This window comes from Oncorhynchus mykiss, chromosome 3 (assembly GCF_013265735.2).
Source record: "Oncorhynchus mykiss isolate Arlee chromosome 3, USDA_OmykA_1.1, whole genome shotgun sequence".
NCBI classification, from domain to species: domain Eukaryota; kingdom Metazoa; phylum Chordata; class Actinopteri; order Salmoniformes; family Salmonidae; genus Oncorhynchus; species Oncorhynchus mykiss.
In genome coordinates this window covers 51,885,673-52,174,030 of record NC_048567.1, presented here as the reverse complement: position 1 = coordinate 52,174,030, position 288,358 = coordinate 51,885,673, and the positions used below count along the sequence as shown (strand labels likewise).

At 40.9% G+C, this 288,358-nt stretch overlaps 1 protein-coding gene across 2 annotated transcripts; it reads left to right on the top strand.

The window, feature by feature from the left end:
* Positions 1–98,354: 98,354 nt before the first annotated feature.
* Positions 98,355–217,697, top strand: LOC110520175 (contactin-associated protein-like 5). Of its 2 annotated transcripts, none has more exons than XM_021597306.2 (24): positions 98,355–98,642; positions 124,558–124,668; positions 128,094–128,287; positions 135,138–135,285; positions 140,960–141,163; positions 167,182–167,366; positions 167,600–167,743; positions 168,807–169,074; positions 179,453–179,596; positions 190,132–190,285; positions 192,820–192,926; positions 195,886–196,005; positions 196,592–196,792; positions 201,439–201,595; positions 201,837–201,964; positions 202,171–202,341; positions 203,081–203,299; positions 204,234–204,473; positions 207,983–208,207; positions 211,666–211,799; positions 212,006–212,093; positions 214,925–215,128; positions 215,521–215,595; positions 215,770–217,697. In XM_021597306.2, exons 1-24 carry the CDS (start codon positions 98,570–98,572, stop codon positions 216,021–216,023), a joined length of 3,948 nt encoding a protein of 1,315 aa, XP_021452981.1. In that variant the 5' UTR covers positions 98,355–98,569; the 3' UTR covers positions 216,024–217,697. The 2 variants fall into 2 exon arrangements, with proteins under 2 accessions (XP_021452981.1, XP_021452980.1); XM_021597305.2 differs by having other exon boundaries at positions 190,111–190,285.
* The last annotated feature ends 70,661 nt before the right edge of the window (positions 217,698–288,358 follow it).

Below are 288,358 nucleotides of genomic sequence, written 5' to 3'. Positions count from 1 at the left end.
TCCTATGACCTAGGAAAGTGAAATATTCCTTAATATTAAAATAGACACGAGGAACTGATAATAATGTTAACACAGCTGCAGCACGAGTGGAAGTAGGGAGAAGCACATTTTATATTTGGGAAAATGCTGAATAAAAACTTAAACATGAACTCACTCGTAAAAACGGTAGCTCCTTGCTGAATTATTTGACAGTCTCTCTCTGGTCATGGTCTTAAAAGTTATGAAATCTCATGTAGGCTAGTATCAAACTTCGCTGTGGGGTTGTGGAAGCTGATTTGAGCTCTCTGATTGGCAAGCGCATGTGGCACATTTGATTTAGCCAGATCTTCCTGGTCCGCCGGGTAGGTGGAGTTTGTCCCTTCAGACAAATTAACTGGTTTAAAATGGGAACACTTATCCTACCCGGTGTGCAGGGCTTCTGAATCATGTAAACCTATCACCAACAGCGCAAGGCAAAAACATAACAAAAATAGAAGAGCAAGCCTTTATTGTTGGCTTTTCTATAGACATTTTTGGTGATGGACTAGGTATGACTTGAAGATCGACCAGCCGATCGCAATCAACCGTTTGGTTATCACTGTATTAGATAGATAGCTCTCTATCCATGATATGGCAGATGATGTGAAGCCACAACACATACATTCTTTCCAGGGCTGCACTGAAATTTTACAACACAGCTTCCACAATCTTCTTATTACAATTTTCTTTCAGCCAACCAACAGTCATTTCTGCAATAAATGTTGAGTGTCCGCCCCTATAAAAGTGCGTTGTTAATAGAGATAGCATTGTATCTGGTCAAACAATCTTTTTCAATCAGTTTGCTGAAAACTGGCAGCAAGCTGATTGATCAGCTGCTAGAGCCAGCAAAGGGAGATTTACAATTTTTGGGAGGCAGAATAACTTTAGCTTCCCTCCAGGTCTATGGACAAACATTTTTCTACATGATCAGAGGAGTGGCCTGCTCCCATCCTCAGTAGCTTTCCATCTAGGTTGTCAATACCAGGTGGTTTCTAATTATTGATGGACTACAATACTTTTCCCACTTCTCCCACACTTAACTTAACTAAAAGTTACAATGATTTTCTGTCATTATTAAGTATTTTATGCATTAATATGATGGCTCGCATTTCCTGCCTAAGTTGGCCCACTTTGCCAATAAAATAATTGGCAATGTAAACAGGTTTTGTGATAAATAATCCATCTGATTCAATGAAAGATGGAGTTAAATTAGTCCTTCTGCCCTTAACTTCATTTAAAGTACCCCCCCAAAAAATTCCCTCATACTTTATATAATTTATCTTAGTTTCATATTACAATTTCTTCTTCTTTTTGTTCACTTTAGTCATATAATTTATCAATTTACAATATGTCTGCCAATCAGACGTGCAGATAGACTTAATTGTCACTCCTTTTGATTAATTTCTCTCTACTATACAGTTTTTGAATTCCTCATCAGTCCAGGGAGCCTATTCAGTACTTTTTAATGTAAAAAAAAAATCACTTTATCTAATAAATCACTGTGTGTGTTTATTGTTTTCATATACTGCAAAAATAAAAAATATATATAATTTATTTCCCTGAGCCTCTTTGTTTTTCATTGTTGAAAGTACATAAAGAAAGCAGACTGCAATGAAAGCTTGTTGCCATTCTTCATAAATGGTTAGTTATCTACATAACATATAAACAGAACGTAAACAAGGTCATAATGAAAGTCCAAATCATGGCATGGAAGGATATTTTCAAGTTGTTGTTTTACAGCTCAAGATATGAGAGGTACAACTCAGTAAAGGGTATTTCTATACGGATCCTTACAAAATAAGGAACAGGCAACTCCGCGATGCTGGCTATCTAGGCAGAGTTGCAAAAAAAAGCCATATCTCAGACTGGCCAATAAAAGGAAAAGATTAAGATGGACAAAATAATACAAACACTAGACAGAGGAACTAGAAGGCCAGCGTCCCGGAGTCGCCTCTTTACTGTTGATGTTGGGACTGGTGTTTTGCGGGTACTATTTAATGAAGCTACCGTTTGAGGACTTGAGAGGCTTCTGTTTCTCAAACTAGACACGCTGATGTATTTGTCCTCATGCTCAGTTGTGCACCGGGGCCTCCCACTCCTCTTTCTATTCTGGTTAGTTCTGGTTAGTTAGACAGTTTCCTCTGTTAGACAGTTTCCTCTGTTCTGTGAAGGGAGCAGTACATAGCTTTGTACGAGATCTTCAGTTTCTTGGCAATTTCTCACATGGAATAGCCTTCAATTAATTTTTTGTTTCTGGCCTTTTTGAGCCTTTGATCGAACCCACAAATGCCAAAATACAGTCCTCCTGTCCCCTCAGTCTTAGCTAGCTAAAGTTTTACTGAATCTAAAGTCAATCTGGCGACGTCATAATGATGACAAAAGGCTTTCCTACTAATGACTTGCCTCCTTTAGAAATGTAATTGTGTTACATAATGTACTTTTATTTCGTCCCTCAATGAGCCATTGTTTACAGACAGGTGTGGACGAAGCAAAATGCACTTTAGACGAAATCGTTGCATTGTCCTAGAATGTTAATTCGGACATCGGTCCTCAAGAGAACGTTCAAAACAATATTGTGCGAAGTGTGAAATCTAGCATGTCCTTTACTTTTGATAATAGAAAAAGGGCTATCTAGAAACTTACTTCATGAATGGTTTCTGCTGCTGCCGGTTTCAAGATCCACGAGACACAACCTTGATGGAGCTGCTGTGAAATCCATGTGTGAACCTAGCCTGATTTGCAATGCAGTCCGATGCGAAGTGTGCTGTGTATGCAAATGTTCTATGGTACTGGATTATTACAAATAAATGGAATCCAAATCCAACAAAATTATTGATCGCTACTGCACAGTTTCTCTTGCTTTTGCTCTTTGCTTTAAAGTAGAAAGTAGGCCAAACTTCAGAAATATTACTTTGCAAGCTATTACCTAAAAGCACGCTGCTATCAATGAGCAATGGAATGTCAATATGACTTGGCAGGGCCAGCAGCAGTGTAGCAGGATATGTACAAATCAAGGGTGAACTATCATTGGTCTATTACAATCAGACCACTGGGTGATGTTATGCGGCGGGCCAAAACACCAACACACTTGAACAGGCTGAAATTCCAGGTGTTTTTTTAAACAAAAAGAGTTATCATAATTTTCACAATTTCAGAGTGTTATTTCGACCTCATAGTGTGGAAATACATATATTTTTAAAACAGGAAATCACGTTTTTTGGCTGGACTGGACCTTTAACAGTTTTCATAGTCTTTGGTTTACAAAACATAGGCAACCCAGTTTGAAAAAGACAATGATCTCTGATCATTGGCTGATTACTCCCAACCCATAGGAATCCTCACCCAGTTGACTACTTTAAAATGGTAGAAGCCCTCAATGGCAATGTCTATACTAAAATGAGTTATATGCATCGAGAGTCCTACATTTATCTATTTGATTGACACTTAACACTGAAACGCCTGTAGGTAAAGTGATGATTTAAACATCTTACAATGTAATTAATTAGATGTATAAGTCATTTAATCAATCAACAGGTTTCAGATTCATCCAATCAACATTCAATATTTTACAGAGAACAATAGAGATATTTCTCTAAATTGAATTGAAAGGTTTTGAAAATCATGTTTTTAATATTTTGTTAATTTGGTATGCAAATACTGATATTACTGATATTACTCTTTAACAGAAAGTGAATCAAAATGATCACTACTGTGCATGGTTCTCCCTTTACTGCAACTTTTTCACTATATTTTTCGATAGTGACAGATTTTGTGGGGTGGTAAATAATTCTAACTATTTCAAATATGCAATGCAAACAAAGTGTGTCAGTAGTATATACTGTATATCTATTACCTGACATATGGAAGACGTGTGTTGAAAGTTGGGGGACATTAGGATACAAATGTGTATTTATTTTCGAAACCGAATTTGACCCACTTCTGTGGAATGACCCATATATATGGATGATGGGGGATGGAGCATGGGGGATTGTAAATATATAAAAACATCATAAACAATCTTTCACCTAGCCCCTCTGGTAATCATGTTCTTTGTGCTGTTGCCGTGGGAGTGGCCCAATTGATGGTCAGATGTTATTGTTCACATTCATCACGTCCTGCCAACCTGGGTACAGAGGCAAGCTGGGCTGGAGGATCCCTTTGCCTGACAACTGGGGAGAATAAAGCAGCACAGCAAGTTAATAAATCCTCCTGGAGTTGATTGATCCACCGGTGTGTCAATCTAAGTAACATCATTAAAAAAATCCCCATCAAAATGCGTCAGTTTAAGCTAGAGATACAGTATCTGGGTCTCCATCCACCGCATCCGCCGATGTCGCACTTCTGCATCTGCGGTGAAAGGTGGCAAAGCTAGAGTGGTATTTGTCAGAGCATGACACATTACAAAAATCGGTCTTCTCAAGAAAACGTCTGTAGTGTCGATAAGGTTTGACCTACAAAACTTATGAGACTCTCACGAACACGATGGTCGTCACGGGACTAAAATAATGAATGGAAGTATGAAGGTAGGCTTAGACTTTTAAGGCTTAGACTTTTAAGAATTTTAACAGCACAGTGATTGAACTTCAAGGGAAGCACATGTCAAATTAGTTGGTGTGGGTGTGGAAGTAAAAAAGTAACCATTCACTTTTCTCTTTTATCAATTTAACCTGATATGTGACCTTCAAATAAACGACCAGGAGATGCCCGCGATAGAGGCCCTTCTTTAAAACATTTTTTTTTTCTTATCAGCTGGAGACCAACAATGGCAACCCTTATTCCCAAAAGGAAGAAGAAGGAAAAGACGGTTATATAGTAATCTGAACAAATTTCCAAAGGATTGTCCCTGTGTCATTTGTAAGCTATAACCCATTATAAAACATGGCCTCAGGGACTGAAAGGTTGGAGCCTTGGATTGTTATTCATGCATCCATCTTCTAGATGTTGATGTTAAATTCTGCTGCTTGGTGGTTCATTGGGGGACATGCCGTGCATATCCATGCAGAGACAAATTCCAATTACGTCCAATCATGTTTTGCAAATCATTTATCAGAATAATGGTAGGGCCATAATCGTGATATGGCTCCAACCTCATTCCAGTAAGTTATTCTACCGTCACCTTACAATTTGAAAGGGGTTGATGCTTTGTTTACTTGGAAAGCCACTCTTGTCACAGCCTGTCTCTCACCCTGCAACACCTCCCAGTAAAGCCATAACCAATGCTCAATCACACCTCTGCCTGTCCTGAGGCAACATCTGGCATTCAAGGACCAGGGAGATGGATGCCGCTTGCAGGCCTCTCTGAATACATTCCCTGGCTCTATCCCTTGCTGTGTGGTGAAGGTTATGGATTTGCATCGAAACACCGGGGTTAGTCGCAGACAGAATGCTACTCTAGAACTGTTAAGAGCTCTATCTACTTAATCTGTGTGGGATTCTTGGAACCTAACAACCATGACACAAAAAAAATTGAGGCACATTCAATTGAATCTAGGGCTTGGAAAAATAATGTTATGTAATACTTTTTTCTTAAAGGACACAGTATGTAATTGAACTGTTGATAGTATGTGATAGAGCTATTTATATATTCATCCATATGGGAGGCCTGGGTTTCGTGATGTCTCGATGCAAGGCCAGACAAATGAACAGTGACAGTCGGAAGGAAATGACCTTGCCCTTCCATTTTGTAAGACAATTGTGTGGATGCACTGTCCAGCAACTCCCAATCATGCTGCCTCGTCAATGTCATATTGATATACTCACGGAATAATGACTGGCATAGTTGATCGGAATGGAAATAGTCTGACTCGGCGGACAAGCAATGCATAGTATACTAATGAGATCTTCTCATTAGCAAGACAGATTTACATAGGTTTAGCTACATAGATTATAATAGAGCTCTCCTTACTAATTTATACATTAGGGCCGTTCTCATAGAATACCTGAAAGCAAAACACCAATAGACATATTCAATGTTGTTTATGAGTGTTGAAAAGCCTACAATTCACCCTCCTTTATCCCTTGTGGAGTCCTCGCAGATTCTGATTTTAAAAAGAATGACCTGAATTTGTGGGCGAAAATGAATGCTGGAGGTGTACACTGACTCTACTAAAGAGGATATTAAAGGCACATGTATTTGAAGTGGCATCTTTGACATTGTTCAGAGGACCAGGTGCTAGCATTATTCATGTACATCTGTCATTATCCCACCCAAGGTCCCTGCACCACACTCTCCCGACAAGCTAACTACAGATCCAGGTCATAAAAACAGACTCACATTGCCTCATGTTTTAACTACAGTGTGAGACATTGTACAGTATAACACTGCGAATTGAAACTTAGAACTGAAAAGGTTGAGAAGTGCGATTAGCTGCAAACTCCAAATGAATAGTGACATCAATGCAGATTCGTTCAGTTTTATTTTTACTTTCCCTTGATCTATTAAATTAAATTATGCACAAAAGCCTCATGAAAACATTTGTTTACATTGCCTTTCTGTCTGTTTTAGAGGCTGACAAAGATATTGAGAGTTGGAATTCGGAAGTTTAATAATTAATTAACCTGCAATCATGCTTTCAGATACACAAAATGAGAATGCAAGAATGAGGCCCAGTCAGGTAATTTTTTGGGTTGGACCAAAAAGTTGAATTATATGGAAGCCCTGAAGCACAAGGCAAAAAATATTTATAATTTATAATAATCTAATTTAAACGACTTGGTATCTCGTTTGAACAACTTTTAAAATATATATATATCTTCAAGTCATTCAAACAAGATACTAAGTCATTAGTCATAAGTCAAAAGTCATGCTTCTACACCTGCATTGCTTGCTGTTTGGGGTTTTAGGCTGGGTTTCTGTACAGCACTTTGTGACATCAGCTGATGTAAGAAGGGCTTTATAAATACATTTGATTGATTGATTGATTGATTGATTCAAACAAGATACTAAGTCGTTTTAATGACATCTCATTTGAATAACTTAATTGTTATTTTGTCTAATTAGGCCTAATTTGTTATGCAATTTGAAAGACAGTATAATGGTTGCTGAAGCCATTCTTTCAATGATTCCATCCATTGATGTGATTTTTAATTGCGAGTTCTTTGATAGCAATAAGCAGGGCTGCTTTGAATGTACGAGCATTTCATTCAACATTTAATTCTAGCTCACAATCAAGGACAGCTGTGTATTCCCTCCAGCAGTGTGAAGTGTAGGCCTATGACTATATAGCCTTGTGACACTGTCCTACTGGACTCTGTACCAGTCCCTGTTTAATTTAAATAGAATACTATGGTATGATGGACTCTCATTATCTTCCTGATGGCAGTGTTGAGTCATGACCTGAGGGTCTACTTATTTTCTTTCTCCAATCAAATCTAAAATATATTGTATTCTCCCAACTCTTGTTTATAAAGACGGCTATATTCCCACTAATATTAATTTATGCAAATGTATGCTTTTACATGTGTATATATCAGTCGTTAAAGTAATAATAATATTTCATTGGTAGAGTACATTTCCCACGCTCAATACACATGTGAAGCTTGTTGGTGCTTGCTTCTTCGAGCAGAAACATTTGACTGATGCTCTTTGAGATGATTAATTCCCTTTAATTCAGGAAAAGAAGCTAACACTGGTCTTTATTATTTACAATTTATTTCAGATATTTTAACTCAATTAGATTGATTTATATTATGATGTTTCTATTCCATGGAAAAATGTAAATACATTTGACAGTAGCCTATGTATTGCCAACCTAAAACATTTGAAGTTCTTCAAAATATAAACTACATATCCTAATATTATATATAGTATAATATAAACTAGACATAGGCTACTGTGGGTGGGGTATGCTAAATAATTACAACCGCCTAATTAAAATAATAGTAGGAAACAAACAATGCTAGGCAGAGCATGCCCAGAGCCTGTGGTTGAGCAGTACCAGAGTGAAATTGGAGCGGGAGAGAAGGCCAACATTTGTTTAAACCTGCTCGAATAACACTCTGCACCCCGCTCCACACTTGCCCAATTACGTGCTCTAGCATTCAAAAGCAGCCCTGCTTTAGGCTATCAAAGAACTGTCAATGAGTAATCATATCAATGTACAGTGAATATAGAAAGTATTCAGATCCATTGACTTTCTTCCACATTTTGTTACATTACAGCCGTATTCTAAATTGGTTTAAATTGTTAGTTTTTTCCCTCATCAGTCAACACACAATACCCCATGATGACAAAGCAAAAATGTTTGCAAATGTATAAAAAAAAATAAAAAAACGTAAATATCACATAAGTATTCAGACCCTTTAATCAGTACTTTCTTGAAGCATATTTGGCAGCGATTATAGCCTCGAGTCTTCTTGGGTAAGATGCTACAAGATTGGCACACCTGTATTTGGGGAGTTTATCCCATTCTTCTCTGCAAATCCTCTCAATCTCTGTCAGGTTGGATGGGGAGCGTCGCTGTACAACTATCTTCAGGTCTTTCCAGAGATGTTCGATCGGGTTCAAGTCTGGGCTCAGGCTGGGCTACTCAAGGACATTCAGAGACTTGTCCCGAAACTACTCCTTCGTTGTTTTGGCTGTGTGCTTAGGGTCGTTGTCCAGTTGGAAGGTGAACCTTCGCCCCTGTCTGAGGTCCTAAGCGCTCTAGAGTAAGTTTTCACAAAGGATCTATCTGTACATTGCTCCGTTCATATTTTCCTCAATCCTGACTCGTCTCTCAGTCACTGCCGCTGAAAAACATCCCCACAGCAGGATGTTGACACCACCGTGCTTCACCGTAGGGATGGTGCCAGTTTATAATTTGGTCTTGGTAGTTCCAAACATCTTCCATTTAAGAATGATGAAGGACAATGTGTTCTTGGGGACCTTCAATGTTAAAGACATTTTTTGGGACACTTCCCATCTGTGCCTCGACACAATCATGTCTCAGAGCTCAACAGGCAATTTTTGCTCTTACATGTATTGTCAACTGTGGGATCTTATATAGACCGATGTGTGCCTTTCCAAATCATGTCCAATCAATTGAATTTACCACAGGTGGACTCCAATCAAGTTGTAGAAACATCTCAAGGATGATCAATGGAAACAGGATGCACCTGAGCTCAATTTCGAATCTCATAGTAAAGGGTCTGAAAACTTATGTAAATAAGGTATTTCTGTTTTTTTATTTGTAATACATTTGCAAAAGAAAAAAAAATACAACTGTTTTCGATTCGGCATTATGGACATGTAGATTGATGATAAAACATTTTTAAATACATTTTAGAAGAAAGCTGTAATGTAACAAAATGTGGAAAAAGTCAAGAGGACTGAACATTTTCAGAATGCCCTGTATAGTTAATAAATTGCTAAATCTACCATTACACAGTCTGACAAGTTGCATTACAAATTAGGCTTAATTACATAAAAGAACAATTAAGTAATTCAAACCATATAAGTTGTTCAAATGACTTAGTATCTTGTTTGAATGATTGAGATACTAAGTTATTTTAACAAGATACTAAATTGTTTAAATGAGATCCTAAGTTGTTCAAATTAGATAATTCCTACTTTTTTTTGCCTTGGTCTTTTTTTTGCCTTGTTTTTATGGAATAGCATCGTTCAAACACTGCATTTGTTGTTTTGTTTATTGGTGTTCAGAATATCAGTACATCTTACATCAACAGATGCATGAGATACTCTCAATGCAGAATTACACCTATAACTAGAAAGTGATGAAGGTAGTCATGCAGGCATAATTCAGACAGCATATAATAGAAGCACCTAAAGTATCCGGGCCCTGGTTTCTACTAAAAACCAGAGCAGAATCCCTGACATGAAAGTGGCTCGGCAAAATGACATCAACGCCTCGGCACATAGCTAGCTCTACTCCAATGTCAATTTTTCAGCTGTGTCCATTGGCTTACAGGTTAGCCTAGAGACATTCAATAGCCTGAGTTGTTGTTTATCTGTCCTGTCCATAGGCTGTCCATAGAATTACATTATAATATCTCTATGGTCCTGTCCATATTTACCCTGTTTCACCAGGCGGTGAAATTTTCAGGTATGAAATATACCATCTGTATAGACACAGGATTCATCAGCCATACTATCTAATTACAGCAACAATGATATCAGATCTGTTTGACTGAACAAGGTTGAACTAGAAAATAAAATATTTCTCACTTTCATATTTTAGCCTTGGTGTGATACATGGGATATATGACCTGAGCTAAAGAAAATAAAATCCATATTTTTTAGAAGACACAACGATAGCAGTGATTAAGTCATATTTTTACTCATGTGTTTTTATATATCTTGACAATTAAAGGATAAAACATTGCCATTTTAAGAGCAGGCCAACCATTCCATCTAGATAATTGTGTTTCCAGATAATGTAAGTCAGATGGACAGGCACATTACTCTTTTAGAGGTAGTCTGACTTTACCAGATCCTAGATTAGGTACACTGAGGTATACCATCTTAAAGTTTCAAGTTATTGCCTGCTTGTACCGTCAGGTTGTCCTGTCAATTGTGAACTGATATTATTTGTCATGCCCTTGTTGCTGAGCTTCTCTGTTTCAGTCAGATAATGATGATGTATGGGCGTTTTCTCTCCTGGTTCCCCAGAGTTACCTAGATCTGTGCAGCTCAATCTAAGTCCGTCTTGCTGTTCTGTTCTGTTTATTTAATCGAACTTCTGACTCATTCATTAACACGGAAACTATTAGAGAACATGCTCACATTCTTTGGAGAGAACGACCACTTGAATAGCATTTTTAGGTTAGTCAATGTAGCTACTGTAACTTAAGTGATGAATCACATTTATTTCGAAACCTCCAGGGGACCATGACTCAACGTCTCAAGAATGTTCAGGGGACCTTCAGGGGACCATGACACAATGTCCCAAGAATATCCTAAAAACGTCCTCTGGGACTTCCCCGGGACCAACCGGGAACTAGACAAAACCTCCAGTGGACCATGACACAACATCCTGACGACTTTAAGCGACCATTTCGTGACATCCAGATGACGTCCTAATGACTCATTGTTTGCAGGGTAGAACGGTTTTGGGGCCCATATAGAACCCTTTCCACAGAGGGTTCTACATGAAACCCAAAATGGTTCTACCTGGAACTAAATAGGGTTTTACCTGGAACCAAAAGGGTTCTCATATGTGAACAGTCTGTCTTTTAGGGCTAGTGGCAGAAATTGACTGCAGAGGAGAGATACGTCAAAGGGCTCACAGCAGAAGTTCTCAGAGTGAAAAAAAAGTAATGATCCCTGGTTCAGCAGAAGCACTGCAATGAGCAGACGCCCTGCACAATCTACTCTACAATTCTGCCTCTGCCCCCGTGACCCTACAACCGAAAACATTACTTCACAGACATGTCGATGCGACTTCTGATGTGTTGCCTCCTTCTTTGATCATTGTGCCTTTCCAACAGGGCCTTAAGGATAGAGCCTATGGTCTAATTGGTTTTCCTCCCAGCCTCCCCAGATAGGGTCTCAGTGGAAAAACACTGCCTCTTCTCTTTAATGCGGTGTAGCAGGTTCAAGGGTGTGGGGTTTCCACGTCACCAAGTTCAATAACCAAACACGCACAAGGAGCACAACTAGAATGCAAATGGGGAATTTATTAGGGAGTATTGCACACTGGTGAAAGGGGTGAATTCACCAACCATTTCACAGTCCACAATCCGTTCTCGTTGTCCGCTTCATTTTCAAGGGGTAATCCTAAAACTCGGGTCCTCAGCCAATCCGGTTCGGTACACAGTGGGGGTAGTCAGACAGTCTCACCTCGTTGTGACAGTAAGTACATATAAGGCTCGGGGATGGAGCCAGCAGGCTGCAAGATATCTCCCTTCAATAACCACTCCCCTCACCGCTCCCGGCCATCTGCTACAGCGGACATCAATGACAGACTGATTATGGTCTATAGACCATAGGAATCCCCTTACTTGGTTAATGTTCCAACATCGAGTTCCAAGGCTTGATCCCTTCTTTTTATATATACCACTTATGGGATTTATTGAATTTTGTCTTTGTTTTTTTTCTTATTTTTACACAGGTTTTTTATTTAGCCTTAACCAAGTAATGGTCTGATGAATTGAACACTGTAAGGTTAGGCTCAAGGCTTTGACTCATAATGTAGAAATTGTTCATACCAGCCTCAATCCATTCACATGGCAGGTTAAGTAAATCTTGTACTAAATGTCAGTATTTCTTACTAAACGGCCTGCCAGTTTGTGACTGGTGGAATCATTATTGATGATGCCCCTAGCGCATGTGACCCTCTGAGACCATGGATTTCATTAGTAGCTAGCATAGTCCACTCAAAGGTCAAGTCTGTATGCTGTTTCATTCATCAACAGTAACTAGTCAAGGCAGATGATGTATCTGTCAAACCCAAATGAGGACATCAAAACACTGATATGTAATGGTAGACTGTTAGACTGATATCATTCAAGAACACTAACATTATAGATGTTTGTGTGATTGAATTCACAGTAATGCGTTATTGATCTCCATTCCTCATACTCCGTGATTGAATCATGATGTACCATGGAAGGGTTAAGATATCTTTATGACTGTAATTCAATTATAGGCAGTCTCCATGACGACACCATCATTTCACACATGAAAGAGATTGTGGAGGCATAGATGGTTTCTATGATTGTGTTAATGCCATTTGTATTTCCCATGCGCCATCATGCTCACTCTCTCTCTCTCCTTCTCTCCCTAATTAGCGATATGAAAAAGGCTTCGTACTGTAACCCATATTATCTGACCATAAGCATTTCAGCATGAACATGGATGGAAGTTATTGTTATTTTTGTTTTGTTTTTTTGGTACAGTTTCACCTGTGATTGATTTAGAATATGTGAAGAATCATAAATGATTAGTCACATTTACACGTAGGAATGTACAACTAAATGTTTTGCAGGTAAGCTCATCTCATTGGATCCACATTATGTTACTATGTGTAATGGTACGGTATATATTTTTCCATTATGCAAATCCTCTGGTGTATTCAGATGTAACAGTTTTCCTTCCGTCCCTCTCCTCACGCCTATCTGGGCTCGAACCAGGGACCTTCTGCACAAATCAACAACTGACACCCTCGAAGCACTATTACCTATCGCTCCACAGAAGCTGGGGCCCTTGCAGAGCAAGGGAAACAACTGCTTCAAGGTCTCAGAGCGAGTGACGTCACCGATTTAAAACACTATTAGCGCGCACCCCGCTAACTAGCTAGCCATTTCACCCCGGATACACTCTTGGTGCTGTGACCCAGATCAGTGGTTGCTGCGGAAAAGGAGGTCAAAAGAGGGATGAGTGTAACCGGTGTGAAATTGCTAGCTAGTTAGTGGGGTGCGCGCTAATAGCGCTTCAATCGGTGACATCACTTGCTCTGAGACCTTGAAGCAGTTGTTTCCCTTGCTCTGCAAGGTCTGTGGCTTTTGTGGTGCGATGTGTAACGATACTTTGTGGGAGGCAGTTGTTGATGTGTGCTGAGGGTCCCTGATTGGAGCCCAGGTAGCAGCGAGGAGAGGGACGGAAGCTATACTGTTTAATTGATGCTGTTAACCCAGATCACCGGTTGCTGCGGAAAAGGAGGATATCAAAAGGAGGATATAAGCGGTGTGAAATGGCTAGCTAGTTAGCAGGGTGCACGCTAATAGCCTTTCAATTGGTGACGTCACTTGCTCTGAGACCTTGAAGTAGTTGTTTCCCTTGCTCTGCAAGGGCTGCGGCTTTTGTGGAGTGATAGGTAACAGTGCTTCGGGGGTGTCAGTTGTTGGTGTGTGCAGAGGGTCCCTGGTTCGAGCCCAGGTAGGGGCGAGGAGAGGTACAGAAGGAAAACTGTTACATATGGATCTGAATACACCAGAGGATTTGCATAATGGAAAAATATATACCGTAAAGCACAGACCTTGATAGGGAACCTGCTGCCAATGACTGGAACAAACTGCAGAAAAGAGTCTCACTAAAGCTGGAGACTCTTACCTCCCTCACTAGCTTTAAGCACCAGCTGTCAGAGCAGCTCACAGATCAATGCACCTGTACCTAGCTCATCTTTAAATAGCCCATCCAATCTACCTCATCCCCATACTGTATTTATTTATGTATTTATTTATCTTGCTCCTTTGCACCCCAGTATCTCTACTTGCACAATCATCTTCTGTACATTCTACCGTTCCCGTGTTTAATTGCTATTATTGTAACTACTTCGCCACCATGGCCTATTTATTGCCTTACCTCTCTTATCCTACCTCATTTGAACTCGCTGTATATAGATTTTTCTTCTGTATTATTGTCTGTATGTTTGTTTATTCCATGTGTAACTGTGTTGTTGTATGTGTCGAACTGCTTTGCTTTATCTTAGCCAGGTCGCAGTTGCAAATGAGAACTTGTTCTCAACTAGCCTACCTGGTTAAATAAAGGTGAAATAAAAATAAATAAAAACCACAATAGTGGTATGATATCTTTTTTGGGTTAACATAGAATTACCCCTGCTGCAGTAGAAAGTTGTCAGGTAATAATGGTTCCATAATATATGGTAGAATTCCTCTTGCATCAGGTCTCCCAAAATATACCGAGCCCATGGAAACCACGTCATTCTAATATGCCACAAATAAATGTCCTCAACAATTCATCTGAAACGATTCTCCTGCCTCTTCTATACACAAATGATTGAGTGTAGTGCTCATGTTAAGCACTCCAAATAATGTCCCAGATATACGTAGTGTGTTTGGAATTGTGTGTGTGTGTGTCGCACAGCTGAACTAAACCTGTGACCAGCCTATTATTGCAATATCTGATCATTAATAAATCACTGTCAAAATACAGTTTATCTACAACCATTTATAATGTCTTAGTAGTTAACACATTACATTACACATTTTTCACCAGATGATAAAATAATGTATTTACACCAGCTACAACAACAGCTGTTCTGAGCTCCAGCAGTGTTTGCCTACAGGGGTAAATGGATAAGGTTGACTCCAGGGTCAGAAGCTCCTCCTGGGCAGGAGACAGCTGCGGCAGCTCCCTCAGCTGTGGTCCACAACTCAGCCATATCAGCACAATACCACAACTACAGTGTGAGGTCATTCCTCTAAGCTATATCAGCTAGCAGAGTGCCCCCAGTATATGTCTGTGTTTTGTCAAAAGTGTTTAATTCATTATTTAATGTCACAGACAGGGGCTAAAGGCTACAGGCCTGGTAACAGACCATGGTCACAGATGGGCAGCTGAGGTGAAGGTTCCAATCACACTGAAAATGACCACAGATAGCGAATTCCAATCCCTGACCAGCTGCTCTGTCAAATATAAGAGGGAGAAAGGTCAGGTCAGATTGAACAATGCACAACCGTACAGTAACACAACCAAAAATGCCCAGGGGTTATATTAGGTTTATTCAAGAAATAGGTGTAATGTGCTGATACCATCATCGGTGCAACAAACTGATACCATCATCGGTGCAACAAACTGATACCATCATTGAAAGTCAAACTTAAATAATGTCCAATACAGCAATGCCACAAGTCTTGCTGTACAACTGCAAAACATTATTTGAGAAGATTTATCCCAATAAGTAAAATATATCCATGGTAGAATAATACAACAGGGCACACTTCAAACAGACCATTCTCCGGACAAATTATAAAACATACTGTAAAAACATACTAACATACTTTACAGAATGTCAAGGTCCAACATTTATCTAAGCTTAGTTATTGTCCAAGTTCCCAAAAAGAAAAAAAAATGCAAAAACCAATTACATAGTATCCTAGTCATTTATTTTCTCTTGCTGATGTGATTTTCAAAGCAAGGTCACCATTTAAATGACTCAATAATTTTGCTGTGAGAATATTTTATGATCTAAGGCCACATGGATTCCTAGGAGGCATTTTCATTCATATTCATATGGTAGTTATAGGGATTCAATCTATTTTCTCTCATCTCCAGAGCTCCAAGCAATTCCAAACGCAAGCTAAGTAGGACTAAATATTTAAGAGGTAGGTACATTTCCCCATAAATGTACATGGATATCTAGAGTACTCCCATAGTACAATGAGAACCCATATTGAAGTGTGTCCATTTTCATTCCAAAGGAGCAAAAATAAGTATGGTTTTGGTCCTCTTATCCCACCAAACTTCTTGGACCATTCAATAATGAAAAATACTGATGGTGATGTTGATATTTCAGACAACTTTCAGATGAGAATACAGATGTCCTATACCCCACTCTTTAGACAGAGCTAGGAATCGTCTGATTGACAGGTTCTGCCATTACAACGCATTGCATAATTTCAGACAGTCCACCCATCTATTTGAGTGCACAGCTGACATTTCAGACCCGACAGTAATTGAGGATTTTATGTCTAAGCTAAAGACTGGAGTGTTATTTCAGCAACTTCATCAAGTTTTCCATTCAGGGGATTAGATTGTAATAAAACATGCTATTAGACACTAATCTAATACATAGGCCTGCAGTCAGTACTCTTTTGTCGTTCACTCTTACTGCATCTGAGATAGGCCAGTCGATTTAATGGTAATGACTTAATGAAAATTGACATTCTAATGCCTTTCAAATTTGCATCTGTCATTGATGGTATGGTATGAGGTTGCCACCCTCTTATTATCTCACAGCTAGAAATGACTGAATGTCTTTTCACACCCCTTCATAACTTCAGTGTATCCTCTGTAAGTAGACAAGCACAGGGTTTGAAATCAAAGTGAAATCTACAAAAGAGTGCTGGTTCCTAGGGGCCTTTATCTATTTGCACTACAAGGAAGAACATTGTTGTTTTAGAGCAAGAGCAAGCCCTAGCAGGTAGCTAATCTCAGACATTTCAGAAACACTGAGAAATCGAGTTGAAACACATTTTATTGCACACGGAAACAGCTCAGTCCGGGTGCATTAGTGTCTTTGTGTATTTCTTCATAATGAGTGTTGTTGTTTGAGGAGGATAGGAAAAAGCATGTTCAGTATTGTTAGGCATAACACATCATGTCAACCTTCATGTTTGTTGTCTTCTGCAGCTGTGTTTACCAGCCATTATAGCATGTTGTACGTTATATGATTTATGCATGTAGCATTATCCTTTAATATGATCATATGCAAAAGGAGAGCCTGTTTTGGATATTATTGTTATACAATATACAATATACAATATTTGTATAATTTAGCTTTATATTAGCTCAATCTTCAGACTGCTTGGTAACTAGGGCTGTGTATACACAGGCAGCCCTATTCTGATATATTTTTGTTCACTAATTGGACGTTAGACCAATCACATCAGATCTTTTCACATCAGATCTTTTTCAGAGCTGATCTGATTGGTCAAAGACCAATTAGTGAAAAAATATCAGAACTTGTCTGTCTGTCTGAATGCAGCTATAGTCTAGCATAAAGTGACTCATCAGAGTCCATGAAGAGAGAAAACCCATTCCACAGCTTCCCCTGCTTCGTCCCCTGCTTGACCTGTGATGCCCTGAGTGACACGGTGTCCCCCAGAAAGTGTCGGCTTTAGAATTCACACCAATGGTGTCATGTCTGCACCCTGACACGTAGGCGACCTCTCTATCCCTTGGCCTCTGTTTCATAGAGTGGTAGAGGAGGCAGGAGTAGGCAACTGGAATCACAGGCTTATTGTTTTGGAATATCCACAGAATTATTTCAATGTGTAAAACCAGACAATTTCCATAATGTCTTTTCAATTTACATGTTGATTATCTTTTGACTGTGATGGGATTGTTTACGTCTCCAACAATACAATGTAACAGATTTGAGAAAAGCTTGAGGGCACACTAACAATATTCCTAATGTTTCATCAAAATATACAAACATATGTAAACTTGTAGTTTGCTTTCTGACTCCTAAACCAGAGCACTGTGTTGATCTACAGTGCTTTCCTACTCGCCTCATGTCAAATGTTGCAGTAGTATCAGACTTGAAACAGAAATTGATTTAAGCAATTTCATAATTACCTGAATCTCCAACCCTGCAGAAGGGGGATAATTGATGATTCATAATTTTTAGGCCCTTCAAGTCAGTATCTACTACTACAGTCCATAGGGTCAGGGTGCCATTTTCAATGGGGAATTGAAGAATATCATGTGTTTACAATATCTCTTTATGTTGTGCCCATGAGGTAAAACAAAGAGCCCTCTGCCACGTCTCTGTCCTTACCAGAATCACATGATGGAACCTCTTGATCTGCTTGATCCTGTCACTATCCCCAGATGGTTACCGACCATTTTGAATCTCACCATACCTTCTCTGCTATGCAATCTGGTTTCAGAGCTGGTCATGGGTGCACCTCAGCCACGCTCAAGGTCCTAAACGATATCTTAACCGCCATCGATAAGAAACATTACTGTGCAGCCGTATTCATTGATCTGGCCAAGGCTTTCGACTCTGTCAATCACCACATCCTCATCGGCAGACTCAACAGCCTTGGTTTCTCAAATGATTGCCTCGCCTGGTTCACCAACTACTTCTCTGATAGAGTTCAGTGTGTCAAATCTGAGGGTCTGTTGTCCGGACCTCTGGCAGTCTCTATGGGGGTGCCACAGGGTTCAATTCTTGGACCGACTCTCTTCTCTGTATACATCAATGAGGTCGCTCTTGCTGCTGGTGAGTCTCTGATCCACCTCTACGCAGACGACACCATTCTGTATACTTCCGGCCCTTCTTTGGACACTGTGTTAACAACCCTCCAGGCAAGCTTCAATGCCATACAACTCTCCTTCCGTGGCCTCCAACTGCTCTTAAATACAAGTAAAACTAAATGCATGCTCTTCAACCGATCACTACCTGCACCTACCCGCCTGTCCAACATCACTACTCTGGACGGCTCTGACTTAGAATACGTGGACAACTACAAATACTTAGGTGTCTGGTTAGACTGTAAACTCTCCTTCCAGACCCATATCAAACATCTCCAATCCAAAGTTAAATCTAGAATTGGCTTCCTATTTCGCAACAAAGCATCCTTCACTCATGCTGCCAAACATACCCTTGTAAAACTGACCATCCTACCAATCCTCGACTTTGGCGATGTAATTTACAAAATAGCCTCCAATACCCTACTCAACAAACTGGATGCAGTCTATCACAGTGCAATCCGTTTTGTCACCAAAGCCCCATACACTACCCACCATTGCGACCTGTACGCTCTCGTTGGCTGGCCCTCGCTTCATACTCGTCGCCAAACCCACTGGCTCCATGTCATCTACAAGACCCTGCTAGGTAAAGTCCCCCCTTATCTCAGCTCGCTGGTCACCATAGCATCTCCCACCTGTAGCACACGCTCCAGCAGGTATATCTCTCTAGTCACCCCCAAAACCAATTCTTTCTTTGGCCGCCTCTCTTTCCAGTTCTCTGCTGCCAATGACTGGAACGAACTACAAAAATCTCTGAAACTGGAAACACTTATCTCCCTCACTAGCTTTAAGCACCAACTGTCAGAGCAGCTCACAGATTACTGCACCTGTACATAGCCCACATATAATTTAGCCCTATCAACTACCTCTTTCCCAACTGTATTTAATTTATTTATTTATTTTGCTCCTTTGCACCCCATTATTTTTATTTCTACTTTGCACATTCTTCCATTGCAAAACTACCATTCCAATGTTTTACTTGCTATATTGTATTTACCTTGCCACCAAGGCCTTTTTTTGCCTTTACCTCCCTTCTCACCTCATTTGCTCACATTGTATATAGACTTGTTTATACTTTATTATTGACTGTATGTTTGTTTTACTCCATGTGTAACTCTGTGTTGTTGTATCTGTCGAACTGCTTTGCTTTATCTTGGCCAGGTCGCAATTGTAAATGAGAACTTGTTCTCAACTTGCCTACCTGGTTAAATAAAGGTAAAATAAATAAATAAATAAATAAAAAATGGTGGTGGAACACACTGGCAACTCAAGAGGCATTCATGCACATCAATATTACATGCATGGAAATTATAGATTTAATGTGATTTCATATGTTTACATTTTATCCTCAAGGGTATTTTTATGTACAGTATGTAGCTGTCTTCCGAGGAATCCATGCTATGCTTTGCTAAAATTAAATGACAAACCTATATACAATTTACTGTGTTTATGCTGGCTTTGCTTCATCTACACCATGACCTAACATTGAAGTTGAAACACCTCAGTGTGCATCATAAAATGGCAAAATTATTTAAGAAAATAGTATTCATAAATCAACATAGATCCTCGAAATGGCTTCCGTTTATGACTTGGCCTGCCCGGCTGCCTTGGCAAGGGTTGCCTAGCTAAGTATTGTTGTCATGGCGCCAGGCAACGCAGGCCTTTGCATCAAAGTGGGAGTGAGTGAGATAAATGATTCATGAACAGCTGCCATTGTTTTCACTCCATTGTATGGGTCAAGCAGTGTCCTGTGTGCATCAACAATTATCGTCCCCCCTTTTCTTGACCCTGAATTAGAGGGGGTTCACTCTGATTGAACCCTCATAACAGATTGGCACCATATTGTGGAAAGGTCTGTTCATCGGTGTAGTTCGTCATTACTGTGACATGTCAAGGTGTACTCTACCATCATTGTTTCTATACCTGGGAGCGAAAATTCAGCAGATTTGTTGAATTGTGTGTAGTGGCATGTGTTGGATTGATGCTATGTTGTTGTGGATGGTATAGAAAGGAAACTATGATTATGTTAACACACAAGTATAAAATGTTTGGAGATCATCTCAGCTGTTTGACGTGTGTGAGAGGTATATTGAGAGGTTTTAATGTTTGATTTAGATTAGGATCGAAACAGGAATGTAGTCAAGGGTCCTTTATGTGTGCATGATCAAGTATCACTTCCTCTTAACTCTGTCCTCTGGGTCACCCTGTGAATGTCACTAATGTGAAAACAAAGTTTACGCTTGTGTGATAAACAGAAACGGAGGTGCCAGGGATGTGAAGCACATTAAAGGAGACGTTTTAGTTGCCATCACATCTACACACCAGGGCTTATCAATAGTGACTGCTATCCACGGGCCTGAATACATTACTATACAGCAGTGTTGCTGTCCATGGTCCTAAATAGGTTACAACACAGCGGTGTCGCTGTCCATGTTCCTGAATAGGGATTGCGCTACAGTGTCGCTGTCCAAGGTGATGAATCATAAGTTAAGGTTCTATAGTGCTGCACACTGTAGAGCTGGGAGGGGAGGTTTGCACTGGCACTGCAGTTTGATGTGCTGAATAAGTATGTTTTAGGGACCAGGGTGCTGAATCTCTCAAAATTGATGGAGTAGAGATGGTTGTCCACATCCCTGAATCAGCATTCTATGTTTTAGCCAAGGGCCACACACCATAGAGTAAACCTTCCCGTCATTGGTTTGTTTAGATTATTACCTGAGCATAATATGAGTATAGCTCAGGCATTACACCATGAGTTAATGTAATACTAATCAACACATTCCTGGAATGAATATGTTGTTGTTGCTGTTTCCTTCCATCTAGGCTCTATGACATTTCTCTTCCAGGAGGATGACATTCTTCTGTGTGTATTTAAATACATTTGGAGGTGAAAGCAGCATGTGGGGAGAACATGTTGGTTCACTGTGCAGCTCTGTAACCTTTATTTTCAATGTATTTCTATTTCAGGGTGTCGGTTGGGGAGGAGAGTCCGAGCCTTGCCAGGAAGTGCAGGGTGCCAGGCTGCCAGCTAGCTCGTCTTGCCATTAGCAACACTCCCTCTAACCCCATGTCTGAGGCACACAAGGTATTTAATCAAACTCCAGATGCAGTATAGCTGCTTCAATTCTATTCACACAAAGCCTAATGCATTAGCTTGTATCTGTTTAGTCATGCACTGTTATGCATTTGGATTACATAATGTGAGTCAAATGTATTCACTGCACTTTCCACTTAAATGAAGTGCAAACAGTAGCAACATCAGGTTCTTTTTTGCTTTCTCAAATAAGGAAATAAGACAAGAGATGCTGTAAGTAGGCTTAGCACTATTTTACCTGTTCATCCTTGTAAAAACATAAATAGTTTTGTTTCAGATTCCTTCAAAATGTGACAGTATGAAAGATCATAGTTCATCATATTCCATTTTGCCAGACAGCTTCTAAAGTCTCCAAATGATGGTTCAGGCAAAGCCATTAGTATTGCATGGGGAGAGATGGATGTGGCAGGATGACAAATCTGTGACTTGCTTTTAGTGGAACAGTGGGATGTTGCATTCGATGTGTTTATTCTGAATCTTTGAGAGGGATTTCACACTGAGAACTGAAGCCCTTGCCTGGAATGTGAATAACAGGAAAGCATGGCCCAGAAAAATGGAGGCAATGAACAAGGGCTGTTGGGGGTCTCTGTTCCATGGGAATGGGTTGCATTAAGGACGTCTTGGTTGAATAGAGAGGAAATAAGTTTCAGCCTCCCTGTGTTTTCCTCTCTTTCTGTAATGCTCCAGAAACCACTGGCTGTTATTTCATAATTTCCTTTAAACGAGCTGTTATTTGACACATGGATTGATTCACATGCATCATGCTTGGTTTTGTTTATGGACTGTAATCAACCAATAGTCCAATATGATACCACAATCGTTATGTGAAATCAGAGAGTATTAATTCCTTTCCTGTGTTATCCTGTGTTATCTTCAGATTAGATAAACTATGAATTGGAGGATCAAGTTCATGTGATCTTCTCTATTGAATAATTCCCATTTGGGAATAACTGTGGCATTTTGCTGTTCTGAAAATAATTCCATCTCAGGGAGAGTTGATTGCATTTAGGACAGAGTTTTCCCCGATTTTGAGCCCAGAATAGAAAATTGTGTCCCAAGCAGCCTTGCATTTTCTCCTAGGTATTGCTCAACTACAGTATGTCTGCTTCATGATTTATTCCCTTGAAGCCTATAGCTCCTCAGGGGAGTGATGTAAATAACTAAAATCTCTCTTGATTTCTGTTGCATTTAATTACACCAGAGTTGTTATTTACTGTTTGAAAAGCACATTAATTAAAATAGCCAGGAGGGCTCAGGAAATGTATTTGAGATAACCTAGCTCTGTTCAGAACTCAGCTGTAATCTGTTCCCCTAAGGGGCGCTCAGTGGGATTGGGGATTCATGTGTTGGACGTTGTGTGTATCTGTGGGAAGATTAAACGTATACATTCTCAGAGCAAGATAGAGAAACTAAATATGCTTATTAGATGGGAAGAGTAGTATAGTCTCTGTAGAGACAACATGAACAACAGACTCTTTTCAGAAAAGCACACATGATTACAGCCTTATGGGTTCAAATGAAGAATAAAAATAAAACTGGACAATTTGTTAAAGTTCAGAACTAATTTATCCAAGGTATAATTATTTACAAAATCTGAAAGTCTGCATCTGACATTGAATAGAGGTACAGCAAGTACAGTACGTGGTTTTATTTATCTGGGTCCAGAGCTCATTGGCTTGTCACATTAACATCTCTCTATTGCCCCTTATGCCGAAAAGGCCATTCGTTCTTAAGGAAAAAGTTTCCTCTGCAGTGAAACTCAGGTATGAAGGCTTTCCAGTTAACTTCTCAGCATCCATTCATCTACAGTAACACAGTAATGCTCACCAAAATAAATAAATAATACAAGTTGAATATGCAAAAATAGAAGTGGAATATGAGTATGGGCTTGCGACAAAGCTACAAGTACAAGCCTGAAGCAAAGCCTTAGAGGAAACAGGAAGCAGCTAGTAGGATTGATGTCTATTTTCTTTTCAAGCATTGCCTTTCTTTCCCTCCCAGTGGAGTAAGACGCTTTCCCACTTGTCCCTAGAAGATGTCTCACTTTTCTGAGAGGAAACCACAGTGACAAAAAATAGATTTGTAGGCTACTAGGACACATTGGAATGGAGCAATTATGATCAATAACTGAAAGGACCAAATAGTTCAGAGAAATCAGTGGAGATATTTTCCCCATTTCAAATGAATGAAGGATGAGTTTTAGATTTGCAAATTGGGAAGCAATTAGAATAGATTTCTGAGCATTACTTTAAATCCTTATGATTGCTTTGTGTGAAATAATTGTCATGCTTTTGTGTGGTAAATGTTTGTAGAGTAGAGATGAGAAAGGCTTTACATCTAGTCTTTATAGAGATGACAAAGTCAGCTGAAAGAGCTTGCGTTCTAACCAAGCTGTTACCTCAGAATTAAGATTTCATCTGTGTTGTGAGAATTAGAGAGAGGGTTCAATCTAGTTTATCTAACAAAACCACATGCAACTGTCCCAGACTGCAGCCCTGAGTCCATTTATAGTTTTACTCAACCATCTGCGTCTTTAGACAGAGCAGGGAATACTCTTCTGAATATGTTATTATGTCTTTATGACCTCTGTTAGATATTTCCAATTGTGACTTCTCAGAATCCTTCTACAGCAGGAGTGTCAAACTCATTACATGGGGAGCCCAGTGTCTGCAGATGTTTTTTCCTTTCAATTAAGCCCTAGACAACCAAGTGTGGGAAGTTCCTTACAAATTAGTGACCTTAATTAATCAATCAAGTACAAGGGAGGAGCTAAAACCCGCAGACACGGTCCTTTGTGGAATGAGTTTGATGCCTGTGTTCTACAGCTAAACTGTATTCATGTGGATGTCTGAATCAGCTTGGTCTTGCTCTTCATACAGTATAACTACATAATTCTGTATTACCATCACTCAGGCAAAAGCATAATATAGACCAAAGAAAATGGTAAAGATTACTGACATCTGAATAGAACACAGCTGCTTTGTTCATTGAAAGATGTTTCAACCTGCGGATCTCTCCATTGTGGAATTGTGTCTCTCTTCTTTCTTGTACCACAACCCCCATTTGCATGTCTGTAGGACTGCATGAAAGCCTGTCCCCTATAACCTTGTGCCGGGGTCATTCAGAAGTACACCATAAAACAATGTTCCTCAGTTTCCCTTCTTCAGTGTTCAGTTCTGTATTGCAGGTTACAGAGGTTTTGTTTTCTCTTCAAACTGTTGTTTTCTTCCAAACGAACCACTTCGTCTCCAGCTGTTAAATTGAAGAGGGTCGCTGAAATCCAGATGTTCTGAACACTGAAATATAGGAAAAGGTAAAAACATTTTCCCGTATTCCAGGTCAAGACACCCGGGGGACTTTTATTTGTTAGGTAGAAGGAGAAACCAAGGAATGTTGATGATTGTTACAGGGATATATTGTACTATAGGAAATTAATAAAGTCCTCAAAATTAGGTAAAACGCAAATACATTTAACAGCAAATGACATTTTTAAAACAATTTTTATTCTTGATTATGGTAACTGCATTAGCACTTTTTCTTAATCTTTGCATAATGATGTTAACCCTCATACTACCAACATATTTTTAGATACATGAATTAACTGCTGGTGTTCTTTTGACCCCAAGAAGAAATTTACAGCAACAATCAAAGCAAAATATCAACTAATTTCAACTTCTTATCAAAACATCATAAGACATGAAAATGATGTTATAAAAACATTTTTTTTGCCAAATTACAGTTAATTTGCATATTCTATTCTAAACTAAAATATACACGTGTCCCTTAAAAAGCTGATTTATTTGTATTTTTGGAGTAAATACTAATTTGGTCATATTTATGAAGTGGTGGTACTTTACATAAACATTTAAAAATATACCCAAATACTATAAGTTGCACGTATAGAATATTGAAGGATATTATAGGAATTATGGTAGTTATACAACATTTCCCGCATAATAACTATTTTTCAAAGAATACACACCAATACAGCACTTGGGTACATTTAGAGAGTAGCTAGTTTATTTTATTACAGTTCTACCAAGTATTCATACCACTGACATGCTTTTATGCGCTGTTTTGACTGCAACTAAGGTCATTTGGATTTGGATTAGAGTAACTACTTGTTCAGATTTTCCCCAGGTTAACTACTTTTTGGAGAATACACACCAATACAGCTCTCTGTGTAGATTCAGAGTGTATCTGAGTTCTGTATTTCAGTTCTATCAAGTATTGTACAAAGGCACACAATGCATGGCATAGAAAAGTACAATCTTAGGCGATTACATGGGGAGCTATATCTCTGGCAGATGATCTATCTATCTGGTCAAAATCACTATTTCAGGTCCCCCTCCACACTCTGGTGGTATGGATAACGTGTAATTATGTTTCCAGAGAAACCTACACTTAGAAAAAAATATGCTATCTTTCCCCATAGGAGAAGCCTTTGAACCCCCCTTTTGGTTCCAGGTAGAACATTGAACCCAAAAGAGTTCTGGTGGAACCGAAAATAGTTTTTCGAAGGGTTTTCCTATGGGGACAGCTGAAAAACTATTTTGGAACCCTTTTTTCTAAAAGTGCAGATTCAAATAAAGGTCCTATCTATAAATCGTTTTTTTTATGTTTTATTGTCACATACACCGGATAGGTGCTGTGAATTATGTTGTTTTACAGGGTCAGCCATAGTTGAATGGGGCCCCTGGAGCAAATTAGGGTTAACGTTTCAATTACTGGCCCAATGCTCTAACTGCTGAATTGGGTGTTTTGACCCCAAATGACTTACATTTTGTATAAGTTTATAGTGATACAGAAACACCAAGCAATGATTTAGATTTATTAAGAACAAGTTGATTGACAAAGGTATGAAAATGTTGAAGAATATTCTTTGGGCTGTGATCAAAAAGATGTCCCTGGAGTCAAAATGACCCCAGTCGGTAGTATGAGGGTTCCATGGCTGTCCCTCACTATACTGCAATTGGATTAAACAAATGTAATATTTTAAGAACTGCCAATTATTCTCCAATTATAAGTACATAAATATTTCATATACGTACATAACTTATCATCATGTTTTCTTGTGCTGTGCATGACCTTGTCTAGACAGGTCCTACTGTAGTCATTTGTGTTAGGGATTGACTTAACTAGATCAAAGCCTTAGCAAAGTCACAAACAAAATGTCATAGCTTATTATAGGCATGCTGTGTCACTACTAGTGACCCTAAAATCAACTATCAGCAAATGACCATTTCAATAGTGACATTGATGCCGTGTATACAGTATGTTGCTAATTAGCGAGCAGGGACTGTAGCATCAAAGAGGTGAGAGAAGTGAAATAAGTACTTGATCTGTGTTACTTTTCAGTTAATCAGAAAGCTAAACAAATAACTCAGTGTTTTCTTTTTATTTAAAATAACATTTTTGCTCTGTTTAGTATCAATGGCCTTGAACTTGAAAGGGCGTAAAACATCAGTTTCTCTAAAGTCACTTCCTCACATGTTTTGAAAGATCTTAGCTGAACTTGATGTAACGTAACTTCATGATTCCACTCCATTTACTTGTTTTCAGTTTCCTCCACGTTTCCGTTTGGCTGTGCCTGGATGAGAAATGTGACTCTTCAGATGCCATCAAATGAGTATGTCAGAGAGGTCCTCGCTACAAATATAAATATATATCATGCATATCGCGATCCTGCAGAACTATTGCATTATTTACTATCATAGCAGCTGCAATCTGACTTATGGAAGGGGCCATATGGAACTCAACTCTGAATGTGACGAACACTGCCTATGACAAACTATACGATACTTTTGGGCATAACTTTCTCTCTTTATTACACATGTTCACCTCTTTGGCATTAGGTCCCTTATAGAGCCCCACAGTGGAGTTGTGATAATACCCATACAACCTAGCAGTCAATCAGGGAAATGGTTCCAATCGTTTTTCCACCATTTATTTTTCCCATAGGGGATTTTAGAAACACTTAAAATAAGGTCTGTGTTTCGTGTCGGCGTGACTTTTATCAATATACAGTTAAAGTCGGAAGTTGACATACACCTAAGCCAAATACATTTAAACTCTGTATTTCACAATAATGCTGACATTTAATCCTAGTAAAAATTCCCTGTCTTAGGTCAGTTAGGATCACCATTTTATTTTAAGAATGTGAAATGTCAGAATAATAGTAGAGAGAATAATTAATTTCAGCTTTTATTTATTTCATCACATTCCCAGTGGGTCAGAAGTTTACATACACTCAATTAGTATTTGGTAGCATTGCCTTTAAATGGTTTCACATGGGTCAAACGTTTCGGGTAGCCTTCCACAAGCATCCCACAATAGGTTGGGTAAATGTTGGCCCATTCCTACAGACAGAGCTGGTGTAACTGAGTCAGGTTTGTAGGCCTCCTTGCTCGCACATGCTTTTTCTGTTCTGCCCACAAATTTTCTATGGGATTGACAGCCACTCCAATACCTTGACTTTGTTGTCCTTAAGCCATTTTGCAGCAACTTTGTTGCTTCAATATATCCACTTAATTTCCCTTCCATGTGATGCCATCTATTTTGTGAAGTGCACTAGTCCCTGCTGCAGCAAAGCACCACCACAACATGATGCTGCCACCCCCGTGCTTCATCGTTGGGATGGTGTTCTTCGGCTTGCAAGCATCCCCCTTCTTCCTCCAAACATGATGATGGTCATTATGGCCAAACAGTTCTATTTTTGCTTCATCAAACCAGAGGATATTTCTCCAAAATGTATGATCTTTGTCCCCATGTGCAGTTGCAAACCATAATCTGTTTTTTTATGGCGGTTTGGAGAAGTGGCTTCTTCCTTGTTGAGCGGCCTTTCAGGTTATGTCGATATAGGACTCAATTTACTGTGGATATAGATACTTTTGTTCCTGTTTCCTCCAGCATCTTCACAAGGTCCTTTGCTGTTGTTCTGGGATTGATTTGCACGTTTTGCACCAAAGTACGTTCATCTCTAGGAGACAGAAAATGTCTCCTTCCTGAGCAGTATGACGGCAGGTCTACAATTTTTTTATGAGGTCTTGGCTGATTTATTTTGATTTTCCCATGATGTCAAGCAAAGAGCCAATGAGTTTGAAGGTAGACCTTTAAATACATCCACAGGTGCACCTCCAATTGACTCAAATTATGTCAATTAGCCTATCAGAAGCCTCTAAAGCTATGACATCATTCTGGAATTTCCCAAGCTGTTTAAAGTCACAGTCAACTTAATGTATGTAAACTTCGGACCCACTGGAATACACTTGTGATACAGTGAATTATGAGTGAAATAATCTGTTTGTAAACAATTGTTGAAAGAATTACTTGTGTCATGCACAAAGTAGATGTCCTAACCGACTTGCCAAAACTATAGTTTGTTAACAAGAAATGTGTGGAGTGGTTGAAAAATGAGTTTTAATGACTCCAACCTAAGTGTATGTAAACTTCCGACTTCAACATCATTTCAACTTCAACTTTATTTACTCTCACATTAATAATGATAATTAGCATAAAAGTAGACATCAGGCAAATCGACAAATCCTTGCAAGCTCCTGCACGCCATCTCTGGCTGACACCTTTGCTAACAGGTATTGTGTCAATTTAAACTTGCAGAAGACACTTCACAGAATTGTCCATTTAAAGAAACAGCCAATTTATGTATTACTACATTTAGCTATCATTAGATAGTAAATCCAGAGATTCTTACCTTTCGTCAGTCTCGTCCAGATCATCGTGGCATTTGTAGTGCTTTATGATAGCCACATTAGCAGCTAATTAGCATTTTTTGTGGGTTTTTTTTGGGGGGGGGGGGGGGGGGGTAAATACAGGCAAATATATTGATAAAAGTCACCTTGACGTATAGAAATGTTGTTATCAAAATGTCACGCAAGTATCAGCCTACACGAAACACAGTCCTTATTTTATGTGTTTCTAAAATGCCTTATGCGAAAATAGTGGAAAAACTATTGGAATCAGAAGCAATACAAAAATACCTTAGTAGCTTTTGTGGGTATCTTTGCCCTTGCCGAAGGCAGGTGTTGTTACAGTTTATTCAAGCTATGAAGAGAAGCAATAAGAAAGGACTTAAATGTGCGGCATCTAACTCTAACATTGCAAAAATGCTCTGTCAGAAGAAAAGAGTCTCTTTATAGACTCAGTTTTCCAATGCATTGCCTACAGTTATTTATTACAGGGACAAATCTGTTTTATCAGAAATACCTTCCTTTTGTTTGAAACATCAAAGAAAGTGGAACACATCTACTCACCATGTAGAACTTTTTTCCACATCTGGAGAGAAAATAACAGATGTTGCTGAATCGCTACATGCCAAGAAAAACTCTTTGGGAGTTCTGTGAGGGATGCCATCCTTGAAGCCAAGTTTATTCAAGAGTCCTCCTTTACCTTGTGCGGCACATCCAGGGGTAGACGACGTTGAGTCTAAAGAACACTTCCGATAAAGAGACCAAAGAAAAGGTTTTCTTTTTCCTGGTGTCAGATATCAAAACCTTTTACTGCAATGGGCTAAATCAGGGTCACATAGAGTGATTATTGGTAGTATTAAACAAATCTATTTTGAAACACAATTATACACCTCACACGCATGGTTATGGGCTTAAAAGAAAGATGCCTGTACCATGTCAGATATAGAGTTGAATTTGTATTCCAATATTACACTTTATATACATCACTGAAGACTGAAATATAACAAAATAATTGTATCATTAAAATATTAATTAAAATCATTAAATCATAAAAATACATGAAACATTCCACCCATAGGCCAAATAGGGCACTTTTTGTCATTGACTGAAGGATAGGGCTACGATGTTGTTTTAAATATGTATTTGACTAATAAACAGCTAATTAAAAAATGAACGACAATGACCTTAATCCATATCGTTCCCGCTTGTCCGGTCTGTGCGGATCAGACACAGAGACTGAGAGAAGAGAGAATGTGCAATTAAGAGGGATAGAAAGCAGTTGCTTCGGGAGCCTGAAAATACATTATCTAAGTCACGTGTCAAAATCCTTCCATGGAGGGCCGAGTGTCTGCGGATTTTCACTCATACCTTGTACTTGATTGAAGAATTCAGGTCACTAATTAGTAAGGAACTCCCCTCACTTGGTTGTCTAGGTCTTAATTGAAAGGAAAAACATAATGCCAGCAGCCACTATGCCCTCCATGGAATGAGTTTGACATCCCTGAACTAAGTGATTGATAGTTGGCTTTTTTTTAAAGAACTACTAAAATAGTGAGTTTGTCAGACAGCATAGCATGTCAGACAGCTCTATAGAAATGATATGATGACTTGGAATTAAATAATAAAGTCATCAAATAAAACAAATATTTTATTAAAGTAATGTGAATAAATTATAGTTAATAAGTGATATGCAGTAATGGGAAGTCACTACCATTATGGGACTTTTATTAATTGTTTTATTTTGTGTTACATCTATCAATCTACAAACATTGCAAAACCAAAATCAAAAACCATGATAATGTTTTTCATAATCAAACCGAAACTGAACCGACCTCAAAAAGCACTAAATGCTCAGCACTGTCAAGAACGCCACATTCTTTGACAAACGGTCAATTATTCATTACTGATAATAAAGATACACACTTTGGCACGCACCACAGTGGTAGCCACCCAAACTGGCCTTTCAAAAAATGCTTTGATTATTTGTTAGAGCTGTATGGATTTCTTAAATTGACTTAGTGCTCCCCTGAAGGTAATGAGGGTGTCCTGATGCTTTAAAGGTACATTCAGTCAGAGATCAGATACATTAGGTTTTAATGTGACCATTATACACTGGTTGTATAATGACCACAAAAAGACAGAGAGCAGGCTTGTTAGCTAAATGAGCCCTCTCTCTCTGGGTTGGATTGTTGCTGGTTCCACAGCCTTGGGGTGACATTAGTGGAAATGCTTCATTTACTGTGATAATGGGCCCATCTATGTCGTGACATCTTCAGTCTACAGATCAGGGCTTGTTTTGTTAAGGGTTCTATTTAAAGATGTGTGGGGTAGGTTGGACATGAATTCAGCTCTCAGGTAATCGGGAAAAAAGTAATGTTAAACGATCAGATTGGTTGATATTGAATGGATGGACAACCAGATTTTTTTAACTCGAAAATACTAATATAAAAACATATTATTAGCTTATTCCGATTACACTAAACAGTGCTCTGCTATTCTTTCTGTTAACTGGAGGCTTCACTGAACCAGTTTCCATCATATAATTTCTCATAAATAGTTGTTTTTTTATCTTTTCAGAGCTCTCTAGTGCCTAAGATGTCTGCCTGTGTCTTTTTAGTCTTTTATCTACCTTGTAATTTTCTGTTCTCACTCCTATAAGGGAAAATAATTACAGGAGTCCCTTTCTTTTGAAATAATGTTTACTCAGACAATTTTTACTTGATGGCCACTTTTTAAAGTGATTTAAGGAAACAGTACAATCCAAGGCCTCAGATCAGCTTGGCAAATGGCTGACGATGACAAGACCCAGACTCCTCTCACCCACAGAAGAAGGGTGGTTTGGGGGGGGGGGGGCTGGGCTGGTTTTATGACACCTCATGCCAATCGTAAATGTTATGTAGCAAAGACTTTTGCCGGCCAAAAACTCTAATGTCCAAAAGTAAACACTGGGATAATATTTCTAAATATCCAGATGTGGGGAATGATGAGAGATGGTCTATGGAACATGAACGTATATTTTGTGATGTCGTTACAATTTTTATAATGAAAATATTGTAACTTGAAGATCTTTTACACTGTGTATGTCAGGTTTACATCCTTTACATTGTGTAGGAAATATCAAGGATGAAGACAATTTTTTTGTTAAGAAAGGAATGAGATTTTAGTTTTCTAACAAGATTATAGTTTTGAAGATACTTTGCCCATTATGTAGCCACACCCTGAATGAGGTCAGAGAGCTTGTCAGCGTGATTGACCCAACCTTTTCAACCAGAGTGCTTAAAAGGACTGGCTAAGATTTTACATACCAGACCAAAAGATGTGAGACCGTGGTCCACACATTGAAATGGTTGGGAACTTTGAAACTCTCAACCTGAAACATGAGGTGAAGAAGATAACCTCACCTACCAGACCAGAAAACGTATAGCTGTGGCTACATGGCTGAAAATGGTTTGAACTTTGAATCTCCACACAAGGTGAAGAAGATAAAGACCAGACCTTAGTATTGCCAATCTGTAGCTGCGCGTGTAAAGTGAGTTTGGAACTTTGACTCTATACCCAAGGAAAAGAGGAAAAGTTCACCTCAGACAATCACTGGTGAATCAATGAACCCACAGACAACTAAGAAAAAGGACATTGTGACCTCTGGGGAACAATCATAGACTTACACCCACGAGATAGCCCACCGGAACAACCTTCTGAGAGGGCTTGGTTCTGACCGAGATAGACGACGAACGAAGGCATTCACCATGTAAATACATTCATTATTTTCTTACCCAAATGGGCGGTGGTTCATGTACTAAAGGTACATATATGAGTAATGTGAGAATAGTTGCAAAATGTATCCAAGATAAATGTCCCTTTCTCTATCGCTTTTTCCCCCACCCCTCTCCATATGTGTAACAAGCCGTCATATTTTGTCAGCCCACTAGGGACTTCTGTCTCATGTAAGTGTGTATGTGTATTCTGTGTTATTATTTAGTTAGTTAGTAAATAAATAATGACATCAATTCGTGTAATACTGAATAATCAGCAAAGGCTCGGGTTCTTGTGCATCCAAGAAGGTCACGACTGTTCAGAATGAGAACTGATATGAGGTAATGACTAATAAGTAACTTTTATCGATATATAACTTATTGAGTTTAATTCGGGGATGGTAACTCATTAAATAACTTCTTCCATGGTGCCCCAAATTCCTAATGTGTTAATTGTTACATGATTCATTTAATGGAGTAACAATTAAACATAGTTTGTTAATTTGATACATAACAGTCATCTCAAGTAACTTTGGTGAGTCTTTTAAAGTCAGGAACAAACTGTGTTACCTTCCTTTGACAAACCATATTGCAAATCTATTTCCCTATGGCAGCTGCCGCGTTCACTTGTGGTTTGCATTAGAGCAAAGGAACCAAGCGTTTAGCTGTCTCTTGGGTTTGACCAAATCCCATTCCCTATCACAGATGTGCCAAAGAGTTGGATTTAGCAGCTGTGGGAGGAACCATGGGGACATTCCCATATTCATCTCTTCCCGAGGATATCCATGGCCACAGATGTTTCCCAGCCAGGGATATTCCATCTCAGTGGCTCAGAGTAAACAACAGCAGTGGTGCTCTACTGTGTTCTAATAGGTACCTGAGGATGGACCTGCAAGCAGGCAAAATCCTGCAGATCCAATCTCAAAAACCACAACAGACCCGGTTCCTACCTGTTTTGCAGGCTAGCTAGACCCTACTATAATGTTCTCCCTTTTTTTATTGAAACTGATGATAAAGACATATCTTTCACATTGTGCACATTCTGTCTTGGAACTTGACTTCTTAATGGATTCTTGTGCTAGGGGAAATGTCATAATTATTACACAATTCACTAGCATGGCTATTTGCTTGTTTTGGTTCTGTTTGCTTGCCGGCGTTGGTTTTAGACTCAAAGTGGATGTCCTCAGACTAACACATTTCTGTTCAAGGATTGCCAAATAGATGTGCTCTGATTAAAAATAACTATTCACACTGTACTAGAAATAGATGGATTTTTTTCTATAATTAAGTATTGATGAAACACATTATAAAAGCAATAAAAGCAACGTCTGACCTGTTAGAAGTCGTTTGCGTACCTTTTCATGAAGTTACGGTGAAAAGGATGCAGGTCCACATAACTGAATTATTGCTACGATATTCCAAATTCAAACCTAGTTGTATTCTCAATAATAATATCAAATAATCACGAGTACACTTTCTGTATGATTATGATTTCATACAGAGAAGGTATTTTAGGGACACGGAAAGTTGCAAAAAATATTACATGGACATTCTGCCAGGGCAACAGCACGCATGCAAAAGAATAAAAGACACCCAAAGCAAAAAACAGCCCATTTGACCAAACTCATAATATTGTGCATCAAGTTGTGACATAAAGGCTTCACTTCTGGGTGACCTCCACAACCTTTTGCTTGAGCGACCATGAAATATTGGCTTTGACATCCAGGGGCCATCTTATGTCTGTACTGCTATTCACACCAACCACCTCCTCTAATTGCATGGAACGCGGGGTGAATTCCTCACACCACAAGAGAGGAAAAACAGACCTGTCTCTATACCATTTAATGACCCCTTGTGTTAAGGATTTACATGAGGCTAATTTAGCCCTTGCTTGATACAAAACACTGTCATGCAATCTTTTAGTAAATATATCCTCCAGGCTATTTTCATGCATATGTTAGGCTACTCACATATACATGTTAAACATGGTGTTCATTGTGTTAGAATAGAGTTCCCCACTTAATTATTAGGGAGGAAACACACATTGTGAGGATTGAACTAAAACTTACTAAGATATTCTGATCATTATGAACGTAATGTACTGTAATGTGACGTGAATTGGTGTACCAATTAGCAGAAATTCATCCATGACTGATCCTGTTTATTAGTATGTGAAATTGATGTGCTTCACTTCCAATTAGTCAGAATGTAATCAATACTGTTTATTGTCAAATAATAATGAGATATTCTTCATACATGAACTGTGGTGTGTTGTAGATGTTTTATCCTCCAGGTGATTGATTACATGATTACAAAGTATGGGTAGCAAACATTGTATTCATTTACTTGTATTCATCCATGACAGAGAGACACATGACTAACAATTGAAAACAAATGTAAGTGTAATTTGTATTCTGATCATTTTGAGCATTGAACCATTACCTCCTATGGACTCAAGCTCTTAATTCATACACGTCAAACATTTTGATTAATAAATAAAATCAAATTAAAAAAATATATAAAAAATATTGTCACATACACATGGTTAGCAGATGTTAATGCGAGTGTAGCGAAATGCTTGTGCTTCTAGTTCCGACAATGCAGTAATAACCAACGAGTAATCTAACTAACAATTCCACAACTACTACCTTATACACACAAGTGTAAAGGGATAAAGAATATGTACATAAAGATATATGAATGAGTGATGGTACAGAGCGGCATAGGCAAGATGCAGTAGATGGTATCGGGTACAGTATATACATATGAGATGAGTATGTAAACAAAGTGGCATAGTTTAAAGTGGCTAGTGACACATGTATTACATAAAGATGCAGTAGATGATATAGAGTACAGTATATACGTATACATATGAGATAAATAATGTAGGGTATGTAAACATTATATTAAGTAGCATTGTTTAAAGTGGCTAGTGATATATTTTACATCAATACCCATCAATTCACATTATTAAAGTGGCTCGAGTTGAGTCAGTGTGTTGGCAGCAGCCACTCAATGTTAGTGGTGGCTGTTTAACAGTCTGATGGCCTTGAGATAGAAGCTGATTTCCAGTCTCTCGGTCCCAGCTTTGATTCACCTGTACTGACCTCGCCTTCTGGATGATAGCGGGGTGAACAGGCAGTGGCTCGGGTGGTTGTTGTCCTTGATGATCTTTTTGGCCTTCCTGTGACATCGGGTGGTGTAGGTGTCCTGGAGGGCAGGTAGTTTGCCCCCGGTGATGCGTTGTGCAGACCTCACTACCCTCTGGAGAGCCTTACGGTTGTGGGCGGAGCAGTTGCTGTACCAGGCGGTGATACAGTCCGACAGGATGATCTCGATTGTGCATCTGTAGAAGTTTGTGAGTGCTTTTGGTGACAAGCCAAATTTCTTCAGCCTCCTGAGGTTGAAGAGGCGCTGCTGCGCCTTCTTCACGATGCTGTCTGTGTGGGTGGACCAATTCAGTTTGTCTGTGATGTGTACGCCGAGGAACTTAAAACTTACTACCCTCTCCACTACTGTTCCATCGATGTGGATAGGGGGGTGTTCCCTCTGCTGTTTCCTGAAGTCCACAATCATCTCCTTAATAGTAGTGGTTGAGACTATTTCTTCTAATTAAGCCTAATTTACACCTTCCATTTCCACACCGTCTGCTAGGTCTTCTCGAATGAAAAAATGCTATATCGAATCTCTTTTCAAGAGAGGGGCGTCGATTTCGGACATGGAAACCTGTGCAGACGGAAAATGTTCGATTGAAGTGGAAGGTGTACATTAGGCTTAATGATTGCAGGTTCCATTTAACACATTGCTTTAACCATACAGTAACATCAGCGTTTGGAGTGAGGCAATGAGGCCATACATAAAATGGCCACATATGTCATGTACGCAATACCATATTAGCTTGTATCCCCTGTCTTACTCAGAGGCCTTTGGGCATTCCTCGGGGCATATCCTGCCTCGGGTGACAATGGGATTCATATTTAATGCATGGCAACAGGGTTGTGTAAATGTTTGCGGCCCATACGCTAGGGACAGCGCTCGTATGAGACCTTGGACTCCCTTGTAGATTTTTTCAGGGGGGGAAAGTTTGCTCAAGATTGTATGCACTGGTTACTTTAGGATTACTTTGCTATCCACATACAGTGAAGGTAGTACACACTAACATTTATTCAAGGAAACTTTTTGGTTTGTATGTAACACATGGAACTGCATATGGAATTTGTAGGCAAAGACATTTTCTTGGGATTTCCACTGAGAGGAATGTACATGGTCTATTTTCCCCTGTGCTTTTAGCAGGGTTAAGAGACAACCTCTCTCTGTGGAGAGAATGTAACTCTGTTTTTCATACTGTTGCATTGTTGTCATAATGGGAGAGGACATGTTTGTTGACACTATGCTATTGGATGGACGGTGCACTGTCCGATATTTATTGGCAGCATCCACAGTCTCAGCACTTCCAGTGATGACAGATATGCCATGTGGCACGCAATCCTCTGGGTGCAGAGTTTTCTGCTGCTCCATCATATCATACCACCTTACCTGGTTAATGCCGCTACAAGTCTTCATATTCCAAGTTCAGCCTATTTTTCCTGTTATTGTATTTGACACTTAAAGAGAGTTATTCTCTTCTATCATACATTTAATGAAGATGTTATATAACGTGAGCTTTTACACTCAGAGAAAAGATAGACAGATCCAGACACCTGATGGTGTTTTCCCCGCTCTGCGTGAGGTTGACAGCCTGTCCATAAGATCTCAGCATTTTGGCGTACTACAGAGAGGAGGCGGCACATCAGTTTGATCACATTAAAGATATAAACCACTCAGTCAGTCACTCAACACAATGAGAATCTGTGTTGTGACTCGCCAGTGCTAATTGCAGTGCTAATTGCACTCAGTGGCCAGTTTATTAGGTACAACATCTAGTAAGTGCCTCCAGAACAGCCTGAATTCTTCTGGGGGAATGGAAACATTGCTCAATTGGTATCAAGGGACATAACGTGGGCCAAGAAAACATTCCCCACACCATTACACCATCATCACCAGCCTGTACTGTTGACACCAGGCAGGATGAGGCCATAGATTCATGCTGCTTACGTCAAATCCAGAGTCTACCATCAGCATGACTCAACAGGAACCGGGATTCATCAGGTCAGGCAATGTTTTCCCACCCCTGAATTGTCCAGTGTTGGTGATTGTGTGCCCACTGGAGCCTCTTCTTCTTGTTTTTAGCTGATAAGGTGGAACCCGGTGTGGTCGTCTACTGCAATAGCCCATCTGTGACAAGGACCGACAAGTTTTGCATTCCGAGATGCCGTTCTGTAGATCACTGTTGTACTGCACTGTTATTTGCCTGTTTGTGGCCCGCTTGTTAGCTTGCACAGTTGTTGCCATTCCCCTTTGACCTCTCATCAACAAGCTGTTTTTGTCCACAGGACTGCCACCGACTGTATGTTTTTTGTTTGTTGCACCATTCTCGGTAAACCCTAGACTCTGTCGTGTAGGAAAATCCCAGGAGACAGGCCATTTATGAGATACTGGAACAGGCACGCCTGGCACCGAAGATCATACCTCGCTCAAAGTCACTTAGGTCACTCGTTTTGCCCTTTCCAATGTTCAATCTAACAGCAATTGAATGCCTCAATGCCTCATCTGCCTGTCTTAGATAGCAAACCACAATCAAGTGACTCACTGTCCGTAGGAACAAACCATTTTTGTGAACGGGGCCGCTGAGCGTCTCTCACACATACAAAAACATACACTTACTAAACTAAACATACACTTAAAAAACTGGCCACTGAGCATCTATCACACATACAAAAACATACACTTACTACTGCTTTGTTGTCTTCCCATTTTTACATTAGAGCTCACTGAAAGAAGAACAAAGCGTGGTTATTTGAGATCTAATGTCACAAGGTCACCATCAATTATTTGTGTTGCTGCAAATCCTGTCAGTAAGTATAAGTCCTACTGTGCTCAGGGGGGAAAAATATAATTCACATCATTCCATTTGATAAAAGGTCCATATCATACCAGGTTCATCATAACTTGAGAGGTTTTCCTGTAATATGTCAGACACTTTTAAATAGACCTACAATACAGGATATACATAATGGGAGAGTGGAGAGAGTGGAAGAAAAAGTACGGTTCTGTGCTGATCCCTACAGTTCTATAGCGGCTGTGACAGATGATTCTAAGGCTGAGTGTATGAGATGTGTCAGCCCTAGCTCATGTGGAGCTGCTCACAGGGTGCCCTGTGTTGTCCTGGTGGAGCTGCTCAAAGAGTGCCCTGTGTTGTCTTGGTGGAACTGTGGAGAGAGGAATGGACAAGCCGGCTGACTGGGGGATTTTTGGAGGTGTCCAATGACTTATTGATTACATTCTGTGCTTTTCAAAGTCGTTAAAAGTCACTCCTCTCCATGTCTGACGAGGCCAGTGAGTAATTGTGAAAAAGACTCAGCCTCTGGTAATTGAACTTCTGTGGTTGGCAACAGATGGCTGTAGACAGACAGGAGAGGGGAGGGATCATTTAAGGATGATAAGATGAGGAAGATTGCTCTCGTAGAGGGAGGACAGAAACGCCTTAACAGCTTTATAGTTTAATAATGGATTCAAATCAAATTATATTTTTCACATGCGCTGAATACAACAGGTGTAGACAGGTGTAGACATACAGAGATATGCTTACTTACAAACTATTTTCCAACAATGCAGAGTTAAAAACACATGAGAATTAAAACACACAGGAATGAAGCTGCAGTATATAGAAGGAGTACCATACCAATATCAATATGTGGTAATTGAGGTAGATACTGTGGAGGGGGGGGGGGGGGGGGGGGGTAGATTGTGTGTGTGGATAGAGACCTGTGTGTGTGCATATAGCCAGTGAAGGTAGAGTCACTGCAGATAGTCCAGACAGTCCAGCCTACAGTGGGGTGTTAAATAAATTGCAGAATTTCTGTAATTTGCCTTTCTATGTCAAAAGAAACCTCATGAGGTAATAAAAACCACAGTACAAAACACAAGTCACAGTAACAGCTAACTGATAAGTAAAATAAATAACAGCATGTACTTACAGTGGTATTTCCAATAGGGTAATAACAATTAAGTGACCTGAGGAACTGCTGTGATTTCTGAGCGTAGCCAATTAACTGTCCTGTTTGTTCTTTTGTTCTTTTGTTTTTTTACTGCTTAAGATATTTTTAAATCTATCCAGGCTTTTTAATTATTTTAGATTTTTTTATTCCCAGTCATTAAGTACAGCTTTATTGGACAATACCTCAACAAAAGCAAAGGGGTCTGTATCTGAAATGAACATGAATCATTCTATTCACAACAGATACAGTTATTGAAGTGGAGCCGTTCAAATTATCTGAATAACCCGGAACATTGAACATTGTGTAATTAAATGAACCACTGAACCGCTCAGTAAGAGAATTGTAGTCTTCACTTCCTGTGTGTTTTTTTTTTGTTAAACAAAGTCTACCCTTATAACTAGGTAAACTATTTCCATAAGAGGTACTTTGTACAGAATCCACATGAAACTCCACATGAAACTGCGCTTTTAAAGCTCTTCTGCTTTCACTAGTCTTTCTCTAATCAGCCTGATATGTTATGATCAGATCATATCATGTTAATAAGGGTCCATCATGGATAGCCATAGTGAAGCAGATGTGTATTAGCAACTGAAGGGCTTATACCCTAGCCTGGCTGACGAGACCCACGTAACTCACAGCACAGGGAGAGCTGTGACCACACTGGTCTGGAAAGGAGTTCATTTGTTAATGCAATTTTTGCTCAGAAATTGTGCAAGGATTTTGATTGGTTCTTTCAAATGTATATTTTTTCTCGGAGGTTGAGAGCTCTCGTTGTTTAGATTTAAAAATGCAGACGTTGTAAATGGAAAGGGGCAGCACTCGGGTAAGACACAGAGGAGCGCTAACCACTAAAAGCACAGCCCTCTTCATTATCGATGCATTTTGCAGACAACATCAAAGATCCATTCCAGATTATGAAGTCAGGAGGACTTTGAGAGTTAGGTGTTAGCCAGACTATGTATACCCCCCATATGCATCAATTATCCCTATGACCCCAGGACAATTAAGAGTGACCTCTGTGTGGATGGGCCTGTCCTACAGAATAGACTTTAATCCATGGTCCTAGCTCTCTTTGGTCATTAAAAGTCCCATGGCATTCATTGAGTAACGATGTGCCAAAACTCAGAATCAAGTCACCTTATCACCCTAAGCATGTAATCGGTTATACAAACTCTATTAGTCCTCCCATTCCCTTGAATGCATTTTAACTAGAAAAACAACATATTACTGGAATACATTGAGACAAACTGTATAAATAAATGTATTAATAAGTGAATGGTTCCTGCCTGCCCAGACATATTGGAATCTTTTTCTTATTCAAATACCTCAGGCTTATTCTGGCATTTTCGCCAAAGTCTGGCCTCTGATGGCATTGCAAACTTTATGTCCTCTCCAAACTTTGTCCTCCAAAGATTTTTTTTGGTCTGCTGTTTGACCTGATTTAACTTTGCTCTAAGACTGGCTTTAGACGCTTGAAACATAGACTCCTCTGTACACTCCCAGGGACCTTTCATTTCCCTTATATTAACCTGCTCCGGTTTCACACCACCAACCACAGGGACCTGAAAACCTTTTTATTCTCGGCTATATTTTTGATCCACAGAGCTGTCATTGCACTGTCAAAGTTATGGCTCTACATCCTGGCTCTTTCATGTATACATATTCATACAATGGTGAATATAAAATTGGGATATACTGTTTTCTTTGATACATTTAGGGTACAATGTTGCTATGTGATTTTTCCATCAGTGGCTCTTTGGCTGCTACGCAATTACCATTTTCCAATCTAATCAAATGTTATTTGTCACATGCTTTGTAAACAACAGGTGTAAACTAACACTGAAATGCTTAACATACTGTCTGTAAAATGTATATAGGTTCAGAACTTTTGTGAAATAGAACAGTTGAAAATCTATGGCAAATAGAAATCAAACTGGATTGACATCAGAAATAGATGGGAGAGGTGGAGATTAGAGGAAGGCCAGGACTAAAAACAAACAAAATATAACTATTGTAAAATAGATTGTGTCCGTAAAATGTATATAGTAGGTATAAGCTGGAAGTAAAAGCCTAAGTGTTGTTGTTTATTGGTTTACTCCAAATTAGGGGAGGGGTGGTAGAGTTTGCAGGGAATAATAAAGGAATATACAGTATATACTAAAAAGATATGTATACAAGTTTTAGAATTTACTCATTCAAGGGTTTTTCTTCTTTTTACTATTTTCTACATTGAAGAATAATAGTGAAGACATCAAACTATGAAATAACACATATGGAGTCATGTAGTAACCAACAAAAGTGTCAAAGTATCAAAATACATTTTATATTTGAGATTCTTCAAATAGCCTCCCTTTGCCTTGAGGGCAGCTTTGCACAGTAGCCTCTTAACTGTTGACGTTAAGTCTGGTGTTTTGCAGATACTATTTAATGAAGCTGCCAGTTGAGGACTTGTGAGGAGTCAGTTTCTCAAACTAGACACTCTAATGTACTTGTCCTCTTGCTCAGTTGTGCACCGGGGGTCTCCCACTCCTCTCTCTATTCTGGTTAGAGACAGTTTGCACTGTTCTGTGAAGGGAGTAGTACACAGCGTTGTACGAGATCTTCAGTTTCTTGGCAATTTCTCACATAGAATAGCCTTCATTACTCAGAACCAGAATAGACTGACGAGTTTCAGAAGAAAGTTATTTGTTTCTGGCCTTTTTGAGCCTGTAATCGAACCCCCAAATGCTGACGCTCCAGATACTCAACTAGTGTAAAGAAGGCCAGTGTGTCACGTTCGTCGTACGGAGGAGACCAAAGCGCAGCGTGATTAGAATACATACTTTTTAATGAAGACGAAGAACACTTAACAAACTATACAAAACAACAATCTGAACAGACAGTTAAGAACAAATTCTTATTTTCAATGACGGCCTAGGAACAGTGGGTTAACTGCCTATTCAGGGGCAGAACTACAGATTTGTACCTTGTCAGCTCGGGAATTTGAACTTGCAACCTTCTGGTTACTAGTCCAACGCCCTAACCACTAGGCAACCCTGCCGCCCGCTACCCTTCCGCCCTGTGATCAAAAAACAACATTTCCGGATGGATTTTCCTCGGGTTTTGCCATATCAGTTCTGTTATACTCACAGACATTATTTTAACAGTTTTAGAAACTTCAGAGGGTTTTGCAACCAATGCTACCATTATATGCATATCCTAGCTTCTGGGCCTGAGTAACAGGCAGTTGACTTTGGGCACGTCATTCATCCAAACTTCCGAACACTCCCCCCGAGCCTTAAGAGGTTTTAATCATTTAGTGGTCTTGCGGCTTGGGATTAGAATCTGTTTAGGTTTTGTTGGTTCAAGAATTTTACTATGCAGTATCTTAGTAAATTCCATGTATACCTCACATATGAGTGTGGTATAAAACTATACGTAATGATTCACTGAGGCAACTTAAAATAACCTAATCAATCAGGTTGTCTAAACTTCTTGACGTCTAGATTGATATTTACCGACAGGCCTAGTAGATGTTGCTTCCCAAAAAAGGTCTTAGTCGTGACAGAATTTCATCTACATTCAGAAAACATTAGCTTCAATAAGCAAGTAAATAGACAATCTTCAATAAGCAATCACACTTTGAGTCTGGCGTACATGAAGGGCACCATCATTGATGAGTGTACATGGTCATATTTTTACTGCAATTAATACTATCTGGCAGTGGAAGCTGAAACTCATTTAGGCCTAATAGCCTTAGAAAATTTTGTTATTTTACCAGAACTTGGATACTGTACGCAAGTGGTTCCTAACCTAGTGGTACAACCCCCATAGGGGGAAGATAAGGTTTCCTGGGGGATCGTGGGGCCTGACTTGATTTCTGGGGTAAAAATAATACAAATAATAATAATAATAATTTGACATTAATTTAATCGATATAATGATGAACAACTCTGCAATTAATACCTACATGGTGGTTGTTCATCGTACAATACAGTAAGAAATAAGAGTGGAAGCTAGATACAGAATCAGTGCCAGTACCAGATTTACAATGTGCAGGGATACTGAAATATTTGAGGAAGATATGTACATGTAGGCAGGGATTAGGAGAAAGTAACTGGTAGCAGGTTAAATAATAACAATAGTTAACATGGGCAGCAGCATAGGTGGTGTGTGTGTGTGTGTGTGTGTGTGTGTGTGTGTGTGTGTGTGTGTGTGTGTGTGTGTGTGTGTGTGTGTGTGTGTGTGTGTGTGTGTGTGTGTGTGTGTGTGTGTGTGTGTGTGTGTGTGTGTGTGTGTGCGTGTGTTTCATCAGTCCTTTAGGTGCCTTTTGGCAAACTCCAAGCGGGCTGTCATGGCCTTTTTCTGAGGAGTGACTTCCGTCTGGCTACTCTACCATAAAGCCCTGATTGGTCTACTGCTGCAGAGATAGTTGTTGTTCTGAAAGCTTCTCCCATCTCCACAGAGGAACTCTGGAGCTTTGTCTGACCATCGCGTTCTTGGTCACCTCCCTGACTAAGGGCCTCTCCCCCAATTGGCCAGGCAGCCAGGTCAAGGAAGAGTTTTGGGGGTTCCAAACTTTTTCCATTTAAGAATGATGGAGGCCACTGTTCTTGGTAACCTTCAATGCTGCAGACATTTTTTGGTACTCTTCAGATTTGTGCCTCAACACAATCCTTTCTTGGAGCTCTTCCTTCGACTTCGTTGGTTTTTGCTCTTACATGCACTGTCAACTGTGGGACCTGATATAGACAGGTGTGTGCCTTTCCAAATCATGTCCAATCAATTGAATGTACCACAGGTGGACTCCAATCAGGTTGTCTAAACATCTGAAGGATGATCAATGGAAACAGGATGCACCTAAGCACAATTTCGAGTCTCAAAGGAAAGGGTCTGAATACTTATGTAAATAAGGTATTTCTGTTTTTATTTTTAATAGATTTGCAAAGGTTTCAAAAAACAGTTTTCACTTCATTGTGGGGTATTGTGTGTAGATTGATGTGGGGGAAAAATGATGTAATACAATTTAGAATAAGGCTGTAATGTAAAAAAATGTTTGGAAAAAGGGGAGGAATATCTTCTGAATGTACTGTACATCTAAAAAGTGACTGGTAGCAGGAATATATAAATACGTATGGTAATATACTAATAGTAATATAAACATGTAAACAGGATAGTGAACAGTAGTAGGATAAATATATGGATACTAATGGTAATGGAAAATCAATAATCAACTAACAGCAGCGTAGTGGTAGTAATAAATATAATCAATAATAATTTTAGCAGCCGCGTAGGTGAGAGGGGGAGCAGTAGTTGTCAGCCATTTAAAAGTCATATGACCATGGGATAGAAGCTGTTTAGGAGTCTGTTTGTCTGCCTTGATTCACTGGCACCGTCTGCCGGACAGGGGCATGGAGAACAGTCTCGGGTCTCGGGTGGCTGGAGTCTTTAGGAATTTTTCGGGAATTTCTCAGACTCCACCTGGCATGTACGTCCTTGATGGCTGGGAGCTCACCCACAGTGATGCGCATGGCCATCTGCACCAACCTTCCGGTCGAGGGCGGTGCAGTTGCAGTTGCCATATCAGACATATCTAGAAGTTCCTAAGGATCTGAGAGCCCATGCCAAATCATTTCATTCTCCTAAATTAGAAGAGGCACTGCTATGCCTTCTTCAAGACTGTGCTGTTGTGAGAGGTCCATATTAAGACCTCAGTGATGTGGACACAGAGGAACTTGAAGCTTGTCAAAGATTCTAGTCTCCCAAGTCAAAGACGGTTCTCTCTGCTACTGCACTGCAAGCTATACTGATATACCAAGTCTGAAACTAACAGGACCCTGAATAGCTTCTACACCAAGCCATAAGACTGCTAAATAGTTAGTTAAATGGCGACCCAGATTATCTGCATTGACCCATTTTGCACTTACTCTCTATCACTTTAATTTCCTCAATTCCTCGTACCGCTGCACATTGACTCGGTACTTGTACCGCTGGAATATAGCTGGTGGCCACACCAGATACTGACTGCTACTCATTGTGTATCTAAACTCAGCAAAAAAAGAAACGTCCTTTTTTCAGGACCCTGTCTTTCAAAGGTAATTTGTAAAAACGTCACCGATCTTCATTGTAAAGGGTTTTAACACTGTTTCCCATGCTTGTTCAATGAACCTTAAACAATTAATGAACATGCACCTGTGAAACGGTAGTTAAGACACTAACAGCTTACAGATGGTAGGCAATTAAAGTCACAGTTATGAAAACTTAAAACACTGAAGAGGCCTTTCTACTGACTCTGAAAAACATCAAAAGAAAGATGCCCAGGGTCCCTGCTTATTATCGTGCCTTAGGCATGCTACAAGGGGGCATGAGGATGCAGATGTGGCCTGCGGGATGGGTACAAGATGGCAACAATAACTGTCCGAGTTACACCAGGAATGCACTCTCTCTCCATCAGCACTCAGACTGTCCGCAATATACCGAGAGAGAATGGACTGAGGGCTTGTAGGCCTGTTGTAAGGCAGGTCTTCACCAGACATCACTGGCAACAACGTCAACTATGGGCACAAATCCACCGTCGCTGGACCAGACAGGACTGGCAAAAAGTGCTCTTCACTGACGAGTCGCGGTTTTGTCTCACCAGGGGTGATGGTTGGATTTGTGTATATCGTCGAAGGAATGAGCGTTACACCGAGGCCTGTACTCTGGAAGGGGATTGATTTGGAGGTGGAGGGTCCGTCATGGTCTGGGGCGGTGTGTCACAGCATCATTGGACTGAGCTTGTTGTCATTGCAGGCAATCTCAATGATGTGCGTTACATTGAAGACATCCTCCTCCCTCATGTGGTACCCTTCCTGCAGGCTCATCCTGACATGACCCTCCAGCATGACAATGTCACCAGCCATACTGCTCGTTCTGTGCGTAATTTCCTGCAAGTCAGAAATGTCAGTGTTCTGCCATGGCCATTGAAGAGCCGGGATCTCAATCCCATTGAGTATGTCTGGGACCTGTTGAATTGGAGAGTGAGGGCTAGGGCCATTCCTCCCAGAAATCTCCGGGAACTTGCAGGTGCCTTGGTGGAAGAGTGGGGTAATATCTCACAGCAAGAACTGGCAAATCTGGTGCATTCCATAAGGAGGAGATGCACGGCAGTACTTAACCTCTTGCGCTGAGCCATGCCGGATCCGGTAGCGTAATGATAGCCTCAAGCTCAATACCATAACGCAACGTTAACTATTCATGAAAATCGCAAATGAAATGAAATTAATATACTAACTCTCAAGCTTAGCCTTTTGTTAACAACACTGTCATCTCAGATTTTCAAAAATATGCTTCTCAAGCATAGCAAACTAGCATTTGTGTAACAGTACTGATAACTAGCGTAGCATTTAGCATTAGCATCAGCAGGAAACATTTTCACAAAAAACAGCAAAAACATTCAAATAAATATTTTACCTTTGAAGAACTTCGGATGTTTTCAATGAGGAGACTCTCAGTTAGATAGCAATGTTCAGTTTCTCCTGAAAGATTTTTTGTGCAGGAGAAATCGGTCCGTTTGGGGCGTCACGTTTGGCTACCAAAAAAAAAAACGAAAATTCAGTTATCCAAACGCCGAACTTTTTTCCAAATTAACTCCATAATATTGACTGAAACATGGCAAACGTTGTTTAGAACCAATCCTCAAGGTGTTTTTCACACATATCTCTTCAATGATGCACACTTCCAGGAACGATACTTCGCTGTCTGTATCGCATGGTAAAATTTTTGCCGCTGAGAGTTACGCACCAACGTAGACAAAGGACACCGGACAGGCCCCTGGCAAATGTAGTCTCTTATGGCCAATCTTCCAATGATATGCCTACAAATACATCACAATGCTGCAGACATCTTGGAGGAACGGCAGAGCGCATAAGCTCGTTCACAGCATATTCACAGCCAAAAAAAAAAAAATCCTGCTCATTTCCTGGTTGAAGTTGCATCTTGGTTTTGCCTGTAAGATCAGTTCTGGGGCACTCAAAGATAATATCTTTGCAGCTTTGAAAACGTCAGAGTGTTTTCTTTCCAAAGCTGGCAATTCCATGCATAGTCCATGTATTTCCCATGGTGCTGGACCTACCCTGGATGACTTGTCATGACCCCACTATTTCGTGGCAACAGAGGGCTCTCACAGGGTGGTCACGAAAGTGCTCGGGGAGGTGTTTAGGGGTTTCTGTTGGGGGTGCTACGGTGGAAAGTCCAGACCAGGTCTCCACCATGCGCATCCCCTCTGAATATGCAAATTTGGCTCTCACCTTCTATAAAAAGAAGGCAACCCAATTACCACCCCATCGACGGGGGGATTGTGCGATACATCTCCGGGTAGACGCAGCACTTCCCAATAGTCACTTGTATCCCCTGTCGCAAGAGGAGACGGCGGCTATGAAAATATATGTCTCCGAATCTCTGGGACAGAGGTACATTCGGCCCTCCACTTCACCTACCTCCTCAAGTTTATTTTTTGTGAAGAAGAAGGATGAAGGTCTGCGCCCGTGTATTCACTATCGAGGCATCAACCAAATCACTGTGAGGTACAGTTACCCGCTACCTCTCATCACCAGTGTGATCGAATCAATGCGTGGGGCGCGCTTCTTCACAAAATTGGATCTCAGGAGCGCTTACAACCTGGTGCGTATCCGGGAGGGGGACGAGTGGAAGACGGCATTTAGTACCACCTTAGGGCACTATGAGTACCTCGTCATGCTGTACGGGTTGATGAATGCTCCATCAGTCTTCTAGGCATTTGGAGACAAGATTTTCCGGGACCTGCACGGGCAGGGTGTAGTGGTGTATATCGCCGACATTCTGATAAACTCTGCTACACGTGCCGAGCATGTGTCCCTGGTGCGCAGGGTGCTTGGTCGACTGTTGGAGCATGACCTGAACATCAAGGCTGAGAAATGCCTGTTCTTTCAACAGTCTGTCTCCTTCCTAGGGTACCGAATTTCCACTCCAGGGGTGGAGATGGAGAGTGACAGCATTTCAGCCGTGCGTAATTGGTCCGACTCCCACCACGGTAAAGGAAGTGCAGAGGTTTTTAGGGTTTGCCAACTACTACCGGAGGTTTATCCGGGGTTATGGTCAGGTAGTGGCTCCCATTACCTTACTGCTGAAGGGGGGACCGGTGTGTTTGCAGTGGTCGGCTGAGGCGGACAGGGCTTTTGGTCAGCTGAGGGCTGTGTTTACCTCGGCTCCGGTGCTGGCTCATCCGGATCCCTCTTTGGGGTTCACAGTGGAGGTGGACGCGTCCGAGGCTGGGATAGGAGCCATGCTCTCTCAGCGATCGGGGACACCGCCAAAGCTCCGCCCCTGTGCCTCCTTTTCGAAGAGGTTCAGCCCAGCGGAGCGAAACTATGATGCGGGAGACCGGGAACTGTTGGCTATCGTCAAGGCCTTGAAGGCGTGGAACTGTTGGATTGAGGGGGCTAAACATCCTTTTCTCATCTGGACTGACTACTGCAATCTGGAGTCCATCCTGGCGGCGAGGAGACTGAACCCTCGCGAGTCAAGGTGGGCCATGTTCTTTACCCGTTTTGTCTTCACCCTGTCCTACAGACCACATTCCCAGAACGCTAACTACGGGGTGCCTGAGGACAAAGTATCTGATCGAGGTCCCCAGTTCACGTCAAGAGTCTGGAGGGCATTCATGGAACGTCTGGGGGTCTCGGTCAGCCTTACCTTGGGTTTTCACCCCGAGAGTAACGGGCAGGTGGAGAGAGTGAACCAGGGTAGGTTCTGCGGTCCTATTGCAAGGACCAGCCGAGGGAGTGGGCGACGTTCGTGCCCTGGGCAGAGATGGCCCAGAACTAACTCCGCCACTCCTCCACTAACCTCTCCCCCTCCAGTGCGTACTGGGGTACCAGCCGGTCCTGGCGCCTTGGCATCAGAGCCAGATTGAGGCTCCTGCGGTGGATGACTGGTTTAGGTGCGCTGAGGAGACCTGGGACGTCGCTCATGTGCACCTTCAGCGGGCCGCGAGGCGCCAGAAAACCTGCGCAGATCGCCAACGCAGTGAGGCACCGGTCTGGCTCTCGACCCGAAACCTGCCCCTCCGTCTGCCCTGCCGGAAGCTGGGCCCGCTGTTTGTGGGGCCATTCAAAGTCCCGAGGAGACTGAACGAGGTACAGTGCCTTGCGAAATTATTCGGCCCCCTTGGATACCCCAAGTGACTTACAGCTATATTCGCAGCAAAAGGTGGCGCTACAAAGTATTAACTTAAGGGGGCTGAATAATTTTGCACGCCCAATTTTTCAGTTTTTGATTTGTTAAAAAAGTTTGAAATATCCAATAAATGTCATTCCACTTCATGATTGTGTCCCACTTGTTGTTGATTCTTCACAAAAAAATACAGTTTTATATCTTTATGTTTGAAGCCTGAAATGTGGCAAAAGGTCGCAAAGTTCAAGGGGGCCGAATACTTTCGCAAGGCACTGTATGTTACAGGTTAAAGCTTCCCCCCGATTATCAAATTAACCCCTCGTTCCATGTGTCTCTCCTCAGGCCGGTGGTGGCTGGTCCACTCCATGAGACATTTTTATCATTGCAGATGCTCTTATCCAGGTTGATTTACAGTTAGTGCTTTCATCTTAAGATAGCTAGGTGAGACAACCGCATCCTGTACCACAGACAAATATACAGGATACAAACATTCCATTCCAACTAAACATTAGATGTATTTTATAGGCACATACACAAAGCAGACACTATTTGTACACAATCTTGAGTGATAATTTGGCAGCAGGTAGCCTAGCGGATAGAGAGTTGGGCTAGTAACCAAAAGGTTGCTAATATGAATCCCTTAGGCAACTAGCTAAACAATACAAAAAACACATTTCAATTTCACACCACACACTTGTACGTGTGTTAAACAGGAAAAATATAAGCTCCCCCTATTTGACATTTTGGTGTCAGATCATTTCTCACACTATGGGGACATTTGGGATTTCACAAAATTTCCACAGATGCAAACAAACATAAGAATGTGGTTGTTAATAATTGGTTACTACTTCCAGCATCCACAGGTACGGTACATTTCAGGTATGCTTGAAACTGATTTACCACCTCGGGCAATGCAGCAGTTGGAGTATTCTCTGATCCAGCTGTTGCTGTGAGGCAGCCAGATGCTGACCCCGCCCTCTCCATTCACGAGTTTCACGATGGATTTGTATGTCAGATTGGGTTATTCTGTAACAACATTTTTCCCATAGGGATCCAGTAAATAGATTGTGATTATGTTAACTACAACCAAGTTGTTTAATTGAAAGACAAACAACTTTAAGTTTCTTAATTACAATCTATTAGTCTTCCTTTCTATTTTCCTCTCACTTTAACTCACTCTCTTTGCATCTCTCCCTCCCTCCCTCCATCTCTCTCTCCTTCTCTCTCTCCCATTCTCTCTGGTGTACTGTAGGCTTCATTATTTCATATCGAGTCACGCTCACCTCAGCACTCATCAGGAACAAATGGAACATTAAGCTAATGGAAGCAAGCAGACAAAGCACATGCTCAGCTCCCTACCTCCCAACAACACACAGGGAGCCAATTACTGAAGAACACCCCCCTCTGCCAGACATGCACATTCTATGCTACAGGCCTACTCTCAGTCTTTGGGAGTTGGCCACTGATAAAGTGTAAACAGCATTTATAGAGTAGGGGTTTTGATTTTTCATATTTAACCCTTGTGTGCAGTTCGGGTCTGTGGGACCCATTTTCAATGCTTACTAAAATAAAAATTATACCACAAATAGTTTTTTCAACCTGAGACTCATTGTCCTTGGCTCATTTTCTGTGAAGAACCTGAAACACTGTGCACCCCCTGCACACTGTGCACCCCCTGCACATTTATATTACACATTTGGTGTTCAGGTTTTACATTCGACTGATGTAAAAATGGCCTTATAAATACATTTAAATAATTGACATTACAATACATTATCTCGATACATTGTACAAAATGTAGTATTTTCCCACACTCTACCACAGTCAGGTGAAAATTGGGGGAGGGAAAGAACATATCAAATCAAATACAATCAAATGTATTTATATAGCCCTTCGTACATCAGCTGATATCTCAAAGTGCTGTACAGAAACCCAGCCTAAAACCCCAAACAGCAAGCAATGCAGGTGTAGAAGCACGGTGGCTAGGAAAAACTACCTAGAAAGGCCAAAACCTAGGAGGAAACCTAGAGAGGAACCAGGCTATGAGGGGTGGCCAGTCCTCTTCTGGCTGTGCCGGGTGGAGATTATAACAGAACATGGCCAAGATGTTCAAATGTTCATAAATGACCAGCATGGTCAAATAACAATAATCACAGTATTTGTCGAGGGTGCAGCAAGTCAGCACTTCAGAAGTAAATGTCAGTTGGCTTTTCATAGCCGATCATTAAGACTATCTCTACCACTCCTGCTGTCTCTAGAGAGTTGAAAACAGCATGTCTGGGACAGGTAGCACGTCCGGTGAACAGGTCAGAATTCCATAGCCGCAGGCAGAACAGTTGAAACTGGAGCAGCAGCAAGGCCAGGTGGACTGGGGACAGCAAGGAGTCCTCATGCCACGTAGTCCTGAGGCATGGTCCTAGGGCTCAGGTCCTCCGAGAGAGAGAAATAAAGAGAGAAAGAGAGAATTAGAGAGAGCATACTTAAATTCACACAGGACACCGGATAAGACAGGAGAAGTACTCCAGATATAACAAACTGACCCTAGCCCCCCGACACAAACTACTGCAGCATAAATACTGGAGGCTGAGACAGGAGGGGTCAGGAGACACTGTGGCCCCATCCGATGATACCCCCGGACAGGGCCAAACAGGAAGGATATAACCCCATCCACTTTGCCAAAGCACAGCCCCCACACCACTAGAGAGATATCTTCAACCACCAACTTACCATCCAGAGACAAGGCCGAGTATAGCCCACAAAGATCTCCGCCACGGCACAACCCAAGGGGGGTCGCCAACCCAGACAGGAAGATCACATCAGTGACTCAACCCACTCAAGTGACACACCCCTCCTAGGGAAGGCATGAAAGAGCACCAGTAAGCCAGTGACTCAGCCCCTGTAATATGGTTAGAGGCAGAGAATCCCACTGGAAAGAGGGGCACCGGCTAGGCAGAGACAGCAAGGGCGGTTCGTTGCTCCATAGCCTTTCCGTTCACCTTCACACTCCTGGGCCAGACTACACAAATAAATATCTTTGCATGTGTGGCTCCTTAAAACAATCAATCATTATGGCAAAAATAATCTCTCCTCACATTAAATCAAATCAAGTTGTATTTGTCACGTGAAATGCTTACTTTACAGTTTTAAGAAAACATGTTTTTAATTAAAGAGCAGCAGTAAAATGACAATAGCCAGGCTATATGCAGGTGGTACCGGTACAGAGTCAACGTGAGGGGGCACCAGTTAGTCGAGGTAAATGAGGTAATCCAGTTGAAGTTGGAAGTTTATATAGACTTAGGTTGGAGTCATTAACACTAGTTTTTCAACCACTCCACAAATTTCTTGTTAACAACCTATAGTTTTGGCAAGTCTGTTAGGACATCTACTTTGTGCATGACACAAGTCATTTTTCCAACAATTGTTTACAGACAGATTATTTCACTTATAATTCAGTGTATCACAATTCAAGTGGGTCAGACGTGTACACACACTAAGTTGACTATGCCTTCAAACAGCTTGGAAAATTCCAGAAAATGATGTCATGGCATTAGAAGCTTCTGATAGGATAATGGACATCATTTGAGTCAAATGGAGGTAAACCTGTGTATGTAGTTTAAGGCCTACCTTCAAACTCAGTGCCTCATTGCTTGACATCATGGGAAAATCAAAAGAAATCAACCAAGACCTCAGAAAAAAGTTGTAGACCCTCACAGGTCTGGTTCATCATTAGGAGCAAGTTCCAAATGCCTGAATGTACCACGTTCATCTGTACAAACAATAGTACGCAAGTATAAACATCATGGGACCACACAGCCATCATACCGCTCAGGAAGGAGACGAGTTCTGTCTAGTAGAGATGAATGTACTTTGGTGCAAAAAGTACAAATCAATCCCAGAACAACAGCAAAGGACCTTGTGAAGATTCTGGAGGAAACAAGTACAAAAGTATCTATATCCACAGTAAAATGAGTCCAATATCAACATAAACTGAAAGGCAGCTCAGCAAGGAAGAAGCCACTGCTCCAAAACCACCTTAAAAAAAGACAGACTATGTTTCGCAACTGCACATGGGGACAAAGATCGTACTTTTTGAAGAAATGTCCTTTGGTCTGATGAAATAAAAATATAATTATTTGGCCATAATGACCATCGTTTTGATTGGAGGAAAAAGGGGGAGGCTTGCAAGCAGAAGAACACCATCCCAACCGTGAAGCACGGAGGTGGCACCATCATGTTGTGGGGGTGCTTTGCTGCAGGAGGGACTGGTGCACTTCACAAAATAGATGGCATCATGAGGAAGAACAATTATGTGGATATATTGTAGCAACATCTAAAGACATCAGTCAGGAGGTTTAAGCTTGGTCGCAAATGGGTCTTCCAAATGGACATTGACCCCAAGCATACTTCCAAAGTTGTGGCAAAATGGCTTAAGGACAACAAAGTCAAGGTATTGGAGTGGCCATCACAAAGGCCTGACCTCAATCCCATAGAACATTTGTGGGCAGAACTGAAAAAGCATGTGCGAGCAAGGAGGCCTACAAACCTGATTTTGTTATACCAGCTCTGTCAGGAGGAATGGGCCAAAATTCACCCAACCTATTGGGGGCAGATTGTGGATGGCTACCTGAAACGTTAAGTTATAAACAATTTAAAGGCAATGCTACCAAATACTAATTGAGTGTATGTAAACTTCTGACCCACTGGGAATGTGATGAAAGTAATAAAAACTGAAATAAATCATTCTCTCTACTATTATTCTGACTTTTCACATTCTTAAAATGAAATTGTGATCCTAACTGACCTAAGACAGGGACTTTTTACTAGGATTAATGTCAGGAATTGTGAAAAACTGAGTTTAAATGTATTTGGCTAAGGTGTACATAAGCTTCCAACCTTAACTGTATATACATGTGTGTAGCGTTATTAAAGTGACTTAAGCATAAGATAATAACAGAGAGTAGCAGCAGCGTGAAAGGGGAGGGGGGGGGGGGCAATGCAAGTAGTCTGGGTAGCCATTTGATTAAATATTCAGAAGTCTTATGGCTTGGAGGTAGAAGCTGTTTTAGAAGCCTCTTGGACCTAGACTTGGCACTCTGGTACCGCTTGCTGTGCAGTAGCAGAGATAACAGTCTATGACTAGGGTGGCTGGAGTCTTGCCAATTTTTAGGGCCTTCCTCTGACTGATGTGACCGATGTGGTGTACTCCTCAATGCCATCGGAAGAATCCTAGAACATATTCCAGTCTGTGCTAGCAAAACAGTCCGTAGCTTAGCATCTGCTTCATCTGACCACTTTTTTTTATTGACGGAGTCACTGGTGCTTCCTGCTTTAGTTTTTGCTTGTAAGCAGGAATCAGGAGGATGGAATTATAAATAATTTGCAGAGAGAGAAGCTAGTGTGGAAAGAGCGTCTTCCACTTTGGAAGATGAAGTATTTTCCCGAATGTGAGTATAATGTTTCAGTCATTTCTTAGTCTTACAGTAAGTTGGAAGAAGAGGATGAGTAGGACCCTCAGCCAGCCCCAAGACCAGCCCATCAGCAGCTAGCCCCAGGGCCAGCCCATCAGCAACCAGCTCATCAGCAGCTTGCAGGAGGAGAAATATCAACGACAACAGAAAATGATTGCCCATGGAATGAGCCTCCCCACATGGCTGCCAATGTTTTACAACACTGGGCCCAACAATACAGTTGATGAGCAGCTTATGCCATTTTAGGAGCCGCTGCCATTTTAGGAGCCGCTGTCCCTTCAGGCAGTACATACCGTCTAAACCCACAAAATATAGAATCAAGATCTGGGCTGCTTGTGAAGCTGCTTCATCACATGCGTGGAACTTGCAAGTGTATACGGGGAAGCCAGATGGAGCCCCTGAGAAGAACCAAGAGATGTGGGTTGTCCTGGACGTGACATAGGGACTCCGTGGCACAAAATCACATACAATACATTTTTTACTTCGCACAAGATGGGACAAAAGCTCCTCAAGAGGAAGCTTACGATGGTAGGAACAGTACAATAAAACAAGCCAGAGCTCCCACCTCAGCTGTTGAATACACTGAACAGGCCTATCAATTCCTCTAAGTTTGTGTTTATGACCCTGGTGTTCTACGTGCCAAAGCAAGCCAAAAATGTGCTATTCATGAGTACGCTGCAAAGGGATGGAAGAAAATGTGGCCAGGAACAAACACAACACAGAAAACATAATGGATTACAGTGTCACAAAAGGAGTGGTGGACAATTTACACAAGCTGGTGAATGGCTACAACTGCAAAAAAAAAAAAAGAACTCTACTCTGGCCACTTGTGATTTTCTTCAACATCTTGGACATCTCGACATACAAAACATTTGTCATCTGGATGGTTTGATTTGATCAAATTGATTTGATCAGATTTGATCTGAGGGAAGCTCCAGAGGAGACAGCTCTTTCTCTAGACCTCAAATCCAGAGGAGACAACATATCCCAAGGACCCTAGCTTCTGCAGCCATCTTGAAGAAGTTTCGGGAAGAGGATGGTGATGCCCCATCCGCCCGACCCACAGAACCAATAACTACAATACCGGAAGTAAGTATGAGTTATGTTGTTGCATAGGTGTGTGTCTGATTCTCCTACCTTGACCTGCTGTAAATATATATGTGAGTGAGTGAGACGTTAGTAAAATTCCTGAACTAAGTGTTTATCATTCGAGATTTCTGTAGCAACAACAAGAAGCACTACGATGTCTGTGGACCCAAGAAGGACAGGAAGACACAGTACACATGCATCGAGTGCAAGAAATACATATGCAACATACACATAGTAAAACTCTGTCCCTCATGCGGTGTGTAGACCGGTGTCACGATAAGAAGCGGACCAAAATGCAGCGTGGTATGTGTTCATGATGATATTTTAATTAAAGAAAGCATTGAACACTGAATACAAAACAATAAATGAATAACGACCGTGAAGCTATAAGAACTGTACTGACACAAACACTACACATAGACAATCACCCACAACCCACAATGACAAAACAGGCTACCTAAATATGGTTCCCAATCAGAGACAACGACTAACACCTGCCTCTGATTGAGAACCATATCAGGCCAAACACAGAAACAGACAAACTAGACATAGAATGCCCACTCAGATCACACCCTGACCAAACAAAACATACAAAGCAAACTATGGTCAGGGCGTGACAACCGGACTTAATTTGTATTTAAAGGGGCGCATTTATCATTTCCATAAAATACTGTATGTAAAATTTGTCCTTGCAATTTATTCAGTTCAAAGCAATGAACATCAATAGTGATGAAAACCTTGTTTCATTTATATTTGTTCAAGATTATCATGATGTTGTCATGACTTCCACCGAAGGTGGCTCCTCTTCCTGTTCGGGTGGCGCTCGGAGGTCATCGTAACAGGTCTACTAGCTGCCACTGATTCCCTTTTCCTTTTCCTGCGTCTGTATTGGTTTCACTTGTTTCTCTTTTGGGGTTTGGTTTAGGGCTATTTAAGCCTTTTATGCCCGCCTGCTTTTGTGCGGGCTTGTTCTCTGTTCTGTTTGTGGATGGTTGTGTTTGGTTTATTTTGGACTGTTTGGTATTCTGTCTGTCATTATTTTCGTCTGTTGTTGTTGGCGTGACCTTACCGGAATAAATACGTTTTTCCCTAAACCTCTGCTCTCTGCGCCTGACTCCCCACCCACCACTCCTAGCTACGTGACAGATGTATTCCACCCATGACATGATTTTTTTAAATAAAAAAATGAATAACGCCTTTATTGAATATTGGGATCTATCAGAGTTAAATGGCAAATATTAACCATGTATGCTGTGTATTTTGCTTGTAACTGATGTCAGTCAACATTTAAGTATTAAGTATTTTTACGTAAATTGTTATGACTGGATAATGCTGTGGATCCATCGGACCCGCAAACATTGGGTGAATAACAAAAACAAACACCACACAAGGGTTAAGATTCATTCACAGATAAAACTTTGACTGTTCTGTTATGACTGCTCTTTTAATGTTTGTGTTCAATCGGTCCTATCTGCATCACAATAAAACAAAATAGGCCTATTTCTCTTTTTTGGTTTGACCATTAAAGAAGAATAGCTGGTACAGAGAATATTCAGGGCCTCAACTGAACTTCAGTATATGCCCTTTGGAATAAGCTGTTCCAAGAAATACATAACGGTCAATCCGAGTTATAAGAGTGGAACAGTGGCAACATTTACATGTTCAATAAAGCTGATATCATCCTTATTAGCCCCAATGAAGTGCTGCTGTAGGCATGGATGGGCAATTCCTTAATGGACTATAGAAAGACTAGATTAGCTCATTGACTGCCAGTATTGGATCTCCTGAGTGAAATTAGCCAGCCTGCCTGTCTGGATAAGAGTGAGGGAATGCTTAGGAGAGGAGAAAGAGATCTCTCACTGGCTGTTGGTCAGACTGCGGTCAGCTCTCTTGGGGACTCTGATGATAGAAGTTTACCTTGCTACCTTTTATGTGGCCCTGTAAAATCAATTGGGCTACAATCACAAAATCCAGACATTTGAATATACACTACTGTTCAAAAGTTTGGGGTCACTTAGAAATGTATTTTTTTTTGTCCATTAAAATAACATCAAACTGATCAGAAATACACTGTAGACATAGTTAATGTTGTAAATGACTATTGTAGCTGGAAACGGCAGATTTTTTTAGATTGAATATTTACATAGGCATACAGAGAGAGGCCCATTATCAGCAACCATCCCCCCCCCCCCCCCCCCCCCCCCCGGTTTCCAATGGCACGTTGTGTTGGCTAATCAAAGTTCATCATTTTAAAAGGCAAATTGATCATAAGAAAACCTTTTTGCAATTATGTTAGCACAGCTGAAAACTGTTGTTCTGATTAAAGAAGCAATAAACCTGGCCTTCATTAGACTAGTTGAGTATCTGGCACATCAATATTTGTGGGTTCGAGTACAGGCTCAAAACGGCCAGAAACAAAGCACTTTCTTCTGAAACTCGTCAGTCTATTCTTGTTCTGAGAAATTAAGTCTATTCCATGCGACAAATTGCCAAGAAACTGAAGATCTCGTACAACGCTGTGTACTACTCCCTTCACATAACAGAGCAAACTGGCTACTCAACTGGCAGCTTCATTAAATAGTACACGCAAAACACCCGTCTCAACATCAAGAGTGAAGTGACGACTCCGGGATCCTGGCCTTCTAGGCAGAGTTCCTCTGTCCAGTGTCTGTGTTCTTTTGCCCATCTTAATCTTTTCTTTTTATTGGCCAGTCTGATATATGTCATTTTCTTTGCAACTCTGCACCAGGTCGGGGTTTTTTAGTCTCCAAATATCCCCTATTTCTAATGTGTCCAAAATATTTGTGATTTCCTTAGGGGCACGTTGATGATAGTTTGTAGAGTGATTTCCTTTGCGGTCCATTGAGGAACTTAACACTGTGTTATAGTCTCCTACCATAATGATTTGATCATTTGTTGCCTGTAAGTTCAATAAATTGGTAAAGTTGTTTTCGAAGAAGAATGGATCATCCTGATTTGGACAATATACAGGTGAAGTTGGAAGTTTACATACACTTTAGCCAAATACATTTAAATTCAGTTTTTCACAATTCCTGACATTTAATCCTAGTAAAAAGTCCCTGGTTTAGGTCAGTTAGGATCACAACTTTATTTTAAGAATGTGAAATGTCAGAATAATAGTAGAGAGAATGATTTATTTCAGCTTTTATTTCTTTCATCACATTCAAAGTGGGTCAGAAGTTTACATACAGTCAATTAGTATTCGGTAGCATTTCCTTTCAATTGTTTAACTTGGGTCAAACGTTTCAGGTAGCCTTCCACAAGCTTCCCACAATAAGTTGGGTGAATTTTGGCCCATTCCTCCTGACAGAGCTGGTGTAACTGAGTCAGATTTGTAGGCTTCCTTGCTCGCACACGCTTTTTCAGTTCTGCCCACAAATGTTCTAGATTATTGAGGTCAGGGCTTTGTGATGTCCACTCCAATACCTTGACTTTGTTATCCAGTTCTCTGCTGCCAATGACTGGAACGAACTACAAAAATCTCTGAAACTGGAAACACTTATCTCCCTCACTAGCTTTAAGCACCAACTGTCAGAGCAGCTCACAGATTACTGCACCTGTACATAGTCCACCTATAATTTAGCCCAAACAACTATCTCTTTCCCTACTGTATTTCATTTATTTATTTATTTTGCTCCTTTGCACCCCATTATTTTTATTTCTACTTTGCACATTCTCCCATTGCAAATCTACCTTTCCAGTGTTTTACTTGCTATATTGTATTTACTTTGCCACCATGGCCTTTTTGCCTTTACCTCCCTTATCTCACCTCATTTGCTCACATCGTATATAGACTTGTTTATACTGTATTATTGACTGTATGTTTGTTTTACTCCATGTGTAACTCTGTGTCGTTGTATGTGTCGAACTGCTTTGCTTTATCTTGGCCAGGTCGCAATTGTAAATGAGAACTTGTTCTCAACTTGCCTACCTGGTTAAATAAAGGTGAAATAAAAATAAATTTAAAAAAATCATTAAGCCATTTTGCCACAACTTTGGAAGTATGCTTGGGGTCATTGTCCATTTGGAAGACCTATTTGCGACCAAGCTTAAACTGATGTCTTGAGATGTTGCTTCAATATATCCACATAATTGTTCTTCCTCATGATGCCATCTATTTTGTGAAGTGCACCAGTCCCTCCTGCAGCAAAGCACCCCCACAACATGATGCTGCCATCCCCGTGCTCCACGGTTGGGATGGTGTTCTTCAGCTTGCAAGCCTCCCACTTTTTCCTCCAAACATAACGATGGTCATTATGGCCAAACAGTTCTATTTTTGTTTCGTCAGACCGGAGGACATTTATCCAAAAAGTACGATCTTTGTCCCAATGTGTAGTTGCAAACCGTAGTCTGGCTTTTTTATGGCGGTTTTGGAGCAGTGGCTTCCTCTTTGCTGAGCGGCCTTTCAGGTTATGTCGATATGGGACTCGATTTACTGTGTATATAGATACTTTTGTACCCGTTTCCTCCAGCATCTTCACTTGGTCCTTTGCTGTTGTTCTGGGATTGATTTGCACTTTTTACACCAAAGAAAGCGTCTCCTTCCTGAGCGGTATGATGGCTGTGTGGTCCCATGGTGTTTATACTTGCGTACTATTGTTTGTACAGATGAACGTGGTACCTTCGGGCATTTGGAAATTGCTCCCAAGGATGAACCAGTCAGGATGACTGATTCCTTAAGGTTTTCCCATGATGTCAAGCAAAGAGGCACTGAGTTTGAAGATAGTCCTTGAAATACATCCACAGGTATATCTCCAATTGACTCAAATGATGTCCATTAGCCTAACAGAAGCTTCTAAAGCCATGACATTATTTTACAAGCTGTTTAAAGGCACAGTCAATTTAGTGTGTGTAAACTTCGGACCCACTGGAATTGTGATACAGTGAATTATAAGTGAAATAATCTGTCCGTAAACAATTATTGGGAAAGTGACTTGTGTCATGCAAAAAGTAGATGTCCTAACCGACTTGCCAAAACTATAGTTTGTTAACAAAAAATATGTGGAGTGGTTGAAAAACAAGTTTTAATGACTCCATCCTAAGTGTATGTAAACTTTCGACTTCAACTGTCGATTAATGAGCCAAATCTCTTTTCGTCCACTTTCATATTCAAAATAATCAACCTTCATTGCGAATCATTCCTGACTATTTGCACATTCAGATAAAAAAAATGTGTTAATTAATATCATCAGACCTTTTAAGTTCCTTTGTCCATGACAGAAAATTATTTCACCACCCCATTCCTTTTTCCACACAACTTCATCTAAATTACTTTTCTTTTAGCTATGTATAGACTGATTTTATTTTTTATAATCTGCTAAACCATTACAATTATAAATGACTATGCTTATTTCACCCCTTACCATAACTAGATACTATTCTCCGTCTAAATTGAACATAATTAGTGCTTGTTAAGTTACTGCCATCAGAGGTATTTTGACGGTTCAAACTAGAGCTTTCAAATGTCTGATATTTAGAATTCAAGAAATAGGTTCTCGCAATATGTTTTATTCCCTTGCCTGTTTGCCTGTGAGCCAATGCCACAGATGTTAGAAAATTGAGACAAGATATTATGTGTGTAGTAAATCTGAGTAGGTTGATGTGTATGATATTGGATGTGATTTAGTGAGAGTGTGTACAATGTCTGTATAAGAGAAAGACGATAATGTGTGATGAACAAATAAATAATAACTCCGTCAATTTGTATGGGTGAGTGTCTATGTGTGTAACATGTATTGCGTCTAGCCTTAATATTCAAGATGATAATTGTAATCCATATCATATCACCGTCATAGTTGCATCATAATTACCTTTAACATCATTGAAAAACACATCCCAGCATTTCCATAGCAATTGACGTTTCACATGATCATGAAAGAGACCTTGCATTACTCTAGAGACGGCTTTACTACAGTACAAATATATTCCGTACAATATGTTATTATTCCCCAATGCCCCTATTCTGATATCTTCCCTTGCTTGTTTGAACATATATAAACGTGTAGACAAATACATAAAAAGATAGACAAACAATTAACACATTAAATTATAAGCAGTTCTCGACAATAGTGTAACGGCATTCCTCCTCCTCTTCTGAGGAGGAGTAGCGAGAAGGATCGGAGGACCAATGCGCAGCGTGGTAAGTGTCCATAACGTTTATATAAAGACAAACTGAACACTACAAAACATTAAACGTGAAACGAACGAAACCGAAACAGTACCGTATGGTAACAAACAAACACCCACAACTCAAAAGTGAAACCCAGGCTACCTAAGTATGATTCCCAATCAGAGACAACTAACGACACCTGCCTCTGATTGAGAACCATACTAGGCTGAACTCAAACCCCCAACATAGAAAAACACACATAGACTGCCCACCCCAACTCACGCCCTGACCATACTAAATAAAGACAAAACAAGGGAAATAAAGGTCAGAACGTGACAAATAGAGAGGGAGAGAAGAGAAGAGAAAGAGAAGAGAGCGAGATCAGGTGTGTGTGTGTGTGTGTGTGTGTGTGTGTGTGTGTGTGTGTGTGTGTGTGTGTGTGTGTGTGTGTGTTTCATCAGTCCATATGTGTAAGAGAGCATGCAATTGAGTATGTGTGTGTTCATATCCACTTTATAATGTTCAGATATTTTTACAGTTCCCATACTTTCTTTTGTTTGTATCCTGAAGTCCCTGTGGAATTTAGTACTGCCATGGTGTTATAGCACTATCTCGGAATAGCTATCCATCTATATAGAGTTTGTCCACAATGAGAAGGGCACACTTACCCTTCTCCCTTTGTTGCCTTTGTACCAGATACAGTCTCTTACAACGTTCGTTTATCTCCCTTGGAAATTGGTCATTGAGACCGAATATGGTCCCTTTAAGCTCCCTTCCCCTGCTTTGATCAGCCCCTTTTGCTTTTAGTGTTCAAATTATGCGATAATCGGTCGGGGACCCTTGGTCTCGTCACTCCGAGCTCCAAGTCTGTGTACTCTGTGGATAGCCACCTTGTTTACAGTCTCTATAGGAAGTTTCAAGGTGGATTGCATGAATTCTCTGATCACGCCCTCTGGATTATTGAATGCGTCTTCAGGAATCCCAGAAAAAAATGATTTTCACATATGCTAGTAGCGACTCCTTCATCACCCTGTTTTCCCTGAGTAGACAATCCATGTTGGAATTGTGGATTTTTATCTTGGCTGTGAGTGCCTTGTTTTCTCCTTGGAGCGTGAGAATTTCACTCTGGCTGAACTCCAAACTCCCCCTCAGCCCTGCTACCTCCTCACACAACTTTTCCAGTGTTGCATTCCAGCCAAAGCACTAGCCTCTACTTCAACAGTAAGTAAATTGTCCATGTCTGTAGATTAATCTGTTTTTCCGTGATGGTGTATGTTGTTCCTCCATAGCATAAATCTGTTGGTACTCGTAGATTTCCCTCAGGATGTCCTTAGTATCCAGGTTTGCTCTTTACTGCAACCAGTTGTTTTATGAAAATATAACAATGAGTCTTTCCCACAAAGACGACAGGTGTCTTTAGTACAGCCAGGTAGCACTCGAGGAATCCACTCAAAAAAGTGGAACACAAACTTGCAGTCCCAGCCGTAAGGGCTAACAGGGTTGTGGAATCCTTAGCAACAAAACTTTAGTTTAATTATTTTTTTAATATATATAACCAACAAACCGAGTGTAGAAAGTACAATGTTCTGTTGTAATGAAATTGTTGCCAGTACCACAGTTAAAGTCACCAACACTGTGGATAACATGAAAACAGCCTAACTAGCTCTGCTAGTGCAAGTAAAATGGTCAGAGTGGGGTGTTCTCTCATTGGTCTGGAAGCAAGCTAGCCAATGTTAGCCAGTTAGCTTGGGTACCTGACTGCCGTTTTGAGGTCAGAACATTTCGATCAACCCTACTCCTCAGCCAGAGCGCCCAGTGTACGCTCTCAACGCTCCGAGAGCGAAACGCTCTGAATTTATGAACGGACAATCTGACAGCACAGTTACAGTCACCAACACTCTGGATGACATAACAGCCTAACCAGCTCTGCTATGGCGAGTAATGTTCAGTGAGCTGTTATCTAGTTTGTGTCCGGAAGTAGCTAGCAAGTTAGCTTGGGTGCTTGACTGCTGTAGTTAGTACAGAATGCTCGTATCAACCCTTAAAGAGATGGGTGGGGTTATAGCTCAAGAGGGTGTGAACGATGCTAAATGGGTGTAGACATAGAAGGGCTCTCCAGTAGTAGTACCAAAACATTCAAAAGCCATTTTCTCAAAAGTGAGTTGATAAGTTTATCAACCTTCAAAGCAGAATTACGTTCCCATTGTTCCTCAGCTGTAGTGTATGGTATACAATTTTGTAGCTCTGTGGCTCTAGTTGTATCCAATGTATAAAAAAAAAACGCCATTTCAAATGTTGCTACTTAAGACCGAATTGAGCCAGTCGTTCACATATATTTAACAATCCCTAACAAGCTGTAAAAGCACCAGATACAATTTTTGCCAAATGCTTTTTAATTATGTTTTTGATGTAGGGGAATAGTTTTTGGTGCCCTTATAGTACTGCTGATGTGTTGTTTATGATGTACTCTTGCATCTACAACCAGCCATATGGCTTATCTGGTACCCAGAACAAGCATTTGCTCAGATTCAAACAGGACTCAAAACAAAGACACAAAGGCTTTATTGACTTGGAATGTTTAAACATTTACAAGCATGTTTTGGCTTTCAGCTATGTGTACTGTGAAAGTATGGTTATCAGGTTGTCCATATGGAGATATCACACATGACATTCATTTGTAACCATTGCCAAATTCATAAGTTCTCATTTGCATTTCCAATCAAAAGCAATATGAAAACATGGGGAAATATCCATGAAGGGTAATTGCTGCTACAGAGAACTGTTTGAATAGCTGCAGGGAAGAAAATCATTAAACTTATTGCTTTATGCTCAGTGCATGCATTGGGAAACAGCAGACTGAACTGTGCAGAGATTAAGTACTATTTGCATTATAACTGTGTATGCTAGAGAAACATACTGCATGTGACTGTATTGCATCCTCTTTAACCAAAGCCTTAAAAAAGCATAATTAAAATAAATAATACATTTGTGTAAAATCACTAGAAACCAAGTTTGCACTGGAGAGAGCCTTAAAGTGTTATATTTCAACGTGAAAATATATTTTTATCCTTGGCAGAATCATACGTTTCCAAGGACCACTGCTACTTACAGATACAGTATCTTAATTTGAGCCAGTTTGCTACAACAGGAAAATAATCCTGCAGCAACAGGACATATGAATTATGTGGATTATAATTAATGGAAATGTTGGATGATACTTGATTTTCTAAGTGGAAATTACAAACTTCAGAAGCCTTTTTAAATCTCAAATACACTATCTGTTTAAAATGTCCTTCATTGCAGGAAAGTCCTCCTGCAAAAGGGTGATCAAATTAAGATCCTACATCTGTAGTTACTCCATTGTCAATCATAACAAAACAACTGATAAACCCTCTACTTACTATTATCAAGGTTACACACCCAGAGCTTGGAAAAGAGGGTCCTTGTGTACAGTACAATGTAATAATGTAAATGACAGTTCCTCAAGTCCAACCTTATGAAATAGCATCAACCCTATTGCTTGGTACTGCTGTAAGGGGATGTGTGTACTGTACCTATACCCACGCAAAGCTTTATATTAGCACAAACCTCACCCACCAATCAACACATCAATTTACTTAGCCTCTACTGTATAAACAGCCAAAGTGAAAGCCACAGACACAGGGGGTTCAAGAGTGGTTTTGTGAGCGCACATTCGTGAATGAAAAATATGTAATTATATCTTGAACATTTATGTTTTAGCTGACAATTATATTATGCTATTGTAGTGGGGCAATATTTTATATTTATGCAGTAGTGTAAAGTACTTAAATAGAAAATACTTCAAAATACTACTTATGTAGTTTTTGGGGGTATCTGTACTTTACTATTCATATTTTTGACAACTTTTACTCTACTACATTTCTAAACAAAATGATGTACTTTTTACTCCATACATTTTCCCTGACACCAAAATTACTCGTTACAATTTCAATGCTTAGCAGCACAGGAATATTGTCAAATTCATGCACTTATCAAGAGTACATCCCTGGTCATCCATATTGCCTCTGATCTGGAGAACTCACTAAATACAAATGCTTTGTTTGTAAATGATGTCAGTGTGCCCCTGTACTAGACAATTGTGCCATCTGGTTTTCCTAATATAAGGAATTTGAAATAATTTTTACTTGTACTTTTACTTTTGATACTTAAGTATATTTTTGCAATTACATTTACTTCTGATTGTTAAGTATAATTAAAACCAAATACTTTTAGACTTTTACTCAAGTAGTATTTTACTGGGTGACTTTCACTTTTACTTGAGTCATTTTCTGTTAAAGTATCTTTAATTTTACTCAAGTATTTGTCACGACTTCTACCGAGGGTAACTCCTCTCCCTGTTCGGGCAGCGCTCGTCGCCAGGTTTACTAGCCGCCATCGATCCCTTTTTCCTTATCTGGTTGTTTTGTCTGTGTTCCTTTTCACACCTGGTTTCATTTGCGTTTATTTCTGTGTGTATATAGGGCACCTGTTGCCTGCCTGAGTTCGTGCGGGATTAAGCTTGTGTGTATTTGCGCTCGATTATCTTTGATGTTTGTTGATTTCATTATTACGCACGTGTATGTAAAGTGTCAGAACTGTGCTTGTTCCTCAGTTTCTGATTATCAAGAGCGTAGTTTTGGGATTTTCGTCTGTGCCATTTTTGTATTGGTGGACTATATGATTAAACACGCTTCACTGACATCCCTGCTCTCCTGCGCCTGACTCCTACACCTCTCACCGAGACGCACCTTATCACAGTATTACAATTGGGTACTTTTTTTATGATCTTATATAGATACCTCATATCCGACCCATAATAAGACTAAGCAATTAAGACTAAACCCATTAAATGAATTCTTATGCAAGAGACTATAGTTGAGTTACAGTAATAGAAAGGCAAAAGAAAGGTCTGAGAATATATTTGTAAATATAAGTATTTAATTACTTAGTCAAATGAATGCTAAATGTATACATGGCATGAGCTTAAGTTAACAAGCATTACAAGGCATTATTCTAGATATGATCAGAGAGAGAGAGAGAAAGAGAGATCCTGCAACCTAAGAGGTATGTATCAGACATCAGTTCATCATGCTCTGCTCACACCTACTGCGATGGTCCGAGCCTAAACCACACAAAACACTAGACAATATGGAACACAATTTTTTTTCTATTTCATCCTTGAATATACAAGATCTGAGGTCATCTGCCTTTGGCCTAAAGAGCAGGATCAAATCAAATGTATTTATATAGCCCTTCTTACATCAGCTGATATCTCAAAGTGCTGTACAAAAACCCAGCCTAAAACCCCAAACAGCAAGCAATGCAGGTGTAGAAGCACAGTGGCTTGGAAAAACTCCCTAGAAGGGCCAAAACCTAGGAAGAAAACTAGAGAGGAACCAGGCTATGAGGGGTGGCCAGTCCTCTTCTGGCTGTGCCGGGTGGAGATTATAACAGAACATGGCCAAGATGTTCTAATGTTCATAAATGACCAGCATGGTCAAATAATAATAATCACAGTAGTTGTAGCTTAAGCCCCACCCTATTCAACATATATATATCAACAAATTGGCGAGGGCACTAGATCAGTCAGCAGCACCTGCCCTCACCCTACTAGAATCAGAAGTCAAATTTATACTGTTTGCTGATGATCTGGTGCTTCTGTCCCCAACCAGCTTCTGTCAGACATGGGCCCTGACAGTAAATCTCAGTAAGAAAAAAAATGATGGTTTTGCAAAAAAAGGTCCAGTTCCCATGAACACAAATACAAATTCCATCTAGATGCCATTGCCCTAGAGCTCACAGAAAAACGATGCATTCCTCGGCCTAAACATCAGTGCCACAGGTAACTTCCACAAAGCTGTGAAGGCAAGAAAGGCCTTCTACGCCATCAAAAGGAACATAAAATTCGACATACCAATTAGGATCTGGCTAAAAATACTTGAATCAGTTATAGAACCCATTGCACTTTATGGTTATGAGGTCTGGTGTCCGGTCACAACCAAGAACTCAGAAAATTGGACAAACACCAAATTGAGGCTCTGCATGCAGAATTCTGCAAAAATATCTTCCGTGTACAAAACAAAACACCAAATAATGCATGTGGAGCAGAATTAGGCCGATACCCGCTAATTATAGAAATCCCAAAAAGAGCAGTTAAATTCTACAACCACCTAAAAGGAAGCAATTTCCAAACCTTCCATAACAAAGCCATTAAGTACAGAGAAATAAACATAGAGAAGAGCCCCCTAAGCAAGCTGGTCCTGGGGCTCTGTTCACAAACACAAACAGAACCAACAGAGCCCCAGGAGAGTAACACAATTAGATCCAACCAAATCATGAGATAACAAAAGATAATTACTTGAGACATTGGAAAGAATTAACCAAAAATCAGCAAAAACTAGAATGATATTTGGCCCTAAACAGAGAGTACACAGTGGCAGAATACGTGACCACTGTGACTGACCCAAAATGAAGGAAATCTTTGACTATGTACAAACTCTTGCTATTGAGAAAGGCCGCCGAAGGCAGACCTGGCTCTCAAGAGAAGACAGGCTATATGCACAATGCCCACAACATAAGGTGGAAACTGAGCTGCACTTCCTAACCTCCTGCCAAATGTATGGCGATATTAGAGACACATATTTCCCTCAGATTACACAGACTCAAAAACAAATCCAATTTTGATAAACCTCAAAATATTTTGGGTGAAATACCACAGTGTGCAATGTTTGAGACCTGTTGCCACAAGGGCAACCAGTGAAGAACTAACACCATTGTCAATACAACCTATATTTATGTTGATTTATTTTCCCTTATGACCTTTAGCTATTTGCAAATCATCACAACACTGTACATAGACATAATACGACATTTGAAATATCTTTATTATTTTGTAAGTGTCTTTTTATTTTTTTATTGTTAATTATCTATTTCACTTACTATAACAATGTAAACATACATTTCCCATGCAGAGATAGAGATAGACGCCCATAGCTCATGGGAGAAAGAAAGAAAGCAGTTCAGGAACAAAAAAAAGAGAACGAATCTAAGACTGTTTATAAGCATCTGAGTTGTTTGGATTAAAACACTGAGTTGTTGACCAATAGTATTACTGTACAGTTAACCTTCATTCAGATGTCAGTCCTACAGGATGCAACCTCTGCTTCTCAGTGGCGAGACAGTGGGTGTTGGACAGATAATACAGCGAACGTTGAATTCCTGAGAAGACAATAAAACCTTTTGCATAGAGTGTTGATAAAAATAGTCACTTTGGGGGCTGCCTTACATAATCCTCTCTTGAAAACATCTGATTCTGCTTCAGAAAGAAGTGGTAAAAACCGGATAGCCAGCGCTGTAGTCTATCAGGAATCAAGGTAAGACCCAGGTGCAGAAACGTCAAATTGACATTGGTTTAATATTCCAACAGAGGCAGGCAATAGACAGGTCAAGGCAGGCAGGGGTCCGTAAACCAGAGGTGGGGCAAAGGTACAGGTCAGGCAGGTGAGCAGGCAAGGGTCAAAACCAGGAGGGTGAGAAAAAGAGAGACTGGGAAAAGCAGGTGCTGATAGCAAAACAGGAGACAAAGGGCTGTGAGACATACGTTTGAGTCTGGACACATGAAAGGTGGGATGTATACGAAGGGTACGGGGCAACAGAAGACGAACAGCAGACGGGCTAATAATCTTGGAGATGGGAAATGGGCCGATAAACCGGGGGGAGAGTTTGCGGGATTACACCCGGAGGTGCAGATCCCGGGTGGATAGCCATACCTTCTGCCCGAGATGAACACAGGGAGCCGGGGTCCAATGGTGATCTGCTTGTCGTCGAATACCAGGAGGCGGTCTTGAGGAGGACCAACCGGGCTTTCCTCCAGGTATGATGACAGCAGCAGACAAACATCTAGGCAGAAGGTACGCCGACCTCTTCCTCCTGCTTGAGGAAGAGAGCGGGTGGCTGATACCCCAGGGAACACTCAAATGGAGATAGGCCTGTGGCAGAGCAGGGAAGGGTGTTGCCGGGGTACTCGACCCACACCAGCTGCTAGCTCAGGGAGGTGGGGTTGGCGGAGACCAGGCAGCGCAGAGTAGTCTCAAGATCCTCAAGCGTCAGGCACAAACATCCGATTACGCTGGGACAGGACCGTCCCCACTCCGACATCAGAAGCATCAGCTTCCACCAAGAACTGACAGGAAGGGTCCGGATGAACCAACATGGGAGCTGTGGTGAAGAGGTGTTTGAGTTCCTGGAACGCCCGGTCAGCAGTTGGAACTCACGTGAACGAGACCTTGGGCGAGGTGAGTGCAGACAGGGGTGAAGCCAGGATGCTGTAACCCCGGATAAAGCAGCGATAGAAGTTGGCAAACCCCAGGAAGCTGTAACTGCACCCTGGAAATAGGCTGGGGCCAATCCACCACACCTTCCTAGGATTTGCACACTCCCTGCAGCGGTGATGAAACCCAGAAAAGGGATGGTGTAACGTTGGAACTCGCACTTCTCTGCTTTCACAAACAGCTGGTTCTCCAGGAGGCATTGGAGAACCTGTCGGATGTGGAGCACATGTTCTTGAGTGGAACGGGAGAAGATGAGGATGTCATCTAGGTAGACAAAGATGAACCGGTTCAACATGTCGCGGAGAACATCATTGACCAGAGCCTGGAACACAGCAAGTTGGTAAGGCCAAATGGCATGGCCAGAGACTCGTAGTGACCGCTGGCTGTGTTGAAGGCGGTCTTCCACTCTCCCCTTCCCGTATCCGCACCAGGTGGTAGGTGTTCTGTAGATCCACCATGGAAAACACGGTGACCCCCTGAATCGGCTCGAAGGCCGAGGAGATGTGTGGTAGCGGGTAGCGGTTCTTCACCGTTATGTCATTGAGACCCCGGTAGTCGATATATGGGCGCAGGGTCTTGTCCTTCTTCTCAACTAAGAAGAACTCTGAGACAGCAGGAGAAAATGAAGCATGCTAGGGAGAAGAGAGAAGGTCAATCCCGCAGTCATAAGGTCGGTGAGGCAGGACAAAAGTGGCCCGGGCCTTGCTGAACACCTCTCAGAGGTCCAGGTACTCTGCGAGAATGGCGGAGAGGTCTGGGGCACCTTCCAGGAAGATGTCCCAGGGCAGGTTGTGCAGACTTCAGGCAATGGGCGTGGCAAAACGGGCTCCAGCCCATGGTGGCACCAGTAGACCAGTTAATGGGGGGATTGGGTCGCTGGAGCCAGGAGAATCCAAATACAACGGGTACTAGATGAGCGGGAGCTGGATAGCCTCGCTGTGGTTCCCTGACACACGTAGGTTGATGGGAACGGTGTTGTGGGTGATTTGGCCTATAGAGCGCCCGTCCAGCTCTCTAACGTCCATGGAAATGGAGAGGGGCTGAGTGGGGATGTTCAGCTCAGACTCCAGGGTAGCGTCCAAAAAGCTCTCATCGGCCCCAGAGTCGATGAGAACCCGGAGAGATTTGGACTGGTCTCCCCACATTAGAATAGCATGAAAAGGGGTGCATGCAAGGGAAGCAGGAACGTTCTCCATATGGCCCACCAGAGTACACGCTCCTACTGGTGAGCCTGTAGGATAAGAGAACATGAAATGACCAAGAGTCCCGCAATACAGACAGCTCTTTGTGTTGATCCTGTATTGCCAATCCACTGGCGACAGCCCAGCTCTGCCTGGTGGCATAGGCTCAGGAAGCGGTGACTCATCCGTTTTCGGCAGCCCTCAGGACAGGTCGGGAAGCCACGGATTCTCTCAGCAACGAGACCGTCGGAAGCTTCCGGGATGACTCGGAGGCAAGGTGGGATCCCTGGGCGTGCAGGCAAAATCCAATTTCCTCTCCCTCTGTCGTTCCCGTAATCGCCCATCGATACGGATGGTCAAAGCGGGAATTGAGCGCCGTAGGTAACTTCCGGGCTGCAAGCTTGTCCTTGACCTCCTCCAAGATGCCGTGCAGGAACATATTTAACAGTGCCTCTTGATTCCAAGCACTCGCCGCTGCCAGAGTGCGTAAATCCACCGCATAGTCAGCCACAGTGCGGGAGTCTCGCCCTGAGAACGGGGCATCAAAAACCTTCCTCACTTCTCCCACAAACCCCTCAAATCTACAGCCATGTTGTTCCCACATGGCAGTAGCCCAGTTGAGAGCCCTCCCGGACATCAGCGTGATGAGGTAGGCTTTCTTGTAGCGATCCGAGGGGAAGGAGGAGGGCTGAAGCTCGAAGACGAGGGCACACTGACCGGTGCTCTGCTCTCCATTGAAACGTTCTGGAGGTACGTCTGGAGGTACGTCGAGGTAAGCGGAGCTCCCAAGAATGTGGAGTGACCGATGAAACGGTGCTGCTAGCAGCTGAGTTGCTGAGGAGCTGTGAGGTTACCACCATGGTAGGCGGCCTCCCAGAAAACCTGTGGAATTGCTTCAGCAAACTGTCCAACGGCGTCACGGCGTTCAGTCAATGTTTGGACCCCCACTACAAGGCCAAGGTGAAATTCCTTGTGCCTACCGATGGTGGCTTCCTGGGTGGCGATGGCGTTGCGCATTTAGCCCTGGTCTGCTGGGTCAGTCATGGCCAGATCGTACTATCAGGAATCAAGGTAGGACCCAGATGCAGACACGTCGAATTGACAATGGTTTAATATTCCAACAGGGGTAGACAATAGACAGGTCAAGGCAGGCAGGGGTCAGTAAACCAGAGGTGGGGCAAAGGTGCAGGTCGGCAGGCAGGCAGGCTCAGGGTCAGAACAGGCAAGGGTCAAAACCAGGTGGGCGAGAAAAAGAGAGACTGGGAAAAGCAGGAGCTGATAACAAAAATGCTTGTTGACTTAAACAAGATGAACTGGCAACGGACAAACAGAGAATAGGTTTAAATACACTGGGTGAAATGGGGAAGATGGGCGACACCTGGAGGGGGGTGGAGACAATCACAAGGACAGGTGAAACAGATCAGTGTGTGACAGTCGTCACTGTAGACAACCTTCAGACTAGCAGTTTATGGTCCATAAGCATCACTTCAGAAGTGTCCTTTTGGCAGGTAGCATTATCTTCTTTAGACATGGAAATGTTTTAGATAACACCATTCCTGCAAGCATTTTTCTTTGGAAGAGCAAAACATTACATATTAATTTCTATTAACATAAAATAGTCTGTTTTTCTGATTGGATTGGTCAATAGCAACTTCAAAAGTAGTTGTATCAAATCAGTCAGATTAATATAAAGTTTATGAAAGATCACTGCGTCATAGAATACAGTATATTTTAAATGAAAACTCTCAAACTCCTCCCTTTGAGAGAAAATATATTTGCCTTGGAAATGAGAAAATAAACAAAAGAGCCATGCATTTTGCAATAATCAAGAACAATTCTTGAAGCTAAATCAAAACAACAATCGCACACATGTTTTAGGTCTAGCATTTGTGTGAGAATTACAATGTAGGTTTAGAGTGGTTTCCAAAGCTATTTGAAAATGAAATGTATTAGCATCTCAGTTTACAGCACCCAACATTAGCATGGCAATGGTGAAAGTTCTAAGGCCATTTTCTAGCAAATAATGACTTTTCACAGCACACACACATTTTTACATTCAGATTGACTTAGCCATTTGCACCACGCTTAAGAAAACAAACTATTCTTTGATAATACAGAGAAAGCTGAATTCCTGAGAAGACAATAAAACCTTTTGCATAGTTGTTCATAAGAAGAATCCCTTTGGGGGCTACCCAGCAGTATACAGTATTACACACAGATTACTGATAGGCCTGCATCAGCCAATAATTTGCACTCACAGCAGTATACACCTATTTGTTATGTTAAAAAAAAATGGGATTTTAGAACTTGACTTTTTCTGTCTTGTTATTGTTTATTGCCATATAACGATGAATAACATGTACATAGGGTTTAATAACACATCAATTGCCTCCACCTGCATTTTGTACATTTTCTGACAATCATGTAAATTAATCGGTGGTCTGAATCAAAGAGTGAGACCAGATCAAGACAAAGGGCCCTGACAACTGCATGGGAATGGATCTGGCCCAGCCGGGTATTATGACAAATCTCCTTCAGAATGAGAGCTTACTGTGCAATGCATCAGGGAGGAAGATTAGTGGGCCACTTCAAGTCTGAATTTGATTCAAGTTACAGAGTTTTTCTCTCTCTCGCTCTCTCTTCTTTCAAAGTTTCGGAGAAGATGAAATGCCAAACACTAGTAAAAAGAGCATTAACCAAACCATCTTATCTTTTGGATGGAACATTGTCAGTGAAGAAGTGCTATCCCACAGGCAATAATTGGTTTTGAGGAAAGGGGCCATTTATTGTTTTATTTTTGTTTTATTGTGTTACGTTAATTTTTTTGTTGGTAAAAACAATAGTTTATTAACTCGTTTTCAATGTAGTTAGTGCAGAGTACACAAGCACATTAGGTTTGTGTATGCTAGATGCACGTGCTCTTTCCCCTTGGATGCTCTAACATGCTTTCGACCTCTCTCAACACGGATCTTATCACCCTGTCACCCATGTCATATCCTCTGATAGGTCACATGAACCTTATATTGAGTAACTGTCAGAACATGTCATCGTGGCATTGGCTATGTGAGTTTTGATTGACAGCTGTATGCAGTGAGACTATCCTCTTTGAAATAGTTAAATAACCTCATTGATTCATGGCCTGAAAATCTGATCTAGTGTATGTTCTTCAACTGAAAGGTGTCATTAAATAAGAATATGAATAATTGAACAATGTGAATAAAAACACAAGACATGATTCATCTTAACCCTAAGATTGCACTGACAGAGAGGGCTGCCTTGCTTCTATTTCTTAGGAAACTTTGCAGTATTTAGTTTTTTAAATATTTTATTTCTTACATTGTTAGCCCAGAAATTGGTATGTGTTATTACGTACAGCCAGGAAGAACTATTGGATATCAGAGTGGCGGTAACTCACCAGCACAACCAGCATTACGGATCCTTTGTTCGCACCACTCAGAGCAATTGAACTGATTCCAGAGGCCGACCCAAAACAACGCCGGCGAAGGAGAGGTACTCGGAGCGGTTTTCTAGTCCAACACACCACCCACCGTTTCAGAGTATATTACTCGCAAATGTTTAGTCCCTGGATAATAAACTTGACGAGCTCAGGGCAAGGGTTTTCTTTCATGGAAACATGGCTCTCTCGGGATATACTGTCGGAGTCCGTCCAGCCATCTGGATTCTCAGCTCATCGCGCCGACAGGAATAAACATCTCTTCAGGAAGACGAAGGGTGGGGGTGTATGTTTTATGATTAACGACTCATGGTCTAGTTGTGATAACATACAGTCCTTTTGTTCACCAGACCTAGAATACCTCACAATCGAATGCCGATGGTATTATCTCCCAAGAGAATTCTCTTCGGTTATAGTCACGGCCTTGTATATCCCCCTCAAGCCGATACCATGATTGCCCTCAAGGAACTTAACCTGACTTTATGTAAACTGGAAACCCTATATCCTGCGGCAGCATTTATTGTAGATGGGAATTTTAACAAAGTAAATTTGAGGAAAAGGCTGCCTAAATTCTATCAGCATATCGACTATAGAACTTGCCCTGCTAAAACACTCAACCACTGTTACTCCAACTATCCGGGGTGCATACAAGGCCCTCCCCCACCCTCCTGTCAGCAATTCTGACCACGACTCCATTTTGCTCCTCCCTTCCTATAGGCAGAAACCCAAACAGGAAGTACCTGTGCTAAGGACTATTCAATGCTGGTCTGACCAATTGGAATCCCTGCTTCAAGATGTTCCGGGTAGCTTCCGAGAATAATATTGATGAATACACTTAGACGGTGACTGAGTTTGTCAGGAAGTATATAGGAGATGTTGTACCAACTGTGACTATTAAAACCTACCCTAACCAGAAACCGTGGATAGATGGCAGCATTCATGCAAAACTGAAAGTGTGAACCATCGCATTTAACCATGGCAAGGTGACTGGGAATATGGCAGAATATAAACAAAGTAGTCATTCCATCCGCAAGGCAATCAAACTGGCAAAACTTCAGAATAGAGACAAAATGGAGTCACAATTCAACTGCTTATTAACCTCTTGAACCTCTGGGGGTAGTATTTCATTTTTGGATGAAAAACGTTCCCGTTTTAAACAAGATATTTTGTCACGAAAAGATGCTCGACTATGCATGTAATTGACAGCTTTGGAAAGAAAACACTCTGACGTTTCCAAAACTGCAAAGATATTGTCTGTGAGTGCCACAGAACTAATGCTACAGGCGAAACCAAGATGAAATTTCATACAGGAAGTGAGCCAGATTTCGAATGCGCTGTGTTCCAATGTCTCCTTATATGGCTGTGAATGCGCAAGGAATGAGCCTACACTTTCTGTCGTTTCCCCAAGGTGTTTGCAGCATTGTGACGTATTTGTAGGCATATCATTGGAAAATTGACCATAAGAGACTACATTTACCAGGTGTCCGCTCGGTGTCCTCCGTCGAAACTATTGCATTTTTCCATTTTGAACAGAGGAGAAACAAAACTGCCACGAGTGATTTATCATCGAATAGATGTGTGAAAAACACCTTGAGGATTGATTCTAAACAACATTTGCCATGTTTCTGTCGATATTATGGAGTTAATTTGGAAAAAAGTTTGCGTTGTAATGACTGAATTTTCAGAGGTTTCTCTTAGCCAAACCTGATGAACAAAACAGAGCGATTTCTCCTACACAAATAATATTTTTGGGAAAACTGAACATTTGCTATCTAACTGAGAGTCTCCTCATTGAAAACATCCAAAGTTCTTCAAAGGTAAATTATTTTATTTGAATGCTTTTCTTGTTTTTGTGAAAATGTTGCCTGCTGAATGCTAGGCTTAATGCTATGCTAGCTATCAATACTCTTACACAAATGCTTGTGTAGCTATGGTTAAAAAGCATTTTTTGAAAATCTGAGATGACAGTGTTGTTAACAAAAGGCTAAGCTTGTGAGCCAATATATTTATTTCATTTCATTTGCGATTTACATGAATAGTTAACGTTGCGTTATGGTAATGAGCTTGAGGCTATAATTACGCTCCCAGATACGGGATTGCTCGTTGCAACATGTTAAACACAAGACGTATGTTACAGGGTCTACAGACAATCACGGACTACAAAAGGAAAACCAGCCACGTTGCGGACACTGATGTCTTGCTTCCGGACAAGCTAAACACATTCTTTGGTCGCTTTGAGGATAACACAGTGCCATCGACGCGGCCCTCAACCAAGGACTGTGGGCTCTCCTTCTCCATGGCCGACTTGAGAAAGATATTTAAACGTGTTATTAACCCTCGCCGGCCCAGACAGCATCCCCAGCCGAGTCCTCGGAGCATGCACAGACCAACTGGCTGGTGTGTTCACGGACACATTCAATCTCTCTGTATCCAAGTCTGTTCCCACATGCTTCAAGATGGCCACCATTGTGCCTGAACCCAAGAATGCAAAGGTAACTGAACTAAATTACTATCGCCCCGTTGCACTCACTTCTGTCATCGTGAAGTGCTTTGAGAGACAAGAATCATTGCACGTCCACCTTACGTGTCACTCTAGACCCACTTCAATTTCCTTACCGCCTTAATTGGTTCACAGACGTTGCAATCGCCATCACACTGTACACTGCCCTATCTCATCTGGACAAGAGGAATACCTATGTAAGAATGCTGTTGACTATAGCACAGCATTCAACACCACAGTGCCTTCCAAACTCACCATTAAGCTCGGGGCCCTGGTTCCGAACCCCACCCTGTGCAATTGCGTCCTGGACTTCCTGACGCACTGCCCCCAGGTTGTGAAGGTAGGAAACAACACCTCCACTTCGCTGATCCTCAACACTGGGGCCCCACAAGGGTGCAGGTTCAGCCCCCTCATGTACTCCCTGTTCACCCATGACTGGGTGGCCAATCACGCCTCCAACTCAATCATCAAGTTTGCAAACGACACAACAGTAGTAGGCTTGATCACCAACAACGATGAGACAGCCTACTGGGAGGAGGTGAGGGCTCTTGGAGTGGGGTGCCAGGAAAATAACCTCTCACTCAACATCAACAAAACAAAGGAGATGGTTGTGGACTTCAGGAAACAGCAGAGGGAGCATCCCCTATCCACATCGACTGGACAGTAGTGGAGAAGGTGGAAAGTGTTAAGTTCCTCTGCGTACACATCACTGACAAACTGAAATGGTCCACCCACACAGACAGTGAGTTGAAGAAGACACTGTTGCAGTGCCTCTTCAACCTCAAGAGGCTGAAGAAATTTGGCTTGTCACCTAAAACCCTCAAACTTTTACAGATGCACAATTAAGAGCATCCTGTTGGGCTGCATCACCGCCTGGTACGGCAACTGCACCGCCAACAACCACAGGGCGTTCCAGAGGGTGTTGCGGTCTGCACAACACATCACCCAGGGCAAACTACCTGCCCTCCAGGACACCTATAGCACCCGATGTCACAGGAAGGCCAAAAAGATAATTAAGGACAACAACCACCTGAGCCACTGTCTGTTCACCCCACTATCATCCAGAAGGCGAGGTCAGTACAGGTGTATCAAAGCTGGGACAAGGGACTGAAAAAGAATTTCTATCTCAAGGGCATCAGACTGTTAAATAGCCATCACTAGCACAGAGAGGCTCTATTTACACAGACTTGAAATCATTGGCCACTTTAATAAATGGAACACTAGTTACTTAGTCTATGTCGCTCTGACATTGCTTGTCCATATATTTAAATATTCTAAATTCCATTCCTTAGATTTGTGTGTATTGGGTAAATGCTGTGAAATTGTTAGATATTGCTACACTGTCGGAACTAGAAGCACAAGCGTTTTGCTACGGTCACGCCCTGGCCAGAGAGGCTTTTATTCTCTATTTTGGTTAGGCCAGGGTGTGACTAGGGAGGGCATTCTATGTTCATTTTCTATGTTTTGTATTTCTTTGTTGTTTGGCAGGCGTGGTTCTCAATCAGAGGCAGCTGTCTACCGTTGTCTCTGATTGAGAACCATACTTAGTAGTTAATGTCTGTTTTGTGTCTGTTTTTTCACCTTGCAGGACTGCAATAACATCTGCAATAACACCTGCTAAACACGTGTACAGTTGAAGTCGGAAGTTTACGTACACTTGTTTTTCAACCACTCCACAAATTTCGTGTTAACAAACTATAGTTTTGGAAAGTCGGTTAGGACATCTACTTTGTGCATGACACAAACATTTGTTTACAGACAGATTATTTCACTATATCACAATTCCATTGGATCAAACATTTACATACACTAAGTCGACTGTGCCTTCATACAGCTTGGAAAATTCCAGAAAATGATGTCATGGCTTTAGAAGCTTCTGATAGGATAATTGACATAATTGGAGTCAATTGGAGGTGTACCTGTGGATGTATTTAAAGGACCACCTTCAAACTCAGTGCCTCTGCTTGACATCATGGGAAAATCAAAAGAAATCAGCCAAGACCTCAGAAAAAAATTGTAGACCTCCACAAGTCTGGTTCATCCTTGGGAACAATTTCCAAACGCCTGAAGGTATCACGTTCATCTGTACAAACAATAGTACGCAAGTATAAACGCCATGGGACCACGCAACCGTCATACCGCTCAGGAAAGAGATGCATTCTGTCTCCTAGAGATGAACGTACTTTGGTGCAAAAAGTGCTAATAAATTCCAAAACAACAGCAATGGACCTTGTGAAGATGCTGGATGAAACGGGTACAAAAGTATCTATATCCACAGAAAAACGAGTCCTATATCGACAACCTGAAAGGCCGCTCAGCAAGGAAGAAGCCACCGCTCCAAAACCACCATAAAAAAGCCAGACTACAGTTTGCAACTGCACATGGGGACAAAGATTGTACTTTTTAGATAAATGTCCTCTGGTCTGATGAAACAAAAACAGAACTGTTTTTCCATAATGACCATCGTTATGTTTGGAGGAAAAAGGGGGAGGATTGCAAGCCGAAGAACACCCTCCCAATCGTGAAGCATGGGCGTGGCAGCATCATGTTGTGGTGGTGCTTTGCTGCAAGAGGGACTGGTGCACTTCACAAAATAGATGGCATCATGAGGAAGAACAATTATGTGGATATATTGAAGCAACATCTCAAGACATCAGTCAGAAAGTTAAAGCTTGGTCGCAAATGGGTCTTCCAAATGAACAATGACCCCAAGCATACTTTCAAAGATTTGGCAAAATGGCTTAATGACAACAAAGAACAGGTATTGGAGTGGCCATCACAAAGCCCTGACCTCAAGCCTATAGAAAATGTGTGGGAAGAACTGAAAAAGCGTGTGCAAGCAAGGGGTCCTACAAACCTGACTCAGTTACATCAGCTCTGTCAAGAGATACGGGCCAAAATTCACCAAACTTATTGTGGGAAGCTTGTGGAAGGCTAACTGAAACGTTTGACCCAAGTTAAACAATTCAAAAGGTAATGCTACCAAATATTAATTGAGTGTATGTGAACTTCTGACCCACTGGGAATGTGATGAAATAAAAGCTGAAATAAATCATTCTCTGCTATTATTCTGGCATTTCACATTCTTAAAATGAAGTGGTGATCCTAACTTACTTATGACAGTGAATTTTTACTAGGATTAAATGTCAGGAATTGTGAAAAACTGAGTTTAAATGTATTCGGCTAAGATGTATATTAACTTCCGACTACAAATTTGATTGGTCACATACAGTTGATAAGATGGATTCTGTTAAAAATGTAAGTTAAACGGTAGTTTGTTTTTATCCTGTTTAGTGAATGAGTTTTAATGATTTTAGGCCATCAAACTGTGTGTATGCTAATTTGGAAAGTTTGACCTAATCAGATAAAAGGAAATTGCCCAGGATCAGAGAGCAGGATCAGACCTAGGACAATGAAGATGGACGGAGTGTGAGTCTGACATCTAGCTAAACAAAGTAAGAGCCATGGACATTCCACAGGGGAAATAAGGGAAACTCATTGAATGTATAGCTGGAGAGGTTACACCTACAAGAGTGTGTGACCAAAAGGAGGGAAGAGTATAAGATGTGCTGTCAACTTTCTAAATATATGCACTCAGATGACGGCATCCTTGTTAATAAACACTTGAAACTTCTCTTGAGCTTTTGGTCTCAATTCCTTATTGCAAAGAGGTTGCAATAGCATTTTTCTTTTTAACAATTTGATTACATGATTCATACAGTACAATATCACACAGCAGTATTGTGGCCAACAAACAGAATGAGAAATACCACATCAAATCTACAGTAATCATATAAGATGTTGTCACATGCTTCATAAACAACAGGTGTAGACTAACAATGAAATGCTTACATACGGGTCATTTTCCAACATTTCAGAGTTAAAGATAAAAAATAAAAAAAATACATTGAAATAGCGACACGAGGAACACATACACAGAGAATAACAAATCAATAACGAGTAAAACATAACATGGCTATATACAAGGAGTACCAGTACAGAGTCAATGTCCAGGGTTAGGAAGTAATGTAGGTAGCTGTATAGATATAGGTGAGTAGGAAAAGTGAGTAGTTAACAGGATAGATAATATACGGTAGCAGCAGCGTATGTGGTGTGTGTGTGTGTGTGTGTGTGTGTGTGTGGCCATGCTTTGTCCAGCATTTTTCATTTCCTTCGTCACTGTTCTTTTAATCAGGCCCATTATGTTGTATTTATTTAGCCTACCCCACCACTAATGCACTGAGATGTTGTCACATTGTATAATGATAGGAGACAGGCAAGAATATGAAATATGTTTTTTTTATTTCTTTACCCAAAATAGCGTACGTCATGAACATGACGGGGTCGAAGCCCAAAACAAATACGTATATATATATATATATATATATATATATATATATATATATCACAGGGCTGTAACCCAAACAAAGGACGAGGTGTAAACCTCTAGAAAATACACGGAACAAGACCCGTAATAACAAGTGCACACTAACACAGTAACACCAAAGCAGATACAACAGAGCACAGGTTCTCACAAGACCAACAGACATGGGACAATAATCAAGCAGGACAATGGGGAACAGAGGGCACATATATAAACATACTAATCAGGGGTAATGGGAACCAGGTGGACGTAATGAGACAAGACAGTCCGGGGTTGGTGGTAGTGATCCAGTTGAGTGATGCCTAGAAGGCCAGTGACTTAGACCTCCGGAGCTGGTGAACGGAATGAGCAGCAGTACCGGGGGAATCCGTGACTGATGTTGATATGAGTCCACCAAGAAATAGGTCACAGCCTGTGTATTTGATGGCAAGACAACGAATGAGCCTATGAAGCAGCACCAGAGATGCTTTGATTTCTATATAGGCTATTGTTTAAAAAAGAGCAACATAATCATTTACAACTGAAATATCTGATCATTAATAGATTAGACAAAAGGTAAGCCCATCATCAGGTAGGTCCTTATTTAATAGCCTATGACATGCTGTTGAAATGTTGAAGCTTCTTATGATAACCTACTTCAAAACCAAATAGTAAATAGTCACAAAAGTAGATGGGGTGTTTGTTAAATTACCTTTTCAAATAAAAAATGAATGGAGCAAATTTTGAGCAGCAGTTTTGGTAGGCTCATGTCGCTGGGCAACGTGATTGGAATACATTCTTCTTTTATTAAAACAAAGAACACTTAACCGTGACGCTATAAACAACTAGTGCTGACATGCAACTACACAGACAATAACCCACAAAACCAAAATGGAAAATGGCAACCTAAATAGGATCCCCAATCAGACAACGATAAACAGCTGCCTCTGATTGGGAACCAACTCAAGCCACCATAGATCTACATTTACCTAGACAAACCAAAACCCCATAGATGTACAAAAACCCTAGACAAGTAAAAAACACCCATACCACCCTCGTCACAACCTGACCTAACCAAAATAATAAAGAAAACAAAGATAACTAAGGTCAGGGCGTGACACTGGCACATCCAGCGAGCGTCAGAGATGGCGTAGTAGGATTCTATCTTAGTTCTGTATTGACTTTTTGCCCGTTTGAAATGCAGAAAGTAGAGTAGCTTACACAGTGTAATGTAGCTACAGTGGGTGAAGTAGAAATAGTTGTGCATTCCATTACCAGAAAGGCCAGGCGTGAATTCTTTAGAAGCATTTGTTTTTTTACGTTGGATATAAATTCCACAACACTGATTGTTGAAATGGTAAACATTGATGCAGTTTGCTGACTGTATCTGTAAAGGGACTCTGTTGCTGCAGCAACAATGAATTCATGTAGGGAATTTGTTACCAGTGGTACAGTTCATAAAGTACAGCAAATTGTGATTTCCCTATTCCCTTGCATTTGAATAGTTTTCCACTCATCCTGATTATGTAATAATACCAATATGTAGATTTCATATTGTGTCAAGCCTAGGTCGAATTATGAGTATCTCCATTGATATTGTCCACATTTGGAACAACGTAGATCTGCATTGTCAGAGCAATACAAAATGAGTATAAATTATTCCGAATTACAACACTTTCTCTCTGTGTATACAGTATGTGTATTAGTCACTGTTGTTTTCCTTCCCAGTGCCATTGTCTATGTGGAGATCCCCCTGGATGTAGAGGCCAGGGTATTCAGGGATCTGCAATGGACCTGGGCCAGGGCTTGGCCACTGCCATGGGAGGGATGAATATTCATCATATCTACCCTGTGGAAGACGTGTGGAGAAATGTGATCCCCAGTCTCGTCAGTTCAGCTTACTGTTTTCCTCCCCATCCATCAGAGTGACTGCAGCCCTCCCCCCTGGGCAACTCCATGCAGTGGCTCTGACTCTGCCCTCTCACTCCAGTGCAGAGAGACAGAGAGGATCCAGGCAGAATCCATAGCTACTCATCCCAGAGTGTGCCATGAACTGGGCCAATGTGATATGCTTTTATAGAGACTGCAAGCTCTTTTTCTATTGCAAGTGCCATCGGTTTACACATTCCTGATACCATTGTAAAGCATAAGTTACTCTTGAGGACCTATATTTCAGTGAGAAACATGTGCTTTTGTTAAGCTTTGTGCCTAAATGGAGCTCAGGTGCACACTCTGTGGCGAGTGCTACCTCTCCATTTTAGAATGACGCATTTGCATCCACTTATAGTAGGAACTTCATGAATTCAACAAAAGCTATTATTTTTTCTGATCAAAGTAGTTGAAATATAAAATGAACACACTCCCATCCATCAGGCTTCATAAGCATCTGGCTGTGGTAGACAGGAGCATACCAAATCAGTTACTGACTGCCTCAGTAGGGTAATTAAGCTTTGGGTACTGCCAGATCCTGTCACCTGTTCGTCGGCTTTGTTTACCCTCTCTAGCTCCACAGATGATGAGTGGTCCTCAAACGAGACAGAAATCCAATCGGAAGTAGAGATACAGAGGCTGAGGGGTTTTCAGAGAAAAAAGCAGCCAATTAGAAGCACAGATACAGAGGCTGAGTGGTTCTCCATGAAAGGACAGTCTACCAATCGGAAGTAGAGATGCAGAGGCTGAGGGTCCTCAGAGGAGACAGCAAACAAATCAGAAACAGGTGTGCAGATTAGTTTGACTTCTGTCACAATCAAATGATTGAGTCCAAGACAAACAGAACGAGAGGTCATTCCAGTATATCTAGGTCAGGTGCAGGAGCAGTTGCCCCTCCCTTGCATGCCAACTGCCTAGGGTTGCAAAGCTATTAGAATTTTACTAAAGTTACTTCTGTAAATTTGTTAATGTATACCACAATAACTTTAAAAAATGTATTCTTATATAGTATTCCTTTTTCACATCTGTGTTCACGAGTTTCCAGTCGATAGACCATATGATTCAAGAGAAAATAGCCTAATTATTGAAAAAAATGCATCTAATCAATAATGTAATTTTTTCAATGAACTCTGAAACCCTTCCAACTATTGAATTTTTTCTAAACTGCCACCAGTTAGGCTCCAAATCATTTACAACAAAGACATAAAAATGTGTAAAATAAATATATATTTCATGCTGAAACACTCATAGTAAACCCCAATGGTATTCGCTTAGTTGATGCTTTGTATTTAAGATAATGTTTTACAAATATGTCATTACATTAATTAGACACATTATATTTTGATGTTCCCAAAAAGGCCAGTAGATGTCATCTTTTAAAAATAAAAATAAAAATCTTGAAAGCTACCAAAATGTTGGTAGTTTACTGGTCAACTTTGAACTTTGTCCCTGACCTGTTTGGAGAGCTCCTTGGTCTCCATAGTGGCTTGCTTAGTGGTGTTGCAGACTCTGGTGTCTTTCCGAACAGGTGTATATACATACTGAGATCATGTGACAGATCATGTGACACTTATATTGCACACAGGTGGACTTTAATTATGTGACTTCTGAAGGTAATTGGTTGCACCAGATCTTATTTAGGGGCTTCATAGCAAATATGCATGTACCACTTTTCCATTTTGTTATTCTTTTGAATTTTTTGAAACAAGTAATTTTTTTCATTTCACTTCACCAATTTGGACTATTTTGTGTATGTCCATTACATGAAATCCAAATAAAAATAAATTTAAAATACAGGTTGTAATGCAACAAAATAGGAAAAACGCCAAGGGGGGTGAATACTTTTACAAGGCACTGTATAGTCACGGGTGCCAAAATGTTTTATGTATGGTCCCGGGAATCAAACCCACTATCTTGGCGTTACAAGCACCATGCTCTGCCGAGCTAGATGTTGCTGTGTGAGCTATGTGGCAGAGAGCTACTACAGCGCTGTGCAGCGCGTGGACATTTTGCAGATGCAGGTGATGACTCCAATATGTGTAATTTTTTGGGACAACCGGGAAAATGGCTCTTTTTCAGCTATGAACCCAGCGTGAACCTGCAGGAGATCGCCCATTGGTTGATGCAATGGGGAACACGACCCTAATTTGCTCTCAATGTGTATGGTATATTACCAGGATATACACTATATTATAAGGACATAAGGATTTGGAAGGGTCTCTGAGATTGCAAAGACAATGCAGTCCTTTATAATAATGTTAAACAACAGCTGATTTTGGAGTGCAGTGTCAAATGTCCACCATAAAAGTAATGAATAATAAAATGGTAAATTATCATGCATGCAGGTGTCTGGTCATTGACAGTCAGTTTGAACGGTTCCTCTCTAGCACAGAATGAAACACCAATGTCCTCATTATGATTGCATATAAAGCACAGGCACCATCAACGTGGGAGACTTGTAATGTTTCATTTGTGTGATGGAAACTAAACCCACCCACTTCCTCAGCCCACAGGCAGAAGATAGCAGTGGGAAGGAACCCTGACTCAGTACATCAACCATTACATTCATCCCCTGTTCTAATCCTTGGAGTGATGACTCGACGGTTCTAACAGCCTGCCAGGGCAAATGGGGGCTCCCATCCCAGTCAGCCGCAGTTAGTGCCTCCCATGTTGAAACTCAATAATAGCGCCTTCATCTCATTGGCTCCCGAGGGATGCGGTGCCAGGGTCTATTGGCTCATCAATCGTAGCTCTATTGTCCCACCCCTGGGTTTTAAAGTGAACTTTTGGGCAACCCTCACCCCCACCTCTATCCCTCCAGTCCCACTCCCCTTCCAGTCAGAACTGGTTAGCTGTGGCGGTGGCACCCATGGCAGGCAGCTGTTACAGGATTGGCCTGGATATGCCTTTAGCCTGTCTGCAGACTGGCCTCCCTGGAGGAGCAGCGGTGGGTTCAGAGGAGAAACTAGTGGCTGCTTCCTCCATCACTGTTTTTATGGAAGCACCAGAACCTCCCAGAGGGAAACAATTTGGCATGGTTATGGGCAATGGATGAGGATTATCCCTTGCGTGTTAGTTAGGGATAAGAGTAATTTTCAGTCAAATAACTAATAATTTCTACACCAATGCATTCATAGAAAAACACTAAAAGGAACAGAAAACAGAGGTGTGCTTAATTCAAGGATTTACTCCTACAGCATTACATTACTGTCGTCACATGAAGCTGGCACACTGTCCCGGGGTACAACATTGACAAGAAATGAGGGATGCCCTCTCTTTGTGTGACCCGGTGATCACCTCTCCACTGACTGTGCATCAGAGCTGGAGACAGAACCGTTCAATACCTGTCAAGTGTCTCCCTGTCTCTGTCTGGCCCGCCTGAGCACTGTGACAGCCAGAGAGGAGATGAGAGGAATACAGACGAAGCCGAGGCTACAGCAGACTTCAAACAGACAAAACCAGACAGAACAGGGGACCTTTGCCAACAGAGACATATACAGTAAACTGCTGCAGTCGAAAACAGCCCCAGGTGGATGCTATCTAGCTAGCTAACGTAAGTTGTGTAGGCCCAAACGGAATCTGCAGTTTTCTTCTATTTTCTGCAGAGATTTCTGATGAAAATCTGCAGAATTCTGCGGAAAGCTTGTTTTGTTCAACCTCTGGTGTAAGTGTACATCATGCAGTGTAATGGGGCACTTCATTTTATACCAATAAAGGTCACCTGTTACATGTAAAATGACATGAACCCACTTACTTTCGATTTCGAACATTTACTTAATTTTTCTTTAAGTACAATCTGTGTAAACAGATATGAAAACAGTAAGTTAATAAATAAATAGATAAACAGTTTTGCATAAAATGTCATGAATTCGATACTTTTTGTGTGAGAGAGAGTGTGAAAGAAAAGAGAGAGAGAGAGAGAGAGAGAAATGTGCAGTGGAAAGAGTCAGCTCTTTTCTGCCTGGAGGATGTACATATTTCAAATGTGAACCAAAAACAATAAAACGTGCATGTAGCCTATACAACTCAGACCGCAAACTTCAATAACACATTATGTTTTTGTATGTATGAACTAAGATCCAAGAATTTCATTGACAAAATAGGTGTTAGACTATAATACCCTGAGCACTTACATCTGAATTTGAATCACTTTGAATAAATAAAAAAAAAATCACTTGTGTTTGAAGAGTCAATCAGGCCATCAAATAAATAAACAAAACCTGGAGAGGTGTAGACAGGAATATAAAAACACCAAACCAACATCATTTCCTAAATACCTGTTCAACAAAATACATTTCTGCCTATAACGTTCCATAACTTTGCAACCTGTTAGACCAAGGGTTCCCCAGAAAACTCACCTTGCAGGGTTCTTCAGAAGGCTCACCTTCCAGGGTTCTTCAGAAGGCTCACCTTCCAGGGTTCTTCAGAAGGCTCACCTTCCAGGGTTCTTCAGAAGGCTCACCTTCCAGGGTTCTTCAGAAGGCTCACCTTCCAGGTGACCAAGATACTTAAGCAATAAGACCCGAGGAGGTGAGGGATATGGCCAATATACCACAGCTAATGACTGTTCTTAGCAAGACGCAACGCGGAGTGCCTGGATACAGGCATATTGGCCATATACCACAAACCCCTGAGGTGCCTTATTGCTATACTAAACTGGTTACCAACGTAATTAGAGCAGTAAAAATACCTGTTTTGTCTTACATGTGGAACACGTTCTGATATATCATGGCTGTCCGCTAATTAGCATTCAGGGCTCGAACCACCCAGGTTAAACTCTCTAAGAGTATGATGTAAGTATGACCTACAGTAATTCTGACAGAAAGAGAGCGAGAAATAGAGAGGGAGAAAAAAGAAAGAAAGAGAGAAATAGAGAGAAGAGAGAAGAGAGAAAGAAAGAGGGAGGTGTGATGTCTAATGTTTCAAGCAGGGCAGGGGGAGGAGTGAGACCGCATGAGAGAGTTCATTCTTCAGTGCTGCCGTTGAACTTGGCATTCTTCTGTTCTGAGTTAACAAGTTCTGGTGATGTGAGAAGAGTTTCTCAACTTCCACAAGTAAAGAGAAGCAATGCGGGCCAGAGTTGGCAGCCTGTCTGTGGTCGCTGCCCACCAGTCTACTGCTCTCACCTCTCTGAAATCAGTCTTGTCTATTGACGTGTACCTGTGCCACTCCTCCTCAGACACCTCACTCAAAGCAGGGATGATGTGTACATAGTCCTTCCTCTCTTTTCCTGGACCCTTCCACTCGTGAGTAGGTCCTGCAGTTTGTTGCCGATGTTGTGGGCGAATGGCTCCGATGTCTTCTCCAGCTTCTTAAGGAGGACCACAAGCTCCAGACTGTGTTCTACAATAAACACAGCCTAGGCCTTCAGCGAAGATATGTGGATCCCCAGCAGCTCCTTCAGATCTTGGACATACTTGGCAAAGGTGTCCAGGAACACAGAGAGGACATCCATGTGTAATGCCAGCCACTCCACAGCACTGACCTAAGAGCACCACCTGGTCTGCACTGTGTAGACTGGCATTACAGGAGTGAGGTCCACTTCTAGCATGATGCTGGCGACAGTGGAGGACAAAAAGACCTCTTAACATGAGCACACAAGGTGTTCATCTCCATGAACACTTCAGGCAAGTCTAAAACAAGTCTAAAACAAAGTTTAGGAGATGTGCAACATATGTCACATGGGTTGTGTTGGGAAAGAGGCCCTTCGGGAGCTTCTTAAAGGCCTTTTTCATGTAGCTGGCTGAATTTGATACAACGGCCCACAACTGATTGAAGCTCACCCCATTGCTACTCAGACTTATCCAAAAAGGTCCAGTCTGCCATTATGGGTCTCTCCTCTACTGGCTGAAGTAGAATGACCAAGGCGCACCTGACCCTTGTGTCGGTGGTCTCGTCCAAGATCACGTAGAAATCTTGACCCTTCAATACATCTTTGATTTTCCTGGTGTAGGGCAGGTACAGTTCAGCTAGGTATTCAGTGCACATATGGGAAGCTGCAGGAACACTCCCTCCTTGCTTGGAGTGTTTTTGTTTTAGAAACGTGGAGAACTTCGGTTCCTTCTCCAGCAGAAAATTGACAAAACACTGTGTCAGCGTCTGAATTCTTGATTGACCTGTAGGATAATAATAACGTGTGTTAATATAAATGAAAAATGAAGGATAACTTAAAGTCATAATAAGGTTTTGGTAAAACAGACTCTCCCTCTCACACACATACAGCACACAGAGCACACACACAGAGACCGAGAGAGAGTGAGCGAGAGGGCGATCCCAACACCCCTAAACCCACACACAGCACACAAAAGGATGCCCCATCATTTATTTTATTTTCATAACCTAGGCCTATTTATTGGTCTGGTCATTATTTCCTCCAAGCTAACTCTAAACCTATTTAGGTGAGTAAATACAGGCTAGGAATTCTAGCAATATTGGCCACTGTTGCCTTTGATCAATGTGCCACGAAGCTGTGCATAGCACTCTCGCCCTCTCACACATGCGGGCAGTACCCAGCTAACCTTGTGGGGACACACAAAATTCAATCCCATTTCAAAATCCAATTTCCCTAACCCCTAATCCTAACCCTAAACCTAACCCTAGCCCGTACTCTTACCTTTACCCTAACCTTAACCGTAAACCTAACCCTAGCTCTTAACCCTAACCCTAAAAATAACCCTAGCGCCTAACCCTAACCCTTAATGCAATTCTAACCGTAACACTAATTCTAACCTTAAATTTAAATCCCCTAGAAATAGCATTTGACCTCGTGGGGACTAACAAAATGTCCCCAGTTGGTCAAATTTGTGTTCGTTTTCCATTCTTGTGGCGACTTCTGTTCCCCACAAGAATAGCTAAACATGTCCACACACACACCACAGAGTTCACACACACACACACCACAGCTAGACACTGTAGCAGAAACAGTAGCCAACCACACAGTGTAGATCACATGATTTCATATGTGCCTGGACTGATTTAATGACCATCAATAAAATAGACAAACAGACTCTCGAACATAAGTGAGAAGAGGAAATGGAGGAGAGCAGGCTCATTGTCTCAACATTAGCTCTTGGCTCAGCCAGTGAAGGACATTGTCACGCACACACACACACACACACACACACACACACACACACACACACACACACACACACACACACACACACACACACACACACACACACACACACACACAGACACACAGTCCCCCATGGACCTAGGGTGATAAGTCAGAAGAGATGAGACGTGCCATTAAACCAAACTAAAGTTATGCCCAGTCACACAGTAGCGCTGGGTGAGATGTCGAGTTATACAGCAAGTCATGAAGTCAAGGATCCTCGTGACAACGTCATCATTTAAAATGGCAGCCGTCTTCCATGCTTATTAACAGGATTTATCAGCTTGTGGTTCCTAGTTAATTCCAGACGTACTCTATATGCATTTAGAATCAATTGGATTCAAAGTGAGAAAACAAGTGAGCAATTAAGTTATGGTGGAACAATCTCCAGGGGGTACAGCATCAATTCAGCAAGTGTTGTGGCTTAAGAATATGATAATGTCATATGTAGACTACAGTATATCTATCTGCCAACTCCTCCATCTTCCCACCATGAACAAACAAGTATACTAGAGGAATGTTTTTGTATTTGTTATCCGGACAATCATTTTATATACATGATCGTACAGTACACTAAATGAGTATAATTAAGAGACTATATACAGCATATGACAAAACACTATTGTTTTTGAGCAACAACAACATCAGGTGAAGGTAAGTGGATCAAGCGGCGTAATGATATCAATGTCAAAGTCAGGACGTTCCCAATTTCACTCTCATCTGATAAGACTGTCAGTTCTATTCTCTGTGTCTGGGTTGCTGGGAAGGTTGGCTTGTCAAATCCAGTGCCATGGAAACGCACGCCCACCGTGAGCCCTGTCACTTATTGCCTTTGTAACAATATTACTTCAGCTGAGGGAGAGGACCAGAGCTAATATGAAAAGGCTAATGCAGCCATGATTAAAAGGAAAATCTGCCCTCCGTCTCTAGGTAATACAAAAGCAGATAGCTCATATTACCTTCATATCATTGCAAATACATCTAATGGTGAGAAATGAATGGTTATTATATCACAGCAGCTAATATGACATTTTAAGAACTCTGTGACTCAGATCTCTCCTCCATATTTGTTCATTTTCTGTGTCCGGGTAAATGTAATTGACATCAAAGGAAAGGAACACAGAGATTACAACAAATTAAACAGACAACTGATAGAGAATTTGGGACACAGAAATGAGTAGCACTGTGGCCAAAGGGTCGGTGGCTCCTTATGGCAGCATTCTTTAAAAAGCACTGCTAGAGTTTTTTAAAATAAAGACAGAGGCCTGTGGTGATTGAGAAAGGCTCCAGGGCATCCTCGTCAGAATCACTCAGCCCTAAATGTGAGAGTTCTTTGCATCTGAGATCTCAGCCTCATCCATCAGCCATATGAGTGAAACTATAGGCAGCCTCTCAGTTTCCCAAATTAAATTCTCCACAGTGGCTGCATCTGAGGATGTCCACAGAAGAGTAATGTGGCGGAGAGGACAACCTGAAAATGCAGCAATCAGGGAGGTGTCGGAGATCTAGGTGATCTGTGAGTCCCAGAAGGACATTTATTTTTTTTGTCAGGTGAAGGTATTTGCCTGATTATGCCAATGATTTTACACAAGTCTACATAGCGGTTTAATGCAAATGTCTATTTCAAGCATCTGTTGCTGCTGGTTATATGATCTTGCCTCTGGAAGGAAAATCCATGATAGAGATACAGACAGGGGCCCAAAGTGATTTTGGCTGATAAACTGCCAAGTTATGTCATTCCACTTTACCTTCTAAGATTTATTGGACTTGTGTTTCTTCCTGATCCTTCCTCCAACAAGTATGCACTTGATGCGATTGTTTACCATCACTATTGCTGATATTTCCACTATATTGAACTCCCAAGTGGCGCAGTGGTCAAAGGCACTGCATCTCAGTGATAAAGGCGTCACTACAGACACCCTGGTTTGAATCCAGGCTGTATCACAACCGGCTGTGATTGGGAGTCCCATAGGGCGGCGCACAATTGGCCCAGAGTTGTCCGTCCGGGTTTTGCCAGTGTAGGCCGGCATTGTAAATAATAATTTGTTCTTAACCGACTTGCCTAGTTAAATAAAAGGTTACATACATTATCTGAATGAATACCACAGCCATGATACTAGTCACAGTATGTAGCTTGGGAGATCATCAATCCATAAATCAATTGTTTTTACTCCAGAATTCAAATGTTGAGGCTAGCATTTCTCTGGGTAAAACAATACACTATGGAGAATATAGTAGATGAAATAAGAGGAAAATCCATTAATATACAACAATAAATGTTCAATTATTGATCAGGAATAATATTTCAGCAGTTCTGTTTTGTTTCATCTGCATTTTTCTCTTTATATTTTCCTCTCATAAAATATTTAGGAGCTCAATCTACTTATCCACATTTTCATTATCTGCAGATTTCCTCAAGTGGGTCCATTAGTGCAGTTTAACATTACACCTTGCCAACAATTTAGGTGGAGCATCTGGGAAGCTTAAGGTTATTGAGCAAACTTTAACGGTCAACGACCTTCGCTATTGACTAGTGCCGTAACATGATATTTTCAAGCTAATAAAACGAACAAACTTGCCCTTTGTGAAATCAGTAAACTTGAACACTTTCTCCACCCGAGTTAGAAACCTTGACTTACCACTAAACAAAAATATAAAATGCAACATGTAAAGTGTTGTTCCCATGTTTCATGAGATGACATAAAAGATCCCAGATATGTTCCATATGCATCAAATAGCTTATTTTGCACTAATTTTGTGCACACATCTGTTTACATCCCTGTTAGTGAGCATTTCTTCTTTGTCAAGATAAACCATCCACCTGACAGATGTGGCATATCAAGAAGCTGATTAAACAGCATGATCGTTATACAGGTGCACCTTGTGCTGGGGACAATAAAAGGCCACTCAAAATGTGCAGTTTTGTTACACAACACAATGCCACAGACGTCTCAAGTTTTGAGGGAGCGTGCAATTGGCCAGCTGACTGTAGGAATGTCCACCTGTGCTGTTGCCCGAGAATTGAATTTTAATTTCTCTACCAAAAGCTGCCTCCATTGTCGTGTTTAAGAATTTGTCAGTACAGCCAACCGATCTCGTGAGCGAGCGGTTTGCTGATATCAACGTTGTGAACAGTGCCCCATGGTGGCGGTGGGGTTATGGTATGGGCAGGTATAAGCTATGTACAACAAACACAATTGCATTTTATTGATGTCAATTTGAATGCACAGCGATACCTTGACGAGATCCCGACGCCAATTGTGAGGCAAATTTTGTTTAAGGTATCTGTGACCAACAGATATGTGTTCCCAGTCATGTGAAATCCATAGATTAGGGACTAATGAATTTATTTCAATTGACACATTTCCTTATATGAATTGTAACTCTTAATGAACTGTAGAATGTTGAGTTTAAATTTTTGTTACGTGTAGATTTATGGCAGATAGAATATTTAAAGCTAGCATCTTTGTACTTTAACATCTCAAGTTAGGACAGTTCTACAAAACATCTTTAATGAAAAGGACTCTGTCTTTGCTAATGTACTGCACTCCTAATGCTGCTCGTAATGCTCTACCTTGTAACCACTGAAAGTGCTAATATCCATTGTGGCGTACACTAATCAATGGAGGAGTAGCATTTAGGTGCATTTAGACACAGACTGTTTAAACAGGCTGCTAATGAAAGCTAGTAAATTATACAATTCAGTGGACTTCCATTTAGCTATAATACATGTACAAACAATACTGTCAATACATGGCTATTCCTATAGCTATCAAATATGGTCATCAATACTTACATATGTATGATCTTAATGGGGACAGTTTTCTACAGCAGGAAAATAATCCTGCAGCAGCAGGAAATGTGAATTTATATGTGGATTATAATTAATGGACCTTTTTGTAGGGGTTGATACATTTTTCGTTAGGGCAAATAAAGTCGGAAATTTCAAAGTGGCAATTAAACTATAGAAGTGTTTTTAAAACTCAAACACTTGTCCTGCTGTGCAGGACAATTCTCAGACACAAACTAACGATCAAATTAAGAGCCTACATCTGTATGGCATCAAAGCTCACACCTTCATTGTTCAGTGGACAATCATCAACACTCCTTTCCACACTTGACACAACACAAGGAGATATGTTCTATAAATATCACCACATTAATACAGTGTGTCAAGAACATGTAGGACCTATCGGCTAGTCTAGACCTGATTCTGCATTGATTATACCAGACTCAGGTGATCTGCAGCAAAGCGGTAAAGTGGGGTAGAAGGGAGCGGTGTAGGACAGGTGGGAGAGCAGCTGTTCCCAGTGGGTACAGAGACATCAGCAAGACAGGGCAGATGGAGCCCCTCGACACCTCCAACAACACCCATTGCTTCAAACCAGAGCAGGGCACAAATGATGAATGGGTTTATTAATGTGTGACTATTGTGAAAATCAAATTAAATTAAGTCCATAGCCATCTCTCTGATTACTATATTCATTATATTCAGTATTAGGTTTTTCAATTTCCTTTGCAGTAGAACAGTCATTCACTAATAACCATTACCGGCATAGTGAGATGAGTCACTGTCATTAGTTCTACACAGCTCTTCAACATCAACCTAGTTCTCTCTATCCATTAGTCAATGATCAACCAACAAATCACAATTAGTCAATCAACCACCCAATAAATCAGTCAGTCAAACCAGCATTTCAATAAATCAATAAGTCAATCTAAAATAAAAGTCATCTTTTAACTCCTTGAGACAAGCCATTTTGCTTTCGGCTCAGCAAAGAACTGACTGAACACTGATGCTTGACTGCGTGGTAGAATGGACCTACACATGTGGTGATTTTAGGGCTTTTGGGATGCATGTACTTTTTACTCTCTCATTCAATATTCAATTTGCCGCTACCTTTGGAGATCTTAAAAGAAAGTATACATTTTTCATGGGGCACTTGTCAAGTGGAAATGGTGTTGAACCCGGTAGCATATTTGTAGACCTTAAAAAGGTGACAAATATGGCCCTGTAATTTAATAGCACTTTAGCGTAGGCCTCATACCTTGACACCTGACAAGAACCCCAGGGTTATGCATTGAGGAATAGAGGTGTTAGATAAATGAATGTTGCATGCACTTATGCTAATGGAGAATTCTGCCAGAGTATTCAGGGTGATGTCAAAAAGAAGGCAGAAGAGAGCAGGCGGACGGTTAGGTGAAGTAAATTACTCCGAAATGGCTGTTTTCCATGATTTTTTCCATGATTCATGATTCATGATTTTTCCATGATAATATAATATAAGACAATAATATTACAATAATGCACCATAACAATCAATACAATAGAGAGGAATGTCTTCTTCTAAGTCCAAAAGGTGGCCATGATGATCTAAACTGTGATAATATAGCAGGTAATGTGTAGTGCGTATACAGTAGATGGGTGGGAGGTGGGATTTTCAACAATATTGATGCATAGCTGAACAATTTGCATCTACAGTATAGGTCTGCGTGTGCAAAGCCCTGTTGTGTTGAAGGTATTTTTTTTCACAATGTGTTACCATGAAATAAATGACAACGATCGAGCTACTGTCACCCTACCTACCCTACGTGAATATTCGTTGCCCAAGGATCCCCATATATATTTGTCAATTATCATCCGAAATGGAAATGTGTTTTTAGATAATATAATAGAGACAGTAGAAGTCGAAATAGACGGTAATCGCGGCGAGACTGGAGGTTATCCACCGCTCGGTTACCGCCTGTGGGCAGAAGTAAATAAAGAGACAGAAGGGAAAAAACGCTTGTTTCTTTGTACCGTCTCTGTAGTCTATGCAGTCTCGACATCTAAAACATACAGCCTGTGGCACAATGTCTGGAGGGAAACTTAGAGAAACTGCAAAATTAAGCCAAACAAGTTGAGAGAGGTATATATGAAGTATTCATTTGAGCCAGGCCTGCTAGCAGCTTGGTATTGTTTTGACTGCTGTCTGTGCTTTGTGAAGAATGCAGCATGCGGATCTGTCTATTGCTGTGAAGCTGAAATAGTGTGAGCGGCAGTTGAGAGCGCGACTGGAGCTCACGTTAGCATCCACCGAAGCTCTCCCCAGTGCCCATTCCTCTGAAATAAGCCATATAACCTTCAAAAACTTCCATAACTAATGTAACATATGTCAATATTACTATACCATTGCTTAATCGTGCAGAATGTCAAAAAATGAACTCGAAATGATTAAAGGCGTTTTTGTGTGAGAGGGCGAAAGAGAGAGAGAGAGAGAGAGAGGAGAGAGAAAGAGAGAGAGACGCACCGATGTGACGGAGATTTGGGAGCAGCAGCAGAGTAGAGGGTGTTGTGCGCGCGCTAGCAGACCTGCCTCGTGATGGTTCTGCAGTGAATAGGTGAAGTCAAAGCAGCTGGAATTATAACACACTGCTCGGAAGTACGGTCATCGGAGGTATTTTCACTGAGGATATACAGAAGCCTGGATATCTGTGGCAAGCAAGGTGGAAATGTCATCTCTGGCCATCGCCTTTATTCTCACGGTGCTTGGCGTTGTCAGTGCTGCGCTGGCGGCCAGTCACTGTAAGTAACTTGATAATAATACAACATACATTGTATCGACATTGTTGGTTCTGTTTTCTAAGTTTGTATGGCATTTGTTCTCTCTCGCAATCCTGAATCACCCGAAATTTGAGCATGGAGTTCCATGCATGCATATGATAACCTCAACTCAGTCAGATAAACTACAGAGCGGTTTTGCAAAACCTGTCTTTGTCTCTACAATTGCAATGGATGTAAACGGATCGTATCGATTGTTTATAATACTCAGATCAATCAACTAACTTCCTGTACTTGGGATACACGTTTTAGCACATGTCATTTGAGTAAACATGTGTCGCATAGATCCATCTTTCTCACATTGCAGTGTTCTGTATTAACAGTAGGAGCAAAATTAGAAATTAAGTTTTCAACATCACTTTCCTATCTCGGGATTTGTGAAGTCCTTGCGAAAACCTAGAGCTGTGTATGGTTACATCCCACTGGGCACAGACGTCAATTCAACTTCTATTACGCGTTTGTTGGGCGTAATTTCATTAAAATTATATGGAAACAACGTTGATTCAACCAGTGTTTTGCCCAGTTGGATAAGCTGTTTTTATTTAATGTAATTGCTATAGGCTACTGTTTCTTTCAGAGACCACACTCAAACACAATGCATGTGCATTATACCCACTACCTATGTGAACCCAATTCGACTAGAGGCCTATGCCTAGAAGCACATCCTACCATGGTCATCAAACTTACTAAGAGGAATGACATTCTCAAGTGCAAATGCTTAGGCTATCCGGTGTTACCATGTCTGCACTGTCACTAGAGGTCAGAATTATTCTACATAGGTGCAGGAAGCTCTTCGATCAGAGAATATAACTGCTCAATTTGAAGTGGAATGAGACAGTTCTGAACACTATATTCTCAAAGCTAAGAAAAATATGACATGGTTCCTCATCTGAACAGTAGATGCCAGATGTCACCCATGATTATCAGCATAAAGGTTCAGTAATCAGTAGAAATAATATACATTCATAAGCCAAAGCTTTTTTTCAAACTTAAATAAACACAAAGGAATTAGCAATCAGTCTCTGATATTGATTTGGTAGCACTGTAGTTCTGAATCCATTTACTGTTCTTATAATTATTTGAAACCTTGTTTCAAACAGGGAGTTGTCTAAATGGCATTACTGTATCCAACCTTGTTTAAGGTTGAGGCAAAAACGGTGCATTGGGGGCTTTGCTGCTAATGTTAGTGCCTGGGACCCATTTAGTCTGTGACATTACCTACAGTAATGTATTAATGTGGTTGGTGGCAGCTCAATGTCTCCCGTCGGACAGGCATTGCTTTGCTGTAGCTCTACCTGGTGCTGGAAGGCAACCTGGCAGGCAGCCTGGCCGAGAGAGAGAAAGCAGGGGGAAACACTACAGTGTGTTTGTGCCTCACAGTTTGAACAGCCTGCTGCTCTTCTCTATTTGGATCAGAGTCTCATCAAGTGAGGCTTCTGTTCAATGGTCCTCCCAGACAGTGCTCTGATCATCATGGTTCATTCTCCCCATCCCTCCCCCTATTTTTAAAGCTTCAATTTCAACTCGAGGAAATAAATGTACTCAGCACAGGATGTATAGAAGAGTGGTTGATCTGACATTAAAATGCATATCAGTATTTTATCTTGACACGCTGTCTAACGGATGATTAAAGATGACTAAAAATAGCAAACTTTCTCTTGGCGGTTTACCCTTTCCTCTGTGTGTGTGTGTGTGTGTGTGTGTGTGCGTGCGCGCGTGCGCGTGTGTGTGTGTAACTAACTGGTTGCATGCATGAGTACTGGTGGTGTGCATATGTGTGTGGCTCATTTCATTTCATGGCCTAGCGGTTCAATGACCTCATCCATCAGTCGTGATAGCTGCTCGTCATCTCATCCTGTATTTATTCAAAGGATATGGACTTGAGTCAACAGTGTGCATTGACCTGAAGCATGAAACATCAAATGTTACATGTCCCTTTTGTTCAAGCAATTCATTGTTTACTATTAGTTTGTTTGTAAATAAGTAACAAAGTTATAACAAACATCAAAAGGACATTAAAAAAAAATATATGTGCTTTACAAATAAGCACTCCTTTTGGTAGCGCTTTACAATGACTCAAGGTAATATAACATTCATAATGGATTAGTAAATGTTTTATTCATTATTTATCCATCATTACTCACACATTTGTAAATGTTAGTAACCTAGTTATTCACACATGTATAAACAACTTGTAAAGTACTTTAAAAAATAATTAATATGGTTACGCAAAAGAGGTTGAGTTAGTTAAGTCTTTTTGCGTGGCGTCATATAAAGTGTGTGCTATTTATATGGTCCCCTTTTGATTAGCTATACAACTTTATACATTAGAAATGTAATTTCTCACAAAAAGATGGACATGCCATTGGTAGAAAATTCCAGCTCTACTTGATGCTCATTAAGGTCTCAAAATGTGCCCTAGAACATATCAAGGGTTAAATAATAGGCACGCAATATGGAGGATTTTTAAGAAAATATATTGAACATTTTATTCCAAAACAGTCACACTGTTGTACTAGTGGGATGTGTAACTTCAGACAGACTCTATGCTGAGTAAAATAACATAAGTGTTACATTTCTACCAAAACCAAAGTGTGAGTTGCAGCAGTCACTCCGTAGAGTCTAATATGTGAATACATTATTTCACTGAACTATCTCATTATGTTTAAAGAAAAAAAGAGAAAAAAAAACCTATGCTGGATTCAAAACGGAGTTTTTCAATTTAAACTATTATACAACATTTATGCAACCAATAGAATGTTATATATAAACTCAGCAAAAAAAGAAACATTCCTTTTTCAGGACCCTGTATTTCAAAGATAATTTGTAAAAATCCAAATAACTTCAGACCGTTTGTAAAGGGTTTAAACACTGTTTCCCATGTTTGTTCAATGAACCATAAACAGTTAATGAACATGCACTTGTGGAACGGTCGTTAAGACACTAACAGCTTGCAGACGCTAGGCAATTAAGGTCACAGTTATGAAAACTTAGGACACTAAAGAGGCCTTTCTACTGACTGAGAAACACGAAAAGAAAGATGCCCAGGGTCCCTGCTCATCTGCGTGAACGTGCCTTAGGCAGGCTGCAAAGAGGCATGAGGACTGCAGATGTGGCCAGTGCAATAAATTGCAATCTCCGTACTGTGAGACGCCTAAGACAGCGCTACAGGGTGACAGGACGGACAGCTGATCGTCCTCGCAGTGGCAGACCACGTGTAACACCTGCACAGGATCGGTACATCCGAACATCACACCTGCGGGACAGGATGGCAACAACAACTGCCCGAGTTACACCAGGAACGCTCAATCCCTCCATCAGTGTTCAGACTGTCCACAATAGGCTAAGAGAGGCTGGACTGAGGGCTTGTAGGCCTGTTGTAAGGCAGGTCCTCACCTCACGATTTGGAGGTGGAGGGTCCGTCGTGGTCTGGGGCGGTGTGTCACAGCATCATCGGACTGAGCTTGTTGTCATTGCAGGCAATCTCAACGCTTTGCGTTACAGGGAAGACATCCTCCTCCCTCATGTGGTAACCTTCCTGCAGATTCATCCTGACTAGAGGTCGACCGATAAACAGTGCTGAGCTTGCGCACGAAAGTGCTGTTTGAATGAATGCTTATGAGCCTGCTGCTGCCTACCATCGCTCAGTCAGACTGCTCTATCAAATCATAGACTTAATTATAACACACAGAAATACGAGCCTTTGGTCATTAATATGGTCGAATCCGGAAACTATCATTTCGAAAACAAAACATTTATTATTTCAGTGAAATACGGAACCGTTCGGTTTTTTATCTAACAGGTGGCATCCCTAAGTCTAAATATTCTTGTTACAATGCACAACCTTCAATGTTATGTCATAATTACGTAAAATTCTGGCAAATTAGTTCACAATGAGCCAGGCTGCCCAAACTGTTGCATATACCCTGACTCTGCGTGCAATGAACGCAAGAGAAATGACACAATTTCACCTGGTTAATATTGCCTGCTAACCTGGATTTCTTTTAGCTAAATATGCAGGTTTAAAAATATATACTTCTGTGTATTGATTTTAAGAAAGGCATTGGTGTTTATGGTTAGGTACAGTCGTCCAACGATTGTGCTTTTTTCGCAAATGCGCTTTTGTTAAATCATCCCCCAGCGTTGCATCGATTATATGCAACGCAGGACACACTAGATAAACAAGTAATATCATCAACCATGTGAAGTTATAACTAGTGATTATGATTGATTCATTGTTTTTTTTATAAGATAAGTTTAATGCTAGCTAGCAACTTACCTTGGCTTCTACTGCATTTCCGTAACAGGCAGGCTCCTCGTGGAGTGCAATGAGAGGCAGGTGGTTAGAGCGTTGGACTAGTTAACTGTAAGGTCGCAAGGTTGGATTCCCCGAGCTGACAAGGTGAAAATCTGTCATTCTGCCCCTGAACAAGGCAGTTAAACCCACCGTTCCTAGGCCGTCAATAAAAATAAGAATGTGTTCTTAACTGACTTGCCTAGTTAAATATGTGTATATATATATATATATATATATATATTTTAATCAGCAAAATCGGCGCCCAAAAATACCGATTTCCGATTGTTACGAAAACTTGAAATCGGCCCTAATTAATCGGCCATTCCGATTAATCGGTCGACCTCTAATCCTGACATGACCCTCCAGCATGACAATGCCACCAGCCATACTGCTCGTTCTGTGCGTGATTTTCTGCAAGACAGGAATGTCAGTGTTCTGCCATGGCCAGCGAAGAGCCCGAATCTCAATCCCATTGAGCACGTCTGGGACCTGTTGGATCGGAGGGTGAGGGCTAGGGCTATTCCCCCCAGAAATATCCGGGAACTTGCAGGTGCCTTGGTGGAAGAGTGAGGTAACATCTCACAGCAACAACTGGCAAATCTGGTGCAGTCCTTGAGGAGGAGATGCACTGCAGTACTTAATGCATGATGCTGCCTGTTACTTTGGATTTTGACCCCCCCCCCTTTTTGTTCAGGGACACATTATTTCATTTCTGTTAGTCACATGTCTGTGGAACTTGTTCAGTTTATGTCTCAGTTGTCGAATCTTGCTATGTTCATACGAATATTTACACATGTTAAGTTTGCTGAAGGTAAACGCAGTTGACAGTAAGAGGATGTTTCTTTTTTTTGCTGTGTTTATATGGGTGATACAATCGTCCCAGCTCTGCAGATTTTGCTATGAAGAGACAATCACGAGATCAATTGTTTTGGTGCTGTCCATATGTAGCTTGTATGGCTAATGAATTTCAACATTTTCTTGGAGCTAACCCTGCAAATAGCACTGCTGGGCGATTTAAAAAGTCATAGTCAATCGATCAATAATGTAATAATACTTTTAGCAAAAAAATGTTTATCTTTAAGATGACAATCTGTAGAAACTATGAAAAAAGAAAGGTTCTGTACTTTTGTGAAACAGAGCACAGCTGAAAAACAAATGGCAAATTGAAAACGGGATGGTGTTCAGAGATAGATGGGAGGGTTGGAGTGAAGTTGAAGGATGTGTCTAAAAACAAACAAAAGATAACTATTGTAAAATGTCTGTGTCCGTAAAATGTATATAGTATTTTTAAGCTGGAAGTAGAATCCTAAGTGTTGTTATCCATTAGTTTACTCCAATTAGGGGAGTGGTGGTAGTGTTAGGGGAAAATAAAGGAAAATATATAAACATTTATACAGTACCAGTCAAAAAGTTTGGACACACCTACTCATTCCAGGGTTTTACTTTATTTTTTTTTACATTGTAGAATAATAGTGAAGACATCAAAACTATGAAATAACACATATAACACATACATAACACACATCATGTAGTAACCAAAAAACTGTGCCTTGTTGGAAGTTAATTTGTGGAATTTCGTTCATTCTTAACGCGTTTGTGCCAATCAGTTGTGTTGTGACAAGGTTAGTGGTGATATATAGAAGATAACCCTGTTTGGTAAGTCTATATTATGGCAAGAACAGCTCAAATAAGCAAAGCGAAATGACAGTCCATCATTATTTTAAGACTTGAAGGTCAGTTAATACGGAACATTTGAACGTTTCTTCAAGGGCAGTTGCAACCTTCAAGTGCTATGATGAAACTGGCTCTCAATTCCACTCTAAATAATGCCACTTTAAATAATGCCACTTTAATAATGTTTACATGTCTTACATTACTCATATCACATGTATTTACTGTATTTTATACCATCTACTGCACCTTGCCTATGTCGCTCGGCCATTGCTCATCCATATATTTATATGCACATATTCTCATTCACCCCATTAGATTTGTGTGTATTAGCTAGTTGTTGGGGAATTTTTAGACTACTTTTTGGATTTGCGTGTATTAGGTAGTTGTTAGGAATTGTTAGGCATTACTGCGCTGCTGAAACTAGAAGCACAAGTATTTCACTGCACTCACATTAACATCTGCTAACCATGTGTATGTGACCAATACAATTTGATTTGATTTGAGATCGGCCACAGGAAAGGAAGACCCAGAGTTACATCTGCTGCAGAGGATAAGTTCATTGGAGTTACCAGCCTCAGAATATATATATATATTTGATATATTTTACAAAAATACGCACATAATGATTATTAAATGGTTTGTATGGACAAATATTAAAAATCTTATGATTGGAGTAATGATTCATAAATAAACGATTTACTAATCCATTATAAATGCTTTATGACGCGGCATTATTATGAAGTGCTACCCTTCCTTCACAATTAACCTTTCAACACGGTACGGTTCAAAAGCACCCACAAACTTCACAACGGCACCACACACATACCATCATTTTGGAGATTTATTTTCCATCCTCCTCGTCATCTGTGAATTGTTTCATCCAATGTCCATGAACTAATTCACTCTCCTCGAGAGGTAAATTCTTACTTTTGTTCTTGTCACGTTCGTCATAACGAGGAGACCAAGGCGCAGCGTGATAAGAATACATTCTTCTTTATTTACACGGGGAACACTAAACAAACTAACAAAACGCCTGCGCCGCTATACGCCACAAGTGCTAACGGGCAACTACACATAGACAATAACCCACAAAACCAAAATGGCAAATGGCAACCTAAATAGGATCCCCAATCAGAGACAAACGATAAACAGCTGTCTCTGATTGGGAACCAATTCAGGCCACCATAGACCTACATATACCTAGACATTCTAAAACCCCATAGATATACAAAAACCCTAGACAGGCTAAAAACACCTAGACAATACAAAAACTAAACCAACCACCCTTGTCACACCCTGACCTAACCAAAATAATAAAGAAAACAAAGATAACTAAGGTCAGGGCGTGACAGTTCTCACATTTCAAACACAATTTTTGGCTAATCTATAAAAACAATGTTGCTAGCCGCTCTTGCACATGTGGGATTTCAGATGGTAATAAACATGTGCAAAACCTGACCGGTTTCCTGATATTAGATATTTGGTTGGGTATTTTAGCAAGGATTTCATGCCGCAGATCAAAACAAAACATTGTTTAGCTTAGCCATCCAAAATGTTTCAGTGCATCCAGTTTATGTAATGTTTGGTCAAGTAAAAAAAAAGGTGACCAAAACAGGTATGGACATAAATTGACATGTATTATAGTTTTGCTTCGTCTATACGGGGTGAATCTAAGCACAAGTCTGAACAATCATTCATGAACATTCTGCATTCATGTCAAATTCACTCCGTGATGAGGATTGACAAGCTGCTCAGAGATAAAACATCTAGATTCTCCTAGAGGACAAGCAAATGACTGTTCTCATATTTACCTTTGAGAAACAAAAGGAGAAGCCAGATATCCATCATGGGTGGTTTGTGTAGCCCCTGTGTCAGGTGACAGAGATAATGGCAGCCACATCCTCTCAGAGGAGCATGTCCTCATGCACTCCTCGCAGAGAGAGAGAGAGATTTGTGACCTGTTGCCGCAAGAAAAGGTTAACCAGTGAAGAACAAACACCATTGTAAATACAACCCGTATTTACAGTATGTTTATTTATATTCCATTTTGTACTTCAACTATTTTGCAGATTGTAACAACACTGTTAGACAGCCATAATATAACATTTGAAATATCTTTATTCTTTTGAAACTTTAGTGGGTGAAATGTTTACTGTTAATTTCTGATTGTTTATTTCACATTTCACTTGCGTTGGCGTTGTAAACATATGTTTCCCACGCCAATAAAGCCATTTGAACTGAATTGAAATTGAGAGAGGGAAGTGTCTCTCCTACAGTAGCTGTGATAGAAACAAGTTTATAATTGTGTGTAATGGGATTAATAGAGGCTCAACATAAGCTGTGTTGGGTTGACTAGGCCAATATTAATATTGAGCCAATCTTGTTGAGGGCCGCCACACTAGCAATAGAGTAAACAATCCTCTCGTATCCTCTTGTTCTTTATGCCAGAACTTGTACTGTCTGATTGCAAATGGTGTAGGCTATTACAAAGTATAGCTAAAGAGTTAAAACCAGGAGAGGATTTTATTCTGATATTATACTGTAAGTGAGTACTCAAAAGGTTAAAACAGTATAATAATGTAATTTGTCACTATATTTGTGAAAGCAGTGGCTAATTTCACATTTCCCAATACATCCCCACTCTCTGTGGGGGATTGTGGAATTTTGACCAAAGCATTAGTGTAATAGAGTCTTTACCTCAATTTTATTATGAGGTCAAACATGTTAGGTGTTTTAAATGGAGTCACCCTGCTGGGAGGGAGAGTACGGTTGTGAAGGTTGCCTTGGGCAAGGAACAGCGGGGGGAGTTTCCATTTCAAAAACTCATACTGATAGTATAACTTATGACATACTTCCCTAGGGTCTGGCTCCAGCATATTGCTCCAGATCCTGTCAATACCATGGGGAAATGGGTCTTGACAACCCACACAAAGTCAAAGGGATTTATACAAGAGCACATTAGACACACACCTACACACACACACACCTACATATGCACACACGCACACATACTCCTAAACATGCACACACCTACAGCCATGCACATAAGCGTGTGCATGTGGACACACAAAGACTGTCAGACATAGCGAGCCTTCCAACCTTTGAAACCCTCTAAAATGTAAATGAATACCTCTTATCGTAGATAGACCATATCACCACACACAGCGGGGGAAGTTACAATATGAATGACCTTGCGAGGGAAGACAAATACAATAGGAGTGGTATGTGGCCGTAATTCTCTCTTTACCCCATACTAATTTATTCCAGGTGTTTCTATAGGGGTAATTTAAATTAGTGAGTGATTGGTCACTCTAGGGATGAATGAAACAACTTTGAGAGATAGCCGTGTTCTGAATTGCCCTCTAAAATGCCCCATCACTCACCCCTTCTCCCCTTCTCCAGATCTCCAAGATAGATGAGGATCCATTAAGTGATCAGGGAGTTAGGAGGAGGACAAAATGTCACTATAAATTATGCAGAGGGATGTTGTTGTGGTGTTGTTTAATTACGATGGGGACAACCCTATCAGCTGATGTGCTATATTTCCAAAATGATAATCAGCTGTTGACCTGGTGCTGAAGAAGACATTGTGATAAACCGTTATCATCATCAGGATCATGATCGTCTGCCTCACCATGGCTAGCCCTCTGCTAGGATCACAGATAATGCAGATTATGATATGCCTCGGGGGGCATTAAAATGTTTGTGTTGGCAAGACACAAAGAACAGGACAGTGATACAGTTGGCACAGGGAAAATAGAGCTGGCTTTATCCTAAAGGGGTTTCTATCTAAATCCATTACAAACACAACTGTTCTGGATAAACCCACAGCCGTAACTGCCTCATTCTCACTGACTAGAGTTCATGTCTTCCTCTACCAGACTTATTCTGTTTGAACGGTTCAGCCCCCACTGTTCGAATTCATCGCTTTTTGTATTAATGAGAACGTGGCTATTCTTTTTCTTGAGTTTGACTTATTGCAGCTGTTCCGGGCGAATTGAGTACCAAAGCAAAGAGAGGCAGAGAGAAAATCTTTTTCTTCCTCTCACAGAGCTCACGATCAAATTAGAGTTCTCTTTTCTTTGATATGTTTTTTGCTAGTGCCTGGTCCGCTTTGTATTACCCTAGGCTTTGGATTATGGTTTTATGTTGTGTCAGATGACACTTCAAGTAAATTGTGCTTTCTTTTCAATAGGTCTGCAGGGCAGACTGTTATTGCTGTTCTGTTCTGATTTATCACACTTGATGAAGTGTTAAGACTAAACTAAATGTGTCTGTAACCTAACGACCCGCACTCACAAAAGAGCATTTACATGTTCATTGCTATGAGCTAGTTTGTAATTAGTATAGTTTTGTCAAAACTAGTTTCCTTTTTATTGAATAGCCGTGTCTTCACATTGTGAGTGTGAGTAATACACAGAGAGTGAGTTGGGGAGATGAGCTGTTTCCAGTTAAATTAGTACCCATATATGACAAGCTTTTTTCATCTTCCAGTGTGTGGAAGATGACGCTATAGGACAGCTCTGGTCAGCTGAGGGCATCTCACCCCACGGTTGTGTTTTCTCATTAAGCTGGTGTTTCATGTGATAACGTGAAATGATGAATCGCTACAAATTATGGCAGCCTGAAAATAAATTATCCACTTGCATCAACTTGAGCAATTTGCATGCATTGACTGCAATCACCACGCATGAGATACGTTTCTCTCTTTTTGAGGGTGCCCAAATTAATTAATACTACAGAATTACAGTTCAATTTAGCTATAATGGGGTCTCAGTTACACCACTTCTGGGTGTGCTCACACTCACACACACTGTGCAGACACACTTGTGCAGACACAAACATACACACACTATCTATTTGACAAATGTGGTGCCAGTGGAGGTCTTTGTATTTACAATCGAATCACTCCTACACTGATGGAACACCACTCTCCATCTATTGAGTCCTATACATTATCTGTAAATATTAGTCTATTCATTTCCTTTAAAATCTTAATTAATTCATGGCATACAGTAACTAACCACAAAGTAAAAATTCCTACAAATCTGTTTTTAGACTTTGTAAATCCCCAAAATAGTAAGAGTTTTTATTTGATCCATTAATCCATTTTTGTTTGAACATATTTGGGGACAGTTTCGCAGTCAAGATGACACTGCCGCGGTGGTGTAATCCCAACTGGCCAGGCGGTCCCAGATGCTCCTTCTGTATCCTTTGATCTTTAATTCGGGAGACTTAATCAAGTACCATAAAGTAGGGTTGGGCGGTATTCAGATTTTCATACCATCATACCGTTGCTGTACCATACTGGGGTATACGGTATTACCGGAAGTGCACAAAAGGGGAGCTATTTAAAAAAAAATATATTTATTATGATATAAAAAAATAAAAAATGTACCCAGAAAACTATTTAGGCAACAGGGATCTTGATCCAGGAGGGATTTGAATGTTGCTATGGGGTTGCGTGCTATGCCACTGCTTTATAAATGCTACATTTTCTTTTACAGTATTGAAAATCTTACTGTCGGTATTTCGAAATAACCCAGTATACGGTATATCGCTCAAGCCTACTGTAAAGTACACTTTTCACCGTATAAATCCACACAGTGCCCTCCACTGTAACTTAAGCCCCCCATGTTCTCAACGTCAACAGTGAAGAGGCGACTCCGGGAGTTCCTCTGTCCAGTGTCTGTGTTCTTTTGCCCATCTTAATCTTTTCTTTTCATTGGCCAGTCTGAGATATGGCTTTTTCTTTGCAACTCTGCCTAGCAGGCCAGCATCCCGGAGTCGCCTCTTCACTGTTGATGTTGAGACTGCTGTTTTGCACGTACTATTTAATGAAGCTGCCAGTTGAGGACTTGTGAGGCATCTGTTCTCAAACTAGACACTATAATGTACTTGCTCAGTTCTATACTATAATGTACTTGCTCTCATTCCTCTTTCTATTCTGGTTAGAGACAGTTTGTGCTGTTCTGTGAAAGGAGATGTACGAGATCTTCAGTTTCTTGGCAATTTCTCACATGGAATAACCTTAATTTCTCAGAACATGAATAGACTGATGAGTTTCAGAAGAACGTTCTTTGTTTCTGGCCATTTTGAGCCTGCAATCGAACCCACAAATGCTGATGCTAGAGACACTTAACTAGTCTAACGAAGGCCAGTTTTGTTGCTTCTTTAACCAGGACAAGAGTTTTCAGCTGTGCTAACATAATTGAAAAGGGTTTTCTAATGATGAATTAGCCTTTTAAAATGATAAACTTGGATTAGCTAACACAATGTGCCATTGGAACACAGGATTGATGGTTGCTGATAATGGGCCTCTGAACGCCTATGTAGATATCCCATAAAATAAATCTGCAGTTTCCAGCTACAATTGTCATTTACAACACTAACAATGTCTACACTGTATTTCTGATCAATTTGATGTTATTTTAATGGACAAAAAAATGTGCTTTTCTTTCAAAAACAAGAACATTTCTAAGTGACCCCTAACCTTTGAACGGTAGTGTACCTCACAGAAGTCTGAAATGTAACAAAACCATTTGACATAGAAACACTGTATTTTCTGTGGGCTTTCACAGCTTCATATAGTGTACATTCTATACATGGTTTACAGTATACCTATTTAGATGTTGGGGTCGCCACACGATATTAGCACCATGTATTCCAATATATGTGATATTATTCCAGTGTATTTAAATGTGACTGTGCTGGCAGACATTTTTACAGGAAAAAGAGTGCTGTCGTGTCAGACCCACCATCTGGGGCTGCCGGGCTACATGATTCTATTTGAATGGGAGTCCCTCTCCTTCAGTCTAGTATTCAGTGGGGCTAATCAGCCAATAACCACTGGTTGCTGACTTCCAGTGGGGGATAATGTGTGGGGTCACTTGGGACCAACTAGGATCCATATTTTTTCCCAGCACTGGGGCTATTCAGTGGAGGTGAGGCAGGATCACCTGGAGTGTCAAATATGATTGGAATTACCACCCTGGAATCATTGGCTATGGTTGAGAAGGTTTGCTAAATTGAATGGTAAAAATATAACCTGTGTGATATTTTGTGATATTCGTTCTCCCATCCTGTCAACTCCTCATGGATATCTGAGGCAGGTCTGAGTTTGGGTGAACTGATGTTAACATTTAGTATCAAAACCCAAGAAAATGTTGGCATATAGTCTGTGGAAGAAAGAAATAACAGTTTGAACATCTGACTAACTAGAGAAAGTACCTTAGCTATCTTGTGAAAATAGGGCAATTTGTTACCGTAAATTAGTCTGGTTTCATTATAGGGCAATGTTTGTTTGGTGTCTGAGAAGCTTGCTAATGAGCAAAGAGAGTTGAGAGATCTGTTGATAAGCACTGTCAAACAGACAAATGGGCCCATGATATCAGGAGGAGATCAAAGCCGTCATCAGGACAGACAAAGAAGTTGGAGCCAAAGGCAAAAATTGGCACCACTGGTTAAAAAATAGATCGTAAACAATATTTATTTCAGCCTCTAAAAGTACTTAGTACCTTTCTCCTGGTTGAATTTAGGCCTACTAGTATTAAACCCAGTTTAGTTGGCATATCATTGTTAGTCATCTGTATATATGAGACTGTGTCCCTTTTCTAATGTCTCAGTATGTACATTTTATACCACCTGAAATATCCCAATGGAACCAATATGCTGGGGCTGGAACATGATTTTGAGAGCTCTAGTGATAAAAACACAACTAGTTTCTCTCCATGTTAGCAATCTTATGTAACATGGTTCTAAATACATATTGTTAGGGAGGGGATTGAGGATTCAACTGCAGAAGATACACTGTGCACAAAACATTAGGAACTCATTCCATAACATAGACTCACCAGGTGAATCCAGGTGAAAGTTATGATCCCTTGTTGATGTCACTTCTTAAATCCACTTCAATCAGTGTAGATGAATGGGAGGAGACAGGATGTTTAAGCCTTGAGACAATTGAGACGTGGATTGTGTATGTGAGAAAGGGAAAGGGGGATACCTAGTCAGTTGCACAACTGAATGCATTCAACTGAAATGTGCCTTCTGCATTTAATCCAACCCCTATAAATCAGAGAGGTGCGGGGGGCTGCCTTAATTGACGCCCATGTCATCGGCACCATTCAGAGGGTGAATGGGCAAGACAAAATATTTAAGTGCCTTTGAATTGGGTATGGTAGTATGTGCCAGGCAGACCGGTTTGAGTGTGTCAAGAACTGCAGCGCTGTTGGGTTTTTCACGCTCAACAGTTTTCCGTGTATATCAAGAACGGTCTACCACCCAAAGGACATCCAGCCAACTTGACACAACTGTGGGAAGCATGGGCCAGCATCCCTGTGGAACGCTTTCGACACCTTGTAGAGTCCATGCTCCGACGAATTGAAGCAGTTCTGAGGGCAAATGGGGGTACAACTCAATATAAGGAAGGTGTTTGTAATGTTATGCTTGTGTATCTCAATGATTCACGTACTGTAGTTGTTGCTGACTGTATATATATATTTAGTATTCAGCTCACAAACTACCAGCAGCCTCTATGCCCTTCAGTCTGTGTTTGGTTCATTACTGGTGAGTTCATATGAAACCATGTCGTGCCCTCAGGAATATGTATACTATACTTCAGACAGTCCTCTCCACGCAAACAGACTGGATTTGGGATTATGTCTTCAGGGATTTGTTTGACTGCGTCAGAACTTGTCATGGATTCAGACAGAAGAAGCACTTGATTTGAGTATGCACCTTCTGTAAGCTCACATCTCAGGTGGAGAAGTAGACAGTTTACATCGGAAGTTGGTAATTCCTAAATAATCCATCAAATTCCCCTTCAGGTATCAACCCATTTCATCTGTTTGCTTTTAGTATGGTGTCAACGCAACAAATCTCTTTCTGACTAAAATCATCCAACAGGCGAATCCCTTCATTAGCCTTTATCCAGAGAAGGGGTGGTCATTTTGGATGTGAATTAATACCAGCCCTTTTGTTCAGGTCTAACAGGCAGACGAGAATAGCACATCCCAGTCCTGCCCAGTCCAACGCTGCTGCCTAAAACCTTCTATTACAGTACAATGCTCCAGCCTTCCTCCATCAGCCTCAATGTGCTGACTGCAGGGAAATGTAATTATGCGACCACCGACCGTTTAAGCTGAGTCACTGCTGCAGTTGGGGCTCTCTTCTCGTCCTGCCTAACGACTTAAGCCACAGGGGCGGGATATAGAGTTTAACCATGTGCTTGGACACATGTTGTGCTGTAGTGATGACGGCGATTGTATTGTTGACACTGCACAAGTGACTTGTTAAGTTACTATAATACCTGTGTAGTCAAAATGTAATTATTCTAACAACATGTTATAAACAGCTGTTTTTGTTGTGGAAGTGCAATAGAAACTGTACCTTATTTCAGTCGTTTAATAATAAAGGTAGTGTTACCAAAGATGTAAATGAGGTAATGTGACGGAACATGCGTCTATACTGTAGATGAACTGTATGTGCCGTCCCAAATCAGGTTGTTTACTTGGAACTTGACCGGTGAGAAAAACAAGTACTTATCTATTTAAAGTAAAATATGATGTACTCCTGATCCTAAATCACTAAACCTTGATCCTCTTACATGATGTTGATGTGAAGATGTAAACCCTGCAGAGCTGTGGCATGCATCTCAGCTCAGAGAGGAGCAGAGGGAGATGGAGGGGCAGAGAGTGCGATAGGCAGGGAGAGAAAGCAAACAGCCAACATGCACGGTAGCCTGCAGCATACCACAGAATAAAGAGGAGAGCGTCAACATCAAAATCCCTTCAGAGCACGTTGGCACTTGCTGTAGTGATGTGCGTAATGTACATTGGCAGATATCTCACTGCCCGACTGTATCTGGGTCTTAAAAAATGGCTTGATCCACTCAGCATCAGAGGCATCTGCTGGCGAGTGATCTGAGTGCCGCCAAATCAGGTCAGATGAGATCCAGTGGGCCAAAGCATGCAAACAGACTTAATGCTGTCTGTTTTTTAACATGGCATTGTTGTCTAATAGATGAGTGGTCACTAGCCCATGCAGGTGTTTCCAGGAGGAGAGCTCCAACATGGAGACAGCATCCAAAACAAGAGAGAAATCAATGAATGAGTCACTGATGAAGAGAGTACAGTGATCATTGTAATCAAGCTGTTGCCAGTTCTTTTTATGTGCTGGGATCCTCTTTAGCAGCCACACAGTGATGCTCCAGAAGCCACACTGCTCAGTGGAAACAACAAAGGAGAGTTGTGGTGCAGTAGCTAGCTAAGTGAATGAGCTCCACCCCACTCACTGCTCTTATTGGGGCCTGGCAGGCAGGGCTGGATCAGTGGAGATGTGTCCGACACGTTCAGATCACTGGACTCTTAATGTCCTTCTGCCTGGTGGAAGTGATCTAATCTCACACTGATGGATTAGGGGAACACTACAAGTGTTCGTGCAGGATCTCACCGGTTCCGTCTATAACTCAACTCAATTTGGATTTATGATTCAGTTAACGTGCACGCCACAATCTGACTGAATGGTACAATGAATGTCATGTTATCAGGTTTATCTTTGGCCGATATTGTCGTTATCTAATCGGCCATGATAATAGGAGTTTTATTTCAGTTTTAATGAGCACTTTTAATCAGGCCCTGCTTCAGGTGTTAATCTCTAGATGATTTTCAGGCCTCAGAAAGCAGGTAATAGGCTAATCAAAGCCGGTGGGTGATTTGTAGAACCAGCGGAGAAAATCAATCTCAGGATTTAATGGGTGTAGAAAATAGTTTGATTTCATATAACCACTCATTGATTTAAAAGGTTAGATGTTGTTATCCATGAATCCACAAACTACTGTAACGTTACCTGGTTGCCGTGTACTAGAACATTTGTATTCAGTCGCATAGTTCTGTTTTTTTTTTCTTTAAATACATGCTGGAGATATTCAGCTACTCCTGAAGGACAGTGGAAGTTCAGCAAAAGATGATTGATTTATTATTTAAAATGTCTTTGTATCTCCAAGTCATGCGCCTTGGTTGGACTGTGTGGTAGCAGCAGCATTTGTTTTCCTTTGTCTTAAATCTGTGCAGACAGGAAGATATAACGATGCTTTTTGGCAATGATATCAAAGCCACCTAAGGGTCCAGGAGATGTTATTTATCAGAAAAGTAATTGTTGCAAATGTAACCATCTGGGGATATTTTGTGGAGCTTTGCTATAGAAACTAATGTGTGAAAGGAGACATTTGACTATATTAAAATGAAAATGGGTTTCATGACCTGCATCAGCAGTGGGCCGGGTTGACTAAGAATTCCCTTGAGTAAATATTGATATTCTATTCCTTCCATCATTTTATTTTTTCCCTCTCAAGGCCATTGGCTCCTGTGAGAGTCGTAGATGCAGAGGTAGCTGCCGCTGTGAGCTGCTGAAAGCTTAGTGGAAATGTGTTTGCAATTACATGCAAATTCCCCAGAAAGGTCAAGAAACGTCAAACCCTGCAGTAGTTAACGTCACTAGCTACATCTGCCTTTCATCTATGATACAATAGTAATATGCTAAGACAGAGAACTGAAAGTTACCAAGGTATGGAGTATTACACAACTCAGAAGAAAGATTCTAAAGAATACTGTAAGAATTCTGAAGCAGTTTAGTTGTTTCTTCTGAAAAAGCAATGTGTCACTGAATCCCTGTTTGTTTTCTCCCTCCCCACAACCTTTGTTCACAAGGGTCTGAGACCTTGAGAGAGAAGTGCCTGGTTGCCAGTACCAGATTAGGCCTCATTTTAAAGATAGCTGATGATCCACAGTGTGTCAGAGCCTGCAAAGCCATGCTGTGCAGCTTGCCCCAAGTCTTTAGGGTCCACAGGCAGTCTCACACACTGACATGGATGGTGTTTTATAACTAACGGTTATATTCCAAGTTGTGGAATGTTTTTGATGACTACCGTACAATATTCACATGCCAATCCAATCCTCAAATATCCTATACATGACCTGTCAAGGTGTAGAGGAGAGGTGCACAACAGATATTTGGGACATTTATGCCCTAAAGGCTGTTGCCATGGAAATGACCTTGACCTCTGTCAATATTGCTCTAGAAACCCAATTTTATGTTGTATAGACAGGTTGGTTGTTTAGCAACAAAACTGACCCGTGCACAACTGTGGGGGCAAAACTGACAGGGTTGGCTTAGATTGTTGACAACATGTGAGCTATCTTTCAACTCCAATGTTTATTGAAAATGTGACTGCATCTGCACAATGAGCACTTGTTGTCTCTCAAATACAACATTACAGTTGTTGCTTAGCTAGACTGCAAATGTTTGGCATATTTGGGACATTGACATGAAATCAGTCAAAACACCTCAAAATAAGACATGGTATCAAGTACAAGATGAAATGAGCCACTTACGATTCTCCACATGGCAGTTTCTTGCCATTCTTGCTAGCAATCACAACAACACGGTGACCTCTGCTCCATGGAAGTGCCTACATCACTTTTGTGACGTTGTCAGCTAACCCATCTACAGGATGTGTGTTTATGCTCCCTTGAAGTACTGTACAATATTACATTGGATAGACATGGCTGCAGTCACATTTGTGGACTGCACAGCATTGAAGGTCACGGTTGAGAATATGGTTGTATATCCTCTTTTGCAGCCCAGGCATTTCTAATGGATCCCACACAAGTGACGATAGACTAGTGTTGTCACGATTCCCGAATTTTGACTTCGATACCACTACCAGGGTTAGTATCACGATACATGATACCATCACAATACTCGATTCAAAAAAAATACCACAACAACAGAAAATGAGGCATTTAAGCCAAAGTTACAGAATGGCACTTGCTCCAGACATAAACTCAGCTACTGCTCTGTTCAATCGCTGGGCATCTTTTATTTTTGTATGCATGAAGAACTCAATAAGACAATCATACAATCAATTTGACTTTGTTTTTAACAATCTAACTTTAAATGGGACTACAAAACAACATAATGGTAAACTTTTAGTTGAAAGGTAAATCTCTATTGTTAATCTGGGTAACTGAAGATATAGCCTAGGTCTATTCACAATACAGGTGAATGCATATTATTCAATAGTGCGTGCATGCATCGTGTTATTGAGTTGGTTTTAGCTGATTTCATGGGGCTGCAGATGACAAACAACCCCTTCCATTTAGGACTTGTTTTATTGGCAACTGCTAGCAAAACATACAGTTAATGTCGGAAGTTTACATACACTTAGGTTATAGTCATTAAAACTAGTTTTTCAACCACTCCACACATTTCTTGTTAACAAACCATCGTTTTGGCAAGTCAGTTAAGACATCTACTTTGTGCATGACACAAGTCATTTTTCCAACAATTGTTTACAGACAGATTATTTCACTTATCAGTGTAACAGCCGTCTGATGAAGAAGGATCGGAACAAAGCGCAGCGTGGTAACTGTTCATGATTTTTTTGAAAACTGAACACTAGAAAAAAAATAAAGTGAGAACTAAACAGTCCTGTCAGGTGCAGAACACTATACAGTAAACAACTACCCACAAAACACAGGTGGGATAAAGGCTACCTAAGTATGGTTCCCAATCAGAGACAACGATAGACAGCTGTCCCTGATTGAGAACCATACCCGGCCAAAACAAAGAAATACAAAACATAGAAAAATGAACATAGAATGCCCACCCAAATCACACCCTGACCAAACCAAAATAGAGACATAAAAAGCTCTCTAAGGTCAGGGCATGATAATAAGTCACTGTATCACAATTCCATTGGGTCAGAAGTTTACATACACTAAGTTGACTGTGCCTTCAAACAGCTTGGGAGATTCCAGAAAAGATGTCAAGACCTTAGAAGCTTCTGATAGGCTAATTGACATAATTTGAGTCAATTGGAGGTGTACCTGTGGATGTATTTCAAGGCTTACCTTCATACTCAGTGCCTCTTTGCTTGACATCATGGGAAAATCAAAAGAGATCAGCCAAGACCTCAGAAAAAAAATGTAGACCTCCACAAGTCTGGTTCATCCTTGGGAGCAATTTCCAAACGCCTGAAGGTGCCACGTTCATTTGTACAAACAATAGTATGCAAGTATAAACATCATGGGACCACGCAGCTGTCATACCGCTCAGGAAGGAGATGCGTTCTGTGTCCTAGAGATGATCGTACTTTGGTGTGAAGTGCAAATCAACCCCAGAACAACAGCAAAAGACCTTGTGAAGATGCTGGAGGAAACAGGTACAAAAGTATCTATATCCACAGAAAAACAAGTCGTATATCGACATAACCTGAAAGGCCGCTCAGCAAGTGAGAAGCCACTGCTCCAAAACCGCCATAAAAAATCCAGACTACGGTTTGCAACTGCACATGGGGACAAAGATCGTACGTTTTGGATAAATGTCCTCTGGTTTGGTGAAACAAAAATAGAACTGTTAGGCCAAAATGACTTTTGTTATGTTTGGAGGAAAAAGGGGGAGGCTTACAAGCTGAAGAACACCTTCCCAACCGTGAAGTACGGGGGTGGCAGCATCATGTTGTGGGGGTGTTTTGCTGCAGGAGGGACTGGTGCACTTCACAAAATAGATGGCATCATGAGGGAAGGTAAATTATGTGCATATATAGAAGCAACATCTCAAGACATCAGTCAGGAAGTTAAAGCTTGGTTGCAAATGGGTCTTCCAAATGGACAATGAACCCAAGCATACTTTCAAAGTTGTGGAAAAATGGCTTAAGGACAACAAAGTCCAGGTATCGGAGTGGCCATCACAAAGCCCTGACCTCAATCCCATAGAAAATATGTGGGCAGGACTGAAAAAGCGTGTACGAGCAAGGAGTTCTACAAACCTGGCTCAGTTACACAAGCTCTGTCAGGAGGAATGGGACAAATTTCACCCAACTTATTATGGGAAGCTTGTGGAACTGTATTATTTTATTGTACTAATCAACAACATTGCATAGAAGAAGCAGTCTTTTCTTTTATAAAAGTGTGCGTTTAAGAAAGGAATGTCATTCAGGGGGAGACAAAGAAGTAAATTATTTTTTGGTGGCAACGGAGACGAAGTGAATTAATAACGTTTTTGGTGACAATTAGCTTTGAAATCAGCATATTTTGTGCTATGGTTTGCATATTATTACAAACATGTACTAGGGTATTGAATTGATGTTGCTTCAGGTGTAAGCTAGCAAGGAAATGTAGCCTACAAGTAAAGCTGGAAGCTACCAGTATTACCAGTATTATTTCTGCATGCCATGTTGCAGTATTTAAGTGTGTTAACCTTTGTGCATCATGAGTGGGGATCAACCAATGCAGCCCCGACAGACAGCTCTAGCAATTAATGAGTAAGTGGACTATGCACTTTGCTCTTCGCACTGTAAAGGGGCTGCGCTGATAGACAGACTTGATCCTCTCAGTCACGTGAGACACATTTGACAGAAGTACCGAACATAACAAAAAGTTTTGTGCCAAATGTTTTTTTGTATAGAAAAAGTATCTACGTTTTGGCATACCGTGCAACAACACGATGGACGAGCAACTGTTGCCCTGGACCCAACAGTATAATATACCAGTTTCAAGAGTTGTTTACATTGTTCATTTAAATGGAATAGACATCCAAATAATTTGCATGTTAGGTACAATATTGTGAGAATTGATTTAGTTTAAAACGTGTTTTTGACAATGTATGGGAGGTAATGCATAAATTAAAAAGCTGATCAATGTAATGCAGTTTGGCATATGCCAAACACAAAGCAGGTGGTCCTGTTTTAATTACTTTGCATGACTAAACCTGACATCTCGGAAGTGGAAACAATTACTCACTTTTATTATCACAGTGCACGAGAGAGAGCGTGAGAGAGAGAGAGAAAGTGCTTATATAAACAAGATATTACAACAGTGCAATATGCAGATCGATAAGAGGAGTTTATTGAATTGCACTCAAGGCCCTCCTTACTTTCAAAGACTGTGTAGTCCAATACTGTTGACGCCAACCTTAAGACTTATTGCAGATGTGACCGCCACCAAGGACGGTGCACTCTTAGAAAAAAGGCACTATCTGGAACCTAAAAGGGTTCATCGGCTATCCCAATAGGAGAACCCTTTGAAGAACCCTTTTTTGTTCCAGGTAGAACCCTTTTGGGTTCCATGTAGAACCCTTTCCACAGAGGGTTCTACATAGAACCAAAAAGGATTTGATCTGGAACCAAAAAGGGGTTCTTCAAAGGGTGCCGAATTTGGCCCGCTGGTGGTTTTCTGAGTTTTCTGGGCAAAAACTAATAATAAAACAAATATATGTTTGTTGTTGTTGAATTTTCATTGTTGGAAATAAAAGACTGTAAAAAGACCAGGAAATCAGCTCCAAGTGATTTTCATTTTGGAAATCTGTTCCCAAATATTCCCACGTATAATAGAGAGACATATGTGATTGTATACAAATAATAGTAATTCATAATAATTGATTGGAATCATATAACATTTTTCTACCAACTGGGGTGCTCAAAGTGTTTTACATAGTAGGAGGAAACTCACCTCATCCACCTCAGTGATGCACATCAATCATTTTTGTGCAAGAACTCTCACCACACATCAGCTGTCAGTTGATGAGATGAGCAGTGATATATGCCAATTAGGAAGGAGGATGATTAGGTGGCCATGATGGAATGTGGCCAGGTTGGGAATTTAGCCATGACACCGGGGTGAACATCCCTACTCTTACAATAAGTGGGATTTTGAATGACCACAGAGAGTTAGGACGTTTTAACGTCCCATCCGAAAGACGGCACCCTATGCTTATCAATGCTCCCAAATATGACCAAGGTTTGAAATTATTATGTTTTAGTCAAATATTATATCCGTTTAGGCTTCTTGTGGTCAATTTGCAGTCTACAAATATATCATTTTATTATGTTCTGGCCCCTTAACCATATGCTCAAGAAAAAATTCCTATGGGGACAGCCGAAGAATCCTTTTGGAACCCTTTTTAATAAGAGTGTGTGAGGACATGGTAGGCAAACTGCTTGAGGTCTTTCAACAAAGAGAATTGGAAAGAGAGAAAGACAGAGAAGGCGAGGGACACCTACCTCATTCTCACATCTTTTATTTTTTTTTGTATTTTAGCACAGAAAGTAACACCACAAAATATGTGTGGTCGGTGTGAAGTTCTGAATGTTTTTCTCTCCAAATCGTGGAGGGTGAGGCTTGGGGATATGTCTCTGAGCAGATTTGAGCCTCCTTGCTCTCCATTTCTTTAGGTACTTAGAGCCCTCATTGGTACTTAGAGCCCTCATTGAGAGATTACCATTGGGTATCATATAATTCTCTGGCCACTACAGCCTCACAGCTTAGAACTCCACAACCACATCTTCCAGCATTTCTTCTTGTTGTTTTATAACTGAATGTCAAGCCTACTTTTGGGATTAAAACCCTATCAGTCTCTGAAGTATCTTAGCTCTGATGTTTAGTGGAAATGCAGCACACTGAGAGATAACAAGAGGGCCTCCACACACTCCCGGGCCCCTCGCCACCCTGCACCCTTTCTCCATGCTTCCATCATGTGTTTCTTCCTGCTGTCACCCTCGCCTCTCTTTCTCTCTCATGATGATGTTGGAAATCAATTAATAAAATCTGGAGCCATCATTTTTGATGTGGGGCTCATTGAGCAGACCTGTGAAAAGGTTAATTAGCTGAATAATCAGCTTAGCTACTGCTTGGCAGCTTAAACTGTTGGCCTCTATGGAGTGTATCAGACATGGTTAGAGGCTCTTCCTCTGTGTTTAACCATACTGCTAGTACAGCTATAGCCGATCCCATGAATGGTCACCTGGGACGAACATTGGGTTTTGCTCAGAGTACTCCCTGTCCCATGCTATTACATGTCAAATAAATCAGTAATCATGCATATGGGGGTGAGGCCAGGGTGAGCCCCCCTGCTCAGCTCACCTCCAGATGCCTCATGGCATGGGATATGGTAGAGAGGGCTTGGCTGACAACGAGGGAGGGAGGGAGGGAGGGAGGGAGGGATTGGAGGGAGGGAGGGAGGGAGGGAGGGAGGGAGGGAGGGAGGGAGGGAGGGAGGGAGGGAGGGAGGGAGGGAGGGAGGGAGGGAGGGAGGGGGTCAGTGACAGGTCGCAGACTGCAGTCTGAGGGCAAAGTCTTATCAAGATGATGAGGAAAAAAGCTGTCCCCAGCAATCACAGAGGAGAGGAGATGAGAGGAAATATGCTCTAATGAGAAAGAGAGATAGACAGTAGAGCTGGGGGCAGGCAAGTGTGCAGAGAGGAAAGAAGAGGAGTAAGAAAGGGAAAAAAAACTAGGAAATAGAAGAGGGAGTGGAAACAAGAAAAGAGAGCCAGAGAGAATACAGTACTATGAAAAGGAGATGATGTATTATAGATATACTGTATACCACGCTTCTCTGTGGAGCTGAATCGCATGCTGGCATTCACTCGTCTGTAAACAAACCGCTCTCGGCGTACCCATGGTGAAGGCCAATAAGGTGCAATAGAAAGCAGCGGGTCTCAGCAGGTCAATGAGGTACTACTGAATCAGTGATGTAATGAAACCTCGGAATACTAATTGGCCTCAAGGAAAGAGAGAAAGTCTGAGAGATAGAGATAAGAATGGAGGGAAAAGAAGAATGTGAGAAGAGAGAACGGAGTGATATTTGCTCGGTATGCGAGATAAAAGCCCTGCAGCGACACAATCAAATTCAGAGCAGATGCTTCAATAGAAGCCACAATTGAAAACAAGAACAATAATGGATTGTCTCTTGGGTTTTCTTGACATTATTCTAAACAGATAAATTAATGTGTCAATTGCTGGAGGAAGGGCAAGCAGCAAGCAGACAAAAGAAGAAAAAGCGCTTGTGGTCTTTTATGTGAACAAGGAGGCGATTGCTTGTTGATTTCCTCTGAACCGAAAATGACTCTGTCCCTACAATGAGAGATTAAAGAGACTTGTATCCCCTTTGAACCAGGACAGATCGCGTCAAACACTTTCTAGGCGGTATGGTGTCGGTCATTTGAAGGGGCTCTGTTACTTTCTGCATAACCAAACCTCAAAGCATCCAAATCCTCTAAAGACAAACCTGAACAAAATGGTGCACAGTCCTAGGTGAAGGGAGCATAATTAGTCAAATATTTGCCATGTGATGGAGCACTACAGTGGAAGTTAATTTACCCACGAGACAAGAATCATGGGAAATAACAGTATTCTCATTAGAAATGATCAGTCAGTCATATGTGTCATATATCATTGATTCGTATCATTGATTCGTATTGGATAATACATGATTTTCAACCTGTGATTTTCAACCTGTTGGAAATCATGTATTATCCAATACGAATCAATGATATATGACACATATGACTGACTGATCATTTCTAATGAGAATACTGTTATTTCCCATGATTCTTGTCTCGTGGGTAAATTAACTTCCACTGTAGTGCTCCATCACATGGCAAATATTTGACTGATTATGACGCATGTAATTAGTTACATCTCCCAGTCAACATAGAACAGCAGAGCTTGGTTAAACGAAGAGAAAAGGTTACCAGAACTCATATTTCATCAGCCTGTGCATGACTTTGAAATTAAGCACTAGGCATAACCCTTCTCAGAACCGTTTGTCTTTCCCCATCTTTTGTGTCTAATGCAATCAGAACTTAATGAGTTGGTTGTCACATTTGTCTGCATATACAATACACTGTCATTTGTCATACATTGGGGGCAGTGAACCTCACTTGAATGTTATCAATCATTCACTAGAGACAGTATAAGACATGCTCAAGGAGATCACAGGAAACAGGATCATTCAATGTTACAAAATGTATGTTGAAAGCATATTTGCTACAGTTCTCAGAATTGTATCAAGGCTACTTACTGTATTATCGCGCTCACCTGATTGCTCTGGTTTTGATCTCTTTAGATAACTGTGATGGCCCTTTGGGATCAAATCTGCCCCAGGCCTCATTTCAGAGTTCCTCGCAGTCCTCCACCAGCAACGTTCCACACTTCTCCAAGCTCAACAGAAGAGATGGTGAGTAAAGATTAAGGCCACGCTCAACGCTGTGTATAAGTACCTATCCATCAGTAATAACCTCTTGACGCAGAGTCAACTTCCCATGGACATCCTGTGCAGAGCATGTTGCTGTAACATTTCATTTCCACATGTAGCATAATAAACACAAATGATCTGTATATAGCTGTAATTGATTTGATCGATGGATTGTAAACAACAATTGCTTGTCATTTAATTATATGGTTGTGAGCAGTTAATTGCCAGCTGTTTCCTTTAGAGTCCGCCATCTGCATTTGATCACTATACATCAATGGCTTTCACTCACGTAAATGAGAACTTGTCAAAGTATTGATGAACTCCAAAGGCCAACCTAATTGTCCCAGGCACTCCATACTCCTCAGTCTAGAAAGTTGTCAATGTGGTAACAACAGAGTTGTTGGAGTTGCCTGACTTAAAAAATGCTGTTTGGCCTTTAACATACAGTACTTATATATATATATATATATATATATATATATAACAAACAGAGGCCTTCCAGGGAAACATACTGTATATACACATATATTTTTCACACCCTGTCCATCAAACACTGACTGTACCCCGGGTTATTTTTAGCCACAGCCAACCTCCCTGTGTGAGTCTGTAAGAACCTGAATGATCCTTCTCTCTGGGGGGGGGGGGGGCTCCGTAAACGATGCTTCCTCTGTGACTGAGACTCTGGTTTGATATTCAGAGCTCATCTGCTCCCATGGTGTTGTGTCCCAGCCCACAGCAGCTGAGTAATGAATCTCTGCCTGAGCTGACCTGTTTCTTCTTCTTGATAGCTGAGTAGCTGTGGGGCTTAAACACATCTTTAAGGAACATAACATACATTACAATTAGGACTACTCAAACGATTAACATAAATGAATCAAGTTAATGGCATTAGTTCATTTTTTGTTGTTGAATTTGCTCAAATTTGTCCCTATAGAAAAAAACAGTTCATTGAGTAGCATGTATACTTTGCTTTGATTGTCAGATTTTTTAGGCTACATCAGAATGTTTTAATAGCATTTTCACTATAAACAACACAAAAGTCACTGCAACATTAATGCTCCCAATGTTTAAGTAGTTTAACACACACACACACGCACACGCACACGCACACACACACAGTGTGTGTGTGTGTGTGTGTGCAATGTCTCTTTCTCTCTCTCTCTTTCTCTCACTCACTCACTCTCACACACACACACACACACACACACACACACACACACACACACACACACACACACACACACACACACATAATGACAAAATATACTACTCACCTCACACTTTGACAAGCTTCTCATACTGTACAGTCCTGGCCAAAAGTTTTGAGAATGACACAAATTTAAATTTTCAGTCTGTTGCCTCATTTTGTATGATGGCAATTTGTATATACCTCAGAATGTTATAAGGAGGGATCAGATTAATTGCACTTAATTGTAAAGTCCTTCTTTGCGATGAAAATTAACTGAATCCCCCAAAAACATTTCCACTGCATTTCAGCCCTGCCACAAAAGGACCAGCTGACATCATGTCAGTGATTCTCTCGTTGTTGACGAGGGCAAGGCTGGAGATCACTCTGTCATGCTGATTGAGTTCGAATAACAGACTGGAAGCTTCAAAAGGAAGGTGGTGCTTGGAATCATTGTTATTCCTCTGTCAGCCATGGTTACCTGCAAGGAAACACATGCCGTCATCATGGAGGATGGCCTGGTGTCAAGAAGGGCAGCAAAGAAGCCACTTCTCTCCAGGAAAAACATCAGGGACAGACTAATATTCTGCAAAAGGTATAGGGATTGGACGGCTGAGGACTGGGATAAATTCATTTTCTCTGATGAATCCCCTTTCCGATTGTTTGGGGCATCTGGAAAAAGCTTGTCCAGAGAAGACAAGATGAGCACTACCATCAGTCCTGTGTCATGCCAACACTAAAGCATCCTGAGACCATTCATGTGTGGGGTTGCTTTTCAGCCAAGGTAGTGGGCTCACTCACAATTTTTCCTAAGAACACAGCCATGAATAAAGAATGGTACCAACACATCCTCCGAGAGCAACTTCTCCCAACCATCCAGGAACAGTTTGGTGACGAGCAATGCCTTTTCCAGCATGATGGAGCACCTTGCCATAAGGCAAACGGGATAACTAAGTGGCTCGGGGAACAAAACATCGACATTTTGGGTCCGTGGCCAGGAAACTCCCCAGAACTTAATCCCATTGAGAACTTGTGGTCAATCCTCAAGAGGCGAGTGGACAAACAAAAACCCATATATTCTGACAAACTCCAAGCATTGATTATACAAGAATGGGCTGCCACCAGTGGCCCAGAAGTTAATTGACAGCATGCCAGGGCGGATTGCAGAGGTCTTGAAAAAGAAGGGTCAACACTGCAAATATTCATCAACTTCATGTAATTGTCAATAAAAGCCTTTGACACTTATGAAATGCTTGTTATTATACTTCAGTATTCCCAAGTAACATCTGACAAAAATATCTAAAGACATTGAAGCAGCAAACTTTGTGAAAATTAATATTTGTGTCATTTTCCAAACTTTTGGCCACGACTGTATACTGGAAATACATAGCTTAAAGATAGCTTAATATACTTTCTATACTGTACGTCCTTTCAGGCTTTGGGAAATACATACTACTGTATCAGAATCTCAATGCAGTCGGAGGATAGGCTATTAATACATCTCTGCTAGCATGTCTGTTTCTCTGTTAGTTTCTCTGGGAGACTAGGTCCACAGGCTAAGGGATATCAAGACCGTGTCCACATTTTAGAGTAACGGCTATGTGTAATAGAAGGCTGAATACCAGACCAGAATCAAAGTTAGTTGCTTTTGTTTTGATGTAATTTTTTTCTAAGGCACAACTACATGATTGAAGCCATTAATGGTTCACTACTACAAAGATGAGAAAGAAAAACCCTTGGTTCAAATTGTTTCCGATCCGGCTCAAAGGACTGACTAGTCTAAGGGTGCAAAGGCATTGCCAAAACTGTCTGAATCACCTCCAATAATGCCACATTAAACTGCTTTTAGACAGAGTTTAGACAATCGTGCTCATGAACACATATAGTAGAGTACAGCCAGTGAGTCTGTATGAGTTAACCCACATGCCAAGAAATTCTCTATTATTTCTGTCTGACTCACAGCCCTACAGACATAATAACTGCAACAGTGACCAGTGACCAAACACAATCCCACTCTCTCCCACACACTCTATATTCGCTCTGGCTGGAGCTTTAAGGAAAATAATCTTTCTCACTGGAGATAGCTGTCTGGACTACCTATCTGTTTGGGGTTGTGTGCGTGTCTGTCTGTCTATCTACTCATGCTGTGTCACACCTAGCCATGCTAGGTCACTCTTTGCACCTTCCTGTCCTGAAATGTTTTTTCTTTCTCTGGTCTCAGGAGCGGGAGGCTGGTCTCCCCAGGTGACAGACAGACAGCCGTGGCTGCAGCTGGACCTCAGGGACAGGATGGAGGTGACGGCCGTCGCCACACAGGGGCGCTTCGGCAGCTCAGACTGGGTCAGCGGCTACCTGCTGCTCTTCAGTGACACCGGCCTAGCCTGGAAGCAATACCGACAGGAGGATGGGGTTGGGGTGAGTCTCCTCGCTAATGATTTCTGTACCATGAAAGGCTCTGTTCTCCGTTTGAATCCTTTAAACATTTTTGCAGGCTGTGTTCAATAATATGTGAGAGCTTCAGATCTATAACTGTCTTTCTCATTCCCCATGACAACGCCCGGAAGAAGGCGTCAAATAAAGCTGTATCTGCCAGTAACGTCAGAATTCCTTGGGAAGATACATAGCTAGCTAGTTTGCCTCCTACCTGTCAACTCAGAAGCAGTACATGCTGACTGCAATGTTTGGGTTTGCTGAAGTGGATTTGAGTCAGACTAAAAGTATGAAAGAATGACAAAAAGTCTATGGAAGAGTGACACTGCTAAATAAGACTCTTGGATAAGAAACATATGACTCAGTGTCTGAGCTCTCTCTATCTTCACTCTGCCAGATACAAGGGAGTTTTAATCCACTCTTTCAAGTCTTTACTTCATTTTAGCGTTGCCATGAGGGACAGAGTAACGGTTGATCAAGATTTTTTGAGTCTGACTGTTTTTTGTTCCTGTGGTTTGAAATCCCAACTTGGATTTGAAATCCTAACAAAGGAGGGATTTTGCAGATGCACGTACTCATCAGGCAACTATACCCCATGGACAAACATACACACAGGTTCCTCTATCACACCCTTCCAGAGTGTGGAATAAGAATTGTTATCCATGTCCACTGATGATTTAGAAATATTGCACTTGGCTCTATTTTTTCCCCTCAGGTTCAGTGTGTGAGTAGAGAGTAGAGGAAACATGCACCTGTATGGCCAATGCAAAGTCACATTACAGGAGAAAAGATTGATTGACTTATCATGTCCATTTTTTTGGCCTCATCAAAATGGATGCAGCGTCTCGACCTGGAGGTGTGAACTTTTCATCACTCACATGCTCAGAAACACATGGATGAAAGAACACATTTTCTTCTTCATGTACAGTATGACTGAGCTCAGCTGCTGCTCATGTAGCAGTCATAAAGGGTAGGTCCAGCTATAGACCAACGACACTCCTATATCATAGAGGCGTTGCAGATGGTGCCACGGCAATTTCAGTGACCTCTCTATTAGTTGGTGTCACTCGAAACCAAGCAGTCATAAACCTTGTAGTATTGTTGTTGGTGTGAGAGGTGTAGGATCCATTAGATTCAGAGTAGTGGCTCTGAATGTGCTTGTGCTGACAAGCCAGCTTAGGGCTCTTATAGAGCTGACATTGACACATATCTCTCCACACCCTCATCTCTCTTCATCTCCTAGCCTTTGTCACTTAACGGCAGGTGAACCTTGATTCCTCGTAGTGGAAAGTGCTGAGTGCAGGGGCTTTCTGAGTGCTTGTTGCTACACAGTTATTACTGTCATCGCATGTCTTCCCCAAAGACATGCATTTTAGACGCTTTCATGCCTCATAGGTTGTCATCTCAATAATAGTTTTCAAGGGCATAGTCTATACTCAGTGGTACTTTGCTTGACATAAATGCATGTACTTTGTCTGTCATGAAAGTATTGCCATTCAAAGAAAGGAATGGAAATTGCCAAAATAATGTCAACAGCCTTGTTAATAAAAAGAAAAGCTATAACTTTGAGAGGGCATCATATTTTTCTGACAGATTAACAAATAAAAAAAAATAGACCAAGGTAATGATGATTATTTTTGGTTAACCATTACATAGCAGTTGAAAATGAAATATTTCTCACAAAATGAACTACAATTCTGCTACGCAAGTTACATCGTAAGTATTTGATGGTTATGTATTTGACATTTGAGATGATAAATTATGAACTTTGTCTCTAAATGATAATCTTATAGCAGAGGTCATGAGCTAATTCTGCCTACAGGGCATGTATGAAAGGGTTAACACAACATGAATTATGTTGCACACCATAATGTTCTAAAAGGTGCTGATAACCATAAGAATGAACATGTATTTTTCATTGAACCTTTATTCCACCAGCAAATCTCATTAGGTTGGTGCTTCTCTTCTCCGAGAGACTTTGCCCTTGATAAAGAAGCAGCGGATGTCACTCATTCAAACCATTGTGCTGAAAAGGTTTCCCAGGTTCAACCCACTCTTCATTTTCCATGAAGGGTTTCAGTGATTCTTTTGATGTAGGAGCACAGCACTTTTCAGAAACATATATTTTTTTAAATTGACAGGGCCACCTTTTTTAGAAAATGGTATTCATTGACGTGCTGCTGGTAATTTTCACCAGGTTTCCAAGATCAAAGACTGTGAAAGACCAGAGCAGCTACAACATTGGCCTTTCTGCATACAAATGTGGAGAAAACGGAGCCTTCGATATAAACAGGTTGTGCTTTGTTTAAACCTATGCATCTTGAAGCCATCTTACATTTTATGTCTCATTTATGTTTTGAACCTTGAGAAAGGGGTCACATAAGGACATTTGCATACATGATTTGTCATGCAGTTATGTAGGCATTATAAAGGGCTTATGGAGGCTTCATTAAACATTCAAAGTGTGACCGATAAACAGATTAACAGACCTCCCATTAGTGCTCAGTGCTGCTCCCGGGCTCTCATAACCCCTGATTGACCACATGACCAGATACATCAGATCATGTGCTCTCCATACTTTCAGTTCATTTCTAATATCCAGCTCTCAAGTCTTCCATTACAGGGAGGCTTGAGCAGCCCACAGGCCAATCAATATGGAGTCTATTACCATGTGAAGATTGGGTGCAAGAGCATGGTCTGGTGGTCAGTGTAGATCTTCTCCGGGTCTAATTGATGGAAGGTTCGTTGGGATTGTCGAGGGGATCGGAAGCTCCAAACTGATGCTGAGTAATTGGCGAAAAGAAGACACATTTATCTCCATGGGTGGATATCTCACTTGTTTAACACATAGCTTAATATTAAACAAAGATTGGTGATGTTGATGATGAGTGAAAGTTAACTTCCAAGAAACAGAGGTTAACGGTTAGCTTGGATTACATTTGAATGACAACGTACACATACATTTTAGAAAACTATGAGCATGAATATTTATACTTGGCTCTGGCCAAGTGTTAGGGTTGATCCGAGCCTTCTGACCTCACAATGTCAGTCATGCACCAAAAACTTGCTAAAGTTGGCTAGCTTGCTAGCTACTTCCAGAATCAAATGAGAGAACTCCTAACTCTGATCATTTTACTCGCCCTAGCAGAGCTGGTTAGACTGTTTCATGTTATCAAGAGGGTTAGTTACTGTAACTGTGCTGCTGGCGACTATTTCATTCTGTTTTTTGCCGAGTTCATAAATTAATCAATTACTCTGCGCTCTGCCATACTCAAATCGGAGTAGCCAGAATGAATTTACAAACGCACCCCATATCAACATCTGGCAAGTATTTGTGAAGAAGTAGACATAATGATATTGCTCCCTATCTGGTACTTTAACTAGACCCATAAAGTCACATAGTGGCCTATTATTTGTCCTCAAACAGGAATTAGTTGGTCCTATTTCACACATGCAGAATATTTTTTCAGCAGCAGAATTAGCAATCATTGTGGTCCATAGTCTCTGCAATGTAGTAGCTTTCTAGTTTAGCTAACAACAAACTCAAAGTCTTTCTGACTTCAGAGTCTGGGAAGGCTGCGTGATGTTGTAGGCACAATGCAATCGATAATGGGGTCTGGGATTTTTTTAACCTCTGTGTCTTTCTGACTCAAACACCCGCATGTACAACCACACACAGCCCTCGAGCTCCGCCCCTTTACAATACAACTGTTTGATTTTCAAATCCAAACAACCTGAGGCCTCAACCCCCAGGAAATATATATATATATATATATTTTGAGAGAGAACCAATCAAACAACAGCACATTTCTGCACGAATACTCCATTTACAACTGACTCCTGTCCAGACTAGTGTGTCACATCTCTCCCTTGCTGTGTACCACGTGAGTCAACCAGGATAGTTACTTCCCTGAATTTTACTAGTTTTCTAATTTTCAAATTATGACGTCAGGAAATTGTAATTGCTTTCACTGGGTTTCTTTTAAGGAGCTTCATCGGTTTTTCCTTATATCCTAAGAAATATGCTTTTCTTGAGTAGCAGTAGTACATGTTTGGTTAATGCATCAATGTGTTTTCTGTCTCCATTGTTGTTGTGAGTCAATATTGTTTCAATGGCGGTTCTGAGGACAGCAAGAGCTTGATTCCGTAGATATCAATATGGGAGACAGCATCCTTTCAAATAAATAAATATTGACTTACTTAAACAAAGTATACCAACATCTCATCAGATCACAGCATCTGTGATTATTAACTCAAATTTATTCCATATCAGAGAATGGCTAATCATATATCAGTATTTACAAGTATGTTTTTGTTACATTTTATCTTCAGTTTCTGATGCCTCAGACAGAAGCGATGCAACATGTAGACGTACTGTGATGAATAATGAACTTATCTTTTCTCAAAGTTTCTGTCCCAGGTGCTATTCTGTGTTTTCTTCCTCATTGAACAGAGTAAATAATAGATTGTCTCTGATGTTTGCCTATGTGCAAGTGTAGCAGAGCATCAGAGACAGTGGAATGAAGAAAGCGCTTGGCGTAACCCCTTGGGAGAACTTGGCTGCCTTTGCCTCCCCTGTAAGCCCGGTAACCATGGCACTCAGGTGCTCTTTGTGTTTGACACATAGCTAAGTCCGCCCGGCTCAAGGGACCATATAAAGCATCTTTCTGCAAGGGGAAGGAAGATACGTTAAAGCTTGTACTGTAGCTAAAAGAAACACTGGGGCATTATTTTCTAAAACTCAATACATCTTCCTTTGTTTAATGTACTGTTTGTATGTTTGTTTTGCATCGAGTGAACAATGCTTCAAAATAGTAGAAACTATCCTCAGAGAGCTTTCATATCCTTTCAAATGTCTACATGACACGAGGAGACATGCCATTTGCCTATGTTGTTACAATATATTGTCTTAGAATTTTATTATCCTAAATTTTCGTATAGCAGGGGAGTGAATATTTTACCCTAGAGCTAGTGTGCATTCAGCTGACGTGCATGACATTAGGGACCTCATCACAGTAGAGGAAGAGTAAAGAGTCCTAATGAATGGGAGGGAGGCCGTTGGTTCAAGAGTCGATACAGGAATAGAAATAATGAAGTCACTGTGGGGTTAGTAGCTGTTTATGTGGACAGTGACAAACCTAAAGCCCTGTGGTCCAATGGGAGGTATTCTGTCCCCTCAGGGTTCTAGCCAAAGACTCTGGTTCACATCTGCACAGTAATTGGGCGGATGTGTTGTCGCCATTTTTTCAGTTCTGGAATAACAAGGGTTGTTCTGGGACAGGGTTTAGTTTCCATTGTGCTTTAAAATAGATCACTCTTGCGGGAGACTGATGTTCCTGATATGACGCAAGATGACTGCTGGGACTTATGTAAAGCAAGCTGCAAAGCTTAAAGTCACTGTCCCTGCTGAATCACTTGTTGTACATGTGTTTCCACGGTCACACACACCATGCACTCATCCATTTCAGTCAAAACATCAAACAAAAAATGTGTCTTTTTGGTCTGCTGTATGACTAATTTGAGAGAAAGAGCTGACACTCATGACGATTTGTATTACCTTCGAGGGCCTGTACGTATGTGTACTCACTCACTACTCACTCAACTCACTTTCTCTATCTGAATAGAGTTTAACCATGATTCTTGCAGCCAACAGGGAGACATGCAGATACTGCCTCTGGGTCTTACTCAGTTCAACACAAACCTTTGGGCTTGACAGTATGATTGAATCATAAGTCATTTCAGTGGTGATTCCCTTACTTAATTTTCAAGAGACAGAAATGTTACAAAGAGAGAATTACTGATCAGTATTGCATGCCTATACTGTTGATTTAAGGATTTAATGAAGAGTGTCATTGACCCAAACGATGCTAGATAACGCTGATAGATACATTCTATTGAATTACAATTATTGTCTACGTTCTAGGTAAGGCATTTTCTTCTATGCTATTGATGAGATGATTATGAAATGCTAAGATATCCTGGACATATAGGAGAGATTTTAATATCAAGAAATTAAATGGCATTTGTATATTATAGTCATTAGGGGGGAAACCATTTGGGGGGGAGTGCCTTGAATTTTTTAAATTTATTAATAAACATATCCTGCTATATAAATCCTAATGAAAGGGGGGAAAAAAATCCAATATTATGAAAGCTGACACTTGGAAAACAGAAAAAGGAAAACAATGATGAAATTGCACCATGCAGGGTATAGTATATGTTTCCAGGCCATTCTAATTCAAACAGAATACTAATGACTTCATGCAAATTGAATTGTAAATAGCTTTTGCCATGTTGCTATTCATATTGTGGTATCAAAGTGTTTTCATTAAGTAAAACAGTGTGCACAGAAGCCACAGTACAACAACGCAAAATGCAGGACAGAATCTGCATCATTATGATTTCACTGTATGGGTGTCCTTAGTCCGTATCTAGTGACCATGATATTTTGTATACTGTGTGCGCGTGGGTGTAGGCCTATGTGTCTAAAGACACTGTGACACGTGCTTGGAAGGTGTTGATATGTACTGGGACTTGTTAACAAAATATGTAACAAAACATGTATTGTACAGTTGAGAACTACCATCTGTACAATGGATGGAGAACAAAGAGAGTTTGTCCATTTGTGTTGCCCTCAATATTTCCTTTGAGAATGGATGAATGTTCAGTCATGACTTAAATATGATGAGTATCTTCATTAAATTTGCATTTGACTTTTCCACCTCTCAGGGTGCGCTTAAGGTTACTGTAGTGACGCTGCATGAACGATGAAAGACACTTAATGCATCTTATGTAACCCTTCTGCCTGTTCTCCTTCCTCTCTGTGTGTCTCCAGAGGTTTGTGGGGAACGTGAACGCTGATGGCGTCGTCCACCACAAGTTGTCCCACTCTATCAGAAGCCGCTTCCTGCGCTTCGTCCCGCTGGACTGGAACCCCAGTGGCTGGGTGGGACTCAGAGTGGAGGTGTACGGCTGTGCCTACAGTGAGTGACCAGACCACCAACCTTACAGAAAACAAACGTTCAGCTAATATCATAATAACTCCATACACATTGAGCTAATATCATAATGTTCTGGCATCTGTGATTCCAACCCATTTGGTATTCACTCTGTGGGACTCCTGGACTGCATTGGACATTGCTCTAACAAGAGCATGTTCAGACCTGTCCAGACTCTAACACTTATCATTGGGGCTTGTCATCTATCATGTGGCTGATTGTATCCCCATGTTGACGGTGGAATCCATGAGAAAATAGCATTATGCTAGCCAGTAATGTCATTGTATCCATCCTTTACATTGTTGCCCACTATTTAATAAGATATACAGTATGTGCTAACTGAAGAGACATTTCCTTCTGGCATGCCTTCCTTCATACAAGATCAAAGCAAATACTGACGGAACACAGTCCTCACCAGTTAATAGAGGCAGACAGTGACAGCCAGCCAGGCGTGCCAGTTGAGAGCCAGTCTCTGCCTGGGTAATGCTAAATAAATAAAGGGGAGTAACTGGGACGCCTCTCACACACATTCTGAAGCAGCATTAACTGGATCAGCCAGTGAATTACTGCTTTGTGAAAGACAGTTACAATTAACCCTGAGTGAGCACTTTCATAATGCCGAACTGTTCCACAGCATGATCCCTGTATTAATGTTGGATGAATGTGTGCTCTGCTAATAAATGCTGCGTGACATGCACCTCAATGTTAAAATGAAACTCCGGAGTGCTCTAACAACGAGCAAATACAGAGGGGAAGTGAAAAATCTTGGTGCCACGCAGAACCATTGAACATGTCATAGATGACAAAGTTGCACTTATAGGTAAGCCCCTGGAATCTGTATTCGGCTCATCATAATCATTATGGAAATCTTGCTGATAGGAAGGTCTGACTTTTATACATCCTCTAAAATGATTTACAGACATGCATAAGATCCGGGCACAATCAATGAAAAATATTGAAGTTAGCTGTCATTTGCTTAACTGTGGTCGGTACTGCCCAAATTAGCATGATTCAAACATAACATGTCTACTTTAATTACACCAACAGAATAAATATTTCAACATTAGAATGCAGATTTAATTTCTTAATGTTCACACACTTATTGCAAATCTTGTTAATGTCAACTGAAGGGCTGTCCTTTGCCTGGAGACTGAGTCACACCCATGTCTCCCGCCTGTCCAGAGATGCTAGAGTCTCCCGCCTGTCCAGAGCTGCTAGATTCTCCCGCCTGTCCAGAGCTGCTAGAGTCTCCCGCCTGTCCAGAGATGCTAGATTCTCCCGCCTGTCCAGAGATGCTAGAGTCTCCCGCCTGTCCAGAGATGCTAGAGTCTCCCGTCTCTCCATAGCTGCTAGAGTCTCCCGCCTGTCCAGAGCTGCTAGGGTCTCCCGCCTGTCCAGAGCTGCTAGAGTCTTCCGTCTGTCCTGAGCCGCCAGACCTGCCCGTCTGTCCTGAACCGCCAGACCTGCCAGTCTTTCCTGAGCCGCCAGAGCCGCCTGTCTGTCCTGAGCCGCCAGAGCCGCCAGTCTGTCATGAGCCGCCAGAGCCGCCAGTCAGCATGGAGCCCCCAGAGCCGCCAGTCAGCATGAGCCCCCAGAGCCGCCAGTCAGCATGGAGCCGCCAGAGCCGCCAGTCAGCCAGGAGCCGCCAGAGTCGTCAGTCAGCCAGGAGCCGCCAGATTCGTCTGCCAGCCAGGAGCCGCCAGATTCGTCAACCAGCCAGGAGCCGCCAGAGTCGTCAGCCAGCCAGGAGCCGCCAGAGCCGTCAGCCAGCCAGGAGCCGCCAGAGTCGTCAGCCAGCCAGGAGCCGCCAGAGCCGTCAGCCAGCCAGGAGCTGCCAGAGCCGTCAGCCAGCCAGGAGCTGCCAGAGCCGTCAGTCAGCCAGGAGCTGCCAGAGCCGTCAGTCAGCCAGAAGCTGCCAGAGCCGTCAACCAGCCTGAGCTACCTCTCTGTCCTGAGCTACCCTTCAGTCCTGAGCTACCCCTCAGTCCTGAGCTGCCCCTCAGTCCTGAGCTACCCCTCAGTCCTGAGCTGCCCCTCAGTCCGGAGGAATTTGTTAAGTCCATAGTTGTCCCTCAGTCCTGTGGGCCTATTTATTAGGGTTCCCAGGTCAGGGTCGGCGGCAAGGGTCGCCGTTCCTAGGAGGCCACAGGGGCGGAGTGGGGTCCACGTCCAGCGCCAGAGCCGCCACCTTGGACAGATGCCCACCCAGACCCTACCCTATTGGTTCAGGTTTTGTGGCCGGAGTCCGCACCTTGGGGGGGGGGGGGGGGGGGGGTACTGTCACATTCTGACCCTAGTTCTTATGTTATTTGTTTGTTTTAGTTGGTCAGGATGTGAGTTGGGTGGGCATTCTATGTTTTGTGTTTCTAGGTTGCTTTTCTGTGTTCAGCCTAGTATGGTTCTCAATCAGAGGCAGGTGTCGTTAGTTGTCTCTGATTGAGAATCATACTTAGGTAGCCTGAGTTTCACTGTTGTTTTGTGGGTGATTGTTTCCATGTCTGTGTTTGTTCGCCACACGGTACTGTTTCGGTTTTGTTCACGTTTATTGTTTTGTATTCATTGAGGGTTCAGTTTATGTTTTTAAATAAACAACCAAGGACACTTACCACGCTGCATCTTGGTCCGATCTTTACACTACTACATATAATAATACGATTAAATTATATATATTCAAATACACATTTAGATTTGTGAACAGCCATCCACAACAACCACGTAAGGCGCAAATAGCTAAATGAGAGAGCAACAGTGTGATTCCAATCAATGCGCGATGTAGGTATCAACAATACAGTGGCAAGAAAAAGTTTGTGAACCCTTTGGAATTGCCTGGACTTCTGCATACATTGGTCATAAAATTGTATCTGATCTTCATCTAAGTCACAACATTAGACAAACACAGTCTGCTTAAACTAATAACACAAACAATTATACGTTTTCATGTCTTTATTGAACACACCGTGTAAACATTGACAGTGCAGGGTGGACATTTTTTGCAACCCTTGGATTTAATAACGGGTTGACCCTCCTTTGGCAGCAATAACCTCAACCAAATGTTTTCTGTAGTTGCGGATCAGTTGAGTCTCAATCGGGATCAGGTCAGGACTGGGCCACTCCAGAAGACATATTTTCTTCTGTTGAAGCCATTCTATCGTTGATTTACTTCTGTGTTTTTGGGTTGTTGTCCTGTTTTATCACCCAACTTCTGTTGAGCTTCAATTAGCGGACAGATAGCCTTACATTCTCCTGCAAAATGGCTTGATAAACGTGGGAATTCCATCAATGATATCAAGCTGTCCAGGCCCTGAGGCAGAAAGCCACTGCTGTAAAAAAAAAAGAAGATCTGTGCCTCGACACAATCCTGTATCGGAGCTCTACAGGACAATTCCTTCGACTTCATGGCTTGGTATTTGCTCTGACCTTATGTGTACAGGTGTGTGCCTTTCTAAATGATCAATTGAATTGAATTTACCACAGGTGGACTCCAATCAAGTTTTAGAAACATCTCAAGAATGATCAATGGAAACATGATGCACCTGAGTTAAATTTTGAGTCTCATAGCAAAGGGTCTGAATACTTACGTAAATAAGGTATTGATTTTATTTATATGGGGTATTGTGTGTAGATTGATGAGGATTTTTAAAAATCCATTCTAGTATGAGGCTGAAACAAGACAAAATGTGGAAAAAGGTTAGGGGTCTGAATACTTTCACAATGCAATGAATAAATATATACTGTACCAGTCAAAGGTTTGGACATAACTACTCATTCCAGGGTTTTTATTGATTATTACTATTTTCTACATTTTAGAATAATAGTGAAGACTTCAAAACTTTGAAATTACACATATGGAATCATGTATTAACCAAAAAATTGATAAACAAATCAAAATATATTTAATATTTGAGATTCTTCAAAGTAGCCACCCTTTGCCTTGATGACAGCTTTGCACACTCTTGGCATTCTCTCAACCAGCTTCATGCAATGCATTTCAATTAACAGGTGTGCCTTGTTAGAAGTTAATTTGTGGAATTTCTTTCTTTCTTAATGCGTTTGAGCCAATCAGTTGTGTTGTGACAAGGTAGGGGTGGTATACAGAAGATAGCCCTATTTGGTAAAAGACTAAGATATTATGACAAGAACAGCTCAAATAAGCAAAGAGAAACGACAGTCCATCATTGGTGCTATAATGAAACTGGCTATCATGAGGACTGCCACAGGAAAGGAAGACTCAGTGTTACCTCTGCTGCAGAGGATAAGTTCATTAGAGTTACCAGCCTCAGAAATTGCAGCCCAAATAAACGCTTGACAGAGTTCAGGTAACGGACACATCTCAACAACAGTTGTTCAGAGGAGACTGCGTGAATAAGACCTTCATAGTCAAATTTCTGTAAAGAAACCACTACTAAAGGACACCAATAAGAAGAAGAAATTTAGCTTGGGCCAAGAAACACAAGCAATGGATGTTAGCCCAATGAAAATCTGTCCTTTGGTCTGATGAGTCCAAATTTGAGATTTTTAGTTCCAACCGCCGTGTGTTTGTGAGAGTTGGTGAACGAATGATTTTCACATGTGTGGTACCCACCGTGAAGCATGGAGAAGGAGGTGTGATGGTGTGGGGGAGCTTTGCTGATGACATTGTCTGTGATTTATTTAGAATTTAAGGCACACTTAACCAGCATGTGTTATTTCATAGTTTTGATATCTTCACTATTATTCTACAATGTAGAAAATAGTAAAACATTAAGAAAAACCCTGGAATGAGTAGGTGTGTCCAAATTTTTGACTGATACTGTATATATTTATATTCTGGACTATTTTCTTTATTCTTTACTTTTTGGATTATGTGTGTCTTGTTTTTTATTGCTAGGTATTACTGCACTTTTGGAGCTTGAAACACAAGCATTTTGCTGCACCTGAGATATCTGCAAATCTGTATACGTGACCAATAAACATAGATTTTGTTATTATTTTTACTTATTCGATTGAGTAAACAATTCTAAGAGGTAGGGCGATTCTAGAATTGTGTTTGTGTGATTATGAATGTGTTAAACATTCTTTAAATACACGATAGCAAAGTCATGTCTTTGATACAATGTAATGTAAATGTTAGTTGAACAGCTTGCCCAAACACGTCAAGTTTTCTCCTACTCATTGCTGATTCCCTTGTTTCTCTAGGCACATCACCCTCCCTCAGTTCTGTGTTGGAATAGCAGGTGCATGTTAGAGATTGCATTATTTATTCAGACAGCTTTGCCTACAGAAACTGAATCCCATCAGAAAATATAATGTATTCAGGCTTTAAAAACAGGAATTCAACATTTCTCCTGCTGCTGAAGCTCACTACAGTATATCTTCAGTTCAGGCCCATCCACATGAACTGAGCATGGAGCAGAGGCGCAGTGTTAGATAATGTATTAGACAGAGCTAGAGAGTTGTGATAAAAGTACCTCAGAATAAATAGAAAAAGTTTGACATATACTTCCAATCAGAATTTGTGGTGAAAAGTCAATTCTGTAAAAAGAAATGTAACTTGCCACTTCAATTCCTCTCAAAAGTACTGGCAACAGAAAACTCACAGCTCAGACGTGACACAGTGCCATAACTGAGGCCATTTTCTAAAAAGCAATGATTCTTTGATCTTCTTTCAATCCTCATCTAGAATCGTACGTGGCAGACTTTGATGGCAGAAGCTCCCTGCTCTACCGGTTTAACCAGAAGTCCATGAGCACGGTGAAAGATGTGATCTCGCTGCGATTCAAGAGCCGCCAGGCTGAGGGGGTGCTGCTCCACGGAGAGGGTCAGAGGGGCGACTACATCACTCTGGAGCTGCACCGGGGCAGGCTGGCCCTCTACCTCAACCTGGGTGAGTTTGTCACACCGGGGCAAGCTGGCCCTCTACCTCAACCTGAGTGAGTTTGTCACACTAAGGCATGCTGGCTCTCTACCTCAACCTACGTAAGTTGCTGGCCCTGCACCTCAACCTTGCTCACACAGGTCAGGGGTTAGAGGTCAGAGATTAGAGATCATGGGTAACAGGACACACGGCACTCTGGGTAAGGATGGAGGAGTCCTTTGAACCTTAAAATGAGTCTGGGAAGCAGTCTGGATGTTTGTATTCTACTCCCCTTCCAATTACCACTGCACCTGAGCTCTAGTTGGACTCAGACTGTTAAGGATCCACATTGTGAGCAGTTGAGCTGGGAAAGATAATTCTTAAAGGACAACTGCACTTCCTGATTTGGCCTCATTTTCGTCAATGCTCATTAAGAAAAGCTTGCTGCCATCACTGAATGCAAATGAGAGTTATCTTAAGGGGTGTGGTTTGATGTGGGTGTGTCTTTGCCATTCTATCAGAACAAACAAGGACAGTAGCTAGCCAGTTCTAGTTGAAATATCACTGAAAGCAAGCTGGCAACATTCATCAAAAATGTTGTCAGGTTTACTTGATTATGAGCTTGTCATAATCAAGCAAAAACATTAGCTAGCAGGGATAAAATAAAATAAATGTAATTCGTCAGATGCTTCGTAAACAACAGGTGTGGACTAACAATGACATGCTTAATTAAGGGCCCTTATATAGAACAAGAAGGCCCGCACACTGTTAAAGCTCCCAATTCACCGCTTTATTGACAACGTTTCGATCCGAAATGGATCTTTGTCAGGGCCCTTTCCCACAATGCAGATAGAAAGAAAATAGAGAAATAATAGAACAGTTAAATATATTTTTTATTTAACTAGGCAAGTCAGTTAAGAACAAATTCTTATTTACAATGACTGCCTACCCCGGCTAAACCCGGGCCAATTGTACACCGCCCTATGGGACTCCCAATCATGGCCGGATGTAAGTTACACCTCTTGCACTGAGATGCAGTGCCTTAGACTGCTATGCCACTCAGGAGCCCAACATAACAATAAAAGTAATAACAATATAAGTATTTATAAATACACAATGAGTAACGCTAACTTTGCTATATACAAGGCGTAACAGGACCGAGTCGATGTGCATATGTCCTAGGTAATTGAGGTAGATAAGTTCAGTTGAAGTCGGAAGTTTACATACACTCTTGTTAACAAACTATATAAAGGCCGCTCAGCAAGGAAGAAGCCACTGTTCCAAAACCGCCATAAAATAGCCAGACTATGGTTTGCAACTGCACATGGGGACAAAGATCGTACTTTTTGGGGAAATGTCCTCTGGTCTGATGAAACAAAAATAGAACTGTTTGGCCATAATGACTTTCGTTATGTTTGGAGGAAGAAGGGGGAGGCTTGAAAGCCGAAGAACACCATCCCAACCGTGAAGCACGGGAGTGGCAGAATCATGTTGTGGGGGTGCTTTGCTGCAGGAGGGACTGGTGCACTTCACAAAATAGATGCATCATGAGGAAGAACAATTATATGCATATATTGAAGCTAATCTCAAGACATCAGTCAGGAAGTTAAAGCTTGGTCACAAATGGGTCTTCCAAATGGACAATGACCCCAAGCATACTTCCAAAGTTGTGGAAAAATGGCTTAACCTCTAGCGTCGAGCAATCCCGTATCCGGGAGCGTAATCATAGCCTCAAGCTCATTACCATAACGCAACGTTTCCTATTCATGAAAATCGCAAATGAAATGAAATAAATATATTGAAACACAAGCCTAGCCTTTTGTTGACAACACTGTCATCTCAGATTTTCAAAATATGCTTTAACCAAAGCTACACAAGCATTTGTGTAAGAGTATTGATAGCCTATCATAGCATTAAGCCTAGCATTCAGCAGGCAACATTTTCACAAAAACAAGAAAATCAATCAAATAAAAAAATTTACCTTTGAAGAACTTCGGATGTTTTCAATGACGAGACTCTTAGTTAGATAGCAAATGTTCATTTTTTCCAAAAATATTATTTGTGTAAGAGAAATAGCTCCGTTTTGTTCATCACGTTTGGCTAATAAAAAAATCTGAAAATGCAGTCACTTACAACGCCAAACATTTTTCCAAATTAGCTCCATAATATCAGCAGAAACATGCAAACGTTGTTTAGAATCAATCCTCAATGTGTTTTTCACAATTCTATTAGATGAAAAATCATTCCTGGCAGTCGGTTTCTCATCAGAGCCAAACTGAAAAATACTGCAGCTGGAGATTACGCAATACCAAGGACACCAAGCGACCACCTGGTAAATGTAGTCTCTTATGGTCAATCTTCCAATGATATGCCTACAAATACGTCACAATGCTGCAGACACCTTGGGGAAAACGTGGAAAAGGTAAGCTGACTCCTAGCTCCTCCACAGCCATATAAGGTGTCATTGCCATGAGGCGGTTTCAAAAAATGCGGCACTTCCTGATTGTATTTTTATCTGGGTTTTTTCTGTAACATCAGTTATGTGGCACTCACATACAATATCTTTGCAGTTTTGGAAACGTCAGAGTGTTTTCTTTCCAAAGCTGTCAATTATATGCATAGTCGAGCATCTTTTCGTGACAAAATATCTTGTTTAAAACGGGAACGTTTTTCATCCAAAAATTAAAAGAGCACCCCCTATATCGAAGAAGTTAACTTCTATATATTTTGTCACGAAAAGATGCTCGACTATGCATATAATTGACAGACAAATACATCCAGGTATTTCAGTGGCCATCACAAAGCCAAGGAGGCCTACAAACCTGACTCAGTTACACCAGCTCTGTCAGGAGGAATGTGCCAAAATTCACCCACCTTTTTGTGGAAAGCTTGTGGAAGGCTACCCACAACTATTCTCCCAAGTTAAACAATTTAAAGGCAATGCTACCAAATACTAATTGAGTGTATGTAAACTTCTGACCCACTGGGAATGTGATGAAAGGAATAAAAGCTGAAATAAATCACTCTACTATTATTCTGACATTTCACATTCTTAAAATAAAGTGGTGATCCTTAATATCAGGAAAATCTGAGTTTAAGTGTATTTGGCTAAGGGGTATGTAATCTTCCGACTTCAACTATACATACTGTATTTCTAGGAATAAAGTGACAAATAGCAAACAGTAGCATCAGGGTATGTGATGAGTCAAAAAGGTTAGTGAAAAGGGTTTAATGCAGATAGTTCGGGTAGCTATTTGGTTAACAATTTAACTAACTATTTAGCGGTCATGGCTTGGGGGGAGAAGCTGTTCAAGGTCCTGTTGGTTCCAGACTTGACATGCGGTAGCAGTGTCACCTCTACTCCCACTCCTCCCCTCCGGCGTTTGGTGATGCCGGCATACTATCTATCGGTCCTGGTATCCATCATTACGTGCACCTGCAAGTCATCATCAGACACAGCTGGACTCCATTACCTCACTTATTACCTAACCTATATCTGGCACTCCCTTTGGGTCTTTCCTTAGGTTCTTTCTGGAAGTATTCACTCCTCTGGACATTTTGTTGTGTTACAGCCTGAATTCAAAATTGATTACATTTAGATTTTTGGTCACTGTCCTATACAAAATACCCCATAATGTCAAAGTGGAATTATGTTTTAAGATATTTTTACAAATTAATTAAAAGTGAAAAGCTGAATCAGTATTCAACCCCTTTGTTATGGCAAGCATAATTAAGTTCAGGAGTAGATATTTGCTTAACAAGTCACATAATATTTGCACAAACTCACTCAGTGTGCAATACTAGTGTTTGACATGATTTTTGAATGACTACCTCATCTCTGTATCCACATATACAATTATCTGTAAGTTGAACAGTGAATTTCAAACACATATTCAGTCACAAAGACCAGGGAGGTTTCCAATGGCTCACAAAGAAGGGCACCTACTGGTAAATGGGTAAATCATGTAAAAGCAGACATTGAATATCCCTTTGAGCATGGTGAAGTTATTCATTACAATTTGAATGGTGTATCAATACACCAAGTTACTACAAAGATACAGGCATCCTTCCTAACTCAGTTACCGGAGAGGAAGGAAACTGGAAAATCAGAGATTTCACCATGAAGCCAATAGTGACTTTAAAACAGTTGCAGAGTTTAACGGCTGTGATAGGAGGAAACTGAGGATGGATCATCAAGATTGTAGTTACTCCATAATACTAATCTAATTGACATAGTGAAAAGAAGGAAGCCTGTACAGAATAAAGCCTGTACTTTTTGTACTGAATACAAATCAAATCAATCAAATCAAATTATATTTGTCACATACACATGGTTAGCAGATGTTAATGCGAGTGTAGCGAAATGCTTGTGCTTCTAGTTCCGACAATGCAGTAATAACCAACGAGTAATCTAATCTAACAATTCCAAAACTACTACCTTATACACACAAGTGTAAAGGGATAAAGAATATGTACATAAAGATATATGAATGAGTGATGGTACAGAACGGCATGGGCAAGATGCAGTCGATGGTATCGAGTACAGTATATACATATGAGATGAGTAATGTAGGGTATTTAAACAAAGTGGCATAATTTAAAGTGGCTAGTGATACATGTGTTACATAAAGATGCAGTAGATGATATAGAGTACAGTATATACAGTGCATTGCAAAAGTATTCGGCCCCCTTGAACTTTGCGACCTTTTGCCACATTTCAGGCTTCAAACATAAAGATATAAAACTGTATTTTTTTGTGAAGAATCAACAACAAGTGGGACACAATCATGAAGTGGAACGACATTTATTGGATATTTCAAACTTTTTTAACAAATCAAAAACTGAAAAATTGGGCGTGCAAAATTATTCAGCCCCTTTACTTTCAGTGCAGCAAACTCTCTCCAGAAGTTCAGTGAGGATCTCTGAATGATCCAATGTTGACCTAAATGACTAATGATGATAAATACAATCCACCTGTGTGTAATCAAGTCTCTGTATAAATGCACCTGCACTGTGATAGTCTCAGAGGTCCGTTAAAAGCGCAGAGAGCATCATGAAGAACAAGGAACACACCAGGCAGGTCCGAGATACTGATGTGAAGAAGTTTAAAGCCGGATTTGGATACAAAAAGATTTCCCAAGCTTTAAACATCCCAAGGAGCACTGTGCAAGCGATAATATTGAAATGGAAGGAGTATCAGACCACTGCAAATCTACGAAGACCTGGCCGTCCCTCTAAACTTTCAGCTCATACAAGGAGAAGACTGATCAGAGATGCAGCCAAGAGGCCCATGATCACTCTGGATGAACTGCAGAGATCTACAGCTGAGGTGGGAGACTCTGTCCATAGGACAACAATCAGTCGTATATTGCACAAATCTGGCCTTTATGGAAGAGTGGCAAGAAGAAAGCCATTTCTTAAAGATATCCATAAAAAGTGTTGTTTCAAGTTTGCCACAAGCCACCTGGGAGACACACCAAACATGTGGAAGAAGGTGCTCTGGTCAGATGAAACAAAATGTAACTTTTTGGCAACAATCCAAAACGTTATGTTTGGCGTAAAAGCAACACAGTTCATCACCCTGAACACACCATCCCCACTGTCAAACATAGTGGTGGCAGCATCATGGTTTGGGCCTGCTTTTCTTCAGCAGGGACAGGGAAGATGGTTAAAATTGATGGGAAGATGGATGGAGCCAAATACAGGACCATTCTGGAAGAAAACCTGATGGAGTCTGCAAAAGGCCTGAGACTGGGACGGAGATTTGTCTTCCAACAAGACAATGATCCAAAACATAAAGCAAAATCTACAATGGAATGGTTCAAAAATAAACATATCCAGGTGTTAGAATGGCCAAGTCAAAGTCCAGACCTGAATCCAATCGAGAATCTGTGGAAAGAACTGAAAACTGCTGTTCACAAATGCTCTCCATCCAACCTCACTGAGCTCGAGCTGTTTTGCAAGGAGGAATGGGAAAAAATGTCAGTCTCTCGATGTGCAAAACTGATAGAGACATACCCCAAGTGACTTACAGCTGTAATCGCAGCAAAAGGTGGCGCTACAAAGTATTAACTTAAGGGGGCTGAATAATTTTGCACGCCCAATTGTTCAGTTTTTGATTTGTTAAAAAAGTTTGAAATATCCAATAAATGTTGTTCCACTTCATGATTGTGTCCCACTTGTTGTTGATTCTTCACAAAAAAATACAGTTTTATATCTTTATGTTTTAAGCCTGAAATGTGGCAAAAGGTCGCAAAGTTCAAGGGGGCCGAATACTTTTGCAAGGCACTGTACATATACATATGAGATGAGTAATGTAGGGTATGTAAACATTATATTATGTAGTATTGTTTAAAGTGGCTAGTGATATATATACGCACCTTCTTCACGACGCTGTCTGTGTGGGTGGACCGTTTCAGTTTGTCCGTGATGTGTACGCCAAGGAACTTAAAACTTACTACCCTCTCCACTACTGTCCCGTCGATGTGGATAGGGGGGTGCTCCCTCTGCTGTTTCCTTAAGTCCACAGTCATCTTCTTTGTTTTGTTGACGTTGAGTGTGAGGTTATTTTCCTGACACCATAGTCCGAGGGCCCTCACCTCCTCCCTGTAGGCCGTCTCGTTGTTGTTGGTAATCAAGCCTACCACTGTAGTATCGTCTGCAAACTTGATGATTGAGTTAGAGGTGTGCATGGCCATGCAGTCGTTGGTGAACAGGGAGTACAGGAGAGGGCTCAGAACTCACCCTTGTGGGGCCTCAGTGTTGAGGATCAGCGGGGTGGAGATGTTGTTACCTACCCTCACCACCAGGGGTCGGCCCGTGAGGAAGTCCAGTACCCAGTTGCACAGGGCGGGGTCGAGACCCAGGGTCTATAGCTTGATAACGAGTTTGGAGGGTACTATGGTGTTAAATGCTGAGCAGTAGTCGATGAATAGCATTCTCAAATAGGTATTCCTCTTGTCCAGATGGGTTAGGGCAGTGTGCAGTGTGGTTGCGATTGCGTCGTCTGTGGACCTATTTGAGCGGTAAGCAAATTGGAGTGGGTCTAGGGTGTCAGGTAGGGTGGAGGTGATATGGTCCTTGACTAGTCTCTCAAAGCACGGAAGTGAGTGCTACGGGGCGTTAGTCGTTTAGCTCAGTTACCTTAGCTTTCTTGGAAACAGGGACAATGGTGGCCCTCTTGAAGCATGTGGGAACAGCAGACTGGGATAAGGATTGATTGAATATGTCCGTAAACACACCAGCCAGCTGGTCTGCGCATGCTCTGAGGACGTGGCTGGGGATAGCGTCTGGGCCTGCAGCCTTGCGAGGCTTAACACGTTTAAATGTTTTACTCACGTTGACTGCAGTGAAGGAGAGTCTGCAGGTTTTGGTAGCGGGCCGTGCTAGTGGCACCTCAAAGCGGGCAAAAATGTTATTTAGTCTTGTCTGGGAGCAAGACATCCTGGTCCGCGACGTGTTATATTTGTGTCAAATCTAATACAACACATTACTGAGTAGCACTCTCCATATTTTCAAGCATAGTGGTGGCTGCATCATGTTATGGGTATGCTTGTAATTGTTAAGGACGGTGGAGTTTGTCAGAATAAAAAATAAATGGAATGGAGCTAAGCACAGTCAAAATCCTATTTGAAAACCTACTTCAGTCTGCTTTCCAACAGACACTGGGAGATGAATTCACCTTTCAGCAGTACAATAACCTAAAACACAAAGCCAAATATACACTGTAGTTGCTACCAAAAAGACAGTGAATGTTCCTAAGTGGCCAATTTACAGTTTTAACATAAATCTACTTAAAAAGGTATGGCAACAACTGAAAGAGGTTGTCTAGCAAAGGTCAACAGCCAATTTGACTGAGCTTGAAGAATTTTTAAAAGAATAATGGGCAAATGTTGCACAATCCAGGTGTAGAAATCTCTTAGAGACTTACACAGAAAGACTGTGTACATACAAAGACAGCTGTAATTGTTGCCAAAGGTGCATCTGCAAAGTATTGACTCAGGGGTGTGAATACTTATGTAAATTAGATATTTCTGTATTCCATTTCAATTCATATGCGAAAATTTCCAAAACATGTTTTCACTTTGTCATTATTGGGTATTGTGTGTTACAACATATTTTGGAATGTTTTTATTCTGTACAGGCTTCCTTCACAATGTCTAAAAACATACCCTAACAGGCAAATAAGGCTTGAACATAGTGTGGAACTGAGAAAAATGGCTTTTATTTACCTTTGTTTCACAGTAACTTTATGCAGTTACAGCTAACATGACCCCCATTTTCCCCAAAATACAATAGAGGCAGGATACTTTTCCACACGATTAAGCATGTATTTAAGGTAGCAAAAATGACATTAACTTTCGACCAAATGAGCAGTTACTGCCTTTTTGCTTGGAACGGCAGTGTAGGTGGGTGAGGGAAAAAAAAACGATTTAATCCATTTTGAATTCAGGCAATAACACAAGAAAATGTGGAATACAGTGGCTTGTGAAATAATTCACCCCCCTTGGCATTTTTCCTATTTTGTTGCCATACAACCTGGAATTAAAATAGATTTTGGGGGGGTTTGTATCATTTGATTTACACAACATGCCTACCACTTCGTAGATTTTTTTTTTTTTTTATTGTGAAACAAATAAGAAATAAGACAAAAAATCAGAAAACTTGAGCGTGCATAACTATTCACCCCCCAAAGGCAATACTTTGTAGAACCACCTTTTGCAGGAATTATAGCTGCATGTCTCTTGGGGTATGTCTTTATAAGCTTGGAACATCTAGCCATTGGGAATTTTGCCCATTCTTCCAGGCAAAACTGCTCCAGCTCCTTCAAGTTGGATGGGTTCCGCTGGTGTCCAGTAATCTTTAAGTCATACCACAGATTCTCAATTGGATTGAAGTCTGGGCTTTGACTAGGCCATTCCAAGACATTTAAATGTTTCCCTTTAAACCACTTGAGTGTTGCTTTAGCAGTCTGCTTAGGCTCATTGTCCTGCTGGAAGGTGAACCTCCGTCCCAGTCTCAAATCTCTGGAAGACTGAAACAGGTTTTCCTCACGAATTTCCCTGTATTTATCGCCATTCAACATTCCTTCAATTCTGACCAGTTTCCCAGTCCCTGCCGATGAAAAACACCCCCACAGCATGATGCTGCCACCACCATGCTTCACTGTGGGGATGGTGTTCTCGGGGTGATGACAGGCGTTGGGTTTGCGCCAGACATATCATTTTGCTTGATGGCCAAAAAGCTAAATTTTAGTCTCATCTGATCTCCCACTCTCATCTGATCTGATCTCATCTCCCACATGCCTTTTGACGAACACCAAACGTGTTTGGCTTATTATTTTCTTTAAGCAATGGCTTTTTTCTGACCACTCTTCCGTAAAGCCCAAATCTGTGGAGTTAACGGCTTAAAGTGGTCCTATGGACATGTACTCCAATCTCCGCTGTGGAGCTTTGCAGCTCCTTCAGGGTTATCTTTGGTCTCTTTGTTGCCTCTCTGATTAATGCCCTCCTTGCCTGGTCTGTGGGTTTTGGTGGGCTTGGCAGGCTTGTTGTGGTGCCATATTCTTTCAATCTTTTAATAATGGATTTAATGGTGCTCCGTGAGATGTTCAAAGTTTCGGATATTATTTTATAACCCAACCCTGATCTGTACTTCTCCACAACTTTTTCCCTGACCTGTTTGGAGAGCTCCTTGGTCTTCATGGTGCCGCTTGCTTGGTGGTGCCCCATGCTTAGTGGTTTTGCAGACTATGGGGCCTTTCAGAACAGGAGTATATATACTGAGATCATGTGACACTTTGATTGCACACAGGTACTTTATTTAACTAATTATGTGACTTCTGAAGGTAATTGGTTGCACCAGATCTTATTTAGGGGGTTCATAGCAAAGGGGTTGAATACATATGCACGCACCACTTTTCCGTAAAAAATGTGTATTTATTTTTTAAACAAGTTATTTTTTTCACATGACCAATTTGGACTATTTTGTGTATGTCCATTACATGGAATCCAAATAAAAATCAATTTCAATTATAGGTTGTAATGCAACAACATAGGAAAAATACCAATGGGGGTGAATACATTCGCAAGCCACTGTAAGACAAGGCGTATGAATACTTTCTAAAGCACTATACTGTTGGTGTTCCTTTTGTCCAAATGGGAAAAGGCAGTGTGGAGTGCAATAGAGATTGCATCATCTGTGGAGCTGTTGGGGCGGTATGTGGATCCAGTGTGTCTGGGATGATGGTGTTGATGTGAGCCATGGCCAGCCTTTCAAAGCATTTGATGGCTATAGATGTGAGTGCTACGGGGCAATAGTCATTTAGACAGGTTACCTTGGCATTCTTGAGCACAGGGACTATGGCGGTCTGCTTGAAACATGTAGGTATAACAATCTGGGTCAGGGAGAGTTTAAAAATGTCAGTGAAGTCACTTGCCAGCTGGTCAGCGCATGCTCTGAGTACACGTTCTGGTAATCCCTGTGGCCCTGCTGCCTTGTGAATGTTAACCTGTTTCACAGTAGAACCGCTGGGCCTTGACGGACCCCCCTTCAAGCTAATTATATTTTCACAGTGTAATTAATATATTTAATTTTATGCTAATGCAAAAATAATCACTTGGTTGTGTTTATGAAGGCCTTGGGTAACATTAGAATTAGAGTTGGGTAAATTGGGCGGTATTCAGACTTTCGTATCGTCACATCGTCCTTCTCTCATACCGGCATATACAGTACTACTGGCTTAGTACACAAGGGGGCGCCAAATACCACACAAAAAGCCCATTGTGTGTCTATTATCTGCTAACAAAATGAGCATAAGTAATAGCGAATTTCAATGGAGGCTGCTAACTAAATATGCTAGGGAGCTCAAATGAAAATAAACAAATTGCAAAAATAGGCAATCCAGCTCATGAATTTAGACATAGGTAGGAGCTACCAGATGTCATTTTGGTGAGTTTGTACATTTACAAGTGAATGTGAGAGAGACATTTTGCAACTGAACAAAGTTTTGAGGCTTGCTTGTCTGAAAGACCAGTACTGGCTCTGGAGCAGCATGTGTAGGCTACACGCTCAATCTGTGTGGATTCATTAGGGCGACAGGCCTGCCTTCTCTGCTTAGAGAAGAGGGGAGAGCTGAAGATGGACCCTGCTCGGAGAAGAGGGGAGAGGAGAAGATGGGCCAAGAACAGAGAGGAGAAAATACGCAAGGAATTCAAGATAGCATTGGCAGCTGTACAAATAACTAATCCGAAGGGCTTTGACTTCTCAAACATGGCAGAAAACAAACACAATATGATGCCCTGTCACCTTATTATTTCAGCAACTTACTTAGATTAACTAGTAAGTTAAATTTAGGAGTCGGGCTAATACAGAATTCTGCGTTTTTCACATAGGGTTAAGTATAAAACACATAAGAAATACTTGCTGCATTTAATAAACACAGATGTAAATAGCTTCTTATTGTAATTTCTGCATGGCATCAAACACATTTCGTGCTTCAGTTGCACTTCTCAACTCAGATGATAATTCAATAACAGGCATTCTTTCAGCAGACCTGGCTCTGACTGATGTGTAGATAATTTTCTACTTTTTTTCTTGGTGTAGCCAGACTACTTTTCTCTGGTAAAATGCTAAATTGACTGAAGCTGGCTACATTCTTTCTATGATAAACATGAGAAATATGGTGGCCATGCATCATTTTTGTAAGCTAATTTACCTGTGTGACTACCAGCCAAACGCAAGTATAAACACCATGGGACCAGGCAGCCATCATACCGCTCAGGAAGGAGACTTATTCTGTCTCCTAGAGATGTACGTACTTTGGTGCGAAAAGTGCAAATCAATCCCAGAACAACAGCAATGGACCTTGTGAAGATGCTGGAGGAAACAGGTACAAAGGTATCTATATCCGCAGTAAAACGAGTCCTATATCGACATGACCTGAAAGGTCGCTCAGCAAGGAAAATGTCACTACTCCAAAACTGCCATAAAAAGCTAGACTAATGTTTGTAACTGCACATGGGGACAAAGATCGTACTTTTTGGAGAAATATCCTCTGGTCTCATGAAACAAAAGTAGAACTGTTTGGCCATAATGACCATTGTTATATTTGGAGGATAAAGGGGGAGGCTTGCAATCCGCAGAACACCATCCCAACGATGAAGCACGGGGGTGGCAGCATCATGTTGTGGGGGTGCTTTGCTGCAGGAGGGACTGATGCACGTCAGAAAATAGATGGCATCATGGGGAGGGAAAATTATGTGGATATATTAAAGCAACATCTCAAGATATCAGTCAAGAAGTTAAAGCTTGGTCACAATGGGTCTTCCAAATGGACAATGAACCCAAGCATACTCCTAAAGTTGTGGCAAAATTACTTAAGGATTGCAAAGTTAAGGTATTGGAGTGGCCATCACCAAGCCCTGACCTCAATCCTATAGAACATTTGTGGGCAGAACTGAAAAAGTGTGTGCGAGCGAGAAGGCCTACAAATCTGACTCAGTTACACCAGCTCTGTTAGGAGGAGTGGAACAAAATTCACCCAACTTACTGTGGGAAGCTTGTGAAAGGCTACCTGAAACGTTTGACCCAAGTTAAACAATTTAATGGCAATGCTACCAAATACTAATTGAGTGTATGTAAACTTCTAACCCACTGGGAATGTGATGAAATATATAAAATCTGAAAGAAATGTTATTTAATTTTTTAAATAATTTTTTAAATAACATGACCTTTATTTAACCAGGTAGGCTAGTTGACAACAAGTTCTCATTTACAACTGCGACCTGGCCAAGATAAAGCAAAGCAGTGCGACACAAACAACAACACAGAGCTACACATGGAATAAACAAACATACAGTCAATAATACAATTGAAAAAGTATATACAGTGCCTTGCGAAAGTATTCGGCCCCCTTGAACTTTGCGACCTTTTGCCACATTTCAGGCTTCAAACATAAAGATATAAAACTGTATTTTTTTGTGAAGAATCAACAACAAGTGGGACACAATCATGAAGTGGAACGACATTTATTGGATATTTCAAACTTTTTTAACAAATCAAAAACTGAAAAATTGGGCGTGCAAAATTATTCAGCACCCTTAAGTTAATACTTTGTAGCGCCACCTTTTGCTGCGATTACAGCTGTAAGTCGCTTGGGGTATGTCTCTATCAGTTTTGCACATCGAGAGACATTTTTTCCCATTCCTCCTTGCAAAACAGCTCGAGCTCAGTGAGGTTGGATGGAGAGCATTTGTGAACAGCAGTTTTCAGTTCTTTCCACAGATTCTCGATTGGATTCAGGTTTGGACTTTGACTTGGCCATTCTAACACCTGGATATGTTTATTTTTGAATCATTCCATTGTAGATTTTGCTTTATGTTTTGGATCATTGTCTTGTTGGAAGACAAATCTCCGTCCCAGTCTCAGGTCTTTTGCAGACTCCATCAGGTTTCCTTCCAGAATGGTCCTGTATTTGGCTCCATCCATCTTCCCATCAATTTGAACCATCTTCCCTGTCTCTGCTGAAGAAAAGCAGGCCCAAACCATGATGCTGCCACCACTATGTTTGACAGTGGGGATGGTGTGTTCAGGGTGATGAGCTGTGTTGCTTTTACGCCAAACATAACGTTTTGCATTGTTGCCAAAAAGTTCCATTTTGGTTTCATCTGACCAGAGCACCTTCTTCCACATGTTTGGTGTGTCTCCCAGGTGGCTTGTGGCAAACTTTAAACGACACTTTTTATGGATATCTTTAAGAAATGTCTTTCTTCTTGCCGTTTTATATCTTTATGTTTGAAGCCTGAAATGTGGCACAAGGTCGCAAAGTTCAAGGGGGCCAAATACTTTCGCAAGGCACTGTATATAGTGTGTGTAAATGAGGTGGATAAGGGAGGTAAGGAATGCAATATAGCAATTAAGCACTGGAGTGATATATGTGCAAAAGATGAGTGTCAAAGTAGAGATACTGGAGGGAAAATGAGCAAAATAAATAAAAACCAGTATGGGGATGAGGTAGTTGGATGGGCTATTTACAGATGGGCTATTTACAGATGGGCTATGTACAGGTGTGGTGATCTGTGAGCTGCTCTGACAGCTGGTGCTTAAAGCTAGTGAGGGGGATATGAGTCTCCAGCTTCAGTGATTTTTGCAGTTCGTTCCAGTCATTGGCAGCAGAGAACTGGAAGGAAAGGCAGCCAAAGGAGGAATTGGCTTTGGGGGTGGCCAGTGAAATATACCTTCTGGAGCGTGTGCTATGGGTGGGTGGGTGACCAGTGAGCTGAGGTAAGGCCAGGGCTTTACCTAGGAAAGTCTTATAGATGACCTGGAGCCAGTGGGTTTGGCGATGAATATGAAGCGAGGGCCAGCCAACAAGAGCATACAGGTCGCAGTGGTGGGTAGTATATGGAGCTTTGGTGACAAAAAGGATGGCACTGTGATAGACTGCATCCAATTTGCTGAGTAGAGTGTTGGAGGCTATTTTGTAAATGACATCGCCGAAGTCAAGGATGGCAGTCATTTGAGAAACCAAGGCTTTTGAGTTAGCCGATAAGAATGTGGTGATTGACAGAGTCGAAAGCCTTGGCCAGGTTGATGAATACAGCTGCACAGTATTGTCTCTTATTGATGGCGGTTATGATATCGTTGAGGACCTTGAGCGTGGCTGAGGTGCACCCATGACCAGCTCGGAAACCAGATTGCATAGTGGAGAAGGTACGGTGTGTTCTAAATGGTCGGTGAACTGTTTGTTAACTTTGCATTTGTATACCTTAGAAAGGCAGGGTAGGATAGATATGGGTCTAGAGTGTCTCCCCCTTTGAAGAGGGGGATGACCGCGGCTGCTTTCCAATCTTTGGGGATCTCAGATGATACGAAAGAGAGGTTGAACAGGATAGTAATAGGGGCTGCAACAATTTCGGAGGATAATTTTAGAAAGAGAGGGTCCAGATTGTCTAGCCCGCCTGATTTCTATAGTATTTTCAGCTCTCAGAACATCAGCTATCTGGATTTGGGTGAAGGAGAAATGTGGGAGGTTTGGGCATGTTGCTGTGGGGGGTACAGGGCTGTTGACCGGGGTAGGGGTAGCCAGGTGGAAAGCATGGCCAGCCGTAGAAAAATGCTTATAGAAATTCTCAATTATCGTGGATTTATCAGTGGTGGCAGTGTTTCCTAGCCTCAGTGCAGTGGGCAGCTGGGAGGAGGTGCTCTTATTCTCCATGGACTTTACAATGTCCCAGAACTTTTTGGAGTTTGTGCCACAGGATGCACATTTCTGGTTCTGGTTTCCTGGTTCTACATTTTTTGAATGGGGCATGCTTATTTAAGATGGTGATGAAAGCACTTTTAAAGAATAACCAGGTGTCCTCTACTGACGTAATAAGGTCAATATCCTTCCAGGACACCCGGGCCAGGTAGTTTAGAATGGTCTGCTCACTGAAGTGTTTTAGGGAGCATTTGACAGTGTTGAGTGGTGGATGTTTTGACCGCAGACCCATTACGAACGCAGGCAATGAGGCAGTGATCGCTGAGATCCTGGTTGAAGACTGCAGAGGTGTATTTGGAGAGCAGGCTGGTTAGGATGATATCTATGAGGGTGCCCATGTTTATGGATTTGGGGTTGTACCTGGTTGGTTCATCGATAATTTGGGTTAGATTGAGGGCATCAAGCTTAGATTGTAGGATGGCTGGGGTGTTAAGCATGTCCCAGTTTAGGCCCCCTAACAAAATGAGCTCTGAAGATAGATGGGAGGCAATCAATTCACATATGGTGTTCAGGGCACAGCTGGGGGCAGAAGGTGGTCTATAGCAAGCGTCAACTGTGAGAGACTTGTTTCTGGAAAGGTGGATTTTTAAAAGTAGATAGCAACTCCGCCCCCATTGGCAGTTCTAAATGTTATAGTTAGGGATGGAAATTTCAGAGTTATTGGTGGTCTTCTTAAGCCAGGATTCAGACACGGCTAGGACATCCGGCTTGGCTGAGTGTGCTAAAGCAGTGAATAAAACAAACTTAGGGAGGAGGCTTCTAATGTTAACATACATGAAACCAAGGTTTTTATGGTTACAGAAGTCAACAAATGAGATCACCTGGGGAATGGGAGTGGAGCTAGGCACTGCAGGACCTGAATTAACCTCTACATCACCAGAGGAACAGAGGAGGAGTAGGAGAAGGGTACGGTTAAAGACCATAAGAACTGGTTGTCTATTACGTTCGGAACAGAGAGTAAAAGGAGCAGGTTTCTGGGCACGGTAGAATAGATTCAAGGCATAATGTACAGACAAAGGTATGGTAGGATCTGAATAGAGTGGAGGTAAACCTATGCATTGAGTGACGATGAGAGAGATATTGTCTGTAGAAACATCATTTAAACCAGGTGAGGTCACCGCATGTGTGGGAGGGGTTAGCTAAGGCGTATTGTGCAGGGCTAGAGGCTCTACAGTGAGATAAGGCAATAATCAGTTAGCGGGCTGCGGATAGCAGGCTAGCAGATGGGCATTCAGGGTACTTTGCTAGCTAGCTGCGATGATCCAGGTTAAAAAGTTCAGAGCTTGCGGTAGGAATCCGGAGATATGGAGAAAAATACGTCCGATATGCTCTGGTTTGCATCGCGCTGTGCAGACTGGCAAGAGTTATCCGGACTAAAGGTTAGCTGATGACCGCTAGTAGTGGCTAGCTGACTACTAGCTAGTAGCTAGTTAGCTGGCTAGCGTCTGTTGGGGGTTCCGGTTAAAATATAAAGAAAATAGCAGATCCATACCACATTGGGTGAGGCGGATTGCAGGAGAGTATGTTGAAGTTGAGGTTAAGAAAAATATTTTAAAAATATATGCGAAGAAAAAAAATATAAAAAGATATATACACGACAAGACGAAGACAAAGATGTTTGACTGCTACGCCATCTTGGAAGAAGTCTCTCTGCCAATCATTCTCTCTACCATTATTCAGACATTTCACATTCTTAAAATAAAGTGGTGATCCTATCTGACCTAAAACAGGGAATATTTACTAGGATTAAATGTCAGTAATTGTGAAAAACTGAGTTTAAATGTATTTGGCTAAGGTGTATGTAAACTTCCGACTTCAAATGTCGAATGTCAAACTGTAGGTGAAATGAAGATCACAATCTGCTTAATCTCCTAATGTATTGCACTAGTTGACTGCAGGTATTTACTTAAAATGTAGTTACACATATTATGATCATGTAAAGTGTAGGTTGCATGTTCCATGAGCTGAAATATAAGATCCCAGAAATGTTCCATATGCACAAAAAGCCAATTTTCTCTCAATTGTTTTGCGAAAATTGGTTTACGTCCCTGTTAGTGAGCACTTCTCCTTTGCCTAGATAATCCATCCAGGTGTGGCATATAAAGGGGCGGCAGGGTAGCCTAGTGGTTAGAGCATTGGACTAGTAACCCCGAGCTGATAAGGTACAAATCTGTCATTCTGCCCCTGAACAGGCAGTTAACCCACTGTTCCTAGGCCGTCATTGAAAATAAGAATTTGTTCTTAACTGACTTGCCTAGTTAAATAAAGGTCAAATAAAAAAAGAGGCTAATTAAACAGCATGATCTTTACACAGGTGCACCTTGTGCTAGGGACAATAAAAGGCCACTCAAGAATGTGCAGTTTTGTCACACAACATAACAATGTTACAGATGTCTCAAGTTTTGAGGAAGCGTGCAATTGGCATGCTCACTGCAGGAATGTTGCCATGGAATTGAATGTTCATTACTCTAACATAAGCCGCCTCCTCCAATGTCATTTTAGATTCTTTGGCAGTCTGGCCTCACAACCACAGACCACGTGTGGTTTTTTGATGTCAACGTTGTGAACATAGTGGCGGTGGCGTTATGGTATGGGCAGGCATAAGCTACTGACAACAAACACAAGTGCATTGTATTGATGGCAATTTGAATGCACAGAGATACCGTGATGAGATCCTGAGGCCCATTGTCGGGCCATTTATCTGCCGACATCACCTCATGTTTCAGCATGATAATGCACGGCCCCATGTCGCAGGAATCTGTACACAATTCCTGGAAGCTAGAAATTTCCCAGTTCCTACATGGTCCGCATAATCACCAGACATATCACCCACTGAGCATATTTGGGATGTTCTGGATCGACGTGTACCACAGCATGTTCCAGTTCCCGCCAATATCCAGAAACTTCGCACAGCCATTGAAGAGGAGTGGGACAACATTCCACAGACCACAATCAACAGCCTGATCAACACAGCCTGATTATGCACAGAAAATGTGTCGCACTGCATGAGGGAAATGGTGGTCACACCAGATACCCACTGGTTTTCTGATCCGCGCCCCTACCTTTTTTGTAAGGTACAGTATCTGTGACTATCAGATGTATATCTGTATTCCCAGTCATGTGAAATCCATAGATTAGGGCATAATTTATTTATTTCAATTGACCGATTTCCTTTTGTGTGACTCAGTAAAATCTTTTATATGGATTTCCCAGTTTCTAGTTTTGAAAGCGGCAGAAGTCATGCTGGATTGACAGCATGGCCAATGTTTATCCTTTTAAGCTTGTAAAAGAGACCCATAAACCCAGAGTTGGACCACACATCCACTCCACTGAATAGCAGGCTAGTGATTGCTTTGCAATGCTTGTAGTTAGCCAATGATTCCTTCCAAGCCACTCATTGTTGAATTTGCGATTTCCAACCTGTTGTGTAATGTTTCTGTCCAATGGCTGAGGAGAAGCAATACATTTTATCTATAACTTCTCTTCATAATTTCTCTTCATATGACAAAAATGTAGCATGATTTGCCAGTAGATTGCCTACTTGATTCATGATGATGACTGCTAGCTAAGATTTTGAAAGTATGATGTTGACATGATCAGTCCAATCAAAGTTACTGTAGATATAATGTGGTTTGTCGTCATTTAATCTGTGGGCAATGACTTTGAGCCTTCTAGGATGGGCACTTATAATGTAACTCTATGGTAGAACCCAAGTGGCTTGAATTTTTGAGCTCTTTAGCAATGATGTAGTGTCCCCTTGAGTGACAGAACACTGAGCCAATCACGGCAATGATGTAGTGTCCCCTTGAGTGACAGAACACTGAGCCAATCACGGCAAAACTAGAGAACATTACCAACCCCCCTGCCCTGTTTTTTTCACTGGCTACCCCACCACCACAGGAAGCTCTGAGATAGGCTGAAACACCTGCATTTTAGAGCTGCCTTACTAAGAGGCCGTGTTTGTGTGCGGCTTTATTAAGTTAAAGATTATTGTTTTATTTTTTTACATTGTTTGCAAACTGATATGTGACACTTATTAATGGCAAAATAGCATGCAAAACAAACTAGCCAGACAGGTGGGGCTCAAAACAGAATGAATGACGGGTCGCCACTGGGACTGATATAGGGTTTATTTCCATTTTCAGTAGCGGTGCGTGGGTAAAATCTCTGAGGAAGCCATGCAAAGCCAGTAAAAAGTACATTTTACAACCGCTGTTGTGATAATTGCGTTGTTTGCTCTATAACCCATTCGTTCATATGCCACGGTGATATACAGTAAGGCCGTGACAACAAAAAGACACCAGTCTCACAGGGGCGGAATAAATTCAAGTAAATCATTTGGACACAACTACTCATTCAAGGATTATTCTTTATGTTTACTATATTCTACATTGTAGATTTATAGTGAATACATCAAAAGTATGAAATAACACATATGGAATCATGTAGTAACCAAAAAAGTGTTTAACAAAATATATTTTAGATTCTTCAAAGTAGCCACCCTTTGCCTTGATGACAGCTTTGCCCACTCTTGGCCTTCTCTTAACCAGCTTTATGAGGAATGCTTTTCCAACAGTCTTAAAGGAGTTCCCTCATATGCTGAACACTTGTTGGCTGCTTTTTTGTACAGAATGCTCGGATCAAACCCTAACAACACTGGACCAATTGTGCACCACCTTATGGGACTCCCAATCACAGCCAGTTGTGATACAGCCTGGAATCAAACCAGGGTCTGTAGTGTCACGTCTAGCACTTAGATGCAGTGCCTTAAACAGCTGCGCCACATGGGAGCCCGAAGACTGAATCAAGGCGGTCGATCACATATTGAACTTTAATCGTCTCAGGCCTGTGGCACAACATATTCATTTATGGTTAGATCAGAATTTAGTCAAAACCACAAGTCCAAATCCCCATCTCCATCCATGGCTTGGGAAAGGGCTGATTTAGCAAGCTAGCTACTGCAGGACATCAACATAAGCAGACCAGAAAGAGACACGTTTTTCTGAAAATTATGTTTTGCTTAGGAAGTGATTTGATTGGTGTGAAGCCAAATTCAAACTGGCCTCCCTTGGGGGACGTTTTGCTGCTCCAGGACAACCCACAGTTGAGCTTAGCTCAACGCTGATTGGCCAATTATTTGATTTTTTAACAAGGGAGACCAAGTGCTTGCTGGCATCAATCAATCAAATAATACGGTGACAACATGTTATACTGTTTTGGTCCAGTCAGCATTAGATACACGGGCTTCACATACTGAGACAGAAGGGCTCTGTTTCCCTCGCTCAGATGATTTCGCCGATGAGAGTCAGACACTTCAAATTAATCATATCAAATTGTACTTGTCACATACATATAGTTAACAGATCATTTTGCGTATATAGCAAAATGCTTGTGTTCCTAGCTCCAACAGTTCAGTAATATCTAACAATACACAACCATACACACATCTAAAAGTAAACGATGGCTACAAGGCCCTCCCCCACCCTCCCATCTGCAAATCAGATCATGACTCCATTCTGCTCCTCCCTTCCTATAGGCAGAAACTCAAACAGGAAGTACCCGTGCTAAGGTCTGTTTAACGCTGGTCTGACCAATCGGAATCCATGCTTCAAGACAGTTTTGATCACACAGGCTGGAATATGTTCCGGGTTTCCTCTGAGAATAACATTGACTGAAACACTGACACAGTGACTGAGTTCACCAGGAACTATTGTTCACACTGTGACAATTAAAACCTATTAAAACCAAAAAACGTGCATAGATGGCAGCATTCGTGCAAAACTGAAAGCGTGAACCTGAACACGATGATGAACACAATGGGAGACAGAGAGCTGGTTTCAAGCGCAGGGCGCAGCAGGTGTTTAATGTAAAGGACCACAGGAGGAAGCAGGTAGCTGGGTCCAGGGGCAGGCAGAAGGTCATACACAAGGGGTCCAAAAAGGGCAAAAACTATCATACATGGGAGGAGTAAATCAAAGGAAAAGACAGAAAGACTGAAAGACGTGTGTCACAAAATAAACAATACCTCACAGTGATGGGGTGCAACGAACTGAACTAAATAGTGTGTGATAATGATATACAGGTGTATAGGATCTAGGTGTTTGAGAGTGGGAGCTGGAAAGTGGGCTGGAAAGTGAGCTGCGTTCAGGGGATCTACGTATTTGAGGGTGTGAGTTGGAAGCAGCTGTTACAGTACCACCGCATTTAACCACAGCAAGGGGATTGGAAATCTGGTCGACTACAAACAGTCTAGTTATGCCCTCCATAAGGCAATCAAACAGGCAATACAGAGACTAAGTGGAATCACAATTTAATGGCTCAGACATGAGACTCCAGACAATCGCATATTTTAAAGGGAAAATCAGCCATGTCGCGAACACAGACGTCTTGCTCCCGGACAAGCTAAACACCTTCTTCGCCCACTTTGAGGATAACAGTGCCGCCGACGTGGGCCTCTCCCGAGTACTGTGAGCTCTCGTTCTTCGTTGCCGACGTGAGTAAGACATTTGTGTTAACCCGCTTGCCCAGACGGAATCCCTGGCCGCGTCCTCAGAGCATGCGCAGACCAGCTGGCTGCAGTGTTTAAGCACAAATTCAATCTCTACCTATCCCAGTCTGCTTTTGCCACTTGCTTCAAGATGTCCACCATTGTTCATGTACCCAAGAAAGTGAAGGTAACTGAACTAAATGACTATTTCCCCATAGCACTCACTAATGTCATCATGAAGTGCTTTGAGAGGCTGGTTAAGGATCATATCATACCTTGGCATCCATGAATACATGCCACTTACAATTTTAAGATTATAAATAAAGTAATAGATCAATACAATAGATTAGCCCAACCTGTTCTTCATTCACAATTGGTGATTACATAATTATCATTTGCTTCCCCTCACTCATCAACTCATCCATTCTCTCCTTTCTCAACATCATACTTTACTTTCACTGGTCACCCCCAAAGCCAACTCCTCATTTGGCCGCCTTTCCTTCCAGTTCTCTGCTGCCAATGACTGGAACGAATTGCAAAAATCACTGAAGCTGGAGACTTATATCTCCCTCACTAACTTTAAACATAAACTGTCAGAGCAGCTTACCGATCATTGCACCTGTGAATAGCCCATCTGTAAATAGCCCACCCATCTACCTCATCCCCATATTGTTATTTTTCCTTTTGCTCCTTTACACCCCAGTATCTCTACTTGCACATTCATCTTCTGCACATCCATCACTCGTGTTTAATTGCTATATTGTAATTATTTCGACACTATGGGCTATTTATTGCCTTACCTCCCTAATCTTACTACATTTGCACACACTGTATATAGACTTTTCTGCTTTGTTATTGACTCTACGTTTGTTTATCCAATGTGTAACTCTGTGTTATTTGTGTCACACTGCTTTGCTTTATCTTGGCCAGGTCGCAGTTGTAAATGAGAACTTGTTCTCAACTGGCCTATCTGGTTAAATAAAGGTGAAATAAGAAAATAAAAAAATACATTTACTTATTCTGTTGCTATATGTGTGAAAATAGTTTTGTTATAGTTTAAGTTCAGTTTCAAGGCAATTATCGGTGTGATTATCAGCTGGTCACTGCAATTTCAACTGTCGGAAGAAGGAGCGGAACAGGCCCTTGGGAGAAGGAGGGACCAAAGGGGAAAACCATTTTAAAAAATGACCCTCCGTAAACTGGTTATAACTCAAGTTCTGTTGGTGATATTAAGATTCTAACATCAACAGTGTGTGTATAGACTTATTTAGGAAAAGTCAAGGACAGAGGGGAGCATGACAACAAGAAAATGGCAGAGTAATAATAAAAAAAGAGCAGCCAAAATGACATTTTTCTATTTCTATTGTTCAAGGTCTTTTTCACATCGGTTATGGTGAGTGTGATCAGACAGTCATCCGGAAAAGCTGCTGCTCTCGCGCATGGTTCAATGTTGCTTGCCTCGAAGCAAGCATAGAAGATATTTTGCTCGTTTGGTAGGCTCGCGTCACTGGGCAGCTCGCGCCTGGGGTTCTCTTCGTAATCCGTGATAGTTTGTAAGGCCTGCCACATCCAGTGTCAGAGCCGGTGTAGTGGGATTCGATCATAGTTCTGTATTGTCGCTTTGTCTGTTTGATGGTTCTTAGTGCCATCATCGGTTTGTGTTGGTAGATAGACTGGTAATAGAAAGCTACGAAAAATATAGATTAAAACTCTTGTTAAATAGTATGGTTTACAGCTTGTCATGAGATATTCTGTCAGGCGAACAGAACCAAGAGACTTCCTTACTATTAAAGATTGCGCACCAGCTACTGTTAACAAAGACACACGCCACCCCCCTTGAGCTTACACTGCCATTCTGTCCTGCCGATACATAGAAAAAACAGCTAGTTGTATATTAACAATATCCTTGTTCAGCCAAATTTCTGAGAACCATAGGATAATACAGTTCTTCAGGTCCCATTGATAGGGTAGTCTCGAACGGAACCCGTCCAGTTTGTTCTCCAGTGATTGTACATTTGCCAATAGAAGTGAGGGTACTTTCATCAGGGTGCCCGCATGTCGGCCTCTACATTGCTGTCTCTTTCTCTTCTGATTGTCCGGTATTAGGGCCTGGTCCGGAGTGATCAGTATGTCCTGCGCCGCCAACCCTTTGAAGTAGAGATCTTCATTCAAATTGAGAGTAGTGATTGCTGTTCTGATGTCCAGACGCTCTTTTCGTCATAGGAAACGGAGGAAACATTATGTACAAAAATAACACACATAATAGCAGAATTGGTCAGCAGCCCATAAAACGGCCACTATACTTTTCAGCGCCATTCTTCAGACCTGTCTTCAGGTGCAACGTTAGCTACGCAAATCTTCCTCTTACATTACACGTCAGGTAGAGGCTATTAATTTAGCTAGTTACATCACAGCATAATAGCCTAGTTTCATTGCAGCATAGCCTGTCAAGTAAGGACATAGCTATAAACCAAATTGAGCTACTTACCAACAACACACCTGTCTCTGGTTTGACGGTTGACAGGCCAAGTAGAAAGTAGTCAGATGTAATCCATATCCTGGCCATCTGCTCAAGATTGTTGAACAACTTTATGGAAGCCCATTTTCACTACAGTAGCTATTTTCTGAGCAAGGGCAAGTACTAGCCACACGTCTTATCTGGGGAAGAGGTTCCATTGGGTGGGTTCATTTTGCTTGACCCAGTGCCCCGGGTGGGCAGGGTTTGCTCATTTTTTACATTCTATGTATGAAAATACCCTCAAATTAAAGCTGACCGTTTGCACTTTAACTTCATAGTCATTGTTTGATTTTTAAATCCAAACTTTTGGAGTATGGAGCCAATAAATATGGAGGACACTGTAATTCATATCACAGGCCCAATAACCTGTGATTCACTATTGGTTTCAGGTGTGTTTGTCTAAGGCCAGAGTGACAACCAACAGTATGGCAGGGCCAGGACTGAGCAGCCCAGCAGCTAGGGATTTCTTAAATAATTATCTCCCCTGACGTGGGCATTTTTTTTAATACAGATTCCTTTTCTCATACATTATTCCATATAAGGCATCCAGACCTTATGATAGTTGCACAGAATTCATTTAATCATGTAATAAATCAAATTGAGTGATATATAACTTGACATTTCTGCCATCCATTGTGACTTTGTGGAATAATAATCAACCTTCTAATTAATGGCAATGCATTTCTTAGTCGCTATGAACGCTAGGTTAAACAGTTTCTTCTTATAACAGTCTTCAGTATCAACATTTCCAAGCAAACAAAAGCAGGGAGAAGGGAGAATCTGTGGACATGCTGAGATAAGAGCACATACTCCTTGCCAGAATTCATCCAGCCTTCACAAGAGCGTGACATAAGCAGATATGCCCCCTTTTGTGTTTTACACCTCCAGCAGTGGAATTACATTTCTGTGTCGATTATATTCATGTTCACTGGTATATAGTGCATTCTATGGATGGTATTAAACTACAGTAATTTATGTGGTCTCTATATCAGCCCTTAATACAATTTGGAACTCATCTTTAGAGGTTTGTCAGACTGTCTTAAAATTGTTTCAATCTTTGAAGCTTCTGGCTTGTCCAGTGTTTCCTGCACAGACAAAGTATTGCATCTGCAAAAGTTCACCTCCACGCCATCACAGACTGCTCTTCCCTGGTTGCCTGATCCTGCTGAGACCACTGTCGCCATCTGATCCTGCTCAGATGAGGCATGACAAAGAAGTACCTTGCTGTACATTTATACATTATATTATCCAAGAATAGAGTCAATGGTTCAATAATTCAAATTACCATTATTCCCAGATCCCAGACTGTAGCCTAACCATCAACTCAAGATTAGCCTTTGTTTCACAAAACATTCCCATACACACAAGAACTGTTAAATACTGCTACCTGACAGATACTGTAGCTAGACCCGAGAGCTGAACTGGCTTTGGTAGCTAATAGCTAGCTAGCTAGTTCATTCACTTCAGACAGCACTTCCATCGAGAGGGGATGAAACATGTAATGCATTGGCTAACATTACATGTCAGTTACACTACTAACTCAGCACTGAAGGAATAAATATATATTTCTTTCTGTTGAGTCAAACAGCAGTTATCTTGCCAGCAACATCAGTCAAATAAAGAGTAGCCAGTTTCTGAACTGCTTGCTTTTACAACTTGGAGAAAAAGCACAACACACACAGACAACAGCTGCCTCTGTTAACACACTCTGTGGTGTCCGACCAGTCCTAAATCCTAAAAAGGCCATGCTTATAATTTCAATTTGTTTTTTTTGTCTTCAGATGACACCCGGTTGCGGTTCAGCAGTGGTCGTGTTGCGGTCACTCTGGGCAGTCTTCTGGATGACCAGCACTGGCACTCTGTCCTCATCGAGCGCTTCAACAAGCAAGTCAACCTCACCGTGGACACCCACACACAGCACTTCAGGACCAAGGGGGAAGGAGACTCTCTGGAGGTGGACTATGAGGTGTGTCTATCCAAACATCCATAATATTTCCTTACAGTAGGTCTGAGTAGATTACACCACTATCATCCAGTCAGGAAAAACACATCACCCCAATACCAGGGTGAGATTAAGAATAATACTTGGTCTATCTCGTTAGAACCTGACATCTTGTTTCAACCTGACACCTGACACTATACTTTCGTAGGACTTTTCTTCTATTTCTTTATATATTTCACCTTCTTTCCTCATCAAAGCTCAGCTTCGGGGGCATCCCACTACCAGGTAAGCCTGGCACCTTCCTGAGGAAGAACTTCCATGGTTGCATCGAGAACCTCTACTACAACGGGATCAACATCATTGACCTAGCCAAGCGACGCAAGCCTCAGATCTACAGTGTGGTAAAAGCTTTTCAGCTACTCATTTTTAATGCATAAACTGTAGGCCAAGGCCACATTTATTTTGCGCTGAATTACCAATATATTAACTTATGTAAGTGATAATGCTCCATTGTATTAGAAGTGGAGGTTAACAACACCTAACCTTAGAGAACTAGTGAACCATAACAGTTGTTGCATAAAAAATGACAGACTGCGGATAGGTATCCATGTGAATACAGGGTGCATGGCAAGAACCACTTAGAGCTGAGAGAATAGTCTTCTATTTTCTTCTCCTGTTCTTATTTTGGAATGAGATCAGGGCTCAGTGATGAGTTGGAGCAGGAGCTGTATTCAGTGATCCATTCAATATAGAGGTATTATTACCTTCTGTAGCCCGAGGTAAATTGCATTATTTAAGGTAGTCCTCTCGGAGATGTCAGGGCCTTGTGCAGCCCCTAAATGATACATCTTAATGGATATTAACCTTGAGAAACTTTCTGTCTCAGTGGTCTTACAGCCCCAAACACGAGGTGTGATACACAACGGGTGTCACCTAACCTCTAACAACAAATCCGCTAACACTGAAATAGCATTAGCATAAATAAGTTATCAATGATTCGGTGTGAGTTAATGTCAGCCTATTGAAATAGAAGGATAGTGAAATCAAGTTTGGTTGATTTGATGGAAGAGTCCCTGTGGAGGGTTTGGTGAACGTGCTCCATGTCACTGCCACTCCATGTCACCAGGATCGATGATGTGTTCATCCCCACACTGCTCTGACCTTTTCCTGTGTACAGAAACTCATGTCCTCTGTACTGGCTCTTCCTGTCCCTAGGAGTCATAGTGGGGTTGGCAGTGGCATGTAACCCAGCTCCCTACAGAGTTGATTTTATCTCATTCCACTGTTCTCTCTATTGTTCTATCTCTCTCTCTTTTTTTTGTTGGTCTCGTACTATACCCGACATTTTCTTTCTCTCTTTCTAGAAGGGGGCCAGTAAGGATTTTTAATTAACCCCTAAATGTTGAAAGTTGATCTTGATCGGAGCAAGGTGACTGTAAGACTGTGTTCCATGTGTGTCACCAGGGCAACGTGACCTTCTCGTGCTCGCAGCCCCAGCTGGTGTCCACCACATTCCTGAGCTCCAGCAGCAGCTTCCTGTCGCTCCCGGCCACGCCGTCTGCTTCAGGAGGCTTCACAGTGCGTTTCCAGTTCAGAACATGGAACCCAGATGGGCTACTGCTCTCCACCCAGCTGTCCCTGGAGCCCCAGAGACTGGAGCTGCAGATAAGCAACAGCCGGCTACGCTTGACCCATCACACGTCAGCCCAGCAGAAAGAAGAGGTCTCCACCGGTGAGGGCCAGACCAACAGCCTCTAGCCTAGCTGTCCCACACTATGGGCTGGAATCAGTGGTTCTGCCTTCTGCCTCAGATTTTAAAAGGCTATTGTATTCTAGTGAAGAAGGCAGAGTATGTTTGTGGTTTTACACAGAGATAGTCTGATAGTGATAGTAAAGATTATGAGTAAAGCTTATAAGAAGACAGAATCCATTCAGTTGGACCTGTGCTTACCTCTTCTGAGTTCACAAACCAGACCTGTGTTCAAATACATGTGTTTTTGAGTATTACATATTTTAATGCTTTTTTTCTGTGTATTTACTTATTTTCAAATACACAGCCCAAAACAAGTACCAAATAGTCGACCAAATTGTATTTGAATGTATTTTAAAAAAATACTTATTTAAAATACTATTGTCAAATACCTGAGTTAATGCAACATAATGTATTTAAGTCCGTGTATTTGAGTATTTTCAAATACTTACCAAGTGTATTTCCAAATTCATTGCAATATTCAACTTCTTGTATTCATGATATCATAGAAAAATTTCAACCTGTCACTTTTTTTGCAAAAGGTAAAATGTCACAGTAGCTGACGTTTTTCTCAATACATTGCCATCAATGGTAAAATGTGAGTGTTACAGGGTAGTGATGTGCAGGTTGACACATAACCCGATGTCCCCACAGGTACGGTGTCTTCGGAAAGTATTCAGGCCCCTTAACTTTTTCAAAATTTTGTTACGTTACACCCTTATTCTAAAATGGATTAAATTAAATAAATCCCTTAGCAATCTACACACAATACCCCATGAAGACAAAGCGCAAAACAGGTTTTTACAAATGTTTGCAAATTGATTAAAAAATAAAAACAGAAATACCTTATTTACATAAGTATTCAGACCCTTTGCTATGAGACTCAAAATTGAGCTCAGGTGCATCCTGTTTCCGTGAGATGTTTCTACAAATTGATTATAATCCACCTGTGGTAAATTCAATTGATTGGACATGATTTGGAAAGGCACACACCTGTCTATATAAAGGTCCCACAGTTGTCAGTGCATGTCAGAGCAAAAACCAAGCCATACAGTTGAAGGAATTGTCTGTTGAGCTCAGAGACAGGATTGTGTTGAGGCACAGATCTTGGGAAGGGTACCAAAACATCTCTGCAGCATTGAAGGTCCCCAAGAACACAGTGGCCTCCATCATTCTTAAATGGAAGAGGTTTGAAACCACCAAGACTTTTCCCAGCCAAACTGAGCAATCGGGGGAGAAGGGCCTTGGTCAGGGAGGTCACTCTGGCAGAGCTCTAGAGTTCCTCTGTGGAGATAGGAGAACCTTCCAGAAGGACAACCATATCTGCAGCATTCCACCAATCAGGCCTGTCTGGTAGTGGACAGATGAAAGCCACAACTCAGTAAAAGGCACATGGTAGCCCGCTTGGAGTTTGCCAAAAGGCACTTAAAGGAATCTCAGACCATGAGAAACACAATTATCTCATCTGATGTAACCAAGATTGGCCTGAATGCCAAGCGTCATGTCTGGAGGAAACCTGGCACCATTCCTATGGTGAAGCACGGTGGTTGCAGCATCATGGTGTGGGGATGTTTTTCAGCAACAGGGACTGGGAAACTAGTCAAGATCAAGGGAATGATGAATGGAGCAGTACAGAGAGATCCTTGATGACAACCTGCTCCAGAGCGCTCAGGACCCCAGACTGGGGCGAAGGTTCACCTTCCAACAGGACAACGACCCTAAGCACACAGCAAAGACAAAACAGAAGTGGCTTTGGAACAAGTCTCTGAATGTCTTTGAGTGGCCCAATCAGATCCCGGACTTGAACCCGTTTGTGTAGCAGTGCTCCCTAACCAACATGACAGAGCTTGAGAGGATCTGCAGAGAAGAATGGGAAAAACGCCCCAAATACAGGTGTGCCAAGCTTGTAGTGTCATACCAAAGAAGACTCAAGGCTGTACTCGCTGCCAAAGGTGCTTCAACAAAATACTTAGTAAATGGTCTGAATAGTTATGAAATGTAATTATTCATTAAAAAAACAGAAATCGCAAAAATGTCTAAAAATATGTTTTTGCTTCATCATTATGGGAAATTGTGTGTAGGTTGATGAGGAGATAAAAACGATTGAATCAATTTTTGAGTAAGGCTGTAACCTAACAAAATGTGGAAAAAGTCAAGAGCTCTGAATGCTTCCCGAAGGAACTGTATATCTGAAGGGTGAGCGAGGTTAGGGTAATTAAATATTGTATGGCTAAAGGATGGGTGTATCTGTAGGCTACATTGAGGTTTTTCTATAATTATTTTGTTGTCTATCTGGCATTATTGCGTAAGCCTAAGCTTTAGGGCCTAACCATATGCGTGCCAAATAGCCTACACGCCAATTTCCAAATACTTTTGGGAACTAGTAAAAAAAGTTTGGCGATCCACTCAGGCAAAAAGGACAATGTCGGAGTTTATTTCAAGAAAAAAACTGCGAAATGGAGAGTTTGGGAAGTGGTAAAAGAATATGGTTGCAGTTATGTGTGATGATTGTGTAGCATGCTATACACATTTGACATTCACAAGACGGGGACTTAGAATACGCCTCTGGCACGTCAATGGAACTGTAGCCAACTGCACTGTTCAGATGGGTTAAATGGAAACTGAAATCTGGAGTCTGACTGGAGACTGACTGTAGGTCTATATCCTCTCCCATAACTCCTGCAGAATTTATATTTTTTTCTTGCAGTAAAATCATATATCAAATGTACAGTTGAAGTTGGAAGGTTACATACACTTAGGTTGGAGTCATTAAAACTCGTTTTTCAACCACTCCACAAGTGTCTTGTTAATAACAAATTGTTGTTTTTGCAAGTTGGTTAGGACGTTATTATATACAGATTATTTCACTTATAATTCACTGTATCACAATTCCAGTGGGTCAGAAGTTTACAGACACTAAGTTGACTGTGCCTTTAAACAGCTCGGAAAATTACACAAAACTATGTTATGGCTTTAGAAGCTTCTGATAGGCATTTTGTTTTATTACCTTGATTTAACTACGCACTAAAGTTAAAAATAAATTCTTATTTTCAATGACGGCCTAGGAACAGTGGGTTTAAAGGCACAGTCAACTAGTGTATGTAAACTTCTGACCCACTGGAATTGTGATACAGTGAATTATATGTTAAATAATCTGTCTGTAAACAATTTGGTTACTAACCCAACACTCTAACCACTAGGCTACCCTGCCACCCCAATATCATTTGAGTCAACTGGAGGTGTACCTGTGGATGTATTTCAAGGCCTACCTTTAAACTCAGTTCCTCTTTGCTTGACATCATGGGAAAATCAAAATAAATCAGCCAATACCTCAGAAAAAATTGTGGACCTCCACATGTCTGATTCATCCTTAGGAGCAATTTCCAACCCCTGAAGGTACCACATTCATCTGTACAAACAATAGCACGCAAGTATTAACACCATGGGACCATGCAGCCGTCATACTGCTCAGGAAGGAGACGTGTTCTGTCTCCTAGAGATGAATGTACTTTGGTGCGAAAAGTGCAAATCAATCCCAGAACAACAGCAAAAGACCTTGTGAAGATGCTGGAGGAAACCGGTACAAGTGTTTCTATATCCACAGTAAAACGTGTCCTATATCGACATAACCTGAAAGGCCGCTCACCAAGGAAGAAGCCACTGCTCCAAAACCGCCATAAAAAAGACAGACTACAGTTTGCAACTGCACACGGGGACAAAGATCATACTTTTTGGAGAAATGTCCACTGGTCTGATGAAACAAAAATGGCCATAATGGCCTTAAAGACCATCGTTATGTTTGGAGGAAAAAGGGTGAGGCTTGCAAGCCGAAGAACAACATCCCAACCGTGAAGCACGGGGGTGGTAGCATCATGTTGTGGGGGTGCTTGCTGCGGGAGGGACTGGTGCACTTCACAAAATAGATGGCATCATGAGGTAGGTAAATTATGTGGATATATTGAAGCAACATCTGAAGACATCAGTCACAAATGTCTTCCAAATGGACAATGATCCCAAGCATACTTCCAAAGTTGTGGCAAAATGGCTTAAGGACAACAAATTCAAGGTATTGGTGTGGCCAACACAAAGCCCTTACCTTAATCCTATAGAAAATTTGTGGGCAGAACTGAAAAAGCGTGTGCTAGCAAGGAGGCCTACAAACCTGACACAGTTACGCCAGCTCTGTTAGGAGGAATGGGCCAAAACTTATTGAGTGTATGTAAACTTCTGACCAGCTGGGAATGTGATGAAAGAAATAAAAGTTTAAATAAATAATTCTCTCTACTGTTATTCTGACATTTCGCATTCTTAAAACAAAGTGGTGATCCTAGCTGACATAAAACAGGGATTTTTTACTAGGATTAAATGTCAGGAATTATGAACAACTGAGTTGAAATGTTTTTGGCTGAGGTGTATGCAAATTCCCAACTTCAACTGTACATTTTGACTTGGGAACTGGAGTGAAGAAATATTATTTATTCATTTCACCATCTTGAGAGAATGCAAATGTCCAGTTAAGGATCATCTGTAGAGGAGCTATCTTTATCAGTGTCACGGATTTCCTCCTCTTCTTCCGAAGAGGAGAGGCGAGAAGGATCGGAGGACCAATATGCGGCGTGGTAAGTGTCCATGGTTCCTTTTAATAAGAAATACTACACATGAACACAACTACAAAACAAGAACCGTGAGTGAAAACCGTAACAGTCCTAACTGGTGCATAAAACACAAATACAGGAAACAATCACCCACAAAATACCCCAAGAATATGGCTGCCTAAATATGGTTCCCAATCAGAGACAACGATAAACACCTGCCTCTGATTGAGAACAACTCTGGGCAACCATAGACTTACCTAGACAACTAAACTGAACACAACCCCAATAATCTAATAAACCCCTAGACAAGACGAACACAATAAATCACCCATGTCACACCCTGGCCTAACCAAAATAATAAAGAAAACAAAGATAACTAAGGCCAGGGCGTGACAATAATTTTCATAGAAGCTGATAGTATTTCAACCACATGAAATGTGCACCATGCAGTCAACCTGAAATCTTATCAGAAACACGTTGTGTAATTTTTTACAGCTTTATAATTTCTTACAACTGGTCAAAATGATGTCATTTGGAAATTTTAGAACAGAATATATTTCAATTTGTTTTGTGTAATTACATTTTCTCATTGGTCCTTAAACGGCTTTGCTCTGCAAACGAAGCAGAGATGACAGAGAAAACTTTACCGATGTCAACTTGATTGAACCATTTATTCTATTAATTTATGATATTATTCTGGTGAGCAAAGGTCTATTTCATTATTCTAGGGCAACATATAATGACAGATGAGAAGCTGCATGTATCTAATTATAGACAAGTTGACGATCAACGATCAAATACATGTACCCCCCCTGTCAAAAAAAATTGTCATGTCGTCTTTGACTGTAGCCTACAGCACATTTTCTATATTAGCGGGTTAGGGTCGGATGCCAGCCTCAGATATTTAGCTAGCTCAATCGCAGTCAATGGGCCGTCATAGTTATGTGGGGGCTGTAGGTAATGCTTTTCTTTGAAAGAAAAGCCTTGTTCACTGTGGACCAAATTTTTATTGTGAATAATTAATTGCACATGGTCATATGTAGGCTTGCGTTCATCGGGAGTGTCTGTTCAACAAATTTTGTTTCTAGTCTCAACCGTTCTCCCGATGTCACTCAAAATCACATTAACTCGAGGTCACATAAACTCTAGGCCTTAACCCTAACCCTAGCCTCATGTCCACTCCCAGCTCAACCCTATCCTAACAGTAGTGGTGGTCGGTGCCGTTTAAGATCAGGGAGGGCAATATTTTTTTTATGAGCACAGCCTTATTTCTATCACAGCATATTGGATGACTGTCATTCATATTCCACCCAGCTCAGTGTAACATTGGCTACTACATGATACTTACATTTTCCCTAAATCCACCATGAAGTTGCTACAACCTAGCCTGGTTTACAACATAGGTGCACAGGTAGAGAGAAAAATGAGAGTAATCAAGGTGATAGACAGTGGCACATTCTATACCGCCTTGCACACTCTCGCCTGCATCTAGCTGATCTAGGGTGTAATCATTGGTCCAACAGTTTGAAATTATAATTTCTATTGTACAAATTCAGATATGTTTATCCATGTTTCGTTCCTTTTGCTTCCACTTAAAACTTCTTAAGACTAGGGGCGGTATTTTCACGTCCGGATGAAAAGTGTGCCCAGAGTAAACTGCCTGCTACTCAGGCCCAGATGCTAGGATATGCATGTTATTAGCAGATTTGTATAGAAAATACTCTGAAGTTTCTAAAACTGTTTGAATTATGTCTGTGAGTATAACAGAGCTTATTTGGCAGGCGAAACCCCGAGGACAAACTGTCCAGGAAAAAATATATTTGAGGTCACTAACCCTAACCCTCTTTTCAATGGGATTTTTATGAGGATCTGGATTTCTAAGGCACTTGCTTGCAGTTCCTATCGCTTCCACTAGATGTCAACAGTCTTTAGAAATTGGTTGATGTTTTTCCTTTGAGAAATTAAGAAGTAGGGCAGTTCAGAACGAGGGTGGAGTGAAGTGTACTGTTTGTTAGAGGCGCGTCACCTGAAAGCACGCTCCACTTTGTTTTCATCCGGTATTGAACACAGTTTATCCCGTCTTAAATTTTATCGATTATTTACGTAAAAAAATACCTAAAGTTGTATCAGGAAAGTTGTTTGAAATGTTTGGAACAAGTTTACAGGTAACTTACTAGATATTTTGTAGTTATGTTGCGCGAGTTGGAACCTGGGTTTTTCTTGATCAAACGTGCCAAATTAATAGATATTTTGGATATATAACGACGGAATTTATCGATCAAAAGGAACATTTGTGATGTTTATGGGACATTTTGGAGTGCCAACAAAAGAAGATCTTAAAAGGTAAGACATGAATTATATCGTTATTTCTGAGTTTTGTGTCACGCCTGGCGGGTTGAAATATGAATGTCATGTGTTTGTTTGGTGGGGTGCTATCCTCAGATAATCTCATGGTTTGCTTTCGCCGTAAAGCCTTTTTGAAATCACGTTGGCTGGATTAACAAATGTAGCTTTAATTTGGTGTATTGCTTGTGTGATTTCATGAAAGTTGAATATTTATAGTAAGTTAATTTGAATTTGGCGCTCTGCCATTTCACCGGATGTTGTCAAATCGATCCCGTTAACGGGATTTGATCCCTAAGAAGTTTTAAGAAACATTTTTCAACAGAATCTGCTACGGCTGACCCCATTTTGTCGATTATTCGATTGTTTGGTTGATAGGCTGTTGGTCGACTAAGATTATTTTAGTGAAGTAGTAAAAAAAATATATATAAAAAAATATACATATGGCACCACGAGACACCTGTTGGATTCAGGCCTGTCTGAGAGGACTAATCCATTGTGGATGCCGCGGGGATGGCACACCAGTATCACCAGTGGTACATTTAACATTAATTACCATAATTTCCAATCTACAATGTTTGTTTGGCAATGTTTTACGGCAATTTCTGTTAATGCATTCAATATATTATTATTACAGTCTTACCATTGTGTTTGTAGGAGTGGACACATTATTTGCGTAGCGCACAACCTAGGCTACACTTGTGAGAAAAAAGTTTGGGTTTATTTCATTCCATTTACAAGTATTAATTGTCTTTTGTTAGGAGCATTCCTGTCAGTCTTGAGTAAGAACACGCACCTGTTTACGCATAGAAGTAGGCCTAGGCTACCTGGCCTGCGCGCAAATGTAGGCTTATAAATGTGCCCATTTGGGGATCTGATACTATTTCTGATTGTCTTAACTCACCATTTTTCTTCACCTCAAACATCAAGTAAACAAGTCTGTTTTTACATGCAATGAGAATAGTTCCTCAACCTAGCTTATTTGAAAAATCTTTCCGGCCCCCCCCCCTTCAATAACTATTCAGCATGAATGGAGAAAAAAAATGTAATGCTCTGATCCAGTGAAACGTCATTAAAAAGGCCTACCTAATTACTTCTTATCCCTTGGGCAAATAGCCTACAGCTGTGTCTGTCTGTCCGGGAGCTCACTGCCACCTGAAACTCTGAGGGCCCAGAATATTTTATACAATGTTGAAAGTTTGCTAGCAGGAGCTTTTGGCTGGACCAAGTTAATAGTTTCAAGTTCCTTGCAGACAGGCCATGCATATCCAATGGGATTTATAGGATATTCATTTTTATCAGCATATTTTCTACCTGCAGGCTGCAATGTTTTTATTTGATGGCTTTATGTAGGGCAATTTTTTACATAATGGCAATGGCAATAGAAGTTACTTTTATATTTGTATCGTTTTCATTTAGCTATCATTTTGAATAACCACATGACACATGAAATGAATCTGTTCCATGAAAATCATAACTGGCACGCAGATGGTATACCAGAAATGGTATGATAACTTGCCACTCCAAATGTAAAAGGTTGCTTATTGCCGGCAACTTCCGGAGCATAAGGCCAGCAGCAGCATGCAGCAGAAGCAGGAGGGTCAGGAACAGGTTTTTGTCTTCTGGTGGAATTGATCTCTCTGAATTGATCTCTGGTTCCCTCTAGTAATGTGTGTCTTCATTTTCAAATCGCAGTGCTTAAAGCATGAGACATGCTCAAGTAACGTACATATAGCTAATTCTATTCAAACATAGGGTGGGTCTATATATGGAAAAATACACATTATTTTTTTATCAATAGCTTTTGACCAAAAACAGACAATTCCCGGTTGACCAAGATTTGTTTTAGTCAGGGACAGCACTATAATCGGCGGGAATGAATACACTGCTGATCACACGCAAACACAGTTCATAGCAGCCACATACAACAGCATGATCACTTGCTCAATGTACTATAATTCCTTATTGCATCTACATGCTCTCCTCCTCTCACATTTTCCCTTCACTTGTGGACCTCAGTGGAGTGAAAGAAGGAGGGAGATAGAGGGTGAAGGAGAGCGGGTGGAAAGAGAGAGATAGAGAGAGGGGAGGTAGGGAGAAAGAGATATGAGAGAGAGAGAGAGAGAGAGGGAAGGAGGCAGAGGGAGAGGACGGTTCATGCCTGTGATGCCTTTCTCTATGCTTCCATGTTGTGATGTTAATCTTCCCCCATTGAGTGGAATGTATTCACTTAGGAATCAACCCTGTGACACTCATCTTTTCCCATTGACTGCAATGTATTGACATAAGCTTCAACCCGGTGACACTAATCTTTTCCTATTGACTTTAGCTTCATCACTGTCACTAATTGTTCCACATTGACTGCAATGTTTGGACATACACGTCAACCCTGTGACACTCATATTTTCCCATTGAATTCAATGTATGTCATAAACATCCAAACTGTGACACTTGTCTTTTTCCATTGACTGCAATGTATTGAGAAAAAGGTCAGCTTTTCAAATCAAGGTTATCTGAATACTTGTTTTGAAATGTATTGAAAAGTAATTTAAATGCCTGAAATAGTATTTGAACCCAGGTCTGTCACACAAAAAGATAAGCATTTGGTTTTGTTCATTTTTTAACAATGGGGAGATGAAATATGCATGGAGGTGGGATTCCTTATTGTTGGATTTAGTTATTTTTACATGCTTATTAGCAAGACATAGCACACAGACAGAGTTATGTTTGACCCGTCTCTGTGTCTGTGTGCTCATTTGAGACTGATCTCACTCACTGCAACATAATCAAGATGTTATCAGTAACAATCCGAGGTCGTCCTCCATCTGTTGCATGTTGGAGGCTTCTCAGAGTCAATGTTTGAACCAGGTGTGCTTTTTTGTTTGTTTCAAACAATTTACTGCCTGAAATCTAGCACATTTAATTACATTCCATTGTAATTTTCCTAGCCTGCAACCCTGTAAGCAGATGGCAAGCACAGAGGGGATTGTAGACAGAGCAGACACACACAGAGCTTGGATGCCCTTCACTGTAAAGGCCTGGGCTTAATTAAATCAAAAACCAAAGATTATACCACTGAGGTTTACCATTGGTTCCTTCTCAGAATGGAACTACAAACACAACAGATGGGGATTGTTGGTGATCCTTTGTTTATTTGGTAATGTAAGGGAAACTATATGAAATGTGTGTGTAGTGTGGAGGGAGATCCATAAAGTCAACATCTGCGAGAGCAACAGAGTGAATGCAGAGGTTTGTTGCAGACAAACAGATTGTATATATAAATATAAAACTGTACATTTTTTTTGTAAATTGTTTTTATAACAGTGTAGTTGCTATGGTAAAATAACAGTGATGTGCAGAGATTGATAGTGTATTTTAAAGTCTCCAAACCACCCAGAACCTACACCCTGCTGTCTCCACAGGTCACAGGGTGAATGATGGACTGTGGCACACCGTGAGTCTCGGCTCCCGAAGTCTCCAGGTCACCATGACTCTGGACAGCGAGCCGTCCTCAACCATCGAACTGGCGGACCACATGGACGCAGGAGACAACCTCTACTTTGGAGGTAAGAGGACAAATAATATGACCAATACTTCGTTAGGTATGAATTATATGTTCTGGTATTTACAGTAGAAACGCAAGGACTTGATGAAACTGGGGACTGTAATACCTAAATAGCCTCACTCTTTGGCATCGTCACTCAAGTGCCATAGTGGCTCTTAATTTACATTGGCTTGTAAGCAGAGATTAACTTAATACATCCCTGTACAAACTTTAGCTTCCCAAAACGTGCCATGTACTGTACATCTCAAATCTTCTGATAGCTGGCATTTTACTAAGCTGCTTTTAAAAGGCTTCAACTTGTATAATGGCATGTCTTGGCAGGTTTAACTCTGCTCTCTTTTTTGGGGGCGACTTCTCTCTCTGCCATAACAGAGGTTTAACAACTTTACATGATTGTCACTAAATCACAAATGTTGTATTTTCTGCTTGCATGTCTCCAGTCAGTCAGCACTCTTAGCAACTTAACATGCAGTGCCTTCGGAAAGTATTCAGACCCCTTGACTTTTTCCACATTTTGTTACGTTACAGCCTTATTCCCATCAATCTACACACAATACCCAATAATGACAAAGCAAAAACACGTTTTCAGAATATTTTGCTATTTTTTTCACCAACAAAAAAACTGAAATGTGACATTTGCTTAAGTATTCAGACCCTTTACTCAGTACTTTGTTAAAGCACCTTTGGCAGCGAATACAGCATCGAGTCTTCTTGGGTATGACGCTACAAGCTTGGCACACCTGTATTTGGGGAGTTTCTCCCATTCTTCTCTGCAGATCCTCTCAAGCTCTGTGAGGTTGAATGGGGAGCGCTGCAGCACAGCTATTTTCAGGTATTTCCATAGATATTCGATCAGGTTCAAGTCCAGGTTCTGGCTGGGCAACTCAAGGTCATTCAGAGACTTGTCCCAAAGCCACTCCTGTGTTATCTCTGCTGTGTGCTTAGGGTCATTGTCCAATTGGAAGGTGAAAAAGTTTTCATCAAGGGTCTCTCTGTAATTTGCTCGGATTATCTTTGCCTCGATCCAGACTAATCTTCCAGTCCCTGTCACTGAAAAACTTCCCCACAGCAAGATGCTGCCATCACCATGCTTCTCCGTAGGGATGGTGCCAGGTTTCCTCCAGACATGAAGCTTGGCATTCAGGCAAAATAGTTTAATCTTGGTTTCATCAGACCAGAGAATTCCCAAATGGGCTGCCATGTGCCTTTTACTGAGTAGTGACTTCCGTCTTGCTACTCTACCATAAACGTCTGATTGGTGTAATGCTGCAGAGATAGTTGTCCTTCTGGAAGGTTCTCCCATCTCCACAGAGAAACTGTAGAGCTCTGTCAGAGGGACCATCGCATTCTTGGTCACCTCCCTGACCAAGGCCCTTCTCCCCCAATTTCTCAGTTTGGCCGGGTGGACAGCTCTAGGAAGAGTTTTGGTGTTTCCAATCTTCTTCCATGTAAGAATGATGGAGGCCACTGTGTTCTTGGGGACTTTCAATGCTGCAGAAATGTTTTGGTACCCTTCCCCAGTTCTGTGCCTCGACACAATCCTGTCTCGTTTCTCCATGGATAATTCCTTCGACCTCATGGCTTGGTTTTTGCTCTGACATGCACTGTCAACTGTGGGCCCTTATATAGACAGGTGTGTGCCTTTCTAAATCATGTCCAATAAATGTAATTTACACTGGATCTTCCTTTAGAAGTTGCATCATACTGCAGCACAGCTTGCGGGCTGCCGCAGGATTCTATGGAATGTTATTTAAGTGTCAGCCATTGTTGCCATTAATGCTAGTTAGTCCTAGTTTGACCACCAGAGGTCATTATTGAGAAGCATTTGACTGTTTTCAATATTGGCTGTACGAGAGAATTTTAAGCCTTTTTTGTAAGATCATAGTATATGGGATTGATTTTAAGAAATGTAACTTAATTAATTAGATTAATATTATGGTGTTTCTAATTCCAAGGAAAACTAAAAACTAAACCCTCAGAGTTTTCGTTAGTAAAATATGGCGCTGTCAATGATGTGCGTACTGGGAGCGGAGTCAGGTGCAGGAGAGCAGAGAGTTGTGAACAGGCGCACACTTTATTTAGGCAGGAGAAACCAACAGACGGACGCCACCGCGTCGAAACCTCCAGCCAATTGGCAAAAGTGAAAACTCGCAAACAGTCACAATAATATGTACAAACAAATAAACATACCTCATGAAATAAAACACGGAAATAAACGCATACCAGTATAGCGAGTCAAGGGAACAAGACAAAACAAATGGCTAAATGAAAACTGGAGCGGCGATGGCTAGAAAGCCGGTGACGTCAACCACCGAACGCCGCCCGAACAAGGAGAGGAGCAGACTTCGGCGGAAGTCGTGACAGCGCTGTACAAAGTGAAGAGCAAAATAATCCTAACATTTCCACACCATAATTGTAGGCTAACCAATATCCAAATGGAGATTCAGTGAAAATAAAGTCTAATTGATTTATCAAGACCAGTCCCCATGCTTTTCTCAGAGCAGCGTGAAACTGTGCTGGCATAGTTTACCACACGCGGGTAGGCTATTGCTTCAAATCCTATTATAACAATTGGATGACTTTGGGAGTTTCAGTAAGCAACAATTTGTTGCCTTCATTAGCCTACTTTATTCTTAAAATAACTCCAGCACAGAGAAGAGAAAAGAGCCTTAAATAATTCAACAATAAAGCGATTGAATTCAAAAATGCTTTTGACTCTTTTTAATTTTGGGTATCAACCAAAAACACAGCATCTACCGTGGTTTTGAATTAAATTTAAAACATACAACTATTTCAAAATGCATATGTTTATTAGGCTACTGTGCCGTCTGACAAAACCAACAGGACAATGAGAATAGGCAAAAATAACACACCATAATTCCTCTCAAGAGAATTAACATTCCAGTTACACCAACTGGTAGACTGATCACACAATTGTACAAAATGGTAAGAGAACTCGTGAAGAAAGCTACCCCTCTACATACACATTTCTTGTGTTTACATCTAACAATAGCAACAGGAATATTATAAAAGTGAAATAAGTATTTGTTCTGACTTACATTTGGTCAAAAACGCACAAATATCAAATTAATGACAGTCTGATCTCCACAAAAGCCATCCTAACTAAGTGAATAATCCAATAATAATTGGTAGGACACATAAAAGGAAATATCAACGAGTTTACCAGAATCTCTAAACGAAAATACTGGCAAATCAATAAAATGTCCTTGTACAGTAGCTGATCTAATTACATTTAGAGGATTCTAAATTAATATCTAAGGGTATTTTGTACACTTATAATGCAGGGTTAATAATAAATTAATATATTTGTAGGGGTTGGTGCATTTTTGGGGGGCAAATCTGGTTTTAGAGTACTTAAGCATCGAATACATTGCAAGTTTGCCCATTTTGGCCTTTGGGCTACACTTTACAATAGGACTCAACTCTGACTGACCACAGCATCTATAGTGCTACAAATATATTATTGAATTAGATTTTTTTTTTAAAACTGTTTTATTAAGTAGTCTTGCTTGTCTCAGAGCAGCGCGAAACAGTGCTGAAGTAGTTGACCACATTCAAGTAGGCTATTGCTTCAAATCCTATTATAACAATTGGATGACATTGGGAGTTTCAGTAAGCAACAATTTGTTGCCTTCATTAGCCTACTTTATTCTTAAATGAACTCCAGCACATAGAAGAGAAAGAATTGAATTCACAAATGCATTTGACTGTGTTTAATATTGGCCATCAACCAAAAACACAGCATCTGCCGTGATAGAAATACGTTATTGTATTCGTTTATTTATTTATTTTTACTATTTCAAAATGCGTATGTTTATTAGGCTACTGTGCAGTTTGACTAGTAAACATACCCTACATTACATAGTGAACATGGTAATGTGCCTAATTACTTACATAAGGCAGAGCAGGCCATGTCCAGACTTTCTCGATGACCTGAAGTACTCATTAACTCTGTCTTTAATGCTTTTTCGGGTTGCATTAGTCATGGACAGAAACGTCTGAAAGTCAGTATTAATGATGAACACCCGGAGGTTCACTGGTAAGCCACATTTGCCTTGGTATCCATCCCAAATGGTATTCTGTGTCAACCCGTGTTATCTCTCTTCGGTCACACATCCTGGGAAGTTGGTTAGGACATCTACTTTGTGCATGACACAAGCAATTTATCCAACAGTTGTTTACAGACAGATTATTTCACTTATAACTCACCGTATCACAATTCCAGTGGGCCAGAAGTTTACATACTCTAAGTTGACTGTGCCTTTAAAGAGCTTGGAAAATTCCAGAAAATGATGTCATGGCTTTAGAAACTTCTGATAGGCTAATGGACATAATTTGAGTCAATTGGAGGTATACCTGTGGCTGTAATTCAAGGCCTACCTTCAAACTCAGTGCCTCTTTGCTTGACATCATGGGAAAATCAAAAGAAATCAGCCAAGACTTCAGATATTTGTAGACCTCCACAAGGCTGGTTCATCCTTGGGAGCAATTTCCAAACGCCTGACTGTAACACGTTCATCTGTACAAACAATAGTACGCAAGTATAAACACCATTGGACCACGCAGCCGTGATACTGCTCAGGAAGGAGACGCATACTGTCTCCTAGAGTTGAACGTACTTTGGTGCGAAAAGTGCAAATCAATCCCAGACCAACAGCAAAATACCTTGTGAAGATGCCTGAGGAAACAGGTACAAAAGTATCTATTATCCACAGTAAAACAAGTCCTATACCGATATAACCTGAGAGGCCGCTCATCAAGGAAGAAGCCACTGCTCCAAAACTGCCATAAAAAGCCAGACTACGGTTTGCAACTGCACATGGGGACAAAGACCGTACTTTTTGGCGAAATGTCCTTCGGCCTGATGAAACAAAAATATAACTATTATGTTCTGTTTGGAGGAAAAAGGGGGAGGCTTGCAAGCCGAAGAACACCATCCCAACCGTGAAGCACAGGGGTGACAGCATCATGTTGTGGGGGGGTGTTTTGATGCAGGAGGGACTGGTGCACTTCAGAAAATAGATTGCTTCATGAGGAAGGTAAATGATGTGGATATATTGAAGCAACATCTGAAGACATCAGTCAGGAAGTTAAAGCTTGGTCGCAAATAGGTCTTCCAAATGGACAATGACCCCAAGCATACTTCCAAAGTTGTGGCAACAAGTCAAGGTATTGGAGTGGCCATTACAAAGCCCTGACCTCAATCCCATAGACAATTTGTGGGCAGAACTGAAAATGCCTGTGCGAGCAAGAAGGCCTACAAGCCTGACTCAGTTACACCAGCTCAGTCAGGAGGAATGGGCCAAAATTCACCCAACTTATTGTGGGAAGCTTGGGGAAGCCTACCCGAAACGTTTGACCCACGTTAAACAATTTAAAGCAATACTACCAAATACTAAAATGGTGATCCTAACTGCCCGAAGACAGGGAATTTTTTCCAGGATTAAATGTCAGGAATTGTGAAAAACTGAGTTTAAATGTATTTGGCTAAGGTGTATGTAATCTTCTGACTTCTGTAGTTTTGTCACAATAATTTGTCTGACAAACAGAGAACTTTGCATGCTGCAGGCTCAGGCATGGATCAAAGCTGGCGAGACATTCAATGACATCATCAAGAGTTATGCAGGACCCTATGTCAGAGAGGTGTTTTTGTGACCACATAGTGTCCTACTAATAGCCCTTGTGAAAAACAAGTGTTTGAGAACATGTTTTCAAATACCTCCAGGGCCGATACACAAGTTCCTTACTTTTTCCCCCTTCTGCTTGCCTCTTCCATTTTTGCAGTAATGCTGCAATTAGTTGGTTTTAATTTTGGGTAGAGCAGACATTTCCGTGTTAGCTGCATGTGTAACATATTTATGATATCATTTACAAAGTTTGACCTTTTTTAAACTTTTTTTTTTAAATAATGTTTTTTAAATCAATTGGTATATTTGAGTTTAACTACAATATTTATTGTATTATTTCATTTTCAAATAATCGAAAGTGAGCAGTTGTAATCTGAATAAAGATACAAAGGCCATTCTTGGACATGGGGTGAGACATTCTTACTAATTTGATAGAAAATCAGTACGGATTTAATTATAACTTTTGTATGACTGACACCTTCAGTGATAGGTCTAATGCTTTAGTATTTAATAATTTCTGCCCTCCGAAATCATATTCATTATATAAATAGGCCCATTTGCACCTTCATCAGATTAACCGCAACATGTCGGCTAAAGCGATTTAATTCATGAATGCATTTGAACGTTTTTAATATTGTGATAATGAAAAGCAAAATAATCCTAACATTTCCAAATAAAAATCGGATTGATTTATCAAGACCAGTCTCCATGCTATGTAATTCAGTGATATTTATTCCCATAGTAAATCGATATGGATCCGTTAATATATATACAGTGCCTTGCGAAAGTATTCAGCCCCCTTGAACTTTGCGACCTTTTGCCACATTTCAGGCTTCAAACATAAAGATATAAAACTGTATTTTTTTCAGCAACAAGTGGGACACAATCATGAAGTGGAACGACATTTATTGGATATTTCAAACTTTTTTAACAAATCAAAAACTGAAAAATTGGGCGTGCAAAATGATTCAGCCCCTTTACTTTCAGTGCAGCAAACTCTCTCCAGAAGTTCAGTGAGGATCTCTGAATGATCCAATGTTGACCTAAATGACTAATGATGATAAATACAATCCACCTGTGTGTAATCAAGTCTCCGTATTAATGCACCTGCACTGTGATAGTCTCAGAGGTCCGTTAAAAGCGCAGAGAGCATCATGAAGAACAAGGAACACACCAGGCAGGTCCGAGATACTGTTGTGAAGAAGTTTAAAGCCGGATTTGGATACAAAAATATTTCCCAAGCTTTAAACATCCCAAGGAGCACTGTGCAAGCGATAATATTGAAATGGAAGGAGTATCAGACCACTGCAAATCTACCAAGACCTGGCCGTCCCTCTAAACTTTCAGCTCATACAAGGAGAAGACTGATCAGAGATGCAGCCAAGAGGCCCATGATCACTCTGGATGAACTGCAGAGATCTACAGCTGAAGTGGGAGACTCTGTCCATAGGACAACAATCAGTCGTATATTGCACAAATCTGGCCTTTATGGAAGAGTGGCAAGAAGAAAGCCATTTCTTAAAGATATCCATAAAAAGTGTCGTTTAAAGTTTGCCACAAGCCACCTGGGAGACACACCAAACATGTGGAAGAAGGTGCTCTGGTCAGATGAAACCAAAATTGAACTTTTTGGCAACAATGCAAAACTTTATGTTTGGCGTAAAAGCAACACAGCTCATCACCCTGAACACACCATCCCCACTGTCAAACATGGTGGTGGCAGCATCATGGTTTGGGCCTGCTTTTCTTCAGCAGGGACAGGGAAGATGGTTAAAATTGATGGGAAGATGGATGGAGCCAAATACAGGACCATTCTGGAAGAAAACCTGATGGAGTCTACAAAAGACCTGAGACTGGGACGGAGATTTGTCTTCCAACAAGACAATGATCCAAAACATAAAGCAAAATCTACAATGGAATGGTTCAAAAATAAACATATCCAGGTGTTAGAATGGCCAAGTCAAAGTCCAGATCTGAATCCAATCGAGAATCTGTGGAAAGAACTGAAAACTGCTGTTCACAAATGCTCTCCATCCAACCTCACTGAGCTCGAGCTGTTTTGCAAGGAGGAATGGGAAAAAATGTCAGTCTCTCGATGTGCAAAACTGATAGAGACATACCCCAAGCGACTTACAGCTGTAATCGCAGCAAAAGGTGGCGCTACAAAGTATTAACTTAAGGGGGCTGAATAATTTTGCACGCCCAATTTTTTCAGTTTTTGATTTGTTAAAAAAGTTTGAAATATCCAATAAATGTCGTTCCACTTCATGATTGTGTCCCACTTGTTGTTGATTCTTCACAAAATAATACAGTTTTATGTATTTATGTTTGAAGCCTGAAATGTGGCAAAAGGTCGCAAAATTCAAGGGGGCCGAATACTTTCGCAAGGCACTGTATATCCAAAAACCTCAGTTTACATTGGCGCCATGTTCAGAAATGCCTACAAAACATCCGGAGAAATTGCAGAGATTGCCACATCAAATAACAGAAATACTCATCACAAACTTTGATGAAAGATACAGGTTTTACATAGAATTAAAGATAAACTTGTTCTTAACGCAACCACTGTATCAGATTTTAAAAATGCTTTACGGCAAAAGCACAATATTTAATAATCTGAGAACAGCCTTCAGCCACAAAAGCAAGCCATATAGTTACCCGCCAAATTGTGGAGTCAACAAAAGTCATAAATAGCCATATAAATCTTCACTTACCTTTGCTGATCTTCGTCGGAATGCACTCCCAGGACTCCCACTTCCACAATAAATGTTTGTTTACGTCCATATTTATGTCCAAATACCTCCGTTTTGTTTGCGCGTTTAGTTCACTACTCCAAAGGCACAATGCGCGAGCGCAAAATCCAGACGAAAAGTCAAAAGAGTTCCATTACAGTTTGTAGAAACATGTCAAACGATGTTTACAATCAATCCTTAGGGTCTTTTTATAATAAATCTTCAATAATATTCCAACCGAACAATAGCATATTCATTACAGAGCAAAAAGAAGGAATTGGGTGCCCGCGTGACCACGCAGTAAACAACTGATTGGCCTCAGCCTAGTCCACTTGTTGAAACAGCTCTTATTCGACACCCTTCCACAATTGAAGCCTCAAACAACTTTCTAAAGACTGTTGACATCTGCTGGAAGCCTTGGGAAGTGCAACCTGGCCCCATAGACACAGAATATTGGATAGGCAATCACTTAAATGAAACTACAAACCTTAGAATTGTCTCAGGTTTTCGCCTGCCATATGAGTTCTGTTATACTCACAGGCATCATTCAAACAGTTTTAGAAACTTCAGAGTGTTTTCTATCCAATACTACTAATAATATGTATATATTAGCATCTGGGACAGAGTAGCAGGCAGTTTACTCTGGGAACCTTATTCATCCAAGCTACTCAATACTGCCCCCCTGTCACCAAGAAGTTAATCAGGGTGATTTTTTCACAAATAGACAGGTATTTTCATCAATGGCACGTTGTTTGAAGAGTCCACAAACAGGAGGTAGAGTTCCAGAGCTCACAGGTGTGGCTGGCATGGATTGTGACTCCATCTCATTCCTCGCCCTCTTCAACTCGTTTTTCTCCACCTGACTCTCCACCAATGCCGCCTGACTCTCTGCCAATGACGTGACTCTCCGCCAATACCTCCTGGTTCTGGACCAATGCATCAGCTGATTCATTTTACAATCACAATCCTAACATGTCCAAATAAGACCAGCTCTGTCATTCAGTAATAATAATAAAAATAATAATCATTGGATAACAGATCATCTCTCAGAACTCATTAAGAGGCAGCTTCTATCTTCAATATAATCATTAATTCAGAAGGTCAAACCCAGAGGTGGCCTGCAGTAGGTTATAATTAATGGAAAATTGCGTGTCAATTTATAAACCATGTGCCATGGAATCGGTACATCTAAAATCTCTTCCCAACTATTTTGCAAAATGGTATATATTTTTATTTATCACAATTTTCTTTAACCAATTTTGTTCTTTAATGCAGGGCTGACAGACGTAACACGTCTGTCGGCCCTGCACTACTTTTCCCCCCTTCCACTTGATAATGGTTCCAATTGACAATTTTTTTTTTAATCAAATAGTATAATTGAGTTTAACCACAGAACCATTTGTTCTGTATTTTCTGGTGGATTAAACTGAAATTGCAACCAACTTTCTCTGGCTTGTTTAAAAAATAACAATATTTTGGAGATGATTTATTTTTCAAATAACCGGAAGAGAGCGGTTGTAATCTGAATAAAGGGGGAAAGGCCATACTTGAACATGGGGTGAGACATTCTTACTCATTTGTAAATAAAGCCAGATTTATTTAGGTTTTTAGAGGGAGACCAACCGAAAGCCCACCGTGCCTATTTTTCGAAAATCGTCAGTCCACATGTCAAATGAAATTCCCCAATTGTATTTACCCAAGTTCTCTCTTAACTCCAGGACCACCGACAGTTTTTGTTGTTGCCTGATGCAGGACTCTAGTGCCAGAGAAGAGAGACTCTCAGACTGAAAACACTTCCATTAATTTACGAAAAGATAGTACATTTGTGCCACAGTTTAGACTACCAATAGTTCCGCGTTCTACCTCCCCCTTGTGATGACAGAATGCCACCATCTACCACTAACGGTCGCGGCATAAGCTCTGAACTTTTAAAAGAAGGTATTTTTGTTTTTATAGGTTATAGGGTATTTTGTGTAGATTTCATTTATTTAATCCGTTTTAAGTCTGTGACGTAACAAAATGTGGGGAAAGTCAAGCGGCCTGAATACTTTGCATTATTACAATAGAAGCTGGTTTGGCAGACGTTTTGTTACGTAAACGTAAACGTTGTTACGTTCTGCTGTGTGTTCCATTAGGCTGTCCCTCCTTGTCCCCAGCTGACCCAGGCTGTGAGAACCCCATGTTGGCGTTCCAGGGTTGCATGCGTCTCATCTCCATCAACAGCCAGCCCATGGACCTGAACCTGGTGCAACAAGGACGGCTGGGAAAGTACAAGGAGCTGCAGTTTGACACATGTGGCATCCATGACAGGTATCACAATTTCTGTATACAATATTAGAATTTTGAAATGATGTGCCAAGGTGACAACCTTCAACTCAAAGCAAATGCATGGGACTTTTGTTTTTTTGCTTATGCAACTAACACAAAACTTAACACTTGATTATTGTCAGACCTTGTTTGATATAGTATGTCCCAGCAACTCTGTTTGGATTGTGCAAGCACATAATTGCTGTCTCATTTGATTTTATGGCGCTGCTATGAAACATTGTAGTTTATTTTGGACCTGAAGCTTGTGAAATCCTTTTCTCACAGCTGAAGTGTGAGCAAATGAACATTAACACACGTTCTAAGGCAGGGGACCTTTGAAGTCAGCAGCCTTTACAAGGGTCTACAGTAATTACTGAGGAGGGTTGAGTAATTATAGAAACGTGGTAGGTTCCTATGTTGCCCAATGGAAAAAGCAGCTGATTGGGACTCTGCTTTCGACTGTGTCTCTAATTAACTGTGACTGGAGTCAGAGTGCCGATTGACTGATTGCCAGACTGACAGTCTACTGTACAATTTTTACTGGGATGAAACCAAGGAACCAGTTAACCTAAGAGACAAGATCCCCTGAGAAGTGATGATGAGGAGAAGAGCTTATTTTTCTTTGGTGTTTCCAAAAGTGTCGGGAGCAAAATGTCTCATGTTATGACACCTCACCGAACATATTTTAATTGGGAACCTAGCATGAGAAACAGTAAGCAAAAATAATTGTGGCAAAGCTCAAAAGAGGCAACTTGTTTCTTAGTGTTAAAATCTTGAACATTCTTTTGCTATTTTTATGTATAGAACCAGCGCCCAATACATTAGTCAAAGCACAATACGAATAATCCAATGTCTGCATGCATTGCTATACTGTAATTAGACTAAACACTATTTCAGGATCTGCAACATGGGAGTGTTTTTGGAGAACTGGTGATTTAAACCGCACCCATTTCTGAATGACTTTGTATTTCGTTCCTGTGGTGAGGATTAAGCACGGTGTTTATGCTTGTGGGGTTCCAATAATCAGCACAATAAAAAAAAGGCTTCCATCTTCAACCTTTTCAATATAATGACAATCTACTTATAATTGCGTCACCTCCACTGTAACGGGCAAATCACTGCAATCAAACAAGATTACTACATACCCTGGGAGTTGTTCTTTCTATCGTCTTGCCTTTTTAGAAAGTGTTGATTTATTCTTCCCCCTGCTCAACACTGCCTGTATATTCATAGTATAACATAGCAAAGCTAGGCCTCCCTCTGTCTCTCTCCATCACCAATTCTCCAGCTTTAAAACATTCATGAGCAGCTGTCATCCTCCAGGACCCTGCCAGGCTCAGGGTGGCAGTCCCCTAACAGCCAGCGCAGGTTGACTGGAAGACCACGGCCTCCGCATGCCACCGTGGAGGTGGGGGCCATGGGTTCCTAGGAATGTTCAATAAAGCCATTAAGGGACATGCCCAACCTAACTCAGCACTTTGGCGTGTGACATATTTTAAAGAAAAGCAATTCATTTCTTTGTCAGCGAGGGAACTAATTACATAACACAAAAAAACTCGAAGAGATTATAGTATCTTTTGTTGAAGAGCTTTCCTTGCCATTCACTCCGACCACTAAAACTTTATTGTCCGGTTTATTGCGGAGGAACAGTTCTGCAAGTTGAGCAGCATAATTTTATGGTCCACGAAAGCCTTTTTCTGTGTGCATGAATAAAAATAGCACAGCAATAATTAAACCATCACCTGAACATTATCCGGAGAACAGTTGACTCCTTTTGTAGTGCTAAATAGGTAAATGGGTATTGTAATAGCTGTGTTGTATGTACAACCCCCACTAAACCAGAGCTCCCCTGGGACAGGTTTCACAATTGAAGCGGAATTAAATAATATATGCAAGCTTAAAAGGCAGGTAATTTTAGAAGGTACAGAGGCATGAGGAAGGCACTATTAATCAGAGTGTCTTTCCATAGCCAGTTTCACTGGTACTTTTTCTGCATATTGTTAACATTTACAGAGACCTCAGACGATTTGCAAAAATGTCATTGTAGAGAGGGAGAGAGGTGAGGAGAGTGGGGTTGGGTTGCTTGCACCTGCCATAGCCATGCATGTTTACAAACAACTGCCGGCACAAACATCTGCTTTACTTGAATTTGAGCCCCACACAAAAAAATCAACAATAACAAAATTGTTATGAAAATCTAAACTCAATATTCTGTTTGCTAAATCTATTGTCACTGGAGAGTTTTGTATGTAGATGCTCATCTTTAAACGGCTCCCTGTGAAATTAGACTGTGTCAGGAATAATTCAAATTTTAAGTCTTACAGTCGTTTTGTTGTTAAGAAGATGTTAAAAGACCTGCCATCGTCAGTCAAGCATATTTTGTAATGTCCTCAAAACCATTATCTCCAGCTAGTTCAGTTCAGTCAGAGAGTGGGAACAACCACATTGTTTTAGCATTGCTGTCTCCATGACTTTGCCTCTCTAGTACCAGGTTACTTGGATTCCTTCTCACTGTCTGATCTTCCCTGTCTCTCTAGATGTCTGCCCAACTTCTGTGAACATGGAGGGCAGTGTTCCCAGTCCTGGAACACCTTCTACTGTGACTGCTCTGGAACAGGATACGCTGGAGCCACCTGCCACAACTGTGAGTCCTTCCTGCTTTCCGGCTGTATGGGACATGACTGGGCTGACCTCTGTACCCATTGTGTTTTATTGTGTAAATACACTAGATGACCAAAAGTATGTGGACACCTGCTTGTCAAACATCTTATTCCAAAATCATGGGCATTAATATGGACTTGCTGCAATAACAGCCTCCACTCTTCTGGGAAGGCTTTGCACTAGATGTTGGAACATTGCTGCGGGGACTTGCTTCTATTAATCTACAAGAGCATTAGTGATGTTGGGTGATTAGGCCTGGCTCGCAGTCGGTGTTCCAATTCATCCCAAAGGTGTTTGATGAGTTGAGGTCAGTGCTCTGTGCACTGGGGGCATTGGCATGCTGAAGCAGGAAAGGGCCTTCCCCAAACTGTTGCCACAAAGTTGGAAGCACAGAATAATCTTGAATGTCATTGTAATCTATAATGTCATTGTATGCTATAGCTTTAAGATTTCCCTTCACTGGAACTAAGGGGCCTAGCCCGAACCATGAAAAACAGCCCCAGACCATTAATCCTCCTCCACCAAACTTTACAATTGGCACTCTGCATTGGGGTTGGTAGCGTTCTCCTGGCATCCGCCAAATCTATATTCGTCCCTCGGACTGCCAGATGGTGAAACATGATTCATCACTTCAGAGAAAGCTTTTCAATTGCTCCAGAGTCCAATGGCGTGAGCTTTACACAACTCCAGCCAACGCTTGGCATTGCGCATGGGGATCTTAGGCTTGTGTGCGGCTGCTCGGCCTTGGAAACTCATTTCCTGAATCTCCCAAAGAACAGTTATTGTGCTGACGTTGCTTCCAGAGGCAGCTTGGAACTCGGGTAGTGAGTGTTGCAACCGCGGACAGAAGATTTTTACCCGCTACGCCCTTCAGCACTCGGTGGTGAGCTTGTGAGGTCTACCACTTCACGTTGTTGCTCCTAGACATTTCCACTTCACAATAACAGCACTTACAGTTGACTAGGGTAGCTCTAGCAGGGCAGACATTTTACGAACTGACCTGTTGGAAAGCTGGCATCCTATCAAAGTTACTGAGCTCTTCAGTAAGGCTATTCTACTGCCAATCTATGTCTATGGAGATTGCATGGTTGTGTGCTCGATTTTTTACACCTGTCAGCAACGAGTGAGGTTAAAATAGCCGAATCCACTAATTTGAAGGGTTGTCCACATACTTTTGTATATATAGTGTATACTACTCAGCAAAAAAAAAAAAACATTTTTCAGGACCCTGTCTTTCAGAGATAATTTCTAAAAATCCAAATAACTTCACAGATCTTCATTGTAGAGGGTTTAAACACTGTTTCCCATGCTTGTTCAATGAACCATTAACAATTAATGAACATGCACCTGTGGAACGGTCGTTAAGACACTAACAGCTTACAGACGCTAGGCAATTAAGGTAAGTTATGAAAACTTAGGACACGAAAGACTTTCTACTGACTCTGAAAAACACCAAAAGAAAGATGCCCAGGGTCTCTGCTCATCAGCGTGAATGTGCCTTAGGCATGCTGCAAGGAGGCATGAGGACTGCAGATGTGGCCAGTGCAATAAATTGCAATGTCCGTAGTGTGAGACGCCGAAGACAGCGCTACAGGGAGACAGGACAAACATCTGATCGTCCTCGCAGTGGCAGACCACGTGCAGCAACACCTGCACAGGATCGGTACATCCCAACATCACACCTGCGGGACAGGTACAGGATGGCAACAACAACTGTCCGAGTTACACCAGGAACGCCCTCTCCCTCCATCAGTGCTCAGACTGTCCGCAATAGGCTGAGAGAGGCTGGACTGAGGGCTTGTAGGCCTGTTGTAAGGCAGGTCCTCACCAGACATCACCGGCAACAACGTCGCTGGACCAGACAGGTCTGGCAAAAAGTGCTCTTCACTGATGAGTCGCGGTTTTGTCTCACCTTGGGTGATGGTCGGAATCGCGTTTATCGTCGAAGGAATGAGCGTTACACCGAGGCCTGTACTCTGGAGCGGGATCGATTTGGATGTGGAGGGTCCGTCGTGGTCTGGGGCGGTGTGTCACAGCATCATCGGACTGAGCTTGTTGTCATTGCAGGTGATCTCAAGGCTGTGCGTTACATGGAAGACATCCTCCTCCCTCATGTGGTACTCTTCCTGCAGGCTCATCCTGGCATGACCCTCCAGCATGACAATGCCACCAGCCACCAGCCATACTGCTCGTTCTGTGCATGATTTCCTGCAAGACAGGAATGTCAGTGTTCCGCCATGGCCAGCGAAGAGCCCGGATCTCAATCTCATTGAGCACGTCTGGGACCTGTTGGATCGGAGGGTGAGGACTAGGGCCATTCCCCCCAGAAATGTTCGGGAACTTGCAGGTGCCTTGGTGGAAGAGTGGGGTAACATCTCACAGCAAGAACTGGCAAATCTGGTGCAGTCCATGAGGAGGAGATGCACTGCAGTACTTAATGCATCTGGTGGCCACACCAGATACTGACTGTTACTTTGGATTTTGACCCCCCTTTTTCAGGGACACATTATTCCATTTCTGTTAGTCACATGTCTGTGGAACTTGTTCAGTTTATGTCTCAGTTGTTGAATCTTGTTATGTTCATACAAATATTTACACATGTTAAGGTTGCTGAAAATCAATGCAGTTGACCACTATTCCCATTCTGTTTCACTGTGTAAATAAACAATCTAGTCTCACTATTTCCATATCTAATATGTTGTTTTAAGGTTTAGCCATAGATTGTTTTGCATACTTCGAGGGTGTTTGATGAGATATGAGACACTATAGTTATTGTTAGGTCACCATCACATTTTAAATGGAAACAAATACAAAATATACACAACCCTATAATACAACTGTTTCTGCAAGCGTTTTTCTTTTTGTAACAGCCTGTGACAACATTTTATTACCCTACTCAAATTGTATTTTCATTCTCTACTCCCATGTGTATTCCTCTGTAGCCATCTATGAGGCATCATGTGAGGCCTACAGGCTGACTGGCAGCTCCTCAGGCTACTTCTCCATTGATCCAGATGGCAGTGGACCTCTGGGGGCGACACAGGTCTTTTGCAACATGACAGGTGAGCTGCCATCCTGGCCCTCAACCCCACATAGACATTTAGACTGATGGCCTTTATGATCTTGTTGTCAGACTAATCTAGATTTTCAGCCAGAATTATACTTTAGATCGCATTGACATTGATCATAATCCAACAATATTATGATAATTCGGATCAATCTCAGTCTATTTCATTGATCTTCATGGGCTTTGTTTAAGATAGGTACATTCTAGATTAAATGCATTTTTCTTTTCCCTTTATCCCTTTATTTGGGAAGCAGCCACATTAGACCGTTTCATATCTGTAAAATCAGAATGCACTCTAGCGAGGATGACAGAGACTGACTGGTAATTAGGGGGGCTGTCAGATATGTAAATACCTCCCAGTTTGGTACAGGATCATGAATAATCATACATCATATTCAAATCACTCCTCGAAATGAAACTTAACGTATAATCACTACTGTGCTCTCAGATTCTGACTCTGACTTTCTGACTTGTCATCCTCAATTATTCTATTTATGCATGTGCCTTTTTACATCTGTTTTTAAAAGTGTCAAAATAAACTAAACTAAAACCTGTTTATTTGCTCCATATTGTGTGTGTAGAGGACAAGGTGTGGACAGTGGTGACCCACAACAGCACAGATCCAGTCAGGGTCCAGGGTTCTACTCTCCAAAAGCCCTACGTTATGAAGTTCAACTACAGCGCCTCACCTGAACAACTGATGGCCCTCGTGGCCGGGTCAGAGCAGTGTCAACAGGAAGTAGTATACAGCTGCAGGAAGTCCCGCCTCTTTAACACTTGGGGTGAGCATTTCCCGTATTGGCTTGCAACACGACCAAAACTTTATCTCCTCAAAACAGTTCAGTTACAGATATTTCTCACATTTCACTTTGCAGGCAACCGAAGCACAAACCATTTAATAGCCATTGTTTGTCCATGTAGAGTTTGTCTATTCCCAGCTGTATAAATTCTATTGAACATTGTTTGTGTGCCGTCGCATGGGGAGTTGAAGAATTCATCTAGCCAGTCAGACCCCTTTATTCCCTCAGTTTTCTCATCGCTTGGGGAGAACCCAACTATAGGTTAATCATTTATGAAAAATGTATGTAGTCAGATCTCTATGAGGTGAATATAATGTCACCGCAGACAATAAACAACTTTATTATGCCCAAACAACAAGATCATTAAAGGAAGAAAATACTTTTATTTTCAGGCCCAGTAGATATGAAACAAAACATAATTGCTTTCATTGTTTACTTGAATGCTTCGGAAACCGTTGTTGTCTAAAAAAGAAGAGATTTAAAAACACAGCTCACTGTAATTGGACTTACAAACAAAAGAGGCTCCTTATATTACCACTGTAACCATGTTTCCATCCAGTTTTTTATGCAAGTAAAATCATAGTACAAAAAACAAAATGGCAGCTGTAATGGAAACAGGAAGATTCGGTGTAATTTTATAAATGCAGACAGATCATTTGTTCATTCAACATGTTGGGATCTTTTTGTGTCGGTAAAATGTATAAGCAGGAAATGGTGGTGGAAACGCCTTTAATGCACAAATATTGATATAATAACCATCATATCGAAGTAAATCAGGAGTCACGCGATGATATGGTGTGTGGTCCTCCCACTACGACTCGGGAAACCATTCAGTTTATTAAGCTACAGATAAAATAAGTTGTGATTAAACTTCACAGGGTGGTGAAAGTGCACGGTGATGAGCTTGATGCTGCTTTCCGATCAATATTGCAGGTCTTATTCTGGTGACATCATGATCGATGCTTGACTACCGTTTGACAAATAAAAACATTCTCGCTCTTATCCATAATAATCTCATCAAATAGACTAGCATACCCTCACAGCCTACCCGCACTGAGTCTGCGAGCTGTTGGCTAGAGCGCAGGTGCCAAGACCAGAGTAGGCACATTTGCTATTTAACACATCAGTTTTTGTGACCAAACTGTCGGTAAAGTTGAAAATGCAATGGAAACGCATTGAACTTTCGGTTTTAATTCAGTACATGAACACTTATGCGAAAATGTACATTTCGTCTTGACTACGTCGTCACACACTGGTTTTTATATCCTCAAAAAGTCAGTTTAGTGGAAACATAGCACTGGTGGGAAATGTTCATATTTTGTTTATGCAGATTCCTGAATATTTGCATGAAAACCTGTCGCCAATTGAATGGAAACCTAGCTAATGATGCACTTTCTATCCTGCTGTATAAAAGATGGCTTTTTTCATGCTACATCATAAGAAGCTTTACAGAAAGGTTATCATTATGGCCAGGCCTACACTTCATTTGCCAGAGACAGAAATAGATCCATATGCTAAATATAAGCTGCATAATGTGAAAAACCGAAAGAGGTTGAACTGAAGCAAACAAGAAGGGATTTGTAAAAAAGCGGATTATCATAACATGATAACTTCTACTTCATATGTACATGTTTCATCTGCATGAAAAAGGGAAACTTTATATTGCTCACCTTTTCACGATACTGACAGGAAGATCTTACATTACATCATATTTGAGAAATCAGGAAACATTTACTCTCACCATTTATCTAGATGAAAGCATCACCTTGTCTCTCCTGTCATTTGAAAATTCCAAGTAATTTATTCTCTGGAAGAGTCTTGATAAATAAGTTATTCCTAACTCCTTGAGAGTAGCTCATATCCCTATACGGAAATATAGATTTAATCAGATCTTCCCCTTTGTTTGAGCACGTTTGGAAACCAATTTCCTCGTGATTACTTTGATTTAACTGGAAAACAATACACGGACACCACTTCCGTTAAGCTGATCTATGGAAGTGTATTGTTGAATTATTAACCTAGCTCTTATCCCAGACTCCCCAAAACCATAATTATATCCTCAAACTATATCTGACGCTAATGGAAAGCAAACAACTGATTTATTGCGATTCATCATGATGGTTGAACGTTTTTGAAAGAATCTTGATGCAAATATTAAAATCAGGCTATATATACTTTAAAAAACTTTTACTAGGCAATGCAGTTAGGAACAAATTCTTATTTACAATGACAGCCTACCAGGGAACAATGGGTTAACTGCCTTGTTCAGGGTGAGAACGACAGACTTTTACCTTGTTAGCTCAGGGATTCGATCCAGCAACCTTCCGGTTACTGGCCCAACCCTCTAACCACTAGGCTACCTGCTACCTTCTATATCAAACTTTATTTTAGCATCAATGCATGAATATGGGGAAATCCTATGGTGTAGAATTACCACCACTCCAAACTCATAAATTATAGTACAGTTGAAGTCGGAAGTTTACATACACTTAGGTTGGAGTCATTAAAAATCATTTTTCAACCACTCCATAAGTGTCTTGTTAACAAACTATAGTTTTGGCAAGTTTGTTAGTACATGTACTTTGTGCATGACACAAGTCATTTCTCCAAAAATTGTTTACAGACAGATTATTTCACTTATAATTCACTGTATCACAATTCCAGTGGGTCAGAAGTTTACATACTCTAAGTTGACTGTGCTTTTTAAACAGCATGGAAAATTCCAGAAAATTATGTCATGGCTTTAGAAGCTTCTAATAGGCAAATGTATATCATTTGAGTCAATTGGAGGTGTGTGGATGTATTTCATGGCTTTACCTTCAAACTCAGTGCCTTGACATCATGGGAATATCAAAATAAATCAACCAAGACCACAGAAAAACAATTGTAGACCTCCACAAATCTGGTTCATCCTTGGGAACAATTTCTAAACGCCTGAAGGTACCACATTCATCTGTACAAACAGTAGTACGCAAGTATAAACACCATGGGACCATGCAGCCGTCATGTCGCTCAGGAAGGAGAAGCGTTCTGTCTAGAGATGAACGTACTTCTGTGCGAAAAGCACAAATCAATCCCAGAACAACAGCAAAGGACCTTGTGAAGATGCTAGAGGAAACAAGTACAAAAGTATCTATATCCCCAGTAAAATGAGTCCTATATCGACATAACCTGAAAGGCCACTCAGCAAGGAAGAAGCCACTGCTCCAAAACCACCATAAAAGCCGGATGGTTAGCAACTGCACATGGGGACAAAGATCATACTTTTTGGAGAAATGTCCTTTGGTCTGATGAAACAAATATATAACTATTTGGCCATGATGACCATTGTTGTGTTTGGAGGAAAAAGGGGGAGGCTTGCAAGCCAAAGAACACCATGCCAACTGTGAAGCAAGGGGGTGGCAGCATCCTGTTGTGGGGGTGCTTTGCTGCAGGAGGGACTGGTGCACTTCATAAAATAGATGGCATCATGAGGGAAGGTAAATTATGTGGATATTTTGAAACAACATCTCAAGACATGAGTCAGGAAGTTAAAGCGTGCAAATGGGTCTTCCAAATGGACAATGACCCCAAGCATACTTCCAAAGTTGTGGCAAAATGGCTTCAGGACAACAATGTCAAGGTATTGGAGTGGCCATCACAAAGCCCTGACCTCAATCCCATAGACAATTTGTGGGCAGAACTGAAAAAGCGTGTGCGAGCAAGGAGGCCTACAAACCTGACTCAGTTACACCAGTTACGTCAGGAGGAATGGGACAAAATTCACCCAACTTATTGTGGGAAGCTTGTGGAAGGCTACCCGAAACGTTTGACCCACGTTAAACAATTTAAAGGCAATGCTACCAAATACTAATTGAGTGTATGTAAACTTCTGACCCACTGGGAATGTGATGAAAGAAATAAAAGCTGAAATACATAATTCTCTCTACTATTATTCTGACATTTCAAATTCTTAAAATAAATTGGTGATCCTAACTGACCTAAAACAGGGAATTTTACCAGGATTAAATGTCAGGAATTGTGAAAAACTGAGTTTAAATGTATTTGGCTAAGGTGTATGTAAACTTCTGACTTCAACTGTATATACTCATCTTATTTCCATGTAATTTGTTATTCCTAAACCATTTCTGTATTCGGTCTATTCTGCTTTGTTTCAATTGAGTAACAATGTCAATTTGACATGATGACCAAAGGCAGAAGAATATTGGATTACATACTTCGGTACACTGTAATCCGTTATCCCACAACATACACTGTCAATGTCAGTCAGTGTGTCTTGACCAGTACCGCTGGTACAAACCCCCCCATGCCAACACTTATCAAATTACTCTCAATGTAATGTTCCTATTATACGGTCCCCACTCTCCCACCACTCTCCTGTCTTAAGAGTAGAGTCTGAGAGCTAAGGGGCTGCTCCCTACAGGCCTGGAGTGTCTCTAATGCAGAGTCATATTGTCTGACGGATGGCTGTAGCAGGGCCACTTACAGATGCTCCAGGAAATGAGCCCTGCCTGTCTGACTGGCATCACTGAGGGTTCATTGACACAATGCCATGGGATGCCAACAGATGCTGTACAGATTATGCTACTCTATATATGGACCTAATTGTATAACTGTGGTTGGTGCAGATGGCAGCCCCCTGTCCTGGTGGGTGGACCAGGGTGGAGAGAGACGGACTTACTGGGGAGGCTTCCTACCGGGGGTTCAGCAGTGCTCCTGCAGCCTGGAGGAAAACTGCATGGACATGAACTACTTCTGCAACTGTGACGCCAACACAGACTCATGGTAACAATGCAAATATGTCTCTCTGTGTATCTACTGCCCTGTCCATCAATATGATTTAACTATGAATCTGTGTGCATATCTTCTATTTCTTGTCTCATCTTACATTTCCACATTTGTACACTATTCAGTATATTCCCTTTTGTCAAATATTGAGATTAAGTGGGTCACGACAGGGTAGGCGAGGGTTCCATCATTGTTTGATTCCTTCCACAGAGACCATGCTCTCCTCTCTGTATTGTAGGGCTAATGACACAGGAGTCCTCTCCTACAAAGAGCACTTACCAGTGAGTGAGATCGTGATTGGAGACACCAACAGAACAGGCTCTGAGGCACTCTACAGAATCGGCCCACTGCGTTGTTATGGTGACAGTAGGTGAACTCTTCTGTTTTGTTACATTTTTATCTTACAGATGGTCCCTTTAAACATCCTTGTTTTTCCACGCCAAATGCTGATGAAATATTGAGTATGTTCAAACGCTCCACTCAGTCCCAAGATATTCATCCTCATCTCTGTATCTTTCTTATGTGAGTCAGGACTTTCCTCTAAGAAGAAATGTGTATTTCCTGTTTTCTAGAGTCTGTGTGGAATGCGGCGTCCTTCTACCAGGAGTCATCCTACCTGCACTTCCCAACCCTCCAGGCAGAGCTCAGCGCTGACATCTCCTTCTACTTCAAGACCAGCGTCCCATCAGGAGTCTTTCTGGAGGACCTGGGCCTCAAGGACTTCATCAGAGTGGAGCTTAGCTGTGAGTTTGTGGGCCACACACGCACGCATAAACACACACACGCGCAAAAATAATCTGCACTTCATTTCATGAGAGCACTACATGTGACATAAAATCACAAATCTAATCTAATTTTATTGGTCGCGTACACATATTTTGCAGATGTTATCGCAGGTGCAGCGAAATGCTTATGTTTCTAGCTCCAACAGTGCAGTAATACCTAAGAATACAAAACAATACACACGAATCCCCCCCAAAATAATAAAGGAATTAAGAAATATCTGGTTGAGCAATGTCTGAGTCTGTAATATAAATATACTTTACGTATATAATGGTGTGTATAGACATTATGGACAATATATTAGTATAAAAGGTGTGTACAGCAGTAGTTAAATAGGATGACATGTGCTTCAAAAAGCTGTCCAAGCTGTCCATCCAGATATAAACTTCATAATGTAATCCAAATGATAAGATGTATTATAAAGCACAATTACAGCGCTATCATCAAGCTGTCAACTTAGCTTTGAATAGATGCAGAAAATGACCCATGTGCTTGGAGAGAGAAAGAGCATAAAAGAGGGTTGGAGGGGTAGCAGGCGGTGGGAAAGGAAATTCTCAGAACTCATTGTGTGGATGGATGTACTTCTATTGAAGGGAAAATGTGAGAAACCGTTGACAGGAAAATGGAAGTACAAAATGTGAAGGATGAGTTCTCTGTGACCTGACTGTCAGCTATTCTCATCCTGTTCTGCTCCCTCAGCTCCATCCGTGGTGACGTTCTCCTTTGACGTGGGAAACGGGGGGGTGGTCCTTGCCGTCAAGTCCCATGTGCCCCTGAATGACAGGCAGTGGCACTATGTGAGGGCAGAGCGCAATGTGAAGGAGGCCTCTCTGCAGGTGGACCAGCTGCCCTTACGCTTCCTGGAAGCTCCATCTGATGGACACCTCCGCCTCCGGCTCAACAGCCAACTGTTTGTGGGTAGGACTGGCTTGTCCTCATAGCCTTAGTCTCAGTCTCAACTGCCAGCTGTTTGTGGATGGGGCTGTTCTGCTCTCAGTCTCAGTCTCAACAACCAGTTGTGTGTTGGTAGGGCTGGCCTTGGCCTCAGTAATTATAATATATTTTATTTCATTAGACAGCCTTTAATTGTAGCCTTTCCCCCTCAAGTTCCACCAGAGATATACTGTATTGTCTCGGTACAGTTTCTATCTCAGGATTTACAGTGTCCTCAAATTTGACAGTAGGTCAAGGTATGAATTATAATGCTATTAGATATTCTTTTTCATATTCATTATCATTATTTCACTGTAACTTTCTGGTTATGCCAAGGCATTACACACATGAATGGGTTCCCTATAAGAAATTCCCAATGAGCTTTTCCTGAGATTAAACCTTTATTTGGCCATAAATCTTGATTTGTCATTCGGGGGCTATACTGTTTCTTCTGCTCATAATGGCTTGAAAGGTCAGCCCAACACTTCATCGTTATAGATATTCTTCCATATTTGCATATAGTTAGTCTTAATGAGGCCTCTCACACATGGATAGTTCCAGAGATGTCTTAGATGCTTACTGGGATTAAATCAAGGGTTGCAGTAAATCAGTGGGGTGCTTTCATAGGTATAAAGACTAGTTAGAAATGTTTTATAATGTATATAACATGTCATCTCCTCCTCTAGGGAGAACAGCAGCCAGGCAGAGGGGTTTCCTGGACTGTATTATATAGAGTAGTTATACATCTGTTATAGCATTATATTAGGCATTATTAACTAGTTATATCCTGCAGTCTCACCTCTAGGAGGAACAGCAGATAGTACTTTGTGGAATATTATGCATGATATACTAATTATAAATGTGTTATAACACTGTAAAAGCCATATCAAGTCATTATAACCTGTGGTCCCTCCTCCAGGGGGAACAGCGGCCAGGCAGAGGGGCTTCATGGGCTGCATCAGAACTCTGAATATAAACGGCATGACCTTTAACCTGGAGGAGCGGGCTAAGATGACTCCGGGCGTAAGTGCAGGCTGCCCCGGCCACTGCAGCGGCTCCAGCAGTCTCTGCCACAACAGAGGGAGGTGCATCGAGAAGAACAGCGGCTATGTCTGTGACTGCTCCCAGTCTGCTTACGGGGGACCCTCCTGCAAGGAAGGTCTGTGAGGATATGCCCCCAAAAAACTAGATGTAAATGGGATCACTCATGAGATTGTCTATGATTAATTATTAAATGGAAAAACACTTAAAACACAATGATTAAGACATAAGAGTAGGCTTACACTTTGAAATTATTAATAATTTATCTAATACAGTTGGTACTTGGAACATTCTCCAGGTCCTCATCACACTGCATGTATTATACAATAGAGTGATGACATCCATATGCAACTGGTACTGTACAGCTAGGGGTGTAACAGTACACATATTCATGCCGAACGGTTCGATGGCCGATCCTGCGTCATCGTTTAAATCTACAATTTGGGAACATTTTAGCTTCCCAGTAGATTACAACGATGATGGACAGAGAGTTGTGGATTAAAAGTTAACAGTATGTCGCCACACTCAATGAGAATAGCCTATGCAGCCGGAGCAAGACGGAAACGCAAAGAAAAAACAACACAACATCTTCTCCCCTCTGCCAGCTGATTCTTACCGGGCCCAAAAAAAAGAGAGGGATTGGTAGGCTGTGTTTATATTTTGTAGTCTTTGGTTTATAGACACGGATATGCGACATTCATTGTGGTTGAGAATGGGGGGTTTCAGCACATCGTGAAAGTGCTCGAGCCACGTTATAACCTTCCCATTTCAGCAAACAGTTAATACCCGCTCTATAGACGAGTTTGTTGTTTAGCAACAAATACCAAGACATGCGTAAATATGGGGCAAAACATACGGGGTTGACTTAGATTCTTGACAACATGTAAACAATATTTAGTCTTCAATGTTTATTGAAAACATAAATAAATGTGCACTATGAGCACTTGTTGTCTGTTAAATACATTGTTACATTTGTTGGTTAGCCATCTAACCATATTAGCATTGACATGAAATCAGTCAAAACACCTCAAACAAGACATGGTATCAAGAACCAAATTAAATTAGTTGAAACTAGACACTCACGATTCCCCACATGGCAGTCTTGTCATTGTTGCTCGCCATCTGGCCACCCAGAGTCACAACAACTCACGGACTTCTGCCCCATTGTGTTAGTGACGTTGTCAACTAACCCAGCTATATAAACAAGCCAAAGCCAAAGTTTTCAATGAATTGGCCAATTCACCCTGTGTTGCGCTTACTTAACAGTGACAGCCCATCACATTACCCCAGAGTGGGAAAGGTACGGTGCTACAGACATGCCCCCTTTATGAGAGTCACAACTGCGCATCTGGCACTCAAGGAGTCAGTATGATGGTGCGTTCCTAACTAAGTGGGAATTTACCACATACGACTGGGAAAAATCCACTTGAACGGCCCTCCAAATGGTAATTACTAGTGGGAAACTCATCTATCATCCTGAGCACCCACTTCTCCCACATGGTGACCTCTGACGTCACCTACTAAGGAAACAGACTATAGAACAGCATTTCCGGCAGTTAAATGCAACATCAAAACATTATTTATAAAAATGCAATCTATTATTAACTTGGAAGCATGATAGCTGTACTTTATGCAGTTCAAAGTACAAATCACATTAACGCATCTAACTGATATTTATAACTTCACAACTGATACACTTCCACCCTTTTTTTAATTTACTTAACTAGTTAGTTATGAAGAAATTATTATTTACAATGACTGCCTAGGAACAGTGTGTTATCAGCCTTGTTCAGGGGTAGAACAGCATAATTATTATATATCATTTTTTTTTACCTTGTCAGCTCAGGGAATTGATCCAGCAATCTATCAGTTACTGGCCCAACACTCTAACCACTAGGCTACCTGGCACTCCACCTGCCACATGGTTACATACGTAGCATCAGAGTGGCAACTTGAGATGCCCAACATAACAACCCTGTCACAACAGACAGGAACATTGTGAATGGCATTTCATTTTCCCGATGTACCAAACTGAACTCCAAAACCACAATAGGTACCGGACCATGGGTTTGGTGAACCATTACACTCATATGTACACTTCTCCACCCCCCTGTGGAAACTCTTTTTTACCTTGCCAGGTTTTGAACAGTCATACTTTACAACAGAAGCCCTGTTAATACTTGGTTCTAACATGCATCCTTTGTCCTGATCTTTTCCACATCCTGATTATACACAATTTTTTTTGACAAGTGTAGATGATTAAAGATCTGACTGTGATCTGATCTTCCTCAACACCTACCGAGGTAGTCAGATGCATTGTGTCTGTCTTACAATTGTAGACGGATCTCCACAGTGAAACCATTTAAATCATCATCCCGCCCTATAAAATCATTGACACATATTGATGCCATTGACCAGTAATTAGCATAGAGGCAGGGACCAGGATATCTGATCACAATGCAGGGACAGTGGATGGATAAGAGACTACCACTACCATTTTGCTACCATGTGTTGATGCAACAGTTACAATGTGGGCACAATCAGAAAGTAAATAAGATCAGGACAAAGGACACATTGGATGCGTTTACACAGGCAGCCCAATTCTGACATTTTTTTTCACTAATTGGTCTTTTGGCAATCAGATCATCTCTGAAAAATTATGAGAAAACATCTGCTGTGATTGGTCAAAATACTAATGAGTGAAAAAAAAGACCTGAATCCAGCTGCCTGTGTAAACACAGACATGTTAGCCACAGGTATAAACGAGGCTAGAAAGAGCAGTTTTAAGCAAAAAGCAGGATGTAGCGACCGCCGCATGTGTGGGATTCTTGCATATTTTGAGATAGCTTGTTTTTCTCTGAAGCACTGGATATACTTGTTCCTGAGCCTCTTTTCAGTTAAGCAATCTTTGCCTTCAATCATGTTTCAGAAAGAAAGCAATATTGACTTATCATAACCCTGTTCTGTCTTTGTAGATTCTTCTTTATTTCCACTGTCTGCTCTTGTGTGGGTGGAGCGCTTTTCATTCTCTTTCCACAAAGTCATGACTTGTTATGAAACTTAGTTATGAAAACATAAAACTCGCTGAGAATGTGCTTAGACAAAGCTATAATTATGCAATATCTTCCTTTGTCCATGAATAATTTTGAAGAGAACGGGGGAAGAGAAAAGAATGGAATGTTTTGAGAGGTGTTCACTTTGCTCTTAAAGTGGAGGTGTTGAGATCAGTGGCATTCAGAGTGCAGATTGGAGTCCATCTGAAAAAGACATCAAAGAGGGAGAAGATGAGATGACAGATCCTTGCTGCTCTGCTTTCTCTGGTCTGTCTGAGAGGATCTGGCTCTCACATTCACACTAATCTAGGCCTCCATTATCATGGAGCAGACACTTCTTTAACAAAGGGTGTTCTGTTTCTTATAGGAGGTACATGTTCTATTTCGTCTGATGACATTGACAGAACGTGTATTTGTCAGGAGTGTTGGTGATTTTTAAAATTCTGACTGGTGATTAGGTTCAGCTAAGTGCAGCTACAACTTATAAAATGTAATCAACAATTGATGTAATGAATTCAGTGTATAATAGCATGACTCCCCTAATGATCCATCCTCTCTCTCTGTGTCCATGCAGAGGTGTCTGTGTCATTTGACAGAGAGTCGTCGGTGACCTACACCTTCCAGGAGCCTTTCTCTGTGATGCAGAACAGGAGCTCCCAGGCGTCCAGAGTCTACAGAGAGAGCACTAGGGCCAGAGAGAACATGGCTTTCAGCTTCATGACCACACAAAGCCCTGCCATGCTGCTCACTGTCAGCACCTTCAGCCAGCAGTACATAGCAGTCATCCTGGCACTCAATGGTAGGGACACCTCTACCATTCATTTGTTTGTAACAGTGGAGGCTGCTGAGGGGATGATGGCTTAAAATAATGGCTGGAATGGAGTGAAGGGAATGGTATGAAACACGTGCTTGATACCATTCCATTTACTCCAGTCCAGCCATTATTATAAGCCGTCCTTCCCTCAGGAGCCTCCACTGGTCTGTAGTACGTACAATAATTGAATCATTTCTAATGTGTCCTGTCTATGCTTTGAACATATTTCCAGATTTCTGGAAAAAGTTGGCGCTCCACCAAGGCTTTAGCAAAGGGGGTTGTAATGGCTCAATTAGCTAGCAGAGTGCAACTCTAAATTCAGAATTGAATCTCATTATATGGAGTGTTTTCTCCCATTGTACCTCACAGCAAAAGGCTGAAAGAACCAAGTTGCCTTGCACAACTTTCAACACAAAAAATGCTATATGTTTTTTTTTTTATAGAATGATGGAATTATAGTCCCTTCACAAATATGGAAGAAGTAATATGTCATGTTGAGAATATTTCCATCCATTACATAACGGACAGGAATAAATAAAAAAATTGAACCTTGACAGATCCAGGTTTAGCAATGCGTCTCAGCCTATTCAGCCTCATCCATAACGACGCCATGAACACTCCAGATCACGCACCTTAGACCTCTAATCTGACATCCTTCCAAGTAGAACAGAAAGCCCACCAGCATCGTGTTGAGTTACACCGTTTTTCTTTAAGTTGTCGCTCCTTTATGCTCGTTTGTGTTCATCGGGGCATGTGGAAGAGTCACGCCTTTGTAAATATTGGAGGATCAGGAGGACATTTCATCCACGGTAATCTCCGGCACCCGGGCACAGTCAGGGGTTTCTCATAACATATCATAAAACCATTCGCCGAACTGAGCTGGAATTGTAGTATTGACCCATCTTCACTTGATAATGCAAAGCTCACTGCCTCTCAGATCTAGTGTCGTGTGTGTGTGTGGGAGGAACATTGAGGCTGTTCGAGGATAACTATTTATACATCTACAGATGTAGGATCTTAATTTCATCACTCTTTTGTTGAGGGGCATCAATAGAGAAGCACACTGGAGTGTATAAAACATTAGGAACACCTTCCTAATATTGAGTTCATCCCCTTTTGCCCTCAGAACAGCCTCAATTTGTCAGTGCATGGACTCTATAAGGTTTTGAAAGTATTCCATAGGGATGCTGGCCCAAGTTGACTCCAATGCTTCCCACAGTTGTGTCAAGTTGGTTGGATGTCCTTTGGGTGGTGGACCATTCTAGATACACACGAGAAACTGTTGAGCGTGAAAATCCCAGCAGCGTTGCAGTTCTTGACACACTCAAAGCGGTGCAACTGGCATCTACTACCATACCCCGTTCAAAGGCACTTAAATATTTTGTCTTACCCATTCACCCTCTGAATGGCACACATACACAATCCAGGTCTCAATTGTCTCAAGGCTTAAAATCCTTCTTTAACCCGTCTCCTCTCTTTCATTCAGTCAGAATGCTATTTTCATTTATATGGTTCTTGGCATTCCAAACTAATTTAGATTGATAGATGTGCGTGGGGCATTGAATAGGTTAAGATGAGGTGATCCTCATGAGATAAGTTGATCTATTTAAATTAAAGGTTATTGTCAAGCCTCTGGCGTTTTAATGAATAAACAACTCTCGGGACAATCTCATCGGCACAGCTCATGGAAAATTGCCAAATTCAAAGAAACAAAGGCAATAACATTTCCAAAGCACCAAAAGGGCATTTAATGGATATTTCAAAATACGTTTTCATTTTCGTATATACTTTAGCCCGAAAGAAAATTAGAGATATTTGCATAGTCCCCACATTGACTTTGATGCATGACTTTTACGTCCAATAGTCCAGTAGTCCCACGCATCAAGGTACAGTGCCTTCAGAAAGTATTCAGACCCCTTGAATTTCCACATTTTGTTACATCAGTCTAATTCTAAAATGTATTAAAACAAAAATAATAATTATCATCAATCTACACACAATACCCCATGACAGAGCAAAAATAGGTTTATATAAATGTTTGTGAATGTATTACATATAAAAGATGAAATATCACATTTGCATAAGTATTCAGACCCTTTGGCGGTGATTACAGCATTGAGTCTTCTTGGGTATGTTGCTACAAGCTTAACACACCTGTATTTGAGGAGTTTCTCCCATACTTCTCTGCAGATCCTCTCAAGCTCTGTCAGGTTGGATGGGGAGCTTTGCTGCACAGCTATTTTCAGGTCTCTCCAGATATGTTGGATCGGGTTCTTGTCCGGGCTCTGGCTGGGCCACTAAAGAGAGACTTGACTGGGCCACTATTCAGAGGCTTGTCCCAAAGCCACTCATGTGTTGTCTTGGCTGTGTGCTTAGGGTTGTTGTCCTGTAGGAAGGTGCACCTTGCCCCAGTGTGAGGTCCTGAGTGCTCTAGAGCAGGTTTTCATCAAGGATCTCTCTGTACATTGCTCCGTTCAGCTTTGCCTCAATCCCGACTAGTCTCCCAGTCCCTGCCGCTGTAAAACATCCACACAGCAGGATGCTGCCACCACAATGCTTCACCGTAGGGATGGTACCAAGTTTCCTCCAGACATGGCGCTTGGCATTCAGCCCAAAAAGTTCAATCTCGGTTTCAGCAGACCAGAGAATCTTGTTTCTTGTGGTCTGAGAGTCTTTAGATGCCGTTTGGAAAATTCCAAGCAGGCTGTCATGTGCCTTTTACTGAGGAGTGACTTCCGTCTGGCCACTCTACCATAAAGGCCTGATTGGTGGAGTGCTGCATAGATTGTTGACCTTCTGGAAGTTTCTCCCATCTCCAGAGAGGAACTCTGGAGCACTGTCAGAGTGACCATCGAGTTCTTGGTCCCTGACCAAGGCCTTTCTCCCCCGATTGCTCAGTTTGGCCGGGCGGCCAGGTCTAGGAAGAGCCTTGGTGATTCCAAACTTCTTCCATTAAAAAATGATGGAGGCCACCCTTTCCCAGATATGTGCCTCAACACAATCCTGTCTCGGAGCTCAAAGGGACAATTCCTTCGACCGCATGGCTTGGTTTTTGCTCTGACATGCACTGTCAACTGTGGGACCTTATATAGACAGTGTGCCTTTCCAAATCATGTCCAATCATCTGAATTTACCACAGGTGGACTCCAATCAAGTTGTAGAAACACCTCATGGATGATCAACTGAAACAGGATGCACCTCAGTTTAATTTTGAGTCTCATAGCAAAGGGTCTGAATACTTTCGTAAATTAAACATTTGCAAATGTACGCATATTGTGCGTAGATTGCTGATTTTTTTTAAATGTAATTTAATCGATTTTAGAATAAAGCTGCAACGGAACAAAATGTGTAAAAGTCAAGTAGTCTGAATACTTTCCGAAGGCACTGTGAGTTTTAGATCTTTCAATGCATGGTTTTCACCCAGTTTGTGCTGTGTTCTGCAGGGAGTCTCCAGATCTGGTATCGTCTCCATGTGTACAGGAAGCCAGATGTGTTCAGCCCCAGCCCCAGCAGCCTGGCAGACGGACGCCTCCACCGTATCAGAATCCACCGTCAGGGGAAAGATGTCTACCTACAGGTGAGCAATGGATACATGTACAAGAGGTGTAAATACTGTGCAGTGTAATTCCTTCGCAGCATCTGGGCAGTATTGTATACTGTTAAGAAAGTGCTTTAGTTCCCAATCAATTTAGCTGGACTACAGCAATTTGCAGCCATTTAGATGAATCAGTATTTCCTGTAATCCTCGTTTTTATTACTTGATTGCTTTCCACATTCCCCCAGATCGATCAGGACATCCACAGAAAGTACACCCTGTCATCTGATGCGGAGTTGATATTAATCAGATCATTGACTTTGGGCAAAGTCATCGGTAAGCCCGCCTATGAAATGATACTGCCATGCATGGAGCTATTTTGAATAATGAAATGAGGACCACGTGCACACGTGTGTTGTTTCATGACTTTATGTGATGCTGTTCACACCTATTTCTCCACATTTTCAAACCCGTTCTCAGAATAGCTTTTGTAAAACCGGACATGCTGATTTAAAGATTTTACCATCAATGCTGTAACATAATTATTTGTTTATCCCTCACTGCGGTTGCCATAGAAACCTTATCTTCAATTCAGGAGGCAAAGGAGGCTGAATCTAATAAAGGCTGTATAAAGATTAATTGATGGGGAGGCTGAATCTAATATAGGCTGAATAAAGATTCATTGATGGGGACTAAAAGGGTTCTGACAGAGAGCAAATAAGAGTTGAATACAATAACCTAAGCAGAAAGCCAACTCACTCTCTCTCTCTCTCTCTCTCTCTCTCTCTCTCTCTCTCTCTCGCTCTCTCTCTGTATCCTACTCACTCACTCCTCTAATCAAAAGCATACAAATGAAGATCTACTAAATATGCTCTACATACATATCTTCCACAATGACTAATTTGTACATCATAAAACACAAATTGCTAGCGCAAACTGGAATATGTTCTGGGATTATTCTGATGGCATTGAGGAGTACACCACATCAGTCACTGGCTTCATCAACAAACCAAAAAATTCACCTTTATTTAACAAGGTAACCTAGTTGAGTACAAGTTCTCATTTACAACTGCGACCTGGCCAAGATAAAGCAAAGCAGTGCGACACAAACAACAGCACAGTTACACATGGAATAAACAAGCGTACAGTCAATAACACAATAGAAAAACAAATAAAAGAAAGTCTATATACAGTGTGTGCAAATGGCGTGAGGAGGTAAGGCAATTAATAGGCCATAGTAGCGAAGTAATTTCAATTGAGCAGATTAACACTGGAGTGATAGATGATGATGTGCAAGTAGTGATACTGGTGTGATAAGTGCATCGATGACATCGTCACCACAGTGACCGTACGTACATATCCCAACCAGAAGCCATGGATTACAGGCAACATCTGTACTGACCTAAAGGGTTGAGCTGCGACTTTCAAGGAGTGGGACTCTAACCCAGAAGCCTATAAGAAATCTCGCTATGCCCTCCGACGAACCATCAAACAGGCAACGCGTCAATAGAGGACTAAGATTGAATCGTACTACACTGGCACCGACGCTCGTTGGATGTGCCAGGGCTTGCAAACTATTACAGACTACAAAGGGAAGCACAGCCACGAGCTGCCCAGTGACACGAACCTACCAGTCAAGCTAAATTACTTCTTTGCTCGCTTCGAGGCAAGTAACACTGAAACATGCATGAGAGCACCAGCTGTTCCGGATGACTGTGTGATCACGATCTCCGTAGCCGATGTGAGTAAGACCTTTAAACAGGTCAACATTCACATGGCCGCAGGGTCAGATGGATTTCCAGGACGTGTACTGCGAGCATGTGCTGACCAACTGGCAAGTGTCTTCACTGACATTTTCAACCGGTCCTTGACTGAGTCTGTAATACCAACATGTTTCAAGCAGACCACCATAGTCCCTTTGCCCAACAACACTAAGGTAACCTGCCTAAATGACTACCGACCCATAGCACTCACGTCTGTAGCCATGAAGAGCATTGAAAGGCTAGTCATGGCTCACATCAACACCATTATCCCAGAAACCCTAGACCCACTCCAATTTGCATACCACCCCAACAGATCCCACCTGGACAAAAGAAACAACTATGTGAGAATGCTATCCATTGACTACAGCTCAGCGTTCAACACCATAGTGCCCTCAAAGCTCATCACTAAGCTAAGGACCCTGGGACTAAGCATCTCCCTCTGCAACTGGATCCTGGACTTCCTGACGGGCCGTCCCCAGGTGGTAAGGGTAGGGAACAACACATCCCCCACGCTGATCCTCAACACGGGGGCCCCTCAGGGGTGTGTGCTCAGTCCCCTCCTGTACTCCCTGTTCACTCATGACTGCATAACATAGCACGACTCTAACACCATCATCAAGTTTTGCCGACGACACAACAGTGGTAGGCCTGATCACCAACAACGATGAGACAGCCTATAGGGAGGAGGTCAGAGACCTGGTTGCATCACTGCCTGGTATGGCAACTGCTCGGCCTCCGACCGCAAGAACTATGGGCGTAGTGCGTCCGGCCCAGTACATCACTGGGGATAAGCTTCCTGCCATCCAGGACATCTATATCAGGCGGTGTCAGAGGAAGTCCCTAAAAATTGTCAAAGACTCCAGTCACCCTATTCATAGACTGTTCTCTATGCTACCGCACGGCAAGTGGTACCAGAGCGCCAAGTCTAGTTCCAAAAGGCTTCTTAACAGCTTCTACCCCCAAGCCATAAGACTCCTGAACAGCTAATCAAAGGGCTACCCAGACCCCTCTTTTACGCTGCTCCTACTCTCTGTTTATAATCTATGCAATCACTTTAACTCTACCTATATATTACCTCAATTACCTCAACTAACCGGTACCCCCTGTATATAGCCTCGCTTGTTATTGTACTGCTGCTGTTTAATTATATGTTATTATTTGTTATTTTTTTATTATCTATTTTTTACTTAACACGTTTTTAAACTTCTTAAAGCATTGTTGGTTAAGGGCTTGTAAGTAAGCAACACCTGTTGTTTTCAGCGCATGTGACAAATAAAAATTGGATTTGATTTGATATGTTTTATTTGTTTTAGCTCACAAGAAACTTGTTCTCTTGTGGGATAACTTTCTTTCCCGTGAGAGACTATACTGCTTTAACAGCTCAATGTTAATCCTGAATTACAGGAGGAGAAAATTTTGATGAGGAGGTGATGCAGGCAGGATCTAAGGGCTTCATTGGCTGCCTCTCATCAGTCCAGTTCAATCACGTGGCTCCACTGAAGGCAGCGCTACTAAACCGTGGCAGCTCATTGGTCAGCGTACGGGGTCACCTGGTGGAGTCTAACTGTGGGGTGCTGGCTGACTCAACAACTTCACACCCACTCTCAGGTAAGCTATTGTAAAACACAGTGTCCACTTAGCTAACTGGATAAAACTCAGGTCGAACAAATATATTTGTTTGTTTACTATGCCACAGCTGTTCAGCTTTCATTCTGGAAACCATTTGAAGGTGTGTGGAATCAACTGTGGATGTCCAGTTTTGTCTCTGGCTTAAAGCATCATTATTACATTTTAGGGATAAATCAGGAACAAATCGACACCACAATGAGCTGATGCCTGACAGCCTAATGGAAGTTTTGTTATCATTGTTTACACAGTTACAAAAATACGTTATCTTCTGCCACATACACCCTGTTGAGGAACATCCGTTGGCTGCACAGCTCATTCACTCATTACTGAAAGTTAATTAATTAGCTGGCTTCTCTTTTCTTCTCTGCCAGATCAAGCTGCGAAAGCAAACAAAGATAAGGAGCAGCAAGGCAATGACACCCGGCATGATTCAGCAGTAATTGGAGGTTTGTTTCTCTATTTTGTCTTAATTTATTGGTCCTGTCTTAATATGAAATTAGCCTATTTTTCTTTCTTCCTTTCCTTCCTTTCTCTCGCTCTCTTACCTTTCACTCATTTTTGTGGTTGTCTCCTTGATAACCTAACCTGTGATGTCATAACTAACCCTTGCTCGTCTACAGGAGTGGTGACAGCAGTGGTCTTCATCACTCTGTGTGTGGTGGTGGTGATGACCCGTTTCCTTTACCAACACCGGCAAGCCCAGAGAGATGCCAGCATCAAGGAGAAGGAGCACCGACACAACCTGGAAACAGCCTACCGGAGAGAAGCAGCCTACCAGGCCGAACCGGTCTACCGGGCCGAATCAGCCTACCGGACAGAGCTCCACCTTCACGACAGCGCCACCCTCAGGGACAACAGGGAGTACTACATCTGACCACAGCATCCAGCCAAGCCTTTTAGCCATCGCTGCTTACCTTTATTCTGTTTTGTCCAGCTGTCTGCACGGGAGGAGACATCCAGACTTTTTCCTCGCTCCTCTGCGGTAGAAATGAAGAATTCATTCTCCTTTAGGGAACTGTGGGAATATCCTGGTGGGGAACGTCTTCCCATTTCTGTCTAGATATTTCGTAGGACAGGACTTGTAGCTGCAAAGATGTTGACCGGTCGGCTTACGAATGCTGGCGATGGGACAGGAAAATGGTGCCATAAGAGATTGAAGCATTTGGGTATGGTGCAACGGATTTATCCAATGATAGGAATACAAAGAGCCTGGAATGGTTACAATAGGCAGGCAATGTTATAGGAAGTGTAGGCAATGTTATGGTATAAAGCCACATAGAGGAAAACATGGACAGTGGCACTGTTTTGGTGGCTCAATGTATGTAGATTGCGAAGATTAAACTCTCCCACTGTCATGTGGGGAAGAAATCTCATGTTCTGACTCAGAGAATCTACGCACACATGCAATGAATCTATTTCAAATTCCTAAGAAAATGGTTAGAAGTTTAACAGAATGGAATGGTTGAAAAGACAAAACGCAAAGGCCATCTTAGATAATATACTATTGAAAAACACAGAGTAAGATAAGTATTGTTTTACTGATCTTGATAATGCAGTGATTAATTAAGATTAAATTAATTCCACAAAGAACTGATATTAAAATTAAATCTCCATTTCAATATATCCTTAAATAAAGCCATTTAAAAATGAGGTGCCCCGGACCGGTTTCCTACATTATAATTATTTGAAAGTTTGATTTAAAATTCTTCTTTCTCCACAATGTTCTTGAGGTTTCTAATACACATGCTGGGCTGGATTGTATTGCTGCAAGAAAGGGAATGTAAAAATAACCCAGCTAACTGGAACATCTGCTAGCGGTCCCCTAGCAAGAAAACCTAACCATCATATACCACAGAAGTGGCTGCCGGGCCAAGGGTTAGAGGAGTCTTCAAAGAGCTGCCATATACAAAGCTTAAGTTGTTCACCCAAGCTTTTTAGATTTATTTTGGGTATTTTTATTGTTTCGTTTGTTTCCTTCAGTAAACATTTTGTTCTGTCACACGTTTGATCTGTTCACGCATTTGCTACCATTTTATATTGTATTTTTTATTAAAAGTTTTTAATTCATTGCTACTGCTTGACGTCAACAGTATCCCTGTGTTAGATCTACAGTATAAAGTGATTAGAAAATACTGGTATTTAATGCTGGATATTGATGCTTAGTTTAGTGTAATTTTTCTCTGAAAATTAAGTGGGAAAGGATAATCGGCACTAAGTGCAAAATAACACAGTTTGACAGTTTATCAATAATAAAACAGAGAATGAGAATGAAAATCGTATACGCAAACATCTTTGATGAGCAACAGTTCATAAACACACCATCACCAAAATAATGAAATTGGCGGAAGTATTGCCTGAAAACATTTTTTCCTTTCATATTAAAGTGTCCTTGACAGCAAGTTATGGTTAACCTCTGAGACTCTGAAATCCTTTTTGTACTCATGTTGATATTGTGGTTATTTTGAGGGCCCATTTTGTATGGCTATAATTGTACAGGTATATTATGAATATATGTTTAATAAAACCAAACATTCTTTTTGAAAAATAATGATCTCTTTCAGAGAAGTTTTATGCTACATCACCTGTATCTCAATCTTTAACTTTCTTATTGTCTTTATATGAGTGATTGTGTTGTTTTTACATGCGTGTAGAACCATACATAGACCAAGGATGGTAAATGCCAAGAGGTGGTCCTTTGTATCCTGATATAGTAGAAACATTCATTATGTGCTGTGAAACTACATCCTCCTTCCTACAAATGTTGTTATGGTAAATGTGCAAAATGGAATCTGACCTAATTCAATCACAAAGCCACAGTATTTAATTACTTTAATGGGTGGGAAATTGTGTTGTCTCTAAATTAATTGTGCTTTCTGCAGTATTTTATCCTGACGAGTCGAGTCAAATATTACAACACCGGGATATATTCTTATTCATCCAATTAAGTGTCCAATTAAAAAAATGAATTCCTGCTATTTTATTTAATTAATTGCATCATAAATGTATTACCGTGGAGTACCCATTTATATTGCCCTTTTTCTATTATATCCTGGTCTAACCCATGGTTCTGTCAATCATAAGATAACATGGTGTCTCCATGAGTGGCTTTAGTAGTGTGGCAATGGGCAAGGAAGTTTCATTTCAGCTAAAATACTTTGCATATTGCTAGGTGTGTTTTCTTCTCAAAACGTAAATGAGTGGAAAGCCACCTGAGAAAACCCCTTTTGCGTGCATGCAAACTGGATTGCTCCAGATCTATTACGGTTGCTCAAGGTATGGTTGTAAAATATGTCTCCAGTGAAAGGGAGTATTTTCAAAGATGGATAATGCTGTGTTTACTGGTCTTTGGGGAGACATTTATTTTACTACCACTGTGTTTAACATAATTGTTGTGTTTATTTGAGATTCCCCCTCATATCTAGAACACGGTGTACTGTAGCACCAATTCACTTGGTATATCTATTCCTGGGTTTCGACATCATGATATTGTCCTGGGGAAGGACCTTTGTGTACCTGTGAAGGCACATGAAGAAGATGGAAGAACGCAGCAGGCCTTTCTCCCAGCCCCAAGCACTGTAGAGCCAGATGAGGGTTACTGTGACATACATGACGCAGACACTGTAGATCACTGTAATATGCATCTATAGAAAATACTTATATGGTGACATGGATCCCTGTGGACACACACTGTGATTTATCAGTTAATAATAATATATGCCATTCAGCAGACACTTTTATCCAAACCGAAATACAGTTATGCGGGCATACATTTTAAGTATGGGTGGCCCGCCAACCCTGGTGGTACAAGTGCCATGCGCTACCAACTGAGCCATGCAGGACCAGTTCTCCCTCTGTATCTCCCTGTGCTTCAGCTTCTCTCATTCTGTTTACAGCCAGCACGGAGCTACTTTGTATTAGTATACTGTGTACACCAGTAGAGGCTCCTCAGAGGAGGAAGGGGAGAACCATCCTCCTCAGTGAATTTCCTAAAAATGTAAATTCTAAAACATTTTAAAAGTTATCCTTTTTAGATACAACTATACTGACTATAATCACGTCACCAAACAATTGATTAAGAAAACAATGCTGTATATAATCACATCACCAAACAATTGTTTCAAACAATTTTGCAAAGAAGGTCTACAGTAAACTCAATAGTACTCTGTAGGGTAGTACCATGGTGTAGCCAGAGGACAGCTAGTTTCCATCCTCCTCTGGGTATATTAACTTCAATACAAAACCTAGGAAGCTCATGGTTCTGACCCCCTTCCATAGACTTACACAGTAATTATGACAACTTCCGGAGGACGTCCTCCAATCTATCAGAGCTCTTGCAGCATGAAATTACATGTTGTTCACCCAATCAAAGGATAAGATAATTAATCTAGTACTGAAAGCATAAGCACCAGCTACAGTAGCTATCACTGCAGTGCGTAAAATGAGGTGAGTAGTTGACTCAAAGAGAGAGAAAGACAATAGTTGAACAGTTTTGAACAAATTATTTTTTCCAAAATGAAAGAGAAGCAAGAGAGAAATATGTAGAGAGATTTTATATTTTTTTCACTTTCGGGTTTCACTTCCTTAGCTAGCAAATGCAGCTAGCTAGTTTAGCCTACTGAAAAACCCTGCTCAAACAGAGGGATGCTAAGTTAGCTAGCTGGCTCTGACTATCCAACACAACACTGGAACTCTTCCAAGTCAAGGTAAGCTTTTGGAATTATTAATTTATTGCCACCGGGTCCCCCGGTGTAACGGCTTACGGACTGTAAACTAACATTACTGCATGATTGTAGCGGGTTTACTAACACATTAGTTCTATTAGTTAAGCTGACTATGACTTTACTTTAGCTAATATGCTGACAATGATGTAGGCTGTGTGTAGTGGTTTGGCTTGGAAAGATGTTTTCACCTGGTCACATGCAGCTGATGTGTTGTATTGAAGGCCACAAGCAAAGGGACAAGGTGAGAGGAGAGTGCATAGAAGGAATACAACGTGGCTCCTATGAAAGTGAACTGTTATTACGCATGATCAGGGGTGTACTCATTCCACCGATTTTGTTGAAAAACATTTCTTAAAACAGAAGCAAACGGAACAAAACGGGGATAAACAAACCAGAATTTGTCCAATAGAAATTATAGTTTGCGACAGTTGGACTAATGATTACACCCTATATCAGCTAGATGCAGGCAAGAGTGTGCAAGGCGGTGATGAATGTCACTGTCTGTCTATGTGTCACTGTCTGTCACCTCAAATGTGTCTCTCAACCTGTGTGCACCTACATTGTAAACTTTCATTCATAGGCTAGGTTGTAGCAGCCTCATGATGGGTATAGGGCAAATTTGAGCATCATGTAGTAGCCTGAACCTATTGCTGTCACATTGAACTGGGCGAATGGAATTTGAATGAGTCATCCAATATGCTGTAATAGAAATAAGGCCATGCTCATGAAAAACAAATGTTCTCCCTCATCTTAAACGGCATTGACCGCCACTGGTGTACACAAAGCATTCTTTAATGTTAGGCAAACAAATGTGACTGGTTACAGGATCGAGGGCGTTTAAAGCTAGTTCCTACTTCATAGTATGGTCGTTTGAAAAATAAACTGTATTGTGGTGGCAGTATGTGGAGTGCCACAAAATTAGGAATTGGTATTTAGACATTGTGCACCAATATTGAATTTTAAAAACATGTTATATTCAATGAAGTGACCTTTAATACAGAGCACATGGATAATTCAATAAATACGATTTTGTATATGAATAAAGACTTGCTAAAGTGCCAACATTCTGCATTTTGACATTTCCCTCTGTGCACCCTTTGTGACTTCAAGGAATATTTTAACCCACTAAACCCCAACATGTCTCCAAGTTTTCACCATCATTGTAGAACCCTAGTTACAGTATTTAGCTGTTTTGACAAAGTCATTTCTGAATATTATTAATTATTTAATGATTAATTTTAAGTTTAAAAGGTCAACCATGTTTTGTGAACTGAGCTCTTGTTTTAATATGGTGAAACAGAACAGAGTATACCAAACATTAGGAACATCTTCCTCAGAGGGTGGCCTCAGAACAGACTCAATTCGTTCAGCATGGACTCCACAAGTTGTTGAAAAACCCAGCAGTGTTGCAGTTCTTGACACAAACCATTTGCGCCTGGCACCTACTTACATACCCTGTTCAAAGTCACTTAAATATTGTATTGCCCATTCACCCTCTGAATGGCACTCATACACAATCCATGTCTCAATTGTCTCAAGGCTTAAAAATACAATTTAACCTGTCTCCTCCCCTTAATCTACACTGATTGAAGTGGATTTAAGTGACATCAATAAGGGATCATAGCTTTCACCTGGATTCACCAGGTCAGTCTATGCCATGGGAAAAGCAGATGTTTACCCAGTTTAACTACAGTTGAAGTCAGACGTTTACATACACTTAGGTTGGAGTCATAAAAAACAGTTTTCAAACACTCCACAAATTTCTTGTTAACAACTACAGTTTTGGCAAGTCGGTTAGGACATCTACCTTGTGCATGACAAGTCATTTTTCCAACCATTGTTTACAGGCAGATTATTTCATTTATAATTCACAATTCCAGTGTGTCAGAAGTTGACATACACTAAATTGAGTGACTCTAAAGGGTGGGATTAAAAACAACAGATAACTAATGTAAAATATACTGTGACTGTAAAATGAATTTAGGTTCAGAACTGTTGTGAAACAGCACAGTTAAAAATGTGTGGAAAAATAGAGATCAAACTGGATGGTCTTCAGGGATAAATGGGAGGGGTTGAATGATCTGAAGGATGGGATTAAAAACAAACAAAAGATAACTATTGTAAAATACATTGTGTCTGTAAAATGTATATAGTAGGTATAAACTGGAATTAGAAGCCTAAGTGTTGTTATCCATTAGTTTACTCCAGTTAGGGGAGGGGTGGTAGGGTCAGGGGAAAATAATAAAGGAAAATGTATTTAAAAATATATCTATATACAGTGTATATATCTTTTTTCAAAAAAATATATGGGGGATTGGAAATGATGCAGACAATTCAATTGATGGAAGCTAAACTCTATCTGCAGTATTAAAGCTGATCTACCCCCTAAGAATATAGAAAAATAAAAAGTGCAGGTGTTCTTAATGTTTTGTGTGCTCAGTGTATTTCTTTCAAAATCTTTTTTTCAAAAGAAACACTGAACATCTACTAGTCAAATCATAGTGTAGAGCATAGTGTGAAACCACACATTTAACGTAAACTCACCCCATTCCCGTACAAATGTGCGCAATCGCGACATTGAAACGAGGCTGCAAAGAAAACTAATGGGACTGTTGCGACAGTGTTGACTTCAAAATTTGGGGTGTGAACTACGTTTCTATTCAAGCGTTGACCGACATGGTAATGGCTCTATAGTATTGGAGAAAAGTTGAAAAACTGACCCTCCGTTACATCGTGACGTGTCATGCTGTAACGTACAGCACGCATAAAGCAACTATTTCTGTCTTACAATCTCTCTCCACCAGGTGTAGCATTTCTCTCATCGTTTAAAAAACAGAAATGGAGAGTGACGGGGGTAAGGGGGGGATACCTAGTCATTTCTTGCGTCATCACTGCAAGCGAGCATCACTCTCAAAGCCGCTGTTTACTTCTGAAGATCACTTTAGCACCGCCCTAAAAACCCGATTCAAATTCGACACAAACCTTCAAATAGGTTTGTAATGACACATTTCATAAACTCTTTATAGTGTTTAATTTACATTTTTGAGGCGATAAGATGATAAGTTGGACAGATCGAGTGAAAAAAATATGTTTTCCCACACAACATCTGTCTTTCTTACTATCACGCATTGGTTTCGCTTCCCCACCCGCCATTTTTAAAAAGACCCGACGGAGCTCATTGACTTGTTGAATTGTGCAGAAACGGGCAGAGTGGTGCTCATGTCATTGATTTTGTTGGAAAGGGGAGAAATTGTGCTTTACAATGGTATTGACATTTGTCACGTTTTGACCTTAGATCTTTTGTTATGTCTTTGCTTTAGTATGGTCAGGGCGTGAGTTGGGTGGGTAGTCTATGTTCCTTTTTCTATGTGGTATTTTTGTGTTTGGCCTGGTATGGTTCTCAATCAGAGGCAGGTGTCGTTAGTTGTCTCTGATTGAGAATCATACTTAGGTAGCCTTTTCCCACCTGTGTGGTGTGGGTGATTATTTTCTGTTCAGTGTTTTTTCAGCACCATTCAGGACTGTTCGTTTGTCGTTTTATTGTTTTGTTTCAGTGTTCAATTACTTGATTAAAGAATATGGACACCTACCACGCTGCGCATTGGTCCTCCTCTTCTTCCACCTACAACGAACATTACAGAATCACCCACCAACCAAGGAACAAGCAGGGTGATAACGGGCAGCAGCAGAAATCTCAAGACTCCTGGACATGGGAGGATATTTTGAACGGAGAGGGACCCTGGACACAGGCTGGGGAATATCGAAAGCTGAGCGGCGGTGGTATGAGGAGGCAGCCCCAAAAATGTATTGGGGGGGGGCACACGGGGAGTGTGGCTAAGTCAGGTAGGAGACCTGAGCCAACTCCCCGTGCTTACCATGGAGAGAGGTGGACCGGGCAGGCACCGCGTTATGCCGTGAGGCGCACAGTGTCCCCGGTGCGCAGGCATATCCCGGTGCGTTACATCGCAGCGCCTCGTATCGGCCGGGCTAGAGTGGGCATCGAGCCAGGTGCCATGAAACCGGCTCAGCGCATCTGGTCTCCAGTGCGTCTCCTCGGGCCGGGGTACATGGCACCAGCCCTACGCATGGTGTCCCCGGTTTGGCAGCACAGCCCAGTGAAGTCTATTCCACCTCACCGCACTGGCCTGGCTACGGGGAGTATCCAGCTGGTAGGGTTGTGCAACCCACTGTTCCTAGGCTGTCATTGACTGACTCATAACTTGCCTAGTTAAATAAAGGTAAAATAAAACATTTTTTTTATGACTGCCAACTGTTTTTTTTTTCCACCAATTGACACATCTCAAAAGGCACCGAATTGGTGGAACCATCCATATATGTTGCCTTAAGAGTTGTACAGAGTTGGTAGAATCCTATTCAAAATTATTCACAGCTGTAATTGCTGCCAAAATTCTTTCCACCAAGTATTACTTCTGGGGTGTGAAGACTTACATAATCAAGACATCTTAGTTTTTTCTTTCACGTGTTTCTTTCACTTTGAAAATGTGGAGCAAGTAGTGGATATAAGTAAGAAACAAATCCAATTTTATCCCTTTTTCGATTTAATTTTAAGGCAGCAAAATAAGAAAAGGGGTGTGGAGACATTTGCTCGGCACTGTAGAAAGACAGGATCCTTCCTGGCAAGCCATGTGTTATTGACTGTACGTTTGTTTATTCCATGTGTAACTCTATGTTGTTGTTTGTGTCACACTGCTTTGCTTTATCTTGGCCAGGTCGCAGTTGTAAATGAGAACTTGTTTTCAACTGGCCTACCTGGTTAAACAAAGAAGAGCTCACTAGCACGTGTGAAAATCTCATAACAATCTTACAAAGACCATTTTCTTCTAGTTGTCTCATATTGGGATAACAAGTTTATCAACGTTCAAAGCCGCATGTTTCCTCAAACTACAGTATGATATACCATTTTGAAGCTCTGAGACTGTACTTTTATGAATGTTTATTGTATACATTTTTTTTGCAAATCACTTACTTTTGACATAAGTCCCCATAGACAAATCTGATTACAAATACAATGACATTATTGTGAAAAAAATATAATTTGTACTGTCATTGAAATAGTAAATATGTACAATGTCTACATTTTCTACAACTAAATCTTCGCAGCAATGGAACAATGTTATTGTTTGCTATTGTGCAGAGTTCCTACTTACTCACTCTATGGTTTGCATGATATATGCACACTGGGTATGGTCCATGCTCACTGGGTATGGTATGGGCCTTCCCTCTTAGCAAAATCCAGTATGGAATGACATTGACTATCACAAGTCATTGTAGTTGTCAAATTGCATAATGATAGGAGACAGGCACAGGAATACGAAATAGAGGGTTTTATTTCTCTACCCAAAAAAGAGTATGTCATGAACATGACGGGGACAAAGCCCAAAACAAACACTGGAGACCCACGCCCGACGCCTCGAATCCAGGACTTCACGCACCGAGGAGGCCGGACCTCCCTCGATGTCCAGAGGAGGCAGAGGGGCATCACTGGGTCCAGCCTCAGTGAGGGGCCCAGGCACCACTGGCCTGAGGAGAGACTCATGAAAGGTCGGGTTAATGTTGTAATCAACAGGGAGCTGCAAACAGTACGTTACCTCATTAACCCTTCTCAGGACTTTAAACGGCCCCACAAACCACTAGCTCAGCTTCCAGCAGGGCAGGCGGAGGGGCAGGTTCCGGGTGGAGAGCCAGACCTGGTCACCCGGAGAGAAAACAGGCGCCTCACTGCCGTGGCGGTCGGCCTTTTCCTTGTACCGACGTACTGGCTGGAGACGAGTGTACCCAGTGTTCGAGATCTCCTCAGCGCGCCAAAACCACTCGTCATTATGATGACTGCTTACTAGCTAAGATTTTGGAAGTATGATGTTGACATGATCATTCCAATCAAAGCTATGGTAGATATGGCCAGATTTTATGTAATTTTCTCTATGCCCTATGACATTGAGCCTTCCTGAATAGGCACTTCTAATGTAAATCAATGGCAGCACCCAAGGGGTTTGAATTTTCAAGCTCTCCCTGTAGTTCTTGCAGTGACGTGGTGTCCCCATGAGTGACAGAACACTGAGCCAATCACAGTGCTACTAGAGAACATTACCAATCCCTACGCTCTGTATTTTCTGCTGTCTGCCTCACCACCACATGCAAAACAGGCAACAACAACAAAAAACAAAACTATAAATATATATACAGTACCAGTCAAAAGTTTGGACACACCTACTCATTCAAGGGTTTTTCTTTATTTGACTATTTTCTACATTGTAGAATAATAGCGAAGACGTCAAAACTAAATTAATTTTCTTCTCCTAAGATCTTCATCAACACAACCAAATTATTATTTTTGCGATAGGCATAGGCCTATATTAATACATTAATTATTAGACTGTTAGAATGTTAACGTCAAGAAGATTTGTCATTGGCTTAGGTAGCCTAGGGGGATATCGAGGCCCGGCTTTTCTAATGTTAAAGGGAAACTGTCCTAATACAGCTCTGTTTTTGTGATTAATTCCATATTTAATGAAAGCTACAGTACCAGTCAAAAGTTTGGACACACAAGGGTTTTTTTGTACTATTTTCTATATTGTAGAATAAAGACAGCAATACTATGAAATAACACATATGGAATCATGTAGTAACCAAAAAAAGTGTTAAACAAATCAAAATAGATTTCATATTTGAGATTCTTCAGAGTAGCCACCCTTTGCCTTGATGACAGCTTTGCACACTCTTGGCATTCTCTCAACCAGCTTCATGGAATGCATTTCAATTAACAGGTGTGCCTTGTTAAAAGTTAATTTGTGGAATTTATTTCCTTCTTAATGCATTCGAGCCAATCAGTTGTGTTGTGAAAATTTCCAGAACTTTGAACATTTCTTCAAGTGTAGTCGCAATAACCTTCTAGCGCTATGATGAAACTGGATCTCATGAGGACGACCACAGGAAAGGAAGACCCAGACCTACCTCTGCTGCAGAGGATGAGTTCATTAGAGTTAACTGCACATCAGATTGCTGCCCAAATAAATGCTTCACAGAGTTCAAGTAACAGAAACATCTCAACATCAACTGGTCAGAGGAGATTGCATGAATCAGGCCTTCATTGTCAAATTGCTGCAAAGAAATAACTACTAAAGGACACCGATAAGTCGAAGAGACTTGCTTGGGTCAAGAAACACGAGCAATGGACATTAGACCGGTGGAAATCTGTCCTTTGGTCTGATGAGTCCAAATTTGAGATTTTTTGTTCCAACTGCCGTGTCTTTATAAGACGCAGAGTAAGTGAACGGATGATCTCCCCATGTGTGGTTCCCACCATGAAGCCTGAAGGAGGAGGTGTGATGGTGTGGGGGTGCTTTGCTGCTGACACTGTCAGTGTTTTATTTAGAATTCAAGGCACACTCAACCAGCATGGCTACCACAACATTCTGTAGTTATGCGCCATGCCATCTGGTTTGCGCTTAGTGGGACTATCATTTGTTTTTCAACAGGACAATGACCCAAAACACCTCCAATCACCTTGCCTATAGCTTCCACGACCCTGGCCACAGCAAAGTTTGAAACTAGCCTACGTAAGATTTCATGACTTTTATAAAACCATGACCAGAGAGTGACTGTCAAAGAATACAGCAAAGAGCTGCTGTTTTTATGAGCAGGGACTGTGAGAGGCAGATGATATGCTGCTCTCTCCCTCCCTCCGCTGAGAGTAATGTCGTGTTCAAAACAACTGGAAACTTGGAAATCTCAGACTTCTGTCTTCAGCGCGTTCAAGTCAACTGGGAACTGAACAAAAATTAGATCCGACTGTTTTGAACGGTCACCCATCTCGGAATTCAAAGTCGGAAACTCGGGTATGTTTTATGAGTTCCAACTTTCCGACCTGAAGATCACTGACGTCATGATTACCTTGTTTTTTTTCTGAGTTCACAATTGTCCTGAAACCACCATGATCATCAGATGCAGGTACCATCATTCAGTAAGATAAAAAAAAGCAAATTATTTCAATTTATGCTCAGCTGTGCCTTGCAAGTACTACACCAACTGATCTATTTTGTTATCAAAGCTTGAGTTTTGAAATATGATATGGTCTGAGAAGAGCAATATTGGCAGGCATATAACCAATATGCTGTGATAATGTATTAGGCTTACGGCAAAACCCTATTCCTACAGAACTGTTTTTATTAGGTCAATGTTACATTTTTTAAGTGAAGTAAGGATCAGACCCTTTTTTAAATTTTTGCCTAAAATGACATACCCAAATCTAACCAACTGCCTGTCGCTCGGGACCTGAAGCAAGGATATGCATATTGCTTGATACGATTTGAAAGGAAATACGTTGAAGTTTGGGGAAATGTGAAATTGATGTAGGAGAATATAACATATTAGATCTGGTAAAAGATAATACAAACCAAAAAACATGCAATTTCTATAGTTTTTTGTTCGATCAACTTTGAAATGCACGAGAAAGGCGATACATTCTGATAGGATTTTAGGTGTAATTTAGATGTTGTCCACAAAATTACTGCAGTGTGTGTGCAAGCGGTACTGGTGCAACGTTTCAGACTGATCCAGTGACGAATTACAACACTACACAACATTTGGTTTCAAGTTTGCTAGGAGTTAGCCCAAATGTGCCGAATTGGTCAATTTATACATTTTCAAGTACATAAACTATAGAGAACATAAAAAAATGCTATGGTAACAAAGGATGGAACCTTCACACATCTAGATGGGAGGGTCTTTTGCCCATTAAAGACATTGTCAAAGACTCCAGCCACACTTGTCATAAAATGTTCTCTCTGCTACTGCACGGCAAGCGGTACTGGAGCACCAAGTCTAGGTCCAAGATGCTTCTAAACAGCTTCTACCCCCAAGCCACAAGACTCCTGAACATCTAACCAAATGGCTACCCAGACTATTTGCACTGACCCCCACCCCCTCTTTTACTCTGCTGCTACTCTCTGTTATTATCTATGTATAGTCACTTTAATAACTCTACCTACATGTACATATTATCTCAATTACCTCCACTAACCAGTGACCCGCACATTGACTCTGTGCCGGTACCCTGTCGGTGCTTTGCGGTTTGCTTGAATCCAGGAACTAAATATCCCTATAGGTCACTGTTTATTTTGGTCTTCATGTTGTTGAGTCTTCCATCCCTATAGCCTGTTAGCATCATTAGCATAAAAAAACAAGCTTCATGGGCCAACTATATTGAAATTGCAACAGGGGAGAAATGAGTGGAAATATTCTCTACTCAACTTCAGAACCTTCCAAGAGAGATCTGCGATGAGTATAGTACATACAATAATAATGGGGTTGGTTTCATTTGTTGGTATATTTTTTGACACGTTCTGGTATGTTGGCTGCTGCCAACATACTGACGCAACTCCAGACACTTTAACAATGGAAAAATATATGTAAAAATCACTAACCACTTTAAACAATGCCACTTCATATAATGTTTACATAACCTACATTACTCATCTCATATGTATATACTGTACTCTATACCATCTACTGCATCAATATGTACATATTCTTCATTCCTTTACACTTGTGTGTATAAGGTAGTTGTTGTGAAATTGATAGGTTAGATTACTCGTTGGTTATTACTGCATTGTCGGAACTAGAAGCACAAGCATTTCGCTACACTCGCGTTAACATCTGCTAACCATGTGTATGTGACAAATAAGATTTGATTTGATTTGAGCTACCAGTAATTTATTGACATTATTAACATTTCTGCATCAAGTGTGTTCTTCAGGCTTCAGCTTTTTGCCACCAAACACAACAATCAATAATGCGCTCACTTGCACTTTAATGTACCCAACATTGTCGAGCATGTCTTCATGTTTATGGCTCAGGGTGTTCTACTACACCAAGATTGTCCCAAACCCGAGACCGCTCTTCATCTGGTTGAGAAGGAACACCAACGTTGTTATCTACTGTGCCTTCACAGCCGATTGGATCTTTGTTTTGCGTTTGATACTTACATGATAGCGACATCCAGACACCCTGTGACTGAGGTTCATTTCAACCATTAGTGCTCTGGTGACAATGACACTCTCAGTAGAGATATGAACATGTGCACTCCCATCCGTGGAGCATTTCGAAACATCCATAATGCACATTTGCTAAGTTTAATTGTGAAGACGGCAGGGTCATTGGGAGCCATACTTGTCTACCTGCGCAGGCACACGAAGAGGAAGGAGGGAAGCAGCAGCTCTTTCACCAGCCCCAACATCAGAGCCACATGAGGGTTGCTACCATCAGCATTGTTCAGACCATTCTTTACCTTTTTTAGTTCACTCTGGATTGTTGCTTGTAAGCTCATCATAGACATACTTGACACCAACAAAATTACTATAATAAAAATGAGTTATGATGTGATTGCTTTGCTCTTTTGATTTGTACCGCTGTCAATATGAGGTTTGGCCAACCTCTGTTCTGGGAGAAAGCAATTGATATTTTGAAAAAGGTTAAAATGGGGTTTGTCTCTACTCGAATCACATTAAGGTTGAGTTTGACATCAGTTAATGAGCTGGATTTAAAAAAAATACCAAATGTTTGGACAGAAAAAGTAACTACAGCTTTACTAAAGTACAGTAGTACACAGTGTAATATTATATTAAATTAACATCTTTCCTGCAGCAGGAAAATTAGAATTTCTGAAGAAATATTTACAATCTGGGGGGAAGCTAGAGGCAGTGTTAGTATACAATGCACACCATAACTACATTGTACTTTAGGCTATGTGGAGGCTACAGCGTGTCTCATGTTAATTCTTATGCTACATGACCAAAAGTATGTGGACACCTGCTCGTTGAACATCTCATTCCAAAATCATGGGCATTAAAATGGAGTTGGTCCCTCTGCTGCTTTAACAGCCTCCTCTCTTCTGGGAAGGCATTCCACTAGATGGTGGAACATTTCTGCGGGGACTTCCATTCAGCCACAAGAGTATTAGTGATGTCGGGCGCTGATGTTAGGCGATTAGGCCTGGCTCGCAGTCAGCATTCAAATTCAGCCCAAAGGTGTTCGATGGGGTTGAGGTCAGGGTTCTGTGCAGGCCAGTCACGTTCTTCCACACCGATCTCAACAAACCATTTCTGTATGGACCTCTCTTTGGGTACGGGGGCATTGTCATGCTGAAACAGGAAAGGGCCTACCCCAAAATGTTGCCACAAAGTTGGAAGCACAGAATCGCCTAGAATGTCATTGTATGCTGTAGCATTAAGATTTCCCTTCTAAGGGGCCTAGCCCGAATCATTAAAAACAGCACCAGACCATTATTCCTCCTCCACCAAACTTTACAGTTGGCACTATGTATTGGGGCAGGTATTGTTCTCCTGGCATCCGCAACACTCAGATTCATTTGACGGACTGCCAGATGGTGAAAGGTGATTAATCACTCCAGAGAAAGCGTTTCCACTGCTCCAGAGTCCAATGGCGATGAGATGTACACCACTCCAGCACACGCTTGGCATTGCGCATGGTAATCTCAGGCTTGTGTGTGGCTGCTCAGTCATGCAAACCCATTTCATGAAGCTCCAAACAGTTCTTGTGCTGACGTTGCCTTCCAGAGGCAGTTTGGAACTCTGTAGTGAGTGTTGCAACCGAGGACAGATTATTTTTACGTGCTACGCGCTTCAGCACTTCAGCACATACTTTTGTATACAGTATATAGTGTATGTAGATTATAACACATTGACATTTATACGGGGTAGATGTATATTTCAACACAGAATTTTTTTTTCTTACATAAATTGTTTAATTATACAGTACCAGTCAACAGTTTGGACACACCTACTCAATCAAGTTTTTCTTTATTTTACTATTTTCTACATTGTAGAATAATAGTGAAGACATCAAAACTATGAAATAACACATATGGAATCCCGTAGTAACCAAAACATTTAAATATATGTTATATTTTAGATTCTTCAAAGTAGCCACCCTTTGCCTTTAACAGCTTTGCACACTCTTGGAATTCTCTCAACCAGCTTCACCTGGAATGCTTTTCCAACAACCTTGAAGGAGTTTTTCCTTCACTCTGCGCACCAACTCATCCCAAACCATCTTCAATGGGTTGAGGTTGGGTGATTGTGGAGGCCAGGTCATCTAATGCAGAACTCCATCACTCTCCTTCTTGTTAGCACTTACACAGCCTGATGGTGTGTTGGGTCATTGTTCTATTGAACAAAAACATGATAGTCCCACTAAGCACAAACCAGATGGGATGGCATATCACTGCAGAATTCTGTGATAGCCATGATGGTTGAGTATGCTTTGCACCCCCACACCATCCCACCTCCTCCTCCATGCTTCACGGTGGGAACCACCCATGCGGATATCATCTGTTTACCTACTCTGCATCTCACAAAGACAAGACAGTTGGAACCAAGAATCTCAAATTTGGACTCATCAGACCGAAGGACAGATTTCCACCGGTCTAATGTTCATTGCTCGTGTTTCTTGGCCCAAGCAAGTCTCTTCTTTTTGTTGGTGTCCTTTGGTAGAGGTTTCTTTGCAGCAATTTGACAATGAAGGCCTGATTCACACAGTCTCCTCTGACCAGTTGATGTTGAAATGTGTCTTTTATTTAAACTCTGTGATGCATTCATTTGGGTCTGGTAAATCTCTGCAGCAGAGGTAAGTCTGGGTCTTCCTTTCCTGTGGCGGTCCTCATGAAGAGACAGTTTCGTCATAGTGCTGGATGGTTTTTGAGACAGCACTTGAAAAAACGTTCAAAAATATTGAAATTTTCTGGATTGACCGACCTTCATGTCTTAAAAGTAATGATGGACTGTCGTTTCTCTTTGCTTATGATGGACTGTCGTTTTTCTTTGCTACCTGTGACCTGGGCGACAGGTAGCCTAGTGGTTAGAGCGTTGGACTAGTAACCGAAATGTTGCATTATCAAATCCCATTATTCAAATGACAAGATAATAATCTATTGTTCTGACCCTGAACAAGGTAGTTAACCCACTGTTCCTAGGCCATCATTGAAAAAGTTGTTCTTAACTGACTTGCCTAGTTAAATAAAATGCAAATGAACTGTTCTTGACATAATATGGACTTGGTATTTTACCAAATAGGTATATTTTCTGTATGTTACCTCTACCTTGTCACAACACAACTGATTGTCTCAAACGTGTTAAGAAGGAAAGAAATTCCACAAATGAACTTTTAACAAGGCACACCTGTTAATTGAAATGCATTACAGGTGAGAATGCCAAGTGTGCAAAAGCTGTCATCAAGAACAGTGTGGCAACTTTGAAGAGTCTCAAATATAAAATATATTTTGATTTGTTTAAGACTTTTTTGGTTACTAGATGATTCCATATGTGTTATTTCATAGTTTTGATGTCTTCACTATTATTCTACAATGTAAAAATAAATAAAAACCCTTGAATGAGTAGGTGTCCAAACGTTTGACTGGCACTGATTGTTGAAGGCAAGCAATATGCAGAATAAATTATTAGTTTCCTCAGGGCCTGCCTGTGTGGTCCAACGGTTATAGCCACTGACCTTAGCACACATATTCCAGAGGCGGAATGTGTTCAAATCTGGCCCACTGCCCATGGAAAAATATCTGTTTTTCATGTATTACTTCTGCATGGTTACAAGGTTAAAACAGAAACAACTCAAAGGTTAACAGTTTAGGCATTAATAACGAGTGGTTAAGATTAGGGCTAGGGTTTGGGGAAGGCTTAAAACAAAATAATAAAAAATGACAAGGCTGTGTATTATCAGTATTCTTAGTGCGTGACAGAGCATTCCGATATGCTGTAACACAGTGATCTAAGCAGCGCGCTCCAGTACTGAGTCTCATGAGTCAGGGTCCACTGCTGGGTGATATACTGACCAGCCTGAGACTACATTAGGCACAAGTTAATTGCATTTATTTCAATGTTTTCAAAAAGTTAAGAAAAATGTCTCAGCTCAACGGAATCGTCTTTGGATGGCTCAAATGCATAAACATCTTGTCAGCTTTACTAAATGAAATATTAAAGCCCCACAATACAGGCCCACATCAAAGACCAAAATTATATGTAAGGAATCAACACTTAATTTCTGTACATTATCTTGCCAATAATCGACGACACAGCGGAGTTCATTTTTCCAAGATACTGTAATGTACAGAACAGTGGCGTGTATACCATAGTTACAAAAGAAAGCAATACTTAAGCACACAGTATAATTAAAAAATATATATATTTTTAATCAAATTCATACTTTCTCATCATTTGGTTCCTGGAGACGCGAGCCAGTTGTTTGTTCTGTTAGTCCTATATTTAAGGACAGTTGTTTGTTCTGTACTGTATGTTCCATTGCCATGCTTGCTGGCAACGTTCTTATCCCTTGCATGCTAGTTAGCCAAGTGGCTATGGCAAACGCAGTCATGACCTCTGCAGACAGAATTGTTCTTATTATTTTTTTATTTCACCTTTATTTAACCAGGTAGGCTAGTTGAGAACAAGTTCTCATTTACAACTGCGACCTGGCCAAGATAAAGCAACACAAACAACAACACAGAGTTACACAAGGAATAAACAAATATGCAGGCAATCATACAATAAAAAAGTCTATATACAGTGTGTGCAAATTAGGTAGGATAAGGGAGGTAAGGCAATAAATAGGCCATAGTGGCAAAATAATTACAAGATAGCAATTCAACACTGGAGTGATAGATGTGCAGAAAATGAGTGTGCAAGTAGAGATACTGGGGTGCAAAGGAGCTAAATAAAACAAATAAATAACAGTATGGGGGATGAGGTAGTTGGATGGGTTATTTACAGATGGGCTATGTACAGGTGCAGTGATCTGTGAGCTGCTCTGACAGCTGGTGCTTAAAGCTTGTGAGGGAGAAATGAGTCTCCAGCTTCAGGGATTTTTGCCGTTTGTTCCAGTCATTGGCAGCAGAGAACTGGAAGGAAAGGTGGCCAAAGGGAGAATTGGCTTCGTGAGATATACCTGCTGGAGCGCGTGCTACAGGTGGGTGCTGCTATGGTGACCAGTGAGCTGAGATAAGGCGGGGCTTTACCTAGAAAATACTTATAGATGGCCTGGAGCCAGGTCATCTGTAAGGTTTGGCGACAAAGATTTGGCGACAAATATGAAGCGAGGGCCAGCCAACGAGAGCATACAGGCCGCAGTGGTGGGTAGTATATGGGGCTTTGGTGACAAAACAGATGGCAATGTGATAGACTGCATCCAATTTACTGAGTAGAGTGTTGGAGGCTATTTTATAAATGACATCGCCGAAGTCCAGGACTGGTAGGTTGGTCAGTTTTACGAGGGTATGTTTGGCAGCATGAGTGAAGGATGCTTTGTTGTGAAAAAGGAAGCCGATTCTAGATGTAATTTTGGATTGGAAATGCTTAATGTCTGGAAGGAGAGTTTACAGTCTAACCAGATATCTAGGTATTTGTAGTTGTCCACATATTCTAAGTCAGAACCATCCAGAGTAGTGATGCTAGACGGCGGGCAGGTGTGGGCAGTGATCGGTTGAAGAGCATGCATTTAGTTTGACTTGCATTTAAGAGCAGTTGGAGACCACAGAAGGAGAGTTGTATGGCATTGAAGCTCGCCTGGAGGTCAGTTAACACAGTGTCCAAAGAAGGGCCAGAAGTATACAGAATGGTGTTGTCTGCATAGAGGTGGATCAGAGAATCACCAGCAGGAAGAGCGACATCCTTGATGTATACAGAGAAAGGAGTCGGCCCGAGAATTGAACCCGGTGGCACCCCCATAGAGACTGCCAGAGGTCTGGACAACTGGCCGTCCGATTTGACACAAATAATAGCAGCAAAGTAGCTGGATTTGTGTTAGTTTAAACAGTTTCTTTGGATATCATTTTGATAAATCCTTAACAATGAACTGATTATGTAACTGAAGGCTCAATTTTGCCTGGCATAATGCTTTCTCGTCAGGACACTCATCGACCTTGTTCATTACAAGGATATGACATTGCATATCAAATACTAGACTGGAAGCTAGCTAAATAATTTGTTGCTAGTAAACCTGCCAATATGACAACCAAATTCTAAAATATCAGTTGCTGAAAACACCTGATCAAACTAAAAATGTCATGTGGGAGGACAGCATAGCACCAGTTGCGTCATGACTACAGTAAGGACTGGAGAAATCCATGTTCATCAAGCAACACGTTAGATCATCACCAAAATACAGTACCAGTCAAAGGTTTGGACACAACTACTCATTCCAGGGGTTTTTCTTTGTTTTTACAATTGTCTACATTATAGAATAATAGTCAAGACATCAAAACTATGGAATTACACATATGGAACCATGTCGTAACCAAAAATCTGTTTATTAAACAAATCAATATATATATATATATATACAGTGCCTTGCGAAAGTATTCGGCCCCCTTGAACTTTGCGACCTTTTGCCACATTTCAGGCTTCAAACATAAAGATATAAAACTGTATTTTTTTGTGAAGAATCAACAACAAGTGGGACACAATCATGAAGTGGAACGACATTTATTGGATATTTCAAAAAATTTTAACAAATCAAAAACTGAAAAATTGGGCGTGCAAAATTATTCAGCCCCTTTACTTTCACTGCAGCAAACTCTCTCCAGAAGTTCAGTGAGGATCTCTGAATGATCCAATGTTGACCTAAATGACTAATGATGATAATTACAATCCACCTGTGTGTAATCAAGTCTCCGTATAAATGCACCTGCACTGTGATAGTCTCAGAGGTCCGTTAAAAGCGCAGAGAGCATCATGAAGAACAAGGAACACACCAGGCAGGTCCGAGATACTGTTGTGAAGAAGTTTAAAGCCGGATTTGGATACAAAAAGATTTCCCAAGCTTTAAACATCCCAAGGAGCACTGTGCAAGCGATAATATTGAAATGGAAGGAGTATCAGACCACTGCAAATCTACCAAGACCTGGCCGTCCATCTAAACTTTCAGCTCATACAAGGAGAATCATGAATCATACAAGGAGAATCATGAAGTGGAACGACATTTATTGGATATTTCAAACTTTTTTAACAAATCAAAAACGGAAAAATTGGGCGTGCAAAATGATTCAGCCCCCTTAAGTTAATACTTTGTAGCGCCACCTTTTGCTGCGATTACAGCTGTAAGTCGCTTGGCGTATGTCTCTATCCGTTTTGCACATCGAGAGACTGAAATTTTTCCCATTCCTCCTTGCAAAACAGCTCGAGCTCAGTGAGGTTGGATGGAGAGCATTTGTGAACAGCAGTTTTCAGTTCTTTCCACTGATTCTCGATTGGATTCAGGTCTGGACTTTGACTTGGCCATTCTAACACCTGGATATGTTTATTTTTGAACCATTCCATTGTAGATTTTGCTTTATGTTTTGGATCATTGTCTTGTTGGAAGACAAATCTCCGTCCCAGTCTCAGGTCTTTTGCAGACTCCATCAGGTTTTCTTCCAGAATGGTCCTGTATTTGGCTCCATCCATCTTCCCATCAATTTTAACCATCTTCCCTGTCCCTGCTGAAGAAAAGCAGGCCCAAACCATGATGCTGCCACCACCATGTTTGGTGTGTTCAGCTGTGTTGCTTTTACGCCAAACATAACGTTTTGCATTGTTGCCAAAAAGTTCAATTTTGGTTTCATCTGACCACAGCACCTTCCACATGTTTGGTGTGTCTCCCAGGTGGCTTGTGGCAAACTTTAAACGACACTTTTTATGGATATCTTTAAGAAATGGCTTTCTTCTTGCCACTCTTCCATAAAGGCCAGATTTGTGCAATATACGACTGATTGTTGTCCTATGGACAGAGTCTCCCACCTCAGCTGTAGATCTCTGCAGTTCATCCAGAGTGATCATGGGCCTCTTGGCTGCATCTCTGATCAGTCTTCTCCTTGTATGAGCTGAAAGTTTAGAAGGACGGCCAGGTCTTGGTAGATTTGCAGTGGTCTGATACTCCTTCCATTTCAATATTATCGCTTGCACAGTGCTCCTTGGGATGTTTAAAGCTTGGGAAATCTTTTTGTATCCAAATCCGGCTTTAAACTTCTTCACAACAGTATCTCGGACCTGCCTGGTGTGTTCCTTGTTCTTCATGATGCTCTCTGCGCTTTTAATGGACCTCTGAGACTATCACAGTGCAGGTGCATTTATACGGAGACTTGATTACACACAGGTGGATTGTATTTATCATCATTAGTCATTTAGGTCAACATTGGATCATTCAGAGATCCTCACTGAACTTCTGGAGAGAGTTTGCTGCAGTGAAAGTAAAGGGGCTGAATAATTTTGCACGCCCAATTTTTCAGTTTTGGATATATTAAAAAAGTTTTAAATATCCAATAAATGTCGTTCCACTTCATGATTGTGTCCCACTTGTTGTTGATTCTTCACAAAAAAATACAGTTTTATATCTTTATGTTTGAAGCCTGAAATGTGGCAAAAGGTCGCAAAGTTCAAGGGGGCCGAATACTTTCGCAAGGCACTGTATATATATATATATATATATATATATATATATATATATTTGAGGTTCTTCAAAGTAGCCACCCTTTGCCTTGAATACAGCTTTGCACACTCTTGGCATTCTCTCAACCAACTTAATGAGGTAGTCACCTGGAATGCATTTAAATTAACAGGTGTGCCATGTTACAAGTTAATTTGTGGAATTTCTTTCCTTCTTGGTCCTTTTGAGCCCATCAGTTTTGTTGTGAGAAGGTAGGGGTGGTATACAGAAGATTGCCCTATTTGGTAAAAGACCAAGTCCATATTATGGCGAGAACAGCTCAAATAAGCAACGAGTAACGACAGTCCATCATTACTTTAAGAAATGAAGGTCAGTCAATCTGGTAAAAAGTACAGTTGCAAAAACCATCAACCGCCATGATAAAACTGGCTCTCATAAGGACCGCCACAGGATAGGAAGACCCAAAGTTACCTCTGCTGCAGAGGATAAGTTCATTAGAGTTATCAGCCTAAGAAATTGCTGCACAAATAAATTCTTCAAAGATCAAATAACAGACACATCTTCAACTGTTCAGAGGAGTCTGCGTGAATCAGGCTTTAATGGTTGTATTGTTGTAAAGAAAGCACTACTTTCTTTACTTGGGTCAAGAAACACAAAAGCAATGGACATTAGAGCGGTGGAATCTGTGCTTTGGTCTGATGAGTCCAAATTTGAGATTTTTGGTTCCAAAAGCTGTGTCTTTGTGAGACGCAGAGTAGGTGAACGGATGATCTCCCCATGTGTGGTTCACATAGCTATGCATGGAGAAGAAGGTGTGATGGGGTCGGGGTGCTGTGCTGGTGACACTTTTGGTGATTTATTTTAACTTTAAGGCACACTTAACCAGCATGGCTACCACAACATTCTGTAGTTATACGCCATGCCATCTGGTTTGCACTTAGTGGGACTATCATTTGTTTTTCAACAGGACAATGACACAACAAATCTCCAGGCTGTATAAGTGATATTTGATAAAGAAGGAGAGTGATGGAGTGCAGCATCAGATGATCTGGCCTCCGACCTAAACCCAATTGAGATGGTTTGGGATGTGTTGGACCGCAGACTGAGGGAAAAGCAGCCAACAAGTGCACAGCATATGTGGGAACTTTTTCAAGACTGTTGGAAAAGCATTTCAGGCGAAGCTGGTTGAGAAAATGCAAAGAGTGTGCAAAGCTGTCATCAATGCAAAGGGTGGAACCCCCCACCAGGTGTCTCCCATTTGTCTCCATTAAATATTGTGTTGAAGTTGCAGTCAGTTTACATACACCTTAGCCAATGTCACGTTCTGACCTTAGTTCCTTTGTTTTGTCTTTTGTTTTAGTATGGTCAGGGCGTGAGTTGGGTGGGTCTTCTATGTTAGTTTATATATGATTTTCTATTTCTGTGTTTTTCCTGGTATGGTTCTCAATCAGAGGCAGCTGTCAATCGTTGTCCCTGATTTAGAACCATATTTAGGTAGCCTGTTTTGTGTTTTGTGGGTGGTTATTTTCTGTCTTTGTGTTACGTGTGTATGTCTCCAGACAGGACTGTTTCGTTCGTTCATTTTGTTATTTTTGTATTGATTTAGTGTTCAGTGCTTTCTTTAATTAAAATTATGAACACTTACCACGCTACGCTTTGGTCCGATCCTTAGTCCTCCTGAGACGAAAAGGACGATATTCGTTATAGCCAAATACATTTAAACTCAGTTTTTCACAATTCTTGATATTTAATCCTTGTAAACATTCACTGTTTTAAGTCAGTTAGGATCACCACTTTATTTTAAGAATGTGAAATGTCAGAATAATAGTAGAGAGAATTATTTATTTCAGCTTTTATTTCTTTCATCACATTCCCAGTGGTCAGAAGTTTACATACACTCAATTAGTATTTGGTAGCATTGCCTTTAAATTGTTTAACTTGGGTCAAACGTTTCGGGTTGCCTTCCACAAGCTTCCCACAATAAGTTGGGTGAATTTGGCCCATTCCTCCTAACAGAGCTGGTGTAACTGAGTCAGGTTTGTAAAGCCTCCTTGCTCGACTTGGCCATTTTAACACCTGGATATGTTTATTTTTGAACCATTCCATTGTAGATTTTGCTTTATGTTTTGGATCATTGTCTTGTTGGAAGACAAATCTCCGTCCCAGTCTCAGGTCTTTTGCAGACTCCATCAGGTTTTCTTCCAGAATGGTCCTGTATTTGGCTCCATCCATCTTCCCATCAATTTTAACCATCTTCCCTGTCCCTGCTGAAAAAAAGCAGGCCCAAACCATGATACTGCCACCACTATGTTTGACAGTGGGGATGGTGTGTTCAGGGTGATGAGCTGTGTTGCTTTTACGCCAAACATAACGTTTTGCATTGTTGCCAAAAAGTTCAATTTTGGTTTCATCTGACCAGAGCACCTTCTTCCACATGTTTGGTGTGTCTCCCAGGTGGCTTGTGGCAAACTTTAAACGACACTTTTTATGGATATCTTTAAGAAATGGCTTTCTTCTTGCCACTCTTCCATAAAGGCCAGATTTGTGCAATATACAACTGATTGTTGTCCTATGGACAGAGTCTCCCACCTCAGCTGTAGATCTCTGCAGTTCATCCAGAGTGATCATGGGCCTCTTGGCTGCATCTCTGATCAGTCTTCTCCTTGTATGAGCTGAAAGTTTAGATGGACGGCCAGGTCTTGGTAGATTTGCAGTGGTCTGATACTCCTTCCATTTCAATATTATCGCTTGCACAGTGCTCCTTGGGATGTTTAAAGCTTGGGAAATCTTTTTGTATCCAAATCCGGCTTTAAACTTCTTCACAACAGTATCTCGGACCTGCCTGGTGTGTTCCTTGTTCTTCATGATGCTCTCTGCGCTTTTAACGGACCTCTGAGACTATCACAGTGCAGGTGCATTTATACGGAGACTTGATTACACACAGGTGGATTGTAATTATCATCATTAGTCATTTAGGTCAACATTGGATCATTCAGAGATCCTCACTGAACTTCTGGAGAGAGTTTGCTGCAGTGAAAGTAAAGGGGCTGAATAATTTTGCACGCCCAATTTTTCAGTTTTTGATTTGTTAAATTTTTTTGAAATATCCAATAAATGTCGTTCCACTTCATGATTGTGTCCCACTTGTTGTTGATTCTTCACAAAAAAATACAGTTTTATATCTTTATGTTTGAAGCCTGAAATGTGGCAAAAGGTCGCAAAGTTCAAGGGGGCCGAATACTTTCGCAAGGCACTGTATCTATTTGACAAGCAAATCTACTGTGGCAATTTACCAGGCAATTTATATGAATGGAAACTAATGTTGGTGTAGCCTAATGCTATTATTCTTCTATTTGTTTCCTATTTATGTTATCCAAAAGTGCCTGGTACGGTCATTTGTTATCAAGATTGGGGGTAAAATATCCTTGGACTATCTACATTTGAAATGTGTAAATAAATCAAGTCAATTAAGTTCTTAGAATCAAACCCACGCCAAAAATGGTAGGTCTATATGTGTGTGCTGAAAGCAGTGTCCCTAACCGCTAGACTACCCCAGGCAACAATTGAAATTAATTTTGACCTTGGGATAACCTTCACACTTGTATGTCGTAGCCCAGTGGAGACCAATATCTATGCTTGGTTATTAAGCTACAGTATATAAAACGACAGTTGTTGATGTTTATTGCTGCATTTCAGATAGATGTTTGTACATTTGAATGTTGCGGTAATAGGATCTAGGCCTAGCGTTTGAGCGAGCAAGAATGTTTTACTCCTGAATCTAAATATCCTAAACATGTACAGCGAAAAGTCACCACTATTTAATTCCTCTCTTTATACGTCTACCGCTACCTTTAAATGGTCCTTGCCCGGTTATTCAACCACCCTGGAATAATGTTGACCATCACAGACCACACACCTACACGTAAATGATATACTTTGTTTGCTGTAACTGAAGCCTTGAATTTGTGATCTTATGACAACCCCTGCATTGTAGTTCTGAATGCAGTGGGCGAGGGACATCAAGTAGGGTTATCAAGCAAAGAGGGTTCAACAATATAATTATGTTCAAGGGCCAATTATGGAAATTATACCATACCGTTTGAAGACTGGGTTTGGTACATGCAAGGGCAAAGGGGTTACTGGCATTGGAAGTGATGAAACTGTCCCTGGCATTGGTTGCTTTTCCATGATAGTTATTTACAGGCATCCATTCAAATCACACTCTGATCACCCCAATTTAAACCTTGTGTATACAGTAGCTGTGTCTGAAATTAATTTGAGGTGTGCATGAACAATACAAGGGGATTTCATAATTCAATTGAGAGATTGAATCCTTAAAGGGGAATTCCATATATTTTTTAAAAATACCTCATATTCATTATCTCCAGGTGGAGATAATGATCGTGTGAAATTGGGACGTTTCAATGTTATGTATGTTTAAAAAGATACAATAAAGAAGTTCTAATGGATGATGTTCTCAAAAGTGTAACTAGTGAAATTCCCCTCTAATGAGACATAATGTATGCCTACCTCCATCTCTCTGGTGTTTTAGGTTTTGCTTCATACATTTATTTTTCCACAAAATCAATAAAGAAAATATGAAAGGGAGTAGAAAGGAGGGGGGGAACACTCTAATTCTGGGGTTTCTTTTGAAAATAAATTGAACTAAATCAAGGTCATAAACCATGCCACCACACTTGGAGAGCCGCAGAATTAAAAAGGAGTGCCAGCTGGACAAGATGAATGAACCTCATCAAACAAAAGTTACAATGAATAACTCCCACTTGTATTTTCCTATTAGTAAAGAACACACATCTCTTGTGAGCTGATGTTAATAAAACAAAGACTAGAGTCTACAGTATGATTCACACTATTAAATACTTTTGGCATTCACTGGTAGTTGCCTGAGAACATTCAGGGACAGCCAAGATGTATAGGGATAGCAAGTGGATGGCAAGTCGTAGCCACCTGGGTTTAGCATCCCACAGTGACATTGACTTCCTGAGACCAACTAATGCTCGGGTTTATATTAGCAGTGTGAAATGTGTTCAAATATTCAATGAGTTAGTAGTACATTTAGCCAGATATTTATATATTTCCTTCGATTTTGGGGATCCTCAGAGTACAATCGTCAGGAAATGATGTATACCCAGGACCAACCAAAAAGAGCCATAGAGCTCACCAAAGTGTGCCCAATTGTCAAAATAACTATGAAACTGGAAAACTGGAAATAATTCCATTATCATATTTCTGGGCGAGAGAGTGGATTTCAGACACCTTTGCTCTGGGTCGATTGGCCATACAGGTTGATATGAAATGAATCATAATGTATAAGTTTGAGCATGTACTGTAGTGAGCCTCAAATGACCACCGCTTTCTGAGTGTTTCCTTGCAGCTGCTGCTTTGAACCCGCCAACTACTGGGATCACCAGGGATTATGGTTTGAGGAGACACAGTGCATTCTAAATTCTTCTCTGAACTCTGTTTACCATGCAGACTGTTCCATTCAAAGGATATCAGGGGAGGCGGGTGGTTTATCCATCCTAAAGAAGAGTCCTCATGCATACATGCTTCCAATATGAAACGAGTGTATGTGAAAAAAAAGAGAAGGGGGCAATTGATTATTGCAAAGTCTGGGTCACTATTTCCTGTCAAATGTCCCTCTCTATGGTCTGATGTCTACAGTAAGTATGCAAGTATGCAACGATCTCATTGTTACAGTAAGCTTTAAAGCAATGTGATGAATAATTTAAGCTCTGTTATTAATAATTAAAATGTTTAATGTAGCTTCACCCTGACCCAAAAAGGCAACTAACACTATTTCATGAAATGTATGCTATTTCACGATGAAAGACAAACCGATGGAAGTTAAACTTAATGGGAAATTTAAATGAATTCCAGATATCAGAGTCAGTGCCAAAGTGCCAGGCACTGCTAGTTTGTCCTTTTGACCTTGCTCCTGGTGGAACATGTCAAGATATCTCATAATATGTCAAATACAGTCCAGTCTATCTCTATATTACATGCAGTTCCAGTAATTACAGTTGGTGGAAATGTTAATAATTTCCCACTTAACGGTCATTAATGTGTTTGTAAAACCAACGTGTGTGCATTGGCACAACTTGGTGAATGTGGTGGAGAAGCTGGAACAAATGTATACCATGGTATATCTATAGTAATTTCGACCACACATAGACTCTGGGTGATACAGTATTGAGTATCCCTCGAAGGCATATCTGCAGGCTTGTCTTAGATGCACTGCCATTTCAGCACAGCGTGTTCGATTTTTGATACTGCGATTTTTGATACTGCAAATATTTGAACATGAGGATGTAGCAACCAGTATATATATTGACAGTATGTATACTCCAAAGAAATGTATATTCTGAGGAGCTTTTGCTTGAAAATCACGTAATGTTACAAATGTTTCAGAAAACAGGTTTTTCCATCATGCGTTAATTGCAGTGCCACATGGAGTGATTTTTTGGCCATATTTCAAGTTTGTTTTTTAATGTCACGTACACAAGTACAGTGAAATGGCTTTCTTGCCTTCTCCAAACCCAACAGTGCAGTAATCCATATCAATATAGCACTAAAAATAACGTAAGGTAGAACAACATCAGACGAGAAATACAAATAAGAAATATGAAGAACATGAGAAAGTAAGAGGCTATATAGAGGGTCAGTTCCAAATACTATATTTACAATGTGCAAGGATACTGGAGTGATAGAGGTAGATATTTATGAGGGTATGGTGACTGGGCATCAGGATATATGATAAACAGAGTAGCAGCAGCATAAATTATGATTGTGTGTGTGTGTGTGTGTGTGTGTGTGTGTGTGTTTTATTTATCAAAACGTAGAAAATAAACCAAAGTGCTTTAAAATATACAAAGTGATAAATGAATAGAAATGAAAAACAGACTATTTTATTTTATTTTACTTAACTAGCCAAGTCAGTTCAGAACAAATTCTTATTTTACAATGACAGCATATCCCAGCCAAACCCTCACCTAACCCGGCCAGCACTGTGCCAATTGTGCGCAGCCCTATAAAGTCTTAACTTAAAAAATAACCATGTTCTAGAATATACATAAACCAAAATCAACTAACTGAAGGGGTGTTCCACAGAGACCAAAAGGGGAGCGACCAGTTCCATTCCATGCTCCGAGGGGAGTCTGCGAACCATCAAGTTTTACATTCAGACAATAATTATATAATGTTTAGATGTACGGATTATGTTTTTAAATACCATAATTATTTTAGCAATAACAGTACACAATATTAATGTATAACTACTTCACTATTTTAAACTGATCAAGGGGAAAAAATAGTTCCCCCGGGTGAACAGAGTGTTGGCATTTCCCAACGTCCGTCCGGGTGGAACCATATTTTAACCCTGGGATTCCGGTCAGACCTCCTTTACCAGAACACCGTGGCATCCATGCTGCTGAGACAGCACGGAGGTAAACAAGACATTGGCTGCATTCCAAACACGTAAAAGACACCCTCAGCCCTCAAATTAAGTGGACACTTCTGATTACGTATTATGACGTCTGACGAGTTTACACTTGCAGGGCAAGGGGCGAGGGAAGAATTAATTCATTTTAAATGGACCGCTCTTGCCCATAAATGTGTCACTCGTTCGTTCCACAGTTGTGTTTTCAGTCATTATGGAACCACCGGTAGCTATTGTGTGTCCATTATATGTGCTACAGTCAATTACGATTGAATTTCATATCATGTCTAGAAGACAACGAATGATAGCCATCCAACTATATCAGGTAAAATGAAAATGACAATGTATAAGTGTGATGTCAGGGAAAGTTGTATGCGCTAGCTAACATTTCCAAAAGCTAACCAAACAAAAACATAATTACTTTTTGATATGTGTTTGAGCTGTCGTGTGCTTTAGTAGCACAATTTCTAACTTATTTAAATAGTTTTTTTACACTTGCGTGTTCTCCAGTATTTATGTTGGTTTTAAGTTTTGGCTGACTTTTCTTAGCGGATGTACAATCATCGCAATTTGAATTAGGGGGCCTTTCAGGCCCTGCAGTGAACACAATTGTACACTTGTAAACTCAAACAAAAATGAGGGCTGAGGGGCTTACATTGCCAACTTCCCTTGCTTGGCTATTCATTTGGAATGGTGACAAAGATGGCCGTGGGGATTCCCCCAAGGGCATAAAGGCGAGGGAAAGTGGAGGAGGGTGTGTCTTTCATGTGTTTGAAACGCAGCCATTACATTGAACTGTGACTATTTGCTTTAGAATGGTAAAGATAGATGATTTAATTCAATTATACCTATGACTGTTACCATGGAAACTTTGAAGCCTGCACTCAACACAGAAAACAAGGATAGCAAATGTCAAACTGTATTTCTGCAATAAGGTTAAGTACGGGCTATGAGAAACAAAAGCTATGTGTCACGTTGCCATTTATGTATTCTGTGTATCGCCATGTATATAGTGCAAACCTGGCGTTAACGTGCTTAAAATGAAAAGGATATTTGTTAGGCAAGGGGTTTTACTGTACTCATTAGACGTCACCCATTGAACATGTTTGGGATGCGTACGACAGATTGATGTGTACAACAGTGTTCCAGTTCCTGCCAATATCCAGCAACTTTGCACAGCCATTGAAGAGGAGTGGGACAACATTCCACAGGCCACAATCAACAGCCAGATCAACTTAATGCGAAGGAGAGTTGTCGCGCTGCATGAGGCAAATTGTGGTCACACCAGATACCTACTGGTTTAAGGTATCTGTGACCAAAAGATGTATATCTGTATTCCCGGTCATGTGAAATCCATAGATTACGGCCTAATTTATTTATTTCATTTGACTGATTTCCTGATGTGAACTGTAGCTCAGTAACATCTTTGAAATTGTTGCATGTTGCATTTATATTTTTCATCACCAAGTAAAAATACCTACAAACAAAATATTAACTTCTCCTTTAGTCAACTTTATTGCAACATGTAAAAATAACTTAAAAATGTAAAGGATTTGTTTGTGTTAAATTTATCATTTGATGAATTAGATTAAACAAAAATATAGGCCTACTCAATAACATAAAAAAAAATATTCTAGTGGTGGTGAGTAGTAGTCTAAATAGCAAATTTATAAAACGGAATTGCCTTTTTCTTTACAATGTAAATCGACAACTCTGTCTTTATCGGTTTCTTTGTTAAAAGCATTATCCCATCCTTGAGTCTGAGACCTTGTGAGAATCTGTGGTAGAGAAGAAGAATGTAGTTATGAAAATGTACATTCCCCTATACTAGTTATCATCACCATCATTTCTATAGTTTAGGCCTGCTACCTAGTTAGTTGTTGTATTATCCACCTAACAATAATTGTGCTTGCGAACACTAAACTAGCTAATGTTACTCATAGTGTGTTGACACAAGTAGCTAGCTAAGCTAGCTAGCTAACTTTAACATGCTGGGTGTGTCTCACATAATACCCTTGGGGTATTATCCATATACCCTGAGAACAAGGTTCAGGGGAAGATAAGATCATCAAATTCATCTAAATTTTGCTAACTACTTAGCCAGCGAGTAGCGACCATAACATAGCTATTGGCCTGCTTTAGGCAGCTTGTTTGTCAAGGTTAAAAACAACCTAATCCAAAAACACTCAACAGATTACATGGAAAGTCTATTTTGTAGATGGTAACTAGCTAGCTAGCCTAGCTGGTAGGCCTAACAAAAATGTGAGAGAAGCTAACATTAGCTAGCTACAGTTAACTAGCTAGCCAACACTAGGATAGCTAGCTGGCAAATGCTAACTAGCTAACTACCTAACTATGCTAAATTGTCCACCAGAATTCAAGTATTCAAAAAAGCAAAACAAATTGTACTTCTATCGCCTGTGTTGACATTTTTGTCATGTCTACAACATTTAGTTTTTTTGGCGGCAATCTGGATTTTGCACACCGAACTTATTCTCGACGTGTTCTTTGCACACTTTTTATTTTTTGGTATTATGGCTGTCCACAAACAATGATATAGGTGCATGCTGCCACCTACTGGATGGATGAAAACTGATCCACTTGAATGCAGAAAAAATAGGGGAAGGGTGAACAAACACCAAAACTTTACCCCTTCAATCAGATTCAAATGTCTTCTCAGATTCCTACGCAGGTTCAGGAGTCGGAGTGAAGGAAACTCTTCATTCAGTATTCCCTGTAACGTTTTGGCCATGAAGTCCTGAAGATCCCAAAATCGTTTTGCCACCCTCACATTGATTTGCAGTTTCGTAGATTTTTGTATTAGTATATCCAGTGCAATATATCATTTGACAAATGCAACAAAGTCTACCTTCTTCCTTGTTAGTATCTCAGGATCCCTCTGATGAACGGTATTCACTGCAGGCTGTGGGATATCCACTCTCATCTTATCTCCACTTGCTCTTTCCCCTATTTGCACTGCCTCCACATAGGAGACCTGCTGGATAGCCCTGATAATAGCTACTTCAACCTCTTTTAACATAACAGGGCACTCCGGGAACTCGGGAGCGTGGTTCCCATTACAGCACCATCTAAGAAGCAGTAGATCTGTTCTATGTGTGCTATTTCTATTCTTTCTGTTCTTAAGGTTTGTGTTTGCATCTTTTACTTTTGTTTTTTTACACAGCTTCAAACAGCTGAAAATACACAATTTTTGCATATGGAAAATATATTTCACAACATTTTAGCTGGTACAATGAATCTCTACACTGTACTTGCTTGTTTTGTCACAAACTGAAACTAGGAAAAACTATTAGAAATTTAGCAACAAGGAAATGGTGGAGCGATTTCTGCATAATGCACATTTAACAATGTAAAGTATTATTTGATGTGAACCATTTGTGAACTTGTTTTGCCATTGGGCCTGGGCGTCAGACTCCAGATCCCTTTATCGTGTCTAAAGTGGCTTTACATTTTTTTTATTGCGTAGTAGAACTGCAAAAGTGTTGCTCTCCACTTTCTGGAACACCGAGCTTTGAAATCAGTGGTATTAGAGAATGATAGCTAAGGAGATGGAGAGAACACCTGTCTCTGGATTACATCTTCAAACTAAGGGCAGCCATGGCATTCGTGGCTGCCCTCAGGGAGGAAAGTCCATCCATGATGTAAGATAGTCTAGTTAACTACATTTTCAGATTTGACACATTTCTAATTTTGACAGAAAGTTATTTTAATTTCAAGTTAAAGTGTACTGTTAGCTAGGTAGCTAACGTTAGCTGTCTGGCTCGCTATGATCGTATTATTCGTTATAGCCTAATGTTAGCTAGCTAACATTGAACCTTGTTGGTTAGCTACAGTTGATGTCGGAAATTTACTTACACCTTAGCCAACTATATTTAAACTCAGTTTTTCACAATTCCTGACCTTAATCATAATAAAAATTCCATCTCTTAGGTCAGTTAGGATCATCACTTTATTTCAAGGATATGAAATGTCAGAATAATAGTAGAAATAATTACTTATTTCAGCTTTTATTTCTTTCATCACATTCCTAGTGAATCAGAAATTGACATACACTTAATTATAATTTGGAAGCATTGCCATTAAATTGTTTAACTTGAGTCAAAGGTTTCGGTTAGCCTTCCACAAGCTTCCCACAATAAGTTGGGAAAATGTTGGCCCATTCCTCCTGACTGAGCTGGTGTAACTGAGTCAGGTTTCTAGGCCTCCTTTCTCGCACATGCTTTTTCAGTTCTGCCCACAAATTCTTGATAGGATAGAGGTCAGGGCTGTGTGATGGCCACTCCACTCCAAGACTTTGTTGTCCTTAAGCCATTTTGCCACAACTTTGGAAGTATGCTTGGGTTTATTGTCCATTTGGTTATTGTCCATTCCTGACTGATGTCTTGAGATGTTGCTTCAATTTATCTATATAATTTTCCTCCCTCATGAAGCCATCTATTTTGTCACATATCAGTTTCTCCTGCAGCAAAACACCCCCACAACATGATGCTGCCACCCCCGTGCTTCACGGTTGGGATGGTGTCTTCGGCTTGCAAGCCCCCCGTTCTTCCTCCAAACATAACAATGGTCATTATGGCCAAACAGTTATATTTTTGTTTCAGCAGACCAGAGGACATTTCTCCAAAAAGTACAATATTTGTCCCCATGTGCAGTTTCAAACCATAGTCTGGCTTTTTTATGGCAGTTTTGGAGCAGTGGCTTCTTCCTTGCTGAGCGGCCTTTCAGGTTATGTCGATATAGCACTCTTTTTACTGTGGATATAGATACTTTGTACCTGTTTCCTCCAGCATCATCACAAGGTCATTTGCTGTTGCTCTGGGATTGATTTGCACTTTTCGCACCAAAGTACGTTCATATCTAGGAGACAGAACACGTCTCCTTCCTGGGCGGTATGAGGGCTCCGTGGTCCCATGTTGTTTATAGTTGCGTACTATTGTTTGTACAGATGAACGTGGTACCTTCAGGCATTTGGAAATTGCTCCCAGGGATGAACCAGACTTGTGGAGGTCTACAGTTTTATTTCTGAGTTCTTGGCTGATTTCTTTTAATTCTTCCATGATGTCAAGCAAAGAGGCAATGAGTTTGAAGGTAGGCCTTGAAATACTTCCACAGGTGCACCTCCAATTGACTCAAATGATGTCAATTAGCCTAACAGAAGCTTCTAAAGCCATGACATAATTTCCTGGAATTTTCCAAGCTGTTTGAAGGCACAGTCAACTTAGTGAATATTAACTTCTGACCCACTGGAATTGTGATACAGTGACTTATAAGTGAAATAATCTGTCTGTAAACAATTGTTGGAAAAATTACTTGTGTCATGCACAAAGTAGATGTCCTAACTGAATTGCCAAAACTATAGTTTGTTAACAAGAAATTTGTGGAGTGGTTTAAAAACGAGTTTTAATGACTCCAACCTAAGTGTATGTAAACTTCCGACATCAACTGTACCTGCAGATACATGCAGGGTAGTAACGTCATGAGTTGAGATTATGGTAAATTTTTTACCTCGCTAGCTACGTCTGCAGATTCATGCAGGGTAGTACTGTTGACTATCCCCATTCTGTATAAATTTGCGCAACTTGGGCATTCAAACGAGGCTGCAATGAAAACAAATGGGACTGTAGTGACTGTGTTGGCATCAAAATCTGGGGTGTGAACTTTCTTTTCAAACGTTGATTGACATGGTAATGGCCCGATAGTATCAGAGAAAAGTTTAATAAACTCACCCCTCTGACACTGTACATTAAATTGTGACTTGTCATGACGTAACGGTCAGCACGCATAATGCAACTCATTCTGTGTCATACAGCCTCTCTCCACCAGGTGAAGCGCTTCTCTCACAGATTAAAATCAAGAAAGGGACAGGGTAAGGGGTGATACCTTGTCAATTGTACAGCTGAATGCATTAATTTTTTGACTCTCAAAAGCCGCGACAGCCGCTGATCACTTCTGAAGATAACTTCCACCCTAAAAACCCGATTCAAATTCGACACAAACCTTCAAGTAGGTATGTAACTATACATTATATAAACTCTTTAGAGCGTTTTATTGACATTTTAGAGGTGATAAGTTGGACAGATCGGGTGACTAAAGCTGTTTCCCCACATGGCTTATCTCCCCTTTTCCCAATCACGCAGTAGGTTTAGCTTCCCCACCCGCCATTTTGAAAAAGACCCGACAGAGCACATTGCCTTCTTCAATCACACAGAGACGGGCAGCATGAAGGTCTCGTCATTGCTTTTGCTGGAAAGGGTTAGAAATTGAGCTTTACAATGGTTTTCATATTACAGTTGACCTGGAAGTATTACATTGTTGTTAGGACAGAACACTTGGATCAACCCTCAAAGAGATGGGTGGGGCTAAATCCTAAGAGGTGTGAACAATGCTGAATGAGTGAAGACAAAAAGAGCTCTCCAGTAGGTACCAAAATATTCAAAGGCCATTTTCTCAAAAGTGAGGTTACAAGTTGATTAACTTTCAAAGCAGAATTTCTTTCCCATTGTTCCTCAAATGCAGTGTATGATGTACCATTTTGTAGCTCTGTGTCTTTGCTTTTATCCAATGTAAAAATCACAATTTCAAATTTGTATACATAAGACGAAATCAAGCTGGTCGGTCACATATATTGTTGTGATGCTATTGAAAACTTGCCCATTTGTAACAAGCATGGCAATAAGCATTCGTTATTACACCTCTGTAATTACAGATGGCAATTACCACCCTTTACATGTTGTTATTTCAGTGTAACTATGTATTATTAAAATGAATTACAATACTTGTTACGGTGTAATTACATATGTAACTACCATATGTAATACTACCAAAATTGTAGTACAGTATTTTTCTGGTTGATTTGGACTTTCCAGCATGTTGTTTCAGAAGCTTGATCAACTTAATTTAAGAATACTTTTTCACACATCTTGTTTTTGTCACGGTCGTCATAATGAGGAGACCAAGGCGCAGCGTGGTAAGCGTACATAACTCTTTTAATGAAAGAACGAACACTGAACAAACTATACAAAACAACAAAACGAACCATGAAGCTATATGGCTAGTGCAGACAGGTAACTAAACATAGAATAACAACCCACAAAATACCCAAGGAATATAGCTACCTAAATATGGTCCCCAATCAGAGACAACGATAAACAGCTGCCCCTGATTGAGAACCAATCTAGGCAACCATAGACATATAAACCCCTAGACATACAAAAAACCCTAGACAATACACAAACTAAACAAACCACCTCGTCACACCCTGACCTAACCAAAATAATAAAGAAAACAAAGATAACTAAGGTCAGGGCGTGACAGTTTGTTCAATGTACCTTATGTTAAACTATCACAAAGTTTGAATTGAAGCAAAAATAATGAACTGAAATGATTCTGCCTGTGTAACACCACAAGCATGGACATAAAATGTTTCAGGGTTTGCTAGTGTTCACCTGATAGAACAAGAACAAGCTTTCATACAATAAATTGCACTGACACATTTAATTGTATTTGTGTTTTTTTTTATGTTTATGTTTTAGGGGGAGCACTGCCCATGTTGTTTACAACATGTATTACTTTCAGCTCTGTATGAGGGCCATGGGATTGCAGTCACATTTTATGTCTTGATGTTCTTTTCTCTCTCATCAAAACCAAAATGAACATGCAGTCTTTTGAGACTATAGTTGGTCAAGACGAAAGTTTTGTCCAACTATAAATGTTATAGTATGACTATAAAACATGCTTCATCCTAGCACTATTATCGACGTAAATTCCTCTCAAAATGAAAGCGTTTTGAAGGCACAGAACCCAAAGGAGTTGGGAAACCACTCTTTGGCAAACTACATTTTCAGACTGACCTCCATCCAAGGGGGCTCTTGACCTCGCCATGCCACTGTGCATATTAATCATCCAGTGATTGTTATTATCAGTCCTGTTCAGTGACTCTATAGTGGGTCTAAGCTCGTTGATATTCATGTATTTCTACCTCCCTATAATCTGCCCTTAATAGACCGCTGGTAGGAGGCATAATGAACCATAATGAACCATTGAACAGGATAATTGTTGTTGTAATTACCTGTTAAGAGCTTATTTCCACACAATTAAAATGGCAAGGGGGACCTTCTGTGGACATGCAGAAGTTTGTGCAGCCTGCCCGGGCAGAGTGGACAAGTTGGCATCCTTCATTTGTCTCTGTGGGGTCCTGATTCCCACAGAACCAGAGTTGTTTTATTATTCGTAATTAAGTTGTGGAAGAAGCCTGACTTAGTCTTCACATTAGTCTTCAATTATGAACTTACTAGCTACACTTATTTTACAATCTAAAGGTTATCCTTACATATACTCAGAAAATAAACAGAAAGGTATTGGTGTGGATCCTACAGTCAGTAGTGTGAATGCTAGAGACCTTCTGTCACGATTGTTTGTAGAGACGGACCAAGGCGCAGCAAATGTTGAGGTCCACATAATTTATTAATGGTGAAAACTTAACAAAAACAATAAACAATAAACAATAAACGAACAACAAACCTTAACTACAGAGGTGCTACGTGCACTAACTCAAAACACATTCCCATAAACACAGGTGGGAACGAACACTACTTAAATATGATCCCCAATTAGAGACAACGATTACCAGCTACCTCTAATTGGGAATCATTCAAATCACCAACATAGAAACATGAAAACTAGAACATACACATATAAATAATAAACTAGACTAACCCCGCAGTCACGCCCTGACCTAATCCACCATAGAAAATAAGGACTCTCTATGGTCAGGACATGACACCTTCAAACCAACCACTGTTGTACTGTGTTCTCTATTGTCAAACAAGCTGTCAAACTGATTTCTGTAATTTGAGTGTGGGAAGAACTATTCAAATGCAGTCCATTCTCTGGAGAATAGCTCATCAGTAGGTAGCTCAGTCGAGGTGTAGCTTCAGCAGCAAGTCAGTGTTAATTTTTGATTGGGAGCCTATTCAGCAGAAGACTGTTAAGAGGCTAAGAAACTAAGAAATAACGATTTATTATGCACACAATAGGGGACTTTTGAGAAGAATGATGTTCCCTTACTTTGCACAAATAAAATACAAAGTAAAAACACTTTATTTTATATACTTAATGTTTTCGTATGGTGATGAATCCAGTAAGTTGTGAATTATAATGAATTGTTACATCACCTATGTCTACATTACTTTTGTGGTTGAAGTTTTTGTAGAAAATATACTGAGTATGGTCACAAAATGTTCTTACTGGGCTCCGGGTGGAGATATCAACCAAGAGAAAAGAGTGTCTATGATGAATATCCTTATTTATTGTCATTGTCTATGTCTAAAGTTGACAGCTATGACAAATCAAAATAAAGTTATATTTTTAGAAACGAAGGATAGCAGCTACGATCTTGGCTTTGATTTTTTTATTCAGTTTTAGCTTTCGTAATGGTCACGAAAAATGTAAAGGAACATTTGATGTTGTGAAGATGACTATAAATGAACCCATCAGAGACCCAGTAACAGATCCCTCCTGAGTTGACAGACATTCTGTGGGCTGCCATTTAGTCAAAGAGCCTTTTATTTCTAATGGGATCTTCTGATGTCTTTATTTGCTGTCCCTTGATACCAGCTATTTTGCCTGATTTCTCCCGGAGCCTATCATGTCTCCATGCCAGTGAAAGATGTTGTCTGGTTTTTAGATTCATATTCACCATCTATATTGTACCTTTTGGAATTTCATAATTTTCACCCATATTAAGAGATACAACAACAGAGACAAAGCAACAAAAAAAAAGCACTCACTCACACATACCTGCGTAATAATAATAATAATATATATTTACAGTGGGGAGAACAAGTATTTGATACACTGCCGATTTTGCAGGTTTTCCTGAAACAAAAATCCAGAAAATCACATTGTATGATTTTTAAGTAATTAATTTGCATTTTATTGCATGACATAAGTATTTGATACATCAGAAAAGCAGAACTTAATATTTGGTACAGAAACCTTTGTTTGCAATTACAGAGATCATACGTTTCCTGTAGTTCTTGACCAGGTTTGCACACACTGCAGCAGGGATTTTGGCCCACTCCTCCATACAGACCTTCTGTCACGATTCTTCAAAGTCGAACCCAGAAGCAGACCAGGACAAGGAGAGTAGGAAAAAGGTGAGTATTTATTTACAAGTGAATGGGTAGATATATCCAGGTGGTGTAGCGGGTAGCGGTGATGAGTTGATGGGAGTAAATAGGTGGATCCAATGGGGAAGCGGAATCTTCTGACGACCAGGCGGGAATGGGGTAAATGATCCGGGTGAGTAATGTTCATGGCTAACGATCCGGCAGGGAATGGATGTCAGGTCCGGGCTTATGAAGAGGAGAGATGATCAGGACCAGGTGTGCAGATAGCTGATGGGATACAGGTGCGGGTAATCTGAAACCCCAACTGGCTACATTGCCCGGCAACCAGACAGGGTGCGTTCCAGGACACCGGAAAAACTCTCCAGGACAGAACATAGGTAAAAAACAGACTCAGGAAACGGGATTCGTGACACCTTCTCCAGATCCTTCAGGTTTCGGGGCTGTCGCTGGGCAATACGGACTTTCAGCTCCCTCCAAAGATTTTCCATTGGGTTCAGGTCTGGAGACTGGCTAGGCCACTCCAGGACCTTGAGATGCTTCTTACAGAGCCACTCCTTAGTTGCCCTGGCTGTGTGTTTCGGGTCGTTGTCATGCTGGAAGACCCAGCCACAACCTATCTTCACCGCTCTTACTGAGGGAAGGAGGTTGTTGGCCAAGATCTCGCGATACATGGCCCCATCCATCTTCCCCTCAATACGGTGCAGTCGTCCTGTCCCCTTTGCAGAAAAGCATCCCCAAAGAATGATGTTTCCACCTCCATGCTTCACGGTTGGGATGGTGTTCTTGGTTGTACTCATCCTTCTTCTTCCTCCAAACACGGCGAGTGGAGTTTAGACCATAAAGCTTAATTTTTGTCTCATCAGACCACATGACCTTCTCCCATTCCTCCTCTGGATCATCCAGATTGTCATTGGCACACTTCAGACAGGCTTGTACATGCTTGAGCAGGGGGACCTTGCGTGCGCTGCAGGATTTTAATCCATGACGGCGTAGTGTGTTACTAATGGTTTTATTTGAGACTGTGGTCCCAGCTCTCTTCATGTCATTGACCAGGTCCTGCCGTGTAGTTCTGGGATGATCCCTCACCTTCCTCGTGATCATTGATGCCCCACGAGGTGAGATCTTGCATGGACCCCCAGACCGAGGGTGATTGACCTTCATCTTGAACTTCTTCCATTTTCTAATAATTGCGCCAACAGTTGTTGCCTTCTCACCAAGCTGCTTGCCTATTGTCCTGTCGCCCATCCCAGGTCTACAATTTTATCCCTGATGTCCTTACACAGCTCTCTGGTCTTGGCCATTGTGGAGAGGTTGGAGTCTGTTTGATTGAGTGTGTGGACAGGTGTATTTTATACAGGTAACGAGTTCAAACAGGTTAAGTTAATACAGGTAAAGAGTGGAGAACAGGAGGGCTTCTTAAAGAAAAAGTAACAGGTCTGTGAGAGCCGGAATTCTTACTGGTTGGTAGGTGATCAAATACTTATGTCATGCAATAAAATGCAAATTAATTATTTAAAAATCACACAATGTGATTTTCTGGATTTTTGTTTTGGATTCCGTACCTCACAGTTGATGTGTACCTATGATAAAAATTACAGACCTCTAGATGCTTTGTAAGTAGGGAAACCTGCAAAATCGGCAGTGTATCAAATACTTGTTCTCCCCACTGTACATACATACGTACATACATACACACCCATACATACGTACACCATTTCCTCTTCCTGCTCGGCGCTTCTCTCACCCCATCCCCATCATTGCGTCTATAAATACATAAATTTGAAACAAACTTACAAAGAGAAATTAAACAAAAAATCTCAGTTTAAACCAAGAAGTTAGGTTCCACATACAGTGTAATTCTGAAATACTTAGATCACCACCATTCTAAGAGAATCCTTGCAGCATAATAGCTGATACCTCAGGTTCTAGGTAATTTAGATAAGGTTCCCATACTTTGTAGAACTGATCTGTTTTAGAATGCAATGTACATATATTCCAGAGGCACCCATTCAAATAGTATAAATAGTATCTTTTGCCAATCTTTAATAGAAGGAACCTTATCACTAATCCACTGTAAAGGGATGTTTTTCCTTGCAGCGAAGTTTGTAAAGCCTCCTCTTACCCACAGAAGTAACATGCCTACTAGGGAGACCCAACAGTAAAGAAACTGGGTCCAATTCTAGATCAACCCCTAGGATCTTTTCAATTTCTTGCAGAACACCAGACCAGTATCTTTGTATTTTGGTACATGACCATAAACAATGTGTTAGGGAGCCTGTATCAGTTTTGCATTTAACAGAGGGGAAATAGGAGAGGGGACAATGGACATCCCTGTCTGGTATCTCTGTATATAGAGAAGCTATTTGACCTTAGCCCATTAGTCAGAACAGCAGCCTGAGGATCATCATATAAAACTTTCACCCATTTTATAAAGTTGTCCCCTAGACAAAATGTATTTAGAGCAAAGAATAGGTAAGACCACTCCACACGATCAAATGCTTTCTCAGCATCTAGGGAGAGCACAAGACCATCCATAACACTTTGTTGGTAGGCTTGAATTATATTAACAAGCCGCCTGACATTGTTGCATGACTTACGGCCCTTAATGAAGCCAGTTTGGTCTCCTTTCACAAATAGTGGCAGTGAGTCCTCAAATCTTGTGGCTAGAATTTTAGAAAGCAATTTTCTATCCACATTCAGAAGGGAAATTGTTCTGTATGAGGAACAAGACTCTGGACATTTTCCCTTTTGAGAATAAGTGATATGTTGGCTTCTCTCAGCGTTTGAGAGAGCTGGTCATTTGAAAATGAGTGGTTAAACATATCACGCAATGGCTCAAGGATCAGGCCATGGAACTCTTTATAGAACTCACTACAAAACCCCTATGGTCCCGGGGCCTCACCATTTTGCAGATTCTTAATTACGAACATTATCTCTTCCTCGGTAACAGAGGCATTAAGGAGAGACCTCTGTTCTTCGGAGATAGTAGGGAGCTCAATCTCAGAAAATAAGTTCTCCATTAATTTGGGTGCATCACTTGGCAGTTCTGAGGCATAAAGATTCGTATAACATTTCTTAAATTAGTAATTTATCCATTTATTTTCATATAAAAGATTGCCATCAGAATCAGTAATAGTAGCAATTGACTGTGAGTCGGCTTTCTTTTTAGCTAGGTACGCCAAGTACTTTCCTGGCTTATCACCATGTTCATATAGCTTTTGCCTGACAAATCTCATTTTCTTTTCAGCGTCCTGTGTTAGGAGAGTGTCCAACGTTGATCTAAGGACTGATATTTCCTTTAATAGGGCAGGAGTGGGAGTTTTAATGTAGTCCTTCTCTTTAGTTCCTAATTCATCCTCTAACATTTTTTGCTTTTCACACTTTTTCCGTCTCTCAGTGGCTCTGTTTGACATAATCAGACCCCTGGCGTACGCTTTACAGGTTTCCCAAAGGAGCGAGGGGTTATCTGTTGATTGAGAGTTAATAGAGAAAAATGCTTTAAACTCTGTAATAAAATATGAGGTGAATGTATGGTCTTTAATTAAGAATGGTTGTATTCAACCTCCAATGTCTTGACCGATTGAATGCCCCGTTGAGTTTTATGTCCAGGATCACCTCCGCATGATCAGATATGACTATGCTTCCTATCCTAGCAGATAAAACAGACTGCAAAGACTTCCTGGGCATAAAAAAGTAATTTATTCTAGTCTGACATCCATGAGGTGCAGAGAAAAAAGTGAACTCTCTGTTGGAGGGATGAAAAGTTCTCCAAACATCAGCATACCCCAGATCATCACAAATAGCTTTAAGTGACTTAGCTTGAGGAGAGAGTGAAGTTATACCGCTGGGAAACTTATCAATAAGGGGGTTCAACAAACAATTAAAATCTCCTCCAACCACTGCAGTGTCTGATTTATATTCTGAAAAGTCTAGCAATATCTTAGTGAGGAAATCAGGGGGGTGGGCAGGGGGGAAGTAAATAATAATTATGGAAATGTTCTGCCCTTGTAAAGTACCATTAATTATAACAAAGCGACCAAATGTATCTTTCACACAGTTTCAAGACCTTAATTGGTAAGTTAAGGGGGCGGCAGGGTAGCCTAGTGGTTAGAGCGTTGGACTAGTAACCGGGAGGTTGCAAGTTCAAACCCCCGAGCTGACAAATCTGTCGTTCTGCCCCTAACAGGCAGTTAACCCACTATTCCTAGGCCGTCATTGAAAATAAGAATTTGTTCTTAACTGACTTGCCTAGTAAAATAAATAAAAAGTTATTACAAGAATTGCTACACCTCTACTTCTGGATGTAAACTATGAGAAAAACACTTGACCAAACCCCCCTTGTTGTAATTTCAGATGCTCCTTATCATCCAAATGAGTTTCTTTCAAAAAAGAAGTTCTTCTTACTTTTAATGGGGTTATGGCTACTTCTAATGTTCCATGTACATACACGCAGTGGCATTGCACTTTGACCATTCAATATCCAGACTGAATCCTACTGTAAAAATGTGTTGAACTCTCTTCTATCTCACCGAGCATAAACAAACAATATGAACCCTGAACTCGAACTATACTAAACCCAAAAATCTAAGATCCAAAAGGGGGTTTTCCCACTAGCTAACATGCAGGGGATTACAACTTTCCAATGTAGACTCTTAAGTCCGCATTGCCACTCAATAGCCTCATTCTTTATATATATGGAAATGAAAATCAATAGAAGATTGAGGCTCTTCCACCTAAAAAACAAGCCTGGGCACCAATATAGATTCACACATATCTCAGCCTGAGCTATAGTGGCAGTTACTTTAGCAAGAAAAATAATACAGATGCGAATATTACTGAACCGGAGCACGTGAGAACTCACACCACTGTTTCATGATCAGATTCAAATAACATAAAAGTTATCCAATGCTGCGGAGGTGCAGCTTAAAGTTATTTACCCGAGAGAGTCAATAAACGCAGCAGCCTCTTCAGGTGTATAGAGTTTTTTAGGCGATCCGATGATCATAATCTTCAATGTGGCCGGGTACAACAGTGTGTAGTCCATCTTCATTCTCTTGAGTCGAGCCTTGGCCTCATCAAACGCTTTGCGTCTTCGTACAACCGCTGTGGAATAATCATTGAAGAATGAGACCTTTGGACCTTTACGTTGACTACCGTCAGAGCCGATGTTTCTAGCTGCATCCATGACACGCTGTTTGTGGGTGAAGTTGTGGAACTTTATAACCCCTGGCTGTGGGCGCTGGTTGGGACCGGGTATCGGTGCCTGAGAGTGATGGGCTCTGTCCAGCTTCACACGACAAGCCTTAGTGTCCATTTGGGATCCATTCCTTCTTAACATCGATCACTTTAGTAATGTTATCCGTCATCTTTTGAATCACCAGGTCCATTGTGCCTGGATCCGCAATGGTGTTAGTTTCGCTAACGTTAGCTAGTTCCTCCTGCACATCTACAGGGATGGTGGTTTTGGTCAAGTTCTTAGTAGTTCTGTTGGGCATGTTGTCGGAGATTTTTGAGAAATAGCCATCAAGACTCATTGTAGGATAACTTATTTAGCCAATTCTACCACTTTTTCAAGCTAGGAGATTAATGTAAAAATATAAATTTACAAATGCCACGTTAGCTCGCTGAAACAGTGTTCTCTCTACGGCGCCATTTTGTCCCCCTATATTGTACCTTTTGGTATGGAGGGAATTAATATTAGAAAATGATCAATGTTCACAATTCCAAGATGTTATATATTAAAGTAAGTATGTAATAACATGTAATATGTATATATTTTTAGCATTTATTTTTATTTCACCTTTATTTAACCCGGTAGACCAGTTGAGAACATGTTCTCATTTACAACTGCGACCTGGCAAACATAAAGCAAAGCAGTGCGACACAAACAACACAGAGTTACACATGGAACAAACAAACGTACAGTCAATAACACAATAGAAAAGTCTATATACAGTGTTTGCAAATGAAGTAAGATTAGGAAGGGAAGGCAATAAATAGGCCATAGCGGTGAAATAATTACAATTACAGTAGCAATTAAACACTGGAGTAATAGATGAGCAGAAGGTGTATGTGCAAGTAAAAATACTGGGGTGCAAAGGAGCAAAAAAATAAATAACAATATGGGGGATGAGATAGTTGGGTGGGCTGTTTACAGATGAGCTATGTACAAGTACAATGATCTGTAAGCTGCTCTGACAGCTCATGTTTAAAGTTTGTGAGGGAGATATGAGTCTCCAGCTTCAGTGATTTTTGCAATTTGTTCCAGTCATTAGCAGCAGAAAACTGGAATGAAAGGTGGCTAAAGGAGGAGTTTGCTTTGGCGGTGACCAGTGAAATATACCTGCTGGAGCACGTGCTACAGGTGGGTGCTGCTATGGTGACTAGTGAGCTGAGATAAGGTGGAGCTTTACCTAGCAAAGACTTAGAGATGACCTGGAGCCTGGACGAATATGAAGCGAGGGCCAGCCAACGAGTGCATACAGGTCGCAGTGGTGGGTAGTATATGGGGCTTTGGTGACAAAACGGATGGCACTGTGATAGACTGCATCCAATTTGCTGAGTAGAGTGTTGGAGGCTATTTTGTAAATGACATCACAGAGTCAAGGATCGGAAGGATAGTCCTTTTTATGTGGGTATGTTTGGCAGCATGAGTGAAGGACGCTTTGTTGCGAAATAGGAAGTTGATTCTATATGTCATTTTGGATTGGAGATGCTTAATGTGAGTCTGGAAGGAGAGTTTACAGTCTAACCAGAATTTGTAGTTGTCCACATTTTCTAAGTCTGAACCGTCCAGAGTAGTGATGCTGGACGGGCGGGCAGGTGCGGGCAGCGATCATTGGAGAGCATGCATTTAGTTTGACTTGCATTTAAGAGCAGTTGGAGGCCACGGAAGGAGAGTTGTATGGCATTGAAGCTCGTCTGGAGGTTAGTTAACACCGTGTCCATACAGAAGGGTGTCGTCTGCGTAGAGGTGGATCAGAGAATCACCAGCAGCAGGAGCAACATCATTGATGTATACAGAGAAAAGCGTCGGCCTGAGAATTGGACCCTGTGGCACCCCCATAGAGACTGTCAGAGGTCCGGACAGCAGGCCCGAAAGTGGAAATCCTTGGCCAGGTCGATGAATACGGCTGCACTGTATTGTCTATTGTCGATGGTGGTTATGATATATTTTAGGACCGTGAGCGTGGCTGAGGTGCACCCATGGACAGCTCGGAATCCAGATTGCATAGTGGAGAAGGTACGGTGGGATTCAAAATGGTCGGTGATCTGTTTAACTTGGCTTTTGAAGACCTTAGAATTGCAGGGTAGGATAGATATAGGTCTATAACAGTTTGGGTCTAGGGTGTCTCCACCTTTGAAGAGGGGGATGACCGCGGCCGCTTTCTAATATTTTGGGATCTCAGACAATACGAAGGAGAGGTTGAACAGGCTAGTAATAGGGGTTGCAACAATTGCCGCAGATAATTTCATAAAGAGAGAGTCCAGATTGTCTAGCCCAGCTGATTTGTAGGTGTCCAGATTTTGCAGCTCTTTCAGAACATCAGCCATCTGATTTTGGGTGAAGGAGAAATAGGGGAGGCTTGGGCAAGTTGCTGTGGGGGTGCAGAGCTGTTGACCGGGGGATAGGGGTAGCCAGGTGGCAGGCACGGCCAACCGTAGTGTTTCCTAGCCTCAGTGCAGTGGGCAGCTGGGAGGAGGTGCTCTTATTCTCCATGGAATTTACAGTGTCCCAGAACCTTTTGGAGTTTATGCTACAGGATGCAGATTTCTGTTTGAAAAAGCTATCATTTGCTTTCCTAACTGCCTGTTTATATTGGTTCCTAACTTCCCTGAAAAGTTGCATATTGCTGGGGCTATTCGATGCTAATGCAGTACGCCACAGGATGTTTTTGTGCTGGTCAAGGGCAGTCAGGTCTTGCGCGAACCAAGGGCTATATCTGTTCTTAGTTCAAAGAAATTGAATGGGGCATGCTTATTTAAGATGGTGAGGAAAGCACTTTTAAAGAACAACCATGGATCCTCTACTGACGGAATGAGGTCAATATCCTTCCAGGATACACGGGCCAGGTCAATTAGAAAGGCCTGCTCGCTGAAGTGTTTAGGTAGCGTTTGACAGTGATGAGGGGTGGTCGTTTGAATGATGATCCATTACGGACGCAGGCAATGAGGCAGTGATCGCTGAGATCCTGGTTGAAGACAGCAGAGGTGTATTTAGAGGGCAGGTTGGTCAGGATGATATCTATTTAACTACCTAAGGCCCCTATCCTGTATTAGCTTACACAATATGCTACCACATTTTGCATATTCATTGCCCACTTGGCACAGACGTCAATTAAAAGTCTTATCCACATTGGTTCAAATGAGTTGAATTGAAATGATGTGGAAACAATGTTGATAAAACCAGTGTGTACCCAGTGGGTGGGTTTCAAAGTATTGCAGATACTGTAAGATTGTTATATGACAAGGGCCACTCCTCATCTCAGGTGGTACATCAAAAACATGGGTAGTGTTAAAGGGACGATTGAGCTGAAATGCATTTGCTGTGAGCTAAATGACATCCACAAAAGCATTGCTCAGCATCTTTCACATGCAGGGTGTTCATCCAATTAGTACACCTGTTTGGCTACCACTCACAACCAGATCACACTGAAAACTATCTGATACAATCTGCAAGAGCATGTTTCAGCCTGTCATTGTGCTGTCTTGCTAATAAAGCAACTGCAATCTTTGTCATTATATGTATCGTTAATCCAAGTTGGTAAATTTTGCTACCAGTCAGGGCTTTCCTAACAGAGTCAAGTCGCTGTTCTCAATGATACGTCACACCCATTGTGGAACAACTGTGTTTTCAGACAGTGAACTAATCCTTGGAATATCTTCAGATTAAGGGAGGATTTGGGTATAAATACCTGGTATAAATGCATCGTTTTCATGAACCAAACATGTGCAGTATGGAGCGTCGTCTCAATGATAAAACCAAAGCCTGTCACGATGAGCTAAATACATGCTTATATTTTTATCTCTGCTATCAGTGTCCAACGATGAGTGCATCCATGCTCTTCCCAAAATATCTGTCACTAATTACAATGATTAATCTCATCTCCACTCAAGAATGTCTTAATCTAATTAAGTGCATGTTGTAGGCCACAGAGAAGAGGAAAACACAGCGGGTAATTATCTCAGGATAAGCCACTAGGGGAGGATGCAGATAATTCACTGCTGATCTGGTAGCGCCTTTTGATGATTAATCACCCTTTGGGTGCACTTTCACCAAATAAACAATAAAATCACAGAGCTCCATGGCATCCATGATAGTGGCGAACATATGAGGACCGTCAAAGACAATAGAGGGAGTGAGAAAGTTTGGACTGTATATCTATGTCTCTTGAGACAACCTGGTCTCAGGGCATTTTGTGTTATTCTGTACGTAGGCCCGTTACACTCCATTTAGTATGATATGTTACATTTTGTATGGTATGTATTCATTTGTGGATGTCTGTCACGCATTTCGAATGATATGTTAGGACTTACAATTCATGTTATATGTTACAAATTTGCAAAATGTACTATATTTAATGAATTTGTCAAATGTATTGTATGTTACGCATTATGACTAGGTGTCTAACGTTAATTAACCCATGGCCTAGCTATTAGCCAGCTAGCTAAGGTTAGGGTAAAGTTTAGGATTTAAGTTAAAGGGTTGAGGTTAGGGTTAGGGGAAGGGTTAGCTAAAATGGGTAAGGTTAGGGGAAGGGTTAGCTAAAAGGGTTATGGTTAAGGTTAGGTTAAGGGCTAGCTAGCATGCTGAGTAGTTGCAAGGTAGCTAAAAAGTAGTAAGTAGCTAAAATTGTCCCTGATGAGATTTGAACTCGCAACTTTTGTTTTTGCCTTAAGTAACTATCTGTCTTATGTAACCATTGCAAACATAACATACTGTATCATACTAATTTAAGTGTCCCAGATTTACCTTTACTAAGTTACATCTAGTCTATGAGTCCACTATAATCTATTTAATGTATAACAGCATGGAAAACTCCTAGCCTTGTGATTTTTGTTGTTGTTGTTCAAGATGGAAGTAACTTAATTTATCTGAATGGGTTATGTAGCAAGATGTATGGTAGTGTCTAGTGGTCTTTCAAAGAGAATACATTTATCATCCTCCCTTCAAGCTTTTTGTACGGTATGTCCAATCCACTTGACTCAAACAAAACACTGTCATTGGCATTTTTTTACCCATATGCCACACTTTGGGCAGTTCTGCTCTTGCGCAATAACACTGCAGGATGGATGATTAAACAATTTCAGCAACAGTCTGTCTACCTATCAAAACAAGACATTTCTTTGAAGAGCATTCTTTTCCTGCCCTAATGAAGACGTTGACTGACTTGGTCCTGATATGACTCATCTTTAGGCCTCAACTCCACCTCAGTAGACATGGCAAGGATGAACGTGGATGTCCTTAGGGTAATCGAGACGCGCTCCTATTCCAGCCAGCCACAGCAAACAATGCTGACCTTTATTGTTGAGCTGCATATCAATTTCAAACAGCAATGCACATAAATAGCATGTCGAACAAAAGTTAGCAAATCGAAATTGTATACGAATGAAACCATCCTTGTAATTTGGGCGTAGATCAATCAGAACATTTTCTGGACTTAATAAAATAATTATTCTGAGGGAGGGGGTGGAGATTGAATCAATGACATGATGCATACTCCCTTGTTTGTGGCTTGTGCTCTAGAAGAGGGCGGCAAGGGGAATAGATTTTTCCTGAATTAGAAAACTGTTATTGCAAGGATGTGGGACATTCAATGGTAAAGTGACAAGCATTTCTCATCCATTAGAACAAGCAAAAATACTCTTCAATATGCTGTGTGGATCCTAATGATTTTGTCTGTACTTTTAGAGCCTGTGTGAGCCTTTGGTTTAGGCAGATCGGAGGGCGGATTTCAAACCAACATGGAAAATTGGTCTATGGTAGGATTATTAACATTCTTGGGTTGGGAGTTTAGCTCCAAGAATATAGCCTGTCTTTCTTTTTCTGAGGCTTTATAAAGTTTAACCGAGGGGATTGAAGCAGCAGATACATTGTTTGCAATATGTTACTACCGACTTCCACAAGCGCACCAGAATGAACTCCAATTATTGGGGGTGGTCATCGAATATATTTCGACCAAAGCCTCTGAGAGAGAACCTGTTCAGATATTAGTAGATCACTTGGGTTAATAATACACTATACTGCCATTGGCACGCTTCATCTTAGATTTGCAAGTGTGCAATTCAGACTTTGATGTCACAGAAATGGTAAACACCTAGCTACTGTCTATCATCTACCCTGGTGCCTAATCACTTTAACTCAACCTATACATTAGGAACAACTGCTCTTTCCATGACATAGCATGACCAGGTGAATCCAGGTGAAAGCTATGATCACTCATTGATGTTACCAGTTAAATCCACAGGACACAGGTTAAAGAAGGATTTTTAAGCCTTGAGGCAATTGAGACATGGACATTGTGTATGTGTCCCATTCAGAGGGGCAATGGTTAAGACAAAATATTTAAGTGCCTTTGAACGGAGTATGGTAGTAGGTGCCAAGCGAACTGGTTTGAGTGTGTCAAGAACTACGATGCTCCTTGTTTTTTTATGCTCACAAGTTTCCCGTGTGTATCAAGAATGGGCCACCACCCAAAGACCATCTAGCCAACTTCACACAACTGTGGGTAGCATTGGAATCAACATGGGCCAGCATCCCTGAGGAACGTTTTCGACACCTTGTAGAGTCCATGCCCCGATGAAGGTGTTCCTGATGTTTTGTACACTTAGTGTATGGACATACTGTAGCTACCTCAATTACCTCATACTCTGCACATTGACTCGGTACTGGTACTCCATGTATATAGCCATGTTACTTTAAGTCATTACTATTTTTTGTTAGTCATTGTGTATTTGTTCCTCGTGTCACTATTTTTAAAATCTTTATCTTAACACTGCATTGCTGGAGATGGACCCGTAAGTAAGCATTTCACTGTTAGTGTACACCTGTTGTTTACAATGCATGTGACAAATAAAATGTCTTTGAGTCTGTTGAAGGGGTGCTTTTGACCCTGAGGTGTAGGACACACAAGCTTTAATACCAATCTATTGATAAAAAAGAGGCATGAAAGTCAGAAAAGAACATTGGCGTATTCTTATCTATGAGCTGATGCAATTTTACGTCCAAAGTCACTAAAACAAAAGCAGAGATGGAGAGCAACAGATTACCACCAACGTTATGGGATGAAGGATAAACAAAGTTGAACGCTATGTGTGATGTTTATATGAAACAGAGGTTCTCTGTGAAAGTCAAGCTTTAGAGATTTCTGAAGAATTTAGATGACCATAGTCTTACTTTTGTGGTAGCTGTAGTGACAAGGGCACACATGTCACGTCACATAATAATTTCATAGTTTTTCCTTGTAACATCTCCATACAATTTAAAAAATAATGCATCACAATACATCCATTAAACATTGTACTCTACAGCAAAACAAATAGAAAGCCATTTTCAGTCACATTGAAAACATTAAAGTTAACATCTATTTTCTTCCCTCTCCTCTCCTCTGAACTTGGCCCCCAGTGAGAGCATATGCTGAGAGCCTGAGTGAAAGTCCATCACTCTTTTAATCTCTCACGACCCAGAACCAGTCAGTAGTTTTAAATGGGTCTCGCCGTTACAAGCTTTATCAACCATGACATCCTCTACAGCGCCCTAATACAGCACAGATGGTGTGTTGGAGGATGTCCCCGTTTGTCACTCAAATAAAACAGAAACAGGCTTAACCAGTAGAATCCAAACAATACATCAGTAAATTCTATGTGCTTTGTAATTATTTCTTTGTGTCTTCAAATACTTATCTCCATGTATACTGAACAAAAATATAAATGCAACATGCAACAATTTCAAAGATTTTACTGAGTTACAGTTCATATACGGAAATCAGTCAATTTAAATAAATTAATTAGGCCCTAAGCTATGGGTTTCACATGACTGGGCAGGGGTGCAGCCATGGGTGGGCCTGGCTCCCAAATTGGTGGGCCTATACCCTCCCAGGCCCACCTATGACTGCACCCCTGCACAGTCATGTGAAATCCATAGCTTAGGGCCTAATGAATTTATTTAATTGACTCCCCATCCACTGGGGAGCCAGGCCCAGCCAATCAGAATTAATTTTTTGCCTCAAAAGGGCTTTATTACAGACATAAATACTCCTCAGTTTCATTAGATGTCCAGGTGGCTGGTCTCAGATGATCCAGCAGGTGAAGAAGCCAGATGTGGAGGTCCTGGTGTGGTCTGCGGTTGTGAGGCCAGTTGGACATACTGCCAAATTGTCTAAAATTATTTTGGCCTTTTATTGTCCGCAGCACAAGGTGCACCTGTGTAATGAACATGTTACTTAATCAGCTTTTTGATATGCCATACCTGTCAGGTGGATGGATTATCTTTGCAAAGGAGAAATGCTTAGTAACAGGTATGTAAACAAATGTGTGCACAACATTTGAGAGAAATAAGCTTTTTGTGTGTATTGAAAACTTTTGGGATCTTTTATTTCAGCTCATGAAACATGGGTCAAACGCTTTCCATGTTTCTTTAATGATTTTGTGCAGTATAATAGCTGAAGAACAGAAGAATGTTTAGACACGTGCTAACAACTGACACTGAATATGTGGTTTCCACTGGTGTCAGTATTCTCAGACTGGGGAAAGTGATGGTCACGTTGGAAATAGCTAATTTAAAGTTTGATTTAAATGGGAATCTTACTGGGAAGGCCTGGCACAAGTGGAGGCTGCTGAGGAGAGGAAGGCTCATAATAATGGCCGGAACGGAGCCATTACAACGAGCCCGTTCTCCCCAATTAAAGAGCCTAAAGGAAAGTCTTTGTCCTCAGGCCTGGAGGGAAGCCAAAGTAATGTTGCTGCCCATGAGTGGTAAAGCGGCCTTTACTGGTTCTAACAGCAGACCTATAAGCTTGCTGCCAGCTCTTAGCAAACTGTTGGAAAAAATTGTGTTTGACCAAATACAATGCTATTTCTCTGTAAACAAATTAACAACAGTCTTTCAGCATGCTTATAGAGAAGGGCACTCAACATGTACTGCACTGTCACAAATGAATGATGATTGGTTGAAATAAATTGGTAAAAAGAAGATGGTGGGGGCTGTACTATTAAATTTCAATGCAGCCTTTGATATTATTGACCATAACCTGTTGTTGAAAAAACTTAAGTGCTATGGCTTTTCAACCTCTGCCATATCGTGAATTCAGAGCTATCTATCTAATAGAACTCAAAGGCTTTTCTTTAATGGAAGCGTCTCTAATATCAAACATGTAAAGTGTGGCGTACCATAGGGCAACTCTCTAGGCCCTCTACTCTTTTCTATTTTTATCAATGACCTGCCACTGGCATTAAACAAAGCATGTGTGTCCATGTATGCTGATGATTCAACCATATACGCATCAGCAACCACAGCTAATGAAGTCACTGAAACCCTAAACAAAGAGTTGCAATCTGTTTTGGAATGGGTGGCCAGTAATAAACTGGTCCCAAAAATCTCTAAAACTATGAGCATTGTATTTGGTACAAATCATTCCTTAAGTGCTAAACCTTAGCTGAATATGGTAATGAATGGTGTGGCTGTTGAACAAGTTGAGGAAACTAAAATACTTGGTGTTACCTTAGAGGGTAAACTGTCATGGTCAAAACATATAGATTCAATGGTTGCAAAGATGGGGAGAGCTCTAGCCGTAATAAGGAGATGCTCTGCTTTTTTGACACCACACTCCAAAGCAAGTTCTACAGGCTCTAGTTTTGTCTAATCTTGATTATTGTCCAGTCGTGTGCTCCAGTGCTACAAGGAAAGACCTAGTTAAGCTGCAGCTGACCCAGAACAGAGCGACACATTTTGCTCTTCGTTGTAACCAGAGGTCTGACATAAATACTACGCATGCCAGTCTCTCTTGTCTAAAAGTTGAGGAGAGGCTGACTGCATCACTTCTTCTTTTTATAAGAAACATTAATGTGTTGAAAATCCCAAATTGTTTACATAGTCAATTTACACACCTCTGACACACACACTTATCCCATCAGACATGCCACCAGTGGTCTTTTCATAGTCCACAAATCCAGAACAAGACGTATAGTACTATATAGAGCCCTGGAACTTACTTCCATCTCATTTTGCTCAAATAAACAGCAAACCTGGTTTTAAAAAAACAGATAAAGCAACACCTCCACCCTATTTGACCCAGATAGTTAGTGTGTATGCATTGATATGTAGGCTACGTGTGCCTTTTTAAAAAATGTATGTAGTTTTGTCCTTGAGCTGTTCTTGTCTAATGATGTTCTGTATTATGTCAATCTGTATTATGTTTCATGTTTTGTGAGTACGCCAGGAAGAGCAGCTGCTGGTTTTGCAACAGCTAATGGAGCTCCTAATAAAATACCAAATACCAAAATACTACCAACCTTTACTGTGATATGTGGTTGTTTAATAAAATTAAATACAGTAGTTCACCCCCAGCCATGCTGTATCCTTGGCTATAACAGTCATTTTTCACCATGTAATGTTACACATTTTCAAAATACAATTTTTCATAGTGCTTTCAATCTTAAACAACCACAAATCACAGTAACATGTTTATTTAACTGTTACTGAGAACATTGTTGTATTTTATGGGTCTACTTACATGTGTAATTTGTATTTGATATTTTAATTACCTTAAAAGCCTGTGGCTTAATCGAACATGTATCCCTATAGCTGTCAGTGTGAGCAATGAGAACTAATGAGAATAATACATTAGAACCAATAGTCTCACCAAAATGGTCTCTTCATGACCTAAACAAGCAAAGCTCTTTCAGCCGATCAGTCTCACTCTGCACAATGGCGCATAATTGCAGGATTTAGTTGTGTGGCTGTTTCGTGGGATTACGCAACAACGAGATAATCATAACTCCTTCTCAGATTCAGGCCAAGACATTATGGCAGTTTATGTAATCTATAATTAACAACATTTCCCCCTATAGAAGATGACTGAGTCATGTGAACATTTAATTGGAGACAGTTGAGATATTTGGGAAATGCAAGTAACCAACATAGTTTAGTAAACGTTTAAATGTGTGCCTTTCTTTAAGAGATAGTAAGGAGTCTAAAGTGAATGCTTTATCTCCTGCTATCTTCCACTCCTCTCTGTTTCCGTTTCCGTACAGTTGAAGTCGGAAGTTTACATACACTTAGGTTGGAGTCATTAAAATTCGTTTTACAACAACTCCACAAGTTTCTTCTTAACAAACTATTGTTTTGGCATCTTCTGTGTGCATGACACAAGTCATTTTCCGACAGTTGTTTACAGACAGATTATTTCACTTATAATTCACTGTATCACAATTTCAGTGGGTCAGAAGTTTACATACTCTAAGTTGACTGTGCCTTTCAAACAGCTTGGATAATTCCAGAAAACGATGTCAAGGCTTTAGAAGCTTCTGATAGGCTAATTGACATAATTTGAGTCAATTGGTGGTGTATCTGTGGATGTATTTCAAGGCCTATCTTCAATCTTGCTTGAAATCAAGGGCAATTCAAACGAAATCAGCCAAAAACTGTAGACCTCCAAGTCTGGTTCATCCTTGGGAGCAATTTCCAAATATGTATGCAAGTATAAACACCATGGGACCACGCAGCCGTCATACCACTCAGGAAAGAGACACATTCTGTCTCCTAGAGATGAACGTACTTTGGTGCGAAAATTGCAAATCAATCCCAGAACAACAGCAAAGGACCTTGAGAAGATGCTGGAGGAAACAGGTAGAAAGTATCTATATTCACAGTAAAACGAGTCCTATGTCAACATAATCTGAAAGCCGCTCAGCAAGGAAGAAGGCACTACTCCAAAACCGCCATAAAAAGCCAGACTACGGTTTGCAACTGCACATGGGGACAAATATTGTACTTTTTGGAGAAATGTCCTTTGGTCTGATGAAAGAAAAATAGAACCTTTTGGCCATAATGACCATTGTTATGTTTGGAGGAAAAAGGGGGAGGCTTGCAAGCCGAAGAACACTATCCCAACCGTGAAGCACGGGGGTGGCAGCATCATGTTGTGGGGGTGTTTTGCTGCAGGAGGGACTGGTGCACTTCACAAAATAGATGGCGTCATGGGGAAGGTAAATTATGTGGATATAGTGAAGCAACATTTTAAGACATCAGTCAGGAAGTTAAAGCTTGGTCACAAATGGGTCTTCCAAATGGACAATGACCCCAAGCATACTTCCAAAGTTGTGGCAAAATGGCTTAAGGACAACAAAGTCAAGGTATTGGAGTGGTCATCACAAAGCCCTGACCTCTATCCTATAGATACTTTTGGGCAGAACGGAAAAAGCGTGTGCGAGCAAGGAGGCCTAGAAACCTGACTCAGTTACACCATCTCTGTCAGGAGGAATGGGACAAAATTCACACAAATTATTATGGGAAGCTTGTGGAAGGCTTCCCGAAATGTTTGATCCAATTTAAACCATTTAAAGGCAATGCTACCAAATAGTAACTGAGTGTATGTACACGTTTGACCCACTGGGAATGTGATGAAAGAAATTAAAGCTGAAAGAAATAATTATCTCTACTATTATTCTGACATTTCACATTCTTAAAATAAAGTGGTGATTCTAACTGACCTAAGACAAGGAATGCTTACTATGATTAAATGTCAGGAATTGTGAAAAATTGAGTTTAAATGTATTTGGCTAAGGTGTATGTAAACTTCAGACTTCAACTGTTTTTGTGATTTATTTTAGTACATTGTCCTTCAGGGTATTTTGTAATTGTATTTTGTAATTTATGCCCATTCCTGTGTGTTCTTCTGGGCAACAACTCCTTCTTGAATGTCATGCAGGAAATAATATTAACAAAAAGTACACACAATCCATCTTCCCATATGAGTAGGGACAGAGAAAAACAGCTCCTTACAAACAACTGATAGTGAATCAATGATGTTTCTCACAAATTGGTAAGAGGAAGTAAGGCACAGCAGTAATTACTAGCTGAATTAGTCTGAATAAATTATCCAATTAAAAACAATTACATGGTTGGCTGGCAAACCAGAGCAAGAATGAAAGCCTGTGGCTTAATCGAACATATATCCCTATAGCTGGCAGCGTGAGCAATGAGAACTAATGAGAATAATACATTAGAACCAATAGTCTCACCAAAATGGTCTCTTCATGACCTAAACAAGCAAAGCTCTTTCAGCCGATCAGTCTCACTCTGCACAATGGCGCATAATTGCAGGATTTAGTTGTGTGGCTGTTTCGTGGGATTACGCAACAACGAGATAATCATAACTCCTTCTCAGATTCAGGCCAAGACATTATGGCAGTTTATGTAATCTATAATTAACAACATTTCCCCCTATAGAAGATGACTGAGTCATGTGAACATTTAATTGGAGACAGTTGAGATATTTGGGAAATGCAAGTAACCAACATAGTTTAGTAAACGTTTAAATGTGTGCCTTTCTTTAAGAGATAGTAAGGAGTCTAAAGTGAATGCTTTATCTCCTGCTATCTTCCACTCCTCTCTGTTTCCGACTCGCAAAACAGTCTTGTAAGAGAAATCCCAGCGGAGAAGGTTGTTTTTCCACCCATTTTCTTCTTCTCCTTCCTCGCGGCGATGCACTGCAAAAGAATTAAAAGGAATTCAAAGAGAACAATCCCTCAGCAGTGGCGTTGGTTTGTAGGTAATATTCACTCTAAAAGCAAATCAAAGGAAAAGGATAATGGTTTCTGTGCATGGTGACCCCTGAGATAAACTGTTCCCAGACCTGTTCTCATTACTCGCAATAAGATAGGAGGAGGGAAATTGATTGCAAGCTTATGTAAGACACCCAGTTTTCTAGCCAATTGAAATTGAATACCCTTGTAAAGGTATTAACGCAACAAATTGAGGTTTTGTTTCTTATCCACTGCACTCATTCTCCAAAAGTTGTACAGTATGTGCACACATCTCCCTTGATTTTCATATGCACTATTTAAGTATTCAGTTTTATCATGATTTGATTTCCAATGCTGAAATGAAATGCCATTACATTTTCGTTATTGGCATATGAACAGTATGAAGCTTTCCTTTATTCAATATATTGACTTTTTAAGTCAATTGGATTTCAGAAGATATATGTGACCGACTGCCTCGATACGGTCTTCTGTAGAAAAATTTGAAATTGTGAAAGTAAAGACTCAGAGCTACAAAATGATATATCATACACTACAGTTGAGGAACAATGGGAAATTAATTCTGCTTTGAATGTTGATAAACCTTTGAGAAAATGTCCCTCAATGTTTTGGTACACCTACTGGAGGGTTCTTCCTTGTTTACACCCATTCAGCATTGTTCACACTCGCTTAAGCCTTTTCCCCACCCATCTCTTTAAAGATTCACATGTGAGGCCATGCGCTAACTCTTAGTGAGTAGTTTAGTAAACACCCAAAGATTTCAAGACAAAGTGGTAAAAGTAGTAGCCTACAATAAGGAAAAACTCCAGGAAAAAAATGCACTTTATCTTGGTGCAGTTCATGTTGTTCTTCACATTACTCTCTCTGGTAAACACACACTATATCAAATCAAATCTACATTTATTTGTCACGTGCACAAAATACAGAAGGTGTAAACAGTGCATTGAAGTGGTTACTTGCATAGTAGCAATATCAAAAACAGAAAGTGTCCAGATAAAAATATTTTAGAATTATTAGATGACGCTTACCCGACACACTTGTCTAAATTGATGGGTCATAGGAAGGAAATGCTATAACCACTCCCCAGCCACATCTAGCTGGGTGGATGGGTCACTATTGTCTAGACATGTACACATGTTCATGAAATACAATAGATTGCCGTAATCACCACAAGACACACCTGACTAACTTGATGGGTCATGTAATCATCTGGCGAAGTGGAGTCTTTTGTTTAGACATGTAACTGGCTAGCTAAACAATGAACCAGGATAATCCCAACTCATACTACTACCAATACAAACATTGTCATAGCTGAAGTATGAATCTGCGGGAAGCTAAATAGCTACATGTTCAGACATGTAGCTAGCTAGCTAACATTAGGCTATAACTAGTAATGCAAATGGATTTCTGATTCTAATAATATTATTACACAGATCATACATGTAACGTTAGTTAGTGAGCCAGCAAGCTAACATAGCTAGTAGCTAGCTACTGTAGCTAACTATGCTTTAACTGACAAAATTAGAAACGTATAAAAAATAGAAACAGCACGTTAGAAAGGACAATCAACACATACTGAGCAGCTCAATTTTATAGACAGAAGTCTTCTACATGGCAGACCAATCTTAACTCATCTTCCGGCATGTCCAGCCCACCCATTATCTCAACCAATCATGGCTAGCGTCTTTTTCCGTGACTAAACCAACTAATTTTAACAATTTTATTTGTATTTGGGATAGAATACATGTTTGTTATTAAAGCATGTTACAGAAGGCATTTCTGCGAGAGAAAAAAACACATTTTGATTTAGGAAAAAAATGGTTAGGTTCAAATGGCTCTCCTGTGAAGTAGTGAAGTGCGACATACGCTTACTTTCCTGAAACGAGTCACATATGGGATGCTATCAACAGAGCTAAACATGTATGAGCATTGCCCACTGTTTAGTGATGATCTGCACCCACTGTTGTTTTCAATAGTCATACTTGTGATGAGGGTTAAATTAGCACAAAATGGTTTATAAAGACTAATGTGAGAGAGTGAAATAATAAGAAAGAAATTGAACAAATATGTAAAATTATCTAGAGGTCTAGATGGTACAGTGTTCCTGAATTGGCAGGTGTTGAGTAGGCTACAAATCGTGTTATCACACATTCTTCTCACTTGTGTGAACAATGTAGTGAGGAGGCTTCTATTGTGAATCTGATCAATTGTTGTAAGTGTTATAACTTGATCTCCCTACAAATAGAAAGTATTCTCCCTTAGCGATGTTCAGTCTAAATATGACTCGATCTTACTCAGCCATGAACAATGTGATTCAGAGAGCAAACTGTTTCAGAGAGCAGATTGTTCATGTAACAATTGCCAATAATGTAATGGCTGCTAATGATGCATCACTTTTGAATTTATAATGTAATAAATGAGGGTAATGTAATAATTTGCCAATAATGTAATAAATATTCTGAACACATAACGTAATAGCATTTGTGCATAATGTAATAATGATTACTTTATGCATTTATTATTACATTATAAAGTGGCACAAAAAAAATCCATAAAAAATGTACTAACTTACACCAATAATGTAATAGCAACCTATAATCACTCTCTTTCTTTAATGGCATACATATTAAGTGTCACACACTTGAGTAACACAGTGTCACACACTTGAGGAACACTCTGCATTTGCATCCATTGCCACAACAGAATTGCAATGGGGGGTGTTACTAGTACACTTCCGTTCTGACCTTGCAAACATCCAAATTGGTCAGAGAAAACAGCAAGACAAAACTCCTTTATTTGAGGACACACCTTGCAGTCATGTGATTAGCTAAATTCTAATGATCACAAAACTATTCAACAGGAGTTTAACTCCTCCTTATCCCAGAATTGGCCAGGCTACTTTGCCTTACAGAGTGGAGATGGAATGTCTGGGTGGGACAACCACCTCTTCAGCAGCACTTGCTGCAGGCTGTGGCGAGGCAGAGGGTAGCCCCTCTCACACTGCCCGATGTGTCTCCACCAACACCACCCCTATGACCGTCAGAGAGGATTACACTTCAGTTCAGTCTACAACTGGGTTATATCTATAAAACAAACACTGTAAATCTGGTCATCAATTCTCAACATAACCCTTGACCTGAACATGTGCATGCTTGGGACATTGAAACGAGTTTTGCTGCATTTCAGAGAAATTTCTAGAACACATTTTTAATCAGAGATTATGTGGTAGGTAATGTGGTACGGCACAACAGAAGTTACTGTACCATGATCATTATAAAGCAATGTAAAGCTGCTGGACGTGGCAGTGGATTTAAACAACGGATAAAATTATTCCCTAACGACAAGTCTTGGATGAAGGGCTGGATTGTGGTCAGGCATATACAGTGGCCTTTGGTCAAAAAAAGTGATGGATTACTGGAAGAAGTTAAAAGAAAAAACCCAAATAGATATTTTTTTTGCACATACTTAAAGAAAATATTTTTCCAGCACAGTTCATTAAAAAGTAACAGATGTAATACTTTATATTTTCTTTGATAAATTGCTGGTAGAATAAAAGGTAGAGAATAAAAGGTAAAATACCTGATTGTTAAGTGATAGTTAATTGTGAGAAAAAAGTAATCCCCAAATGTATAACCTTTTAGTTAGTTGTAAGAACGGTGGAGCAAAGATTGGTTACAGTACATGTTTTACAAGATTACTTTTTTCATTAAAGATTTCTGTTCATTAAAGTTTTGAGCACAAGTTAAAATAGTGCCAAATTTGTTGAGTAAATCTGTGATTGTGTTAAGGTTGAATAATATATTTTATTATATCTAATTCGATTTTCACATATTTGCATAAAACACACAAAAACTTGGACACTGGATGAAGTCAGCGTAAATATATATTTTTTATTTTTGATAAGAAACTGCAGGACCGGACTTGTCCAGAGCAGATTATCGGCAGACTCAATAGCCTTGGCTTCTCAAATGATTGCCTCGCCTAGCTCACCAACTACTTCTCAGATAGAGTTCAGAGTGTAAAATCGGAGTGCATGTTGTCCGGACCTCTGGCAGTCTCTATGGGGGTGCCACAGGGTTCAATTCTCGGGCCGACTCTTTTCTCTGTATATATCAATGATGTTGCTCTTGCTGCTGGTGATTCTCTGATCCACCTCCACGCAGACAACACCATTCTGTATAAATCTGGCCCTTCTTTGGACACTGCTAACAAACCTCCAAACAAGCTTCAATGCCATACAACACTCCTTTGGATGCAGTCTATCACAGTGCTATTCATTTTGTCACCAAAACCCCCCCCCCCACAAAGGTGCGCACTCCCGGCCGCACACCTAAATACATAGGGGAGGGTCTGGGTGGGAGTCTGTCCACGGTGGCGGCTCTGGCGCAGGATGTGGACCCCACTCCACCATAGTCTTTGTCCGCTTTAGTCTCCTAAAGAGTCTCCTGAGAGATAGCTCAGGCTGAATGGCGGCTCTGGCGGATCCTGGCTGAATGGCGGCTCTGGCGGATCCTGGCTGAATGGCGGCTCTGGCGGATCCTGGCTGAATGGCGGCTCTGGCGGATTCTGCCATAAACACCTAGACTAGAAAACACCCCATAAGCATACAAAACCCCTAGACCAGGCAAAACACATAAATCCCCCATGTCACACCCTGACCAAACCAAAATAATAAAGAAAACAAAAATACCTAAGGCCAGGGCGTGACAACCACTGTGACCTGTATGTTCTTGTTGGCTGGCCCTCGCTACATATTCGTTGCAAACCCACTGGCGCCAGGTCATCTACAAGTCTATACTAGGTATTGTTACTTATCCTCTTGCTCTTTTGCACCCCAGTATCTCTACTTGCACATCATCATCTGCACAACTATTTTGCCACTATGGCCTATTTATTGCCTTACCTCCCTACTCTTCTACATTTGCACACACTGTACATAGATTTTATATTGTGCTATTGACTGTACGTTTGTTTATGTGTAACTCTGTGTTGTTTTTGTCACACTACTTTGCTTTATCTTGGCCAGGTTGCAGTTGTAAATGAGAACTTGGAAATGAGAATCTAAACTGGCCTACCTGGTTAGACTGTAAACTAAAGGTGAAAAAAGGTGGGCAAAAAAATTGTGGATAAGTACTTTTTAAATCTTTCAATCTGTAAAAACTATTTTTGATGCATTTTTCCAAATAAAATGTTATTAAGAATGAAACATTTACAACACTTCAGCAATTCCCTTTGGGCAAGTCTTGAGAATATATTTAAGGATAACCACACACAATAAGCATCGGCATTCACCAAATTAAAGACAAGTACACTGAATTAGTACTACCGAATGCCAAAAGCCTATTTAGATTTAATCACCTCTTCAAAGTAAGTTACTAAATGTAGTCCAGTTTGTAACATTCTCTATGAAACAGGGTTTGAAATTATGTGTAATTCAATGTAGTGAGCTTTAAAAAAATGTATGTCCATTTTAAAGTGATTAAAATTGATACAAAAATTGGATGATGGGCCTCCCGGGTGGCGCAGTGGTTAAGGGCGCTGTACTGCAGCACCAGCTGTGCCACCAGAGACTCTGGGTTCTCGCCCAGGCTCTGTCGTAACCGGCCGCGACCGGGAGGCCCGTGGGTCGATGCACAATTGGCCTAGCGTTGTCCGGGTTTAGGAGCGATGAGACAAGATAGTAGCTACTAAACATTTTTCTTTTCAATTGGATGATAAACTTAACCAAATATACATTTTCATTAAGTTTTTGACATTCTTAAGTTTACTTTTTGAAAATACTAATATTAATGGACAAAAATTGATAGGTTGGTGCAAAAATATAATTTCATCCTGTGGTGCCTGGCCTTACTAGTAAAAGTAAACAGCATCTTAGGAGGTGAAGAATTTATTTGATTATATTGGGTGAGGGTAGGGGTTGTGGATGTGTATTGGGGTCAATTGAAAGTCTTAATATTACTGCTAAAGTCAGGTTTAGAGCTAGGATTCAGGAATGTGGTTTGGTGTGTAGTCAGCTTTTACTGAAGCATGACACTATTCATGAAAATAAATACCTCCTTCATAATGTAATAATCATATTATATTATGTACAAAAATGCGTTTAGCATATTTATTACATTATTGGCCATTTATTACATTATCAGCATTCATTATATTAGAAATGCAAACGTTATTTCATTTTTGTTAGTTATTACATTATCATTTGCTACAAAGTATAAAGTGGAATATCCCAAATGCAATGCTTCACCCAGTTTAACTTTTCTTTAGATTTCCAAATAAACTACAGAAAAAAAGTGTGATCCTCATTGGAATCGTGTTGCTACATCCCTTATCCCCTGAGATGTAGGAGAAAACATCCTTGTCTAATCGACGTCTCTTGGTGGAAATCAACATTCAGTAAACATTCCTTGCCAAGCTTAAACAAAACTGCAATGGGCTGACACTTCCCAGTCACAAATCCTTATGGAACATTAGGAAAAAATACACACTTTTAAAATAATTCCAATAGGACTTAAAACTTTTTGGGTTGTTTATATGCATTGGCGCATGTACCTTTTCATAAGGCTTAGCTCTATCATCACCTAGGGCAACATTGCACTAATTTCCTCACCACTTTGAGCTCCAGTGTGGTCTCACTGAAGGTGCAAATCCGCCAAGAGAAGTGTAAGAAAAGGTGATTTTAATGTTCTAGTATAAATGTGTCTTCACACCTTCAGAGAGAAGTGTAAAGGGATAGGTAGGGTTGCTTGCTTACACCATTTATTTTAGTTCTCTCTTTCTCTCCGTCTGAAGGCCTCCAAAGGGGGAAGGATCAATGGATGACGCTGAAGGACTGAGCAGAAAGGAGTACATTATTTCCCACTGGTTTGTTTTTGTATTCTTGTTGATTTAATATGGTCTTTGTGAGGCTCAGGCTCATACACTGGTGCGAGTGCTCTCTAAAACAAATTAGGCTTTGATAGAGAAGATAACTTTTCCTGAGATAACCATTCGTCTTAAAGTCCAATGGGCAAGTCTAAGACAGAACCTTGACACTAGAGATGAGAGACATTAGTACCATTGTCACAATTTGACAATCTAAAAGTTCTGCCTTATGAAAGTTATTCCTCAGGTGTTTGTAGCTATTATCACAGCATTCAATCAATCAATCAATCAAATGCATTTATAAAGCTCTTTTTACATCAGCAGTCGTCACAAAGTGCTTATTCAGAAACCCGGCCTAAAACCCCAAAGAGAAAGGCAGGCTCTGAGGGGTAAACAGTACTCTTCTGGCTGTGCCGGGTGGAGATTATAAGAGTACATAGCCATTAAGGACAGATCCTTCTTCAAGATGTTCAAATGGTCATAGATGACCAAAAGGGTCAAATAATAATATGAGTGGTTATTACCGTTTTTCTCAATTGCTAAAACACTAAAACCCATTGGCTGAACAAAGTTCTCAGTTGCCTGGACTCATTTAGCTAATTATGCAGTCTGTTGTCAATACCTTAAACCATTTCACATGGTAAAACACAATTTTCAGATCAAGTGTCCTATATTCAACTCTCTATTTTGGTATTTTAAGTATTGTACTTACACATATCTGTCCTTTGAAGCAGAGTAAGTATCCCAGGTGAGGGAATATTACAATTGTGTCTGCCTGGTTGAAGAATATTGACGCTTAGATTAATTCTTATAATTCCTCTTGTTCTATTAGATAATTTCAGTATATTACCCAAAGGATGACATGCATGGGAGATTATCATTGTCGCGTATACTCCTTCTCCGGCCTCTAGGTCATCAGGCTGCTGATTATTCCACACACCTGTCACCATTGTCAAGCGCACCAGCGCCTCATGACACTCACCTGGACTCCATCCCCTCCTTGGTTATCTTCCCTATATCTGTCACCCCCCTTGGTTTTTTACTCAGCTGTTATTGACTCAGTTTCAGGTCGGTGCGTTGTTTGTGTTTCGTGTTTGTTTTATTTATTAAAACATTCACTCCCTGTACTGGCTTCCCAACTCTCAGCGCACTCGTTATAATTATTCTTTATTTTTTTGTTCATCAACAACGACAAGCCACCAGGGTCTGACAACTTGGATGGAAAAGTACTGTGGGTAATAGTGGACGTAATTGCCACTCCTACTAGAAAGTGTGTGCCCTCAGGCCTTGTTGGGAAACAAAAGGAATTCCGCTAAGAATAGCAAAGCCCCCTTTACTGGCCCAAATAGCCAACCAATCAGCCTGTTACCAGATGCAATGCTATTTTACAGTAAACAAATTGACAACATCTTTTCAGCACACTTATAGGGAAGGAGATTCAACAAGCACAGCACTAACAAAAAAATAACTGATGATTGGCTAGGAGAAATTGATGATAAAAAGATTGTGGGGGCTGTTTTGTTAGACCGATCATAGTCTCATAGTGGTAAAAGGGCTTTTATGTACTCTGCTCCATCGTCTTGGAACGCCTTACAAAATACTTTTAAACTGGAATAACTTGTCACTGATGAATGATCTTGAGAATGATTCCCTGACCTGTCAATGTTTTTAATTTGCTGTTTTTGATTTTGTTATACTCTTGTGAATTCTATGATTTTTACTAGATTACTTGTAGTTTTTCATGTTGTTTGTCTGTAATTTTTGTAATGACTTGGTGCTGCCCTATCGTAGCCAAGACACTCTTGAAAAAGAGATTTTAAGTCTCAATGAGCCCTTCCTGGTTAAATAAATGTAAAGTCTGTTGCTGGAAAAACTTGTGTTATGGCTTTACACCCATTGCTATATTGTGGATAATGAGTTACCTGTCTAACAGAACAGAGGGTGTTATTTAATGGAAGCCTCTCCAACATAATCCAGGTAGAATCAGGAATTCCCCAGGGCAGCTGTCTAGGCCCCATGCTATTCTCAATCTTTACTAATGACATGACACTGGCTTTGAGTAAAAGAGGGACTTGCAATTTGCCACAAAGAGGGACTTGTAATTGGCTCAGAAAAGGGCAGCATGGCTGGCTCTTGGAGGTGCACAGAGAATTAACATTAATAATATGCATGTCAATCTCTCCTGTTGGTGTGGTATGCGAATTGGAGTGGGTCTAGGATTCCTGGGATAATGATGTTGATGTGAGCCATGACCAGCCTTTCAAAGCATTTCATGTCTACAGATGTGAGTGCTACGGGTCGGTAGTAATTTAGATAGGTTACCTTAGTATTCTTGGGCACAGGGACTATGGTGGTCTGCTTGAAACGTGTTGGTATTACAGACTCAGACAGGGGAAGGTTGAAAATGTCAGTGAAGACACTTGCCAGTTGGTCAGTGCATGCTCGGCGTACATGTCCTGGTAATCCGTCTGGCCCAGCAGCCTTGTGAATGTTGACATGTTTAAAGGTCTTTAGAACTAGAATCAGAAGTACATTCGTATAGCTAATAGCAATACTTCACCTGTTTGAGGAAATAGTACCCTAGACTGTCCAGATATTTACTCCTTCCCAGCAGAAATGTCCCATCCACATAGTAGGATTTTAGAATTGCATATTGACCAAAGTCCAGTCTATTTTACTGTTACTATTGTCAAGTCTGTGGGTTATGGTATTTTAATATAGATCTTATTATTTTAGTAATAAACTTAGCTAGCTAGTAAAAGTAACTTTGCTTTGTCTTTCAGATGGGCGGACCGGAAACCCAGTGTCAACGCTCTGGTCTGCAGCTGCCATTTTCCAGTTCAAAAGAGTAGTGGTGATGTATTTACCAGAAACGGTAGCTCAATCACCATAGAAGAAGAGGAAGATCGAGTCTGCTGATTGGAAAACAAGAACAAACAACGAGGCATGAGGATTGGGTGTTGAGGGACCACTTGTCACATTGTCCAAGGTTTGTGTCATGATAAACAACGCATTTTCTGTCCAGATGAAGATGTTGATACGCATTGAAAAAGACCTACCACTGACCAAATGTCTCTTTGTTTTCTCGTCCAACAGGAGTGCATCCCTCAGACCATCCTATGCATGGACATCCTGTGCCAGTGTGATCCGTGCGCGAGCTTCCAGTTGTGGAGACTGCAGCACAGCAAGCCTGTGGACGGACAGGTCAGTAACTCATCCAGTATGATACAATATTGAGTAAATCATTGAATTTGTAGATGCATTGAAATGTTGACTTTATGTCTCCTTTTCCCCATGTTTTAGACATGAGGCATGACATGTGGAACATTAGGCTCACCACAGGAGAGCAGTCCATGATCAACGGCTCACTCAGCAAGGAGATCTGCTGGAAGTGATGTACTCTGTCTCACTTTGGGGGTAAAACATCATTTAAACATTACAGATATAAATTCCCACTGTGCCCATGATAAAATGCAATGTGAATTGTGTTGTACTACTGAATGAAACTGTGAGGAGAAGTACTCAGACCAGCATTTGTGATTTAACAAAAGTTAACTACATTACTGTAGTTGTATGCTTTGAGCAAAACTAAATGTAATATAACATATTCTAGGAGCCTAGTGTTTGTGTATGAACTATGTGGAATATTTTTGGACTATTGGCTTCCCTGAAAACAGGTACTGACAGGAGGAGCAATATGAGTCTGTAAGAGGTCGTCATGCTGGATGGGGATGGTGATGGAGGCTTTGGTGGTTCCCACAACAAAAAAGCAGGTGTCCCTTCCAGTGATGTGGAGCTGACCTTGGACCTCTTGCCAGTAAGGATGGTCTTCACAGAGACGATAAGACCCTCCCTCCTCCTGGATATAGAAATCCTTCGACCACTGCCTCTTCAATGGTAAGATACCTGGCACCATAGGGACACTTGACCTCCACCACTGCTGTGGTGCCCACCAGATCATCCGGTGAGGCACCCAGGATCCCAGACCCCGTGACCCAAAGCCCTGACTCCTGCACATCCATCCCTGTAGCCATTTTGATTACCTTTTTATTATCTGTTTATTATCTGACAACACCCCATCCAACAACTGTGATCTGCGAACCCTTTTTAGCAGCACTGGTGTAATGCGTTTGGCCCTAACCACTGCTCCATAATTGCTGGCCGTCAACCTCCCTCTCCTCATGGCGCTGTCCAACTGTTGCCTGCCATATATCCTCCTGCTGCTCCACCGACAGCCTATGCCAGCCAGGATGCCTGCATGCCCCAGTTGCCCTTGTTTTTTAACAATGTCAGGTACAGACAAGGATGACAGGGAGGGTAGCGGTTGTTCTGCCTCAGGTTCAAGGATTCATGATATTCCACGGAACCTGCCCCGGGGAGACGGTTCCTTAGCCACTGAAGATCCTCCTCTGTGGGGTCTCGGGACAGAGGGTTGTTGTCTTCGACCAGGTACAGGTCCTCCACTGACTGCACCTGGTTTCCTCCACTCGCATTCCACATCGGTACGGACGATATTGTGAACTGCCAAAATAGGCTGCATGGCTAAACTTATGAACTCCACGGAGGCATTTGCATGTGGTAGAGAGAATCCCCTGGTCACCTATAGAGACCTGCCAAAAGCAAGGATGTTAAGTGCCACATGCCTTTCAATGCATGCCTTTGAACACCTTGAAATGCATTTGTTGTAAGATGTGCTATATAAATGAAGTTTTGATTGATGACATTACAGCTGTGGAATATTTGATAAAAATATGTAATTACACTATATATAAAAAGTATGTGGACACCCCTTCAAATTAGTGGATTCTGCTATTTCAGCCACACCCGCTGAAGTGTTTAAAATTGAAGTGTTTAAAATTGAGCACACAGCTAGCCAATCGCCATAGACAAACATTGTCTCTTGTGGCTGAATAGAAGCAAGTCCCCACAGCAATGTTTCAACATCTAGTGGAAAGCCTTCCCAGAAGAGTGGAGGCTGTTATAGCAGCAAAGGGGGACCTACTCCATATTAATGTCCATGATTTTGGACTGAGATGTTCGACGAGCAGCTGTCCACAGACACTACATTACCAAAAGTATCATATAAGGGCAAGTTCAGTTTTTTTTATAAACTTTTATAACTTGGGATTTTATCAGATCCTATAAATTGACTGTGTAAATGCATGTGCCACTCTGAATAAATAAATACTGTGACTTTGAAGATGTATCTCTGGTCATGCAACTACATACAGTACAGGCTGGATTTCTAAACAAAGTCAATTCTGAATGTCAATAGATTTTTAGATTCATTCTCATCAATGACAACATTCTAGAACTGAGTTATCACTCATCTAAATCTGGTATCCAGGGTAATCTGGTTAATGATTATATAACTGATTTAGTGGCTCTTTCCTTGTAGAATGTTGACAGTTGTATATAACACATTGTATTGCTAAGATGCTCAAACTTAACTTAATAGCTACACTCACCAACACAGTATCCATCATGCTGGCCCTCACCAAACCGATAAGTTGCCCCTCACTATGGTTGCACTTCTCCACATGGCCAGACTTATAGTGGTCTTCTCCCCTTTTAACGCTCTTATGCTCATCATTGAAAAATGCCATAAGGTCTGAAATAGACACCAAAGTGGACATACTGTACAAACAATTATCTAGGCTAAGTAATAAAACAAAAATGTTGTATCAACTGCTCTGCTAACTAGCTATCTAAAGTGTAGTCAGTGGCTAGCTAAGACAGAGAAAGGACAAGTAAGAAGCTAGCGATGACGTGCAGGAAGTCTTCTCTATTACTAATTAGCATTTCACATTTTTGAGAGTAAATTTAGGCAAATATGTTGATAAAACTCATCTTGTCCGAGAGTTTTCAAAACGTCACGCCACGGTAAACCTACACCAAAAACATACTTCATTTGAAGTGTTTGTAAAATTCACGATGTGAAAAATGAATGTTGGAAAGACGATTGGAACCATTTCTGTGATCAACCGCAATGTTGTATGGGTATTAAAACGTATCCACTATTCTAGAGCGCCGATGTCTCCAACCTGATGATCACTGATGTAAGGATATTTCTCAGTCTGATCTCGTTTTGTTTTCCCGAATTCCCAGTTGTCTTGAATGCACCAAAAGTAATACGCTTCGGCCGTAATAGTGAAGACATCAAAACTATGAAAAAACACATGGAATCATTTAGTAACCAAAAAAGTGTTAAACAAATCCAAAATAGCCACCCTTTGCCTTGATGACAGCTTTGCATTCTCTCAACCAGCTTCATGAGGAATGCTTTTCCAACAGTCTTCAGTCCATTTCATCCCAAACCACCTGAATTGGGTTGAGGTCAGGTAATTGTGGAGGCCAGGTCATCTAATGCAGTACTCCATCACTCTCTATCTTGGTCAAATAACCCTCACACAGCCTGGATGTACAGTGGGGCAAAAAAGTATTTAGTCAGCCACGAATTGTGCAAGTTCTCCAACTTAAAAAGATGAGAGAGGCCTGTAATTTTCATCATAGGTAAACTTCAACTATGACAGACAAAATGAGAAAAAAAAATCCAGAAAATCACATTGAAGGATTTTTAATGAATTTATTTGCAAATTATGGTGGAAAATAAGTATTTGGTCACCTACAAACAAGCAAGATTTCTGGCTCTCACAGACCTGAAACTTCCTCTTTAAGAGGCTCCTCTGTCCTCCACTCGTTACCTGTATTAATGGCACCTGTTTGAACTTGTTATCAGTATAAAAGACACCTGTCCACAACCTCAAACAGTCACACTCCAAACTCCACC

Coding starts and splice junctions, on each gene's coding strand:
- LOC110520175 (XM_021597305.2), top strand. CDS start 98,570: ATGTCATCTCTGGCCATCGCCTTTATTCTCACGGTGCTTGGCGTTGTC. Junction 141,164..167,181: donor GGCCCTCTACCTCAACCTGG/GTGAGTTTGTCA, acceptor TTTTGTCTTCAG/ATGACACCCGGTTGCGGTTC. Junction 215,596..215,769: donor TGATTCAGCAGTAATTGGAG/GTTTGTTTCTCT, acceptor GCTCGTCTACAG/GAGTGGTGACAGCAGTGGTC.